We start from the raw sequence: 234,681 nt of genomic DNA on the forward strand, positions 1-234,681 counted from the left end.
TTCCTTCCTATTACATTTTAAAACTTAAAAGATACCAGTGTTGTGAAAATTTCTTTATATTGTGCATAGAGGCCAGTGCTCACTGATACCTTTAAAAAATTGAAGGCCTGGATGGGCGCGGTGGCTCACGCCTGTAATCCCAGCACTTTGGGAGGCCGAGACGGGCGCATCACAAGGTTAGGAGATCTAGACCACCCTGGCTAACACGATGAAACCCCGTCTCTACCAAAAATACAAAAAATTAGCCGGGCGTCGTGGTGAGTGCCTGTAGTCCCAGTCACTCCAGAGGCTGAGGCAGGAGAATGGCGTGAACCCGGGAGGCGGAGCTTGCAGTGAGCCGAGATTGCACCACTGCACTCCAGCCTGGACAACACAGCAAGACTCCACCTCAAAAACAAAAAAAAATCACAGGCCAGGCGCGGTGGCTCACGCCTGTAATCCCGGCACCTTGGGAGGCTGAGGTGGGTGGATCACAAGGTCAGGAGATTGAGACCATCCTGGCTAACACGGTGAAACCCCATCTCTACTAAAAATACAAAAAATTAGCCAGGCGTGGTGACAGTCGCCTGTAATCCCAGTTACTTGGGAGGCTGAAGCAGAAGAATGGCATGAACCCGGGAGACGGAGCTTACAGTGAGCCGAGATCGTGCCACTCCCACCTGGGCAACAGTGCCAGACTCCATCTCAAAAAAAAGAAAAAATATTACAAATATTAAAATGTATATAATAAAAACTGTGTATTGTAATAGATATGATTTTGCCAGCTTACACAATTTAAACAAAATTATTATTTTTACATTTTAGGGATATATAATAGTTGTACATATTTCTAGAGAATATGATATTTTGACACAAGCATATAATGTGTAATGATCAAATCAGGGTAATTGGGATATCTATTACCTCAAATACTTGTCATTTATTTGTGTTGCAAACATTCCAATTCCAATCTTCTAGTACTTTTGAAATATAAAATAAATTAACTATAATTGCCCTATTGTGCTACCAAACACTAGATTTCATTCCATCTAACTGCATTTTTGTACCCACTGACCATCGCCTCTTTATTCCCCACCCATCTCTATTACCTTAATCAGTATCTGGTAACCATAATTCTACTCTTTATCTCCATGAGATCAATCTTTTAGCTCCCACATATAAGTGAGAATATATAATATTTATCTTTCTGTGCCTAGCTTATTTTGCTTAATATAATGTCCTCCAGTTCCATCCATGTTGTTGCAAACAACAAGAGTTAATTCTTTTTTATAGCCAATTAATATTTAATTGTGTAAATGTACACCATTTTCTTTATCCACCCCCATCCATTGATGGACACATGTTGATTCCATATGCTGACTATTGTGAATAGTGCTGCAATAAACATGGGCGTGAAGACATCTCTTTAATATACTGATTTCCTTTCTTTTGGATATATACCCAGCAGTGGGATTGCTAGATCATACAATAGTTCTATTTTTAGATTTTTGAGGAACCTCCATACCGATCTCCATAATGTCTGTACTAATTTACATTCTCACCAACAACGTACGAGAGTTCATCTTTCTTTAGGTCCTCACTGGCATCTGCTATTTTTTGTCATTTTGATAAAGCCATTTTAACTGGGGTGAGATGATGTTTCATTGTGGCTTTGATTTGCATTTCTCTGATGGTTAGTGATGTGGAACAATTTTTCATATACCTGTTGATCATTTGTATGCCTTCTTTTGAGAAATGTCTATTCGGATCTTTTGCTCATGTTTTAATCCAATTATTTGGTGTTTTTAATTTTTAATTTTTTTTTGGCTATTGAGTAGTTTGTGTTCCTTATATAGTCTAGCTATCAATCTCTTGTCATTTAAATAGTTTGCATATATTTTCTGTCATTCTGTGGGTTGTCTCTTCACTATTGACTGTTTCATTTGCTGTGCAGAAGCTTTTTAACTTGATAAGATCCCGTTTATCCATTTTTGCTTCTGTTGCCTGTGCTTTTGAGGTCCTACTAAAGAAATCTTTGCCTAGGCCAATGTTCCAAAGCATTTCTCCACTGTTTTATTCTAGTGGTTGTCCAGTTTTCCCAGCACCATTTATTGAAGAGACTGTCCTTTCTCCAGGGTATGTTTTTGCAGCCTTTGTTGAAAATAAGTTAACTGTAAATGCATGAATTTATATCTGGGTTCTCTATTCTGTTTCATTGGTCTGTGTGTTTCTATGCCAGTATCATGTTGTTTTAATTACTATAACTTTGTAGTTTAGTTTGAAGTCAGGTAATGTAATATTAATACCTCTGTCTCTGTTCTTTTTTGCTTGGGGTTGCTTTACAGCAATTCAGAGTCTTTTGTGGTTTCATATAAATTTTAGGAATTTTTTTTCTATTTCTATGAAGAATGCCACTGGTATTTTGATAGGGATTGCACCGAATATTTAGGTTGCTTTGGGTAGTACGGATGTTTTAACAATATTAATTCTTTCAGCCCATAAATCCACCACTTATCAAACTATTGGAAATGTAATTTTTTAAAAAATTCACTCTTAAAGATCAGTTTGACCCAAGAACAGTAGGAAAAATTACCTGCATAGGAAATGCATTCCAGTGAATGTAACTAAAGTAGAGTAGCTAACTACTGCTGACCTTTTTTTCCCTAAATCCAGCAAGCATTTTTCAGTCTTTCTCACTTGACCTCTCAGTAGCATTTAACACTGCTGGACACTCCCTCATTTTAGAAATGCTCTCATCCCACCCTTTGGTTTCAGTGCCACACCTGTTTGGTCGCATATCTATTTTCTTCCTCACAACCACAGTCTCCTAAAGGTTCAGATCTAGGTTCTGCTCCCCTGCTCACTTGGTGGTCTCTCCGGGCAAACTCAACCTCATATGCTGATGATTCACCCCTGTCTATCCCTGCTGTGAGCACCAGGCCCACATATCCAATTGCCTGAGACATCTGGATGTCTCAACGGTACACACACTGAACGTGTCTAAAACCAAAATCATAATTTCCTCACCTGCCACTCAACCCCTCCAGAACCTTCTTTTTCTAGTATTCCCATCCCTCCAAATGGCAACACCAGTCAACTGAGAAATACAATTTTATTTAATCAGATAAACATTGTCTTACCATGAGACGAACATAGTATAAAATACTAAGAAAGAACATTTTATAGCTATTAGGTAAGCAAATGATCTATGAGCTTGAAAATTGGGTCCTACTGAATGATAACCCCTTCTCAATAAGTGCGGCACTATGGTATCCTACAGCCTTTGGTTGGGGTTCCCTCCATAACAGGATATTATACAAAAATTGGAATCTAGCAAAGCAAAATTAATTCATGGAACTATGGATTGGCATACATGGTAAGATAGAAAAAGGTAACACAGTTGCATTTAACATTTACAAGATCATAGTCAGACACAAACTTCCTAGGAAGTCATTTGGAAATCTTCCTAGTGGTATCCTGCATTTTTTTTTTGAAGAAGGCTGAGGGTTAGGCTGGAAAAATGAATGAGAAGTTGAAGAAGGATGGGTAAGAAAAGTGGTGGACACCACTCTTCACCTAAGCCTCATATACAGTGCTACCAGGTCCTCAAAGCCCAAGTACCAATCATCTGTTCTCTCCAAAAGATTGCTCCATGATCTGGCATAATATTACTTGGTGTCATCTGTTAGACTGGAGTAGGTTTACCTCAACTATAGCTTTTACCTTGTATACAACAAAAAGAAAGTTATTATTTAACATAGAACACATTTATAAGTAACAGACATCTGATAAAACATTAAGAAATCAAACATTTAGGTAAGCATTTAGAGAAATGAATTACATGAGTTATGGATTTTGAAATGGTTCCCTAAGGATTCAGGGCAAATCCCTTCACTGAAGATACTAAAATTAGATTCAAAGAAGGACTTGAGAGAACACTAGAGTGAAAACTCCCACACTAATAAATATGAAACAGATGAATTTTAGCTTTGTCTATTTTTACTATGTACAGCGGTTATTTTTCTGATTCATTAAATGTAGATTCAGTATTCTAAACTCTCTCACTACAAATAACATAAAAATTAAATCAACAGCACTTAATTATGGTTCCAGACACTTACAGATATATGACAAGACATTCAAGGCCAAAACTATAAACTCCAAATACTGCTTTTATCATTGACAGAAACTGAGGGTTCTTAGGGAAGTTCTTCTCTGGAAAGGGATCTACTCCCAGGCTCCCCAGAATTCACACGGGATTACAAACTGCAAGCACTGCAGCTGATTTTAATTGCCACAGTGATGCATAGGGAGAGATGTGATATCTGGAGTAACTGGCTTCTAAACAATGAGGGGCTTTAAAGATTAAAGTCAACACTTTAAATAGCACTCAAAAATAAATAGGAAGCTAATGCTGACCATAGAATGCAGGTATAATATTCTCCATATGCTTTGGACCCTGTAGCTGAAAGACACCTAGCCCTCTGTATCACATACAATAAAAACTCAAAGACAGGGCATTATAGCACTCTATTTTGAAGGTCAGAAATGCAAAGATCATGATGTGAACAAGACATATGTATACCGAGAGGTGTTCTTGGATGTAAGATACCAACCAGAGAAATCAGTAGACATCTGTGAGACCTTCTTCACCCAAGGCAAGTTGGTTGCTGCAGCTAAATGGATTTCAAATACCTGGCATCCTGGCCTAGAATTGAATTGGTCCATAGTTCCCGATGTTACCTGACAACAATGGAAATACTGGATGCATCAATAGTTGGCTAAACCTTTCAAGTATGAAAAGTAATATGACTGACTTCACACCTGAGTAAGAGTGAATTATAAGATCAAACCATAATACTTGAAGAAATAACCTATTCAGTAATCATAGCCTAAAGACATCGTGCATCTCTAAAAGTGGACAGTCTTTGGTAAACTAAACATATCAAAAGCAAACTCATACTGGAAAAACTAAATCAAACAAACCAGGAGTAACCCTGCCAATGTGAAAGAAAATTCTCCAAATAGTATAGTTTTGCTTTAGTCACTGACATATGGGAAAATTTATGTAGTAAAGTATATGCTTATAAAGTTTCAACTTATATTTAGTGGGGGAAACAATTTATTATACCAAAAAAGCATAAATGTATGACAGATGGTAACGCTTTTTTTCTGTTCTTGGCAGGGTCCTTTTTTGGCTGGATGACTTTTGCTACTTAAAACTATGAACATTGTCATTCACACCTATTTTCTGAAATTAAACAGACCAATTCTATGATGAAACCCCTTATAAATTTAGTTACCGTATAATATCTTCCCATTTTGTATCATAAATTATCTAGAGTACCACTTTCCCTAGAATAATGGAAAAGGCCAAAACTGGGCAAAAAGCATTCTGTAATAAAACCTTTATTTTAAACTCCTTAAATCCATTTTGGAAAACTTTCTATATTTAATTGTATTCTGGTAGGACTTTACCAAGGAAACTATAAAAGATTATATTAGAAATACACTCTTCCATTCTGAAATATTTATTTTTAGCTTTTAAAATGTTCAATCCCTTTAAATCATTTTCAAAATTATAAATTATGTATATGGATAGTTAGGCGATGGATCTAGTTGGTTTATCTTCTGAAAAATAGGAAGAATTTTTCCTAAGTATAGGTGATATAAGACTAGTACGTTGTATTACTTAAATATGCAAACCGTTTGTTTAAAGTAAGACATTTATTTACTAGATAAAGGAGTGAAAGAATGTACTGTATATGCAGATGGAAAACAAGGTAAAGGGTGAGATTGAGATCTCACTTGATGCAGGGGTAGTGGGGAGGCAGGGGTTAGATCTTCCTGCCTCTCACAGTGGCCAGCATTGTGTATTGCCTCCTTCAAAGTTGTTCTCTCAGGCAGTTTCAGAAAGGCTGGCTGGTGTTAGATTTATTAACAGGTGACTCTCCGATGAAAATGATAAAAAATGTTAGGGTCGTTACGGTAACCCTGGCTGATATAGCAAACCCCAGTACTTCAGCTGCTTCAAGAAAAACGTTTAATTCTCACCTACATAATAGTCCCAAGTAAATGCTTTTGGTGGGAGAAGCAGGATGATCCTCAGGGGAAGGGGAGACCTCTGTGTCGCAGCAATCATTCAGAGATTCAAGGTTTTCAAAGCCACCCCAATATCAAGAAAAAAGGGTATGAACAATGCTGGGAGACATTTTTTCAAGGCCAGGCTTGGCTAGAACTGAGTCACATGTTCATATCTAAGAATAAGAAAGGCCAAAAAAATGTCTGACTCCCATATTAGGAGAAAAGAAAATGTTTGATGAACAACTGGATAGTTTTTGTCACAATAAATATTGCAAACATCTTATTGCTGCCAATATTGTGGTTGGACAGCTATCACTTGTAAAAAAAATGGCGAGTGACACTATCTCTGCAATTTTTAAATAACACTTAATTTTAGTTTTTTTTCTGCTTATTCCATTTTTTCCCTTTCTTATCTGCAACCTATTTTATTAATCATCTGCTAGTGATTTGTCAAAACTGATTGCACGTAATGGTTTATTTTGAAGTGTGCATTCACATTCAAGAAGAAAGAATATTAGTAATGTAGCGTGACATGCACAAACAGCTAGTTAAATTTTTTGTAAAATATCCTGGAATACCAACAAACTTTTTACTACCTTTTAATAAAAAGGCAGGACTTTATTTCCCCCAGTTTAAAACTAGGAGAAGAACTTGATCAAAATTTAGAATGATCTAATTAATGATTCGGTAGATTTTTTTTTTTTTTTGGTCTGGAAGAGACTCAACTTTATTTTCTAGCCATAATACAAAGAAAATTTTCATCTTACAAATGCTAAAACAATTTTGGTGAAGAACAAAATTTTGGAGAAAACGCTATGAAAAGTAATCAATAGCAGCCTAGGTGTTGTTATAGAGACTCTCAGGAAAATCCTTTTCTGGCAGATCTCTCTCTGGCATCACCATGCATCAGTTATTTTATTCTCATGACAAAAGAGGGCTTCCAGATATAAATTATCTAGCTTATGGTTAGGCTGCCATAGGATCTATCTATTCCCTCCCAAGAAGATGAACTGCATTTATTCCAGCAAGAAATAAAAACTTGTAATTTTCGGTAAAGTTTCTGTGAAAGACTGTTTCTAGAAATTGTTTTCCTTTAATGGTCCCTTGGTATCCACAGGGAATTGGTTCCAGGACCCCTCACATTCTCCGATAGAAAAATGTCTGATGTTCAAGGCCCTTAATAATGTGTCTGGAGCTGGCATGAAGCTGCGGACCTTTGCGGTGTTACAGCTCTTAAAGATGGCAGGGACCTTGGCGGGGCACGGTGGCTCACGCCTGTAATCCCAGCACTTTGGGAAGCTGAAGCAGGCAGATCACCAGGTGAAGAGATCCAGCCCATCCTGGCTAACATAGTGAAATTTCGTCTGTACTAAAAATACAAAAATTAGACTAGTGTGGTGGCTGGCGCCTGTAGTCCCAGCTACTCCAGAGGCTGAAGAAGGACACTGGCCTGAACCCAGTCTGCCTCTGCTGGGAGGCAGAGCTTGCAGTGAGCCGAGATCCACCACTGCATTCTAGCCTGGGTGACAGAGTGAGACTCCATCTCAAAAAAAGAAAAAAAAAAGAAAATGATGGCAGGGACCCAAAGAGTGAGTGGTAGCAAGGTTTGTTGTGAAGAGGAAAGAACAAAGCTTCCACAGCATTGAATGGGACCCAGCACAGTTGCTACTGTTGGTTGGTGGTGGACAGCTTTTATTCCCTTATTGTCCTCGCCCATGTTCCATTTTTGTCCTATCAGAGTGCCCTTTTTTCAAGCCTCCCTGTGATTGGCTACTTTTAGGATCCTGCTGATTGGTGTGTTTTACAGAGGGCTGATTGGTGCGTTTTACAGAGCACTGATTGGTGCATTTTACAATCCTCTTACTAGCTACAGAGTGCTGATTGGCGCTTTTTTACAGAGCACTGATTGGTGCATTTTACAATCCCCTTACTAGCTACAGAGTGCTGATTGGTGCATTTTACAATCCTAGCTACAGAGTGCTGACTGGTGCATTTTACAATCCTCTTGTAAGACAGAAAAGTTCTCCAAGTCCCCACTGGACCCAGGAAGTCCAGCTGGCTTCACCTCTCAATAAAATGGCCTGGTATTTGCATATAACCTATGCACATCCTCTCCTACACTTTAAATCATATCTAGATTATTTATAATATCTAATATTATGTAAATGCTATAAAATAGTTGTTATGCTGTATTTTTCTTTATTTGTATATTTATTTATGTTTTAATATTTTGAATCCAAAGTTGGTTAAATCCAGGGATGAAGAACTGTGATGATGGGAGGGCTGACTGTATCTGTATTAAAGAATTAGGGTGTAAACATAAACTTCCTTTCATGGTCCAAATTGTGAACAAAAGTTGAAGTGTCATCATTAAAACTGCCCCCCAAATGAAAAAGGATGCTAGTGGCTGGATATCACTATCCCCCTTCCCTCAATTTAGTCCTCAAAGAAATTAAAAGGGTTAGTAATTAAAAGGTTTAGAACATCCCCCTGTGGAAGGTTACCCATTCATCAGGTTGTGCCCAGTGAAATTAAGTTTCCGGCTTGCATCACCTGACTCATCTGGGCCACTGGGATAACTGAAGCATCTTACCTCTAGGCAAAGTGCAGGGTCTTAATGGCTAGTTAAGCCCTGGTCAGTTCTGAATTTTATATGACTAAGGAGACAGCAAGGCACCTTTGGTTGCGCTCTGCCCCAGGGTGTCCTCAAATTTGTCTGACTGCAATAAAAAACAAAAGCAAATCTAGCTCCAGAAGGCGGTATCCCTCATTTTGGCAGGCCTAAAACAGTAGTAGACAGCAGTGTAGCAGTTATGCACACTAGATCTGTGACTCAGATAATCCTAGGATCTAATCTTGGCACCATCAATCAAACACTGTGGGAATTGGGATAAGGTGGTTGTGAGAATTAAATGAAATAATCTTGCATATAGCATATAACCAGTGCTCAAGAAACAATGGTTTTTATTACTATCATTATTTTGGGAAATTTGTCCAACCAGGATATTTTAGATATTGATGAGTGCAGGGTGGGAAAAAGGGGGGGGGAAAAAGAAATAGTCTACTTACCAATCAATAAAAGGCAGTTTAAAGGGCTGGAGCTGTTTGGGCAGAGAAGTATATTAATCCCACCTACAATTAGATAACGGGTCTCGTGGAAAGGTGATTGGACTTGTTTACTAAGGCCCCAGAGGCGGAGGCTGAACTAAGACCAGAGCAGAGGGTAGAGGTTAAGGAGAGACAAATTTGGCTTCATATAAGGAAGCATTTGGGGCAGATTAGAGCGGTTGGGGAAAAAAAACGGCATGGGCTGCCTCCTGAAGGGGTCAGTGTTCCAATATTGGTTACTCAGGATCGGAAGAAATCTTGCTGGAGGAGTCCTGGATGGGATTCCAGAGATTTTGAGTTTCTAGACAACGCCTCAGACCGTAGAAGAACTTAGCCCGACCTGCCGAGGCCAGCCTCGTCCTGCCCTCCTCCACTTGTGCAGCTTTCCTGCTGAAAAGTCCTCACATTTGACCAGGGGACTGTGAACCCCGCCCTCAAGCTGCCCCGCGCTCTGAAACTCCGTTGCTGTGGAGACGGAAGCGGTTGACCCAAGGAGTCTGAACGGGGTTGGGGGAGGGGAGCCGACGTAGTTCAGGAACTGGGCGTAGCTTCGGTTACTGTGGTAGCGGGGACGCTTAGGCAGGGCCTGAGCCCAGTTTAGAGGCCAATGCTCCTCCCGTCCTTTGCATGGCACCCAAGAAAGAGAAAGGCGGGACTGTGAACACCAGTTCTAAGATATGGGAACCCTCGCTCATAGCTGCACAGTTCAATCAGGTGAGCCTTGAGCCCCTTAAGCCCTCCCTGCCCCCGGCAAAGCCAGAGGCCCGGCCAGACCCTCCTAGATGACGCCTTCAGGCTCGCCCTCTCATCTGTATCTCTCCATGGCCTGATGGTTCCAGGACCCAGGGGTCCAGGGACAGGGAGTGCTTGATAAACGAGCGGAACTTAAGGGAAGAAGGAAGGGAACACCCACCAGGTGAGTCAGTGTGATTACAAAGGCTGGTGAGAGCTGCGTGGTGGGGAAGAGAGGAGGTGTCGCTCTGACACCTTCAGACCCTTTTCAGTGAAGTCGTCCAGATGGCACTCCACAATTGTACTGGAGTTCCTTTTGTGGACTTTTCGTTTTCTCCTGACACCTTCTAAAGGATGAGAATCGTATCAAATCATCTGTGGCCTGACCCATAATAGGGCTTTAATAAATGCTGAGTGAAAACAGACACGGAGTGCCTAGAATTACACTGTATTTAGTACAAGGGAGCCTTGTATAGATATAAAAGATGATTTTTTTAATGTAATGCCCCGATCCCACTATATTAAAGTTTTGACATATTTTGAAGGTGTAAGAGATCAGAGCAATGAGGGGTTGGCGGCCAGCTTACCCACAGGATGCCACAAAGGCACCAGGCAATTTTCAAACCACCTGCCCCAGGACTTCAAAATGCATGAGATCCCCGAACTCACTGGATCCCCACCCAGCGTCAGTGAATGAGGAGCCCAATAGCTCTTGTCACCTGGGGCTGGAAATCCCCTTCTACATTAAGCTGTTTCTAAGTACAAGTTAGCATTTGAGAAGAGAAAGGTGGTTTCTGGAAATTCCACCCCGCCATTGTGAACTACTTTAAAAAGTAGGGAAAATTTTTGTTTTCATTTTATGTATGTCTATATGGTGCACTAGAGAGTTAGTACTTAAAGGGAAAATTGATCTAAAGTCTTGTGTTGCCCTCATGAGAAATTTTTACCTATTTGTCTTTATTTTTCCACTATAACTGTTTATTTTCCTATTAACAGTAATTCTGTTTGATAAGGAAATTAGTCCTGATGAAGAATTTCATGAAAGTACTTATGATACTCCTGATGCTGATGTGATGTCATGGAATTCTGGGTCCTTTCTATAACTTTAGTAATGCCGGATGTCAACTCAGTAATCCCCAGTTACTTTCTCAAATTCTCAAAAATGTTTTTCAAAGCACTTTGTAAAAGCACCCTCTCTTTTGCTTTTATAAGTCAGCGCTAGCCAAAATAATTTTTTCTCCATTTTCTTTGAGATTGTGTAGGCCAAGTTTGGTCTTGGAGTGAACATTTCTGCTTGAATTATAAACTGCTGAACAACGGAGTTTGATGGAGGTGCTGACACTGCATTAGCTTTAGTGTTGCAAATATGAAGCTATAATTTTCCTAGTTGAATGGAAAACCTAAAGGCACTATTTGTCCTTATGGCTTGAAAACCTGAAATAATATTCAGCTTTCTTGATCCTACTCAAACAATATAACTTCAATAAATCTTATGTATTAATAGAAAGAATTTGAACTCAAAGTAATATGTAGTTTTAACTATAAAGAGTGAACTCAATTTTCTTCGGTTTGTTGGAATACACATTTTCTTATTGCAGGAAAAAGACAACTACCCTCCACCTCCTCTCACATTTTTCTCTGCTTGATTTCATGTCTGATCTAAAAGAATAATTCCCAGATTAACCCAGCTGTTCAATGCCCAGAGGCATGCCCTAACCACCAATGAAACGGACTCTGAATTTAGGTTATAGATGACTGAGGGTGTGTGAATTTTGAGCATGCGTAGTGTGCTCTATTATTTTAGTATCCAGAGAGTTTCTTTCTGTACACTTGTTACTCATGTCCAAGTATGTGTGATTGAGTGCGTGTGCTAGTGTGTGTGTTGTATTATGTGTGTGTGTTGGGGGTGAGAGAGAAAGAAGGAATTCCTCCAGTCTTCCATAAACCAGTTTTTAGAATGAACTCGTTGGATAATCCAAATCAATAGTATTTTTGAACTCATGTTCATGTTGGGTAGGCTTTAAAGAGAATAAACAAGTTCACAATTTGGTTTTATTGAATTTACCTTGTATCACTGTCTCAGGTTGTCCTTTCAGGCTGGAATAATTACCAACTGTTTTATACATTTTAGTTGGTTTTAAAATATAAAATGATAGCAAATAATACAAAGCATTCTATCACTAAGCACTAAATGATTAAATAGAGGCTAGAGGTTAGGAAGATAAATATGGGCTGGGATAGTCAGGAAATGATTTGTAAAATATTTGCCTTCACCTGGGCTCTAAATAATGGGTGGAATTTGAACAGGTAGAATGAAGGAGCATGATTATTTTATGTAGGGAGACTAATATGTGCACAAAGTAAATCTGACACATTTAGTTTGGGAGAAAAATGTATGTTAGATCACTTCTGGGTATACATTGCTCCTAAATTAATTCCACCAAGGAAATGGTCTTTCACTATCTTTGCTATCCATATACCAAAATATTTAACTTATTGATATGAGTGAAATATCACATCTCAAATTATATAAAAAGAAAGTAGGTACATTGGCAATATGATTATAAAAATACCGTTTTGTGTTAGTATGTATGTGACACAGACATTGTATTTATTATCCCTAGCAGCATTAAAGAGTCAAAGATGCCTTAGTATCATAGAGATTAAAATCTTTCCATGCAATGGTCAAAGCAAGCTCTGTTGGCCACAGTAAGAGGAAGAAGTGTTAACTTTAGCAGTCAGTACTATTTAAACAGTACTAATTCCCCATCCTTCCCTCTCCTCACCCCCTGGAAGCTGTCATTGTACTTTCTGTCTCTCCAAATTTGACTACTTGAGGTACTTCATGTAAGTGGAATCATATAGTATTTGTCTTTTTGTGACTCTTATTTTACTTAACATAATGTCCTCAGGGGGTTCATTCATATTGTAGCATATATCAGAGTTTCCTTACTTTTTACATTTTATTTATTCATTCATTCATTGATGGACTCTTGGGTTGGTTTCACCTCTTGGCTGTGGGGTCTCTGTGGCCCAGGCTGGTCTCAAACTCCTGGACTCAAGCAGTCCTCTCACCTCGGACTCTCAAAGTGCTGGGATTATAGGATTAAGCCACTGTGCCCGGATTTAATTTTTTGAGGAACTACCATACTTTGCACAGTGGCTACATCATTTTGCATTCCCACCAACAATGTACAAGCGTTTCCGTTTCACTACATCTTTGCCAGCACTTTTTATTTTTTGTTTTATTTATTTATTTATTTTTGGTGAAGTTTGTTTTTGTTTGTTTATTGGTTTTGTTTTTGATTTTTAAATAATAGCTGTCCTAACAGATACGAGGTGATATCTCACTGTGGTTTAGATGTTCTTTTCTCTAATGATAAGTGATGTTGAGCATCTTCATTCTTTGTCTCTTGTAACAACTTTTGACTTAAAGTCTTTTTTTGTGTTATAGTTGCTTAACCTCCCCTGCTCTCTCGGTTACTATTAATATTTGCATGGAATATCTTTGTCTGTCCCTTCACTTTCAACCTATGCATATCCTTAGAGCTAAAGTGAATCTCTGCAGATAGCATATACTTGGATTCTGAGTAGTTTTGTTTGTTGTTTTTTAATCCATTCTGCCAGTCTGTTTTATCATTGTAGGGTTTAATACATTTACATTTAAAGTAATTATTGGTATGAAAAGACTTACTTTTGCCATTTTATTATTTGTTTTCTATATGCCTTACAGAGTTTTTGTGTCCTTTGTACCTCCATTAGTGCCTTTATTTGGTTGATTTTTTTTGTGACATGTTTAGAATGCCTTCTCATTTTCTTCTGTGTATGTTCTATAGATATTTTCTGTGCTGTTACCATGGGGATTACATATATCATAAAATTATAATAATCTGCCTTAAATTGATGCCAACTTAATATCAATTGCTTATATAAATTCACTTTACAGCTTCACCTTCTGCATGACTTATGATGTCACAAATTGCACCTTTATATACTATGTACCCATTAGCTTAGATTTGTAATTAATTTCATACATTTTTTTTAACTCCTGTAGAAAATAAAGTGGATTTGCAAATCAAATTATAATAATACTTTTTAAAATAAATGTGTCCATGCAATTTTTTTTACCAAAGAAATTTATATTTTTATATAGCTTTCAGTTACTATCTAGCATCCTTCATTTCAACTTGAATAACTCCCTTTAAACTTTTTAAATCAATTTTATTTTTGTATTCATACATAATAGAGGTACACATTTTAGAGGTACATGTGTTAATTTAATACAATCATATAGTTTGAAAAGATCAAATGACTATAAGTAGGATATTCATCACTTTAAATATTTGTCTTTTCTTTACACTAGAAACATTCCGATTATTCTATTCTAGCTTTTTTGAAATATATGATAGATAATTGTAAATTATAGTCACTCTACTGATCTATTAAACACTAGGACTTATTTCTTCTATCAAGCTCTGTATTTGTACCCATTAAGCAAACTCTATGCCCCCTCTTCACTACTTTTCCCAGTCTCTGATAATTGTTATTCTACTTTTTATCTTCATGAGATCTACTTTTTTATTTCCCACAAAAGAGTGAGAACATAAGATATTCATCTTTCCCTTATTTCACTTAGCATAATGAACTCCAGTTCCATCCTTGTTGCTATGAAGGACAAGATTTCATGTTGTATGGCTGAATAGTATTTCACTGTGCATATGTACCGCATATATACAGTTTTCTTTTGATTCATCTGTTGATGGGTGCTTAGATTGATTCTATACTTTGGCTATTGTGAATATTGCTGCAATAAACATGGAAGTGCAAATCTTTCTTTGATACATTGATATCCTTTATTTTGGCTATATACCAAGTAGCAGAACTGCTGGATTATATGATGGTTCTATCATTAGTTTTTTGAGGAATCCCCATGCAGTTTTCTATAATGTCTATATTAATTTACATTCTCATCAGTGGTATGCAAAAGTTCCCCTTTCTCCACATCCTTGCCAACACTCATTATTCCCTGTGTTTTTGTTAAAAGCCATTTTAACTAGGGTGGGATGATGTTTCATTGGAGCTTTGATTTGCATTTATCTGATGATTAGTAATGTTGAGCATCTTTTCATATACCTTTTGGTCATTTGTACATCTTTTTTGAGAAATGTCTGTTTGAATCCTTTGCCTATTTTTAAATCAAGTTATTTGGGGTTTTTACCTATTTAGTTGTTTGAGCTCCTTAAATACCTGGTTATTAATCCCTTGTCAGATGGATAATTTGCAAATATTTTCTCCCACTTCATGAATTGTTTTTTCACTTCATTGATTATTTTCTTTGCCGTGCAGAGCTTTTTAGCTTGATATGATCCCACTTCTCTATTTTTGCTTTGGTTGCATATGCTTTTGAGGTCTTACACACACAAAAAATTTGCCTAGACCGATGTTCTGAAGCATTTCTGCAATGTTTTCTTCTAATAATTTCATAGTTTCAGGCATTAGATATAAGTCTGCAATCAATTTTGATTTGACTTTTGTATATGGAGAGAGACAGGGTCTTCATTCTTCTGCATGTGGATATCCAGTTTTCCCAGCATTTATTTTCCATTTATTGAAGAGACTGTCCTTTTCAATCGTAAGCTCTTGGCAGTTTTGTTGAAAATGAGTTTACCACAAATTTGTGGATTTATATCTGAGTTCTCTGCTCTGTTCCATTGATCTATGTGTCCATTTTTATGCCAGTCCCATGGTGATTTGTTTACTATATTTTGAAATCAGGTAGTTTGGTGCCTCTAGCTTTGCTCTTTTTGCTTAAGAATCCTTTGGTTCTCCTGGTTCTTGTGTGGTTCCATATAAATTTTGGGATTTTTTTCTATTTCTGTGAAGACTGTCATTAGTATTTTAATAGAGATTGCATAACTGTAAATTCTTTTCGATAGTATGAATATTTTTACAGTATTAATTCTTCCAATCCATGAGCATGGGATATCTTTTCTTTTTGATGTATATCCTCTTCAATCTCTTACATCAGTGTTTTCTAGTTTTACTTGTATAGATCTTTCATTTCTTTGATAAAATTGATTCCTAGGCATTTTATTACTACTGCAAATGGGCTTGCTTTATTGATTTATTTTCAGATTGTATGCTACTGGTGAATATAAGTGCCACTGATTTCTGTATGTTGATTTTGTATCCTGCAACTTTATTGAATGTATCAGTTCTAACAGTTTCTTTGGTGAAGTCATTAGATATTTCTAAGTATGAAATCATGTCTGTGAACAATGCTAATCTGACATATTTCTTTTCAATTTGGATGTCCTTCATCTCTATCTCTTGCCTAATTGTTCTGGCCAAGATTTCCAGCATTATATTGAATAAAAGTGGTATAATTCAACATCCTTTTCATCCTATTCCAGATCTTAGAGGAAAGGCATTCCATTTCTTCCTGGTCAGTATGATTTTAGCTGAGGGTTTGGCCTTTATCATTTGAGGTATGTTTCTTCTATACCCAGTTTTTTATGGTTTTCATCCTAAAGGGATGTTAAATGTTATCAAATGTTTTTTCATCATCTATCGAAATGATCATATATGTTTTGTTCTTGGTTCTATTCATACAATGTATCACGTTTCTTGATTTGCCTATGTTAAGCCATCCTTGCATTCCTGACATAAATTCCACTTGATAATGGTGAATTATCTTTTTAATGTGTTGTTGAATTTGGTTTGCTAGTATTAGGTTGGTGCAAAAGTAATTGCAGTTATGGCCATTTTAATGATATTTATCACTTTATCAGTGATATTGACCTATGGGCTTTTATGTTGTTATTTCTTTGTGTGGTTTTGGTATCAAGGTAATGCTGGCATCACAGGGTGAGTTTGGAAGTATTCTTTCTCAATTTTTTTGAAGAATTAGAGTAGAATTGGTAATAGTTTTACTTTAAATGTTCAATAGAATTCAGCAATGAAGCCACCATGTCTTGGGGTTTTATTTGATGGAAAATTTTTTATTACAACCTCAATCTTATTATTCATTATTGGTTTGTTAAAATTATCTATTTATTCATGGTTCAATCTAAGTAAGTTGTGTGTGTTAGGAATTTATCAATTTCTTCTAGGTTTTCCAATTGTTAATGTTCAGTTGTTCATAATAGTCTCTCATGATTCTTTGTATTTCTATGGTCTTAGTTGTTGTATCTCCTATTTTGTTTCCAAGTTTATTTACCTGGGTCTTCTTTCTTTTTTCTTAGTCTAGCTAAAGATTTGACAATTTGTTTATCTTTTAAAAAAAAAACCAACTTGTTTTATTCCATTGATCTGTATTTTTTTTAGCTTCAATTTCATTTATTTCTTCTCTGATCTTTATTGTTTTCCTTCCACTAATTTTAAGGTTTGATTTGTTCTCACTTTTCTAGTTCTTTGAGGTGCATGACTGATATGGTTTGGATCTGAGTCCCTAACCAAATCTCACCTTGAATTGTAATCCCCATAATCCCCATGTGTCAAGAGAGACCAGATGGAGATAATTGAATCATGTGGGCAGTTTTTCCCATGGTGTTCTTGTGATAGTGAGGGACTCTCACAAGATCTTATGGTTTTATAAAAGGCTGTTCCCCTGCACTGGCTCATATGCTTTCCTACCTGCTGTCATGTAAGATGTGCCTTTGCTTCTCCTTCGTCTTCTGCCATGATTGCAAGTTTTCTGAGGCCTCCTCGGCAATAGAAAGTTGTGAGTCCTTTAAACCTCTTTTCTTTATAAATTACCCAGTCTTGAGTATTTCTTCATAGAGATATGAGAATTGACTAATATAATGATTAAGTTGTTTTATTTGAAGTCTTTCTACTTTATGAATACAAGTGTATTCCAATAAACTTTCCTCTTAATATTTATTTTGCTGTATTCCATAGGTTTTAGTTTGTTGTTTTTCCATTTTCATTTGTTTCAAGAAATTTTTTTAATGTTCTTAATTTTTTCATTGACCAATTTATCATTCAGAAGCAAGTTGTTTAATTTCCATGTGTTTGTGTAGTTTTTGAGGTTTCTCTTGTTACTGATTTCTAGTTTTAATCCTTTGTGGTCAGAAAAGATGCTTGATATGATTTCTACTCTTTTTAATTGGTTGAAATTTGTTTTGTGGCCTAAGATATTGTCTATACTGGAAAGTGTTCTGTGTGCTGCTGAAAAGAATGTTTATTCTGCAGTGTTTGAGTGAAATGTTGTGTAAATATCAGTTAGGCCTATTTGGTGTAGTATGTATTGTAACTCCAATTTTTTTTGGTGATTTTTTGTCTGGATTATTTGGCCATTACTGACAGTGGGTCCTCTGCAATCATTGTATCACACTCTCCCTTTACAACTACTAATGCTTGCTTTATATACTTGGGAGCTCTGATGTTGGATGCATGTTTATAATTGCTATATTTTCTTCCTGAATTGACAACTTTATCATTATTTAGTGACCTTCTTTGTCTCTTTGTGCAGTCATGATTGGTAATTTATTTTACCTGAGATAAGTATAGCTATTCTTGCTCTGTTTTTGGTTTCAGGTTGCATGAAATACCTGTTCATTTTCAGGGTATGTGTGTCTTTATAGGTGAGGTGGGTTTCGTATAGGCAGCATAGAGTTGGGTCTTTTGTCTTTATTCATTGAGCCATTCTATACTTTTTAATTAGAGAATTGAGTCAATTTACAGTCAATGTTATTATGTACTTACTATTGCCATTTGTTGCTTGTGTTCTTGTTTCATAATTCCTCTTCCTTTCTGTCTTCCTTTGTGATTAAGTGATTATTCTCTGGCAGTATATTTTAATTTGTTTCTTTTTATTTTTATGAATCTATTATAGGTTTTTGCTTTGTGGCTACCATGAGGCTTACAAATTATTTTAAAGAGATGACCACTTAGCTTAGAAAAGTATAGAAACAAACAATTTTTAAAACCTTCACACTTTAACTCACCTCCCATTTTGACTTTGTCTCAATTTGCATATTTTTAATATTGTCTATCTCTTAACAGGTTGCTATAGCTATTACAGTTTTTGATAGATTTGTCTTTTGGGCTTCATACTAGAATTATTAGCTGATTGCACACCATAATTACAGCATTAGAGTATCCTGGGTTTGTTTGTGTACTTAATTTTACTAGTGGATTTTATACCTTCCAATATTTTCTTTTCACACCTTAGTGTTTTTTCTTTCACATTAAAGAACTCCCTTTAGCTTTTCTTTAAGATGGGTCTGGTGATGGTGCCTTCTCTTAGCTTGTGTTTATCTCGGAAAGACTTTATATTTGAAGTGTAGCTTTGCTGGATAAAATATTCTTTGATGGCAAGTTTTTTTTGTTTTGTTTTGTTTTTTTTTGTACTTTGAAAATGTCACCCAAATCCCTTCTGGCCTATACACTTTCCATTGAGAAGTTTGTTACCAGATGTATTAGAACTCTTATATGTTATTTGCTACTTTTTTTTTCTTGCTGCTTTTAGGATTCTCTCTTTATCCTTGACCTTTGAGAGTTTGATTATTCTATGTCTTGGGGTAGTCTTATTTGTGTTGCCTAATGCAATGATCTCCCTCAGCTTTTGGTTTTCTGGGAATGTATTCATTTCTCCTTCATTTTTGAAGCACAGTTTTGCTGAATGTAGAACTCTTAGTTGACAGTCTTTTTCTTTTAGCACTTTTAATATAGCCTCCCAGTGCCTTCTGGCCTGCAAGGTTTCTCCTGAAAAATTTGCTGATAACCTTCTTGAGAATCTCTTACATATAATGAGTCACTTTTCCCTTGCTGTCTTTAAAATTCTGTCTTTAGCTTTTGATAGTTTGATTATGTGTCTCAATATGTGTCTCTTTGGGTTTATCATACTTGAAGTTTGCTGAGCTGCTTGGATTTTCATATTCATGTCATTCCTCAAATTAGAGATGCTTTTTAACCATTACCAGTAAAAGTAATCTGTCCACCTTCTTTCACTCTCTCTTATCTTTCTGGGATTTCTGTCTGCAACTACTGGTCTGCTTGGTGGTATCCCTTAAGTCTCTTTTGCTCTATATACTTTTCTTTATATTTTTTTTCTTTTTGTGTATGAGACTCTATAATTTCAAATGGCCTGTCTTCAAGTTCACTGATTGTTTCCTCTGTCTCATCAAGTCTTCTGCTGAATCCCTCTGGTGAAATTTCCAGTTTAGTTATTGTATTTCTCAGCTCATGAATTTCTGTTTGGTTCTTTTTAATCATTTCTTTTTGTTGATATTCTCATTTTGTTCATATGTCAGTTTCTGAATTCCTTTAATTCTTTAACCACATTTTCCTGTAGGTGTTTGAACATATCTAAAACAGTTTTTTTTTTTTTTTTAATTTTGCCTTGTAAATCCAATGTGTGTATTTCTTCAAGGACAGTTTCTGAAGATTTATTTTGTGGACATTTCAATGGGGCCATATGTTCCAATTTATCTGTATGCCTCGTTGAAATTGGGCATTGGGAGAAACAGCCACTTCCAGGTTTTGAAGATCGGTATAAAAAATTTTCACTAATTAGTGGGATATGTCCAGAGCCTTAGTAACAGCCCGGGATAAAGGCTTAAAATCTTTCCAGGTCTTTTCTGGGCATGCATGCATTCTTCCTGGCTCTGTGTGTGGAGTTTTTTTTTTTTTTTTTCTTTTTAAGACAGGGTCTCACTCTATCACCCAGGCTGCCGTGCAATTGCACAGTGTTGGCTCACTGTAGCCTTGACCTCCCAGGCTCAAGCAATCTTCCCAAGTCAGTCTCCCAAGTAGCTGGGACCACAGGTATATGCCACCACACCCAGTTAATTTTTGTATTGCTTTGCAGAAATGGGGTTTCTTTTAATTAAAAAAAATGTTCCCCCATATATGACTGCTTTTAAATATATCTTAATTTCCTAAAGTCTCACAACAGTTTCCTCTCAGGGCCTTGGATGTGTCGTTGTATTCCTCTGCTCATAAGCTCTTTCCCCAGGCATCCATGAGTGTGCCATTGCCCTGAAGCTTTCACGTACCAAAAAGCCTGCCACTGACCACAGGTTCTGCCAGCCTGAGATTTGAGCTGTCCTGCTGTTCTCTGTCTGAGCTCTGAGTCAGATCAGACATAAAACAGTCCCTTGGGTTGCCCACTGAAAGCTTAGAACATTGCAAATAAGATTTACTCTACTCCTCTGGCTCACAGAAGGGAATCAGGAATTGGGCTGCTTTCTCCCACCCATGACACCACCACACCACCACAGCAAGGACATGAAGCAAGGGAGAGTAAAAGTGCCACAACATTTTCTACTGTATTATGTATTGAGTTTTCTTGATTGGTCATTCGTTTGTTACATATTCGACTGATTTCATAACTCCTATACTGCTATGTTAGTCTCTAGGTTTTTTGTTTTTGTTTTTTAAATGGTGGGCAAAGAGGGACTGGAACTTTCTAGCCTGCCATCTTGCTGATGTCACTCTGGTCTAAGACATTTTTTAATAAATTCTGATTTTTTTTCATTTTTTCCAATCCCTTCATATAGGAGGTGATGCTGGGAAAAGAGAGATGAATAAAAGCTTTGTTCATGGCAATTTACAAAAATTTCCAGACTTCTTTAAATAGTATAGCCATTCCCTCTAGGAGCTTATGGATTGCACACAAAGCCTATCTCTGAATAATGCACATGTTCAGAGATGGCTGAGCTATATATTTTAATTAGAATCCTGTGTTATATTGCAGGATCTGGTCAGCAGCCCGCAATGCAATGGGGCTCTCTCTTTGTTCCCAGGTGGATCGGCAGGTCAAGAAATAATAGACACACACAAGATAGTGAAAGCTGGGTCCAGGGCTGTCACCGCCTTCTGGTTCCATGATGCCGCCAATGCACTGGATATACCCAGCATTTATTATTAAGTTTAGTGAGGGTGGGGGTAGTTTAGTGAGGGATTTAGGGTCATTTGATTATGAGGTGAGATGATCACATGGGATGATGTAATTCTTTAACATAACATCTGTATGCAGAAGTACAGTATACAGAGGTAATATAGTGTGTGCATCACTAATTTCTAGCAGAGCCTTAAAACAGAAACACAGTCTTTCCATAACGTATGATTAGCAAGATATTAATCAGCAGTAACAGTTGTAGCAAAAGCTGGTTACAAACAATCCATAGAAACAGGATGTGAAACTAGACAACTGGTTAGACTAGAAATTCTCAGAAGAGAGTATGCCTTAACCCTAAAGAGGCCTAGAAGAGCCACGGCAAAATAAGGGCATTTATAGCCCTATCTTATCCGTATGGACAGGCGCCCCCCCATTCGTCTGTTTATAGACTCTCCACAAGGGTCTTATTCCATTCCCAGAGCTATGAACATCTGCTTTTCTGGGATAGAAATCTTGGTGATGTGAAACCTCCCTGACTGCACATCCATTCACATTCACAGGCTCTCTGCAGGGGGAAGCACATCACGCGCTGTTGGCTCATTCTGACAGTCCAACCTGGCATTGTCTTTACACAATCCGGCATGTAATTTTGTATTTACAACAATCAGGAGCATTTCACCTTTTATTCGGTAGCAATAGTTTCAGGAGGTCTCCCTACGGTGTTATGGTCAGAATTTCTGTGCCAACACAAGAAAAAAAAATCACACAGTGTTATTAATGTTAAGTGAAGCATGGTACCAGTAAAGAGAATATCCATAGACCAGAAATAAATTTTTTTCACTAAAATATTATGGGCTTTTTGTCCCCAGATGTGTTCTTCAGAATACCAGGGTTGCCTGGAAGCTTGTTTAGTTTCTTTAGACATCTTACAGGTAGGGTTTGGATTGGAGTTTTGTCAATTTTAATCATTAAATACTGAAGCTGGTATTTTTTTTATTTCTTCCTAACATTTAAAGTCACATTTTTACATGTAGCAAAAAGGCATCTATACTTGTGAGACCAACTATTGGCATGACAGTTATTCCATTCCTTTACTGTGACACCACAGGAAACATTAAATGCACAGAAAAAGGTTTATGGCAACCCACACACCTCTTAACCCAGCCAGACCCACTACTCCAGTATTCATTGATTTCATTCTGCAATGAAGATTTCAGTTTCCTAATACTCAAGGGACTGAAAACTCCTATGATTATTTGCCTAATTTTTATCAAGAGTTCACTTTAAGATAAAGCTTTTCATTCTTCTTTAGTATAAATATCTACATATTTTAAAATATTTGGAAACATCTGCTATAATATGTGGAGGTCCTAACTGAGACTGCTAGGTCTTGCTTCCGATTTCTATATTTTCATTTTCAGCGTAGGGTTGCCCTTTTTCAAATAAGAGATAATATTTGCATAATAATTACTTTCACAGGCTGAAAAACACTAAGTGATTCTATACATTATAGTGCTGTCCTTTACTATACTCATTCAGAGATGGAGACTCCCAGGGTATCTAGTCTAATTTGCTCCTTTTACAAAACTGACAATCTAGGAGTTTTAAGATCAGGTCCAAAGACATGTAGTGATTTGTCACATCAGGAACCAAATCTTATATTTTCTCACTATTCCATTCTTGCTCCTTAATACTAAGTTGTGACAATCATAACATCTTATGTGAACCTTGTAATTCAACACAACATGTTATATATTTGGTCTCTTATGTCACTCTCTACAGCAGTGCCATGAGGTAGATATTATTAGAGTAAAGTTATTTAATAAATGTCTATTGAAAATTTTTCGATAGTACTTAAACTTGATATTGAAGTGTCACTTAAAACCAATAAATAAGTGTGAAAAGAGTACTTATTTTACCTGAAATCTCAGACTTCATCCGTAATAATCTTTCATCCTCTGACTTTCACATTTAGAGGACAGAAAGACCATAGCATTTTCTTTTTTATGTTCAACTCTTAGGCTTCTTACTGAGAGCATCTAAATAGAACAGATAGAAATATTTGAGTTTATAACACCATGCTCTACTGTGAGACACATAAATTCTTGACTAGGAAATAGTCATTTTTCTAGCTCCAAAACAGTACAGAAAATGGCCCCTTCTGATACCTGGAAGCATGCCACATTCCCTGGTTGTGCCAGCCAAAAGTTATCTCATCAAAGTCTCACATCACCTCCTTATTTCAACTTTCCCATTTCTGTCCATGGCACTACAGTTCTTACAGTCACTAAAGCTCTTATACAACTCATTGTCCATGCTTTTTCGCCATATTCAGTCTGCCTCTAAGTCCTCTTGATTTTTTTCTATAACATCTCACTTCTATCTCTTCCTCTTCATTCTCATGCCTTCATTATAGCCTAGGCTCACATCATTTGGTCCCTAGGTTTTTAAAAGAGCCCTTTACTTCTACTCATCTTGGAATTACCTATTTGTTTGTCAAACTATTTATCTTTCCTAAACACTGCACACACCATGTTAATTCCCATTTTAAAAATAGCTGGTGACCATCTATAATCCCTTTGAACAAAGTCTAATTAGCCTGCCTTCTTCCACTCTTTCTAGTCTGGCTCCAGACTAAAGCCACAGGATATCCCACAGATAACCAAATTGAGTTGTTACAGGCAAGATAGTTCCCTCACTTCTGTATAGACATATAAAGGAGGCAGTGAGCTGCTGGAGAAAGCTCCACTCTGCGTAAGACACACATTGATATTGAATCCCGATTGTCAGCCATGTAACAGGTAACCTCGAGCATCTTTCTTACCTGCTCTGAGATTTATTCTCCTGTTGTCAGATAGAGACAATAATATCCACATCAAAAGCTTGCTGTAAATATTAAATGATGTTTATTTCATTTCATAAATATTTCCATAAAATGTGGCATCTAATATAACTTCAATAGATGAGTTATCTCCCTCTTTTCTGCTCTCTCACTCAGTCTCCTTGCTTGACATGAACTTCTACCTTTCCACTCCTTGCTCATCCATCAAATCTTTGAGGCTCTCTTAAAGCATGTCTTGCAGCAAGCTTTCCTAGCAACCGTAACCCACGGTTTCTCTTCCTTCATCTTGGTTCTAGGATCTCTCTTATAACTTAATACTTAGTTACAGAATGTCTTGAAGTAGTCACTATGTATTTCATGTTTTTTAGAACACAAGTATTAATAGAACATGAGCTGCTAAAAATCACATCTTACTCTTCTTATATGTCCCCCAAAATAATTAGCATGGTTTTAGGCATGTGGTATACACCCAAACTCTATACTGAATTAATTCACTGATTTACTTTGAAATATGAAGAAATGTATGTTATGGGAACTAGAAGAGTTAGTTGAATTAGATGTTTTACAGAAAACCTTTATATTAAAAAGGCATCACAACAGATATATAGGATGATTGTGATTGTGTCCTGAGAAGAACTATGCAATGACCCATTTCACTTTTCAGAGATACTTCATCTGCCAACCAGAAGGCATTTAAGTTAAAGTTCTTCAGAACATTTAGTTTGCAGCCTTTCCTTATTATACTTCTAGTTGAGGAATCATTTTTAATTTTTTTCTATTATTAAATATAGCTTAGTGACAATAGCTGAGTTGTGCCTAACTTAGAAAATAGTAATGGAAGTTCCTGGAGTTTTGAACAAAGCTTCTAATTCTTATAAAGGGCTAGAAAGTGGATATGAGTTCAAGATAGGTATTGTTGAAATGTTAATATCGCAGTCATCTTAAATAAAGAAAATTATAAAATATATAAATACTAGGATGATAATAAACTGGATCTAAGTAGGATTTGGGAAGGAAGAGTTCAGTTGAAGTGTATAAAACCCTTATAAATGTAGTTTATCAAAAAGGAAAATGCATTTTATTGGACATAACCCTTGAGCAATTTTTGAGAGGCAGCAAAGGGTTTTTCAACTTTTTGATCTTAAACAGCAAGCTATTTCTTATGTTAATGTGTATTTAAGACTTACTGGAAATACTCATAATATGAGCTGAAGACTGATGTCTGGCAGCAAGCAGATTTCTGGAATTAAGTTGGTTTTTATTACTATATTTTCTGAAATATGCTTTCATTGATGTTTACAAAACAAATTGCCAGTTCACACAAAGGTTGTTTTAATAAAAGCCAATGAAAACAACTGAGTTGCTAGGAAGAATGTTAAGAGGGAAATGGACTTTTCATAACCTCACATTATAATTTCTCTTTTTGGACAAAACTGTATTATTTGAATGAGTTTGGAACTGAAGGGAATTAGTATGTCAAAATATCCACCTAGATGTTATATGTGATCATTTTTATTGCAAGTGAAAAATATTAAATATAAGTAAAACATAAATGTTGCCAATATGAGTTTGGCAATGTCCTAGGAAAATGTTAGTTAAGAAATGGTGACTATTGATCATGTTTCACCTCTAGCCATAGAAACCATCAGTAGCTCCCAGTTCCCACAGGATAAAATCCAAGGTGTTCTTCCCAGCTTTCACAGCCCTGCCTAATGTGGCCTTTCTCTGCCTATCTACCTTTATCTTCCTCTACTCCAGTCAAATGGTCCCCAGGTACATGCTGACTATAGCCATGCAGTTTCCTGGTCTGAAGATTTTCCTGCCTCCATCTCACTCTTTCTCATTAAAGTCCTCCCCTGTATCTTCGAGAAGGAAACTCAGTTCACACCATTACGGCCCTCACTGACATCCCTCCTTTCACTAAACTACTTCAGTGATTGTTACCTCTGTTATCTCCTTTAGTGGTTTCTCAGCAATTTAAGTGTCATCTACTGTGTCTCTATTCTCTTACAGAATATATGTTCCAGCACTGCTAATGCCTGGGACATAGCACAAGTTTAGAATTTTGAATTCTCTCCTTGCTGGCTATTACACCTGATAGTGATAAGCACATAGTGGTCTTTGAAAAATATCTACTGGATTAAATTCACTGATTATTTGTTACTGCCTTAGCCTCATGGCCTGTTTTCTTTTTTGAGCTCCAGAATCAGTCACAACTCATTGGTCATGGTAACTTAAATTGAATATCTCCAAATCTTAGTTACCGCATCTATAAATCAGGAGTGGTGGTCATACTTCTCACAGATATTGAAAACATTGCTGAAAAGAATTAAAGGAATCTAGATCATAGTATCAAAGACCCAAACTCCAACTTTTCCCTTAAAGCCTATTCTTTGCCGAGCAGTCACCTTCTCATTGAATGATGTTACCACTCACCTGGACAGACACTAGGGCATTCATTCTTTTTTTTTTTTCTCTTTTTCTGTACCCATAATCAATTCCTTAATTCATCAGTATAAGCCCATTCTTGTATTGCTATAAAGAAATGCCAAAGACTGGATAACTTATAAAGAAAAGAAGCTTAATTGGCTCACAGTTCTGCAGGCTGTCAAGGTAGCACAGCAGCTTCTGCGTCTGGGGAGGCCTCAGGAAGCTTCCAATCATAACAGAAGGCAAAGGAGGAGCAGGCGTCTTACATGGCAGGAGCAGGGGCAAGAAAGTGAGGGGAGAAATGCCATGCCACACACTTTTAAATGACCACAAGTCACGAGAACCCACTCACTATTGTGAGAATAGTACCCAGAGGATGGTACTAAACCATTCATGAAATATCCACCCCCATGATCCAGTCACCTGCCACCAGGCCCACCTCCAACACTGGAGATTACAACTGAGCAGGAGATTTGGGTGGAGACATAGAACCAAGCCATATTAATCAGTCAATCCTGTTGGCTCTGCCTTTGAAATGTACCTAAAATCTCTACTCCTGCATCTAAAATCTATTCCAGTTAGTCATCATCCTCAAATTATTACTTCTGATGTTTAGTTTTACTTTTATTTTAATTATAATGCAATTCAATTTGTTGTGTGAATAGTTTTTAATACACATAGTATATAAATTTAAGATTAAATATTTAGAATGAAAACCCACAGTAAAGAGACTTCAAAATTTGGTTATTTTTCTTAATGTTTCTTTAAGTATCATAAATAGGTAAATATTCTAAAATTTCAGGAGATTAAAAGAAAAAATCAGTCACAACTGGAGGCATGTTCTGATACTGTACAAAAATCATTATAACATAAGTCAACAATTTGTATTTCTAAAATGAAAAACAACTTGAGTCAACTTTAAAAATTGGTTAATTTATATTGCTAATGATATAAATCTTGGATGGAAATGAAGTTCAGAGTTTATGTTGTTAAGAGCTGAACAGCAAAACACTTTTTTTAAAAATCAGAGAATTTGTTAAAGCTCATGTTTCTAATAAAGAAATTTTGCAATCATTAGTGAAAGAAAACTTAAAGAGCATCATATATCAGCTTTATGCATTAAAGTATTTGAAATAAAAATTTTATCAAAGTGTATCAATAAAGTAATTAAAAGACATTTTTGAACATATCATCAGAACTTTTAACATAATGTGTTATGTAGTTAAACATAAGTGAGCAGTGTCAGACACGAAATACTTACTTGAGCCTCAAAAAATAATATCTACACAGATGTACCATTGCAATGTAAATTTATGGTCCTGACTTTGTCAAAGCATTTTTCTATTGAAATGAGAAAGCAAACTTTTTGGAAAACGTATAAATCAATACAGTGAAATTTTAATCACTATTAATAAAGCTTTAAATATTTTATGTAAAAGTATTTTAATAATACTTAACATGCAAAATTTTAAGATGCTGAAGATGGTAAAAGTTTTTTGTTGATCTGGTGGGGTTAGACAAAATAGAACCTGCAATAGCTCAAACAATATCATTGATTACCAAGAAAAATGGTTTCAATGATAAGTATTTACACAAAAATGGTGCCAAGGTGGTGACATGCTGAAGGTTTGGAGTTTCAGCCTGCAATTTTAGAAAAAAATTAGACAAAATGACAAGGAAATAAATCTCCCAGCACTGAACCCTGTGCTTTTAAGTTTCACTCTGTAATTTATTTCATATCTTGTATACAAATAGTTAAATAAGATCCATCTATGGATGATTACCAGGGATCCCCACCATAAATATTTCTCTGTCCAGAGAAGTGCCCAATTAACCTTACCTTTGTCTTTAAGCCAGTTTTCTAGCCATGACAAAACATTTCCTATACTTCCATGGTAACTCAATATTTTTCGTAGAGAAACTTGTGAAATGCTTTCTAAATGTTTGGATGAATTCTGTTTCCTGGCTTTCCCTTGTCCTCACCCTTCACCATCATTATTCTTCATGTTGTTCTTAGTGTGTTTTTGGTTAAATATGATTGTAATGTGCCATTCTGGGTGGCACAGACACTGTAACAGTTTCTCCAGCAGCATATATTGAATGGAAATAGAAAGAAAACCTCCACAATTATATAAACACCAATGAAAAAGCATTTGATCCTAAAAATGTATATGACTTCATGTATGTGTATAATATTTGAGTTTTTGTTAAACTAGTTTAAGGTTAGGAATATTAAGTTCAACCACCTCTGTCTTCACATCAAATATTTAGGATGCTGAGTAAAAAGAAAGATTTCTTTTTAAATTTACCCTTGTTACTATAACTGTAAAGTCAAGCACCCCCTTAAAAGCCTATTGTTTAACTTGCCACGCATATCTTACGAATTTGGCACCAACCTAAGAAAATATGTGAAAAATGGTTTATTACAGCCATATTTCAACTCTTGATGAAGTGGCGTTGTTGTCTGGGGTAAATACGCCAGGTTCTTTGCCTCATGCCAAGGAAATCAAGGACACAGACACACATGGAGGTTAAGAGTGGAGGTTTAATTGGCAAAAGAAAGAGAAAGGGGAACAGCTGTCTCCTGCAAGAGAAAGGGACGCCCAAGTGGGACTTCTGGCCCCCTTGCACTAGAAGTTTCGGCATTACTTGGGAACTTGTAAGAGATGAAAATCCTTAGGCCCCACCCTGGATTTACTGAATCAGAAACCCCAGGAGGACCCTGATGATTTGTGCTTTAACAAGTGTGAAACTGATCCACACTAGCATTCAAGACATGCTCTAAGGCTGTGATCACAGTGCAAGTATTGCATTACTTATGTAATACAGACACTAAGTTTTCATAGGCAAGCAGAAGACACTGTTGGGCTGAGACACTTAGGGAAATAGTCACAGGTGAGGCAGGACTTTCACCTGGAAGGAGGGCATTCTGAATAAAAGGACCAGGCTGAGCAAGGTAGAGAGCTGAGAAAACACAGGACATGTTTGAAATACCACAGTTAACCACTAACAATAAAGTGTGCTTTACACATACACTCATGGTTATTCCTCAAAACAACCAAAAAAATAGTATTTCCATTTATGTGAGGAAATTCAGACTCAAGAATTTACACAGAGCAATTTGCCTGAGAGCAGTAAGAGTTTAGAAAAGTAATGAAGATATGGTGTTAGAAATATGCTAGGAAGAGAACGTAAAGGGCTTTGAATTCCACACTTCAGAGTTTGGGGCTTTCTATGAAGGAAGACCAGAATGATAAAATTTATGTCTTAGAAAAGTTAATAGATTGGAGATGAGAGTAACTGGAAGCTTAAACAGACCCTATAGATGGTGTTTTCAATAGTTCAGATTCAAAGTGATTGTAGGTAGAACTAGGAGAATTGGTGATGAGGATAAAAAGGAAGAGACAGATTCAAGAAACTCTTGGAAGAAGGCAACTGTGATTGCATATCTGAGAGAATAATGGGAGAGGATTTTAAGTTATGATGACTGGGAGAAATGGCCAACTTCAGACTGACGAATTTAGTAGAATGAAATTAGTTTTTATTGTTTGTGATAGGGAGGCTTTTTGTTTCATTGTTTTGTTATGTTGTTAGGGTTTGGAGAGACATGAAGAGTTCAGTTTTAGACATGCTGACTCTGAGATTATGGCAGAACATTAAAGTAGAAATATTCATCAGGAAGTCAAAAATATGGACTATATAGCTCAGACTGCAAGGTTGGAGATGTAGACTTGGGAGTTGTCAGAGCAGAGGCAATAGCATGGGAGTAGTTAAAATATCCATAGGTAGTGTGTGCCAAGAGAACAGAATTCTGTGGGATACCTAAAAGGTCCTTGTTTATGAGACAGAAGAAGAGAAACAGCCTGATGGTCAGAGAAGGAAAAGCCAAAGGAGTAATGACAGAATGAGAATAGGGTGGTGTCGTGAGAGTCAGATAAGAGAGAAGGTTACAGAATGGCAGTTCATGTCTCCCACCTACAAACACTTTGGGAGAATAGGGAAGGCAACCATACCTGGTAATGAGGACATCATCAGTGATCTTCCAGAATGCAATTTCAATAGGGTGTATGGTGTGGTGCTGGTGGTGCTGGTGGTGAGGGCAGAAGTGTAAGTGGGACTGTGGGGATTAAGGATATTATGGCCTTTCAGGATGTGGGAGCTTTCGGTGTAGGTCACATGTTTGGGGGAGTTTGGCTATGAAGTAAAAAGGTCATAAGGGAAATGGTTACTGGAGAGTCTGGGCTTAGGTGAAGATGGCTATGTATGTGTGAAGTAGGGATAGAGGAAAGATGAGTGGATTGAAAACAGGTGAGGGAAAGATGGGAAAATTGAAGGAACACAGTTAGAGAGGAGGTCTTTTGCTCTAGTGAAAAACAAGCAAACAAAAAGGAATCAGAATGTTTTCTTCAGCCCAAGAAAAAGGAGTAAGTTCTTGGGGCTAGTGAAGGATGTTTCAGATGGAAAATGTAAAAAGAAGAGGAAGCCGCGGCAGGAAAACCTTGCTCTTCTCAGACAGTGGGAATGAGGTCACTGTGTAGACAGACAGTGGAAAAGCAGGCCCTGGAAAAAGAATTCCTTCCACTCATTCTTCAAGTGACCTCTGCTCATGAGGCTTTTCCTAAGACACAGGGAGACATGGGTTCTAGGTCAATGCATATCACTTTGTATCATAAGTGTTTCTATATCTGTTTCCGCTACTAAACTGTTGGTCTTTCAGAGCTGATGCTTTTTTTCAGTACTTTTTTAAACGCAGAAAAACATCAAAAGATAATGTGACAAGCACATTTGTACCTTCACAAAAAAATCTTTTCTTTTTTGAAATAAACACTGTAAAAATAAAGCTGAAGAACACTTGTCCTCACCCCTATTCTATGTTCCATTTCTTTCTCTTTCTTCTCAGAAGCAAACACCAATATGAATGGAATACATATCTTCTTAGCCTATGTATCTATTTAGCTATATTCATGAATAACATATAGTATTGTTTACTGTATGATTTCACTAATGGTTAATATTTACTATATGAGTACTTATGTTGCATGTGCTGCCGTAGAAATAAAGGATGCAAACATAAATAAGATAAGAGCAATTAAAAGAAATGAACTAAATCTGTGTATCTCAACATGGATAGACATCAAAACATAATGTTGAAGGAAAAAAAAAACAAATTGCAGAATTGGTTAATACAATATGGAACAATTTGGGCTTCATTTTATTCAACTTTGCACCCTTCATTTCTGGGGCAGCACGTGCAATGTAGGTACCCATGTAGTAAATATTAATTATTAGTAAATATATTTGAGTAAATAATATGATAATAGAAATGGACACTTTGTACAGTGCTTTATAGCTGTGAGATACTTTACATGTAATCTCTTTTCACCTTTTTTGTGTATTTCTCTCCCCAGGCTGATGCTGTTTAAGGGAAGTGATTATGCCTTATGCCTATTCCCAAAGCCATGCCCATTTCAATTTTTGTAACTCCTCGGTAAATATTAGCTGAATGAATGAATGAATGACTTTCCGCTCTAAGTATTATTATTATTTTGCTAAGGTCCAGGTTGTGAGTGCTTAAATGTTTTTCCAAGGCCATGTGGTTGGAATCAGGACTAACAATCAGGTTTTCTGATACTAAATCCAGTGCTCTTTTTATTACACCATTGAAAGAGCTATTGTAAGGACTCTATTAGGGAATCAATATGAGAGGAATAATTATAATGAATTACTGCCCTAACATATCCAATAAATAGACTCCATGTACCTGTGTAATTGGAGAAAATTAAGAACCATAACCAGATCTAGGGCTTGAAATTTATTCTAATCATTGACTGGGGATACTTTGTCACGTGGTCCTTAAAGGGGGTTTATATTATGAAGGAGATACATGAATTATGAGGGTGTGTAGGATTACACAAGTGAGGGAATGAGTGGGAAGCAGTTTCACTCAAGTAGAACTGCTCTTGCTAAGGTCAGTGGTGACCTTCTAATTGCCTTTGACTACATGTACCATTCCTACCCTGGCTTCAGGGCCATCTTCCCTCCCAGTTCTCCTTCACCTGTCCTTGTTTGCCTCCTAAGAAATCCTTCCCTTAAAAAAAAATGATAATTGCATGGAACTCTAAAGAAAGTTACAAGCATTCTCAGAAGAAAGATCTCAGGAACTACTTCAGACACCTCCACCCTCCACAATTTTATCTGCCCTCCCACTAGGATTGATTGATCTTGATTAATACTTTTACCCTCCACTTGTCTGTTTGGGGTCTGACCTCATTTTCCTTACTCTGTGTCAGGTCCCCACTGCCTTTTACTTTCCTAGCACAATTGCTGTGTCCTGAGCAGCTGGAGAAGTCAGGATTGCTGCACAGCACCAGCTCTGGACCATAAGTCCGTCAATAAAAGCAAGTCAGGGCCACCGATGTTAAATAACCTTTACAAGAAATAGTCTCTAGAAATTTACTTCATGATACAAGCATTGTTTGCTCATTTTCACACTCTTAGTCATTTTGCATATCCCTTAGTTTGTTACATCATATACATTTAGTCATACTAATAAATGCTCGTTGAGCTGAACTGCTACTCATTTTTGTTGAATTGAGGTAGGGCACAGATTCCCTGACACTCTTCTTGCTCAAATTACAGTCTCATAGTTTTTCTGACACACCCCCAGGGAGTTATTGGAGAGACTCCCATCATTCCCTGCTAGCATAATACAAACTCAGCTCCCTAGAAGACCTGGCACTGCTCCCTGTATCCTCTTTCTTTAACCCTTCTTTCTCACTCTATCATTTGAAGACCATATTTGTAGACCTAAAAATCAGAACACATGGTTAGACTTGTCCTGCTTTCAGATATTAGGAATATTATGAGATATGTAATTTGGCTGCCAAAATATTCCTGTTGCTTGGACACTTTATTGAATTTGGGGAAGAATAAGATAGAGTTAGTAACCAGGACAATCTTGTGTTTGTAGAAGTAGCCCTGGATATGCTCCACTCAAGATGGATGTAGAAATTAAATTATATCCATGGTTTTGTAGTAAACAAGGGATAAATGAAGATGCTCGCATTCACTGTAAGAAAATAAGTTGTCCATGAGATTGAATTAACCAAGCAACAGCATGGATGGCTCATGAGAATGAGTATTGGTCGGTTATTTTGTTTGTTCTGGGTAGCCCTAGTGCCAAGGCACAACAAATTCATGAAACACACACAAAGCTTAATGTATAAATGACATTTACAGTACAGGAAGGAAGATGGAAAAACAAAGCAAAAGGACTATAGTAGAGTAAGCAATGAGCTAACATTAAGTCTTGAAAATATATCTTATTTTTTAACGTGGAAGATAGTGATGCAACGTTGAAGGAACTCAAGCAAGGTCAAAGAAGGTCTCATGCTTGAGGAAGTAGTTGATGAAAGGTTGTAGCTTTTAATATATGATGATGAAAAGAGATCTCCTTTTAGGGGGGTGAGTCTCTGATTCCAGTTTTACATTTCTGGAGCAATTAGCAGGACTCCTCTTGGCTTTTCTTGGTCTCCTCTTTTAGAAGAATGTCTCTGATATGTAATATTTGTTTGAAAACCCAAAGAAGCTCGTTTCCTTTTGAGGTTTGCCTTACTTTTTATGTTCTGAAGTTCATTTTGAACCTCAGATTTTGCTCCAAGCCATAAAACTGGTTGGATTGTACTAACATAATGGAGCCGTAATTTTAGCCCACTGTTGGGGGTGGGGAGATAGTTAAGGTGTGTAGTGGCTCTGTGGTTTCTCTGTGGAGTAGAATTCCCTGCAAAGCTTTTCCATGTGGTGTTTTAATAGCTGTCTTAAAACTCTCTGATGCATGGAGCAAAACCGAATTAAGCTCATGTGCTAGATTGGTGGGATGGGCCAAGGACTCTGTGAAAAACGAAAGAAAAACAATCAAACAGCCTAAGCCAGAGGCTACACGATACAAAGAAGATCCCCAGGACATATCTAAATTCAAAATTGAAAATTACTGCAGCAGTTACCGCTTTTAACTCATTTTTGCAGAACTTTATACAGGAAATTAGAATATTTCTCTTGCATATATTAATATTTTACATTTACGTGGTGCTCAACAAATTTACAAAATGACCCTAGGTATATTCGTTCTTGAGTCCTGCAATAGTCTTTTGAAAGTTGTATTAATAGATTCATCATTTTAAATGAGAAAACTGAGTCACAAAGATAAGCGCAAGGTCATCTGGCTAAGAAATCACAGAGGCAGAATTTGACACTACCCAAACCTCTCTGCATATCTACATCAGAACTTCAATATTTTAATTAGTGATCACATTTAATATTTATGAAGACAAGAAAAACCAACCAGACTGTGTATACATGCATAGTAAAGCTGTTTCTAGACTACTGTTTTCATCAGTGAATATAAGCCATGTACAGTGTTGTCTAAACATCAAAGGAATGAGCTCTTTCTCTAATTCAAATTCTGGTGATTCAGAGGCATGACTCCTTCCAAAGTGCTGAGTGTGGCTGATAAAACGCCACATACTCAGTCAGCCCTCCCATGCTAAGCATGTGTAAAAATTCTCTTTAGTGTGTGGTTTTGGCTGCTAAGTTCAAGAAACGTTTATTGAATGCTTCTATGTGCCAGGCACATGGGTGAAGCAGGAAGTTGTCTAGGGGTCTGTTCTGGTATAATTCTAGGGGAGCCTTTTCCACTGGACCAGTCCACAGCCTAAAATACCACCATTAGCAGGACATCCCTTTGAGTTAGTCTAGGAGTCACTGAGATTCCTTTTTGAAAATGCAGATATTAAAAGAAATACTTTAAAGTGGTCCCAGCACTAAAGCCTCTGGGTGTGTGTTTGTGTGTGTGTGTGTGTATATATGTGTGTGTGTGTGTGTGTGTGTGTGTGTGTATATATATATACTCTTAAGATTTATATGTATAAATCAACTCTTAAGACTCTGAGCTGAATAGCAGGTAATACCTAGGAGGTAGTAGATTCTGGTAAGGTCTGTAATGAGCCCTGTGAAGCCAGCATATAGTGGCAGGCCAGGAAACCTGTCTTATCTGGGGAGAAGAGTGCACTAAGGCTCCCTATCAAAAATAAACTTCAATTATTTCTTTTGTTTTTATTTTAAGAACTAGCCCTGCATGACATCCATGTTTTAGGCCTGGATGCCCAAAATTGATCAGATTAATATTTGCAGTTCAACCAGCAAACGACTAATTCATTTTCATATTTTTTAAGCCAAGTAAGCAGATCCACATCTCTAATGAAAAGTAGCCTGAGGCTGCTCTCTTCCCTAGTCCTCTGTATAACCACCTGAGAGGTCATCATCTTCATAGTCAGCCAGTGCACAAATTCTAAAGCTCAGTGTCTTCTCATGTGACTCTAATTGATATTTGGTTTGTTTCTATGGTTGGTGATGGGTTCGTGTCTCTGACAGACTTGCACAGGGCACAAGATGACTTGAAGATTTCTCATGTCACACTCACATTCTCTTTCACGGCTCTGAAAAATTATTATACATACCTTTAGAATTTTAAACGTAATATATTCATGATTCTGGCCCTCTCTTCCAAGGACCCAAAATACTTTAGAAACAAGTCAATTAACATGTTTATTATTATCAAAGAGAAAAGTATTGTACAAACCCTTGTTCAAACTTATATTTGCCTTTTTGTGATGCAATCATTGATATTCTGATTAATTTTTTTTCCTTGGGTCTCCCATAAGTTCTCCACACATGAAGCAGCTTGCATGGACTAACCGTGTTTTTTCTAATGACTAACAAGAGCAGAAGCCCCCCAGAATAATATCCTTAAGGATGGCTAGGATTATTGCTAGGTGCTGTGCTGAGAAGGACTTTCTATAGATTTTCTCATTCAATCTTCACAACAATCCCAAAAGACAGGTACTGTCATTATCTTCATTTATGCATGAGGCACAGAGAAGTTAAGTAACTTGCCCAGGGGCACACAGCTGGTTTATTGAGATTCTAATCTGGGCTCAGTGAATCAAGCCCAGGCTTGTAATTATTGTGCCACAAAGATCCATGCTTCTTCAAGGGGCCACCACAGCGTGAAGGAATCTAGTCACTTGTTGGCAGGGGGTGCTTAGGGATCTCACAAGTCATTGACCCCAGTGTGCAGACGCCTGAGTGGGGAAGTAGGGAAATGATCAAGAGGAAAGGAGAGCCCTGGAGTGGTGTGCCCCTGCTCCTCCTGGTGGTCTCTATATTTGCCTTGTCACCTGCTTTTCATAGAGCCTATTTTGAAGGATAGTACTTAAAGCTAGGTCATACCTGAAGCAACATCAGCAGACTCTTAATTACAGATCTACGTAGCACATTGCTGCAGAGTGTGTCTCTGGGATAGGGGTGGGGTTTGTGTGCAATAGAGGGAGTACATCTGCTTTGCCCTCCTTAATATTTTCTCAGAGACAGCTTTGGTCTTCCCAGTGAAAATCATAACTAAGTCAGTCTTAGACATGCAGCTGTTCCTGGAATGGAAGCTGTGATATGCTGGTAAATGTTTAGTAACCTGTTCTCCAAGTGGACATCTCTGATTAGCAGTGCTTGCCATCGCCTTAGTTTGAATACTCCTACTAGCATATTTCAAATTATTAAGGCAATCTCACCGAAGAGAGTTGGGAAAAACCATGGGCAATTGGCTTCAGCACATTCCTAGACAGAGGTCAAAAGATTAGGGTGAATCAAGCAGTAGTTGCTGCAGGAGGCAGATGTCAGTTTACAGTCGTCTCCCAGATTATGGACCACGACAGCGCACACTGTGTGCTTCTTCAATCACCTCCCTTCTCTCCCCACCCCACTCTGATATTCTTCCACCATAAATCAAACTCATAAGAATTTCTAAGGCACCCTGAAAAAAGAAAGAAAAAAAGAAAGAAACCACAGAACTTGTAGCCTATAGGTAGTAGGTTGGGAAGGGAGGAGGGAGCAGGCCATCAAGATGCCTTCTGATAGGAGATGAGAAAGTAGGAAGGAGAGAGAGGGGAGGAATGGTTTATAGGCAATGCAGGTTTGGATGTGAGTCTTTGGCTTTTTTCTCCTATCTGCAGGAGCATCCTCCTTCCCCTAGCATCTAGTTGCATGTCTAGGTCACTCCTGGGAAATGTGTCTAAGCAGAGGAATGGCCTCAAGGCCCAATTCCCAAACCATTGTTACTAACCCCTGGTGTGGACCATGTTCGATCAGATATAGTGTGTTCTCTTCCTAAAGGATTCCAGGGCCATGGGCTGAATACCCTGCAGTTTCCAGACATGCTACCTTCTAGCAGTTTATGATTTGAGGGTCAAAACCCTCTCAGGATCCAAATGTAATCCCTATTGCTTTAAAATATCACCCAACAGATGTTTATGTATAGACCCCTGCTGCATTTCCCATTCACTACCAGGCACCACAAAGTACAAAAGCATAGAAAACATCATTTGTGACCTAATGAGTTTACAGTCTAGATGAGAAAACATGACAGCCACATACATGGTCCAATTCCTAAATGAGGATTACTGTAACAGTATAATCTAATTAAGTGAAACTACAGCACTTATAATAAATTGTGAGAGATATATAATTAGAGTCTATCATAATAAGTACTTGTTTAGTAAAGACAGTAAAGAGATTAGTACATAGCATGGCCATTAATAGTATTCTTGTTTATTATGTAACAACGTATACCCATTTTTAACATATATTTTCAACCTATTTTACAGTTAGAGTCACACAAATATGATTGTAGCAGCCAGTTCTATGTAATAAAAATATTTCTTCTGCTGGCCAAAAGCCCATACCAACACTCCTTGCTGATGGAGATCGAAGACTCTTTTTGAAGGAAAAACCTGGTATGAGAAAGACATTCACAAATCCCTGTCCATTTGGCAGTAAATCTACTTAACAAAAAGGTTATCATCTCAGCAGAGTATTGACATAAAGTACAGGTTTGCATATCTGTACAATGTTAACTAGCTCTTAATAAAACCTGATTTTTTGAATGTTGCATTGATTTTACCTGGGGCATTTGTACGTCTTCTCCTAATAAGGGTGCTGACCACTACTGGTTCATAGAGCTCAGACCCTGTTTAGTTCTGGGTAAAGGACTGTGAGACTGTCATCTCGAGTCGCACCCTATCATACTAGCAAAGGCAGCAGAAGAGGGCTTGCAAGTCCTGCCCTTGTCTTTCCCTAAATCAGCTGATTACTTGTGCTAATAGAGGGAAGCAATTACAATCCGATTGCCCAAAAGCCACTTTTCACTTGCTTTTGTAAAGGCTTTTGCAATTAAGAATATGAAATGCCTAAGTAAAATTTGGAGAATTTGCAATATATGAAAGAAAAACAGTTGTAAATTTACCCTGTGTCTCTGGGACAGTAGGCTTATGTAAGACAGCCAGTTTCTCTGCATTTACATGAATACTTTCTTGCCTTAGGAGACTACTATGTAAGTGTCTGGGTTAAGAAGCCCTCCTGCTAGGCCTCAAATTAGGTGAGACTGGTAAAGTAAATAAAGGGAAATGGATTGTGTCCATACATGACTTCATTCCATCCTTTGAATGGCTTTATCAATCACTACGAGGGGTGAGACTCAGCAATGATCATGTACAATACGTGCCTCCAGGTCACAGACAACTGACTTGATTTTCTAAGGTGCTTTCGATGTGACAGACCCAGACCCTCTTCCTTCACCATTGGATGTATCCAGTGTAGCTTTTCTGAAATTATTAATCTTTTCTTTCTCTCAGCTCATGCTACTAATTACACCCAAACTTCTTAAACTATCTTAAACTTAAACTTCTTAAGATAGTTTAAGAAGTTTGGGTGTAATTAGTAGTCTGTAGTGAACTGGGTTGCACACATTATACTTTCAGTGGCCCACAATGGTCAACCCTTGTTTTATCCATACTAAATTTCTTTCTCTGTCCTGTGAACTTAAATTTAAGGACTTCATTTAACTGCATATTGGGATAGGATACGGGTGGAGGGTTGTTTTCTATTGTATTTTGCCAAATCTAATCTGTGTCTGATTTTTTTTTCTAGTTTTTTATTTCTAAAAATGCCGCCAGTTGGTGGAAGTTTGGAATCTCTGGTTACCCTGAAATACTAAGAGAAACACTCAGAAATTGTATTTGCAGAGAATTGCTTATTTAATTCTTCTGTCCAATTAGACATGGGGAAATGACTTGTTCTTCATTTGTTCAATAATGCGCATTTGCTAGCATCTCACTGCCCCCTGCTGCAGCTCACAATGAGTGCATCCTTTTCTGTAGGCATTCTCAGTTTGTGTTATTACTGTCTGACTGGTCCCTGTCATGCTTACTCAGGCTCTGGCCATGTGATTAGACACTAAACTATAACTCTGACAAAGTTATGAGTCCTGTTTTGCCACATAGATCCAATTTTAAAGCACGCATTTGGTGGGCAAGAGAGCATAGATGGGAAACTGGGACAGAGCTGGACTCTTAAGACCCCTTGAAATGGGGAGACGTGGCCTAGACCCCCAGCTCTCCTAGAGAGCTCTAAACAAATCTGAACCTGCTCTCACCTGGGCGCACTGTCTCAGAGTGACTTCAGGGAGCCACAAGTTTTGGTACAGTGCCAGGACTTGGAGGAACAATGTTATGTTAAGATGTCTCCTAGAGCAAAGGAAGGAACAAGAGCATTGTGCTTGAGAGAAAGAACCTTGGGAAATTTCTTTAACCTCTTTGATCCTTTGTAAAATTATAATTTTTAAAAAAGTAATCATATCATGTTTTAAAGATTTAATCCCTAATCTTTTTTTTTTTTTTTCTTGAGACAGAGTCTCGCTGTGTCACCCAGGCTGGAGTGCAGTGATGTGATCTCAGCTCACTGCAAGCTCTGCCTCCCAGGTTCATGCCATTCTCCTGCCTCAGCATCCCAAGTAGCTGGGACTACAGGCACCTGCCACCATGCTGGACTAACTTTTTGTATTTTTTAGTAGAGATGGGGTTTCACTATGTTAGCCAGAATGGTCTTGATCTCCTGGCCTCATGATCTGCCCACCTTGGCCTCCCACACTGCTGGGATTATAGCCATGAGCCACCGCACCCAGCCTACCTAATCTATTTTTGAAGGCTCTATACACATGTATACATTTGAGATAAATCTTTGCTTGATAGTTTTATTATGGTCAAATAGTCTATTAGGTACAATTTAAGGATTATAGAAAGACATTCTGAGCCCAAAGACTTATTCCCAAAACTGTTCTGAAATGATCACAAAGTTGTAAGCCGTGTCTGTGGTCTCCATGAGGTTCTGCCAAAATGACCTTGAACAAGTCATTTAACTTTTTTGGACCTTTGTCTTTCCATCTATAAGATAATAGTGAACCTATTTTGTAGGATAACTTAGGGATTCTATGAGATAACATATGCCTGACACATGGCAGATTCACAATAATTTTAGTTCCCTCTTGCCCCTCTTCTCTTTTTTCTGATCTGAAATGATCAACACCTGCCTTGACACCAAATACTAATGGATAGATGGGTAATGAACTACAATACCCTCTTTCTCAATTGTCCCCCAAAGAGCAGAAAGACAGTCTTTTCTTGTCACCATTCACTTTCAAATATTGGCAAGGAAACTTGCAGTGGAGAGCGGGATAAGGGGGTAAAGGTGGTTATTAAAATCTTCAGTCTTGGAAGGTGTAGCCACCAGGAACTTCAAGGTATTGCCTGTCCTGTAACTGTGTGTACTTTATTGTGAAATGAAAGAGATTTTTCCCCCTTAATGATGACTACAGTTGCAGCTTTGACTGAGAAAGCAGACAAGAGAAAAAAGGCATCTAATTCAGGAAAGGTCATTTTGAGATCAAGGATATTTTTTTCTAAAGAATGCATTACACATATCATATCTACTTTTAAAAGTCAGAATGTTTAAAAAATAAATGATCAGTCTTCCCCTGGTGAATTCAGAGACACAAAGAATGTTTTCAACTCATTGTAACAGAGGAAACCACACAAAGTCACACCTACCTGCATGCATGCATGCACACACACACTTTGCAAGTCAAATATACATTTTTATGCTTTTATATGTGTTTTTTGCTTTGGTGATAGCCTTAAGAATTGGATGAGTCTTGTTAGGTAGTTAGTAGACTTCCATGGAACTAAATAAGAAGGATTTAAGGACAATTGCTTTTTGATGGTAAGAAAGAATTTACACTAAAGTATTTTCTCCCACCTATACGCTAGTTTTGTCATCAACCTGATTATAAACTGGGGAGAAACCAGAGGAACCACATAAAATTATGCATTTTATTAAATTTGTGTGACCTTTTCAAATCTTAGACATTGTTTTGGTATCCACCAGGAGACCGTTTTACTATATTTGAATCAGACCTCTAGAGAGGAGCTAGAGAGATGCTTAGGGATTGCCCTGTCCAACCCCTTTATTTTATGAATGGGGAAACTAAGGCCCAGACAGGTCACATGACTAGCGTGCCCTCCCTTACTATTCCCTCTCTTTTCTGATGTCTTTATTGTGTTTGTTGGTTTCATCTCCCCCTAAAATTGTTAGTGTTCGAAAGCAGGAATACTGATTTGCGTGAGTAGCTCTTTCCTCAGCACCTCACAGTGGGTAATGTGCGGTAATCTAGTGAGCGCCACTCTTAATCTCCCAACAGAAATTATAATTACAATAAACAAAGAGAAAAAAGTACTGAATGTAATTCTTTAGTAACTTATTTTTTATTATTATTATTTGATGTGAAATTTCATGTCCAAGTGTAATATTTTTGCCCATTTCTTGGGAGTGGAAAGGACTCACTTGTGAATTAGCAATGAGATTCTTGTGTTACATTAAGAGAAAAAGATGTGGTTCAGTTCTCATTTGGCAGCTCATCCAATATGACCCAACATTTAACAGTTTTTTTCAGCTGCTTTTATATTCCTACCACTATTTAGAGTCTTGGGATATACTAGGGAACAAAATAAAGGTTCTTGTTTTTTGAGACTACATCTTAATATATATTTGTGACATAGGAATGAACGATTGCTTTCCAACACCGGATTATTCTTGGACAACAGTTTAGTGAAAGTGTCGTTTTTAAAAATCGTCTTCCTCAAAATAAAAGGACTAGTTTCTCAAGAAAATTGTCTTGGTCAAGTTGCATGAAATTTGGCACAACACTGCCGCCTTGCGGCTACTTCAATCAGGGAACCACATACATTACAAGGTCACCTCTGTCTTGCAAGTAAGATTTACAGGAAAATTATTGTTTCTCAGTGGAAATATTTGACACTAAATGACCTATTCAGGAATCTTTAAAATCTAATTCCATCTGATTTTTAATAGAACGATTGGAAGGCCTCCATTGCTTTTGTGGTTGGGAACCAGATTGAAGATGATCTTCTCGTCCAAGCCCTTACCCTGGCTGTCCAGGTCCCTCAGCGTAAACTCTTCAGTATGGTATCCTGGCAAGACATTTTCCAGCAGGTACCTGTCCCTTCCTACCTCAAAACCCCCTGAAGACTTTTTTACTTAAAATAAAAGAATAGAATTATAAAATAAACTATCTTATTCTTGGACTGTTTTGTAAATTTTGATGGATTATTGTAAGTAACTATTTAGCCAGAATAAATTTGAGTTGTTCAATCTGGAAGAATTTATTTTTGTTTATTAATTTTGTTAATTCAATATTAATTTATCTGTCAAAGATTTCTGAGGTCATATCAGGCACCATGCTAGGTTCTGTGAGAAAATATTTAATTCAAGTTAAATAATTATAAAAGACTAGACTATTTAAGATTCCAGGGAGGCACATGACTAATTATAAAATGAAGGCTACAGAGAATCATAACTGTCAGAGGTCAGAGGAGAGCAATAATATAGAAAAGATCTGTCAGATGGCACATACCCATACAATTACTGACAGCTTACAAAGTGACTATAAATATTTTACCTAATTAATGGGTACCTCTTTCTTGCTGGTTTTCCCAACCCTTCAGATCACCTAGATATTTGAAAGTTACATATATCTAAATATTCTTCAAATAAGGCTTTTTTCATCATAAGTACATTTAATTTTCTTACAGATTAATGAAATAAATACACTTGTTGGATCTGCTTCATCTAAAAAGGCAAAAAAACCTGTAGGTGGTAATGTTCCTTTATATTATGAGGTAAGTGAAAGTGTTTATAGAAGAGATTTTTGTGTTTTTAGAAAAAAGAATTGAAGTAATAATGTGATAGCCATTTTTAAATTTCATTCCTTGAAAATAAATGCCTGCTCCTCATTGGAGATATTTGTTCCTGACGGTGAACACAAAAAAAGTCTGCCTCCTTTTAAAATTTTGAAATTTCAAAATTTCCCTTTACAAATACAATTTCCTAGATTGTTGATACCATCATTGCATCTAATTGACATAAATGAAAAATATAAATCAGAAACATCTATACACCCAATATGCTGGGTCATGATGATTGCTGAGTATGTGATAGCATTAAAGAGAGTCATATGATCAGTATATTACAAAACGTTAGTTTCTCGGAAAAAAAATGTAAAAATGCACCAGAAAGTGTTTCTTGTATCAGACAGAGGCACAGCTGGAATGATTTTCCATCAGTTTGTGAATTTGGTGCACGGTTTACATCCCACTTTAATCGATATGAAAATAATGATACTCTTCGGATTAATGGTCTGTTCCATTTCCAACAGCTGCTTAGTATAAAGTCTGGCTTGGCTGACCCAGTGGGCTTGTGCAAAGGACGTAGGACTCATTCTCCGTATGAGGGGATTTCCTCTCACCCTGCCTTGTTAATATCTAACTTACAACTTTCAAGAAACTATAAAAATCCAGTGATTAATTAGAATATCACTTAAAATTTGTCAGGCACTGTTTTATGGCGCAGCTGACCTAAAACATAAAGAGTTTTGGATCTTTCTAAGATGAACTTATTTGCACTTTATTTCAGTGATGACTAATAAAGTTTTTATGTGTCTCAGGTCTTGGGTGATTACATATGGTCTATTTAGTATTGCTTGAGTACTATCTGAACAAGTTTCATTGGATTTATTCACAATAGACAGTGCTGTGAATTTTATAGCATTAACTCTTGCTACACTGCGCTCACCATCACAGCAAAGTTATCTGCGCTGTTGCAGTCAAATAATATACTTTGTCTCTTTTTTATAATGTTCCAAATGTGTGTGCTCCACTTGAAACATTATGTGATACGTGGATTTAAAATATTGGAATTTTTCTTCTGAGTGGCTATAGAAATCCATATCCAATTCTCAGGCCTGGGATCAATTAACCCCCCAAAAGATTCTTTCTTCTTCACAGATACTCAGTAAAAATCAGAAATGATAGCAGGCCAGTTTTGATGTCTAGGCTGGACAGGCATTCTGACTTGGATGTGGGATAGCACAAGATTACAAACCCAGAGTTAAGTCAGAAAGCCATTTCTCTTCAATATGTGCTGCAACTCTTGGTTGCATATTCTTCACTCAGGGGAGATCCATTTCACATCTGGCTCTATCACATTCTTCCAGTGGAGTGTTTGGGCAATAAGCCTCCTACACTCGCTCACATACCCTCTTCTGAATGGTTCCAGAAGAAAAGAGAAGGTGGGTGGAGTGCCATGGAGACGGAACCTGAGGTGCAGCATTCATTCATTAATGCCAGTCACTGAAGCAAAAATAATAAAGACCATAAAACAAATTCAGGCTCGTTGTCAGCATCAGCCAAGGACAGGTTGCACATCTGGAGAAGAGGGGTATATTTCCCATCTCAGTTCCTTCACACTTAGGACCTGCTCAAGCACTCTGCTACCTGGTACTTCATCCCAAGTGAATTGAAAAGTCACTGGCAACGCCTGCAGAGCTGCATGGAGTTGTGAGTGGTGGCCATGGAATAGGCCCAGAAAGTCTCTTGGGACTTCTGGACCTTTGAGACATGTGGACAGTGTGCTCATGAATCTATTTCTGTGTAGAATCTTGCATGGTCTGTAGCAACTAGTGAGAGGTGAAGCTGGCTGGGCTTCTGGGTGGGGTGGGGACTTGGAGAACTTTTCTGTCTAGCTGAAAGATTGTAAATGCATCAGTCAGTGCTCTGTGTTTAGCTAGAGGATTGTAAATGTACCAATCAGCATTCTGTAAAAATGGACCAATCAGCACTCTGTAAAGTGGACCAATCAGTGCTCTGTAAAATGGACCAATCAGCAGGATGTGGGTGGGGCCAAATAAGGGAATAAAAGCTGGCCGGCGACCTGAGACAGTAGCTCTCAGTGCGTTGGTGTACTCCTAAATGCTGCAGAAGCTGTGTTATTTTGCTCTTCATAATAAAACTTGCTGATGGTCACTGTTTGGGTCTGCACCAACTTTAAGAGGTGTAACACTCAGGCAGAGGTCTGCAACTTCATTCTTTGAAGTCAGCAAGACCAAGAACCCACTGGAAGGAACCAACTCTGGAGACACTAGGACACTTGATAGAGGTAAACTCCTGAGGAGCGAAAGTCACTACATCCCATTTCTCAAAGGAAACTCTGCACTGTGGGAGAAGAGGTAATCTGACAGATTCCTTATGTTACATGGTAACTTTTTAGAAACCTCCATTTTGGAGATAAATAACTAAAAATATAATAGCCATGCACTTAAACACCTATATTTACTTCTGTTTGTAGGGTACTCTCAGCCTTAAATCAGAGCCTAGTCTTATTTTAAACACAGTTTTAACCAATTTGGCTTTCTGGTTTCCTAGCCTGTGGTTGATTAGAAGCAGCAAATTAAAGTGAGACTTCTCTATAGTGTACTTCATCCACGAGTAGTAAAATAGTGTCAGAGCCACATTACATATTTCCAATAATGACTCGAAATGTCTGGGCTAGCAAAGACCACATTCCTAAGTGATTTGCTCAAGTTTTCATTTGGATGGCTTGGTGTTGTGTACACACAGCCTCATTATGAGATTGTGTAATTTCCCCTGAAACCTTAGAATTTCATCTAGCCATGGCATTGTATAAATGAAAGTCCTTATTTATAAACCATAGTTATTTGAAAAACTCCTTATATTTGTGCTAATGTAATTCCATAGAGACTTAGCTGCAGCTCATTTGTTTATTCACATTCTCTTTTTGGAAACCATGTTTTGCTCTAGTAGAAACTACTTCAAAAACTCATGTAGGAATGAGAACAGAATATTCTTTTTTGTGTATATTCTCAGGAATGTTGGCTATTGCTTTATTATCATCGTCATCATTATTATTATTTAATAATGAGGATGAGGATGACCCCATGTACTGGCATATGAGCACCATTTCCCACATGTGAATCCTATTTGAGGATGTGGACACATTTGAAAATATACACTTATTGCATGCATTATATAGTAATGCCGGTTTTACCAAATATTAAAATATTACCAAATATTAACAAATACATACTTGTTCAAGCACTAGTGCCAGGCACTATCAGACGATGAAGCGAGAGGAAGGAATATTAATATTACAAAGACCTAACCTCAAGAAGCTTAAGAATAAGCTAGAGGAAAAAAAGAACAAACTGTATGTGGATATAAGCCTGGCACATGGTAGGCATTCAATAAATAGTTGCTGAATGAGTGAATAACACAATGCAGAAAATAGTGAAGTTCTTGAGGGGCAGGTAAAGTGTATAAGAATTCAAAGGAAGATGAGATTATCAGTAGTTGGGGTAGTTGGCAGGGAGGAGTGAGACCCGGAGACATTTTTGTGGAAACATTGGCGTTTGAAAGGAAAGGACCTGATAATTTTGATCTTTTACATATATTACATCAATTAGCCCACATCACAATTCTAAAAGGAAATATAAAATCCCCATTGTATGCATGGGGAAATGAAGGCATAGAGAAGGTAGGAAGTCTGCTCACTAGCAAAATGAAGAATTTGGATTTAACCAAAGGTAAACCTATAGCACCAAGTTTTTCTACTTTATCACCAACCAAGTAATCTTTCACTGGTCTCAAAGCTGTCTACTCTTGGATGGGTAGATCTTGACTTTCAAATGTGGAAGAGGGCATTCTAAAAGGGAATAGCTCAAGCAAAGCCATAGGAATGGGAGAAGACTGAATTAATGTGTACTAAATTTGTAGTTATATGGTATAATATATGCTAAATAGGAAAGATGAATTCCATACATATTTTAATTGCAACTTTAAACCTAAAGATGGAAATCTATGAGGAAAAATTTCAAACACTGGAAAAAGTACATGCTTTAGATTCATGCCTGAACTTAAGTAAACTTGCTAGCTATGCACAGATAATTTTCTGTGTATGTATGCTTTATGTCCCACATAGAAAATCTGATCTGTTTATTTACAGGTATAGTCAGTCCTGACCAAAATTAAAAAGGAAAATATCAGTAGTCATTCAAAACCAACTGAAATGTTCTCAATGAGAGAGTTCTGTGTGTACCATAAATGCAAAGGTTCTCCCACTTGTGACTAAATCTGATACACAGTAAGTGAACTTTACGGGATAAATGTGTAAATTTTAGGTTTGACCTTATCACTTTGATAAATCAGAAAGAAAAAGCTACTAGTTGATAGGGGTTTACTTATCCAATTTATCTGAAATCCGAACCAACCATCCTAAAAGTTTTTAAATTCCACTTCATGTTTCTTTTCATTTCATGATGGTGATCACCATGCCTACCTACCAGGAAATGAGCTTTCATCCACACAAATGGGCCGTGATTTATGTGCCTGTGACTTACTTATAAAAGACGCATTAGGTCATCACAAAATAAAAAAAAATGAAAAGCTTACTGAAACAAAAATTGTCTATAAAAAGTTCTTATGCTCTAGTTGATGACTCGCTTATTTCAAAACAATTTTCCAAGTTTCTATACAATAAAGAACTTGAACTATCCTAAACATTATGTGATATGGTGCAATTTTATAAATGCAAATAATTATTTTCTTTTTTACTCCTATCAGTAAAAAAAATTCTCATATTTTAAGAAAATAATGTTTAAAATAACTTTTTAACAAATATATCTTAAAATATTTCCATGGGCCTTTCTGTTGTAACTGGGAGACCATCAAATGTGGAAAGATTTTTCTGATATTAGATTTAAAAATAATGGACCAAATGCAGTTTAATAAAATGTAGGATGCAAATTAGATCTTCAGATCTAATGCATTTCACTGTACTTTTAAGACACTATGCTAGTGCATCACATTAGTATGCCCAGATGCAGTAGTTCCATTTTTTGACTTCTGTTTCCTGGATGTATAGACATTTTTCTCAGGTCTTTTCCAACATGTATTTATTAGTAATTCACAAGTGAGAACACAGGCTTAATTACAATCTAGTTTGCCACTCTTTTTCAGATTCCTGATATGAAACTCATTTTTTAAACAGTGCCTTGAAGTAATAGTCAATTCAATAGAATTGTAAGCTGTTATATTAGGGGTGGCCCTTGTCAAAATGAAAAATGGAAAACTCATGCTTCAGAGATAGGTACAAATAATATGTGAAAACATTTAAGAGGTTTGAAGTTATTAAAATGGCAGCTCTACTGGGAACAGAGAGAGCAGTATGTCATGGAAGAAACGAAGGAAAAGGGAGACAGGAAGCATTCTCTGGCCTTTTCAATCCTGCGTTTTAAAACAAAACAAAAAAATTCTGGAAGAATTGGAAGCTAGCCAACCTAATGCCGTTATTTCATAGAGCTTAGGGACACACCAGGAAATTACAGGCCAGTTAGTTTAACTTCACTTGTAGGGAAAGTATTAAAAACTGCTGCAGGAGATCAAGTAAAAGGATGCTTAGAAAAGCACAGCTTGATTAAGGCAAGCCTGGCCAACGTGATTTTCGGAAAGGGAAGGTCATGTCTTAGGAACTTGTTGAAATTCTTTGAAGCTATTATGGCCAGTACAGTCTTCAAAGAATACAGCAAGGCTCAGAATCTGTGGATCTTTCCGTTCCACATCAGTCCTTCAGGGATGCCTACAGAACGTGGCCCACATCAGGGCCTCGGTACTTCACATTTAGAAACTACTATCAAAATAGCAGAAATAACCCCTGATGGAACATTTTTTAAAGCTGGAACCAATTAATACAACCTGATATTTATAAATGTAAAATAATGAGACTTGGAACAAAATTTAGGAATATCAAGCTGTAACAAAGAAGTGCTACGTTGGGACTATAAAAACAATCTAGGAGTTCTTGTGCCAAAATCTGGGTTTTGGAGGCATTTCTTACCCGAAGAAGGAAAGAAGAGGAGAAATAGTAATGCTAGAAACAGTTACAAAGGGCTATGAAGAGTTGCAAATGAATGACTTTTGTCAAGATGGGGGAAAGAGCAGTCAGATGTGTTAACAGCCATGGGCCCCCACATTTCTGGAGGGCGCCAGAGCAGCCCAGCAGAGAAAGTCGAGTTCAAGCTAGTCACCAAGGGGCAGAAGGTCAGGGTTCCATTGCGTTAGGAATGGGCTCCCAGGGTGTGAATATGTTTGCCTCCCAGATCAGAAACCTGGAGTTCTATTTTCAAGAAAAGCAGAACTCAAGTAAAGGCATTCAAAAACAATCCAAATCATGCCCCAGCTCTCTTCCACCCTGGGAGACAGGCAGCTGGCCAAGCCCATGTGGCAAATAGTTAGCAGTCCAGGAGAGGGGAGGTAGACACTGGGGAGGTGTGGTGGTGATGCAGTGGAGCCTGGGATCCAGCAGCAGGAAGCCCATGCCACACAAGGACTGGGTTGCTGGCTAGGACCTGCAGGCAGTGGACAAGGCAGGAATCTCATCAGGAATTCCAGGACACAGACCTCAGTGGAGGGCCAGCCACAAGAATAAAGTGAGGTTCAGCTCATGAGGAGAAGTCATCACAGCTTCTCCTCCAGGTCTGGGCTAGGGTGGTTTCTGAAACCTCTTAACACCCTATACAGACACCAGGATTGGAGGGGTGCTGGGAAAGGAATCAAGAAGACTGTATCATTCTATTTCTGTATTTAAAACTGTGAAAACTCAGTAATTACCTATGGTGATAATAAAAGTTACCACTTACTGAACACATGTATTCCAAGTCTTGTGTGCTGGGTAGTTCATAGATATCAACTAACCTAATCTTTTCTCTTTTTTGGCTTACTTTTTTCTTTTTGTGGGGAACAGGGTCTCGCTATGTTGCCCAGATAAGTCTCAAACTCCTGGGGCTCAAGCTATCCTCCCGCCCCTGCCAGCCTAAGTACTGGGATTACAGGTGTAAACCACTGCACCTGGCTAACCTAACCATCTTAACAACCTTTCAGATACTTATGAATGATGAAATTGGAATCAGACTGGTTAGGTAACTTGCTGACTCAGAAGCCTGTTTTTTCTACTTGCATCACACAAAAGCTGAGAATAAAAGTTTAAATTCTGGAAGTGACTGTTGTGGTTTAACATGTCTTCAGTATAAACTACTGCTAGTTAATTAGAATTAAGCATTAAATCTCTCAGTAGTTCTATGATATGTTTATTACTTTTCCTTCTACTCAGGCAAAAACGATGAAGGTATATTTGCAGATGATGAAGAGACCAAATAATTTCAGTTGGAGTCTTTAAGCCACTTCGATGAGCGGCTTTTGCCCACATATTTGAGTCAACAGGGTTTTTTAATTCTTGTGGTTAAGATGTATATGGTTAGGCCAGGTACGGTGGCTCATGCCTGTAATCCCAGCACTTTGGGAGGCCGAGGTGGGTGGATCACGAGATCAGGAGATCGAGACCATCCTGGCTAATATGGTGAAACCCAGTCTCTACTAAAAAATACAAAAAATTAGCCAGGCGTGGTGTCGGGTGCCTGTAGTCCCAGCTTCTTGGGAGGCTGAGGCAAGAGAATGGTGTGAACCCGGGAACCAGAGCTTGCAGTGAGCCGAGATTGCGTCACAGCACTCTAGCCTGGGTGACAGAGCAAGACTCTGTCTCAAAAAAGAAAAGAAAAGATGTATATGGTTAAGTGACCATGTCTTGTCTTTGGAGGATGAAAGAAGGAAACATGGAAAATAAGAGGGAAGTTAATACATATTCAACAGAGATCAAAGTGTGGAGAGACTTTTCTAAAATCTCACTAATTAAAACTAATTAGTGAAAGCTCAATTCCTCTCCAGAGAACCTACCGCTAGTTTGCTGAGCGACATACCTAGTGGTTAAAAGTACGGAACAAAACCAGACTGCCTGGGATCATGTCCAGGTTCCACGGCTTGCTAGCTGTGTAATCTTGCACGAGTTACATAACACTGCTGTACCTCTATTTTCTCTTTGTAAAATCTTCGTAAATGAAAGTATTTATCTTATAAAGCTGTAGTAGTGATTACATGGGATAGTAAATATAAAATACTTATTACCTGGCACAGACTGAAGTGTGCATAAAGTTTAGCTATTATTATTACTACTATTTTTAAAATTTCTGTTCTCAGCAATATTCAACATCAGAACATGAAAATACTAGAAACACATTTATGAGCAGGCTTTAAATTTTTTTTATTATGGTAAAAATATGTAACATTAAATTGCCATTTTAACCATGTCTAAGTGTATAATTCAGTAGTGTTAAATATATTCACTTTGTGGTGCAACTAATGTTCACAACTTTTTCATCTTGCAAAACTGAAGCTCTATATCCATTAAATGACAACGCCCAATTTCTCCTGCACCCCAGCCCTGATGACCACTGTTCTATTTTCTGTTTCTTTGAATTTGACAACTCTGGATACCTCATATAAATGGAATCATACAGTATTTGTCTTGTCGTGCCTGGTTTAGCATAATGTCTTCAAGGTTCATTCATGTTGTACCATGTGTCAGAACTTCCTTCTTTATTAAAGCTGAATAATATTCCATTGTATGGACATACCACATTTATCTTCTCCATTTATCCATTAGTGGACACGTGGGTTGCTTCCACCTCTTAGCTCTGCTATGAACATGGGTGTGCACAATATGAGGAGGTTTTTCTCTAAGTGGAATATGATTACTGAAAGTTAAGTGTAAATTTAATTAAGTAAGAGAAGAAAAGAAGGTAAATCAGTGGTCAAAGGATATTTGCACTGTCCCATTATACTAGTCCTCATGACCGTGATGGAGGCTAATATACATTTTTCTTCTTTGTTATGTCGTGTAAGGAGTCAATATGACTGAACACCATAAGAAACAAACAGCAGTAGTAATCATTTCTAAAATAAATGATTTTAAAAATAAAATCTCATATTTATGTAAAAAGATGATTTTCACTCCATTTATTAAATCTTCGTGTGAACTGCACAGAACAGCTAAAATTAATCTCCATAGTGCAAATGAAGAAATGGAAGCCCAAAAACTTAAATGATTTGTTCACAGTCACCAATGGAATCAGTGTCAGTTCTTCTAATAGTCCAGGGCTTGCTCTATGCCTAGCGGAAGGCAGTTCTCATTCATTAAAAGGTTCTTGCTCATTTATTTACCACAAGAAAATTGTATATAATGGATAAAAATGTGTTTTATTACATATACATTTATTTTAATGTGCATTAAAAAAGAAAATTAGACTACTAACTTGTAACTCCCCCAACACTGTGCTTGAGACAGAGCTACATTATTTTTTTTAAACTTGATTTACAGTCAGCTTAGAGAAAATGATGAGGTTTATAGTACAGGTGGTACATAGCTTTGGCTAAATCATCAAATGATATTCAATGACTAAAGTTGAGGAAATGTTTCATTTTCATGCATTCCATAAATATTCAGAGGTCTATTATGTACAAAATCAGTGATTGGATTGACCTTGGTGAACAAAATAGTTATAACTGCCTGGCCTCATGTAATTTACATTTGAATGGGGGAGACGGGCATTAAGTAAAACTCAAACAAGCAAACAAATATGTGCACAATTTTGAGTTAGGTTAATTGGTTTAAATCAGAGAGAATTACTGAGGAAAATACTGTGGGCTGAGTGTTTGGAGATGAATGAAAGAAAAAGAAGATCCAACTGAAAAGAGCAAGGGAAAATATTCAGGCAGAGGGTGCAAAAACCCTAAGGCAGTAATAAAGAAGGCCCGGGTGCCTGTAGCACTGAGAGTGGGAGAGAGGAGAAGCCCGAAGAGGCCACATCTGCTGGCTGCTGAGTCCTTGTTAAGAAGGGGGTTGCAGCAGTTTTGCTTCATAGGAAATAGTCATTAAGGCTTTAAAGAGGAGAGTGACACAATTTTAAGTTCTTTTAAAAAATACTGTCTGGCTGCCAAGTGAAGAATAAATTAGGATGAAAGCAGGCAAACATGGAAATGAGACCAGTTAGGAGGCCACTGGGGGTATCCAGGTGGCAATGGGGAGAGCACACAGATTCAAGGAGTATTTAGAAGGAAGAATTTGGCAGATCGGTGCCCTTGTGAGATGTGAGGGGTGAAGAAGAAGCTATCGGGAGTGAATCCCATAGTTCTGGCTTGAGAAACTGAATAAAAATATCTTTTTTTTCTTTAATGTTTTATAGTTTCATTCCTTTTTATTGTAAATTGACATTTATAATTGAATACATGTATGGACTAAAAAGTGGTGTTATAATTTATGAATACAATGTGGAATAATTAAATCAAGCTAGTTAACATATCTATTACCTCAAACATTTAACATTTTTTGTGGTGAGAACATTTGAAATTTACTCTTAATTCTGAAATGTACAATTCTCTATTATTAACTATAGTCACTATACTGTGCAAATTTAAAAAAAGAAAAAATGTATTTTTCCTTTTAAACTGAGATTTTCTACCTTTTGACTATTTCTTAGTCTGTTTTCTGTTGCTTATAACAGAATACCTGAAATTGCATAATTTACAAAGAAAAGGAATTTATTTTTTATAGTTAAGGAGGCTGAGAAGTCTCAGGTCAAGGGGACCATCTGGTGGGAGTCTTCTCCCTGGTGTGGCTCCATGCAGAGTCCTGAGGTAGCACAGGGAATCACATGACAAGGGGACAAATATGCCAGCTCAGGTCCCTCCTCCTTTTTTTATAAAGCTACAAGTTCCCCTCCTGTGATGACCTATTAATCTGTTAATCCATTAATCCATGAATGCAAAGCCCTATCCGGTCACCTCTTAAAGGTCTCACCTATCATACTGCCACACTGGGGATTACGTTTCAGCATGAGTTTTGGAGAAGACATTCAAACAATAGCAACCATCATCTTTCCACTCCTCCCACCCCCCAGTGTCTGTAACCACCATTCTGCTTTCTGCTTCTATGAGTTTGATTGTTTTAGATTCTGCATATAAGTGAGTGCATGCAATATTTGTCTTTACATGCCCAATTCATTTCACTTAGCATAATGTTTTCTGATTCCATCACAAATGAGAGTTTCCTTCTTTTTTAAGGCCGAATAGTATTCCATTGAATGTATATACCATATTTCTTTATCCATCTGTTGATGAACACTTAGATCGATTCCATACTTTGGCTATTGTGAATAGTACTACAATGAACATGGAGGTGCAGACATCTCTTTAACAAGTTGATCTCAAATGTTTTAGGTAAATACCCAGAAGTGAGATTGCTGGATCATACGGTAATTCTATTTTTAGTTTTTTGAGGACCCTCCATAGTGTTTTCCATAATGACTGTTGTAACTTATATTCTTGCCAATAATGTACAAGGGTTCCCCTTCTCCACATCCTGACTGACATTTTCATCTTTTTGAAAAATTTACCTGACAGGTGTGAGATGATATCACATTATGGTTTTAATTTGCTTTTCCCTAATAATTAGCAATGTTGAGCATTGTTCATGTATCTGTTGTCTATTTGCATGTCTTCTTTTGAGAATTGTCTATCCACCCCAGGTCTCTTACCCATTTTTAAAAATTTTTTAAAATTTTTTTTCTTGTCCATTTTTTAATTAACTTTTTTGTTTTCTTGTTATTGAGTTGTCTGGGCCTTGTATATATTTTGGATATTAACCCCTATCAAATATATGGCTTATAAATATTAAAAATATCTTCTATTATAGAGAAAAATGAAAGAAGTCTAAATTTTGGGGAAGTCTGAAAGTACAATTTGAGATGGCTTAAGTCTCATATGTCTGAGAGGTATCTAAGAAGAGATATCAAGAAGAAAGATACTTTTAGTGTATTTTTCATTTTTTGTATCTTTATGTGCCTAACTCAGTGCTGATACATAGTAAGTATTGTAGAAGATTTCTTGTCTGAAAGAATTAACTTACTAAGAACTAATAACAAAATACCATTAAAGGCTATAAGAAGTAAATAATAAGCCATTTTAACAGTAGTAATTCAGTAGTAATTGCTGGTGCTTTCCTGGGTACCAGCAATTTTGGTCCTTTCCATTTTCCCTTTATTGGTTCCATATTTTCTACAATGGTTTGTATATGTGGGTGGCATCCCAGTGGTTCACAAAGAAATTTGGTTGGTTTCAACTAGTATGTGTGTGTGTGGTTTGTGATGTAAATAATTTTTTTTTTTACTATAAATATAGGTCAACATTTTTGAAAAAACACTGCCTTAGAAACCTTGAAACCTATTCTCTATTACATTTGCCCTCTCAGCCTGTCACTTAATCCTGGGCTAAATGATACAGTGGACACTCATCTCCGCTCTTTCCTCACCCAGCAGACATTGCTGGGTTTCTATTTTCTGCTGGGTAATGGGCACAAGATTGAGTTAGACATGGTCTCTGCCCTCAAGAGCGCATAGTCAGTAATTTTGCAAACAACGTATTTGTTTTCACATGTTTTAATGTCACAAAATAAGAAGCCAGATATAAAAGCTGTATATTTAAGCCCTGGTTATAATTGAGTCTGTTCTTCATTGAGCTCTGTGGCTGACCTCACTTATTGTTCACAACTTCCAGCCAAAAGGGTAATGGTCCCCAGACAGAGTATATTGGAAAGAAGGAGGAGGGAGGGACAGAACACTTACCCAAATAGCCAAAGATGCAACAAAAATACAGAAGGCCTTGTTTCCTTACAGGGAGGGAAAGTATAGTTGCAATTGAAATATGGTAACAATTTTCATGCTTCTGCATGTTTTTAATGTGACCTCTATTTCTGAAATTATTTTTCCTCAATCTTTGGCTGCAAGAAAAGGAAGAAGAAATACCAAAGTAAACACGGGTATAGGCTGGGAGGATTGACTGTTGGATAGAAATTCACTTATGTATTGAAAAGCTACTGTGCATGTTATAGGCACTCAATATTAATTTGAATGAATGGATTTCAGATATATTTATACATTAAAATAATTTATTCTTCTATTTCACAAACATGATTGGCCAAAAAAATCACCCTGCAAGTTAATTAAAATATGATTTCTATATTGCTTCAATAAATACTTTAAAAATAATTATAGATTTAGTAGTTTGAAACATAGGAAACAAATCCTACATAAACTCTTACCCAGAAAAACTGAAATTATTCAATAAATACCTTCTTTTAAAAGTTTATATTTTAACTTCACAAATATTTGGATCACAGTGCTCATACCATTTGAAATCTACAGAACTCTAATGGTGAGCTAGGCCAGCAGGATGCCCTGCATAGTACCTGGTACCCATGAAACACTCTCACACTAACAAGCTTATCATTGTCCTCATGAGCCTTTATCAAGAATTCATGTGGAAAGACAGATTCTATCTGAGCTTACCCATTTATCAGGCAATCCTTAGTTAGAGATTATCCTCATTATCAAATGAATCACCGAATTATTCTGAATTATTATTCTCTCATTTATCCTTGGACTTGCAGAGAAGCCAGAACAGAGTCTAATAACATGTCACATAGTCACAGGCCACCACTACCAAGACCTACATCTTTTGTGAAGAGCTACTCCTGTTGCATGCTCAAAGATCCATTTTAGGAATATCATTGAGAGAAAAAAAAGATACCGGCTCTATCTGGATTTAATGCCAAGGCCTAATATATTACTTTTTGTAACTAATGAGATTTTGCGGACTGACAGCAAATTTCTGATTTGCTTTTTCCCCCCAGTAAAATGTCTGCTTTGAGTTATGCAGAAAGAATTCTTCTTCCTGCCAACTTGTTTCAATTCCCCATGCAAAAGCATCCACAGAACATTGTCAGGGCTTTCCTATGGACATTCATTTCAGGATTTCTCCATCATTAAACACACACACACACACACACACACACAATTTTACGCCCTTCTTTAAAACAAGCAAAAGAAAATGCATTGGTGAGGTTTGTATGTGGTGCTTTCCTCTTCTGAAAGCAGAGACAAGTATTAGTCATCAGATGGGGAAAAGAGTTTCTCGGTTTCACCCTGGGCCAGCATCCTGTTTTATGCATGCAGGCCCGCCCTGTGTGTAGGTGGAGCAGGCAGTTGCCGTGTGATGTGATTTAAGAGGTGCTGGAAGTTCTGCCTGTCCAAAAATAGCCCCCACTCCCGCCTGTTGAATTCAGGCACAGTGTCCATAAAATCATGGTTTAAATGAAATGAAACTGCATTTTTAGAATGTTAACCCATTATATCTGTTATCCTTTCAGTATGCATTTATTTAACAGAGATAAAAGCTGGATCCTCAGGGGATGTACATGCGTATGGGGAGAGTGAGGAATGGGTTAGCAAGGTCTAAGGCTTAGAGTAATGATGCAAGTCACTGGAAGCAATTTCTGCATACCACGAGTGCATTTGTTAAAATTAAACTTCTTCCATATTCATTCAGATGGTCCATCAGTCTTTTTTGAATCAATATTTTCTGGAACATGACATTTTCTCAAACAGGCAATGCTCTTTGCTGGAACCCCTAAAAAGAATTTAAGAATGATAAATAACACACATTTGGAAGATGTTTTTTACAGTCCAGAATACTGTCACAGTATGTCAAATTTTGATCCCACCAACAACCTTGTTCGGCAGATTTAAGTCTTACTATGCTTATGTAGAAAATGAGGAAAGAGCCTCAAAGAGGTTAAGTGACCTGCCCAGTGCCTGCAGTTAATAATGACAGTGCCTCGCAATGGAACCCAGTCATTCTGACTCCAAATCCAAAGGTTGCTCTCTTCCTTCAAGTTCCTCAGGACACAATCTCTGTAGTCGAAGAGCTGACAATTAACTTTGGTCTGCTTAAAGCTATCTGTCTAAACTAAAGAGCAAGGCCTGGAAGCTTTCTCTAGTAGTAGTAGTATTAAGAAAGTGTTTCCCATTGTCTTAAAATTTCCAATTGCACTGTGCCAAAGACTCTGCTCACACACATTTGGCCTCAGAAATTTGAGTGAGGTTTTACTAGTTTACTCATATAATTTTCCATGCAGAAATTATCTCACATTTAGAATACTGACCAGTTTTCACAAACTTGTCAATTACAACAGTAAACCAAGTCCAGGAAAATAAAAATATGAATGGCCAGAAATTAACTTAAGATATTCTCCAGAAACACTTAGAACCTAGGGGTAATTTTGAGAGTGGGGGGGGTAGGACCTGATCAGGCATTATGAAGTGACTGCAAAGTCTAGGATTTCTTTATCAAAACAGATCTGCTTTGCTCCATAATTGAACACACACACACACACACACACACACACACACACGCACATTCCTTGGGCTGATATACCACAGTTTTGTAGAATCTCCAGCTCATTCCTCCTTTGATTCTGGCACATTAAGTTCATAGCACTTCCCATGACACCAAACACTTTCTAAACTAGTGAACTAGCACTGCTTGCTTTCCTGGCCTTTCAGCAAGCCTGGTTTGGTGAGAGGAGGGCTGGCTGGATGTCCGCCACCACCTGCTGATCACAGGGGTCCCTTTTGTAATACAAAGCACAACCCACACAGCATTTGCAAAGATCTGTGTAATTTGTGAGCTAATTCTTTTATTCAGCACATATTTTATTGGTTGCCTTCCATGTGCCAATCACAAAGTTAATTCCAGCCTTCAGACAGCTTCCAGTCTTGTGAAAAACAGATAGGGAAATGAACAGTTGTATCACATTTAAAAAGGTGTAGTGAGTACACCAAGCAATGCTTAAATCTTTCTAAAATTTCAAGAGTAAGATTTTAGGAAAATGTCTTGGAAGCTGAATGAGGAAGTCATGAAGGAGGAGAGGAATTCTAAGCAAAGGAATCAGGCCATGCAAAGTCGGGCAGACAGACAGCAAGGTATGACCAAAGAACTCTAGATGGTATCTCTGATGTGTATAAGGAGGGAAGTTAGAAGGAGTAGCCAGGAGTTAGTCTGGACAGGTGGCTCAAGGCCAAGTCATAAAGGGCCCTAGTATGCCTTGCTAAGGAGTGTATCGTTTATCCTTTAGGTATGGGGAGCCATTGAGGAATTCTGAGCAAGGGACTAATATGATAGGCAAAGATACTAGAACCACAGTACAGGAATAATTCCGTGGCAAGTTGGAGGGGTGGCACTGTTAAAAGCAGTTCATTGCTGGATGCATTTAAATTGCAGATATATTTTATTAGCTGTTGTATTATTATAGCAATGCATGTTAACGGCAGAAAATTTGGAAAATATAGAGAAAGCATAGCTCATATATTATGTAGGTACTTAAGTAAGGAAAATATTCCACCACTCAGAGATGTATACTTCTTGTTATATAATAGGAATTGTATATGCTATATATCATATCATTTCCACATGCTATGACATTAGCATTTTTCTAAATCCTTATTCAGTGTATATATAATAAAAGCATGTTTCTATTCACTAACTTATTTGCTAAATTTAGACTGTTTACCAATAGCAATGACCCTGATTGTTTCCTTATGAATATTTCATAAAGTAGAATTACTGGGCCAAAACATATAATTCTTTTTAAAGCTCTTGACATATCTTGCCAGAGTGCATTCAAGACAATTTGTATGAATTTACAGTCCTTCTGAGAGTTCCAATTTAACCATGGGCTCTTCAACATTTTATTTTTATTCTAGTCAATTTGGTAAGCAAAAATTGCAAGGTTGAGCATTTAATCATATTTTGATTGGCTGTGTTTTGTGAGTATGGTATTCTTTAAAGTGAAATGATTATGCAATTTTGTTTTCAGACACCTTGAGATAATGGGAGGGACTCTGTATTGTCAAAATTCAGGGTAGGGAATATTTGCTTTAAGTAATTTCATAACAGATATTAGGTGCTGTGAATAAAACAAAAAGGATAAGCCATCGTCCGGGCCCTGCACAGGCTCACAGCATCCTTTAGAAGAAGGACTTGCAGGCAAAACTTCTAACAAAGGCTCAGCTGCAGGAGGTGCCTCAAGGGAAATATGAACAAGGGCTGTGGCAATGGGAACAGGGAGAGTGATCCTAGATGAGGAAGTCTGAGGGGGTTGATGCAGGAGGGGCCTCTTTGGCATGAGACCCTCTAATTTCCAACCTCTTGCCTCCTTGTACCAGTGGTATGCCTCAAAAATCACCTAAAGAGTTTGTTTAAAGTGCCAATTCCAGATCTTAGCCACCATGATGGCGATTGGGAGTATCTTCAGGAGAACCCAGGAACATACCTTCTGAAAAAGCACCTAGGTACTTCTGAGCCTGCCCTTGGAGAAGAGCAGCCACACTTATGTCCACTTGCTGTTCACAGGGCCAGAAGGGGGATTGCCCTCTTCAATGATGAACTCTGTCTCCATCTGAACTCTGGGCTCCCTCGTGACCCACCCAGAACTGGACTGTGGCACTGCTTATCAATCTCTGTTGCCCATCATGCATTCATTCAGTCTTTCCTTCATTTTTGAGCACTTGTTTTGGCCACTTCTAGATGCTGGAGGATATTCATGCCTTCAGGATATTCACATTCTCCATTCTGTTGAGCTCTGCCCAACTCACAGTGTTAGAAAATGTTCATGCTGGCTAGGCATGGTGGCTCACACCTGTAATCACAGCACTTTGGGAGGCTGAGGTGGGCAGATCATGAGGTGGAGATCGAGACCATCCTGGTCAACATAGTGAAACCCTATCTCTACTAAAAATACAAAAAATAGCTGGGTATGGTAGCATGCACCTGTAGTCCCAGCTACTCAGGAGGCAGAGGCAGGAGAATCACTTGAACCCGGGAGGCAGAGGTTGCAGTGAGCTGAGCTCGTGCCACTGTACTCCAGCCTGGCAACAGAGCAAGATTCCATCGAAAAGAAAAGAAAAGGAAGGAAGAAAATGTTCATGCTTTGCCTGTTCCCCTGCTTTGCAAGGCAGGGATGGCACTGCCTGCATGCCCAGAGGTACCTAATGTCTTTGTCTTACAGCCTCTGTCTAAATTAGAATACTTCTGCTAAATCAGAATACTTCTGCTAAACATGCATGCTTCCGGTACTAGGTGTAGTTCACCATTACACAAAGCTAGAGGGGGAAGGTACATAGTGGAAGCTCTGAAATACACAAAGATTTTGAAGTTTGCCATGGGTTACCAAAATATCTAATAAAGCCTGGGGTTTTGCTTATATGAGTAATCATTGAAGATAAATAAAATGCCTAAATTCATAAAGAGATTATATATCTGATCGTGTCACCCTTGGTTACCTCCCTCCAGTATCAGCATCATCCCTCAGCCCAACCCGGCACCCGCAACCACTTTCCAGTTTCCTGAATATGCTGCTTTCTCTGGCCTCAGTCCTCCTTCCTGGGTCACTGCCCTCCTCTCGCCACTCTTCCCCAGTCTCATACCACCTGACCTCAGTCATAGCCACCCCCACTGATCCTTCACACCTCAACTCAGGAGTGACACCTGCAGGGAGCTTTTGCTGACTCTCCCAGTGTGGTGAAGGCACCCGCTGGGGCCACCACAGCACCCTCACTTACCTCCACTGCTGGGCACAGCAGGGGATACTGTTCTGCATGCTCCATGTGCCTTGTAGATGATCTTCCCAACTCCATGAACAGCTCACTGTGGGCAGGCCTGCTTCTTTTGTCTTTGAATATCCAGCATTGGGAATGTAATGGGTGCTCTGTAAAAGTTTGATGAATGAATGGCAAGGTGAATCCTTAAAGTGTGGGCCAAGTTAATCCGTAACCAAGAATGACTCCATCTCAACAGTTCATGAAAAGAGGACATCAGCAGGATTGCACCACAGGAACAGTCCAGCTATAGAACAAACCTCTGAGTCAAAGCATGAACAACATCAACAGTGCACCCTTCAGGGGACTCCAGTTACCTCAGATTTCATCCAAGCCAACCAGAAAATCCAAGCATGGGAGATTCACAATAGGAAAAGCTCTAGGTAGTGGTGAAATTTGCAGTTAAACAGCATAAAATGTGGTACACAATGGCCATCTGATTTCATTCAAAAATTACGTAATCATCTACTATGCTCTGGGCTTTGAATTTAGATAAATGAAAAATGGTAGATAAAAACCAATATCCTGGCAGGACTTACTTTTTAATTGGGGAGAGGAAATAATGGAAGAGATAAATAAAGCATATATTATGTTAGATGGTAATAAGAACTACAGAGAAAAGGGGGGAAAGGGTGAGAAGTAGAAGAGTTACTAATCTGATAACTGGGGGGTGGGGGAAAAAGTGGATGGTGACACTTGAATAAAAATCTGAAGGAGGAGATGGAGCTCTGTGGCCATCTGGGAAAGAGCCTCCTGAGCAGGGGAAATTGCAAAAGCAAAGGCTCTGAGGCACATTTGGTGAACATCAAGAAGGGAGTGGAGCCGAAATGGGGTGATAGAAAATGAAAACAACAAGAGATGTGGCCAGACCATGTAGGAACTGATCTGAAACCACAAAAAGGATTTTGAAAGGAACCTCCACCAGGCAGTATGAGTGCTAGTTTCAGAGTCTAATCCTAAGGAATCGATCTCCTAAGGAAGTGTCTAAAATGTGATCTGGCTCACAGCTCAGTATGGTTTCAGTCCATGATAGGAGTCCACTAGAGGAAAGACTAGTCAGTTCCAGAAGTTAGAAAAAGGTACACAAAGGAGCAGCAGACATCACATTGGTTGAAAGAGCATATTCTAAAAACATGGTGCTGTATTTAAAGATGAGTACCACTATTTAACCCCTGTGTTCTTGGGAAAGTACCTTGGTCTCTGAACCCCATGAAATAATGTTTGTACCATGGTGTCTAGCATAGAGTTTGTACTCAATAATCCACATTATACTGGAATATTTGTCATTAGGTTACTGGATCCTGAATCATAGATGAATAACCATGCTGGATATGGCCTACTGGTGAGGAAATTAATGTCTTTGTTGCTTCTGATAAGATTGGCTGAGAAACTGTGGTGAACATGAGGCTCTGGGAAGGCCATCAGTGGATGAACTGGAAGGACTGGGGAAAGTGGGGTTGGGGATGGAGTTAACTAATGCCATTTTACCACAGTCTCAAGATGGCCCCCCTTGAACTTGCTGTCTCAGGGTGGCCAGCTGTCCTGGGTGCCAGGGACTATCCCAATTTTAGCAGTGAAAGTTCAATCCCTGGAAAACCCCACAGTTGGTCACCCCAGGGTCAGTATGTAAATGACCTTTGCATAATTCTTAAACTCAAAAGTACTTAGGAATCCCTAGAAAGCTTATTAAAATGTCTCATACTGCTAGACCCTTACTTCCAGAGATTGATTTGATAGTTGTGGGGTAGATCTCAGGTAACCCATATCTTTAACTAGATTCCCTAGGGTTCTGGGGTAGGTGGCACACAGGACACATGGAGGAAAACTGTTCTACGGGAAACTATGCAGCATCCATCTGCTCATTAAGGGCTTTCCCAGTAGTCAGCTAGGAGACATATTCTGTACACCTCCTGTAGCTAGCTAATGAGTCAAAGAGATTAAGGGGGAGGACGAGGAAATTCAAGGAATAAGTCCTTTTATAAGCAGAGTTCATTCAGATTAAAACTTAGATATTAACAGCAACCTAGAACATCATCCAAATCAAGCTGGAGAAACACTACAACTTTTTTATAATTGTGGAGAAACCAAGAACTTAGGGTAAACGAAGACAGTGCTGACACACTGAATGCATTCTTTGTCTAGCAGTACATTAGCAGAAATCCCACTCCAGGACTCCAGGCTGTCCTCTGAAATGGGCAGCTTAGTAAGTCTAAATGGAAGAAGAAGAGGAAGAGGAGGAGGAGGAGGAAGAGGAGGAAGAAGAAAAGAAAGAGAAAGAGAAAGAAAAAGAAAAAGGAAGGAAAGGGAAGTGGAAGGAGGAGGAGAAAGAAGAAGGAAGAGAAGAGGAAGGAGGAGAGGGAGGAGGAAGAAGGAGGAGGAGGAGAAAGAAATTAAGGCAATATAAATGCATAACTGAGAGTTAGCAAGGGACTCAAGGGTGAAACTGACAACATGTGGGCTAAATACATTATTATGAAAGGACACATAAGAAACCAGGTACAAAACAATGGTTCTCAAATCTAGAGTATGTCAGAATCACCTGAGGTCTTGTTAAAAGATACTGCTGGCCCTATCCCCAGAGTTTCAGATTCAGCAGGTCTGTGTTGGAGCCCAAGAGTTACAGTTCTAACAAATTGTCAGGTGATACTGATGCTGCTAGTCTGGGAAACACATCTTAGTACTGTCTGGCTAATTTTTAAAATTCTATTAATTAGAAGACATAAATCTCTCCATATCAGTATCAATTTGTTCATCTTCTAAGTTAACAGCAACAAAAATTAAAGTTGGCTTAAACAATTAGAAAATGTACTGGCATGCAGACGTAGAAGTCTAGGCAGGCCTTAGGGTCAGTGTAGTTCAGGGGCTCCAGCCCACTTCCCTGCAGTGCTCTTAGCCCTTCCTTCATCTGTGTAGGAGCTTCAGCTTCCCAAAGGAGGTAAAGTGGCTGCAGCAATCTCATCCCTTAAGACTCTTCCCAGAGCTTTGTCATGACCAAGAAAACCAGATCAAGCAGCCCCAGAAAACCATGCCTCATTCTACTGGCCTGAACAAAATCACGTGCACCTCCTGAAGCAATCACGGACAAGGGGGGTTAGGATTATTTTTGGTGTGAAGGGGCCCTCTCATGGAGCTGAGTTTCTCCTGAGTCACAAGAGCTGAATGAGAGAGAGGGCAATGCCTGAAAAAAAGTCAGATTCTCCTATGAAGTAAGGGGACATGATGGGTGAGCAATCAGCAATCTCTAGTCTGAGAAGTGGAACATGGTATCCAAACCAAAGGCTAAATTAACACACCTATTGCTCCAGTGTTGGGGTGCAGGAAGTTCGGGAACCAGCCATATTCAGATAGCTAAGCAGGCAGCATGAATCAGTCAGTAACTAGCAGGGTCTCAATCACTAGTCTGAGACTGAAAGCAGGATGTTAGGGAAATGATTTAAGATTTAAAGAGAAGGAAGGTGGAAAATGAGGTGGCTGCCAGCCTGAGTCATTTCTACAAAGCAGGGAAATACTGAAAGCCTTTCCTCTAAGAACTGGAACAAGACAAGGATGCCCACTCTCACCACTTCTATTCAACATAGTACTGGAAGTCCTAGCCAGAGCAATCAAGTGAAAGAAAGAAATAAAGGGTATCAAAATTGGAAAACAGGAAGCCAAATTGTCCCTCTTTGCAGTCGACATGATTTTATATGTAGAAAAATCTAAAGAGTTCACAAAAAACTTTTAGAACTAATAAATTTGGTAAAGGTGGATATAAAATCAACATACAAAAATCAGCTTTTCTATACACCAATAAACAAACTAGCTGAAAAATCAAAAAAGCAATCCCATTTGCAACAGCTGCACAAAAATAAAGTAAAATGTCAAGGAATCTTTTTTTTGTTTGTTTTGTTTTGTTTTGTTTTTTTTGAGACGGAATCTTGCTGTGTCGCCAGGCTGAAGTGCAGTGGTGCGGTCTCGGCTCACTGCAACCTCTGCCTCCCGGGTTCAAGCGATTCTCCTGCCTCAGCCTCTCAAGTAACTGGGACTACAGACACAGGCTACCATGCCCAGCTAATTTTTGTATTTTTAGTAGAGACAGGGTTTCACCATGTTGGCCAGGATGGTCACAATCTCCTGACCTCGTGATCCGCCCACCTTGGCCTCCCAAAGTGCTAGGATCATAGGCATGAGTCACCACGCCCGGCCAATTTAACCAAGAAGATGAACTGTCATTACAATGGATACTACAAAACACTGTGAAAGGAACTGTAGAGGACACACACAAAAAAGAAAAGATACCCTTTGTTCGTGGATTGGAAGAATTAATCTTGTCAAAATGACCATACTACCCAAAGCAGTCTACAGATTCAATGCAATCTCTACCAAAATACCAATGATATTCTTCAGAATGAGATAGTTTAGATATTTGTCCCTGCCCAAATCTCATGTTGAAATGTAACACCCACTGTTGGAGGCAGGCCCTGGTGGGAGGTGTTTGGATCATGGGGTGGGATTCCTCATGAATGGCTTGGGCTATCCTCTTAGAGATAAGTGAGCTCTTGTTCTGAGTTCACATGAGATCGGGTGGTTTAAAAGCGTGTGGCACCTCCCCCAGTCCCATCTTGCTCCTGCTTTCACCATGTGAAGTGTCTACTCCCACACTTGACTGTGAGTTTCCTGAGGCCTCCCTAGAAGCTGAGCAGATGCCAGCACCCTACTTCCTGTACAGCCTACAGAACTGTGAGTCAATTAAACCTCTTCTCTTTATAAATAATCCAGCCTCAGGTATTTCTTTACAGCAATGCAAGAAAAGCCTGGTACACAGAAATAGAAAAAAAAATCCTAAAATTAATATGGAATCACAGAAGACCCCAAATTGCTCTAAAGCAATACTAAGCAAAAAGAACAAAGTGGAGGCTTCATACTACCTGACTTCAAAATGTATCCCAAAGCTACTGTCACCAAAATAGCATGGTACTTGTATTAAAAGAGATACACAGACCAATGGAACAGAATAGAGAACCCAGAAATAAATCCACATAGTTATAGTCAACTGATTTTTGACAAAAGTGCCAAGAACATACAATAGGGAAAGGAAAACCTCTTCAAATAAATGGTGCTGGGAAACTGGATATCCACAAGCAGAAGAATGAAACTAGACCTCTATCTCTCACCATACACAAAAACCAACTCAAAATGGATTAAAGACTTAATAAGATCTAAAACTATAAAACTAGTAGAAGAAAACATTGGAGGAATACTTTAGGATATTGATATAAGCAAAGATTTTTATGCGTAAGACTTCAAAAGCACAGGCAAAAATAAAGTAGAAATAGATCAATGGGATTATATCAAACTAAGAAGCTTCTGCACAACAAAGGAAACAACAGAGTGAAGAGACAACCTATAGAATGGGAGACAATATTTGCAAAGTATTCATCTGACAAAGGACTAATATTCAGAATATTCAAGGAACTCAAAATCTTAACAGCAAGAAAATCTGATTAAAAAATGGATAAAGGATCTGAGTAGACATTTCTCAAAAGAGAACATGTAAATGGCCATCAGCTAGATGAAAATGTTCCAACATCACTAATCAGTGAAATGCAGATTAAAACCATAATGAGAAATGATTTCACCCCAGTTAGAATGGCTATTATCAGAAAAAACAAAAAATAACAGATACTGGTGAGGATGCTAAGAAAAAAGGAACTCATACACTGTTAGTGGGAAAGATTATTAGTACAGCCATTATGAAAAACAGTATGGAGATTTCTCAGAAAACCTAAAAATAGAACTACTATGTGATCCAGCATTCCCCTATTAGGTTTTATCCAAAGGAACAGAAACTAGTATATCAAAGAGATATCTGCACCCTCATGTTTACTACAGCACTATTCACAGTAGCCAAGATATGGAATTAATCTGTGTGTCTGTCAACGGATGAATGGGTAAAGAAAATGTGTTATATATACAAAATGGAATGGTATTCTGCCATAATAAAGAATGAAATCCTGTCATGTACAAAAACATGGATGAGCCTGAACAATCTTATGTTAAGTGAAATAAATCAGACATAGACCGACAAATACAACATGTTCTCACTCATATGTAGAGCTAAGAGTGAGCTCATAGATGTAAACAGTAGAATCGCAATTATTACAGTCAGGGAAGGGGAGGGAAAAGGGGAGGAAAGGAAGAGGTTGGTTCATGTATACAAAATTACCACTAGATAGGAGGAATAAATTCTAGTGTTCTATAGCACTGTAGGGTGAATGTAGTTTAATAACTTGCATGTAGTTCAAATAGCTAAAAGAGAAGATTTTGAATTGTTCCTAACACAAATGATAAGTGTTTGAGATGATGGATATGCTAACTACCCTGATTTGATCATTACACACTCTACACATGTGTCAAAATATCACTTTGTATCCCATAAATATTTACCATTATTATATGTCAAATAATATATGAATACAATAAAAAATAATACACATTTTCTAAAAAATTGATACCTGCTCAGGCTTGGAGACGAGCAATAGCTGGAGCTATCAGGACTGAGGGTCCTGAGTCACAGGTCCCCACTAGGTCTCAGGAAAAAAAGAAACAGCTATGCTATTTAGAGTTGAAGCATCAGGAAGGAGCAAAATTAGTAAGGGTAGCAAGAGTATTTAAACATAAAAACCTGGGCTAAAATGCTCTCAGGCTCTTGCAGCTAAGATGGGGATTGGCCATGGAGACTGGGGAGGGACTAGGACACATCCATGCCCAGGAGAAGAGGGACTGTGACCCAAGATAGGAGTCCAGTAGCTCCAGCTAAGGGGTGAAAAGGCCTGCTGTGAGGCCACACAGTATGTTGATTAGAAACAGAATTCTGGAACCAGATAGCCTGGGTTCAAATTCCATCTCTACTAATTACTGGCTGTGGATCACCAGGCCTCAATTTCAGTATCTAATAAAATGGGTGATAGGTATACTCACCTCAAAAGTGTAGGTGAAGATTAAATGGATTGGAATATGTGAAGTGCCTGGAACAGTCCTTGTCCAGCACAGGGTATGTGCTACATAACCATTTGTGTGTTACACGGTCTGAGAACCTACTACTACTAGAAATGTACTCCTAAAGCTTTGTAATTGCAGCTATAAACAATCAAAAGCATTTACCTTCAAGCCAAACAACAAAAAGCTCTAGAGATGCCATTCTTATGTTTATTTAAGGAGTGAATATACTGTTTGTCTATATATGCATCAGGTCTGTGAGGGGATTTAAAAAGATGAATCTGAAAGGATTTAACCTTCCAAGCTAGTAGAGGAGACAAACCCTGCGCACAAATAATTTCAACACAAAAGACAGCTAAATCCCTTAGGAAATATACAAAAAAGTGGTAGGGTTGTTCAGAGGGGAAGGTCACTACAACTGGAAGAACCAAGAATGACTTCAGAGGGGTGGGAACATCTTGGACTAAGGAAAAAATCTTAATCTAAAAACCAAAACAAAACATTGCCATGATGGTAGAATCGTGTGTTGCTAATACACACCTATAGAAAAGCCCTTAACTTTGTATGTCATTCTTCCGTAGTTATCACATTCAGCTTCATGTGCCTTTATACATTTTGCAAGTATACAAAAACAAAAACTCTCCTTAGTAAAAAGGAAGCTTTGCTTTTTCCTTCTTTGAAGAGTAATCGCAACAAACATTTCTAAAATAGTCCTGTGCTTTTTGACATGCACATATTGGTTGTTCAAAATGTACATCTCCCTTGGGAAATTCATTACATTTTAAATTATACATGTCTGTTAAAGCATAGATCTGTTCTACCTTCCATGTATTTGTTATTGCTGCTTCTGAAACTTCCTTACAGCCCCAAAGAGGTCTTAATCCCTGTCAAATGTTATTATGTTACCAACTTTTATGTAGTCTTGAAAGGGGTTGTTTATTTAGTTTCAGTGACTCCTTGTTACTGCCAAATATTATTTCATTTCAGCACAGATGTAAGGGGTCCAATGACTGGAATTATTTTACAGCCCTGACATTGTCGAGAGATGGATACCAGTTTAATTATGGACAGCTGAAAATGATCTAGGAGTCACCTGCTACAGATATTTATCATCATTATGAATTTCTCACCAAGCTGTGGTCTGAGTACTTTCACAACGTTCCATTTGTGTTGGACAGACAGTATGATCTATATGGAACCTATATCTTCAGTCACCTTTAAATTTATGTATAGACAGTTTAATATTGCTTGATTATTTTCTTTTCCTCTTCTCAAAGTGAGAAAATATGTTTCAGTCATTCCTGTTCTTTTTCTTTTCTTTTTTTCTGTTTCTCTCTATAGCCCTCTCTCACTACTACCCTTATCCTTTCAGCTGTTTTTTCAATTATGCCTCATTGGAAATTACTCATTACTTAAAGAATGTGAATTGGATAGACTAGACACACACAGGATCAAGTAATGCAATAACTACAATATAGTTGGCCCTAAATAAATGCAGAAAGAATGAAGGAGGGAAGGGAGCAGAGGGAACAGGAAAGGTGGCTGTAAAATTACAGAACACTATTCATGGAATTCCTCCATCTCACATCTGAGAAGAAATTAATAGCATATTTTTTCCTCTACATCCTCCCCATTATACACTGCACCATAACAAAATACATTTTTACACCTTCTCTTTTTATCTCTGCTTCTCTCTAAACAGATCTCAATTTGTCCTTTTCACATTGGACAGAGGGTTAAATAAAAGGGGTAGCCAGGTTATGGCCAGCTGATGATAAATTCAGGTCACTGTCTCACTGCCCAGTTGCTCCTCGTTCCATTCCGTTCTCTGCTCTCACAACTTGGGCTGTGGGATCTTCAAAAATCCCAACTCTGTCCTGCATGTATGAATAACCATAAGTACTGACTTTAGTGAACATTTGTCATGCATATGTCATTCATCATGCAAAGTTTTTACATGGGTTATCTCATTTAATTCTGGGTACAGAATTATGAAGTCAACACTACTTGTATTCTCTTTCTGTAGTTCTTTCTGTTCTCAGTTGGGACAATTTTGCCCCCAAGGGAACATTTGGCAATGTCTGCAGATCCCTTTGGTTGTCACAGCTCGGTGGAATACAGGGATTGGCTAAACATCCTCCAATGCACAGAAAAACCTCCTATGGTAATTACCTGGCTCAAAATGTCAATAGTGCCACCATTGTAGATTTTAAAAGGATGAGGTTTAGAAGGGTTAAGTAACTTGCCTGAGGCTCTGTGGTGATTTGTGGGAAGACTGGAATGCAAATGGAGCCTGCACTTTTGCATTCAGTTTCAGATACATAGTTATGGCTTCCTCAACTGATTCGTCATATCTTGTACCAAAGGAGCTAAAATTCCCCATTGGAATCTTATGTGAGAACATCTCAATACAAGTGGCCCTTTTCAATCATTTGCAAATCATCTGCTCTTCCATCATTTTCATCAGATATGCAGAATCGGGCCCATCTAAACAGCCTTTCACTCTAAACCTGTAAACACACACACACACACACACACATGCACACACACACACACGCATACAGACCACTCAAAGACACACATTGGGGCAATAGTTCCTCTGACTTTCTAATGATATAAGCAAACATAACAAGATGTAAGATAAAAGCAGAATGCATAAGCAAACAATCATACTACCTAAGCAGTAAACTTTAAAGATAGAATATATGGCAACATAGCTTACTATGATGAATAAATTGTATGTATTTAATATGACATATTTAATAATAAACATAGCCCCTTGTATTCTGCAGGATAATTAGATAGAAATGGTAAATAGTCATCAGTATTCTTTTTAAAATGCCAATCAAAAACATTCATAATCTTTTTCTGTTTTTATCAATTCTTCAATAGGTGCAAATCAGTTTTGACAGTGTTTTTAATATATTGAGTGTATTTTAATAATCTGAATAAACCCCAAAGGCAGCTATGCAAACACACATATTTTGTGCACACATGGGCATGCACTCATGTATACCAGCGGTCCCCAACATTTTTGGCACCAGGGGCTGGTTTTGTGGAAGGCAATTTTTTCACAGAGTGGGGAGCAGGAAGATTTCATGATGAAACTGTTCCACTTCCGAACATTAGGCATTAGATTCTCATCAGGAGCACACAACTAGATCCCTCACGCACAGTTCACAATAGGGTCCACACTCCCATGAGAATCTAATGTCACCACTGATCTGACAGGAGGCAGAGCTCATGCGGTAATGCTCCCTTACCTGCCACTCACCTCCTGCAATGTGACCCAGTTCCTAACAGGCCATGGACAGTTTAGGAACTGGTCCTAACCAGGGGATGGGACCCGCTGATACATCACAAAAGTCACACACTGCATGCCCACACACATCGTACACAGGCACACACAGGTAGGTCCCAGATCTTACTTGCCAGAGCAGGTTTATTTTGCCTTTACTCCTCTCCCACAATACAGAGTTGCTGCCTCCCCTTTGTTCAGCCCCAGTCATCCACCCACCCTCTCTGGTGCTTATCCTCCTCTGACCCTGGCTGGAGGGGAAGTTCCATTTTCCCTTCAGAGCCTTTCGCCTGAGTAACCCAGGCCTGGAGTATAACAGCAACTCCAGGCAGGGAAGCCCAGGGTGCTGCTCTCACCCTTGGCCTACAAGCACCACAAACGCTGAAACTGTGTTTACCCGGAGCCAGACTTAGGCATTTCAAATTTCCAGATTACCTCCTACCCCTAAATTCTAAACTGCCACACCTGTTACTTATTGCTCGAAATTACTTCATCAGTCACTAGTCCCTTTCATTCTATAATAAATAAAAATCTCAAAACATAGCTAATCCACTGGTATAAATAAACTTTATTCAAAGTGAGCTACCAAGTTAAATGTTTTCTATTTTCATGGCAGGAAGGATTTAGAAAGCAAAAAGGCGTATCTGGTAGCTAGAAGTGGGAGGGGTGTAACAGAGAGATTTAAAAAGGTAACAGAAAGGAACCAGAAGCAAATTCTGTATTCTTCCTATTCTTGCCCCATACCAGCCCTGTTTATCTAAATCCAAACAAAGACAAATTTCTTGTGTGGCCGCAAGCAGTATGTTAGCTTGGAAGCCATAGATTTTCCTTACTCTTCACCTTTAGCACTGTGTAAATCTGAGTACGCCATTGTTATTCAATACGTGTATGTAAGCATCTCCTGCATTAATAAAATTTGCCAAGGATGGTGCTGAAAAGGTATCATTCCTTTCAGTTTGGGAATCAAATAAGAGGGACAGAGTCATGGGATGATTAAATGAATATTATTTTAAATGAAATACCATATTTCACTTTTCCCTATCGTATAGACCTTCTCTGACCAAAACAATAGCCACTAGCCACTTGTGGCTATTTACACTTTAATTTTAATTGTAATCAATTAAAAACAAAATTTAAAATTTGTTTTTTTAATCTCATTAGCAATATTACAGTACTCAATAGTCACATGTGGTTTAGCGTCTGCCATATTGTACATTACAGATAAAGAATATTTTCATCATCACAGAGAAACTATTAGCACTAATATCAACAAATAAGAGTTGGAGAATACTCATTGTTTATATGGGAAGTGGGGGAATGGACCCTTTCATACAGTTTTGGTGGGAACAAAAATGCCACTAACAAAAACACATACGCACTTCATAGAAAAAAAGGAAAACTGAAATTGTTTAAATGTCTATCAATGGGGAACTAGTTAAATAAATGAGCAAACACCCACACAATAGGCGGCTATGCTATTTATTAAAAACCATATACATAAGCAAAACATATCAGCACAGAAAGCTGTCCTGGATGTGTTTTTATGTAAAAACGCAAACCACAAAGCACTTAATGTGAATAACATAATCCCGTTTGTGTTTGAATATACATATATGTGTATATACTTTTTACCGTGATAAGAACTATTATACTCTTACTTTATTTAATCAATCATATGTTAGAGAAATGAGCTACCCAAAAAGATGTGTGCTGAAAACCTGTTTGCCCAGCCCTGTGCTAGTCTGAACTGAGTCAAGCTCTAGCTGATGGATTCTGCTTCTGTTTGCTGAGGACTTTATATATCCAAAGCAATCCTAAGTCATTCACCTCCCCAAAATAGGTTAAGTATGAAGTCATATTTTGTGAATTTTTACAGTTACTGCAATAAACACTATGGGCCTCCAAGAAAGTCCCTGAAGCCAAAGGATTCTTTTAGGGAAACTGGTGGATATTTGGAGCTCCTGGAGGGAAAGTGCTCTCCCAGACCATCTCTCTTCTACTACCCCTCTTCCCTCTGCTTCACACAACCACAGCTTGCCCTTTCCTCTGCCACCTCACTCCCATAACCTGTTCTATGCAAGAGAAATCCAGATCCAAATCTTTATGCAACCTCGAATATGCAGCAGGTTAAGCAATGATTCAAACTGCTTCATGTGACTTCTTGTAAACATAAAAGGGAAATCATACAGCAGGCTTCATGGGAGTCCATTCTCTTTCTCTGTCTCTCTCTCTCTCTCTCTATTTATCTGTCTTATGTATGCACATATATGCATATATGTATAAGTGTGCCTATGTACATATGTATGCACACACACATACATGCATGCATACATTTGGTTTCCATGAGAGCGCCTAGGGCAATTCTAAGCATTGGGCTTGTGCTTACTAATGTAGGGAGGTTCTAGAGAGAGGAGGAATGCTTAGAAGGGGAGAGGACACTAGTGTCTGTAGGTGGACCTGATCCTCAGGCAAGGAAATAATTTGGCTCATTTGGTATATTTTTGTAGGATCAAATCATTAGATAGTAAATATGATGTAAGTCTTTAAACCAGGTCAGTGATAAAGGAAATATTTTTACTTCTTAGTGTGTACAGAATTACAAGCTCCCTAACAGAGAAAAAGCATCTAGACCCCTTAAATATCTTCACGCAATAAAACATAAACATGGCTTCTGCCTCAGCTGCACTCTTTGAAGCTTGATTTCCTCCTTCACCAATCATTCCTGGAACTGAGTGACCTTTGGCCATTCAGTGTAGAGCCTCTCTCCGGTCCTGGCAGGCCTCTCTGCCTGGAGAGCTGACCTGAAGAGGTCCAGGAGACACAGGCTTTGCCTGGCAACAGTCTTCTCCATTTTAATAAGTCTCATTGGCCCGTAAGACTCATGCTTTTTTGAGTTCCTGATTCATGCCAAGCACATTTACTGGACATTTTGGCTTAAAGAGCACTAAGGTTTTAACCCATTTAGGACTGTTTTTCTGACTAGTTCTGGAAGCTTAGATTTTTGCCTAATTACTCCTCAAGCACTGCCACTCACTGCTCCCACATTCTCTTATGTCTCTAATCTCCCCAATAACTATAGCCCTGGCTAGCTTATCCCATAGTGCACACACATGTGCACAGGTACACACACATATTTTGACATAGATGATGGGCAAATAATCTTCGCAGTGCTAGAATGTTGAAGATTTGATGATGATTTTAATTAATACAACTAAGGTCAGGGAGGAGAAGCCTTTGGAGATGTTATGTGGAAAGGTACATTTCCTCTTAAATTCTGTCTCTTTAATTTTTCTTCCCTCAAAAACTTGTCCTTCAAACAAAGATTCCTGAAACATTTGTTTTTCATCTGAGACCAAACTACTGGCTACTGAATGGGTAGCATTGTGAATTATGGGGCATAAGAAGAAAGAATTTTGAAAGGAAATTAATTTGTAAACATTTTTCTTTTTCCACCTCTTTTAAGAAGGACCCACATACCGTGAAAATGTTGTCTCAGATTTTGAGTTCAGCATAGACTTCCATTTTCATTAATTATTCCAGTAATTCACAATATCATTCCCTTTGGGGGATGCGCAGAAAGAAAGTGGCATTTAGAGAGTCAAGCCTTTTCAGAGCAACCCTGGGGGAGGCCAAGTATGCCTGGCCTCTGCCATTCCTAATGGTACCGGGGCAGGCTGTGCCTTTCTGCAGGATGTGGCACATCGAGTCTGCCTCCATGTGGGCAGCCTGAGGGCAGTTCGGGAGGAGGACAGCGCCCAGGGCACTCCTCAAGGCTGCCTGTCCACCACTGCTCTCTCTCTCTCTGTGTGTGTCCGTATGTCATGAGAGCATGGGTGCCTGGCAAACTGGTGAAGCCCCTCATCACCTGTCTCCCCATGTCAGGGCAGGACCTCACCGTTACTTTGATGCTGTGCTGGATTTTTGTTTGAAACCAGCACTCCACATATAGTTTTAGACAAACCAGTAATAACTATCATGGCCTGCAAAATACTTTTCTCTCAGGATGTTTCGTTGTGCTTTGAGTACATTTTAACACAGTGAGGTAACATTCACAGACTCCTAAACAAATCACCTCCAGAGACATCCCGTCCATCGCCATGACGCCAGGCAGGCTTCACCCAAACCCCCCAGACATAGGTGAATATCCTGTTTTCACAGGTCATCAGGAAAAGAGACTCCACAGCCTCTCTGGGGTAACCCTTTTCAGTGTTGACTTCCCTTCAGCGCTGTCATTATCTTTGTATTAGAGGGAAACACTAGACTGCCATGACCTTTAAAAACCCACATTTGAATGTTTTGAATCAGATGTCACAGAGCGTGATTGTCAGCACAGTATTTAGCTGGCATTGAAAAATGCAAACCAAATATTGACATCTACTCTTGGGATTGGATCCAGTCAGACAGCTTTCACTTTACAGTAAACGCCTGACCTGCCGTACCCTTAGGATCCCCTTCGACGTGGGATCTGGTCATCGTTAAATGGTGAGGTTCTGCAGGTGTACTGCTACATCTTTCTGCTCCCAGAAATCACAGCCATCATGTCCCTTTCCCTAAATCGTGTTAGCAGGAGCAGAGCTGCCATAAAAAGCAAAGCACCGTATTTCCTAGAGTCTTCACTTAGACAAATGCAAAGATTTCTGATACTTGGTTAGTTCCTTTGGTTTTTAGAAAAGGCAGCTTTAAAGGAATCTTTCTCTGGCTTTCCCCTTCTGTGATGCAATGCGGGAAACCCCAATGTGGTCTCTAAGAGGTCCAGTTACATTTTGGCACATGGTAATCCATAGAGCCTTCGGCAGTTAGAGGAAAATAGGTACCTCCCTTTCTTCCAGCTATTTCCCTTGGCGAAGTAACAAGTCAAAAGGAACTGGACTGGTCAGGAAAGCCCTGACCAAGAGCTCAGACAAGATACAGCTCCGTGAGATGCAGCATGCGCAGTCATTGTCTGAGACCAAGGGCCTGAAATTGACACCATATGTGCCCCAGGAGTGATTACTCCAAGGGGGGAGAAAAGCAACATGTCAGAACATTTTAGTAACACCTAATTCATCCCAAGGTTATAAATAAATATGATGCTTGCTTAAAAACAAAAGTCAAAAAATACTTCAACTAGATTACTTCTGTGACAGTGCTTCAGGCAGAGGTGAACTTTATTAGGGAGACAACATGAATAAAGAGAAACACATAACTACTTTTTATGGTATATTTTACGTGATTTTATTTTTTTTGCAGTAAATAAAGTGGTTATAGGGCTCCAAGGAAAAGGGCCCAGATGTTAGAGCGTTGTGTGAAATTTAGGGGAAACAAGCTGTAAAAAACACAGTCATAAAACAGGCTGTCAGTGCCACACATCTGGACAATACAGCTGTATGTTCCTAGTGGCTGTCGTCACCCAAAGAAAACTCAATAACCTTATTTCACCCCAATTAGGCTGCATACCAACATGATCAACATTAAGTTGCAGGGGGGAGCAACATTCATATGGCGCCTTTGTGTCAAGCAGCTTTTATCTTTCATTTGAATTTAGTTACAAAGAAATAAAAGACTGCTAACATAGTCATTTCCACTATTATAAAACTCTATTTAATTTATAATGTCCTAATAAGTCAAAGTTTGACAGATTGGACTACTGGCTACGCCAAACAACAATAGACTTTCTGTAGCATGAATCACCCTATCAGTCATCCTAAAATGGAGACCAGCCTGTCTTTTCTCTACCCTTTTCCTGGAGTCTGAGTTTAACACCATCGTTGGAAGCACTCTGCCTTATTGGAAAAAGAAGTCGATATTCAGACAATTCAATTTATTTAAAGTAGAGGGTAAATGCCCCTCTCTGTAGCATTGAGGCATTTTTTACCTTTTTTTTCAGCCAGCAATGAGGTATCTTTCCAGTATGGCAAATAATATAAAATATAAAATTTCCTTTCATCTTTTCATCACTGACAGACTGTGCCAAAGGTTATAAAACATCACTTTTTCTCATAATTGTGTTTCTCTATAGGTGTTAATGGCAGCAAAAGCAATTATGGATAGCGGAGAGAAATTAACCTTACCACTGATAGGGAAACTCTTGAAATTTCAACTTCTCCAGATTAAATTTAAGGACCAACAGCGACGGGAAAATGAAAAGAAGGTACTGTACGATCTGGTGGGTTTTCTAAAGAGGGCAAACGGTGAATGAAATGGAGCCAGGTTTCTCCAGGGGCACTTCCTCTCTTCTTAAGCCTACCATTAAGTGTTACCTGGCAAATTTGGCTGTCACCTCAACTTCTTAGGAAAAAGGCTGTCCAAAGATCTGGAGGGGTTATGATAAACCCATTAAAAATCGGTTCCCTAAAATATGAAGGTTACAATATTCAAAGCATGTGCCCAAGATTGTTTCTATGGCAGTATATTTATATAATAAAGTTGTAGCCAAGAAGGGACCCAGGGAAGAGACAGGGAGTCAGGAAAACTAATATGAAAAGGACAGTTGCGGGGAACCCTCACAGTTCAGGTCTGACTATTTAAGATAGTTTATATGATACTCTATAGATGTGCCTTTTAAAATAATAGGCATATCGGTACCTTCATAATAATCTGAATATTTCAGCAACAATCCACCACTTCTACTTCTATATTACACATCTGATAATTTCTTCATACCTGGATTTTTTGTTTAATTTGCTTATAGAAATCAATCTGTGTGTTTTCCAAAGACTCATATTTGCATATGAAAAATATTTCAAAATGCTGTTAGCAAACTGCTACCAGGTTCACATCCATTTGCTATCATCATAGCCCAAAATAAGATGTTTTTCTTATTTTCCAAATCATGCTGAATTATGTTTGGAAAGCCCAGTGCTTCAGTATGTACATATGTAATGTTTGTGTCTGCATGTGTATGTATGAAATGGATTTGCATATGAAGTCATTTCTTTTTGCCTTAAGTGGAAAAGGCAAAATCAATTCACAGAAGCAAAAAGAGAAAAGTGAAAATGTTCCAATAGTGCCTTCTTCACCTTTTCAAGACCCCCAAAACCTAGGTTTCCTATTTGAATTGGCCTCTCAGCAAGATAATTGTAAAAAAAAATAATAATGCCACCTTCTATTTCAATATAGGGCTTTATGTTTTTTAGAGATAATTCCCATATAGCATCTTCTTAGGGTGGTACATATTGTGCCCAGAAAAATTCTACTCATATTACCACAATTGATAACATAGTTTTCCATCTAGTGAAACTCTTTCCATCGTGTTGGGGGAGTTGTACATTAAGAAGTACTCAGGGTAATTAAGACTTGGCAGAAGAAAAATTGGAAAATTTGAAACTAGTATAGAAACATCTCTTGCCTGTTTAAATTCCAATGCCATACGGGAATCTGAATTATAAAAAGCAGACTGTAATTCTTGCAAAAATTTCTGCAGTTTCTGTTTGCTTTGCCCTTTCCTACAGCACTTAGAAATAGTGCGCTAAAGAGCAGCAATTTACTTGTTTACCACTTACTGCATCATTAATTGTTTATTATAGGAGTAGATTGTAGGTTTCAGTTAACAAATTTTAAGTAAAAACAAATAAAATATCCTAGTAGCTTGGAAAACATTTTTAAAGCTTGCAACAATATAAAAATATTTTTGCACCATTATTTTACTCAGCATTTCTTTGAAATGTGAGCTCTAATAATACAATTAAGAGGTTCTAAAGATATGGAAATAATCTTTATCTGTTGAAAATTTGAGAGTTCTGGGTAACTGGGGCATGAACCTTAGAGTTTTTATTTTCTTTTAAGTATTTAATACAGTAAGAGAACTTTTGAGCAATTAAGAGCCAATGATTACATAATCTAATATGACATCTCCATTATTTTGGGTTCCCAAAGCACCAACCCCAAATCTCTGAGTCACAACCGTATGAGTAAGTGCTAAATAAATTGATGAAAACACGTTGGAATGGAATACAATCAGGAAAATACTCCTGGTAAAGGGGAGATGAAGGCAGTTGTTTGTGGGATGATATCATTGATGTTCATTTCAACAACACTGCCTAAGAGGTCAGTTGAAACCATCAAGGCCAATGCTGGTCAGCCAAGGAGTTTGGCAATAAACGAAACAAGCAGAAAGTATGCAAAGCTGACACCATGCTGTGGATTAGAAGATGAAAAAAAGAAAAGAGGACTTTACCTATATCTTTTCATCTTTCCTGAACCCACAGTGAGATTCTGAAATTTCTACAAGGTTAGTGACTGACTCCCCAACTTTTTAACATCAACATATCTATGTAGATGTTGTCTTTCAAATGTTAATTAATTGCTTACATCTGCACAACCCAAAGAGTGTTTTGTATATTCTATGTTTAATTTTTGAAATTGTATTTTTAAGAACCAGTGCTTGAAAAATATCTGTAATAGAAATTATAGAAAATCTTAGGTGAAAGTGAGGGCAAAAATAAGTAATATAACTAGGTACCTGTTCTAACGTTTTAGTGTTTCACTATATATTTGATCCTGTTTTAATCAATCAAAACTTTTGAAAAAAAGATAAATATAGTTTTAATTGCCAAATACAGTGAAGAAATATCATTCTTTTCAACTTCACTGCTTTTAATAACATTTTAGTCTGGGCTATGGTTAACATTGCTTTTGCTTTCTGCTTTGCAAGAAAGCTTGCTGGGTAATTCATATTATAAGAAATACGAGGAAAGATACTTCTAAAATGAACAGTTTTAAAACCTTCAGCATGTAAATTTCTGGTATACAAATGCCAGCCTCTAATTGCAAATAACTTAAATCTATCTGAAAACATTTATTTATTTGGAAATACCTTGTTGATGAACTCCAAATATAAATATCATGAAGAAAATGTATTGTATTTCCATAAACATATTTTAGCATTTTAGAACTTCTGAATATGACTTTCTCACACAATAATTCTAAATTAGTTTGATTTTATTATATCTTAAAACTTAAATAAAAGTGTTTTGTTTAGAAATATATTTTTCTTACATCCTTATCTCAACATTTGCTTTTGCATTTTTATTTCTATATGTTGCTAATTTATTAATTCAACAAACACTGAAACATTTACAAAAGCAGTGTACTGAACACACATATTCTCATCATGTTCCTTATAATTATAAAGTAAATTGTTTGGTTTTCATTCTGATCCATTTTGATTTAGTCATTATCTGAATATTATATATCTACTCACATTTTTGTGAGTTACATTGAGTTATATTTTATTAACTTCAACTTTTAACTTCAACTTTTGTATTATATATTAATTATGAGCACATTTAAAATCAAGACAATTTTGAACCCAAATATTTTCCTTATATTGATAATTCAACTAAAAGAAAACACTTGATAATAAAAAGAAATGAAAAAAAGCTACGATACAAAAAGTCATTAACTATTTAAATAATTGGCCAAATAAAATCTAGTCTTAGGTTCCTTTGTGTTGAGCTCAGAATGTTTGCACAGGTTTTGGGAGAAGATCCAAATATATTCCAACTGTGCTTTTAATTTATGAATTCAAATAAGTCGTCCATATTTCCTTAGATGTTTTTAGAAAGCGTATCTTTTTTGTAAAAGAATAGTTCGTTCTTTTGCTAGCTCATATGCATGGTACAAAGTGCCTTATTTCCTGAGGTACTAGAATTGAAGAGAAGGAAGATAGGTGGTAAAGAAGTAGGGAAACTTTTTGTAACACTGGTAAACTATTCTTAAAACAATTCAAAATTAAAAGTGTCTACATTTGATAATACATCATGATGAAGCCCCAAGCAACCCAGAGCCTCCTCCAAAAGAGAGACAAAGAGAAATTAGAGTAGTTTTCACAGACACCTTCCAGCTTCCTTCGGTCCAAACTCCGAAACACTGGAAACCTGCCAATGTAATGCCATTTGTGTGTGTGTGTGTGTGTGTGTGTGTGTGTGTGTGTGTGTGTGTGTGTGTGTGTTGTTTTAAAAGAAAAGCCATAGGGACATACCAGGAAATTACAGGCTGGTTAGTTTTGATTCAGTTGTGGTTAAAATCTTCAGAAACTATTTTAAGAAATCAAACAGAGAAAGAGCAGGGACTCGGTTTAGAAGGACCCGTGTGGTTTCAGGAAAGGAATAACTTGCCTCACTAACTGGATGGAATTCTTTGAGGGTGGATTATCGAAATGAGGATCCCACTAAAAGGGATGTTGAATCTAAGGAGCTTCAAAAGCTAACAATTCAGGAGAAATAATAAATGACCCCCCAGCTGGCTTATCCATAAAATAGAGGAGTCCTTTCCTAATTGGCTTGCTTTTAATTAATGAAAACTTTTTACAGACTTCAGGAAAAATGCAAAGAAACATACATCTTTAACATACAGTAGTACTTTAAAATACGGAAGAGCTATGATTACAGCAGCTAATAATTATAGTTACCTGTCATTATTGACTATTTGGCACAGTACCAAGCCCTCTGCACACATTATATCATTTAATCTTTTAAATGACTTTATGAAGTACAGAGTATTATTCCCAGGTTGCAGATGGGGAAACTGAGGGTATGAAAAGTTAAGGAATTTTCCTAAGGCCAAACAGCTACTCTCAGTAGAAGAGCTGGGATTCAGATCCAGAACTGTCAGACTCCAAAGACCATGCTCTAAACCCCAGTACATATCCTTCCTAAGTGTGTCTCAGTAATTATGAAATGGCACTCTTGGCTCACAAATCAGTGGAGTGCCTGCCCAGAGACATTTCCCTGTAGGACCAATGGCTGTGCTCAGTGATCTACTCACAACCATCTGGTTCCACTAATTACACTGCATTCAGCATCCTCAGGTTAAATAGGGGGACAGTGGTCAAAGGAAGGAACAAAACTCACCAAGGAGGAATGCCCTTAGCTAACCAACCACTGATTCCAAAGGGAATCCTGACTTAATTTCCAGTCCTGCCCCCGACCCAGAAATGGCTCAGTCTCTGGGGGAATCTCTTATAACTGGACATCCAGAGATTGTTCCTAATGTCCTTCTGCATGGTAAGGTAGGATAGCATTGGCTGATCTAGTACTAAAGTCTTTCATAGACTACATGGAAAATACAGAAAAAGAAAAGCAAAACATTCACAATGTGTAACCCGATTATAATTGATGTTAAGATTTTGGCATTTTTCTTTCTGTTTCTTTCTGCGCATTTGCTTCTTTACATAGCTGTAATAATTGTAAAAATCCACCCCTTTTTCAGTTAAGATAGATTATAATTTCTACTCATTATCACAGTGTCCATTCTATCATTATTATTGGTTTTGTAATATTTTATGGACTACCATAATTTTCTTAACCATTTCTCTATCGTTGAGCATTTAAGTTATTTCAATATCTTTTCATAATAAACCATGTACTTTGCAGTATAGAATTCTCCATATTTTGGATAATTTTCTTAGCATAGATTTATTGAATTGGATTAATGTTTAAAAATGTTCCTATAATCTTGTATATTCAAAGTGAGTCCTATGGCCTTTTAGACCTAGTTCTCCATTTAAAAAAGAAAAAAAATGGCTCCTGGTCAAATGAGCATGGAAATCACTGTGTATTAGATACAACTCTTGAAGATATTTAAGAACATAATAGCTAATTAAAGATGAAGGAGTTTTGTGAAAACCACTCTATTTAATGTTAACTTACTGTCCCTCAAATTTATGTGATCTTATACCTTTTTTAAGCCTGTCTCTTGTCCCCTAGAATAGATTGTTTATGAGATAGAGTGATATATTGAAAGAGAACTAGAGGAACACTCAGAAAACCCAGTTTCTCATAAACTACATAATAGAGTGAATTAGTTACAAACTCTGTAAGCATGTTTTCTTATCTATATCCTCAACAATACTATTCTGAGGATCTTATTATAAATTTTATATGAAACATGGTTATACATGAATATGTATATGCATTATTATTATTTTTTTTTTTTGAGACAGACTTTCATTCTGTTGCCCAGGCTGGAGTACAGTGGCATGATCTCAGCTCACTGCAACCTCTGCCTCCCAGGTTCAAGTGATTCTCCTACCTCAGACTCCCAAGTAGTTGGGATTACAGGCATACACTACCACACCCGGCTAATTTATTTTTTATTTATTATTTTTTTTTTTTAGTAAAGATGGGATTTCACCATGTTGGCCAACCTGGTCTGAAACTCCTGACCTCAGGTGATCCACCCACCTCAACCTCCCAAAGTTCTGGAATTGCAGGTGTGAGCTAGCGTGCCCATCCTGCATTAGTCAGGAGAATCGCTTGAACCCGGGAGGTGGAGGTTGCAGTGAGCTGACATCGCGCCACTGCACTCCAGCCTGGCAACAGAACGAGACTCTGTCTCAAAAAAAAAAAAAAAAAGAATAAGATGAAGTATAGCTATTTATCATCAGTTCCACTGACATTTACCATTTACCTTCCTTTCATTGTAAGGAATTAGGAGAATGAATACTTATTAGTTATAATTGAATTTTGACATCAAGAAGTCATTTAGAAATAAAATATGATCTAAAATTATGTTGAAGCATCCAAAAACTAGGTTGCCCTATTTTTTTATTTCTCCCTTTAGAAAGTGAGAATAACTTAAGATTAAGGGTTCTAGGTAGGTGTCACTTGATATTCAATTGAATATGTGAAATGCCAACACCTTTTCTGGTTATTGCTGAGACAAGAATCTCGCATCTGCTATGTAACTTAACTGGTTAAGAAATCTCTGTGCCTATCCAAAGCCTTCTCACAGTAGGAGTCATCTAGATGTTTTCTGTACATACTGCATTAAAAAAACAAAAAAAGTAATCTGTAGCAAACTTGACTCTTCTTCATATGCTGGGGAACATGTGTTCCCCAAACATGGTGGAGAGAAGGACTTTTTGAATATGCCCCTCCTAAATTTTTGCCCTGAATTGACAAGAGTTCCCTCTGAATTTTTAAAGTTATGAGTGAATGACCATAGTATGGGAACATGCATGCCATGTTATCCAGAAGCAAGAAAGGCCAGAGAAAGAGTTTGTATGAACTAACTTGAGTTTATAACTGAGGGGGTCAGCTTTGCTGAATGTGCCTGATCTGGTTAACTCCATTCCCACTCCCAGATTTCAATACATAAACCCATAGGTGAGAAGGGTTTACTTAGAATATGAGAAAAAGGAAATGAAAGATAGGAAATGATTTTGCTATGATTGGGGCTTGATACAAAAGGATGTTTCACTTTGAAACCAAGGTAGAATCCTAGGGACCAACCAGCCAATCATTGTCCAGAATTAGAGGGACAAAGAGACTGTCCTGGTTCAACTTCAGTATGGAGGGTGGGAGGAGTGAGGGATAGACTGAATCCAGGAGAGGAACAGGTAGACCACCGTTATGGTCAGCCATGGGGGAGAGCAGAAGGCACTGGGTAGGGTAAAGAACATGTTCAAAAATCCACCAAGGACATCTCGACCTGGATCCAGAACCCAGGAAGACCTGGGTACTTCCATTCGCTTGTATTGTCTGCATATATTTTCTCTGCACCAGAGAATCCTTTCTTTACCCAGGAAATTCTTTACATAGTAATACATACTCTACCAATTGAAGATATATCACTGTTAAATGGAAGAATGCAGGACACCAAGTTATACAGAGAGAACAATAACAGTTATGTAAAAATGATGCAGAAAATTAATTTGAAAGAATGCATTGCACATCTTCTTTACTCATCTTCCCCAAGTGGTAGAATTATGGTGGCTTTTTAAGCTCTTTATATTTTTTCCAAATTTTTAGTAATAATTTTTATAAGAAAAAGTTATTTACAGAAGTAAATCAGGATTTATAAGGGTCCTCTTTAAAAATACTTTTAGCTGGGCATGTTGGCATGCAGCTGTAGTCCCAGCTACTCGGGAGGCTGAGGTAGAAGGATTTCTTGAGCCCAGGAGTTTGAGTCCAGTCTGGGCAAAAGTGAGACTCATCTATAAAAACTTGAAACATTTTTAATACTTTTGCAAAGGTGAGGGAAGTAAATATTGGTAATTTTAATATTAATGGAAATTAGTTTAACATATACTGTTCTCCAGTCTCCCAAGTTTGGCCTCGCTAGAGGAATACAGAGGTAAAAAGGGGAGAAAGGAGAAGTGAGCAGGGAGAGAAAGGGAAGTGAGCAGGACGAGTGGCTGAGGCAGGTGGAGTGCTCTGGAGAAAGGAAAGGGCATCGAGCAAGTGTACTTCAGCCCCTGGGAAGAGAGAGTAGAGGGAGGCAGACAGGTTTGGAGAAATCAGGAGAGCATCAAAGACTGAGACAAGAGTATCATGGAAATAAAATGAGTTTAGGGTTTGAAGTCAGACCAGCACTCTCTACCACAGTTGTGTGTCTTAGGACAAACTCTGTATTAATTTATACAATGGGAATAAAATTACCCATCTTACAGGTTGCCTTGTGAGATCAAATTAAAGATGATGATATCTGGAAACTATACTCTGCTACTGGAATTTATCACTTCCTTTGAATATTTGGTTGTAGTCAGCCCTCCTTTCTGCAGAATCCCAAGAACCAAAGAGAAGAAAGGGCCAGAGAGTTCATGAGCTTCTAGAACTCCAGTCTTTGCTAAAGTGGCTTCAAAGGGATGAGACTTATGTGGCTGCACAGGCTCTCACACCCTGCCTAGGAGAACCTGGAGGGCCAGAGGGCCTCTTACTGTCTAATCCATGATGGGGAGGGGTAACTGTGAAATGATGAAATGAATGAATGAACACATAAATGAATAAATGTTTATTCTTCCAGGTAAACTTTAAAATAGTTTAACCTAAAATGGTTTCATCTTTTTAGATCAAAAGATCACTCTGAGATTGTATTTAAAATTGCAGTTGTAAAACTTTCTGGTGTGTTTTGATGGCCACGTTGGAACTTCTCTGTAGCAGGACCAGCTGTCTACCAACAAGCTGCACAGGGTGTTGCAAATTAGTAAATTTGCCATGACCCGAAGCTTGGCTGTTAGAGAGCCCTGCATGAGTCTTACCAGTGCTTCCAGGCCAACTGCACTCAGGGGCACTGACTTGTGCCTTACAAACCCATTAAAAAAGAGCATGGGTGATAGACCCAGACTGGCCTGGCTTTGCCACATACTGGCTTTGAGCTTGAACAACTAATTGCCCTCACTAAGACTCAGTTTTCTCCTCTGTAAAATGAAAATGATGCTCTACCTATTGTAGTTATTGTGAGGACTTGACAAGATAGAATATTTGGACTATAGTAAGAATGTAACAAATAGAAATGTAATATTAGTGATAATGATAAGGATGATAGTAATAGTGACAATGACAGCCATGATTAGAATAGCCACTTGCTAATTTGCTTCTGTAAATATTACTGTCAGTTTTATGGGACAGACCCCTCAGCATTAACTGAAAGTTTTCTCCCTGTAGACAAATTGTACATAGGAAGACAAACTGTCAGAAAGTTATGTAGTACCTCAAGTCTTAACTAGGGGAGTTAGTTTAATGGTTTACAGTCCTAATGGCCTGATGCAGCCCCCTGACCACATGGCTGTAACTCCCAGGTTACCCAGATCTTCCTTTCCATCTATCAGGAAATCTCTGTCCTGGACAATTTTGAATTAACACTGGCATTCTCTGCCTCTCTGATTCTTCTTCCTTCTTCCTTCTTCCTTCTTCCTTCTTCCTTCTTCTTCTTCTTCTTCTTCTTCTTCTTCTTCTTCTTCTTCTTCTTCTTCTTCTTCTTCTTCTTCTTCTCCTTCTCCTTCTCCTTCTCCTTCTCCTTCTCCTTCTCCTTCTCCTTCTCCTTCTCCTTCTCCTTCTCCTTCTCCTTCTTCTTCTTCTTCTTCTTCTTCTTCTTCTTCTTCTTCTTCTTCTTCCTCTTTGTCCTCTTCTTCTTTTTTTTTTTGATGTTTTTTATTACTGAGGAATGCTCTTCTTACTGGCCTCTTAGTTCTCTAATGATCATTTCCTCCTCTCCACCTAAGCCATTGCCTCCCTTGAACCTTGTCATCGCTGAAGCCCTCATCACCTCCAAAGTCTTGAGATCTCCTGTTCTCTAACCTTGGAAATTTCCTGTCCTTGTCTCTTATTCATAATCTAATATCCTCCTACATAATTTCTTCAACCACATTATAAATCCCAGTCCATAGATCCCAACACTTTCTATTCATTGTCTTCTCCTGCTATTTGTTTGGCTTCGGTTCCATGATCCAATCAATATTATCATTTCTCTGCTCACTCCTGATTCCCCTGGCTCTTCTCTCCTTCCATCACAATCATATTGCAAAACTCCTCCCAGGATGAACTCAGTGATCCATCATTTTCATTTCCATTCCTGAGCAGCTAAACATAAATGGAGAAATTCACACAATTAGACTGATTTCATTTAAAATTAACAATCTCAACATTTTCAATAAGTTCTCACCACTGGCAGAGTCCTACCATATTACCTCAGTAAGCTTGCTCCCCAACTCTCTGACATAAGATAACTCTTATGTCATCTTCCCTATTCAAACCTCCTACCTCTTTCCTGCCTTTTCTCAGTTGATGACTTTGCCTCATGCTTCACTTGAAAAAACTGAAACGTTTTCTCAACACCATCAAGATGTCTCTGTTTCTTGCACCCATCCTCTTCTTGTTGTTCTTAGTTATGAAACTAAGAAATTCCCTCTCCTTCTATCAAGGTCCAGTCATTGACATATTCCTTTGTTCCTATCCCATGTTGACTCCTGGAGAACTTTAGTCTCCTCAGCCCCATATCTTCACTGTCTCCTTCTCTACTGGATCATTCCATCAGCCTGCAAGCATAACATCTCTTGACTTTACATATATACATACCTTGACCTTATACCCCCCTTGCATCCACTCACCCACTGAACAACTCAGAGCTCTGGTTCTGCCTCACAACCAAACTTCCAGAAACAGTTGTCCATAAAAGTGATTTCTCTATTGATACTGCCCTCCTATTTTCCACCTCCACACTCCACCATAATTGCTCTTAATGTTACCTACAACTGCCAATTCTTGTCTTTTTGCTCTTTTTGGTTTCTTAGTTCTCTAGCTTCACACTATATATTTTTTCCTGCCTTTTTAGCCACTTCTCTATCTCTTTTTGCTAGCATCTCTCCCTATACCCATTGGTAAGCATGGAGTCCCTAGCATGATCTCACACTCAATTCTCATATTTCTCAAGAACCCTCACCCACGGTGATTCATCTCTTCCCATGCAATTAACTACTATCTGTATGTTATGCACACCTGAAATTGTAACTGTAGCCAAATTTCTCTTCTGGGGAGAGAATGTGTGTATTGAATTACCTTCTTGACCTCTCAAGAGCCATCTCAAAGTTGACATAACACTGTTAATATTCTGTCCACCTTAAGTAAAAACCATTTATCACCCTAGTCTTCTGTATCTCTGTTTAAATGACACCATCAACCACCTAGTTTCTCAAACTAAATTCCACAGCATTATCTTAATGTACCTCCTTATTCAGACTTCATATCTAATCTTTCAACCCATGAAGTTTCAATACCCAAAATACATCTCTATCTATTTTTCTTCACTCTGCCAACACTTTAATCTGAGTCACTATTGGGTTTTATCTGGACTATTGTGAGAGTTTCCTGAGTCTTCTGGTTTCCAGTCTTGCAAAATCATAGAGCTCATCTACTTAAAACCCTTTAAAATCTTGCCATTGCCTTTTAGTTAAGACATAAACTTGTTATCTCTACCTTGAAAGCCCTGGATGGCCTGGCCCATGCCTTGCCTCGCACACCTTATCTTGGGCTACACTGCACCTCCACTGCTAATTTTCCTGCTGGGCTCATCTCCTTTCAGTTCTTTGAACACGCCTGACTTCTTATGCCTTAGGGCCTTCACACACACACACACACACACACACACACACACACACACACACACACAACATTTTCCCTGCTTCTTATGTGTATGACTCTTGTCTTTGAGGTCTTTGCTCAAATGTCACTTCCACAGAGAGTCATTCATCACCTACTTATGAAAGTGTTCTCAATTGTGTTTCTATAACTACAGTGGGTTTTATTCTTCATAGCAGTCATTAAAATTTATAGTTACATTTTTATCTGTTTGTTTGTATTGCTTTTTCTCTTTCTTTCCCCGTAGGCTGTGAGCTCAAGGGGCAGAGCCCAGCCCCATTTTAGGCACCGATTTATACCTGGTGCAGAGAGAAATGCTAGGACCCTTTCATTCCTCTGTACCTTACCTGTGCTCTCGTTGCTGCCTCTACCCAGTGTTGTGAATGATACCTCCAGCCTCCACTGATGTTTCCCTCTGCTGCTGAGGAAGCCTGGGACAGAAATTGAAGCTCATAAAAATATTCACTGAATGAATGAATGAGTAGATGAATACCAACATCCCATACATTTTCAGAACTTCTGTTCTCAATGAAGTTCTATTGTTAAGATTACCACATTTGTGTCATTGGGAATCGACTAAGGGAGATGTGTGTAAAGTCTGGCAAGCTTGACTTTGGCAATGCCCTCCTTTCCTTCCAATCCCCTTTTTCGGTCTGGCATGGAGCGGTTCCCCCCGACCTCCACTTCCACTCCAGGGATATCTTTTCTTCTTTGACCCTAGCTCTTCTAGGGAGTTAATTTTACCACTTATGTATGTTCTAGCCACGTTGGATTTCTCTTCACTTTCTAGAAATGGTTAAGACCGTTTCACAGTCTGTACCTGCTCCCACCCCAGGCTGTGAGTGACACTTGAAGACCCTGCTGATGATGTCCCCTTCTGCTTAGGAGCAAGTACAGATTGTGGCACTTTCATCACCACTAGAGCCATGGGTGCTAGAACCCATGGGCACCACTGGATGCCAAAGCTAAACTGGGCCCTCTGGAGCCCTTAACATCCAGAAGCCACATGGAGTAGGGGAAATGCTCCTCTCCCCTTCTGTGTCACATTCTGTTAGCTGGGTGTCAAAGCAGCATATCTTCTGTCCCCATCTCTAATGTCATAGAGTTTTTCAAATTTGGATTTTGTGGCCTCAGGTAGATATTAGAGTCCAAGACATTGCAATAATGTAATTAGTTTTGTTTTAATTTTGTTAAGTAGGGATAATAATGGCAATATAAACATATTCCAATTCTTCTGCAGGGCCACCTTATGATCCAGTACTGCCACAACATTTCAATGAGTACAACTAATTCGTATTAATAAACATATGAACTGAAAGTGTAATTACATTATGAAGTACTGCACAACATTTTTGGCAACTGTTTGGAAAGAAAGAAAAGTGGGGTGTTGGGGCAGAATTAATCTTTACATGGCACATGCCAATCTAAGCATGCCCCAGAGCATCATGGAAGGAATCCGTGTTGCCAACTGATGTTTTATTCTGACCCCATCTTTGAAGGTATCAAATAGCAACCATTGGTTATGTCTGCACATTCTTTCATAGGATTATAATAAAAATACTTAGTTAATGTTAAGTTTCCCAAAGAATCTTTCAATCTTTTTAAAAAAATTGGTCAATACATTACTTGTACTATGAAATGCTTTATCAAAGAGATTTTAGCAAAATATCTCTTTTCCTTTTTATTTTTAATTCTTGTTTTTTTTTGTTTTTAATAACCAACCCCAACTCTCTCTGAAACTCAGACAGAGGCTCTCCAGGGCTAGACTAAAAGATAAACCTAAACTCCTGACCCCATTACATACTCAGAATTATCTTCCTGCCCTACCTTCCAACCACTGGGGTGGCTTCTTAGGCCACACTTGGCTCTCCTGTAGGACTGATTCTCTCCCAGAAGTCTCTGTGTAACCAGCTTTCTGACACCCACCCCTCCAGTCCTCATACATAAATGTGCCTTGTCACAACTTAAGCTGGAATCTCCACTAAGCTGACTTATAGAATGAATACATAAAAAATAAAGAGTATACAAGTGATTGAATGAGATGAAGAATTAATTCATCTGGCGGTAGAAAAGCCATTGCTTGCTCACTGTTTGATTTGGAGAAAAAAGTGTTCTCTCATTCCAGGTAATAGAAGACAAACTTAAGTTAGAAAAGGATAAAGGGAAAGCAAAATCTCCTAAGGAGAAAAAGGCTCCAAGTGCCAAGTCTGCCAAAGGAAAGGGAAAAGATCAGCCTGAGGCCAATGCACCAGTGAAAAAGACCACCCAGTTAAAACGGAGAGGAGAAGACGACGACACCAATCGTTACATAGGTCAGTAAGGCGCTGTTGCTGGCGGTGCCTTTCACGTGTTTCGCTCCCATGAGTGAAACACAGTGGTAATAAAATCAGACCAGTTAATTTGGTGACTCACATAGAGTGCGTAGTTTCCTGACCCCAATTCCCTCGCAATCATTTTGCCCTAGGTAGAGACACTAGAATTTTCCTGCCTCACGACCTGTGATGCAATTGGAGCAGTCATCCCAATAACTATGCTTAGTCTTTCCCAGCCTTTCCACTCATTAGAAACATAAATCACTTACTCCCATGACACCCTGAGAGAAAAAGACTTCTATTTGCAATTCATTTGTGTCTGTAAGCAAATTTTTCTTGAGACGGGGTCTTCCTCTGTCCCCCAGGCTAGAGTGCAGTGGCATAATCATGGCTTACTACAGCTTCAAACTCCCAGGCTCAAGCCATCCTTCCATCTCAGCCTCCCCAGTAGTTGGGACTACAGGCACACGACCATGCTCAAGTTTTTTACTTATTAATTTATTTTGTACAGACAGGATCTCTTTATGTTGCCCAGAGTGGTCTTGAACACCTGGCCTCAAGTGACTCTCCCTCCTCAGCCTCCTAAAGTGCTGGGATTACCGGCAAGAGCCACTACACCTGGCTCTCTTAAACAAATATTTATTAAGCATGTGTCTTGCTAGGCCACATTTACACAGTGCAAATAAATGCTGAGATAGCCAGTTGACTGTGCCACCAAGGAGCTTACTATCTTGTGCACATATAGGAAAGTCAGACATAATTATAAAGCAAAATAAAAAGTGATTATGGTCATGAGTGAAACACAGTGGTAATAAAATCAGACCAGTTAATTTGGTGACTCACATAGAGCACATAGTTTCCTGACCCTAACTCCCCTACAGTCATTTTGCCCTACCTAGATAGAGACACTAGAATTTTTCTTACATTTTAGTTTATTAATATAAAAATGATTCATCCTAGGCAGCTGTAAGTAATTCATTCCTGCCTTCCCTTGAACACAAATGAGCTACCTGTTGTTATCTGCATATTTAAATGAGATAGCAGAGGGCTTTCCCATCCTTTGCCAGTTGACTCCCCTCCTGCAACTCTGCTCTGAATCTAATAGACTTGGAAGAAGTGATATTATAAAGTCCGTGGGCAACATCAACATTGATTAGTTTAGTGCTAGAAGAAAAGTCATTACTTAAAAATGAAAAATTGTGCCTCTGTTGCACTATTTGTGTATTGATCTTAATGGGCTTTTGTGAATGTAGTGCTTTTGTGTACCATGTGCTATCAGTATTAATGTGTAACAATTATTCTCACCCTCCAGAATGTCACATTCTAAAATAAACTTACGTTTTACTATTCATAAAACAGTATAACCAGGGCCAAATAAAGGAGAAAAAATGTTAGGAAAGTGCACACCATGTATTTTAAATTTTTAATGCAATAAATACATAGTTACTACATAATCCATCCTCGGATTCACACCCATTGACCTAAGTGCATACAACACTTTTTAAGGGAGCATGTCCATATTCAATATTTCCCTCTCCTGTAAACACCTCTAGTTATAAAATACTACAAAGCTGTAGCTATTTGTAATTCAGGAGTAAAGCCAGATGTTGCTCAAAAGAGATTAGAACCCAGAAAAGTTACAGGCTAAACTCTTTAACAAAAACCCAAGCACACATTTTCCATGACCACAAACCCTATATAGGTTTGTCCTTCTAGTACGCCTATTTCTCATTTGCAAAAGTGATTTAATATTTTGTAAAATAGTCACAGCCTTCTTACTGGAAGAGCAATAATGAAAAACAGTCAACATGACTGCATTCCAGCCAACTGGATCATTTTTGGCAAGCCAGAGGGATTATAAATGCATGCATAATGTATATAGCCATTGAACTGGCTGAGTGCAACCTGCTCTCTTTTACAATGATGGCTGCTCTGCTTTATGGTATTTTGAACAGACGATGAGCCAGATGATGGTGCCCAACATTACATTATAGTCGTGGGCTTCAACAATCCTCAGCTATTAGCAATTATGGCTGAGCTTGGCATTCCTATAACCAGCGTGATTAAAATATCTTCAGAGAATTATGAACCTCTGCAGTCACACCTGGCAGCAGTTAACCAGCAGCAGGAAGTTCTTCTTCAGCCAGAAGGTATGCAGTCTGCTACACAACTTATTGAGTCCTTCAGTATTACCCACTGTCCTTAAAATACAAGTATAATTTTCTGTCCAAAACATAGTCATACAATTCGTACATTATTAAATCTAAGGTGATTAAAATAGTGATTTGGCAGAAAAACTGGTCCTATGTAGATTGTCCTCTAAGAGTGATGGAAATCTTGAACACATTTAGCTCGCAAAATGTGTGACCTAGTCATAATCTTTCTGGGCCTCAACTATAAAATGAAGGCATGAGATAAGCTCATATTTAATATGAATCTCAGAAGTAAAGTTCTCTGATTTAATAATTGTATACTCCAACTTCAAAAATTCATCAAAATTACATTCCTTTATTTACATTTTTCTGGTACTGTACAGATATCTTGCATGTCCATCACCATGTCCACTTAAAGTGGGAAAACATTTAACACTCTTATTTTATAATATAAACATGTTGCTATTATTAGATCTAGAAGCAGAAAAATTGAAGAAAGAAAATGCCATAAAAGAGCTTAAAACTTTCTGGAAGTACTTGGAACCAATCCTGAATAATGAGAAACCTGAAACAAATCTCTTTGATGTTGCTAGACTTGAATACATGGTCAAAGCAGCTGATTTTCCTTCTGACTGGTCAGATGGCGAGATAATGGTTAGTACACACATTACTGAGAATGCGTGGTTTTAATATGTGACACAATGGTTCTATTTGCTCCGTTTATTCATGACATAGATAGTTACTGAGCACTGATTATAAGGCATTGAGCTAGGTTCTTTTATCATCAGGATAATGATAATATTGAATGCTCAATGATGGTTATAGTCTGATTCATTAGCTTTTAGTGTGTGAATTAACAGCAAATAATAAGATGTAGTAATGATGATCAAAAGGATGGTGATTCTTTTATTTGGTGACACATGGCTTTGTTTTATAACTCAACAATGTTCTAGGCAGTAATTAGAATTTTCATATATATTAATTTTAAAATAGTAAATTTTATAGTTTGTTGAATTATGTGTCTGACTTTTTATGTTTCAGTTCCATACATTGCTTTTCTAAACCCTTGCTTTTATTCCCCCCAATTTTTTTTTTTTTTTTTTTTTTTTTTTTTTTTTTGAGACAGAGTCTTGCGCTGTCACCCAGGCTGGAGTGCAGTGGTGTGATATCACTGCAACCTCTGCTTCCTGGGTTCAAGTGATTCTCCTGCCTCAGCCTCCCATGTAGCTGGGACTACAGGCATATGCCACCATGCCCAGCTAATGTTTGTATTTTTAGTAGAGACAGGGTTTCACCATGTTGGCCAAGCTGGCCTCAAACTCCTGACCTCAGGTGATCCTCCTGCCTCGGCGTCCCAAAGTGCTAGGATTACAGGTGTGAGCCACTGTGCCTGGCCCCAAAATCTTACTTTTAATATATTTGGCCTAGAAGGTCTATCCTAATAGGATGACTTGATCTTGGCCCTGTAGTTATCAGGCATTTCCCAAGAGTGGGGTTTCCTGGCCCCTGCTATTGAGGAGCTTGCAGAGAGGCAAGACTAAAACTGTGAAACAGAGAAGCAGTGGTCAAGGACCCACATATCTAGGGGCTCGGTTATGTGAAACAAACTCTTAAGTTTCCTACTAATTCAGACAAAGAAAAAATGGAATGATTGGAAATGTAGTGAATGACAGATGCATGACGGCTTTTTAACAAAACAGAAGGTCAAGTGACTACTTACGGAAGATGTTGTGGAAAGTATTCAGGCATCCCTCTGTTACAGAAAATGTCTCAGGTCTCTTTCTAGTTGACCCCTTATCCCAACTAACAGGGGCCTGGGAGTGTTGAATACTCTGCAGGACGATATATTTCAGCATTAATGGAGCTGAAATGAAAGCGAAGTCCTAGGGAAAGACAATATCAAGTGAGTGCTCTGAAAAAGGCTGGGCAAAGTGGAGTGTGGCGGATGGATGGGTATCTGCATAATAACTGTGGGTAGCTGAAAAGAAAAAAAAACACACAAAAGCCAACTGTCTGAAAGAAGAGTGAGATCAAAGCCTGGAACTGTTTCTACAGCCGAGGGTAGGCTATGGGGCATGGACACTTCAGACTCTGAGTGTCCCTGGTTCTATTACCTTGAGATGGATATGCACTTAAAGAAGTAAGTGATAATGCTGAGGAGAGTGGCTAGACTTGAACCCTGAAGGATGGACAGGACTTGAATAAGTAGTAATGGAGAGATCCATTTGAGTTATAAAGACTCTTAACACAAGGCATTAGATGGCACTATGTAGAAACACCACACTTAAGTCTGATATCCTGATGACTCTCAGCCTTGTTCTCTGCATGGAAAATGAAGCTGAATGTAGAAAAGCTGTGATAAAAAGCAGAGTTAGTTCTGGGAAAGACTGGAGACTCCAAACTCCCTTTGTCTTTGCCCCTCCCCACCCCTTCATCTAGATAGGTTCAGCTTTCCTGTCTTCCACTCTCCTGCCTCCTAAACCTGAGCTCACAGAAGGACCCACTGTCCTGTCCTTTACCATTTCATGTTGCCTTGGGTTAATATGTTTCCCTATCCTGGAGATATTGGCATTCCAAGTAACATATGAACATTCCATCCTATTTTCTTGAAATTCTAGATTATACTCAAAATGTGACATATATTGGGGGAAGAGGCTATTTCTTTGGGATCCTGAAATCCCACCTCAAATCCAGCTTCTTACTCTGTCTTCCACAGACCAGTTGTTCTCCCAAGCATGTAAAATCTCTGGTTAATAAAACTCACATCCACAAAGTTAAATTTTGAAGAAACACCGCTCCTCTCATTTGGGCCAAGTCCTGGCTACATACCCTATAAAGAACTTGTGTACATTTTTGGTTCAACAGGGTATGGGAGATCCCAGCCTTATAATTCTTGAACCATAATTCATTCAGAGGAGAATGCTTCTAAGTCAGTCTCAAACCGAGTACCTTTTGCTCCATCTCTAGCTAGGGCTCCCTACTGTGTGTCTTCTTTACTTTCCAGGCACAGGCTGAATAAAGCTGAAATGCATTAGTCTAAAATTGTGTACATTCCATTGCATCACCAGAACATAGACATGAACACTATGGTATACAATGGCAACTTCAAAGGACCGAGCAACATTTCTAGCACTCTGCTTCCCACTGCAGTGTCCACAATTTCCTATTCATTAGATTTCAATCACTTCCTTTCAAAGAAAGTGGTAGTGGCTATATTTTACTTTAAAAATACAGAATGAAAGAGTTTAAATGGAAACTAAAGTTCAGAAAAATTATTTTATGTGGAAAAATATTACCATTCTAGTTATGGTGGAACATTCCTGACTTCAGAAGTGGAACATTAATGTAAAGGGTCTCTAGTTGGGCCAGGAAGGTAACTGTCAACAATGAAAACATTCAGGTCTCTACAGAGCCAATTAGGGCTGTGTTGCCCAGCTTCCCAGACTGATCTATTAGTAAATTTGCAGGTATTTACTGAATATCATCTTATACCAGGGCTGTGGTCTGGGTCCAACTGTCGTAACCTTTTAAAGCCCATGCATGCCTCTCTAAGATACGGTTTGTGAGTGAAGCACTCAGCATTGAGGATGATGGGGAGGGAAAGTCTTGAAAATGGTTCAGTCATTAAGTTGGATTCTAGAAGAAAAAGTCATTGAATTTTATAGGTAAGATCAAAGTTCATTTTAAACAAGATCATTTAATAAGAATAAAAATGATAAATCTACCCCTAGTAGAAGCAGATCAAATGCATAGTGTCACCTTTAAGCTATATCTGTAAACTGATAATGTCTTCATATCCAGGATAGGATCCATCCAAGGAGCCCTCTTCCCCTTTTATTGGAGGAAAGCATTTGCAACCTTTCCAAACTTTGGCTGCAAACAAGCAGGCTATATTTCTGTTGAACCAAGGTAACAAAAGCTTTACATCAAATAAATGCCCTTCAAGGCATGATAACTGTCCCTGGAAGACATCGGCAACATTTCAAGTTAAGACCCTGGTTGCTGAAATAATGTGTTGTCCTTAGCATATGATTTGCTGTTGGATTTTAAAATCTATTATCTAGATTAAGCTAAGGGATCACTGGGCAAAAGTTTTACTCTATTTCCTAGAAATAAAAACAAAAACAAAAACATATTTCTATGCCAGAATTTGGGCAAGCAATACCATATTGAAGCTTGACTGCAGAAGCCTCAGCCTTAGTGGGAATGGGAAGTCAGCAAGCAACCAGGTGCACCATAGTGATTGGCAGAGCTGTGCATGTCACTGGACTTCTGCATACAAGGAACCATCTCATACCACCTTACTTCTTGAACTCAGACATAGGATGAGCCTATTTTTTCTTCTTTGCTTCCAGTCAGACAGACCCAGCCATCACATTGCTTTCCTACTTCTGGAAACAAAAGCCCAAGTAATAGAGGTATCTGAGCTACAGTTTGCTTGCCAGCTCATAAAACTTGTGGGTATTATAGAAACAATAGTCTATCAGGATTTTTTAGTGTTTTGCCATAGAGATAGAACAGGTGAAAGGAAAGAGGTGGAGGTTGGAGGAAAAGGAGAAATACTGATTGCCCAAATACTTGTGTAGATGCAACGTATTGGGTAGATGATCCACAAAGCAGAGTCAGTGTTTCCATTGTGCTCCTTGCATAGCCAGGTAAGAAATCATCTATAGCTTGTCACTGGCTGAGGATATTAAAGTTACCTAATGTGTTTTAGGAATTGAGATACTAAGAATATAGGCCACACTGCTGAAACTCATGACTCAATTGTATTTCTTTTAGTTGAAGCATTAATTAGGCTCTTAAAACATTAGGCAGCCATATGACCCTCCAAAGGAAACAGTCCACATTGTGGTAAACAAAGAAGGACAAGAAAGGTTCAGGAATATAAATGGGGTCACCATGGCTGGGATTCAATGGTTTGGGGATTTAGGGGTTTGCTTTCCTGTATAAAGTTGATCGGCATAGCTGTTAAGAGAGATATAAACCATATATCTGATTCCAACAGTATAAAACTAGTAACCAATTGCCATTAAATCTCTCACTTGTAGCTGAAATTGGGCACTGATATCTTTGAAAATATTGCCTGTCTGATGTATGACGTCCTGGATTGGAAAAGACAGCACCAGCACTATTTGGAAAGTATGCAGCTTATTAATGTTCCACAAGTGGTTAATGAGAAACCTGTATTAGAAGCCATGCCAACTTTGGAGGTAGGCATGGGCTCAATGTCTTTAGTGGGATGAATGATTCACTGCACAACTTTATTTTCATATTTATAAGGCATATGAAGAAAAAGTTATAAAATACTTACATTAAGGTCATACTGCCTACTGCCATAAAAGATAGCTACATGGTGGGGGCTTTATGGAGCTCCTCAACTACCAGACATTTACAGAGGCAGGGTTGGAACCCTCTTGTCAGCACTCAGTACAATGAATAACATCTATGACAGAAAGGATATTGATAAAGTAATTACAATATTTGTTTAGCACCTGGCTGTGTGCTAGCGCTTTGCAAGATGCTGATAATACAATAATGAAAACTCATTCCCTGTCCTCCTCATTGAGGTTAACTTTGGCAGTCAAGTCAACAATGATTTCAACATAGCATGATGAATGCTGAGAGCAGTCATCTCAGCTTGCGGTAGAAGAAATAAACCTGGTCACCTGATCTGGAGGGGAGCAGAGCAAAGAGAGGGAAGTCAGGAAAACTGAACCAGGATTATCGATGTGGGGAAAGATGAGTATGAAGTGCCTAATGGAAAGCGTGATAGGGGAAAGGGACAGAATGATATTCTCAAGAAAGGGGCAAAGATGTACAAAGATATGGAGGTCAAAGAAAAGCAGTACTATGGTACAAGCCAGGAGTACAGGGTAGTTCAGTGATCCCAGGCTGCATGTGCAAAGTGAAGAACAACAGAAACCAAACCTGGAGAGGCAGGAGCCAGGTCATGAATCTCCTTTGGTGCTAACTTGAGAGTCTGGTTTATATCATGTAGGCAATGGAGAACTGCTGAAGGATTGGGAGAGGGAAAATGGGATGACTCTGAGTCACCCAGGGGCCAAAAAAAAAAAACCTGTTTGATGCTCAGTGCCCCATCACCCCATCACTTTCTTCACAATTGCTCAGTGGGTTCTGGTGGGAAAAACTAAATAATGTCTATACCATTACCTTCTTTCCTTCATCAGGCAAAACTCTGTTCCTTTGGTTCTAATATTAGCAGATGATTTTGTGGTGTGAACATAATTATACAACCTCAGAATCCTGTTGGATCTCATCATACCAGCATTTGGTGAGGGCATCTCTCAGCTGGGTATCTCAGTTGTTTCTTTTTAATTATCCTTTTTCTAGGCTCCACAACCTGCTGTACCAACTCCTGGAAAAAAGAAAACACAGTATGAAGAACCACAAGCTCCACCACCAGGCATGTATGAAATCGGCTGCTGAAGGATCAACACTACGAGCTGGCACTTTCAGAGATAATGACTGCCCTCCATATTACTTTCAGCCTCCCTTCACCTACAGCTCCTGCATTTATTAGTGCATAGTCATAGTTTGAAATTATGAATGAAATGTTGATGGAAATAATGGAGAACACATCTTAATTGGGCAATGGTTTCTTCTATATTTTACAGTGACTTCAGTCATCACAACTGAAGTAGACATGAGATACTACAATGATTTGCTGAATCCGATTCCAGAGGAATTCATTTCTGTGCCCCTGATACTGCATTGTATGCTAGAACAGGTGGGGATACTCTGAGGCATTTTATCAGGTTGTATACTTGAGTAAATTATTTCATCTTTCCCGGCTTCTGTCTTTTTTTACACTATTTTAAAATTATAATACCTAAATGCATTCACCTTTATAAAGATTAGAATATTTCAGATGAAACTAAAGTCTGCTTAAATCCTCAGCTTCAATTCTCTTTTCTTTTGCTATTCTTTGGAGCCATTTATGTAACATTCCCTGAAGTTTTGATAGAACATATCCTCAGTACTCTGGGTCTGGTGTCATTTTAATGGAAGAGGAAGAGGAAGAGGACATGGACAAGTGGGTGGGGTGGTTAATAGTTGTTATCTTTAAAATTTCTTTCATGCTTGTAGATTTAACTAGATTTTTTTATTTCTGAGGCCAATTTTTGTCGTCAGCTTTTTTCTTAATGAATATGTCTTAATAAATACTTTACTGGAGTTTTAAATATGATACAATGTGCTTTACACTATTCACTTAAATATGTTCTAAAATTTCCTCTGTATCTGGTTATGTACCTTTCCTCATGACTGATGTTATTTATTTGTACCTCCCTTTTCTTGATCATGGTTGTTAAGGGCATAGCTATTGTATTGGTCTTTTCAAAGAACCAGGATTTTGTTTCATTGATCAACATCTTTTTACTTTTTATTTTATTAATCTCTTCATTAATTTCATCTATTTATTTATATATTTTTTATTTATTTAATTATTTTAAGACAAGGTCTCTCTCTATCCCCTAGGCTGGAGTGCAGTAGCACAATCACAGTTCACAATCTCAAACTCATGGGCTCAGTGTTCCTCCCACTTCAGCCTCCTGAGTATCTAGAACAACAGGCATGCACCACCACGCCCAGCACATTTAAAATAATTTTTTTTGTAGAGACAAGGCCTTGCTATGTTGCCCAGTATGGTCTTTAATTTGTGTCCTCAAGCCAACCTCCCACCTAAGCCTCCCAAAGCATTGGGATTACAATCATGAACCACCGTGTCCGGCTCATCTCTGTCGTTTCCATCTTTCTACTTTCTTTGGATTTATTTTGTATTTCATTTTAATTCAAAGCCTACTTCATTTATTTTTAGTCTTTTTGCTTTATTTAAGGCTACACATTTCTTTTCGAGTGTTTCTTTGTCTGCATCCTGATGCTTTCAGTGTATTCAATTCTAAATCTTTTAATTTATTTACATGTTTAACCCATGAATTATTTTGATTTCCATTATTTACTGATTATTTCTAATTTTTTTTTACATTATGATCAGTAGGCATGTTCTGCAAGTTAGCAAGTTAAAATTTCCTGAGGCTTCCTGTGTGACCTCATGTAACATGGTCATCGTGAATGTTCTATGTGTATCTGAAAGAGTTTGTTATTCATATTAGTAGCACATACGTAGCACTTATAGGCACCAGGAACTGTTCTAAATACTTTCAATATGTTAACTCATGTAATCCTCAGAACAATCCTATGAAGCAAGAACTGTTTTTATCCCCCATTGTATTAGTCCATTTTCACACTGCTATAAAGATACTACCCCAGACTGGGTAATGTGTAAACAAAGGAGGTTTAATTGACTCACAGTTCTGCATGGCTGGAGACACCTCAGGAACCGTACAGTCATAGTGGAAGGCAAAGCAGGCACCTTCTTCACAAGGCAGCAGGAAAAAACTACCACTTTTTTTTTTTTTTTTTTTTTTTTTTTTTTTTTTTGAGACGGAGTCTCGCTCTGTCGCCCAGGCTGGAGTGCAGTGGCGCGATCTCGGCTCACTGCAAGCTCCGCCTCCCGGACTCCCGCCATTCTCCTGCCTCACCCTCCCGGATAGCTGGGACTACAGGCACCGCCACCGCGCCCGACTAGTTTTTTGTATTTTTTAGTAGAGACGGGGTTTCACCGTGTTAGCCAGGATGGTCTCGATCTCCTGACCTCGTGATCCGCCGTCCTGGCCTCCCAAAGTGCTGGAAAACTACCACTTTTAAAACCATCAGGTCTCATGAGAATTTCATCATTATCATAAGAACAGCATGGGGGAAACCACCCCCATGCTCCAATCACCTCCCTCCCTCGACACGTGGGGATTACGATTCGAGATGAGGTTTAGGTGAAGACACGGAGCCAAACCATATCACCCATCTTACAGATAAGGAAACTGAGGCACAAAACGTTTTTCGTTCAAATGCTAAGTAGCAGAAATGACTTAAAACCTAGTGAATCTGCACAGAAAAGTATTTGGATGGGATTTCTGCATTGTCGTCTTCCTTTTAATGTTGCTGCTAAGAAGTCCGATGTCAATCTGATACCTTTTTCTTTGCAGGTAATCTTTATTTTTCTTTCTAGCAGTTGTTAGGGTTTTCTCTTTATAATTGATAACACAAGACTATGTCGAGGTATGATTTTATCAAACTTGTCATTATGGTGTAAGGGAATTATAATCTGATTTCCAGTCACATTCTGTGTGCAATAAAAATTCCTTACACTGTCCCATAAAAGTCCTAAAAATAGAGTTCTGAGATGTACCTGTCATCTCACCTCCTGCCCGCCACCACACACACACACACACACACAATTTGTCATCTACATAGGCCTCTGGTTTTTCCTCAGATATGTTACTTAATTCCACCTTAACCTTTTACTCTAACTTCTCTACCTAGAAAGCTTTCTGTCTTTCTGGAGAGTCTCCAGTGGAAGTGTCATTCCTTAGAGAGGCCTTCTCTGACCACCTGATCTAAAGAACCCTCTCCCCTACACAACACACAGCACTCTCCACCACATCGCCTTGTTTTATTTTCTTATCAACAGCTTTTCTTTTTGCGATATATTGATCAGCTATTTTTTCTTACCTTCACCATCCTCCTACTAGAATATAAACTCCACACAAGCAGTAACAATGTAGTCTTGTTCATTGCTGTGTGCTCGGCACACAATAACCATACCTAACCCATAGTAGACACTAAATACATATTTGTTAAATTGAGAAGATTCTGAGAAAGTCTTCTATCTTCAAGTACCATTTTTACTATCAATTTACCTTAATTATTACTGAATGGATGTTGGAGCTTCAGGGTTTTCCTCTTTGTCTTTTTAAGTTTTCTTTCAATTTTATGCCTTTGGGAATTCTAGCTTACCTTCCTACTAATGGTTTCTTCAGGGAGTCTAATCTGCTATTGAAGTTTTGTTTTGGCAGTAATGTTTTTAATTTGTAAATTCTCTAATTTTTTTTTACAATTGCCTATTGTTTTAGTTCATGGATGTGACACATTTTTTTCCTGTTAATATGTAAAAGGTTTATTTTGAAGTCCTTTTCAGACTCTATCATCTCTATTACCTCCCATATACATTTTTCTGGTTTTTGACTGCCTTAGTTTTCTAATCAATTAGATAGCTACACTAATATTTGCCTATAATTGCTCCATGAAGTTTTTAGAATACCAATAGTTTTATTATATCAATAAATGCATAAAAGTACAAAAGCCCTATAGAGCTTGCAGTATCATTATTTTATTTATCTTAGCCTTTCTTGTTTTATTCTACTAAACTTAAAGCAACATTTATTAACCATCTACTATGTTCCAGGTACCAAAAGAGACAGTTAATGAGCTCAGTGCCTCACAAATAGAAGTCACTCAGTAGATCCATGTTGAATTAACTAAGGCTTAATAATAATAAAGGGATGAAAAAACTGAAATATATGAATGATGGGATGACATTTTACAGGATGGGATGTTAGAATTGAACATTTCAGAGAAAAAACAGTTTTGAGTCATCTTTTATGATTGAAGTGGGTCCAAGAAATGATCAGAGGATAGAAAGTGGGAACAGTGAGTGACTCTTCTGACAGTAGGGTGTTTCTAGGTAAAGAATAGGATGCAATTTTGTTGTTCTAGAGCAGTAGTTCTCAACAGGAGGTGATTTTGTTCCCAGAGGACATTTGGCTATGTCTGGAGATATTTTTGGTTGTCACATCTGGAAGGGTGCTACTTGCATAAAATGGGTAGACACCAGGGACATTGCTAAACATCCTGTAGTGCACAGGACAGCCCCTACAACAAGTAATTATCTAGGCCAAAATGTCATTAATGCCAAGGCTGAGGAAACTTGTAGAGGGATATGAAATCATAAGAGGATGATTATAGGATATAGAGTAAAGGGAAAAGCTGTAAATTAGGTGCCTAACTTGATAATGTTTCAAACTCTTTTACTTGTTTACCATGTAAAATTGAACAAGGCGCTTAATCTTTCTGGACCTCACTTTCCCCACATAAAGGAGACACTATTCCATTTGCTGATCTCATAATCTAATAACTTTTCTATTTTTGAAGAAAGAATGAGGATCTGGCCTGAACCCCAGTTTCTCCCACTCAATATCCTTGAGCTTTGGCCAATCACCCTAGTTTTCTCCTCTATACAATGGAAAATAATATCTGCCCCCACAAGATTGCTATGAGGCTTAAATGATCATATGCAAAGATGTGTTACATAGTACCTGGCTTGTGGTAGACACTCGGTAAATATTGAATGAATCCAAAGTTGTATGAGCACTCTTCCCACTGCTTTAACATAAAGAGTAAATATTAAGAAAAAGTGTGTTGTTATTCTATTTGAATAGAATCTTCATGAAATATTTTCATCAAAAGTTTATTGTTTACCATTTTTATGTTATCTATTTTAATACAAATATTAAATTTGTACCTACCTTAATGCATGGATTGCAAACACTTTTCCTTTTATTTGGTGGTCACTGATAGTTTCCCGCCATTTTGTGTCAGCAGTGGTACTTGGGTCGTAGAAATGGACTGGTTCTTACTAAGCAATGGGAATGAAGCAATGAGCAGCGAGTATCACTAAAGAGCGGACCCTTATACCAATTCCTTTCATTGTTGATTTCAACAGGTTGTGGCAACTGAAGAAGATCTTGTCCCACCCAGTCTGCGGGAGCCATCCCCCAGAGCAGACGGGCTAGACCACAGAATCGCAGCTCACATTGTGTCCCTTCTGCCCTCACTCTGTCTCTCAGAGAGGGAGAAAAAGGTCAGATAGTCTGAGATAGCAGAGTCTTCATGCTTTGGAAAAGCGTAGATTCTCTCTTTAAATCAATATTATTTCAATTTGCGTAGAATCTTCAGGAAATATTTTTATCTGAAGAAGAAAATGAAAGCAAAGCAGTGCCCAAAGGCCCCCTCCTACTGAACTATCATGATGCACACGCCCACAAGAAGTACACACTGAAGGTAATGATAATCAGGTTAGCCAAAGAAAACCGATGTGGGAAAGTGTGTGTGTAACTATTCGTTGAAAGAAGCTAATTAGATAACTTCATCAACACTAATTAAAATGTAATGTACAAAATAGATACTTGCGTACAAAGTAGGACCTGGAAAATGAACCTAGATACAGGGAAAAATGATGTCAGCCTAGTAAATTTGTCTGATTATTGAGGTTTAATTAACAATTCAATTAATTGTTACCACCACTAAATGTTCATTAAAACCTTATAATTATTTGCTTTAAATATCTGCTGCTATGAAAAACTAGTAGAAGCCAGAAAAGGATCTCAAAAGAGAGAGATGAATATATATGAGACTTTGGCAGTTTGTCACTGTGAATGAAGAATCAGTCCTTTTTGTGCACCAGGAACTCCTGGCAACATAGGAACTAGCTTTTTGACCTTCAGCAAAATCCCAAAAGTTTGTCTTTCCCAATTACCATTGATTTCCTCTGTTCCCAAATAATGAGAGTGAAGGTATCATGTTTAGCCTTTTCCATATGCATAAGGCACTTGACAGCTTACTTTAATGTCTTCTGTCATGTTGCTCTTTTTCATCAGGACCAAAAGAATTTTGATCCAGTTCAAATTGAGCAGGAGATGCAGTCCAAGTTGCCACTGTGGGAATTCCTTCAATTCCCTCTACCCCCACCATGGAACAACACTAAACGTCTAGCTATGATTCATGAGCTTATGCACTTTTGTACGAGTGGTAAGTCCATTGTTTTGTCTTAGCTTCAACTCAGTTTAATTAATGGGCATATATGCCCCTTAAAATTACACCCTTATTTACAAAAAGTATTTTCATTATTGAAAGACCTTTCAGAGGCTAAGGTGGGTATTTTGATTGACTACAACTGTCTTGTTTGAATAATGTCATTAGCAGTGTTGTCATAGCTATAATGCATAACACTCTTCAATTTGATACACTGGGTTTTTTTTTCCCCACTGTGTTTTCTTAGCCACAATAATTCCTTTTTTTCCTCGTTTTTCCCCCATCTCTGTCCCAAATACTCCCATTGACATCATTGGAGATGATGTGGTAATCCCATCCTACTTACAGAGAAGTAAAGGGGCGTGTGTGCGTGCATACGCGTGCACACATGCATGCACACACGCATGCACGCATATAATTTCCAAGACAATGCTGCCCTTCTGTCTTTTGCCTGACCACTGCACTCTTTTATCATCATTGCAAATCATGTAAAAATTACAGTAACATTGCAGAGACATTATCTGGAAAGAGAGAAGAGCAACCTGGACCATGCAACTTTGCCCCAGTTCAGAGATACCTGTCTTTGAATTTTCATCTTATATCCTGTTGCTGCAGCCACCCACAATCAATAAAACACAGGTTCCAGAAGAGTTTTTCTTCTGTCTCTTCCCATTTTGTCCCTTCATGGTTCTTTCTTTTTTTAATTAGAGAAGAAAAGAAAAAGAAGAGGATCCAGATAATCTGAATTTGGCAGGAATGTTCACCGGGGTAAAACTAATGTGAGCACTACCGTGGACCATCTCTGCACATGAGGACAGGAAGGAAATAAGAAAGAGAGTGACCTGGGAGGCAGATGTAGATATCTTGTAACCTGTGCTACTGAAAGCTCATATTTGATCCTTTCTTGAGAGAAAATTCTGAGCACACTATTTATAACCACAAATTAAATTTGTATCTAGAAAGATGAATCATAGAACCATAACATTTCCTAACTGAAAGAAACCTTGGAATTAATCTAGTCAAAATCTATTTTCAGATAAGAAAGCTGAGATCCTAGCAGGATTAAATTATTTGTTTTAGGATTATGACAATGGTGGAAAAAACAAGAAAACATTCTGGTCTCTGGATACCCAGTAGAACACAATTTCCTTACCCTACTGAGCAGGAGACAAGAAGAAAGCCACTGCAGAGGTCTGATGGTGCAGTCTGCAGTTTTAAGCACCTGCTCTGTACCTAGGGATACAGAGATGAGTAGAGAGCCCACTGTCAATAGAGAGCATGTTGCTGAGCAGGAGTTGACTCAAGCTAACAGCTTCTCACAGCAGGAAGAGCCATTTTATGCTCTTTGAAGACAGTGGAAAGAGGGGTCATTAAGATATAATATCTAGAAGCACGTCTCATCTGAGTTCACTGGGATTTTGTGAAATAGGCAGTCATTTCTCAAAGTAAATTCTCATTCCCACTTGAGGGAATATGCAGATACTACTTATAAGAAAAGACATTAACTTCCACAGACATCTTTACTTGACAAGGAAGCATTTAACCTTGAAAAGAAAAGAGTATGTGTATATTCTTCCTTACCATTTCATTTGTAAGCCTAACCAAACTAAAAAGTATTTTTATCTTGATTTCTTTTTTCACTTTTAAGTAGGCTTAGTAATAGAAAAAGCCAGGAACTTCTGAGTCTTGCCATTGACTCATGGACATGCAGGGTACAGCGTCGAGGGACTGGTGTGTCATTTCTGTTGTGTACATAACTACCCCCTTCCTGAGTAGGGGGTGAACTTCTGTCCTTTTTCTGTGTCCTGCCACCCTCCCCTTCTCCTTCTGGCCTAAGATGTGATTCCATTCTTAATGAATGGAGAGCTCAGCTCTCCACATGGCACAGGATTTTTGTTCCTGCTGCCACCATTGAAACCTCAAACATATGCTGCTTACATGCCCCATCCTGGACCCTTGGTGCTCCTCCCCTCCTCCTCTTTTCCCTTTTGCCACATCATACTTAACAGGTCCAAAACCAAGCTCTTGATTCCTCATCCCTAAATTTGTCCCTTCACCATCTCCCTTCTTTCAATGAATGGCAACTACTTTCTATCAAAAACCTTGGAGTCATTCCTGCTATCTCTGTTTTTGTTTTTGAGACAGAGTCTCACTCTGTCGCCAGGCTGGAGTGCAGTGGCGTGATCTCAGTTCACTACAACCTCCGCCTCCTGGATTCAAGCGATTCTCCTGCCTCAGCCTCCTAAGTAGCTGAGATTACAGGCGCACGCCACCACGCCCAGCTAATTTTTGTATTTTTAGTAGAGATGGGCTTTCACCATGTTGGTCAGGCTGGTCTCAACCTCCTGACCTCGTGATCCACCCACATCAGCTTCCCAAAGTGCTGGGATTACAGGAGTGAGCCACGGCACCCGGCCACTGTCTCTGTTTTCACACACTCTGCAATCAATCCCACCATACTCCTCACTGCCGTACCAGCCCAGTCCCCCACCACCCCTCACTTGGATTATTCCAATAGCTTTTCCAGCTGGTCTACAGGCTTTCAGTGTTTTACCAACAATCTTTTCTCCACACAACCACCTGAATGGCCCCTCTAAAATGTTGGTTGGATGTGCCTTTGTAACTGAAAACTCTGCAGCAGTCACCCACTTTACTCAGAATAAATCCTAAAGTGGGCCAGGTGCCTGGCTCATGACTGTAATTTCAGCACTCTGGGAGGGGAGGCTGAGGCGGGTAGATCGCTTGAGCCCAGGAGTTTGAGACCAGCCTGGCCGACATGGCAAAACCCATCTCTACAAAATATACAAAAATTAGCTGGGTGTGCAGGCCCAACTACTTGGGAAGCTGAGGTGGGAGAATCACCTGCACTCCAGCCTGGGTGAACCTGTCTCAAAAAACAAAACAAAACCAAAAACAACAATAAGAACCTAAACTGTCTGCCACCTACTTTTTGAGCCATCACTTGTCAAGCTGTCATGTTCCATTTTCCTCCATCTACTCTGGCCTCACTGTGATTCCTTGAACATGTCATTCACACCCCTGCCTCAGGATCGTTGCTCTTGCTGTTTGCCCTTCCTCAGTCACTTTCCCCCAGATATCTATACAGCTTGCTCCCCTACTTCCTTCATGTTTTTGCTTAATTGTTCAGAGGATTTTTCCATGACTGCTTTATATAAACTACAAGCCGCTCCCTGACTATTATCACTTTTTGTCCCCTCAGCTGGCTTTATTCTTTTTGTCCTCTCTTTTATCTTTTACATTTATCTCTTCCCAACCCCTAGAACTGATATTCCGTGAGAGCAGGGGGCTCACTATTTTGTTCACCACTGTGTTCCCAGCTTTTATTATAGTTACGATGCCTAATAGGGGCTCAAAAAAAATTTGAGAAATGAGCAAATGAGCAAACTCTCCTTCGTTCTGTAACTATTTTACCTCTTCCTTGTCTCTCTTCTGAATCTCCCTGTTTTTTCCCAAAGGACCTGCTGCTTTTCTTATCTTTGCTGGAGAGAAAATGGAGGTTACTTCTGAATTATTGATCCACATCATTTCATTTTTTTCTGATTGGATTCCATGTTTATTTGTTAATTCTACTTCTCCTTCCTCTACCTTGGAACTTCTAAAGTGTAAGAACCAAATCTTGATTCTTTCAAATCCCAGGCACCTAAGACAAAGCCTAATACATAGAAAATAATAACCAATGAAAGAGTGAGCAAGTGAATAAATGCTGTAAAAGGGTAAATACACGATTATAAAGTCTGCTGAAAGCTGATAAACTTTGAAGTGCAATTATGGAAAATACTGCAGCCATTTGGAAACCTTTCCTGAGCCCAAATGAACAGAAAAACTCAGTCAATATAACAGTCTGTATTAGGCAAAAGTAAATAATTTCTCTGTTTTAAATTACTACAGGAGAGAGGGGTGCTTTCACTCAAAAATAACAAGTTGTGTAAGCATATTCAACCTATATGGTACCCTGGAAAGTCCGTGCAAATGAATCTGGACAGCTAATATTGATTAAGCTATGAAGCAGTTTGGGAGCATTATAATTTGCTAAATTGTATCTTTACTGTGTTGTTTGCTTATCCTCAGGTACCTTTGCTATTTGCTGCAGGCTGGGGAGCCAGTGTTTAAAATCAGCTCAACAGCCATTGTGGCGTGACTCCCTTGTCTTTCTGGTAGACAAACTCCCTGGTTGTCCCTCTGTCAACCCTGTACCATGTGCTAATAAGAACATTTCCAGCAGCACGGGTTCTGCTTTCTTACAGATGTCTTGAGCTGGAATGAAGTAGAACGAGCCTTCAAGGTGTTTACTTTTGAGAGCCTGAAGCTCTCTGAGGTTGATGAAAATGGGAAACTAAAGCCTTCTGGGATGATGTGTGGGTCAGATTCTGAAATGTTTAACATACCATGGGACAACCCTGCCAGATTTGCTAAACAGATAAGGCATCAATATGTCATGAAAATGAACACTCAAGAGGCCAAGCAGAAAGCAGGTACACTGCATGGAGGAAATGGAAAGCATTCTTGTATTTTATTATTGTCAGTTTTTCTCGTATTGTATCTCATGGATGTTCCTTACACTGAATAGATATTAAAATCAAAGACAGAACAATATTTTTGGATCAGAATTTGTCAATGTCTGTGCAAGATAATGAGAGCAACCAAGAACCTTCAGATCCTAGTCAGTGTGATGCTAACAATATGAAGCATTCTGACTTGAATAATCCCGGACTCTCAGTCCCTGATAATAGACAGCTGTTAGAGCAGGAGAGCATCATGAAGACTCAACCCCAACATGAGTCTCTGGGTAAGTTAAAGTGTGTGTGTGTGTGTGTGTGTGTGTGTGTGTGTAAGACACTATTATAGTACACATAAATCAAAAAGTGTTCAAGATGCATTATTTGAATTTAAGTTATTTGGTTAATTAAACTTTCTTACTGAGTATTGTTATTCCATAAGTTCTCTTTATTTCAACCCTGTTTTTAAAAATATCTTAATTCCTATTAGTCCACACTCACCTTAGTAAATTTAGCACAGTGAACATCATTACAACTTTCATCATTAGTGTTACACAGTTTTTGTGATTGTGTGCTAAAATTATAAACATTCATCTGCAAAACAGAATGAAATGTCCAGTACAGAGCTTGGTACAAAATCAATGCTTAATGAGCATCATTTCCCCTCCTCTCCCATGTATGGCTCAGGCCATTACTCTCATTGTAGACTAGCATTATAAACAGTGCTATATTAGGAGGTGTGAAAGTATAGAAGGATGTTGGGCTAAATTTATACTGAGCTACCTTACACATCACTGTCAGATTAATCTGTGTAAAATCTAGCAATTTTGTTTCTCTACTTACAACTTTCAAAGGCTCCCTACTATCTGCAAAATAGAACCCAACTCCTTGGCCTACTTCTCTAGTAGTATCAAATTACTTTTCCTAAAACCTTTTTCCATCTTTCTGCTGTTGCTCACACACTCTGTATTCTAGCCCAACAGAATTAGGCCTATTTACTCTGCACAGCCTGCTCTTTTCAATCTCTGTGGTACCTTTCCCTCACAATATATCCTCCACCTTGAGTTCTCTTTTTGACTATGATTAGGATTCAGTGGCACCTCCATGAAGTCTTATTGGATGTGTCCATATGGAAATGCCTCTCTTAGCATTCCATGGTCATAATTAATCTACACTTCTGGTGAAGTGCTGTGGCTCACTCCTATAAACCTAGCACTTTGGGAGGCCAAGGCAGGAGGATTGCTTGAGGCCAGGAGTTCAAGACCAGCCTGGGTAACATAGCAAGATCTCACCTCTATAAAGAAAAATAATAATAAAAAAAAAATCTACACTCTCTTTATGGCATTAGTTGTCCTTTTTTCAGTTTTATAATTATGTATATGCCTATATTAAGGCCTCCATTATACCATAGTGTCTTAATGATTATATGTTTATTTTAACATATTAACACCTAAATTTAACACCTAGGTCAAACATATTAAAGAACACCAAATTTAACATATTAACACCAAATTTAACACCTAGGTCAAAGAAAAAATTACAATAGAAATTGGGAAATATTTCAAACCAAGTGATAATGAAAAAACTGAGTATCAAAACTATAGAATGCAGCAGCTGATGCAAGAGGTACTCCAAAAGAAGTTTACAGCTTTAAATAAATATTTTTCGAAAAGAAGCTAAAGATTAATTAATTAAACATCAACCTCAAGTTAGATAAAGACAAACAAAATAAATCAAAGTAAAATAGAAGGAAAACAACAAAAATATTAAATCAGGGAAATAGAAAACAGATGAAAATTACGTCAATTAAATAGAAAACATAGAAACATAGGAAGAACAAAACTGCAAAACTTGGTTCTTTGAATAGATTAGCAATATTGATAAAAGGTTAATCATAAAAAAGAACCCATGAATAACTCTATCAGGAATAAGAATTATATAAGGAATAAAGAAACAGAGACTTCCCTCAGATTCTACAGAAATTTAAAAGATTGCAAGATAATATAAACAACTTTGACTAAATATGAAAATAAAATGGGCTATTACTGGAAAAGAATAACTTACCAATAATGACCCAAGAAGAAATAGAATGCCTGAGTAGTCTCATATCCAGTTAATTATATCAGTAATCAAAAATCTTCCCAAATAGGGCACACTTAGCTCGAATGATCTCATTGGTAACTGATACCAAACACTAAAAAAGAAATAATTCTAATCTTAACAAAAATTATTCCAGGAAATAGAAAAGTAGCATAATGTCCTCTCTTCATTTTATGAAGCTAGCATAAACTTTATAAGAATACGGACAAGGATAGTGGTACAACTGAAAGTTAAACTACTTCATTAAATTAAACTGATTCACAAATATAGATACAAAAATTCTAAATGAAACATGAGCAAACTGATCTAACATATATTAAATAATAATATATCACAAACAGGTTGCATTTATAACATGGACAGAAGGAAAATATATATATATTGTAGAATCAATATAACTTATCAACACATTAGTGAGAAAAGTCATATAATCATCTCAAAAGAGCAGAAACAGCATGTATAATTCTGTAGCAATTTATGAAACAAATCTTATTAAACTAGCAAGAGAAGAAACATTCCTCAATCATATAAACATTATTTTTATATTACTATGACAAATCTTACATATCAAGGTGAAAAGTTGAAGTAATTCCCTTTAAGATCAGGAGAATGTCCACTATAAACACTTGTAGTCAATATTGCATCAGAGGTGTATGCCAACAAGCAAGACTTTTTCTCTTTTAGATAAAAGCATAAGGTTTGAAAAGGAAAAAATAAAACCATCATTATTTGTAAATACTATGTATGTAGAAAACTCAAAGCAATACACAAAAAAAATTAGAATTAATATGAAAGTTTAATAAGGAGGCTGTACTTGTTAAATGATACACATAAGATGTCTGGAGTGCTGAGACTTTACTGTTATAATTATTCCTTGTATTAAACATTTGTGTTTCATGCACTTTTCTTTGTGTGTTATATTTCATAATTTTAAAAGCATTTAAAAAAAAGTGGTTATGGGCCAAAATTGGATTAAAAAAGTAAAAATAAATTTTAAAAAGTGATAACATGAGAGAATAAGTGTTAAGTTATTATTGACTAATGGTCATCTTACCCTTTTCATTTATCTAGAGGTGGGTCGAAAAGGAAGTAATCAATGGAATAGAATTGGTAGAGGAGGGAATTGGGGTGAATGGAAGAGGGAAGAAAATAACGTTTATTTAATACTGCTCTGCTACATCTCAAGTACATTAACTAATACTTACATAAACATCAGCCTATGACAAAGATGCTATTATCCCAATTCTACAGATGAGGAAACCAAGACTTAGAAAGGTTAAATAATTTGTTCAACTACATACAAGTAGAAAGTCAGGATTGAACAGAGTGCTAACTTCGAACCAGTGCTTCCTCCACTGTGTCTTGCAGCTTCCTGGGTTCCAGAAATTTCTGGTGATGCAGCTAATGATTTAGCCATGCTCCTAGTCTCATTCATGCTGATTTTTATGCTGATTTTGTTGCCTTTGGGTTTTCCTTCTTTCTAACCAGGGTGGATTCCCTATTTCTTTGTCCTAAGTACCATTACCTATTAGCCTACCTCTCAAAAAATGTAAGCCAATAAGTTAACCTGAGTTCTAATGGCAATAGTGTATCCTATGGGACTACAAATGAATGACAGGGAAGTCACTCTGGGTTAATATAGAGTCAGAATAAGCCAGGAGAGGTGTAAGGCCCAAGGTGTTTTCTTTGTTTTGTTTCATTTTTTTTCTTTAAAGCAGCTGGATAGTTTTCCTCAGGCAACTTTTGCCACCTGGTGGTCAAACTACATAAATTGGTGTGCTGGACTCTGGAAGAAAGTAGATTCTTATATTAATAGTAACTTCCTAAATTCTCAGGGGTTGAAAATGCTATAGCAGACAGTGTATCCTAGAGGCCACGCAATCTGGAGGGTGGATCTCAGGGCCATACATGTTTCTCCGCGGTGCTTTTGACCTACTTCCAGGAGCCATTCCATTTGAAAGCGGGAGGGCATCTGGGCTTGGTGTCGCACTGTAGCTGTTGTGACTATGGGACTTTGTTGTTGTTGATTTTACATTTCTTTCCCTAACTCTGAATCATACTTACTTCAAAGCGGCCAACTTTAATTCTCTTTAAACAAGGCAAAAATCATTAATGTATTTCCTGCACAACCATTTTAGCATCAAATACATATAAAAGCCTGTTCCTGGACATAAAGGGCTGGATATTTGTGCTTTTCTTAACCAAATACTGGATTTCCATCTGAGACTATTTTTGAACTTGACAGGGCCTAGTGGATATTTATGAAAAACCTGAGAGTTGATAACCGCGAGTCTATAGGTTTAGATGTGCCCTTTATGCTTGTTGGGTGTTTTTTTAATAAAGTAACTGCTTTGCAGAGGGATCTTGTTATCTCTAAAGTAAAACAGATTAGGAAAGCTGTTTTTCAAAGGGATGAGAAAGCATCCATTTCCAGATGTGTCAAAAACTACTGAATCACACTGTCAAAGGATTATGTGGTTGAAAGCAAAAATCAGAAAAAGAAAAAAAAAAGATTTTTACTCTACTATTAAATAAATAATTCAGATTACTTTTAGAATGTTCTTTCCTTTGATAAAATAACTGATGCATAATTTTTAGAACAGATTTTCTAAACTGGAGACTTTTTCTGCTGGATCCAATAGGAGGGAATATCAAATCTCCCGGAAATCTGGCAGACCACAGAATAGAATAATTTTTATCCACAGATTTCATATCAGTTGCTTCAAGGACACATGGGACATCATGGTCTATTTAGAGTTATAGTTGGCTTGAGTTTTCTCTTCAGTGGATGTGTTTATATAAATGCTGAACTGAATTGGCTGTATGGTTTTCCCCTAAATCAAAATGGAACGTTCACGCTGTCACCTTCACCGGGCAAAGGCAAGATGGAACTAGTAGCAAAAATGTAAGTAGCTGTGCTCCTGAAAGAAAGAACAACACTGACCTGTCCTTCATAGGCACAATCAACTTCTCCCTCTAGAAGCCCAAATATGGTACTCTTTGCCGCATAATAAAATGTTGTCTTATGCTTGCCACAGAATAAGACTTTGTTGTAGGTTTTTTTCCACACTTCTAATTTCTCTATATGGCTTTAGGTTCATTTCCACCTTTGATATATGATGTAGATTCCTCTCATTCAATCAAAAGGAAATATTTACTGAGTTCCTGCCAGGTGCTGGGTGCTCAGGGTACAGTAAAATAATTAATAATAATAATAAGATGAAGTTTCTATTCTCCAGGAATTTACATATGAGGTGGAGAGACAGATCATAAACAAGTAAGTAGCATTAGGCATAGGTACATGCTATGATAAAAAAAAAAAAAAAAAGCAGAAGATGAGGCAGAAGGCTCTTGACAAGGTGATACTCGAGCAATATGAATGAAGTCAGGGTCTGAAAAAGGTAAACATCTAAGGCCAAAGCATGCCAGAGGGAAAGCAAGTGCAAGACCCTGAAGGCACAGCAAGCAGGCCAGTGTATCTGTAGTAGAATAAGCAAGGGAGTCAAAGAGTTGTGCTTGAAGAGTTAGGCCAGGGCCATTTCCTGTACAACTTTGTCAGACGTAATCTTCATTTATTCTAAGGGTGATAAGAAGTCAGGGCTGTTCAGTTGTTCAGCAACATCAAAGTATATTCCCACAGATTCCACCTCCTACACACACATACTCTTTCTGTGATCAAAAAAATGCTATATACATTATCCATTTCTCGATTAGAGATTCACAATAACAAGAGCAAATTTCAAATTCTAAGACATTCATAGTGAGATGTTCATGGATCTGTGCTAAACTTATTTATCATGGAACTCTTCCTTCTGGTGATGCAGAAATCAACAATATGAATGTATTCCTTCCTTGTTCATGCACATGGCTGTTTGCTTCATAGCCAAGGATGATACCGCCATCCCAGTCGTCATATAAGCGTACTCTGTGGTCACAAGGAAAGCTAGTGTGCATGACTCATGTTGGTCCATAGTGTGCATGACTTGTATTGGTCCATGGAGTCCAGCTACTACTTCATTTATTTATTTAACTTTTGTTAAGCTTCATGTGTAAATTAGCAGATGCTCATTAAATCATTTTTAAATTAATAAATGATTAATGAATGGAAGGGAAACTCTGCAGAATGGTGAAAGCGTATCATTTTCCAATAGGAAGTGCATTTATCTGCCAGTGCCTCTTTGCATGCATGGCCTGCCCCCACACTAGTCTGTCATCCACAAGATCCACGGAAATTTAAAAAGGCTTTATGATAGTCACCAGCACAAGAAGACAAGTCATGTGTACTAAGAAGTTGATTTCATCAGTAAATATTTACAACTTTTAAAGGTAAAGATATATTGTTAGAAGTGAAGGATACAGTCTGAAAGCAGAATATCTGGTATGATTTAAGATAGATCACACAAGAAGCTAGGTTCTTTTCAAAGAGCTTAGTATAGTTTTTCTAGGTAGGCACAGATTTAGAATTATGGACACAAACACCTTTCTGGAGGCACAAAACATGCCTTTCAGGCATTGCCTTTTCAGCACAGAAACATAGATCATATGGGCAACAAAAAGCACAGCATTAACCAGCAGGGCAAGAACAAAGCCAGAATACAACTGGATGTTGGTGTCTTTGATTTGCAGAGCAGACCACAAACAATGAGATCAAAGATGATGCAGTTGCAAAGGCTGACTTTCATGAAAAGGTAAGGAATTATTTTTCTAAAAATGTAGATGACAGGATGATCTGAGCAAAACCATGATTTGGAGTGAGAAACACTGAAAAAGGAAAAAGAAGATACTTAGAAGGAGAATACTGAGGTTAGAAAAGAGGAAGTATTCGGACATCCCCAGAGCAGCTCTAACTGGAGAGAAAGGAGTTAATTTTGCTAGGCAGCTTGCACATAACTTCCCAGCTCCATGCTCCTCTCTAGACAGTGTGGCTTGGCAACCTCACAAACACCTGCTCACCATACAGCCATGTAGAGCTAACATTGTCTTGAAGAGAGTTCAGAAAACCTGCCTGTAATTGCTAACAGGACTCAGAAGAGTATAACCTAACAATAAAAATATTTAGATTATGTTGCCCATAAAAAAAAAAAAAGTTAAAGCCATACTCTTTTTGGCAGCAGCTCTCCTAAAATGTTGCCATATGGATTTATACATATGCAGATTTCCCCAATTAGATGGAGTACATGCTGGTTAGTTGACGGAGCCCAAGAGGGCTCCATTTGGACTTAAACAAATTAAAGCTGAAATTATGTTCCTATGATATTTTAGAAATCCAAGAAGATGATGGTGGAAGCAGATTTAGAGGACATAAAGAAAACACAGCAGCGCAGTCTAATGGACTGGAGTTTTACTGAACATTTTAAACCGAAAGTACTGCTTCAGGTATTTATGGACTGCGATTCTCTAGGAGACGGTCAGATAGGTCTGGAGAGTCTGCTGTGATTTAGAACAGTTCACCTCCAGGTCATTCTCTCAAATCTAGTTCAGATCAATATTCTCCTTTACTTCAGCTATAAAATAAATTTACTTCCAGCTTGAGCTATGCATTCCCAGGGACTCTCTAAAATAGTTTAAAATACACTTTACGAAAGAATGCTTTTATAAAATATTTTAAGAAAAGAAATATACAAGACTGCTGCATATATATATATATATACACACACACATATATATACACTTTTTTTGCTGCTGAATATATTTTCTTAAAAAAAGTAAGGTTTTATGGAAAAACCCTGTTTTTTTTCCATATTGTTTATCCATTCTACTCAGTTTCACTACATTTCACAGTACTTTCTGTTTTGATTAACAGTTCAATGGAATCTGTGATAGCTAACATTCATTGAGCACTTACCATGTGCCAGGCACTGATTAATATGTATTATTAGCGCATTTAACCCTCACAATAACCCTATGAAGTAGGAACTATGTAAGCAGTAAGAAACTGAGGCACCTTGACCAGTAGTGACTTTTGTCCAAGGTAACGTGGCAGCTAAGTGAGAAGCAAGATATAAATCCAGGAAATCTGGTCCTGGAACTTGTATTCTTAACCACTCTGCAAAATAACAAGTAATCCCAAACCTAAATCCTTTTGCTGTTTTTAGCTTTTACACAAAAACCTGTCCTCTTTTGGTTTTGTCTTTTTAATTTGATTTTTATTTTTGTCAAAGTTTTACCACATGTTTTTTAAGCCAGAAAGTTCTACAAAGTCTTATTATGAAAAACAGCCTCCTTCCCCCATACCCACCCCACTCCACCAAGCCTCAATTCTCAGAGGCAAAAATCTTCAGCGCATTTACCCCTTTCTTTTGTTACTTTACTCAGTGATCTCTAAATAGCAAGCATATTTTATTTAGTTTTAGTTTTGTGACATCATTATCAATTGATTCCCTCTTGAGAACACAGCTTTGCCCACCCCCATCCAACACATATGTGCATGTACAGGTACAGGCTCACCCACCCCTGCATTCATATTAGCACTTCTCCTTTCTCTGATACTGGTAACAATATCATAAGTTTTGGTTAGATCAGTATTCAAAACTCACTTTATTTCAGTTATGTAAGTGCTATTCACAGCTGAACTGTGTAGTATTCTGTAATTATATTTCCTTTATCGGTAGCATTTTTATTTTCTCTGCAGTTAATAATTGCTCTTTTTCTATTTGTTTAGTTTACTATGTATTTATTATTAACTCATCCCCAAATTCTCTACTAGTGAGTAAGTCTCTCAATACATTCAAACATACCAGATATTCTGTTATTCTAACTTTAGATATTCTAACAGTGTTATTGTATTAGTGATATCTCTCCCATATTCCCTAAACTTGCTGCATAGCTGTGGTCCTGGGCCTCCATTTACCATCATCTGGGCCATACCCGTTCCCTTCCTTTCCAGTTAGATGCCTGTTTCCTTCATCCCATGTGTTCCCTCTCCGGTTACACTTTTTTTTTTTTTTTTTGTGGAGGATCATCTCTTCCAGTAGCTTCCTTAATTAAGATAGACGGGATGTAAATTTTTGAGTCATTCAATATTTGAAAACAGCTTAATTCTATCTTTATATTGACTGGCAGTCAGGCTTTGCAGTAAATGCTAAATTAAAAAGCATTTTTTCTCAAGACTTTAAAGACATTCTTTGACAGTGTTCTGACTTCCCAGATTGTCCTTAGAAAAATAAATAAATAAATACAATTCTGATTCCTAATCAGTTGTTTGAGTGTGTTTTGATCCTCTCTCTGGAAGATTTTAAGATCTTCTGTTTGTTCCAATGCTCTTGATTTCCTGTTGATATGCCTTAGTGTGGTTCTGTTTCTATGTATTGTTCTGGCAAGCCAATGCAATCCAGAAATTCCTGTATTTATATTTTGGGAAATTTTCTATAATCATTTCTTCAATAATCTCTCCTCTCCATTTTCTCTGTCCGTTTTTTTCTGGAAATCTTATTACTCTGGTGTTGGACCTCCTAGACTGAACTCGCAATTTCCCTTTCTTTTTTCTTTTAGTTTCCATCAATTTATCTTTTGGCTTTGCTTAATTTCCATTCAGGTCTTATATTGAGCCTTTTATTCCTGTTATTAGTTATTATCATTCTAATTCCTAAAGTTATATTTATAATTCCAAATTACCTTTTTAAAGGATTGTTTCACTTCTTTTTTTTTTTTTTTTTTGAGATGGTGTCTTGCTCTGTCGCCCAGCCTGGAGTGGCACAATCTTGGCTCAGTGCAACCTCCGCCTTCCAGGTTCAAGTGCTTCTCCTGTCTCAACCTTCCAAGTAGCTGGGATTATAGGCACTTGCCACCACACCTGGCTGATTTTTGTATTTTTAGTAGAGTTGGGGTTTCACCATGTTGGCCAGGCTGGTCTTGAACTCCTGACCTCAGGTGATCCACCCACCTTGGCCTCCCAAAGTGCTGGCATTACAGGCATGAGCCATTGCATTTCTGATATAATACATTCTCTTATCTCTATGAGGATATTAAAGTCCTCTGAAGTTGTCTTCTCCCTGAATTATCTCTTTTTCCTCCAAGTTTCTTTTCTCTTTTTTTGTCTTTTTTGTTTGGTCTTCATTTTTCATGTTAGAGGGTAATATATCATATTGTCCTCTTTGCTCATATTAATAATGAAACAATAAAAATATGATAGGAAGTGCTATATGAGGTGGGGTGGGAAGCTGTCAATAAGTGAGTTCATTGTTGGGTGATTTGGCTGGGAGATTTCTGTAGGAGACTCACCATCGTTGGTATGTGAGGTCTGTTTTCTTGGGCCATTTAAATTCTCCATGAAAAAAAAAAAGTCTAATTTTCTGTCTGAAAGACACAAGCCTTCCTGTCAGTGTTTTGAAAGCTAGGTAATGGGGGAAGGATATTAAGCTTCTGACGTTTATTATCTAGATCTGCATTATCCAATGTGGTAGCCACTAGTCACATGTAACATCTGAGTACTTGAAATGAATCTAGTCCAAACCAAGATGTGCAATAACTGTGCTGTACACTATATAAGTGCTATACACACTCAATTTCCAAGACTTTAAAAAGGTGGCATTAATTACTTTTGCACTGTTTATATGTTGAAATTATAATTTTATCTGTCAGATTAAATAAAATATATCATTAACATTTATTTGACTTGTTTCTTTTTACTTTTTAAAATGTGGCTACTATAAAATTTAGAATTGCACATGTGGCTCACATTTGTGGCTCACTTTATATTTCTATTGAGCAGTGCTGATTTAGGCTTTTTCACAATTCCCTTTTTTTCTGGCATGTACTTCTCTGTCGGTGTGTCTTGGTTCCACTGTTCTTAGAACCCATTTGTCTAACATCCGTAGTTACCCTCTTCCCCTCTGCTGGAGTGGGAGATAGGCAATAGCCCAGTTGCTCAGAATTTTAATGGGATCCAGGGGCCTAATGGCTTCTTAAAAAGGCTTTAAACTAATCTTCCTATTTTCAGTGCCACTTTCACCCCATTTGCAGAGTTCACTAGTATTTCCATATCCTGAAACTTTCTATATTTCTGCACACAAATGGGGTTGCCTCTGGTCTCTCCTAAAATTAATCTCAAGACTTGGCTTTCTGCATTCTGCTAAGTCAGTTAGCCCTTATCCTTTTACTTTCCAGTTTCTAAGATTCTGGTGCCTTTGTCTCCTCTCCTTCAACAAGTTGAAGTTGGCCTTCAACTTTATGACATTAAAAAAACAAACAAAATTTTGCTGTTCTTCTAATGAGGCGTTAGGGAGTGCAAATGCTCAATCTTCTCTCTGTAACTGAAAGTTTATTTCAGACTTTATTCTATTTCAGTTTTTCTCTGTCCTTACCGCTCGATGAAGCTGCACTTTTCAAGGTAATCAATAATCTTTGTTTTGCTAAATCTAATAGACACTTATATTTCTTCATCTTCCCTGACCTTTTAACAGCATTGCAGAGCTTATCACTTCCCCCATGAAACACTCTGCACTCTTGGTTTCCTCAGTGTTGTATCTGGAATTTTGTTGACTTCTCCTCCTTTACCCAGCATCTAATATGGAAGTGCCTCAAGGCTCTGGAGCCTCCAGGAAGCCCTAGAGCATCTTCTCGCCTCTGTAAACACCCTCCTTTGATGATCTCATCTGTTATATACTATCTAATACTGACAGATGCCTAAGTTTTTGTCTTTTAAATTACCTCCCTCTAGAGATTCACATTATTATACCTTACTCAAAATTCTACCTGAATTTCTGATCAAATTTAGTATCCATCTCAAATTTAGTATCCCACATGACACTCATATTTTTCCCACCTAAGCATTTCTTCCCTTGTCCATCTCGGAAAAGGTCACCATCATTCAAGTGCTCAAGCGAAAAGCCAGAATCATCCTTTGTTCCAACCTTTCCTTTGTCCCTGATACCTAATCCATTATCAATGTTTAAGGGGTACACCTCCAAATATATCTTCAAGCTCTTCTGCAACACAGCTACCACTACCTTTTTTTTTTTTCTTTTTTTTTTTTTTTTTTTTTTTGAGACAGAATCTCGCTCTGCCACTCAGGCTGTAGTGCAGTGGTGTGATCTCAGCTCACTGCACCCTCCGCCTCCCAGGTTCAAGCGATTATCCTGCCTCAGCCTCCTGAGTAGCTGGGACTACAGGCACGCGCCACCACGTCCAGCTAATTTTTGTATTTTTAGTAGGGACAGGATTTCACCATGTTGGCGAGGATGGTCTCAATCTCCTGACCCCGTGATTCATTGGCCTCTCAAAGTGCTGGGATTACAGGCGTGAGCCACCACGCCCAGCCTACTTTTGTATGACTGCTGCCCTCTCATTCCACCACAATATCCTCCTGATTACCTGCTTCCACTCTTGCCCTGCTCTAATCCATTCTCCATATATAAGACATTCCATTAATTTCATCTTTATGGACACACCTCTTTCAAAATAATCTATAAAGCCACAGGTCTGTAGTCCCAACTCTTCAGGAGGCTGAGACAGGAGGATCACTTGAGGCTAGGCTTTAGGGGCCAGCCTAGGCAACATAGCAAGGTCCCATCTCTAATTAACAACAAAAAAGATCTTAATCATATTTTAGAGGAAAATCTTATCTGTTTTGTTTATTTTTGTTTTCCTAGTACCTGCACAGTGCCTGCCACACAATAGGTACTCATTTTTAATGGAAAACTTAACCAAATAACTAATGTAACCAATAATATTAATACAGAATAAAAGACAAGCACCAATTTGTAAAACAGGAGAAAATAAGATATGAAAACTTTACATATTGATTGAGAGCAGCTATAGTTCTGAGAAACTTAGTGCTATATTTTTAGCACCCCAAAGCAAATATGAAAACTCAAAGATTTCAAAGCTCTTACTATCTAAAACAAGGAAGGATATATATTCATCATAAATGCAATGGTTTTTTGGGTTTATAGTCTGAGCAAAATTTGCTTTTCAAAAAAACATCAATAAGTACTAGATGATACCCTACATAGCAATATTTTAAAATGCAAAGATATTCACCACATGTATGTTTCTTATGTTGGCTCTGAGGGAACAGATGTAAAAGTGCCACTCCATAAAGATACTCATTCAGGGGACTAAATTGGGGAAGCAAATGTATTGTTTTGATTATGCTACCAATGCAGAATCTAAAGCAAAATTAAAGCAGCCCTTTTCTAACATATTATTCCGTGCCTTCAGATCATGCAAACAATAGAAAACCAAAAGCTGCCTCAGCAAATTGATACTGAAAATGAAAACAAAAGCTCACAGCTGTCTAATTTGTTTTTCCTATCGACAAGTTTCCTTATTGTTGATTGGCAAAGGAAACAGGATAAGCAGCTGCCCACGGTGCCTCTCTATTGGTGGCTGCCACTGCAGTGCATGCTGAGGATGGTATTTTTAGAAAGGGCCAGAGGTGGAAGGCAGGTGGAAATGGTATGTGTCAGAAAGACCACTCACTTCACTTCATCTAACACAGCGTGGTATAGTGGACAGAATGCAAAATGGTAAAATTTAGCGTTGGAAAACAGGGATGAGCCTTGGCACCATAACACACAGTGTTCTTAGACAAGTCCCTTATTCTCTCTTAGCCCCAACTTATGCTGAAAAAATGAGAATTCTAATTTTGATATGGGAAAAATAATCATACCTACTATTTTAGTCCGCTTGGGCTGCCATGCCAAAATTCCATGCCTGAGTGGCGTGAACAACAGAAATTTTCTCATAGTTTTGGAGGCTGCAAGTCTGAGGTCTGGGTGCTGGCATAGTTGGGTTTTGTGGAGGGCTCCCTTCCTGGCTTGTGCCTTTGCATTGTGTCCTCACATGGCAGAAAGTAAGAGGGAGCGGGGATGGAGAAGGGAAAGAGGGAGGGAGAACAAGTTCTCTGCTGCCTCTTCTTATAAGGGCACTAATCTTATCTTCAGGGCCCTAGTCTCATGACCCCATCCAAACCTCATTACCTCCCCACAGCCCCATCTCCAAATACCATCACACTAGCAGTTAAGGCTTCAACATATACATAGGGATGGTGAACACAATTTAATTCATAGCATCTATTTATCTGGAGTTTTTAATGATGATAAAATGAGATGATCTATATCAAGGTACGGAAAATGCTAGATAAATGACTGCTGTGCTTAATTATTACCTACCAACCTTAATGAAGAACACTTGTAGCAAATGCCTCTCTGCCTGATGCCTAGTATTTGTTTTTCTAAAGTGTTGCTGAAATGCTTCCCAAGCCATCTACCATTCATGCTCTCACCTTCTAGTAGCTAGAAAAGAATCCTCTGGGAATTTCAACTTGACTAACAATGTGGAGGTAAATGTAGGAAGAAAAAGGGAGTAGAGAAATGCCCTAGTAGGAGACCTTTCTCTTTGGGAAAATAAAAAAGATTCTACAATGCAATTATTTTTATTTTCAGGTCCTTCAAGAAGCCCATAAGCAATATAGGTGTGTTGATTCTTACTACCACACCCAAGACAACTCTTTACTTTTAGTCTTTCACAATCCAATGAATAGACAACGTTTGCATTGTGAATATTGGAACATTGCTCTTCACTCCAATGTTGGATTCAGGTAACAAATTTAGAAAGTTTCGTTAATTAGTTAGTTGGGTTTAGTTAGCTTGCCAGTTATTTAGTTACTTAGTTTTTAGTTTCTTAGCCTAAGCTAGGGGGTTCAGCTCCATGAAAACATTTGTGTAGTACTATAGATTCAGTTCAGCTCACTAAATTGAATGTCAGCATGTGCTGGGCACTGTATAGGCATTGGAGCTCTACCACTAAAGAAAACAGGTATCATTCTTGCCCTCATGGAATCCAGTGAGGATGTTGTTAAATTACATTTGATTCATTTCGATTCCAGTAAAACTGTCTCCAAAAGATTTCAAGTAGGAACTATAAAACATGACATTCTGCATGTTGGTTTTTTTAACTCTATTTTATCTGGGGAAGATTCAAAAATAGGTCAGCTGAGTTATATACCAACAGAGCAGTCAGGTTTCCAGCAAACTGAGAGCCTAGGAGTCCGTGATTTTTTTTTCTTTCCAGCTCCTTAGTTATTTCCTTGTTGTCTTAAAACTTTGTTCTCTCTTCTCATTAAGTATGATGATATTTCATTGTTATTTCAATACTGGTTAATGTATTTTCAGTATTATTTGTATAGCTTTTTTTTGTTTCAAAGAATACAGAAAGATTTACAGAATGGACTTACATAATAATTGGGGGAATATGCTGTATGTGGGCACACACACACATTTTAAAGTCATTTTATGAAAGGAATATGGTAGATATACTAATATAACACCTTGAACAGTTAAGCTGTGTTTGTCATTGTTTTGTTTTTCATTAACAATAATTAAACATTTTATACTTTTGCCTTATTTGCTGGCTAGGATCTCCAATTTAATTTTGAGGAGAAATCCTTGTCTTATTCCAAATTTTAAAGGCAATGTTTTGAATATTCAACAATTAAATGGATTTGGTTTTTTTTTTTTTTTTTTTTTTTTTTTGCTCTAGGATTTACATAAATATTCCTTATTAAGTTAAAAAAACTATTTCTAGTGTGCTATGAGTTCTCAGTCATACATGGTCATTAAGTCATATCAATAAGATGATTTTTCTGGATCAATTTAGGTGTTTATATTTTTTTCTTTAATCTATGAAAGTACTGATTTCATTGACAGACATTCTAGTGTTGAACCAAACTTGCATTCCTGTAGTAAGCCAAATTTGTCCATTATGTTACCTTCTTTATAATTGCCACATTTGTTTGCTAATATATTGTTTAGAATATGTGTATTCATGTGTATTCATGGGCAAGATTCAGCTATAATGTTTCCTTGCTTTAAATATTCCTATTTGGTTTTGGTATTGAGATTATATTAACCTCATAAATTAACTGCAACATGTTCTCCCTTTTTATTTCTATTTTTTAATTTTCTGAAATAGTTCATGGAAAATTAAGATATATGTTCCTTTGGCATTTGGTAGAGTTTACAGCTAAAAACATATGGCCCAGGGAAGATGTTTGATTACTGACACGACTTCTATCATGATTATCAGACTCTTCAGGTTTTCTATTTAATTTTAATTAAGTTTATAATTTATATTTTTCCAGATATTTGACCATTATACCTGTTTTCAAAAGTATTGACATAAAGTTGATTAAAATATTCTCTTACCTTTTAAACGTGTGTTACATGTGTCTATATTCTTTTTTGTTCTTAACATTTTTAATGTACGATTTCTCTATATTTTTCTGGATCAAACTTGCCAAAGGTTTGCCAGTCTTGCTAATATTTTTAAGAAATCCATTCTTGCTTTCTGATTCTCTCTCCTTTTATTTTATTTGATTTTGCCATCATGTTGTTTATTTCTCCTCTTTAACTTCCTTGGATTATTCTGATGTTCTTTAACTTCTTAAATTAAAATCTTATCTTGTGATTTCGAGTAGTTTTTTGTTAGTTTTGGTTGGCTTTTTGCTCATTAGCATTTAAGGCAAAATCTCTCCCTAGCAACACCTCAAAGTATCTGACAGTATTTTTATTATCTTTCATTTCTAATTTCCATGATCCTTGCTTACTTGACCCATTAATTAAACAGAAATGTGAGTTTTCGTTTTAAACACTTGGCTATGTGTTACATTTTTGTTAACAGTTTATAGTTTTAAGATATAGTGGTCAGGTAACATGTTCTATGGAATACTGAGGCTATGAAATTTGTTGATACTTGCTCTGTTGTTTAATATGTAGTCAGTTTTTTAATGCTTAAAATTTGTATGACAGGAAGGAATATTCTCTAATATCTGACTCTAGGGATGTATTTTTTAAATCTTCTACAACCTTTTGGATTTTTGAGGACTTGTTCGAAAATTCCATTAATTAACAAGAAAAAAACCTTTTTTAAAAAACCACAATATGATGATGAATTTGTCAGTTTTTCATTATAATTATATCAGTTTTTGGTTTCATGCATATTGAGGTTATATTAGTAAACAAATACAGTATTAGAATTGTTATATCTTCCTGATGAACCTTTTATCCTTATGCAATGTTCCTCTTTATTTCTAGGACTACCATTTGATTTCAGGTTTATTTTGTCTGATAACAATGTTGATATGTTTGACATTAATATATTTGTATAGATTTTATCAGATATATTTTATCTGACATTGATAAGTTATACAAACCTTTTTCTTTAATATTATATCTAGCATATCCTTTCTGCCCATATATAACTTGTAAAATATGTGTAGTTGGGATTTTTTAAAAAATTTAGTCTGACAATATTTGCCTCTTGGTTGGGAATTTAGTACATATTTTTAGATTGATTTCAATCACCTAATTTTGTCCTTTTATGTTCTCTTTTTCAGTTTCTTTACTTTGAGTTCCACTTTGTTTATTTTCACTAGTGACGGTTACATGCTATGTTGTTTGATTCATTCTTTAGAAATTGTGATAAGTATTTTTTAGCTTTATTGAGGTATAATTGATATACATAAAATTGTACACATTTAATTTACACATCTTGAGAGGTTGAACATATGCATATACCCATGATACCGTTACCACAACCAAGGTACTAAACATACCCATTATGTTAAAAAGCGTCCTCATGTTCATTTGTGGTGGTGTTTTTTAAAAACATTGAACACGTGATCCCTTCTTTTAACATATCTTCAAGTGCACAATACCATATTATTAATGATATTTGAAAAACAATTCCCCACACCCATACCAGCCACTGTAAACCACTATTCTATTCTCTGCTTCTATGAATTTGACTATTTTAGATAACCTGTATAAGTGGAATCAGCCGGTATTTGTCATTCAGTGACTGGCTTATTTAACTCAGCATAATATCTTCTAGGTTTATACATGTTACAAATGGCAGGATTTCCTTCTTTTTTAAGGCTGAATGCTATTCCATCATATATACCACATATTTAAATCCATCATCAGACACTGAGGTTGTTTTTTTATCTTGGCTACTGTGGAAAACATTGCAATGAAGATGGGGGTCCAGCTAATTCTTCAAGATGCTGATTTCAATTTTTTTGTATACATACTCAAAAAAGGGATTGATGGATTATATGGTTGTTCTATTTTTACTTTTTGAGAAACCTCTATGCTATTTTCCATAGTGGCTGCACCTTTCTACATTCCCTCCAACCATATATAAGGGTTCCAGTTTCTCCACATCCTTTCCAATGCTTGACATCTTTTGTTTTATTTTGTTTTGTTTATAATAACCATCCCAGTATAAGTGAAATGATATCTAATTGTCATTTTGATCTGCATGTCCTTGATGATTAGTGTTGAACACCTTTTTATATACCAAATCTAGCCAGTAAAGACTGGAGGAGAGAACTGCTTCTTAAACTGCAAAGACAGCAACAGAAAACCTCAAGGAACATGACGAATTCAGGAAATATAAATGTGACCAAAGGAATGCATTTATAACACAACTGAGAATATTGTACCCAGCAAATGTAGCCTTCATAAATGAAGGAGAGATAGTCTTTCCCAAACAAAAGCTGAGGGAGTTCATCACCACCAGACCTGCCCTTCAATAAATACTCAAAGGGAGCTGTCAAGTTGAAATGAAAAACACTAAATAGCAATGTGAAAACTTATAGAAGCATAAAACTTATAGGTAAAGGTAAGTATATAGTCAAATTCAGGATACTTTAATATTGTAATAGTGGTTCATAAATCACATTTAACACTAACATAAAAGTTAAAAGACAAATGTATTAAAATAACTAGTTGTGATGATTCATTAATGGATACACATTACAAAAATATGTAAATAGTGATGTCAATAACATAAAATGTTGGGAGGGGAGAGTCGCAGCTACATGGGAGTCTTAGGCTGGAGGATCATTTGAGCCTAGGAGTTGTACTCCAGCCTGGATGAGATATCAAGACCGCATCTCTATAAAATGGAAAAAGAAAAAAAAAACTTCTCCAAATGTGTGTTTTTATGTAAAATCGAAGTCAAGTTTTATCACCTTAAAATGAACTGTTATACATGTAAGGTGTTTTATGTAACCACAAAGCAAAAATCTATAAGAAACACATGAAAGAGAAAGAGAAAGGAATGAAGCAATTACACTGCAAAAAATCAGCCAGTCGAAAAGGAAGACAGGAAAAGAGTAAGAAAGAAACAAAAGAACTGTAAAACAAAATTGAAAATTATTCAACACAATCAAGTGGAATTTGTAACTGGAATGCAAGAAGGGTTCAATATATACAAATCAATAAATGTAATATACTATGTCACAGAATTAGGGTAAAAAAGGAAACAATAAACTAAATGGCAACAGTTTATTAATAATTACATTAAATGGATTAAATTCCCCAGTTCAGAGTGGATGAATGGATAATAAAACAATATCCAACTATACTCTGCCTGCAAGAGACTCACTTTAGATTTAAGGGCACAAATAAGGTGAAAGTGACGAGAGGGAAAAACGTATTCCATGCAAATAATAACCAAAAGGGATCAAGGTTGTCTACAATTATATCATATGAAATAGGCTTTAAATCAAAAATTGCTACAAAAGATAAAGAAAGACTTATAATGACTACATCATTATATAATGACAAGGTCAGTTCTCCAAGCAGATACACCAGTTGTAAATATGTATGTACACAGCATTGAACAGCAAAGTAACCTAAAGCAAATATTAACAGAACTAAAGGAGAAGTAGACAGTGATACAATAGCACTAGGATTGGATTCCTAATTTTAAGTGTTCTTACCCTACAAAAAATAATAAGTTTGCAAGATAGTATGTATGTTAATTAATTCAATTTAGCCATTCCACAGTATATATATTTCAAAACCACATGTTGTACATTATAAATATTTACAATTTTTGTTTACTTAAAAATAAATTAAAATTCAAAAAATGAATTACTATCTTAAAGTATACACAAAAATCAACTGAAAATTGCTTAAAGATTTAAATGTAATTCCTTCACATTACTTCACAGGGAAAATCATTTTGAGCTTATGGCTTCCTAGGGGCTAGATGACATGGCCCAAGGAGAGAAATGGTAATATGAAGAGATCAAGGATCAATTGTCTGTAACTTTTTCAATTCTTCTGAAAGTAATCCTCTATTTAGATTTGTTAATTCTTCAATCAATTTGAGTAATTTCTATTTCTCTAGGGAATCATGCATGACATCTAGATTTTCCAGTCTATTGGCATAAAATTAAACAGAGTATTCTCATGATTAATGTCTGTTTATGAGAAGGATGTTTTCATATCTTTTTATGATTATGGATTTATCTACTCCCCTTTCTATTATTTTGACATGCGTAACGTATGTGCAAATTTATTTTTGAATCCTTCTTAATTGAGGACTTTTATCAATCTGATAAAATGTCCCTCTGTGTTCCCTTTAATACTTTCTACCTTGTATTTAATAATGTTTGATATTAATATTTTTGGATAATCTTTCTTTATATAAGAATTTGTTGGTATAACTTTCCCAGTCATTTTATACGTCAGGTAGGTATTGTATTTCACTAGGTTAATGTAAAGTTGACTACCGGGGTTAAACTAAGAAGAGGATTACTTTTCTCCTGTAGCAAGAAATCTGGACTTGGGCAGTGCTTCAGAGCTAGTACAACCGCTCGTAAAAGTCATCAAAGACCTAGGCTTCTGGCTTCTTAGTCTGCCATCTGCCACACTTCTATCTTTCTGCATAATTTCGTTTGTATGTACATCTCTTTTAAATAGCACTTTGAGGCCAGCCCAGTGGCTCATGCCTGTATTCCCAGCATTTTGGAAAGCCAAGGCAGGAGGCTCACTTGAGGACAGGAGTTTGAAACCAGCCTGGGCAACATGGCAAAACCCGTCTCTACAAAAAAATACAAAAATTAGCTGAGTCTGGTGGTGCACACCTGTGGTCCCAGCTACTTGGGAGTGTGAGCTGGGAGGATTTCTCAAGCCCAGAAGTTTGAGGCACCTGTGAGCCATGATTGTACCACCGCACTCCAGTCTGGGTGACAGAGCAAGACCTTGTCAAAAATAAATAAATAAATAGTAGCTTGCATTTTTTTACTCTGATAGCCTATGTCTTTTAAAGGATTTTAATAATAATTTAAAATAAATTTTAGTATTTTAAATGCTAAAGAATTTAATCCATTCACTTTTACTTTTATTGGTAATGCATTTTGTTTTATTCTTACCATTTAATTTTATAAATAAATTTCTATGTAGTATTAATCTATTTTCTTTTGTTAGACTGAATATTCTAAGTTTATTCTGAGTGTGTGAATTTTAAAAAGTTATACATTCTATTTATATTCTGCTAGAGGTTATACTTACCTTTTTAAATAACATTGATATATTTTTATCTCATATCTGGAGTTAATGAGTACTAATATTATTTTGCAAAAAAAAAATTTTTAATTTAACATAATTCCATTTACCCCCAACAAATCCCTACTTCTCATTTTGGAATTGTCTAGAACTATTGTTTCTCATTGTAAAGTAATAGTTTCTAATCACAAATTAATAGCATAGTTACATTTAATTGTAAATCGTACTGCTTTTTTTCTTGACCTTTTAACTTATATCCAATGTTGTCTTATTTCTCTGATTTATTTTTTTAATGCAACTGGATTACATTTGTGAGTAAATATTTCAGAAAGCACCTATGTGTGGTAAGCTTTCCGAATCACTGCATGCTTAATATTTATTTTGCTCTCTCATTTGAAGACTGCTTGAGCTGTATATATAAGTCTATGTTTCCTTGGTGTAGATTACTTGTAAGTATTCTGATTTTTATTTGACATGCAGACTCATTAAAAAGGTCTGAGCAGAGGAAAGACATGATCTGACCTAAGAGTTACAAGGATCATCCTAGTTGCTATGTTGAGAATATACTTTGGGGGTAGGAGCAGGGAAACCAGTTGGAGGCTATTGCAGAAATCCTAGCGAGAGATGGTAATGGCTTAGACCAGGGCAATAACAGTAAGGGTAGTGAGAAGTCAGCAGATTTTGAATATATTATAAATACATTTTTTTATTATTTTTAAATAATTTTACACAGTAATTTAGATTTCCTGACAGATTGGAAGAATATAAGAAAATAAGAAGCCGGGCATGGTGGCGGGCACCTGTAATCCCAGCTACTTGGGAAGCTGAAGCAGGAGAATTGCTTGAAACCAGGAGGCGGAGGTTGCAGTGAACTGAGTGGTTGCACCACTGCACTCCGGCCTGGGTGACAGACCAAGACTCAGTCTCAAAAAAAAAAAAAAAGAAAATAGAAAATAAGAGTAATAAAGGAGAACATCAGGGTATTTGACCTGTTTAACTGGAAGTGTAGACTTGCATCAACTAAAAATGCCAGAGAATTTGGATGCTGCAGGTTGGAGTAGATCCAGAGTTCATTTGGGGACATGTTGAGTTTGAGATATCTATTACCTTCTAAATGAAGATGTTGGGTACCCCCATAATTCATATTTTACATTTATAGTTTATTTCTCCAAAAAGGATGAAGAATTAAAACTATTAAACAACCTGAGTATATAATCCATCTAGCTTTATTTTTTCAAAACTTTAAGCCTCACTTTCACATAATTTGACAATAACTAATTTTTATTGTGAAATCTAAATCTTAAAACTAATGTCCTCAGAAACAACTCTCTTTGGACATTCATATAAGTATATATAACATCTAATTTAAATAATTACACTAGTCAGTATAAATGATGTGAATGAATTTGGGAACAAATATGACTGTTGGTAAGCAACAAATTGCCAATGAAAGCATAAACACACAAACAGTTAGAGAATAGTATTTAAGATGTGCATATTCATAAGGTCAGTAAGCTTCATAGCAAAGCTATAGTGATTTAGTTAATCCAGTGAGTATTAACTGGTCATCAATTTTAAAAGTTCCTAATGTGCTATAAAATTGCCTGAAAAAGAGATTGCATTATATTATTCTCCAACTAACAGTGGTGAAAGTGATCATCTCTTCAAACTGTCATTACCTCTTGGTATTATTAAACTTGTTAATCCTTCACTTTGGTGGAAAGATCTCATTTCTTTTTTTATTTCTTAAACCCAAAGCCTAGTGAGTCAGATGAAAGATCTCATTTTTAAATTTACATGTCTTTAACTGTGGATGAAGGGCATTTTTTCATATGCTCATGGGATATTTGTATTTGACTATTTTGTGCAAAATACATCTAAGATATATTCAAACTCATTATATTTGCAACATGAGCAAAAAGTTTATTTACACAGTCAATGTCTTTAGTATTTATTGACTTTCATAGTAAATTGACATTTGTTGTTGTTTTGTTTAGGAATTATTTGGAACTTGTTGCAAAATCTATTCAAGATTGGATTACAAAAGAAGAAGCTATATATCAGGAATCTAAAATGAATGAGGAAATCATCAGGACCAAAGCTGAGCTGGAATTGAAATCTGCTAATGCCAGACTTACTTCTGCTAGCAAAATCTTTTCCCTTAAAAAATCTAAAAGTAAGTAACCAGTTCAACTTACACGTGGAATAAAATTCAAGAACATTCTTCTATCTCTTAATTTAATCAAGACTCTGAATATTTCAGCATTAAAAATAATTACTCAAAAAAGTTCCTGTGATTCTTCACTTTCTCTAGTAAATAGAGTAGCTGCATTCCAAATATGGGATTGTACCTGAGTGCAATAATAGAATATTTGTTTATATTGACCCCACTTCTTGTCAAATCTGGAAGATTCCATCTGTTGTGCAGATCAAATGTTACATGTTAGAGAAATGCCAAATGCCTTTATTGGTAGGATTGGTAAATTAAGCTATCTAAGATTTGTTGACAACATAAGAAGTAAATTCAGAGTTAATAGATATCTATTTGAACAATTATAGAATCCAAAAGTGAGATTAAAACAAGATCTTTCTTAGAACAGCATACAGAAGGGTCCCAAGACTAACTGGGAGTAGGAATCTAAAGATAATAGGGAAAGAGATTTTTGGAGGCCTGTGGCCGGTACTTGACAGGATATTGGATCAATATATACCTTTGTTGATGATGATGTTGTTGTGGTGGTTATGTTGTGTTATTGTGGCCTTGAGGCTGTGGGCAGAAGGGGAAGATGGTGACAGAGTAAAATAGACTTTTAGAAAGATACTTGATAAAGAAGTGAAACAATGAGATAATTCATCTAGAAAATAATCATATTTCATTGTTTGTTCAAAGAAAATGGACTCCTTGTTAATAATATTCATTTATTATAGCCAAAGTGAGAGGGATTTCTCATAAAGGAGCAACGCTACATAACTTCCAAAATTTTGGCAACCTCTATCAATTACCAAAGGAGTTTGTACCTGGCATGATTTTAAAGTAAACCATATAAAACCAAGTTAATGATGAACCGTTTACCATATCGACCAAAATGGTTGTATAATCTATCAGTTCTGGGTCCTGATGGGGACCCAGAAGGAGAGCATTAAGTACCTAAAAAAAAGAAAAAGAAAAAGAAATAGATAGGACTACATTTTTTAAAAAAATGGGTAGGGCTGCCCTCTAATACTCACGTCTAGGGCCACACCTGCCTATTAGTAAGATAAAAAAATGTGAGTTTACTGCCTTTTCTTTATAATACTACTGAAAAGACCAAAAACCTGTGAAAATCTAGATAATGGTTAATTTGGTATTGGATGTACCTGGTAGATATTGCATTCAATTTCAGGTCTCTCAAGTACAGAAAAATATAAGTCTTCAAAATAGAATGACTACAATGGCAAGAGAAGGGCTTCAATGTGGATGGAAACATTAGATTTGTTCGGTGTAGTCTTAAAGTGGTAAACTAGGATTATTAGGTGAAAGCTTTACAGAGAGAGAGACCGCAGTTCAATAAAAGCTGCAACGTATCAATACACTGAGAATGGAATGAACTGTCCCCAGAAACTGAGCTCCCCGTCACTGATGTGGCTCAGTCCCATTTCAGATGTTCATTCTAGAGATGGCAAGAAAAAAATCAGAGATAAATAAATGAGAAGTTGAACTTGAAAGCCTTTGAGATCTCATCTAACCCAGAGATTTGGTCCTTCTATGATATCTTATTTAAGAGTTACTAAGAAGTTTAATTGTGTCTGATTATAGGTTACAAAGGAATCAGCAAAACAGAGATATCAGATCAAGAAAAAGAAAAAGAGAAGGAAAAGATTCCTTTCATTTTAGAAGGCTCTCTCAAGGTAATCCAGCTTACATAAAGTTTAAAAACAGGCAAAACTGAACTAAAGTATTACAGAACAGGATAGTGGCTGCCTTTGGGGCAGTAGTGATTGGCAAGAAGCATGAGGATGGCTTCCTGGAAGCCGGAGACCATCTCTTTTTGACCTGCTGGTACTTACAGGAGTGTTTGATTTGTGCTATTTGTGCGTTTTTGTGTGTATGTTATAGCTTATTTTTAAACAGTTTTTGAAAAACTCTGTTATTTTTTCCCATTATGGTTTAAGGGCTTTTATGTTATTGATTCTACTGGGTTGATTCCACTTTGAGATATACATATATATTTTTATGCATTCTCTTAGAATATTTTTATAGATTTTTTTAATATTTGGATATCTATCTAAAATGTATTTTTATATAGTATAATGTAAAGATCTTACTTTTTCTTTGTCCAGATAGGCTATGTTACTAGTACTTTTTAATTAAATATAACATTAATTCTCCCCACTGAATTTGGGTGCTGATTAGATCGCATATTAGGCACCCATTTATTCTTTGAATTCAATTTTGAATGTTGTATTCTGTTTCAGTCACCTACTTAATTATTCCTATGCATGTACCATACTATTTTAATTATGATAGCTTTGTTGCAAGCTTTAATACTGGGTAAGCAAGAGCCAACTTCCCCACCCCTATGAGAATTCAATAAACATTTAAACAAAGTTGATTAATTTTGATGAGCCTCTGGTTTCTGGATATTAATAGTAAAGAAAATTATATGCTATACCATCAACTTTATTGTTAATTGCTGCCAAATTTTGTTAATTTTTAAACTCTCTTATTTGTTTGGAGACTAATATATGTTAATTTTCCTCTTTTGTTGATATATTGAATTATAGAGATTGATTTAACAACAGAAGTTGCATTTGCATTTCTATAAAAAAATTCATGGTTTCCTTAAGTTTAGTTCTCATCCCACATAACTACATACATCATAATTGCCTAAGGGTGTCTGGTGGGAGGAGGGACTTAGTAAAATTCACATTCCTTTACTCCATCCTAACTGCATCTTTGAGAGTAGAACCTAGTAATTTTAATTTTAATAATCTCCTGGGAACATCTTTACATACATAATGGATAAAAATTACGGTACTATATGTTCATGGCATATTGTTATTTCCATAAAAATCTGGGTTTGATTTGATAGCATTTTATTTGGAATTTTTATATCCATGGTGAATGAAATTGGTCTATAGACTTTTGTGTTATTATTAACAAGCATTGGTATTAAGGTTATGTTGGCTTATAAAAACTTATTTTTGTTACTTATTTTTTAACTGAGAAAAATGGTATATATTTCTGGTGTACAACGTAACGTTTTGAATTATGTACATATTATATAATGGCTAAATCAAGCTAATTAACATATGCATCACCTCACATAGTTATTATTTTTATGTGGCAAGAATACTTAAAATCTAATTTCTTAGCAATTTTCAAGTATACATTTCATTGTTATTAACTATAGTCATCATGTTGTACAATAGATCTCTTGAATGTATTCCTCCTGTCTAACTGAAATTTCACAACCTTTGACCAACGTCTTTCCGATCCCCTTTCCTGCAGCCCCTGGTAACCACCATTCTACTCTCTGTTTCTGTGAGTTCAGCTCTTTTAGAGTCCACATATAAGTGCGATCATGTGCTATTTGTGTTTCTGTCCCTGGCTTATTTCATTTAATATAATGTCCCCCAGGCTCATCCATGTTGCCGCAAATAACAGAATTTTCTTCTTTCTAAAGGCTGAATAGTATTCCATTGTGTGTGTGTGTGTGTGTGTGTGTGTGTGTGTGTCTATATATACTTTTATATATTATAATCATTTATATATTATAATAGTATATATTATATGGTTTATATATTATAATAGTATTGTATTTACACTATATATAACACTATATTAATTATACTATATATTATATAATATGTATTACGTATTTTGTGTATATGTACATACATAATACATAATGTAGTATGTACATAATGTAATATATGTATACATAGTATTATAGAATATATACATAAAATAGCACTCCATTGTGTGTATCTCACATTTTCTTTATTCATTTATTTGTTGATGGATGTTTAGGTTGATTCCATATCTAGGCTATTGTACATAATGCTGCAATAAACATGAGTATGCAGATACCTTCTCAAGATATTGATTTCAGATCCTTTAGATATATATCCAGAAGTGGGATTGCTGGATTATATGGTAGTTCTAATTCTAATTTTTGAGGAGCCGCCATACTGCTTTCAATAGTGGCTGTGGTAATTTACATTCCCATCATCAGTGTACCATGGTTCTCTTTTCTCCACATCCTCCCCAACATTTATTATCTTGTCTTTTTTCTCATAGCCATTCTGTCAGGTGTGAGATGATATTGCATCATGAGTTTAATTTGCATTTCCCTGCTGATTAGTTATGCTGGGCTTTTTTTTCCTGAACCTGTGGGACGTTTGTAAGCCTTCTTTTGAGAAATGTCTGCTTGGGTCCTTTGCTCATTTTTAAATTGGGTTATTTGTTTTCTTGCTACTGAGTTGAGTACCTTAGGTATATTTTTAGATATTAACTTCTTATCGGTTGCAGGTTTTCGAATATTACGTCGTATTCCATAGGTTGTTTCTTCACTTTGTTGATTGTTTTCTTGTTGTGCGAAGGTTTTAGTCTAATGTGATGCCATTTGTCTATTTTTGCATTTGTTGCCTGTGCTTTTGAGGTCATATTCAAAACATCATTGCCCAGAACAATGTGATGGAGATTTCTCTTGTGTTTTCTTCTAGTAGTTTCATAATTTCAGGACATACATTTACGTCTTTAATCCATTTGGTGTTGTTTTTTATGCATGGACATTAGATAAGAGTGTAATTTCATTCTTTTGCATGTGGATATCCAGTTTTCCCAACACCATTTATTGAAAAACTTGGTCTTCCTCAATTTTGTGTTCTTGGCATCTATGCTGAATATGAATTGACTGTACATGTGTGCATTTACATATGGGCCCTCTATTGTATTCCAATAGAGGGAATTGGTCTGTGTGTTTATGCCAGTACCATGGTGTCTTGATTACCATAGCTTTATAGCTAACCATTTTGAAATCAGGTAGTGTGATACTGTTACCAGTGGCAAATCCATATGGGTCTGCAGCAACCTCAATTCTTGCCTCCTCAGAAGAAAGAATTCAACTCAGGTGCATAAGGCAGAAGGAGAGTCTGAGGCAAGTTTTAGAGCAGAATTGAAAGTTTATTAAAAAGCTTTAGAGCAGGAATGAAACGAAATAAAGTACACTTGGAAGAGGGCTGAGCAGATGACTTGAGAGATCAAGTGCACAGTTTGACGTTTTGACTTGGTGTTTTAAATGTTGGCATACTCCAGGGTCTTGCATTACTTCTCCCATGATTCTTCCCTTGGGGTGGGCTGTCCACATGTGCAGTGGCCTGCTAGCATTTGGGAGGGGAGCAGGCATAGTATGATTTCTGGAGTTGTATGCATGCTCACTTGAGGCGTTCTTCCCTTACCAGTCTAACATTCCTAGAGGAAGTTAATATACCAGTTAAACTCCACTATTTTGCCTCTTAACGCACATTTTTGAGCCCACTCACCCAACTCCTGAGGTCTCACTGGGAAGCTGCTGATCACCAGTTTCAGGTGTTTTCCATCTACTGGAAGATGACCCTTCCCTGGCACCAGCTGTGACCAATTATTATTTTAGAGAGACAGTTAACAACTGCCTGGCCATCACCTAATGGTCATCTGGCATTCCTGTTGTGTGTAATGGGTGGCAGCCCTCATCTGCCCTGCTCATGCCTGACTAGCTACCTACTGTAACAGTACCTCTAGCATTTTTATTTTTGCTCAAGATTGTGTTGGCAATTAGGAGTCTTTGGTAATTCCCTACAAGTTTTAGGATTTTTTTCTATTTATATGAAAAGATGACATTGGAATTTTGATAGGGATTGTATTGAATCTGTAGATCACTTTGGGTAGCATGGACATTTTTATTGTGTTGAGATACATTTCCTCTTTATCTACCACATTTCTTCTTTATCTACTTTGTTGAGAGTTTTTATTATGAAAGGATATTTGAGTTTGTCATATGTTTTTTCCACATCTATTGTGATGATCATGTGATTTTTATCCTTCATTTTGTAATATGGCGTGTCACATATATTGACTTGAATATGTTGAATCATCTTTGCATCCCAGGAATAAATCACACTTAATCATGAAGAATGAGCCTTTCAAATATGCTGTTGAATTCAGTTTACTAGAATTTTTTGAAGGATTTTTGCATCTAACATCACCAGGGACAATGGCCTGTCATTTTATTTTCTTGCAATGTCCTTGTTTAGCTTTGGTATCAGGGTAATGTTGGCTTCATAAAATGAGTTTGGAAGTATTCTCTTCTCTTTAATTTTTTTCATAGAGTGAGATGAATTTGTATTAGTTCTTTAAATGTTTGAGATAATTCGTTAGTAAAGCCATCAGGTCCTGGGCTTTTCATGATGGGAGACATTTTCTTACGGATTCAGTCTCTTCATTGTTATTTGTCTGTTCAGTTTTATATTTCTTCATGACTCAATCTCGGTAAGTTGTATGCTTCTAGGAATTTATTCATTCCATCTAGGTTATCAATTCATTAGTGTGTAATTATTCATAGTACCCTCTGTGATCCTTTGTATTTTATTTTATTTATTTTTATTTTTATATATGTATTTTTTTGAGATGGAGTCTCGCTCTGTCGCCCAGGCTGGAGTGCAGTGGTGCGATCTCGGCTCACTGCAACCTCTGCCTCTCAGGTTTAAGCGATTCTTCTGCCTCAGCCTCCCGAGTAGCTGGGACTACAGGCACCACCACGCCTGACTAATTTTTGTATTTTTATTAGAGAGGGGGTTTCACCATATTGGCTAGTTTGGTCTTGAACTCCTGACCTCGTGATCCACCTACCTCAGCCTCCCAAAGTGCTGGGATTATAGGCGTGAGCCACCGCGCCTGGCTGATTCTTTGTATTTCTGTGGTACTGTTTGTAATGTCTCCTCTTTTATTCCCAATTGTATTTATTTGAGTCCTCTCTCTTTTTTTTAGTTAAGCTAAAAGTTTATTCATGTTTATTTTTTTGAAAAACAAATTTAGTTTCATTAATTTTTTAACAGAAAGTTGAATTGTTTTATTTATCTTTTCTGGGTTTGAAGGCTTGAGCCTGAAGCCTGGGTCTGCTGAGGTGGGCCTGCAGCTTGGGTCTGTTCTGACAAGCCTGGATCATGAATCCACAGCAGCCAGCCTGTCACCAGAGTCCACTGGGGTAAATCTGTTGACAGGGTTCAACCTCCAGGCTGAGGTGGGCCTGGAGCCTGGGTCCTTGAGTGCTGACCTGACACTGGAGCAGACCTTGAGCCTGAGTCTGCAGGAACTGGCCAGAGACTTGGATGGGCCTACAAATAGGTCCACAAGGATGGGCATGGAGCCTGAGTCCATGGAGGCAAGCCTGGGTCCACTGGAGCCTGGGGCTTTGGGCACCAGCCTGGAGCATGGGGCTGACGTGGTGCTGAGCCATGAGGACAGGCCTGGGTCCTAGAACCATGTGGTCAGCCTGCAACCTGACTCTGCAGGGGTGACCCTAGAACCGAGGTTCACAGGAACCAGCCCAGTGCTTGGGTCTATTGGGATGGACCTGGAACCTCAGTCTGCTAGAGCAGTCCTGGACCTCGTGTCTGCTGGAACATGAGGCCTCAGGGGCTGGTCTGAAACCTGGTGCCACAGGGGATGACCTGGCACTAAGCAAGTCTGGAGTCTGTGTTCACAGGGCCGGCCTGGAGGCTGAGTTTTTGGATACTAACAGGTGCCGGGGGTTCCTGGAGGATAGGTTTTGCACTCGCCAGTCTGGAGTCTGGGGCTGCAGAGTTTTGCCTGGTTTTAAGGCAGACTGGGTCCTGAGTCAGCAGTAGCCAGTCTGCAACTGGAAAGCATAGGTGCTGGCCTGGCAATGACGAGGGCCTGGAAGCTGGATCTGCATGAGCCAGCCTGAAGTCTGGGATCTGAGAACTGTCCTAGCATTGGGAAGGACCTACAGGCTGAGTCTACCGGAGCAGGCCTGAAGCCTGGGGCCACGGGGAGCCAGCTTGGTGCTAGAGGCAGCCTGAATGATGGGACCACTGAAGTGGGCCTGACAGTGAGGTGGGCCTAGAGCCTGAGTCTGCAGGGGCTGGCCTGGCACTGGGGCAGGTGTGGAGGGGTGATCTGCAGATACCAGCCTGTGTCTTCTTAATTCCAAGCTACATTAAGATGCTATACTCTCTCACCTGGGTTTCCTAGCTCTTGTGAAGGTATTTTCATGTGTGGGTAGTTGTTAAAATCCGTGTTTCTGTGAGGGATGAGTTCTGGAAAGTCCTATTCCACCATCTCGCTAATGTCACTCTGTGTTGACTTTAAAAAGAATTGAGGAAGTGCAGGTGTAGACAAGATGAACATTGAAAACAATCACTGGCATTCCTATTCACCAGCAATAACCAATTAGAAAACATTACAAATAATAAATTTTATTCACAAGAGCAACAAAAACTATATTTTAAGTGTGTTTCTTGTAAACAAGGACTACAAACTAGATGTTTAAAAGTCTTGTCTAATGAACACTGATGTTTAGCAGGAAAGTAGACTCCATTTTATCTATTCTGATTAATGACGTGTTTGGGATTTATTCAACTAACCTATTTTGTATTTTATATATTCTCTATGATCCTTTCTTTTCCTCCTTTCTTGCTTTCTTTGTATTAAGTTTATTTTCCTCTTTTCATTTTGCAATCACTTTGATAATATGGAACTTTGATTTTCACTCTAAATAAGTGAAATGTTATCCCCCCAACACAAAAAAAGAATTCTATTTTTCTTGTTACTAAAAATTGTACTCAATTATTTGTCAGTAAAATAGTTGTATAAATTTCTTTTCTCTCTCATTGCATAAGTACCTACATGGATGTCCTTGATATTGCCTCTTGGCCCTAAAATATTGACTCTCTGGCCGTTTATAGGAAAAGTTTAATATGTATGCAATTTTTCTTCCTACTAGTGATTGCTGTAGAAATTTAACTTGTTATATCATTTCAATTTAACTTAATTTCAGTATAATTTAATGAAATCTAAACTTAACAAAATATTTTTTTCTTTCAGAACAATTCCAGGAACTATTAAAATGATTTAAACTGATGCTTAAGTTTTATCTTGATTTTTTTTGTCTTCCTACAAATTAAACATTATCATTGTAATTGTTTCATTTATTTATTTATTTATTACTTTTTGTTTTAGGAACAGAGTCTGGCTCTGTCACCCAGGCTGGAGTGCAGTGGCATGATCATAGCTCACTGCAGCCTCAAATTCCTGGGCTCAAATGATCCTCTTGCCTCAGCCTGCCAAGTAGCTAGGGCTATAGCAGTGTGCCACCATGCCCAGCTAAGTTTTTAATTTTTTGTAGAGATGGAGTCTCACTATGTTGCCCAGGCTGGTCTCAAACTCCTGGGCTCAAGCAAACCTTCTCCAGGGCCTCTCAAAGTGCTGGAATTACAAGCGTGAGCCACCGTGCCTGACCTCATTGTAATTGTCTTACATGGTCAATGTTGTTTTAGCTTTATCTCCATGCTTACCATTTGTTTCCTTGGGCATTTCTTCTTTATGTTTCAGGAGTCTTTGCTCTAGAAGTTCTTCTACTGGGGGTTTGTTGCTATGAACTGTTTTACTCACAATACTTCTGACAGTAAATTTGTGGGTGTTTTTTCGCCACACCAACTGAATCTGCAACTTTCCAGACACCAATTGGGTGTTCTACAATGAAATTCCATTCTGATACTAACTACCCAAAGTTAGCACAGACCTTGTAGATTAACTCACTCCCACAAGACTGCTTCCTCTTCAGATGCCAATCGCAAGTAACAATTTTTGGGTACCCAGGGTACGCACACTTCTGTCTGACTTGGCTACTCATTTGGAGGTTTCCACAATCACCTCCTTGGGTTTGATAACTAGCTAGAAAGCTTATGTCTCATAAGACTCAGGAAAACACTGTACTTACTATTCTGGTTGATAATAAAAAGATATTATAAAGGATACAAATGAACAGCCAGATAAAGTGGTACATACAGCAAGATCCAGAAGAGTCGCAAGCACAAGAGCTTCTGTCCCCATGGAAGTGGAGTGTGTCATTCTCCCAGAGCTTGGATGCATTCACCATCTTAGTTCAGAAGCTCTCCAAACCCTGTCGTTTAGGGGTTTTTATGGAAGTTTCATCATGCAGGCGTGATAGATTATTAACTCAATCTCTGGCTCCTCCTCCCTCCTGAGGGGTTTGGGGATGAGGCTGAAAGTCCCAAACTTCTAATCAAGGTTTGGTCTTTCTGGACAGCCCACATCCTATCCTGAAGAACATGACAAGAGTTGCCTCATTAGAGCAAAAGATGCTCCTATCACTTATGAAATTCCAAGGGACTTAGGGGCTCTGTGCCAGGAGCCAGGAAAGATGACCAAATATCTGTTTCTTATTATACCCCAATATCACAGTTGCTATTAAACTCAGTTTTTACTTATCTGAAAAATGACTTTATTTTGCCCTTACTCATTAAACATAGTTTTCATTTATAAAATTCTTGGTTGGCTTTTTTATTTCCTCTTATCACTCTTGTATTAGTCTGTTCTCACATTTTTATAAAGAACTACCTAAGACTGGGTAATTTTTTAAGAAAAGAGATATAAGTGGCTCACGGTTCTGCAGGCTCCACAGGAAACATGCCTGGAGAGGCCTCAGGAAACTTACAATCCTGGCTGAAGGGGAAGGGAAAGCAGGCACATCCTGCATGAGTGGAGCAGGAGGAAGAGAATGAAGGGGGAGGTGCTACACACTTTTAAACAACCAGATCTCCTGAGAGCTCACTCACTATCACAAGAACAGCAAGGGGGAAATCTGCCCCCATGATCCAATCACCTCCCACCAGGCTCCTCCTCCAACACTGGGGATTATAATTCGACATGAGATTTGAGTAGGAACACAAATCCAAACCATATCAACTCTTAAGATATTTTTCCACATTTTCCTTGCTGACACATTGTGGGTGTTAACAAGTTGACTGTCCATCTAATTTGTCATTCTTTCATAGACAGGTTTTTTTTTTTTTTTTGAGACAGAGTCTTGCTCTGTTGCCCAGGTTGGAGTGCAGTGGCGCCATCTCGTCTCACTGCAAGCTCTGCCTCCCGGGTTCAAGCGATTCTCCTGCCTCAGCCTCCTGAGTAGCTGGGATTACAGGCGCCCATCACCACACCCAGCTAATTTTTGTATTGTTAGTAGAGATGGGGTTTCACCATGTTGGCCAGGCTGGTCTCAAACTCCTGATCTTGTGATCTGCCTGCCTTGGCCTCCCAAAGTGAACAGTTTATCTTTTCTCTCTAGCTGCTTTGAAAACATTCAGTGGTGTGCTGGTAAATGCTTAAGCAGTAGCACTCTAGGAAAACAAAAGTATACATATATGTACATAAGTTATAAATGTTTCTGATATAGAATATATATATAATACAAAATTTACATGTAATAATAAAGCATATAATATTATTTATGTAAATTCCATATAGCGACCCATAAATTCCAAATAGCATTTTGATTTCTGCAAATTGATTTTTGCTAAACTGTTGTATCCTTAGCCAAGCTATGGTTACAATTGATAAACACATTTAGTTCTAATATGAAAGCTGATATTTTTATTTATGTTAACAAGTAAGACAAAAGTGAAACAAAGAAAGGATATGTCACTCATTTGTCAATAACATTAGCAACTTTTTTGCTGAGTCAAGTAATCGTTTTTTAATAATGGAAGACTATTTCCTCACCTTTCTGTGCTAGTAACAATATAACAGCTAGTCTGCATTATTAACATGATCTCCATCACTTCCTTAAATCTAGATAATAAACAATCAATCAGTCCTGACTTGTAGCATTTGCTGGTGTTTGTAGTGTAAGTACCCCTACAATAGCTGATTTCAAGCTACTATATGACAAAACTGACGTTGGCAGTGCTATGCAGTAGCACACCATCATATAATGTTGTCATGATACCATTACAATTGACATAAATAAACTCCAGAGCATAGACAATAGTGAAATGTCACAAAATACTTACATTGTGGTAAGTTTTGCGTCTTTATTGCATTTGTTTTTAATATTTTCTTAATTGCAAATTTATATAATTTTTAGATGATGATCATTGTTAACAGTTGGCTCACAAATTTTCTAAAAATTTAACAATAAACTCTTTTAAGTTAATATGAGCTAAGTCCAATACACCAATGTTATTTCCTGCTTTTGATTTCTTGGTCTTCCTTAATGTTAGTATGAACGTCTTTCTTCAACTCTCTAAATGTCTCAGGCATTATCTGTTCAAATACTGCCTTTTCAAAAATTCAGTTCCATTTTCAAGAAGTCTTTCAAACTCACCTTGCCATTTTTGATAATCCTCTCTTTCTTACTTATGCTTTTAATACTTCTTTTTATTTATTTGAGCATGTTTTAAAACTTACCTTATATTCTCTATTTGGTAATTACAATATCTGAGGTTTTTGTAGATATGATTTCACAGTTTGTTTCTTACTCAAAGTGGTTTACTTCTGCGTGTTTTGTGATTTTCATTTGTGAGCTTATATCAAATCATAATGTTAACGGTGGACGAGTCCAGGTTCTTGGCATCTTGAACAAAGAGCTGAACAAAATGCACAAACAAAGGAAGGAAGGAATGAAGGGATTTGTTGAAAATGAAAGTACACACCACAGTGTGGGAATGGTTCCAGGCATAGGAGCTCAAAGACCCCGTTACAGAATTATTGAGAATTTAAATACCCACTAGAGGATTCCATTGGTTACTTGGGGTACGCTCTATGTAAATGGAGAGAACGAAGTAAAGTTACAAAGTCATTTACTTGACCTACACCCTAGCAGAGGACATTTCCTGTCATTGCTGAAGTGTGAATCAGCCTTTTGTTCCCTGCCTCTAGACCCTATTTTCCTGCTTCAATAACTGTTTTAAAGTAAAATGTTAAGGTAATCTATATTTTGGCCACAAGTCTATGTGAGGACAGGCTTGTGGTTAGGAGTGCTTATGGGAGACTTACCCCCCATCATTTTACCTATTTTATCCATCATTTTTGAATTATTTTGTCCCAATTATGTTTCTCTGAACATCTAGTCTTCCACATTGCTAATAAACTATCTTTAGGACCTAAATTAAAGATCAGACTCATGTGAAGGATAGGAGACTGGGAGACCAGTTAAGAGGCTGCTACAATGGTCCAGGCTAAAGATAATGAAGACCTGAACCTAGGAAATTGCAAAATAAACCATGAGAGAAGAAGCTGAAGTGAGGAGACATCTCTAAGGGAGAATTGGCGGGATTTAGTAGACAGAAGTTGAGTGAGAAAGAGAATCAAGGATGACGTCAAGGTTTCTAGTTCAGTATTTTGATTTGTCAGAGATACACTAACAAAAATCATGTTAAATATTCTCCAAAATGAACCTGAATGGGACCTATGTTTAAGCATTTCAAAATCTTGTTAAATTTAAATTTCTTAAATGTGTTTACAGGCATGGAAAGAAGAGCAAGATCGATTAGCAGAAGAGGAGCGCTTAAGGGAAGAAAAGAAAGCAGAGAAGAAGAGCAAAGAAGCTGGTAAAAAGAAAGGCAAGGATAATGTAGAGAAAGAAGATAGTAGGTCTTTGAAGAGAAAACCAGCTCACAAGGAGAAATCTAAAGAAGAACCAATCAAGGTCCAAGAAGTAATAGAAGAGTCCCCCCACCAACCAGAACCTGAGATAACTTACTCAGTACGCTCCAATTCTGTAAAACTTAGTCTCTTTGGGCTATTCCTATTTGTTTTGGGAAAATACAGCTATTGTAAGATTCTTTTGTTTTTACTGCCACCACAGTAGGCCTAGGGTTTCTTCTGGTATCAGTGAGCTCAAACCTGTATTCCACCCCTGATGTCTAGAACCTTGTTTCTAGTCAATCATCAAGATGAAAACAGCCTCAGGTCACTTTTCATTTGAGTGCCACGAACCTAGCTAAGGTCAGTAAAGGTAGAAATTTGACACAGAAGTACTCTTATAGATATATGTAAATAAGTGAACACAAAAGTTGGCTTTTTCTGTCTCAGACGATGACACTTGCTGACTACATTTTGTTGTCTCTTTGTGGGCAATCATGTTTCTGGCTTGTATGCTTTTGTGAAAGCTTCCCTTTGCCAATTCTCTCTCAGCTAGCTGTTATGAGGAAAACCTAATGGGAAAAAAAAAAAATGGAAAGAAATCTAACAGCCCCTGTGCTTTGTAGCTACTCCTCTAAACCAGTTGTTCTCAAGTTTTAGCATGCATTAAATCCCCTGGACCTCTGTTAGCAACACTCAGTAAAAAATATCTTCTACATATGACCTCCTTAAGTGGAGTGTCCACTCTCCCCAGCATCAGTTCACTTTAAACAGAAAATTAACAACCAGTGAATGAGAACTTGATTTCTTCTTGAACTGCCTTGACAATAGTATGATAATTCAATTTTCACTAGGTTATGAGAATGTACCGATGAACAGAGTTTAACATAATATCTTTAATTCTGCCTGTTATAACACCATAGATGTTTCTAAAAATAATATGAACACTGGCCTCTGAGTCTGCAAAGTGACAGACATACTTAGCGAAATTAAGCTTCTGGCAACTTTAGTTGGCTAACACTGATAAGTTGATTTTTGTCTATTGAAGCTTCACATTCAAAGCATGATATTTTCTCTTCTAGTTTCACGGATACAATATGGGAAATATACCTACTCAAATCTCGGGGTCAAATTACTACCTGTATCCTTCTGATGGTGGGCAGATTGAAGTGGAAAAGACAATGTTTGAAAAAGGTACATTTTGAAAGCAACCGGTTAATGACTGGAAAGATAATAATGCATTTCAGATAACCAGGGGCCCTCTACTCCTGAGTTTCATAGGCGAGAGTGTTATTCTGTCCCCTACAATACATTTAGGTGCCACAGTCAGCATTTTCAGACTTCACACTTTCTTCTATTGTAATTGACTCTACAAGGCATAGGTCAGTCAAGAGTTTAACTGATACATGCTAATATGACCATTCTAGTTGTTAAAATATTAAAATACTTCCATACAATTGGTAAAAAGTAATAGTAACTGCAATAAGCAATTAAGTAATAATTTTCATTACAGCACACCTTGTTATCCCAGAAACCAAACACATTCTGTGAGTTTATTGCATTTTTCTGGTGTGGCTTTTGAGCACAGAGCTTGGAACCTACTCCCAACATCCACCTATTGTAGCTCTTACTAAGATTTGCATAAGCGTACAATGCATATAAGTTTCAGGTGATTGATAGTGAATTCAGTATTTTCTCCTAGTTCTGTCAGTTTTGAGGGTTGATAGCTCAATCCAAATTGAGAGGAGATAGCCAATTTTTTTTTTTAAACAAAAAAAAATGGGTCTGAACACTAAAAAAGAGAAAGCATTGTTGGAAAAATTTTTATTAACTACCACAATAATAATAATAGCTACCAAAACTAACACATAATTTTTAGAAGTCGCAAAACCATTTCACATTAATTATATCATTTGATGAATCATAATATTGATTATAGGCATACATTGCCTCAGCCAGTTCATTTTCTCTTCTGAAATTGGGTTTGAAATGTGACTAAAAGGCCTGCAAATACCTCCTTGGTCTCCCTGCCATTTATGCCTGGAATTCCACCATTACTTTATTTCCTTAGGCTTTGTCTTATAGAGGTGTTGACATCTCTAGGCATTTCCCCTCCCTGGTTTATATTCTATGCTGCCTTTTTATTTTTGTTTCAGGGATACATATTCAGGTTGATTCTATAGGTAAATTACATATTGCAGAGGTTTGGTCTGCATATTATTTCATCACCTAGGTAATAAACAGAGTACTTGGCAGGTAGTTTTTGGTCCTCACCCTCCCCTCACCCTCAAATAGCCCTGGTGTCTATTGTTCTCTTCTTTGTGTTCATGTGTTCTCAATGTTTAGCTGCCATTCCTAAGTGAGAACATGTAGTGTTTAGTTTTCTGTTCCTGTGTTGGTTTCTGTGGAGCATTGTGTAACCATCTTGTTGAGGAGCTTAATGTGGCATCCTAATCGCCCATCTTCTATTCTATGGTTCCTCCTCAGGCCCAACTTTTATCAAAGTGAGAGTGATAAAGGACAAGCACAATTTTATAATTCATTTAAATGACCCTAAGGAAATTGTGAAAAAGGAAGAGAAAGGGGACTATTATTTAGAAGAGGAAGAAGAAGAAGATGAGGAACAAAATCTTGAAACAGGTAAGCAGCTGCATCTTTGTGCCAGTGGAGGTTAATGCTTAAGCAATGCGCTGAACGCATCTACCTGACACATAATACATATGGACCTCTTGCCCTTAGCACATGGAATTTTTCCACATGGTAACTGAGGTATTTTGACATTCTGTATTATAATATGTTATTATACACATAGTACATCGTAGTGGGCTGCTTATTTGGCTTTTGTTCCTCTGGGCACCGAGCTTTTGATTCCAGTTGTTTGATACAGAGTCTACCCAGACTGGTCATCTTTATGGAGCAATCATTGAGTTTGTCATGTCTATTCTGCCCTTAATTTTGGTTTATGCACTTGTACCAACTGAATTCTCGAAGATGCAGGTCCTTTCGCAGTGATTCCATAGTTTCAGCTTCTTTCCAATAGGCACTGCAATGATGAGGTTTCTTCCTATGCTCTATCACTTAATGCTCTGTAACACCAAATATATTAGGTTGTAAAGACAAGGAAAAACCATACATTTGACCATGAGAGTCATTACCTGCTTGGAAATGAGAGCTGCAAATGGATGTCCATTGATAAAACACCATGAAACTTCATAACACCATTGTACCAGGAAACATCATTAAGATAAATTAATTGCTTCTTTCTTGTCCAGTATGGTGTTGATTATACCTGCAAAAGAAAATGAGTTACTAAATGTATTCAACTCAAATTAGTGATATAAGGGCAGGGCGCAGTGGCTCATGCCTGTAATGAGGCTGAGGCGGGCTTATCCCTTGAGCTCAGGAGTTCGAGACCAGCCTGACCAACATGACAAAACCCTGTCTCTACAAAAAATACAAAAATTAGTCAGGCGTGGTGGTGAGCCACTCAGGAGGCTGAGGCATGAAAATCACTTGAACCCTGGAGGCAGAGGTTGCAGAGCTAAGATCACACCACTGCACTCCAGCCTGGATAATGGAGAGAGATGCTGAAAAAAAAAGAAAGGAAGAAGGAAGGAAGAAAGGAAGGAAGGAAGGAAGGAAGGAAGGAAGGAAGGAAGGAAGGAAGGAAGGAAGGAAGGAAGGAAAAGAAAATTAGTGATATGACCAATAACTAAATTTCACATATGAGTTTAGTGACATTTTCTAAACCCAAGGTAAGAACACAATGTTTTTTTTCCTCTGAGCCCTTTGCTAGAGAAAGAACACGATGTTTGATAGGTGTGAATGTTCCCAAAAACTTAGCACAGAAAATTTTAAATGACTTCTTTGTTTTACCTGATACAAAGATATATGGATTATTAAAAATCGAGAAATATGGAAATACTTAAAGAAGATAACCATTGCCTATAATTCTGCCACCGCAGTGATGACCTCTGCTAATAATGTATTTCTTTCTTACTTTATCCTCATGAGCATTTTCATATTCATTAAATATTATTTGAAAGCAATATTTTTTTGATGATTTAATTTTTTATCGGTATATAATTATAGTTTACTTATTTCCATGTTTTGCATACTTAGGTGATTTCCACCAAAATAAATCAATATATTTAGTTATATTTATAAAATTCTATGTAAACATACATAGTTTCATGTATGTTTACATAGAATTATATGAATAGGACATCTTGGCTGGATACATAAATATATATACATACATGAATAAGTGTACAATATAAACATACATGAAGATATGTATGTTTATTTACATGAAGATATGTATATAAATTTACCAATATAAACATATTGGTAAACAATTTACGAATCCTCCCGCCTCAGCCTTCCAAAATGCCAGAATCACAGGTGTGAACCACCATGCCTAGCCTGCTTTGTTTTGAAATAATTTTTTCACTTGAGTTGCTAAGAAACTCATTTGAATCTCAAAAGTGACCATTCTTTCCTTCAAGTCATCTACTGATTATGAATGGTTTGTTGAGAAAGTATATTTTTAAATTCTAGAAAGTGCTTTTTAAAATATCCTTATGTACTTTAAAAAATTCAAGCATTTAGCTAACTCTTCTATAAATTGGTAAACAATTTACCAATATGTTTATATTGTATAGTTGTTCATGTATGTATATATATTCATGTATGTATATATTATTTTTATATAAACATTTATATATTCATATGTATAATAATTTAATTATTTTATTTTTTAAATTATTGGCTAATGTCCCATTTTTAGCCCTAATATTAAACCTTCCATTTTCATTTCAGCTTTAATTATCCCTGGAGTCTGCACACTTTGACCTAAATTTGCCCCACAATCTGTTTTTGTTTGGTCCATGAACTAAGAATTGTTTTTGCATTTGTAAAGAATAGTTCATAAAACAAAAGCAAAGAAGAAAATGTCGTAAACACCATATACCTGGCCTATAAAACCTAAAACATTTACTATCAGGCCCTTTTCAGAAAAGGTTTGCTAATCCCTGATCTAGATGGATCTACAACAGATCAACAGACAGGGAGACAGATGAGGATGCAGAGAGGAATGGTCACTGCCCACCACTGCTTGCTTTCTTCTTTTCCATTTCTGTCCTGGTTTATTTATTTTTGTTTAGTTTTATCAAGTTTTCTCTTCACATGAGGCACACGATAGTATGCCCTCTCAATGTTTATGCGTCTCTGGATATCTGGAAGGACGTCTTGGCTGGATACAGGATCCTTGGGTTGTCATCCTTTTCTTTTTATGATTCATAGTTGCTATTGCATCATCTTGTAATTTTCACATTAGAAGTTGATGAGCCCTTGTAATCTAAGACTCAAGCTCCAGCTTTAGGTCAGGAAATTTTAATTTGGTTGTTAATTTAATTTTTGTTCTTCTTCATTTGTTCCTTTTTTCCTTCTGTAAAAGCCACACTTTGCATATGTTTATCCTCCAAATCTTTTATGTCTTTTGTATGGCCCATGAACTAAGAATTGTTTTTGCATTTGTAAAGAGTAGTTGAAGAAACAAAAGCAAAGAAGAAAATGTCATAAACACCATATACCTGGCCTATAAAATCTAAAACAATCACTATCGGGCCCTTTTCAGAAAAAGGCCCTTTTCATGTTGTTTTTCATATAAACATATTATCTATTTAAATGTTTGCTCTGAGTTTCGTTTTGTTTGTTTTATAGACAGGGTCTCACTTTGTTGCTGAGGCTAGAGTGCAGTGGCCCAATCATAGCTCACTGCAGCCTCAAACTCCTGGACTCTAGGGATCCTCCCACCTCTGCCTCCCAAGTAGCTGGGACTAAAGGCACGTCATGACTGGCTAACTTTTGTATTTTTTGTAGAGATGGGTTTCACCATGTTACTCAGGCCTGTCTCAAACTCCTGGGTTCAAGCAATCCTCCCGCCTCAGCCTTCCAAAATGCCAGAATCACAGGTGTGAGCCACCGTGCCTAGCCTGCTTTGTTTTGAAATAATTTTTTCACTTGAGTTTCGAAGAAACTCATTTGAATCTCAAAAGTAACCATTCTCCCTTCAAGTCATCTACTGATTATGAATGGTTTGGTTAGGAAAGTATATTTTTAAATTCTAGAAAGTGCTTTTCAAAATATCCTTATGTACTTTAAAAAATTCAAGCATTTAGCTAACTTTTCTATAATTTATATTTCGCTGAGCATGTGTTCTGTTTGTTTAGTGGTTTCTTTCTTCTGACTAATACTCTTGTCTCTGTCCACTCCACTCCATTAAATGGCTTATTGCCCGTTCTTCTTCTCAAGGTTCTACCAATACACTCTCTTATTGATAGTGCATGAAGATGCCAATTTTCGTGAACTGAACCCTACTGGATATTAAGCATTATCTTTTTACTTTACCAGACTTTATTTTTTATAGCAGTTTTAGGTTCATGACAAAATTGAACAGAAGTTACAGAGATTTCTCAGCATCCTCTTCCCGTACACATGCACAGCCTCCGCCACTATCAACATTCCTCACCCAGAGTGGTACATTTGTTACAGTCGATGAACCTACCTTAACATAACATTATCACCCAGAGTCTATAGTTTACATTACCCTTGGTGTTGTGCATTCTAAGGGTTTGAACAAATGTATAATGGCCATGTGTCTACCATTATAGTATCATACAGAGAAGTTTCACTGCCCTAAAAATCTGTGCTCTGTCTATTCATCTCTCCCTCCTTCCTAACCCCTGATAATCACTGATCTTTTTACTGTGTCCATAGTTCTGCTTTCTCCATAATATCATGTAGTTGGAATTATACACTATGTAGCCTTTTCAGATTGAATTTTTTCATTTAGTAATATGCATTTAAGTTTCCTGCATGTCTTTTCATGGCTTGATAGTTTATTTCTTTTGAAAATTAATAATATTACATTGTCTAGATGTACCACAATTTTATTTTCCCACTCACCTACTGAAGGACATCTTGGTTGCCTCCAGCTTTTGGCAATTGTGAATAAAGGTGCTACAAACATTCGTGTACAGGTTTGTGTGTGGACATAAGTTTTCAACTCCCTTGGGTAAACACCAAGTAGTGTGACTTTTGGATTATAGGGTAAGAGTATGTTCATGTTGGAAGAATCCACCAAACTGTCTTCCAAATTGGCTGTACCATTATGCATTCCTACCAGCAATGAATGAAAGTTCTTGTTGCTGTATATCCTCACCATTATTTGTTGTTTTGGATTTTCTCCGTTCTATAAGGTGTCTAGTGGTATCTTGTTGTTTTAATCTGCATTTTCCAGATAACAAATAATATTGAGCATCTTTTCATATGCTTATTTGCCATTTGTATATCTTCTTTGGTGAAGTGTCAAAGTTTCTTTCCCGTTTTTTAATCAGGTTTTTATTTTCTGTTATTGAGCTTTAAGAATTCTTCATACATTTTGAGTAATAATCCTTTAACAGATATGTCTTTTGCAGATATTTTCTCCAACTCTGTGGCTTCTCTTTTCATTCTCTTAAAGCATTACCTTTTGTTCCATGGTTCATTTGAATTTCCCAGTCTAAAAATTATCTTTGCATGAGTTACATTATTTTAAATCAATATTGCCCCATCTTTATTATCTGATAATGGAGGAAATGGTGAACTGAAAATAAAACAACAGGTCAGAAAATTCACAAATTCTTTACATACACCTTCAGATGTGTGTTTCCTATTCATGATAGAAAAGAAATGGAATCAACCTAGATGCTCATTAGTGGTGGACTGGATAAAGAAAATGTGGTACATACATACTATGGAGTATTATGTAGCCACGAAAAACTAAAACATATCCTTTGCAGCACATGGATGCAGTGGAGACCATTATCCTAAGCAATTTAACGCAAGAACAGAAAACCAAATGCTGCATTTTCTCACTAATAAGTGGAATCTAAACACTGAGTACACATGGGCATAAAGATGGGAATGATAGACAGTGGGGCCTATTTAAGAGGGGAGGTTGGGAGGAGGGTAAGGATTGAAAAACTACCTATCAGGCACTATGCTCACTAACTGGGTGATGAAATTGTTTGTACACCAAACCCCAGTGACATGCAATTTACCCATGTAACAAACCTGCACATGTACCCCCTAAACCTAAAAACTGAGAAAAGAAAAAATATGTGCCGGAACAATTTTGTTTTAAAATTATGTTTGACTGAAACAATTTTTAAATGTTTTAAAATGTAAACAAGTTTAAATGTGGGAATTTAAGAAAATGTTTTAAAATGTGGGGAAACTGTAACTGAACTGATGGTTTTAATTTTAAAAGCCATGTGGACGATCTGCCAGATGAATAATCTGCTTATGGCTATGCCATCAACCCATTGATTTCCTCACTTCGTTGTAACCTAAAGTCCTTAAAACAAGAGTTTCATGTTCTTATCTTTGTAATTCCACCCTACCTCTAACAACCCTGAGTGCATGGTCAAGCTAAACCAATTGTTTTTAAGTTGATTGTGGTAGACCACAATCTTCGTTATATTTATTTTGAATTAAATGAAAACATTTTTGATTTCATTTTGTCTTTTAGAAGTATCAGACGCAAAGAATAAAGCTTTCAGCAAGTTTGGATCTTTTTCTGCCACCTTAGAAAATGGAATCTGCCTCTCAATAAGTTACTATGGATCAAATGGAATGGCACCAGGTGAAATGAACACAACAGAAAGGATAAGTGCGCCCCACTGCCAAGGGCCCCTGCAACTGCCCATTCTCAGTCTGCTCACTTGTCAATAACATGTTATGATTTAATGTTCCTCATAGTTTTTCCTGCATAATAGGAATAGAAGAGGGGTGTGTGTGTGTGTGTGTGTGTGTGTGTGTGTGTGTGTGTCTATATATGTGTGCATACATATGTGTGTATACAAGTATATATATATAAAATCTTTCATACATAGATGCATACAAAATAAAAATGCTTTGAAATGCTTTGACATTTTATATAATCCTTTATATAATCACTTATACATATAAGATTACATGTGTGTGATATATATACATGTATGTATACATGTATATGCACACACATATATACCAGTTATCCTTGTCAACTACTCCATAAAAATGAGCCTTTTAGTTGGGTGTAAAAGAAAGCATAAATTGGCAAGGAATCCTCTTGGTTTTCTTTGTGAATCCTGTAATTATAAAACTGTTCAGTGTGCTTCAGGTCATTAGCCTTAAAGGAGCTACTAAGTGTACAGAAAGCTTTCTGTACCTCTTTCTTTCTTTCTTTCTTTCTTTCTTTCTTTCTTTCTTTCTTTCTTTCTTTCTTTCTTTCTTTCTTTCAGACAGGATCTTGCTCTGTCACTTGGCTGGAGTGCAGTGGCACAATCATGCCTCACAGCAGCCTCAAACTCCTGAGCTCAAGCACTCCTCCCACCTCAGACTCCTGAGTAATTGGGACTATAGCGCACACCACCACACCTGGCTAATTATTTTTGGTATAGATGAAGTCTTACTATGTTTCCCAAGCTGGTCTTAAACTCCTGTGCTCAAGTGATGCTCCCACCTTGGCCTCCCAAAGTGCTGGGATTACAAACGTGAACCACTGCACCCAGCCTTCTACCCCATTTTCAGTAAACAAATTATCCAACTGGAACTATTTCTTTACAAACCACAAAATAGGATGTCACTTTACCAAGAACCAATTAGGAAATTTGTGGCTTCCCATGCATTTTAGAGGGATCTAACCACAACATATTTTTTTAAAGTATTATAAAATCAAAGGTAAACTCAATGCTGCCTGAACTTAAAGCTATATGTTAGTGTCAATCATGGTGATCCAATTACCTGTCTTTCTATATAGTTTCTTTTTTGCAGTGATAAATTTTTCATGGATAATTATAATTTTATTTCTTACCTTGTGCCAGATATCCTAGTACTCTACTGAGTTTGAGAGTCCATTAGATTTCTTAGTATTTTGGCTTTATTGGAGATTTTGTGTTTTAATTTTGTCTTTGTCTTTGATTTGTTGTTAAATCAGCAACTGGAGAAGTCATTTGATGCCTAACAAATTTTGTATTAAAATCCATTATCACTACACAGTCACTAAAAATTCTTACCTCTTCTTAATATAGGTTATCATTATTTTAGATTAAGATATTTATACCTACTATCAATTCTGTTGCTCCTATTCCTGAGTGATTTTCTTAATCCTGATTTAGTCCTTAAATTAATATGTAATAAATTTTAAACAGATGTTCCTAATTTCAAGATACAAATATGGCATTTGAAAATGTTTATTGTGTAGATAAGTAATATTTTACATCCTATATGTTTTTTTAAAAAGTTGAAAGTATGTCAGGAGATCAAGACCATCCTAGCTAACACGGTGAAACCCCATCTCTACTAAAAAATACAAAAAAACTAGCCGGGCGAGGTGGCAGGCACCTGTAGTCCCAGCTACTCGGGAGGCTGAGGCAGGAGAATGGCGTAAACCCGGGAGGCGGAGCTTGCAGTGAGCCAAGATCGCGCCACTGCACTCCAGCCTGGGCAACAGAGCGAGACTCCGTCTCCAAAAAAAAAAAAAAAAAAGTTGAAGGTATAAGTCTTTGAAAAAAAACACATACATACATATATATATGTATATATACACACACACATTTTCTAAGGGTTCATATATAACTCATATTTAAGAACTTTATCTGCTAATGGCTAAACAGATTTCCATTCCAATTATCCCCCTTTAATTGGGTATACACAGCTAAACATAATTTAGTAACCTTTTGGACAAATAAAAAGTAGACAATACAGCTATGAAATAGGCAAAAATATAAAAAAACCCAATCAAATCTTTGGACACTACTTCCTCTTGCTAAGAGGAATAGATCATTCTTGCTTCTTACTGCCTTTCAGGGCGCCTACTGAATACACCTAAAATTAAGAATCTTAATCAGGCCCCAACTTGAGTTTTACATGATTGTTTACCCAAACCCTGAATGACAACCGACCTGATCCATTTTCCCATAGAGAAGTATACCTTCCTACCCTATTATTTCTATGACTTTCAGTTCCTTGAATAAACTGTGCTGTCTCTTACATCTGCCCATTTTCTTATGCTGTGCCACTACTCAGAATACTTTCTGTTGTCATGTGCACCACCACTTAGCAAGGTAAAAATTGTTGTCAACTTGTATGAATTTTTGAGTTGTAAATATTATTTCACAAGGATATCAAATTTGAATGTTGAATCAACTTCATTTTTACTTTTTCTGTTTTTAGAAGATAAGGATCCTAATTTAGAAACAATATTGAATATCCCTTCAGCACTCACTCCAACAGTGGTTCCTGTTATAGTGACCGTTCCTCAAAGCAAAACTAAAGGGAAAATAAAAGGCAAAGAAAAACCCAAAGAATCTCTTAAAGAAGAAGAGCACCCAAAAGAAGAAGAGAAAAAGGTAAACGAACCTTGCTGTAGATTCCCAAACTCTGTTTCTGCTTCAGTGTTAACTTTTTTAAAACCATGAATTACGTCAGTAGTGTTATTACAGTGCATACATTTTATTGTGCAGATACATTAACGTCCCTTGTAGTCTCAACTTTGAATAGACAAGAAGGATTTGTACACAAAAGTTGGGTTACCACTCCAGGAGACATATTGTCATACATAAGTTGTCTCAGGTCATTCATTCTAAGTTTGGAAAAACTTAGTTCAACCTTTTTTCCACTCTATTTCTTGGATTTTCTTTGCTTTTGATTGGTCAATTTGCTGCCATCCCATATTTTTAATACTTTGTTTAGCTCCAGTGAGATGAATAACAATTGGAAGAAAAATATATTCAACCAAACAATGGAAACAGTTTCATTTGGTCAAGTTGGTCTTAGATATTGATGTGCTAAGAATCTAACAAGACTAACAGCCCACCTCTGATTAAAGAGAAGTCCACCCATTACCCCTAGCCCTTCATCATAGTACACACACGCACACACACACACACACACACACACACACACACACTTTGACTCTAAACGTTTTCCTAACAGAACAAAGATCAAAAGATGGTTCTGCTTTTACACTGTTGGTGGAAGTGTAAATTAGTTCAACCATTGTGGAAGACAGTGTTGCAATTCCTCAAGAATCTAGAACCAGAAATACTGTTTGACTCAGCAATCCCATTACTGAGTATATACCCAAAGGATTATAAATCATTCTACTATAAAGACACACACTTCTATGTTTATTGCAGCACTGTTTACAATAGCAAAGACTTGGTACCAACCCAAATGCCCATCAATGATAGACTGAGTAAAGAAAATGTGGCACACATACACCATGGAATACTATGCAGCCATAAAAAAGAATGAGTTCATGTCCTCTGCAGGGACATGGATGAAGCTGGAAGCCATCATTCTCAGGAAACTAACACAGGAACAGAAAACCACCGCATGTTCTCCCTCATAAGTGAGAGTTGTACAGTGAGAACACATGGACGCAGGAAGGGGAACATCACACACCAGGGCCTGTCAGGGGTCAGGGGTAAGGGGAGGGAAAGCATTAGGACAAATAGCTAATGCATGTGGGGCTTAAAACCTAGATGTCGGATTGATAGGTGCAGCGAACCACCATGGTACATGTATACCTATGTAACAAACCTGTACATTCTGCGCATGTATCCCAGAACTTAAAGTAAAATTAAAAAAAAAAAAATTTTTTAAGAGGGTTTTAAAACACAGGTAACAAGAAAGCTACTGGTTAAGTCTTGACTATTGGTACTTACTACTAAAAAAATACAGTGAAAAAATAATCAACTACGGGAAGATGAAAATATGTTTAAAAGTCCAAGAACCTGGGTTTCAGACTCTGGCCTTTTAAAAGTTATGAGTTTTAAATACGACAATGCCTCTGCACCATATTTACATAGTTATACTAGATAAAATTTCTCATGCCAGGCCACTTGACTCTTGTTAAGTAAAAATGTTCAAGTGTTAAAACAGAATAACTCCAGGTAATTCTTTTAAAATTAATTTGGCCAAAGGCATCTTGCTAGCAAACTAATGTGTTCACTCAATGTTTTTTAAATAAATGATAATGGAAGGGTGAAGGATGATAACTGGTTTTATGTGTGATGATAGATTTGCCATGGCAGGTTTGCATCTTTGAGCAGTTTTGTTCATTTCACAGAATTTCATAAGCATTTTTCTCTTATTTTTGCTTTGCATTTTTAATTTATTTTTAGCTAATTATTTATATATTTTTCCTCTGTTAGTGACAAAGAAAAGGCAGAATAACTTAAATGTTCAACAATAGAAGACTAGTTAGAAAAAAACAAATATCCACCAATTGGGTACCAGTGGAGTGATTTTAGTGGTTAACAAAAGAGAACCAGTTAGAAAAATTGAAATGATTATCATTAGGGATTGTTTGAAAGTTAATAAGTAAATTTCATTCTTTAGTACATATAACCAAACAAGGGATTTAGGCATAACTGACATAAAATTAATTAGGATTTTAAAGTAAACACACCCAAACCCTCATTAATTTATAAATAACTTTATAATTGTCTTTTATTTTTATTTTATTACTTTCATTTGCTACAAAAGCAATATGTGCTCATAATAGAAAACAAAGGACAGATACCTTAATAGCATAATATCTCTAGCATCCAAATTGTAAGAACATACCAAAAAAAGTGATGGAGATGTTGGTCTCTCAAACACTTTTTCTGTATTACTTTGGGCTGCTATAAAAAAATAGACTGGATGATTTATAAACAATCAAAATTTATTGCTCAGAGTTAAAGAGGCTGTGAAGTCCAATATCAAGATATTAGCAGATTTGATGTCTGGTGAGGGCCTGTTTCTCTTATTTTATTTTATTTTATTTTATTTTATTTTATTTTATTTTATTTTATTTTAGATGGGGTTCTTGTACTGTCACTCACACTGGAGTATGGTAGTGTGGGCTCAAACTCCTGGGCTCAAGCAGTCATCCCACCTCAGCATCTTAAGCAGCTGGGACCACAGGCATGCACCATCATGCCTGGCCAATTCTTTTAATTTTTAAGGAGACTGGGTCTCACTATGTTACCCTGGCTGTTCTCTAACTCCTTGCCTCAGGTGATCTTCCCAACTCAGTCTTTCGAGTAGCTGAAATTGCAACCACAAACTACCATGCCCAGCTATTCCTCATACAGATGGTGCCTTCAGTGTGTCATCACATGGCAGAAGAGAAATAGGCAAAGGTGTTCCCATCAATCTCTTCTTTAAAAGCACTAATCCCATTCATGAGGGTGGAGCCCTCATGACTTAATCACTTTCTAAATGGCCCCACCTTTTAATACTGTCACATTAGGTGTTAGGATCCAACATATGAGTTTGGGTGGGGGCCACCAACATTCACATGCCAGCACTGCTCTTATGCCTACATATCCAAACAGAGGCATCTTTCAAGGCCTACTTCAAGCCCCAATTATTTCACAAATCCTTTCCCAATTGTTCTTATTAACTTTCACTATATCTCTATTTTCTGTGAAAAGATGTGCCGACTATTGTTACTGCCATTTGTCCCACCTGTCTGTGTGCCAGTCTGCAAGTAGAATATAAATTGCAAAACCGGAGACTCATGTGTCCTTGCAGGGTCCACCTAGCTCTGTGCAAGTCAGGTCCTGAGCACTCAGCACATCCTTGCTTAGTCAAAATAAATAATAACTCATTTAGAAAATGACAACCAGTTATTCACATGCTGAATTATTTACAGGAAGAAGTAGAACCAGAACCTGTTTTACAAGAGAATTTCGATGTTCCTATCTTCCAAAGCCTAAATGTGTCTTGCCCCAGTGGGCTCCTGTTGACTTTCATTGGGCAAGAATCTACAGGTGAGTGCTATATGGGGTAGGGTGGGGAAGCGGGGAGCAAAATGGCCTGTAGAAAACAGGAAATTGTGTATTTTCTTACCAGTTAAACATACGTCTTGTTGATAATGAGCAATAGACCTTTTTCACATTTTTAGCATTTACTATGGCCAGGCACTAAGTACTTAGTATACATGTCAAAAATACAAATATTATGAGCTAGATACTAACTACTCCATTTTACAAAATAAGGAAATTGAGGCTTCAGGAGGCTCAGTTACTTGCCTAAGGTCACTCAGCTCCCAAGTGGCAGAGCTGAAATGCCATTCTCAGCCCAGTGAGGACAAAGCCAGTGCTCTTAAAAACTTGTGTATATGTTTTGGTCTGACCAAAACAAATGACACTGGACACAAAATACGTAGAGATAGATGCAGATTAAATAGGTTAAGAAAACCAAGTCTTCTTTTTCATGTGTCCATATATAATTTTATAGTGTATTATCTCTGTTGGTTCTGTACATGACTCCTAACTTCTTCAGCTACGTAAATAAGTACAAGTAAGATTTCTTTAATTAACCTGATGAGGCATCTGCATTTGTAACTGAATCTGAATATCATTTAAATAGAAACTCACTGTTGCAGTAGAAGTAGGAGATGCAACAAAGCAGGCACTGAACAGGGACTTGAGTTCTAAAGCTGACCCTGACGCCAATGAATGATGTGGCCCTTTTAAGTTACTTAGGGTCTCAGGGCCATGTTTTCTCATCTGAATAATACTACATTACATTAGCAATTCTTTACAGTTTCACGACTTAATATCCTTTTTCATATAATTCCCTTATGTATATCACATTTGAAAAGTGTATCTATCAAAGAAAAAGGCTATGCTTATTTAAAAATAATTTAATATTTTATTTACTTGCCAGCCTCCTCCCCACCCCAAAAAAAACAGAAACTAAGTGTTGAAGTTAAATTTTGCTTCTCCTTAGGCATTCTGAATTATTAAAAATAGCCCATGGACCCTGCTCCATTCCCAAGAATCCCTAGTGGTCCAGGTTTTCCCACTGTGTTGAATGGTCACTGAGTGTCTTCCAGTCGAAGAGCTATGAGTGTACTCAAAGAGATGTTGCTTTCAAATTCAAGGATATATTTGTTTGCTTGTTTGATCCTGTTATCAAACCCCAGCTTAATACCCCTTTCAACTGTCTTTTCTAGTAGTTTCATTATCCAGCCTAATATTTTCCTCCTTATGTTAGGGTAGACAATGTAGTTAATAATAACTCATCTGTTTAAAATCATCCATATACTATGAAAATCCTAATTCAAGTCTGAACATAACAACATAAATACCAAAGTAGCAATATCTTCATCAGGGTCAGCCTTGGACATTAGGGAAAGACAGTTATCATGGGATAAGAGGAAAGAGCCTAGACTTGAATCCTTTCCTGAGTGACTTTTTGTTTTTGGCTGTTAGTGGTGGTTGCTTTTATAGTATAAGAAAATGATTCAAATTTCACTTCTCTTACTTACTGGTTGTGTGTCCTTAGTGCTGGATGGTTACTAAGTGTCTTCCAAAGTTATAGCTTTCTAAGTTAATAACCTCTCCAAGCCTCTATTTCTTCATCTGAAAACTCTGGAAAATTAAAGTGCCTATTTTAAAGGATTGTGAAGGCAGACTCAATAAAAGATACATGTATAAAGCATTTAACATATAGAAGAAATAGCCCAATAAATGTTTATTGGTTTATCATTATTATTAGTACTTCCGTGATTTAAGGGGTGCCATGATTTTCCCATCAGGCTGATACATAGTTCTTAAAATGCTATCATTATGTGTTAATTCCTTTGTGTTAAGGCTTTTTGGCCCCAATAAACCATATTATAAACTAAGAGGAATTTATTCAGTTAGCAAAGCCTGACTAGGTACAGTATGCCAGAATTTCTCCATAATAGTGCTTGCTTTTGAAGGAACTTATTAAGTGCTTTTCCGAAACCTTGATTGCCAGCTAACAGCAGAATGCTAAGATAAATCTGGATTTGGTTAGAGATGAGGGGATTATGTTAACGTTAACTTTGAAAGATGACAGATGACTTAGGAAAGGCAAGCCTGAGGGGGTGACTTCCCCTGGGGCTATGGGCAACCAGGCACCACCAGGGAAGCGTGTGTATCCAGGGTGGAAAGTTTAGTCAAAGGTGAGAGATAAGCACCAGTGGGCAGGAAGAGGAAACACCTAATTCAGCAAAACTCTGCTTCGTTCATAATTTTGCCCGAATTTGTCCTAGATTTTATTAGAGAGAGTGGCTTACACATGGAGAAGGTACCTACCAGGTGTTGTAGATGACCTAATTTACTACCTTTAAATGTAACAAGGTCAGCAAAGAACCACTATTCTAGGCCATCTGTCATAATATGGAAACTGCCCTATTACCCACATGCAGACAAAAGAAAATAAGCACCAGGCATGGTGTCTCACACTGGTAATCACAGCACTTTGGAAGGCTGAGGTGGGAGGATCGCTTGAGGCCAGGAGTTTGAGACCAGCCTAGCCAACATAATGAGACCCTGTGTCTACAAAAAATAGAAAAACTTAACAGGGTGCTATGGTCCAAGCCTGTAGTCCCAGCTGCTCAGAAGGCTTGAATCCAGGAGTTTGAGGCTGCAGTGAGCTGTATTTGCACCACCGCACTCCAGCCTGGATGACAAAGCGAGACCTTGTCTCTATTTTTAAAACAAAGAAAAGAAAAGAGAAAGAAAATAATTAAGCAAGAAGATAAAATCTAGCCCTGCAGCATTGCCCAGTTCACAAGAAAGCTTTATTCTTTTTTTAGGTCAATGTGTTATAGATGAGGAACCCACCTGGGACATCATGGTCCGTCAGAGCTACCCCCAGAGGGTGAAGCACTATGAGTTCTATAAAACGGTGATGCCACCCGCAGAGCAGGAGGCTTCAAGGGTTATCACCAGTCAAGGCACTGTTGTAAAATATATGTTGGATGGATCCACACAGGTAAAAGAATGTGTTAGAGAAGTTATTCCTCCCTGTTCCAAAGTAAAAGACAGGTTATGGGTAAGGAACAGTTCTATAGCAGGGAAAAGGAACAACTCACTTGAAAAAGGAATGACACCTTAAAATGACAAATGATAAATAATGTAGTTTAGAATTTAAAAAATCACTATGCAGAGCAAGATATGAATAAACTTGTCATTTCTCTGCATGATCTAAGATTGCAAACTGAACACAGTTTTTTCCTTTTCTCCCTCTCAAGGTATCTTAAACTAGTTTTTAACATTTAAATAATGAATTCATAGTGGTACTGGAGAACAACAAAGCATGTCATCAATAATAGATCAGAAGATTTGGAGAATTTCTTTTAAAATGCAGATCAGATGCTATCAAACTGATGGAGAAATATGCACACACAAAGTTAAAACATACACAAGAAGAGAACATGCAGCAAAACTAAAAGTCAAAATGGGAGTTCTAACACAAATATTTGCACATGGAGCTCTGGGCTCAGAAAATGAGGGTAGTTCCCCAGGTAACTCACTGTCACCTGGAGGATGGGAACGAGAAACCTTAACAATCAGAAGCCATATCCCTGCTCTTTCCTTCCCCAGTGATCACAAAACAGGAGCTCCTGTGAGCAGACACTGTACCACCAAGAAGTAAAAGGGATTCTCAATGAGAAAGATGACCGTGCACTCAAGAATCATAAATCTTGGAAAGAAAGCAATCCCATAAAAGTCAAGTACATAATTCAGTAACTGAAAGAAATAGCACCTGAAATTAAATACTTTAAAAATTTAAAAGTGGGTAAAAGTAATATAGGCAGACTTGAGAGGTTAACAGTTCACAACATAACAACTTTTTTTAAAGTAGCTAGGGAAAAATATCAAGAGTTCTTAGAAATTAGAAATAATTGTGAATGATCAAAAACGGGAGGGGGTAGATTATGAGGGAGAGAAAAGCTGAGAGATGTGGAAAAAGGGTCCATATAATATAATTTCCAGAAGAAGAAAATAGTAAGAATGAAGGGAGAAAAGAATCAAAGACATGACATAAGAAATTTTCACAGAGCTTAAAAAGAATACTTCAGATTAAACAGGGCAACCGAATGACAATCAGAACTGATATTAATTGTCTTTAAAGGATTATCTAAATATGCCGTCATGCAATTTTAGGACTGCACGGATAGACAATCCCAAAAGTTTCCTGAAGGAAACAAGTTACCTACACAAGAATAAAAACCAGATAGACATTTGACTTCTCATCAGCAACACTGACCTTAGTCCTTGTCACGTTTGTTGGGAGTGTCTAGGTACCGATATCAGGTAGACAAATCTATGGTACCTAGAGACACTGTACATACTAGATAGATATTAATAGAAACTACAAATTTAAATATGTGATAAAATTTTAAAAACAGTCATTAGAAAAATTGAAATAGAGTTTATAATTTCCCAATCGCAAAGGGGAAAGGTGAAGAATGGAAAAAATAAAACTCAAATCAATCCAAGAAAAGATGGAAATAAAAAGAAAAGAAAAGAAATAAAATAAAAGGTAAATAGAAAATATAAAATAATATTATTGTGGCGGTAACTAGGCTATTGTCTCTGAACTCCAGATCTACCTTTCTATAATCTGCTTTGTGTTGCTGGGTCTGGAGGTCTGCAAACAGCGCTTCTTCTGTGGATCATGTTGAACCTATTTCCATTTGACACACAGTGTTTATTGTTAAACAACGTCTCCCTTGCTTCTGAGAATGCTGGAAACTTTTGTTCTTTCTTCAGATTCTCTTTGCAGATGGTGCTGTGAGCAGTAGTCCCAATTCAGGTCTTATTTGTCCTCCTGAAATGCCAGCAACCCCTCACAGTGGAGATTTGATGGACTCTATTTCTCAGCAGAAATCAGAAACGATACCGTCTGAGATTACCAACACAAAGAAAGGTAACAACTGAAGCCTCTCAGTTTATAATGGATTTACTAAAGTCTTCAAGGGCTTAGTAAGTGTTCAATATTATTATTATTATACTTGTAACCTTTTCTATGAATATATTCTTATACATATATACATATAAATGAATTCTTGCTATCACAGAATTATGTACTGTTTCATGAACTGCTTTTCTCTTAGTAATAAATAATTAACAGTTTCACATGTTGTTACACATTCTTACACATCAGGTATAATGCCTAAGCTGCAGTTTTAGGGTTGATTGGGCAGATTGATGATGTCAGGATTATGAGTAGGCATCTCTGTGATTCTCTTGAACTTTTCCTCATAATTGCAAGAAGGTATATCAACTCTAGGCATGAGGTCCTCATTCAGCAACTTCCAAGAAAAGAGGGCAAATGCAAGAGCTTTCTTCAAATGTCTCTGTTCATCAGGAAAGAAAAGGAGTTCCAGAACTCCACGTCTCACCCCAGCAGACCTGTCTTGATGTCATTGATTAGACCTGGCTGGGGACCAAGGTTAGAGAAACAAGTATCTGACATTTTTTGCCTCTGTCTCAGGAGACAGCACTACTAGTAGGGAAAAAAGAAGGTGAACAATACTTGGATAAGCAATGAACAGGGTCTGCCATAATCTAAATTGCAAGACTGCTGTCCTGAGAAGTGTTTTCAATTTATACCCCTACCACAACCACAGGAAAATGTCTACTTCCTCATACCCTCACCAATGCCAGATATTATCATTCTTTTAATCTTATTCAGCATGATAATCAATGCATCTTATTGTGTTGATTTGCATTTCTTTAATTACTGGTGAGGTTAAACATCTAAAGATGTTTACTGTTTGTTTGTTATTTTTTTTCATTTTATGAATTTCCTATTCACATCTTTTCTTGGTTTACCATTGTGATGGTCTTCATTTTCATATGAATTTGTAAGATATATTTTTATATAGAAGGTGCATATTTGTGTAACAGGAAAAAAATCTGGTGTTTCAAATATTAAATCAGCTAACCCTCTGTGAGGTACATATTTTAATAATCCCCAATTTACAAACCAGAAAATTGAGGGAGAGAGGTTAAGTAATTTCCTCGAGGTCTCTTAGCTAGCAAGTGGTAGAGCTGGGATTTGAGTCTGGGTCCCTAACCCCTAAATTACACTGCCTCTCCTGCCTTACAAACTTTTCTCGATTTCTCAATATGCCTTTAATGATCTAGATTTAAATCTAGAAACCTAGATTTAATCCTTTTTTATCAGTTTCACACATCTCACCACAGTACCCAGAAATATTGTATGGAAGCAACTGGATTACTTTTTAATTACTCAATATTTAGTAAAACAGATTTTCCTTCAGTAGTAGCAGAAGGTTGCTGGTTAGAGAAGTATCCAGGTAGCTTTCCAAACTTCTCGGCTCAAGGGTTCCATCTTTGGTGGATACAGAGGACTTGATATAAGAGTAGTTTGTGTAGCCGCTTTTCTAAGAGCCTACCCTGGTTCTGGAGAACTTCTGCTTCTAGCACAGTGTGCCCCAGATTTTCTTCACAGCCCTTCCATCCAAGACGATGCAATCACTTTTTAAATTAATAGGCTATTTTTAGAGCAGTTTTAGGTTTACAGAAAATTGAGTGGAAAGTACACAGAGTTCCTGTTTACTCTGCTCACAGTTTCCCCAGTTATTAACATCTTGCTTTAGTGTTGTATATTTGTTACAACTGATGAACCAATCTTACATTATTATTGACTAAAGCCCATAGTTTACATTCGGGTTCACCCTTGGTGTTGTACATACTAAATCTCATGTATCATACAGAATAATTTTGCCACCCTAAAATTCCCTCTTCACCTATTCACCTTTCTTATTCCACCCATCCTGAACCACGCACACCCTACCCCACCAAACTCCTGGGAACCACTGCCCTTTTTATTGTCTGTATAGTTTTGCCTTTTCCAGAATGTCATATGATTAGAATCATACCTTAGGTAGGCTTTCTAGACCAGGTTCTTTCACTTAGTAATATGCATTTAAGATTCCTCCCTGTCTTTTTGTGGCTTGATAGCTCATTTTTATCACAGTTTAATTGATATTAATTTAATTGATATTGCATTAATTAAATGAAATACTATAGATAATATTTTATCAAATCCTCAGATTGTTACAATTCTTTGGTTAATTTTCAAAGTTCTGAAAAAGTTTATTTTGATTCTTTTTAAAAACATTCTCATAGTCCTTAGGGAGGGGTAGGTTTTCCCTGGTCTTTACTTGTCATTCCAGGAGTGTATCCCATCTCACAAGAAATATGTAGTATTTTTCTTATTTTTCAATCTTAACTACTTATTTCCACTATAGCTTTTTATTTGACTCTTGAATTATTTAAACTTACTTCTGGATTTGAAGCCTATGTGGTGTTTCTATCTGTTCTTATAACTGATTTTTGATGAACAATTTAAAAATGTGTTTAAATGGTCAAGTTTTTTTAAATGTCTGTGCTTGAAAAGAGCATGTATCTTGTTATTTGGTACAATGTTCTCTTTATGTTTATTTGATGAAATGTGTTAGTTTTAATGTACACCTCTATATCTGAGTCCAGCAAACAATGCTGTGAAAGGCCATAGAGTAAATATTTTAGACTTTGTGGGCCATATGTCACTGTCACAACTACTCAACTCTGCCATTGGAGCATAAAAACAGCCATGGGCAATACGTTGTTAGATAAGCCTGGGTCTGTTGTGTTCTAATAAAATTTTATGTGCACTAAATATACTAAATTTGAATTTTATATAATTTTCATGTTATAAATTATTACTATTCTTTTGATTCTATTAGTTATTTAGAAATGTAAAAAGAATTTCTACTTCACAGGCTGTACAAAACAGACAGCAGGCCTTATTTGTCCATAGTCCACAATTTGCCAACCCCTATTCTATATTTTTACAGGTGTTTTAAATGTGCTACATCAGTTTACTTAGCAAAAGGATGTTTAAAGAAAAGATAGAATAGTCTGTTTGGTGCTGTGTTCCTTATCATTTAATCATTATTTCTTTATTTGTGAAATAAATGTCTTTTTTATAGTTCTGTCATTTTTCTTTATTTATTTTAAGGATATGATAGATATTTATACATTTAGAATTATTGTATCTTCATTAATTTAAACTTTCATCATTATGCAATGACTTTCTTTTTTTTGTTTTTTTTTTTTTCTTGAGACGCAGTGTCACTCTGTTGCCCAGGCTGGAGTGCCAGTGGCGCAACCTCAGCTCACTGCAACCTCCACCTCCCACATTCAAACAGTTCTCGTGCCTCAGCCTCCCAAGTGGTATTACAGGCACATGCCATCACAGCTGGCTAATTTTTGTTTTGTTTTGTTTTGTATTTTTAGTAGAGACAGGGTTTCACTATGTTGGCCAGGCTAGTCTTCAACTCCTGACCTAAAGTGATCCGCTTGCCTTGGCCCCCCAGAGTGCTGGGAGCCACTGCTCCTGGCCTGCAATGACTCTTTATTCTAGGATTCTTTTTACCCTAATGTCTATTTTGCTTGTTTTATTATAGCTACACCAGACACTATTTAATACCTTACCGGTATAACTTTTTCCACATTTACATTTCACCTTCTGTGGTTTTTGTTTAAATGTGTCTCTTGTAAGCAGCAAACAGGTGAATATTTTAATAATTCAATTTGAAAATATTTGTCTCTAGGGTTTCAGTCCATTTATTGTATATCAAATAGTTTCCAAAAATGTCTTTATGTTGTCCTCCATTCTTGAAAGATAATTTAACTTGATATAGAATTCTAGCTTGTAGATATTTTCGCTCAGTACATTGAAAATATCCTTTATACTCTCTTATTTCCAATGTTGCTGTTGAAAAGTTGGCTATCATTTAAGTTGTTGTTGCTTTGAGGATAATCTAACTACCTTTAAAATATTCCCTGTGATTTTTAATTGCAATTTCAATATAATTTGACTAGGTATGGATTTCTTTTTATTTATCAAAGTGGGTTTACATTGAGCTTCTTGAATCTATAAATTTGTATTTTTCATTGATTCTAGAGATTTCTCAATAATTATCTCTTCAAGTATTGTTTCTGATCCATTTCCTTTTTCTTCTCTTCTTCTGGAATTCCAATTAAACATATTTAAGAGGCCTTGAACTTTTTTTTTTTTTTTTTTTACTTCTATTGCTTGGGTTCTCTGAGCTTCATTCTAAGCAATTACTTTAGGTCTTTCAGTTCTCTTTTAAGCTGTGTTTTGTCTCCTGCTAAACCTGCATGTTAATTTTTTAAATTTCAGTTATTACATTTTTTAACATCTAACAATTCTCTTTGTTTTGTTTTATAATCAGTCTTCTCTTTAGTCATGTTTTTGGCTCCTTTTTATTTCTGGAATCACATAAAGTATGCATTTTATGTGCTGTGCCAGATCATTTCAATATCTAAAGTATTGTAGATCTAATTCCATTTTCTGTTGCTTCTTCTGGCTTTCCGCCTTGTTTCATTGTGTCTTGGTACTTTTTGATTATGAGATGATAATTTTTTCTTATTGCTTTAATTCTAAATTCTTGGGCTGGTATAAAAGTGCATTTTTTTTTTGAGACATGGTCTCACTCTGTCACCCAGGCTGGAGTACGGTGGCATGATCACAGCTCACTGCAGCCTCAACCTCCAGGGCTCAAGCAATCCTCCCATCTCAGCCTCTAGAGTAGCTGGGACTTGCCTTTAGAGGTTTTAGTCCGTTTATTATACACCAAATATTTTCTGAAAATGTCTTTATGTTGTCCTCATTCTTGAAATATCATTTCACTAGGTATAGAATTCTAGCTTACAGATATTTTCTCTCAGTACATTGACAATATCCTTTATATTCTCTTGCTTCCAATGTTGCTCTTGAAAAGTTGGTTTGCACCACCATGCAGCAGGTATGCACCACCATGCCCAGCTATTTTTTTTTTTTTTTTTTTTTTTTTTTTTTGTAGCAATGAAGTGTCACTATGTTGGCCAGACTAGTCTCAAACTCTTGAGCTCCTGCCTTGGCCTCCCAAAATGCTGAGATTGTAGGTGTGAACCACTGTGCCTAGCCAATAGTGCATTTCTTTGTAAAGGACTTTGGTTTCAGAAAGGACTTTAGCAGTTGATAGGGGAACCAACAGTCTTGGATCACTTTAAATTATTAATTTAAGGAATTTCTGAGGGTGCCACTCAAGTGGTGTGAATTTTCACTTCAAACCTATGTAAGGATCTACTTGTAGTTATACAGCCTCTTAAGTACTTTCTTGTCTTCTCTGCTCAGCACCAAGTGTGAACACAGGCAAGCTTTCTGACAGTTCTGGAGTGGGGTGGGAAAAGACATGAGTGATTTCTGTTAATAATTCACACTTAGTCTGAGAGTGTAGTCATTTGAGGGTCTCATATCAAGCCTTCCATCCAGATTGTGCAGGTTCTGGCATTCATTTCTGCCTGAGTTCCACAATGCTAAGAAAACAAATACTCAGAATCACCCAGTTTGACAAAAACTCAGTGGACAAAATCCAACTTCAGAGCCCTTGTACCTCTTTGGCTTCCTACTTTTACGTAGTCCATGACTTGTGCTGATCTTACTTATAGTTGCCAGCTCAGAGTCACTTTCAAGAAGATTGATTAAAAGATGTTTTCTAGCACTTATGGTTCTTTTCAGTGGAATTATTGGTATCTAGTCTGTGATGTTGCTAAAAATGAAACTCCAACCCTGCTTATTTTCTTCCTCACCTTTGACCTGATCCTTGGTCAGTTTGCTTTTTTGACCCAATACTTAATGGAAAACAATAGTTGATTAAGATTTCAGGATCTGCATGTGATTCTTTCTCTTATCCTTTCACTGCCATCCTCATCCTTTCATATCCAAATTTGTTCCCCGATATACATTTGTATCAAAATTGTACTCATTTATCTCTTCTGCCAACTTGAATTTGTAATACTTTAAAACCTTCTAACTGTTCTTCCTGCTTTTATTAGTATCGATTTTGTATCTTTCTGCCAAAAGCATGTAACTAATCTTCCAAGTATCTCACTTTCTCTCTTATAACACTTTAGTTATTAAATATTACCTATAGGAAAAATTCCAAGGTCTCTAACATACTGCTAAAGACCACTCAATTGAATCAGTGCCTACCTCTTCAGTCCCTTCTCTCATCCAAAATCTGCTTGAAATGTATCATCTGGTCACATTGGTCTGTGTATACTATGCTATTCTTTACCCCACTGTATTTCTTATGTTCCTTATGTTGGAATGCCCTTTCCATAGCTCACCATTTTTGATTAGAAAAAGTAATAAGAACAGAAGGAGAGGGGACAGAAATAGGAGAAAAACGGAGAATATAGAAAAAATGATAATTCCTAAAGTATTTCCTACTATTTCTAGAGGATCTTCTCTTTATTCTGAAAGCGATACTATTTTCACTCTCTACCAATATTCCAGAAGTATAAATATGTCCAAATTAAATTTTAGGGCAATGAAAAGGCTCAACCTGATTTATCTGTCTTTGGTTCTTCCCATTAGTTGAGTCCCTATTAGTTAGGTCGAGATGCATGTTCTGCTGCACATTTCATGGTTTGAATCTAGAGAATCTTCCAAGAGTTAACATGCCTTTACTATCATTACTTGCAATTTGTTTCTGGGCCTGAGTTCACCTCATCATTGAGATGTGATAACACTGTCAAGTCTCATCTACAGATTACTCTTTATTATTCATGGAAATAGAGTATGTCTACCCTGATAGAGCATTGAAATATTGGCCAAGGAGTTCCATGAGGGTGTCTTCAGTTCTCTCCTCCAGTTCCCAATGAGTGGGAGGTAGAGGATGGAGAGGAGGATGTATCAGACAATTGTTGATGTACTAATTAAACTGCACAAATTCCTCTCCCCAGGGATATGCCTGGCTGGTGAGGTTTCCCAGATCCAGGATTGAAGAAAGATGTTTCCTGTTATTACTGACAAAATAGCAAAATCAGGGGAATCAAGAGTTAAAAACTTAGTAACTGTTATAGTCCAATATGTCAAAAAGAGGCTGAAAGTCTGAAGATAAGTGAGAGAAAAGGTAGGCTTTAAAAACCAGAATACAAAACCCCAAATCTGGGACTCAGGGAGAAGTACACAAGGCCCAAAAGAGTACAGAAGTTGACCAGAATATATTTTGTGCCCTAGAAATGAGTTGTGTAAGCATGTGTATGTCTGGGGAAACGTGGTGGAAATTTAGCCACGGTTTGAGTGCCAAAACTAAGCTACTCATAACCTCATACTTTTCCCTATTGAGAAATAATATGATTGATGAATACCACTTAGAATTGTCTATACCACAGTATCTGAGGTAGTTTTCACTGTATCAAAACATAATGAATGATGTATATAATTGATATTATAGTTATATTGTTGTTGTTTGATTTTACTTGAACTTCACAGGAAAAAGTCACAAAAATCAGTCATCAATTGCCCATAAGGGTGAAATCCATGACCCTCCTCCAGAGACAGTTCAAACTGTAACTCCTGTGGATGTTCACGTAGGCACTTGGTTTACAACCACACCTGAAGGAAATCGGATTGGGACCAAAGGATTAGAAAGAATAGCAGACTTGGCCCCATTATTATCCTTTCAGGCCACAGATCCTGTCAATGGAACGGTATGACAAACTATTGTTTATTGCAAAATTTTCTAAGTCTTTAGAATTCTGAAACAACACCCAAAAGAGTGCCTAGCTGATAATATTTTTTCAATAAATGTCTGTTAAGTAGTGGGTGAGTGGGTGGATGGACAGATGGATGGATGGATGGATGGATGGATGGATGGATGGATGGATTCATTTTCCAAAATCTCAAAACATCTTGTGGTATATTTGCCAAATGGAGAGTATCATCAGTGACTATTTTTGTGTGTTGTGGGCACAACCACGTCAGAACAAAGTGCTAATTTTTGAGGTGAGTGGCAGTTCGTGAGTTCTCTATGCCACTTTTAAGATATATGTGATTCATGATGTTGTCGGGTGTTTCCTTATGCTGAATGTATGTGTGTAAATATCTTATCTTCTGGAAGTGAGAGGCTTCTGGAAGTGAGTGTCTCATTACTACTTATTTGTGTCCACTTGCAGTTGATGAGAGAAGTTTGTTCATGATCCTTTGATTTTGAAAAACTTACGGTATATTGAAAGAGATAAGACACACATTAAATAACTCAAGAATCCAAAACTGTAGAGAAGCTTTACAAAAACTTTATTTATAGGATAAGAATACATGAAAAATTAGTGGTACAGAACATAATGGTTCTGTTTATGATATAAAAAGCCAAACTCCTGGAATGAACAATAGCAGTTTCTGTGTACCAGGACTTTTTTTTGTTTGTTTGTTTTTGAGATGGAGTTTTGCCCTTATCACCCAGGCTGGAGTGCAATGGTGTGATATTGGCTCACTGCAACCTCCACCTCCCAGTTCAAGCAATTGTCCTGCCTCAGCCTCCCGCATAGCTGGGATTACAGGCACCTGCCACCACGCCTGGCTAATTTTTGTATTTTTAGTAGAGACAGGGTTTTGCCATGTTGGCCAGGCTAGCCTCCAACTCCTGACTTCAGGTGATCGGCCCACCTCAGCCTCCTAAAGTGCTGGAATGACAAGCATGAGCCACCACGCCTGGCCCTCTATGTACCAAGATTTCTTTGGGGGCCTTTATACACGTTATCTCATTCAGCCCTCACACCAAATGTATATTACACAGATGAGGAAATTGAACCTTAGCAAGTTAAGTAATGTGGTCAAGAGTACATATTCAGAAAGTGCTGAAGCCAAGATTAGAGCCAGTTGTTTGTGACCAAACACTGAGCTCTTTCCATTCCTTAGCTATTCCTCTAACATCTTATATGGAGATTTGCAGCACCCTCTGAATCTAAACACAATGAACAGTTTCCTAAGTGTCTTAACTCTGGTGTCTGAACTTCCTACCCTTGTTTAAAACCAGGTGCTGCTGTAAAAAGCAAAATGCCTGCCTGCTATTGAGATGGATTACATTATCTAACCAAATATCTTTTCCTCTTCAGCCTACTTCTGAAATAATTTTATAGTCTCTGACTTTGTTTGCTAGTTGCCTTTTTTTGTAAGACTCAAGGTACATATGATCTCAGAAAGGATTTTTGTTTGTTTGTTTGTTTCCTGGGTTTTTTTCTTGTTTGTTTTAGTTCCTTCAAATAACTCACTTTAATTTGGCCCCTGAGTTAGATTATTTGGCTTAATATGCAAGTTTGATTAACATTTCTTAGTTACCTTTTAATTTCCCTCATTCATCTCCATCACCATTTTGGAAGCATGAACCAACATCCAAGAACCTGGATTCAAGCATGAATTAAACACCAAATGCACAACAGAATAAGAGCAATAATGGTGATATTTACTGAGCACTCACTGTGTACTAGGCCCTGTTCTCTGCATTTTCCATATACTAACTCAATCAATTCTCACAACAAACTACTATTGTTTCCATTTTATAGATGAGGCAACTAAGCTACAGAGAGGTTAAATAATTTGCCCAAGATCACACAGCAAATGGTAGAGCCAGAATGTAGACCCCAACACTGTGTCCCAGATCTCAAGAAACTGGCATGATCATATGAAACAAAATTGAAAATGGGTGTGTATTTTCATAACCCCTGACATGAAGTATTACATTCTAAAGGAGTGAGCACTGCCCTTGGGGTGAGGCAGACCTGTATTTCAAGCCCTAGCCATAGTCCTTACTAGATGGATAACTTTTGGCAAGTTTCTCATCTGGTTTCTTATTCATAAACTGGAGATAATAGTCATTACCTGTTGAGAAGATTAGTACCAGACCTGGCACTATCAGGCATTCAGAAATATCCTTGTAACTGTGTTATTGCCACCACTAAGAATGATTATCCTATCCTATAGTGACCAGAAAATGTCACTGTTTATGTGGCATTATGAAATGTTTGAATAATTCTAAATCATAATATGTAACTATCTCTACTAGATTAAAAACTGATATCAGGCTGGGTGCGGTGGCTCAAGCCTGTAATCCCAGCACTTTGGGAGGCCGAGACGGGTGGATCACGAGGTCAGGAGATCGAGACCATCCTGGCTAACACACTGAAACCCTGTCTCTACTAAAAAATACAAAAAACTAGCCGGGCGAGGTGGCGGGCGCCTGTAGTCCCAGCTACTCAGGAGGCTGAGGCAGGAGAATGGCGTAAACCCGGGAGGCGGAGCTTGCAGTGAACTGAGATCCGGCCACTGCACTCCAGCCTGGGCAACAGAGCGAGACTCCGTCTCAAAAAAAAAAAAAAACTGATATCAATAATTACTAACATCATGGCCAAGTGTGACACGCTTTACCAGCATCATCTCATTTAACCCACATAAGATTTCCAAGAAGATACTAGTGTTGGCTCCATTTTGCGGATGAGTAAACCAGACAACAAACAGGTTAAGCAACATACCTAAGTCTACCCAGTCATTTGTGGAGTCAGGATTCAAACTCAGGCAGCTTAATCCCAGAGCTCATGCTCTCAACCATCACATTACACAGCAGTATTTCTCAGTATATGCTCCTGGCTGAAAGTGCAAATGATAAGAACCTAAAATAATGATCAGCATTCATTTCTCTCTTAGTGATTGCCACCTACCATTAAGAGCTAAGAAGGTGATAATTACCTGCTCCCAATAGCCATAGACTCTGGAGTCAGAAAATAACTAGCAAACTCACTCTCACATCCATCCAGACCTTCAGTGAAACATTAAGTTCCTTAGAGTTAGAACAGTATAAGTTTAGAAAATGCCCAATGATTGCAATATGCATTATGCAATTTACAGTACTGCAGTTACAGGTTGAGCTTTCCAGAAGCAAACGCTGAGGTGAAGTCCGGAGTGCAAGATTTTAATAGAGACATGTATGTGAAAGGAGGAGGGAGAAAGCAGTAATGGGCAGAAGTAAAAGCTGAACTGTGAAGCAAACACAACAGAGCCATGGTCAACCCAGTGCAGAGCTCAGGAGCAGCAACACACGCACACCACTTCTCATACCCCTCAAGCTCACAGGCGTGCACAGGCACTGAGCAGCAGACACATGTGCAGGTCAACTTGACACAGAGAGGCTACAACCTCTGTCCCCCACCAATCTTCAAGTACTGCTCTGATGACGTTAGCACAACACTTGCAGGCCATCTTGCAGTTCACCCCATCTGGGGAAGTTCTGCAGAGCAGGGGTTTCACAGCGCACAAGGCAGCCACAATATGCCACATTTATCATTATTCCATAGTTTCCAAGGAAACAGGGCCTGTGGGCATTTTCCCAGACAGACCTGGGTTAACCCAGTCCAAATGTTAAGTGTTTCCTCAAATATGCCCTGATACTTACTTGTTGCATGACTTTCAGCAAGCTTCTCAACTTCTTTAAGCCTAAATTTCCTCATCTATAAAATGAGGGTACCTGCCAAGATTGTTGTGAAGGTTAGATCAGGTAGATGAGATAAAACTTTTGCTTATAAAGAAATAACTAGGACTTTGATGGTGCCATCTTTGTATTCAATGGATAAAAATAAGTACACTTGGGATTAACCATGTGGCCAAATGATTATGTGCTGCCTTTTCACGTTCAGGTTATGACAACTCGAGAAGACAAAGTTGTCATAGTTGAAAGGAAAGATGGGACTCGGATAGTGGATCATGCTGATGGTACCAGGATCACAACCTTTTATCAAGTTTATGAAGATCAAATTATTCTGCCAGATGATCAAGAAACAAGTACGTTTTATTTAGCGTAAGTTAGATAGAATCCTCACTGACTGCTGAACATACACATAAGAAAAATAATTTTTTGGTAAAGTTAGTCAACTAAAGAAAACCCATGCAGTCCAAAGCAGGGTCTATAAGGATTTAGTATTATTACTATCATCATTACTTATTTTGCTGTTTGCTTTTTAAAATTTAATTTTATTCTTTCAATTGACAAATATTGTGTGTAGATATATAAAATAAATAATATGATGTGTTGAAATATGTATACATTGCAAAATGACTCAATCAAACTAATTAACATATTCATTACCCTCAGATACTTATTTTTAGTTGTGAGAAAACTTAAAATCTACTTTCTTAGAAATATTTTTTGACCAGCAGCACCCAGCAGCCAAAAGTTTCTCCAACACACCTCACTCTGTGTGTGTGTGTGTGTGTGTGTGTGTGTGTGTGTGTGTGTGTGTGTGTTTTATTTATGTATTCATTTATTTAAAACTTTTGAGTTAAGGGGTACATGTGCAGGTTTGTAATATAGGTAAATTCATGTAACGGAGTTTGCTGTACAGATTATTTTGTCACCCAGGTATTAAACCTAGTACCCATTAATTATTTTTTCTGATCCTCTCCCTCCTCCTACCTTCCAGTAGGCCCTAGTATCTGTTGTTCCCCTCTATATGTCCATGTGTTTTCATCATTTAGCTCCCACTTATAAGTAAGATGAAGCAGTATTTGGTTTTCTCTTCCTGTGTTAGTTTGCTAAGGGTAATGGCCTCCAGCTCCAAGCATTTTCCAGCAAAGGATGTGATCGTGTTCGTTTTTATGGCTGCATAGTATTCCATGGTGTATATGTATGCCATTTTCTTACTCCACTCTACCATTGATGGGCATTTAGGTTGATTCCATATCTTTGCTATTGTGAATGGTGCTACAGTGAACATACGTGTGTATATGTCTCTACGGTTAAATGATTTATGTTCCTTTAGGTATATACCCAGTAATGGGATTACTGGGTTGAATAGTACTTCTGTATTCAGGTCTTTGAAGAATCACCACACTGTCTTCCACAGTGTCTGAACTAATTTAAATTCCCACCAGCAGTGTATAAGCATTCCTTTTTTTGCTGCAACTTGGCCAGCATCTGTTACTTTTTGGCCTTTTAATAATTGCCATTCTGACTGATGTGAAAGTGTATCTCATTGTGGTTTTGATTTGCATTTCTCTAATGTTCAGTGATGTTGAGCTTTTCTTCATATGATTTTTAGCCACCTTTATGTCTTCTTTTGAAAACTGTTCGTGTCTTTTGCCCACTTTTGAATGGGGTTGTTTGGTTTTTTGCTTGTTAATTTGTTTAAGTTCCTTATGGATGCTGGATGTTAAACCTTTGTCAGATACATAGTTTGTATATATTTTCTCCCATTCTCTAGGTTGTCAGTTTAGTCTGTTGATAGTTTCTTTTGCTGTGCAGAAGTTCTTTGTTTTAATTAGATCTCACTTGTCAAATTTTTGCTTTTGTTGCAATTGCTTTTGGTATCTTTGTCATGAAATATTTGCCTGTTCATATGTCTAGAATGGTATTGCCTAGGTTGTCTTTCAGAGTTTTTATAATTTGGGGTTTTACATTTTATTCTTTAATTCATCTTTAGGTAATTATTCTATATGATGTAAGGAAGGGGTGCAGTTTCAATCTTCTGCATATGGCCAGTCATTTATTTCAGTACCATTTATTGAATAGGGAGTCCTTTCCTCATTGCTTGTTTTTGTTGATTTGTTTAAGATCAGCTGATTGTAGGTGTGTGGCTTTATTTCTGGGCTCTCTATTCTGTTCCGTTGGTCTCTGTGTCCGTTTTGCTGCTTTGGTACCAGTACCATGCCACTTTGGTTACTGTAGTCCTGTAGTATAGTTTGAAGTTGAGTAGCACAGTTGCCTCCAGCTTTGTTCTTTGTACTTATCATTTTTAGTTGTGAGAATACTTAAAATCTACTCTCCTAGAAATTTTCAAAATATGATTAATTTTATTTACTATAGTCACCATGTTATACAGTATATCTTTTTAATTTATTCCTCTTATATAACTGAAATTTTATATCCTTTGACCAACATCTCCCCAACTCCTCACCCCAATGGCTGGTAACTACCATTCTACTCTCTACTTATATGAGTTCAACTATTTTAGAGTCTACATATAAGTGTGCTGTTTGTCTTTCTGTACCTGGATTGTTTTACTTAAAATAATGTCCTCCAGGTTTATCCATATTGTTGCAAATGACAGATTTCTTTTTTTTTTTTAACACTGAATAATATTCTCTTGTCTGTATTTACTACATTTTCTTTATTTATTCACCCATTGATGAACATGTGGACTGATTCCAAATCTTGGTTATTGTGAATAATACTGCAATGAATATGAGGATGCATTAGGACTTTTTATTGTAATCATTATCTCAACAGAGATGGGAGTGATAACAGCTCTAGTTAGCTGATGGAGAGTAATAGTCTTTGATTGGTGGCAACTAAAACCTAATAACCATGATTCATCTGTCCTAGGTGCTAGCTTTAGATGTTTCCTTTGATCCTCAAGGCATCTAATTTGCATAAATAGGTGACCTTAGATAGGTTTTCAGTCAGAGCATGTCTTTTGTCAGAAAGGTGGTATCAGAAAAAAGGAAACTGTAGTTGCTAATTAACAGGAACCTACTCTAAGACTCAAAGTCTTCCACTCTTCCGAACCTGAATTTAAGAAATATTTTTAATGAGCAGTTATTCCCTGAGTTCCCTTTCCTTAATGCCAGTGTTTTTTATTGGATATATTTAAGATGCACAACATGATATTTTGATATCTATATACATAGTGGAATAAGTCAAGCAAATTAATATATCTCTTACCTTATATAGCTGTTTTCTTGTGTGTGTGTGTGTGTGTGTGTGTGTGTGTGTGTGTGTGTGTGTGTGTGCTATGAGCACCTAAAATCTACACTCTTGGAAAATTGTCATTATACAATACAATGTTATTGACTATAGTTTTTATGCTATACATTACATTCTTATACTTATTCATCTTACATAATTGTAACTTTATATGCTTTGACCTACATCTCCCCACCCCACCCACATATCATATTATGATGCAATAACTTTATTTCTGCTTATAGAGAGAGGGACACTCATACACATTTGCATAAGGAAACAAGTACAGAGGAGCGACTTGCAGCATTGAGTATAATATTGAAATATTGGGAAAATGCAAATGTCCATCAATGGCAGAACAGAAAAATAAAATGTGGTACATTCCTACAAAATAATACTATAAGACTGTTAAAGGGAGTCATACACACACAAATAAATATATCTATGCACACATATATGTATAGATAGATAGATATAGATTAAGATGGTTAGGGGTCTTGAAACTGTGTTAAATGAAAAAAGCAGGAGTAGAATAATAGTACAGTAATTACATAAATACATGAAGTAACATATAGCTTATATACATTTAAAGCACACACATATGTATTGTTCATGATATATGTGTACATAAAAGTGTAAAAATGAATTTCAAGATAGAAATAAGCCCAGATATAAGGATAAACTTCAATTTTATCTGTGATTTTTCTTTTACATATGTATTAAAAAGTATAAATTTTAATTGATGAATATCTGAGCGCTTAAATTATATTTTATGCTTTTCAATTTTTCAAGTTGAAAAATCAGATGTTCTCAGCTCCTACAAATAAATAGTGAGATTAAGACAGCATACTAAATTAAGTAAGAAGATTTTTTCCGGAGGAATTATTCTGAATTGACAAGAACAGCAGGCCTCACTCCAACCCTGTGGAGTTCTCAGTACTTGCTCTAGACTTTACAATTGTGTTTTTCCCATGGGGAATCCAGACAGCCAGGAAACAGCAGCAGAATCAATAGGCTGAGGTCTGTTTTGCAATGTCTACACTCTATCAGATCTGCTTACCTTGCATTTGCTTGTAGCCGAAGGTCCTCGGACTGTCACCAGGCAGGTGAAGTGTATGCGGGTAGAAAGCTCACACTATGCCACTGTTATCACCAACTGTGAGGACAGTAGCTGCTGTGCCACCTTTGGAGATGGAACAACTATTATTGCAAAGCCACAGGGAACATACCAGGTAAGTCTAGAAGAAAAATGAGAAGTACCAAAGATGAGTGTCTATTTAGCTGAGAAAACCCACTTCTAAAATGCCTGCAATGTACATTGCTGTTGCTTTCTTTTCTCTTAGAATACTAACATCTTAGAATATACTTCTCAAACTCATTTATTCATCCCTTTTTACATCCCATGCCAGAAAAACATTGCCCTGCTTGTTTTGCAAAACTTTGGTAGTTTTGGACCAAGGTTATAAACCAAAATGTGTTTGTTGAGGATTTCTTATGTGCTAGGCACTGTGGGTGTTAGAAACCCTTAGATGATTTGGCTTGTGCCTAACAGACCAGCTTCACCTCCTGCCACCTCGACCCTCATTCTCACTCTCCATCTTTCCCACCTCCAGTCAGTCCTCCCTACTCTACTCGAAGTCCTAGCAGGACAGGAGGAGCACATGGTGTGTGTGGTCCCGGGAGGGCAGTTCTCCTAACTGAAGCAAAGCTCTGTCCTTGGAAGGTCAAGGAGGAGCAGTTAGCACCTTTCCCTACCTTTCTGCATTTCCCCTTTAAACACAACCATCCAGTGTCAGCCTGCACTTCCTTTAGCCTTAAAAGGACTTGCCTTCAGCTTTTCACTTGCTGGAGAAAGGACAGTACAGCAAAAACATTGCAAACAATGTCACTAGATACTGAGAGCTAAAAGCTAGAAGATGATGGACAAAGATCTCACTGATAAATATTTGTTACTGTGAAAGTTGCTGAAGTCAGTTTGTCCCTCTCATCTCTTCTGACAATGTTATCCTTCCCCCTCTTTATCCAGTGTAGATTATTATGGGGCAAGGAAGGTGCTGGAAGTGAGAGATGAAAGAAAACATAGATATAAATTTTCATGTTTTTGATTAGGCAATAGTTTCTTAGATATGATACCAAACATACAAGTGTTGCCAAAAAAAAAAAAAAAAGTTTGTGATTCAAAGAACACCACCAAGAATGTGAAAAGATAAACTACAGAATAGAAGATGTTATTTGAAAATCATGTAACTGATAATGGTCTTGGGTACAGAGTACCCTACAACTTAGAACTCTCACAACTCAACAATAAAAAGACAATAACCAACCTCAAAATGAGCAAAGGATTTGAATTTCCCCAAAGAAGATACACAAATGGCAAATAAGCCAAGGAAAGGTGCTCAACATCACTAGTTGTGAGGGAGCTACAGCGCAAACTGCAATGAGATTGCACTTCACACCCACTAGAAAACTGTAATTAAAAAGACAGATAATGGCAAGTGATAGCAAGGGTATGGAGAAATTGGAACCCTTGTAAATTGCTGATGGTGTAAGTCACTTTAGAAAGTGGTAAGTCACTTGGAAAATGGTATAGTCACTTTGGAAAACAGCTTGACACTTCCTCAAAAGGTAAACTTAGTTGTCATGTGACCCAGAAATTCCACTCCTATCCAAGAGAAACCATACATCTGCACAAAAACTTGTAAACAATATTTACAGCAACGTTTTTAGTAATAGCAAAACTGAAAACAACCCAAATGCATGCCAACTCATAAGTGAATAAAGAAAATGTGATATAGCCATACAATGGAATATTACTTATCCATAAAATGGAATAAAGTACTGTGTACTACAACATGAGTGAACCTTGAAAACATTACGCTAACTGAAAGAAGCCAGACACAAAAGGCCACAGAGTACATGCTTCCATTTAAATGAAGTATCTAGAATAGGTTCATCCATAGACAGAAGATTAGTGGTTGCCAGGGCCTAAGGCCTAGTGATCCAGAATGATTTCTAACACGATCAGGGTTCCTTTGGGGGATGATAAAAGTGTTGTGGAATTAGTGATAATGGCTTCACACACTTTTGAATATACTAAAAACCACTGAATTATACACTTTAAAAGGGTAAATCTATGATATGTAGATTCTGTTTCAGAAAAAGATCTGTTTGAAGCAGAATTCATTACATGAAGTCTATTACTTAAGGACTGTGTCAGCCACCAGAGGAGAGAGGAGCGATGAGTTTCTAAGAGCACTTATCCCACATTTTTTTACCCTTTCAGAGATACTTCTTGTCCAAGATCACAAACAACTCCAAACATTTAGAATGGAATGAATAGGGCCAAACATGTATTTAACCTCAGCTTATTAAATATTGGAAATAAGGGGGCATAGGACAATTACTTAGAAGAGATATTAAAGTGAGCAGATAAGATGTGAGGATACAGGAGAAATGATATCATAACTATTCAGTTTGCCTCCTTATCAAGTAGCCCTTCCCAAACCTTATGTCCTCCCTTGGATAATGTTTTCTTCCTGCAAACAGTTTGTGACTAGGATCTATGGATATTCTTTTTCCTAAAGTGGTTTTCCAAGTCCCACATATTAAGCTAGAAAATTTTAATAATTTGTGTCCTTCCGTTACCCTTTCAGGTGTTACCTCCAAACACAGGCTCTCTTTATATTGACAAGGATTGTTCAGCTATGTACTGCCATGAATCAAGCAGTAATATATACTATCCTTTTCAAAAGCGTGAACAGCCGAGAGCTGGCAGGTACATCATGAGACATACTTCAGAGGTTATCTGTGAGGTTCTGGATCCTGAGGGAAACACTTTTCAGGTAAAGTGCACTTTTGGTGTGGAGAGAGAGCCTGTGGCTTTGCTTTTGAGATATTTCACACTACAAAGCTTCCATGTAGATTTTTACCTTAGTTGCCTTGGGATTAATTATCCACTTACTGCCAATACTTTGGGCAAGCAGTAATGAATGTCAATACTTTTCCTTTGATTCTTAAGTGTACTTTCATGGGGGATGGCAAGCCAAATAATTGGTGGGACAGAAATGTTAAGGCTAAATGAATAATTAGAACAGAAAGGAAGAAACAGTAGCAGACATCTGAAAATAATGCCAACATGAAGAATGTGGCAATGGTCCTTATCCAAGTTGAAGTCAGAGCAAACACAAGACAGCAAGCAAGTTTCTTTGAGTAGTCACAGAGTCCATGGTAAGAAGGATATAGTACGGTTGACAGTGGGGAAGTGGACCAACATCCAAGCTGAGTGCCAAATCAAGAACACAATCCTGAAGATGGCCGAATAGGAACAGCTCCAGCCTGCAGCTCCCAGCATGATCGACGCAGAAGACGGGTGATTTCTGCATTTCCAACTGAAGTACCTGGTTCATCTCACTGAGACTGGTTGGACAGTGGGTGCAGCCCACACAGGGTAAGACGAAGCAGGGCAGGGCATCGCCTCACCCGGGAAGCACAGGGGGTCAAGAGATTTCCCTTTCCTAGCCAAGGGAAGCCTTGACAGACTGTACCTGTAAAAACGGGACACCTTTGCCCAAATATTATGCTTTTCCAATGGTCTTAGCAACCGGCAGACAAGGAGATTCTCTCCCATGCCTGGCTCGGTGGGTCCCATGGCCCACGGAGCCTTGCTCACTGCTAGCACAGCAGCCTGAGATGGAACTGCGAGGCAGCAGCCTGGCTGGGGAAGGGGCATCCGCCATTGCTGAGGCTTGAGTAGGTAAACAAAGCAATCAGGAAGCTTGAACTGGGCAAAGCCCACCGCAGCTCAGCAAGGCCTACTGCCTCTAGACTCCACCTCTATGGGCAGGGCTTAGCTGAACGAAAGGCAGCAGACAACTTCTGCAGACTTAAACATCCCTGTCTGACAGCTCTGAAGAGAGCAGTGGTTCCCCTAACACAGCGTTTGAGCTCTGAGGATGGACAGACTGCCTCCTCAAGTGGGTCCCTAACCCTGTGTAGCCTAACTAGGAGACACCTCCCAACAGGACTGACAGACACCTTATATAGGCAGGTGCCCCTCTGGGATGAAGCTTCCAGATGAAGGATCAGGCAGCAATGTTTGTGTTCTGCAGCCTCCACTGGTGATACCCAGGCAAACAAGGTCTGGAGTGGACCTCCAGCAAACTCCACCAGACCTGCAGCTGAGGGACCTGACTGTTAGAAGGAAAACTAACAAACAGAAAGGAATAGCATCAGCATCAACAAAAAGGACATCTACACCAAAACCCCATCTGTAGCTCACCAACGTCAAAGACCAAAGGTAGATAAAACCACAAAGATGGGGAGAAAACAGAGCAGAAAAGCTGAAAATTCTAAAAATCAGAGTACTTCTTCTCCTCCAAAGGATCACAGCTCCTTGCCAGCAACAGAACAAAGCTGGATGGAGGATGACTTTGATGAGTTGACAGAAGTAGACTTCAGAAGGTCAGTAATAACAAACTTCTCTGAGCTGAAGGAACATGTTTGAACCTATTGCAAGGTAGCTGAATACCTTAAAAAAGGTTAGACGAGTGGCTAACTAGAATAAACGGTGGAGAGAAGACATTAAATGACCTCCTGGAGCTGAAAACTATGGCATGAGAACTTCGTGACACATGCACAAGCTTCAATAGCTGATTTGATCAAGTGGAAGAAAGGGTATAAGTGATTGAAAATCAAATTAATGAAATAAAGCAAGAAAAGAAGTTTAGAGAAAAAAGAGTAAAAAGAAGCAAAGCCTCCACAAAATATGGGACTATATGAAAAGATGAAATCTATGTTTGATTGGTGTACCTGAAAGTGATGGGGAGAATGGAACCAAGTTGGAAAACACTCTTCAGGATATTATCCAGGGGAACTTCCCCAACCTAGCAAAGCAGGCCAACATTCAAATTCAGGAAATACAGAGAACACCACAAAGATACTCCTTGAGAAGAGCATCCCCAAGACACATAAGTGTCAAATTCACCAAGGTTGAAATGAAGGAAAAAATGTTAATGGCAGTCAGAGAGAAAGGTCGAGTTGCCCACAAAGGGAAGCCCATCAGAATAACAGCAGATCTCTTGGCAGAAAGCCTGCAAGCCAGAAGAGAATGAGGCCCAATTTTCAACATTCTGAAAGAAAAGAATTTTCAATCCAGAATTTCATATCCAGCCAAACTAAGCTTCATAAGTGAAGGAGAAATAAAACCCTTTACAAACAAGCAAATGCTGAGAGATTTTGTCACCACCAGGACTGCCTTACAAGAGCTCCTAAAGGAAGCACTAAACATGGAAAGACACAACCAGTACCAACCACTGCAAAAATATGCCAAATTGTAAAGACCATCAATGCTATGAAGCAACTGCATCAATTAATGGGCAAAATAACCAGCTAACATCATAATGACAGGATCAAATTCAGACATAACAATATTAACCTTAAATGTAAATGGGCTAAATGCCCCAATTAAAAGACATAGACTGGCAAATTGGATAAAGAGTCAAGACCCATCAGTGTGCTGTATTCAGGAGACGCACCTCACGTGCAAAGACACACATAGGCTCAAAATAAAGGGATGGAGGAAGATCTACCAAGCAAATGGAAAGCAAAAAAAAAAAAAAAAAAGCGGGGGTTGCAATCCTAGTCTCTGATAAAACAGACTTTAAACCATCAAAGATCAAAAGAGACAAAGAAGGCCATTATATAATTGTGAAGGGATCAATTCAACAAGAAGAACTAACTATTCTAAATATATATGCACCCAATACAGGAGCACCCAGATTCATAAAGCAAGCCTTTAGAGATCTACAAAGAGACTTAGACTCCCACACAGTAACAACGGGAGACTTTAACACCCCACTGTCAATATTAGACAGATCAATGAGACAGAAGGTTAACAAGGATATCCAGGACTTGAACTCAGCTCTGCACCAAGCAGAACTAATAGACATCTACAGAACTCTCTGCCCCAAATCAACAGAATATACATTCTTCTCAGCATCACATCGCACTTATTCTAAAATTGACCACGTTCTTGGAAGTAAAGCACTCCTCAGCAAATGTAAAAGAACAGAAATCACAACAAACTGTCTCTCAGACCGCAGTGCAATCAAATTAGAACTCAGGATTAAGAAACTCCTCAAAACCACACAACTACATGTAAACTGAACAACTTGTTCCTGAATGACTACTGGGTAAATAAAGAAATTAAGACAGAAATAAAGATGTTCTTTGAAACCAATGAGAACAAAGACACAACGTACCAGAATCTCTAGGACACATTTAAATCAGTGTGTAGAGGGAAATTTGTAGCACTAAATGCTCATAAGAGAGAGCAGGAAAGATCTAAAATCAGCACCTTAACATCATAATTAAAAGAACTGGAGAAGCAAGAGCAAACAAATTCAAAAGGTAGCAGAAGACAAGAAATAACTAAGATCAGAGCAGAACTGGAGGAGATAGAGACACAAAAAACTCTTAAAAAAAATCAATGAATCCAGGAGCTGGTTTTCTGAAAAGATCAACAAAATTGATAGACCACTAGCAAGACTAATAAAGAAGAGAGAAGAATCAAATAGATGCAATAAAAAATGATAAAGAGGATATCACCACCGACCCCACAGAAATACAAACTACCATCAGAGAATACGATGAACACCTCTACGCAAATAAACTAGAAAACCTAGAAGAAATGGATAAATTCCTGGACACATACACCCTCCCAAGACTAAACCAGGAAGAAGCTGAATCTCTAAATAGACCAATAGCAGGCTCTGAAATTAAGGCAATAATTAATAGCCTACCAGCCAGAAAACGTCCAGGACCAGACGAATTCACAGCCGAATTCTACCACAGGTGCAAAGAGGAGCTGGTACCATTCCTTCTGAAACTATTCCGATCAATAGAAAAAGAGGGAATCCTCCCTAACTCATTTTATGAGGCCAACATTATCTTGATACCAAAGCCTGGCAGAGACACAACAAAAAAAGGGAATTTTAGACCACTATCTCTGATGAACATCGATGCAAAAACGCTCAATAAAATACTGGCAAACTGAATCCAATTGCACATCAAAACTTTATCCACCATGTTCAGGTCGGCTTCATCCCTGGGATGCAAGGCTGGTTCAACATATGCAAATCGTTAAACACAATCCATCGCATAAACAGAACCAACAACAAAAACCACATGATTATCTCAATAGATGCAGAAAAGGCCTTCAACTAAATTCAACAGCCCTTCATGCTAAAAACTCTCAATAAACTAGGTATTGATTGAACGTATCTCAAAATAATAAGAGCTATTTATGACAAACTCACAGTCAATATCATACTGAATGGGTAAAAACTGTAAGTGTTCCCTTTGAAAACTGGCACAAGACAAGGATGCCCTCTGTCACCACTCCTATTCAACATAGTGTTGGAAGTTCTGACCAGAGCAATCAGGCAAGAGAAAGAAATAAAGGGTATTCAATTAGGGAAAGAGGAAGTCAAATTGTCCCTGTTTGCAGATGACATGATTGTATATTTAGAAAACCCCATCGTCTCAGCCCAAAATCTCCTTAAGGTGATAAGCAACTTCAGCAAAGTCTCAGGATACAACATCAATATGCAAAAATCACAAGCATTCCTATACACCAATAACAGACAGAGAGCCAAACATGAGTGAACTCCCATTCACAATTGCTACAAAGAGAATAAAATACCTAGGAATCCAACTTACAAGGGATGTGAAGGACCTCTTCACGGAGAACTACAAACCACTGCTCAACGAAATAAAAGAAGACACAAACAAATGGAAGAACATTCCTTGCTCACGGATAGGAAGAATCAATATCATGAAAATGGGCAAACTGCCCAAAGAAATTTATAGATTCAGTGCCATCCCCATTAAACTATCAATGACTTTCTTTACAGAATTGGAAAAAACTACTTTAAAGTTCATATGGAACAAAAAAAGAGCCCACATTGCCAAGACAATCCTAAGCAAAAAGAACAAAGCTGGAGGCATCATGCTGCCTAACTTCAAACTATACTACAAGGCTACAGTCACCAAAACAGCATGGTACTGGTACCAAAACAGAGATATAGACCAATGGAACAGAATGGAGGCCTCAGAATTAACACCACACATCTATAACCATCTGATCTTTGACAAACCTGACAAAAACAAGAAATGGAGAAAGGATTCCCTATTTAATAAATGGTGCTGGGAAAACTGGCTAGCCATATGTAGAAAGCTGAAACTGGATCCCTTCCTTACATCTTATACAAAAATTAATTCAAGATGGATTAGAGACTTAAATGTTAGACCTAAAACCATAAAAACCCTAGAAGAAAACCTAGGCAATACCATTCAGGACATAGGCATGGGCAAGGACTTCATGACTAAAACACCAAAAGCAATGGCAACAAAAGCCAAAATAGCCAAGTGGGATCTAATTAAACTAAAGAGCTTCTGCACAGCAAAAGAAACTACCATCAGAGTGAACAGGCAGCCTACAGAATGGGAGAAAATTTTTGCAATCTACCCATCTGACAAAGGGCTAATATCCATAATCTACAAGGAACTTAAACAAATTTACAAGGAAAAAAATAACCCCATCAAAAAGTGGGCAAAGGATATGAACAGACACTTCTCAAAAGAAGACATATATGCAGCCAATAGACACATGAAAAAATGCTCATCATCAGTGGTCATCAGAGAAATGCAAATCAAAACCACAGTGAGATACAATCTCATGCCAGTTAGAATGGTAATCATTAAAAAGTCAGGAAACAACAGATGCTGGAGAGGATGTGGAAAAATTGGAACACTTTTACACTGTTGGTGGGAGTGTAAATTAGTTCAACCACTGTGGAAGATAGTGTGGCAATCCCTTAAGGATCTAGAACTAGAAATACCATTTGACCCAGCCATACCAGTACTGGGTATATACCCAAAGGATTATAAATCATGCTACTATAAAGACACATGCACACATATGTTTACTGCTGCACTATTCACAATAGCAAAGCCTTGGAACTAACCCAAATGTCCATCAAGGATAGACTGGATTAAGAAAATGTGGCACATATACACTGTGGAATACTATGCAGCCATAAAAAAGGATGAGTTCATGTCCTTTGCAGGGACATGGATGAAACTGGAAACCATCATTCTCAGCAAACTATCACAAGGACAGAAAACCAAACACCACATGTTCTCACTCATAGGTGGGAATTGAACAATGAGAACACTTGGACACAGGGCAGGCAACATCACACCCCAGGGCCTGTCATGGGGTGGGGGCCTGGGGGATGGAGAGCATTAGGAGAAATACCTAATGTAAATGACGAGTTGATGGGTGCAGTAAACCAACATGGCACATGTATACCTATGTATCAAACTGCACATTGTGCACATGTACCCTCGAACTTAAAGTATAATAATAATAAAAAAGAAAATAATCCTATTCATAATAGCCACCAAAAAATAAAATGCCTAATAATACAGCTAACCAGGGAGGTGGAAGATCTCTACACTGAGAATTACAAAACATTGATAAGAGATATCAGAGATGACACAACCAAATGGGAAAACATTCCATGATCATGGATAGGAAAAATCAATATTATTAAAATGGCCATACTGCCCGAAGCGATTTACAGATTCAAGGCTATTCCTATCAACATACCAATGACATTCTTCACAGAATTAGAAAAAGCTGTTCTAAAAATCACATGGAACCAAAAAAGGAGCCCAAATAGCCAAAGCAATCCTAAGCAAAAGGAACAAAGATTGAGGCATCACATTATCCAACTTCAGGGCTATACTACAGGGCTACAATAACCAAAATAGCATGATACCAGTACTAAAACAGACACATAGACCAATGGAACCGAATAGAGAGCCCAGAAATAAAGTTGCATACCTACAATCATCTTCAACAAAACCAACAAAAGCAAGCAATGAGGAAAGGACTCCCTAGTCAATAAATGGTACTGGGATAAATGGCTAGCTATATGCAAAAGGTTGAAACTAGACCCCTTCCATATACAGTAATTGTCTCAAGACTTACATGTAAAACCTAAACTACAAAAACCCTTGAAGAAAACCCAGAAAATACCCTTCTGATCACAGACCCTGGCAAATATTTCATGGCAAAGACACCAAAAGCAATTGCAACAAAAGCAAAAGTTGACAAATGGGACCTAATTAAACTAAAAAGCTTCTGTACAGCAAAAGAAATTATCAACAGACTAAACAGACAACCTACAGAATGTGAGAAAATGTTTGCTTCTTTGTCTTTCAACACCATGACTATCCCCTCACCTCTAGGTCAGGAACTGGCAGACAATGGCCACTTGTTTATCTATAGCCCATGAACTAAAAATGGTTTCATATATGCTTAAATGGTTTTTGAAAAAACAAAAGAAGACACAACAAAATTATAGGAAATACAAATTTCAATGTCGTTTTATAAAGTTTTATTGGAACACAGTCATGCTCATTTGTTTACATAGTGTCTATCTATGGCTGCTTTACATAATAATGGCAGAGTTGAGTAGTTGCAACAGAGAATGTATGGCCTGCAAATTCAAACTCTAAAATATTTACTGTCGTGCCTGTGACAAAAAAGATTTGCCAACTATTGCTCTAGGCATTTATCTTTTTTTTTTTTTTTAATTTCTAATTCAACAGTGAAATTTTGTCTATCAACTAGTAGGTATGAAGTTATTTTTTAGATTTGGAGTTATACAACAGAATTCCTAACTTTGTTTTGATATGTAGATAAGCCCTGATCCAGCTTATTTTTTCTTTGCTAAGTAACTGAAACTCTTCACAGCATGAGTTGAAACTGACAAATTTCAATTTATGACAAATTGAAGTAGAAACTTAAAGCTCAATACCCTCTAGGCCAAGCATTTTTCTGGGCATTGATACTCCTCTTGGGCATCCCCTTCAGTGGTCTTGCAGCATGAATCACACTCCTTTCTGGAGAGACTCATGGCATATTTAGACAGTAATAAAGGACTAGAACATTTTTTCTCATATTCATACTAAATCTGTTCCCCTAAGTTTTCTACCCATGAGCCGCAATTCTGTGTTTGAAATCCCAGAGTATAAGCCCCTTCCATGCAAAGGTCCTTCCAAATAATTCAAGACAGCTATTGCATGAGTACCCATTCCTCCATGTTTAAATTCCCAATTCCTTGAACCTATCTTCATAGTATGAGGTTTTGAGTATCCTCCCTATCCTATTCACTTCATTCTGAATATGTTTCAGTCTGTGTTCCTGTTTTAGGTGTCGTTTATAAGTAGAGTTATCCTGCTAGGTTTTTACTTTTATTAATGCAGTCTCTACTTAGTAAACAATACCTTGCAAATAAACATCTCCAATTTTCTGAATAAACCCACCAAATCATCTGTTTTCTCAAATTGGATCAGTGGAAATATAAGCATTATGACTTTCTTTTCTTTTAGTTGCTTACATACTTTATGCCTTAGGTCATGGCTGATGGTAGCATATCAACTATATTAACTGAAAAAAAATTGGAAGATGATTTAAATGAAAAACCTGAGGGCTATGATAGTCTATCCTCTGTGCACCTTGAAAAGAATCATCAGCAAATCTATGGTGAACATGTCCCCAGGTAAAATAATAATACTATAATTTTACTTTTAATTCTAAGCTCAAGGAGCATTTTAACTGAATACTTGAAGTGATTATATTTTTATTTCTTCAAATAGGTTTTTCGTTATGTATGCTGATGGATCAGGAATGGAACTTCTTCGAGACAGTGACATAGAAGAATATCTATCTTTGGCATATAAAGAACCAAATACTGTTGTTCTCCAAGAGCCAGTGCAGGAACAGCCAGGTAGAGGACCCATACTGTGTGGAATGCACTGTGTCTCTTCGCCAATTCTCATTCTCCTTACTATCCAGTATGTCTTCATGTCGTCTTACTTTTTTCACTTTGCTCACTTTACTGCTCTGCTTTGGAAAGTAGAGCAGAAATAAGTTGATATGACTTATAGCTTATATAGCTACTTGAATTTAGGTATATATCAAGATGTATCTGAGCACCAATCTGCGTAAGCTGAGTATGTATCCCTCTTCTCCTATCAGCAGATTTGTATCTGTGTTCAGGTATGTACCAAAGTTCTGATTTATGAGTTCATTTCATCTTGGTAAGAAAAAACAAAGAACAGTGAGATATCTCTTGTAAATTCATTTTTTGTCATTTTGAAGATGTTGCTTTGATGAAATTGATGTATGAGTTATAATGCCAACCTGAAATACCTGGTAAGTTATATAAGCTATATTCATTGGGTACTTATGTTGTTTTCCTCAACTTCAGGGAAATTGGTGTGTTGCCAGAGGTTAGAGATACATATCGCATTAAGTAAGAACCATCCAATATATGTAATATGTGTATCTAAATATAGATATAAGCCTATATATTATCTGCATACAAAACCTATGTGCTGTGCCTAGGTTTATGTGTGTGTGTGTGTGTGTGTGTTTTCATCTTTGTGTTTTGGGATACATTTTGTGTGCATTTATAAATATGCCTGCATTTCTGTGCCCTTAAAACTTTTAGTGTATCAATGCACATGTGCATGACATTAATACACCTTGCTCTTTGTGAATATGGAACATGGGGGACTCTGACTAACCCCCAGTCAGTGTGGTGCATGTATGGAACTGTGGGAGAATAAGAATTCATCTCACATTGGTTTGTTAGTCATTTAATTAGCCTCTACTTGGCAAACCACCATGTACTAAACACTGGCTGGGTGTTAGGAATACAATGGTGAACTGAAACAGGCGTGGACCCTGTTTCAATGGAGCTTGTAGGTTACTGGGAGAGATAGCTGTTAATTATAAAGTCACACAACTGTATGATTATAAGTTGGGATAAGGCCTATGAAGGAAAAGAACATAGGTCTGAGAGAATCTAACAGAAGAAACTGACATAGTCTAGAAGGCTTCCCTGAAGACACCTGAGCCAAAAGCTAGTGGGTAGGTAGTAGTTAATTAAGGTAAGAGAGAGAGCTTTCTTGGAAAAGAAAACATAAAAGAGAAAGCATAAAGCATTGGAAAACATGGGTTGGGGGAAAGGCCAAAGTAGCCGAAGCACAGAGGGGAAGAACAGTACAAGTTGAGGTAGGGGCAAAGGAATGTTAAGGGCCATCTTTTATCTCACAAGCAATGTGAAGGCAAAAAAGAGTTTTCATCATGGACTAACATAATCAGTCACCCTGACTGCAAGGGAAGGTTCACTCACAGAGTATATATAGGTGGCGAAGTCAGTTGTTGCTATAGTCTAGAGCAGGATCTTTTTAAGGCACATCAAGTAGGTTTCACAGAGAGAGAAAAAGGTGGACTCAAGTTTATTGGGAGAACTGACAGAACTTGTATGTGGTTGGTGAGGGACAGTGAGGTGTCAATGAATACTTTCAGGTGATCTAAATCCAGTCTCTAGGTGTCACAGTGACTGAAAGCTTCATCCTTCTTATTTGTTTGTAAGGTTCCTAAGTATAGTCATTGTGTCTCATTAATCTTTCGTGTCTAAGGCTATTCAAAAAGAACTTGTTGAATTTAGTGAATGCATTTTCATTTTCTCTGAGTACTTTCAATGGGTAATGGTCTTCTGACAACTTTCTTTGAACCAGGCACCCTGACCATCACAGTCCTTCGCCCTTTCCATGAAGCATCACCATGGTTAATAAAAAAGGAAGATACAATTGTCCCTCCTAATCTCCGGTCAAGGTCATGGGAAACATTTCCCTCAGTTGAGGTATATAATTTCTTCTAAAAAGTCATTTTATTAGTGTGTACATCCATCCAAGGGCAGTGGACCAGAGTCTTAGGTCTCCTCCCATATATTCATATATTTTCATTCTTATGTGAATTGTTAATGTGCTCAAGGAGTTTTATATTTGAAGATTCTAACATTTGTAGATGTTAGAGGAATACTCTGAGTATTCCAACATTTTAGAGGAATACTCCTGGCTAGCTAATTTCAGTTTTATTTCTTTTATCCTGTATTGTAGGCTTGCACATCTTCCTATAATATTAAAACATTCTTTCTGAGTAAGCCAGGTTACACCTCTGTCATGGAATTACTGATATTATATCATACAGAAATATTTCCTTCTATCATTTCTTATTTGTTCATTTTAACACACAATTTTGGGTCTTTTACTCTCCCTTTTTTTCTTCATATATTAAAAATGCCCAAACTGACCGTCTAAGAATAATATGAAGGATTATACGCATATTGCAATGTTAGAAAGTAAACATTGTAATTATGTCAGTTAAGAGAAGCTCCACCTAAATTTTTTTAAGAATAAAATATCTTCGGTAAGAATCAATGAAGTTCTGCACCTTGCATAATTTACCATTTCATTTTATAAGCAATTTATGTCACATGTCCAACATATGGTCAGGTGTTAAATAATTAAATCAGTGAAGCTATTGATAGTATGATCAGAGATTGATAATTGAGATAATGTTTTTGATTGTGATCATTTTTGCTGTCCTACACTAAATCTTGTAATAGCAAACACAGATGATGAACATTTAAGATTACAGTGACTTCCTAGCCCTGTGGTTAAATTTGGTGACTGTAGTCAACATGGTAAGATGAAGGTGACTTGAATTCTGATCCCAATTCTACCCCTTATTAATGTGGGATCCTGGACAAGTCACACTGGGTCTCCATTTCCTTCTCTGAAAATGAGGAGGTCACACCAAATGGCACACTGAGGCTATGTCCAAATTGTAAGTACTACATGATGACAAAGGGTATGCCACGTCTAAGATTATTGAAGAAAGTTTATTCTCATTCTCTGAAACTCTTATGCTCTGACCTTCTACATCTGGTAGGAGTGGCACAGGCCTGCAAAGCCCCTAAGTGGCTGTCACTGTCCAGGCCTTTTGAAATGAAGCACATCCAGCACACTTGAGGACATAGTAGGGCAGCAAAGCACACCATTCCTGAAAATCAATCGCAAGTATAACATATAGTGTGAGTTTACTCTCAGGTAGCTTTTTCTGCCCCAGAGATCCTCAGACTCTGGAGGCATGCTTAATCTAGAGTAAGCTCAAAGACGGCCCAGATCTGTGGAATTACTTCTCTTGCAAAGAATCTTTCTAGGTCAAAATGAACATAGAACCTGAAAGTGAAAGACTGCTCAGTGCCAAATGTCTTCGTCTACTTGTGGGTACTAAGAAATAGCCACATCCATTTGTCATAAGCTAGGCTGTTATTACATTGCTTAGCATTCTTCTACATCCTACCCAGGGCACCATGCAACAGGATTTTTAAATATCCAGTATCTTGGTAACATAAATAAAGAGGAAAGCATGCCCAGTTCTGTTATTGATTTTCCTTATATTTGCAGAACTTTTTGAGGTTAAGGATTTTCTTCACGACTGTGTCCCTGAAAGGTTATTATGATATCTACATAATAAATTAACACTTAAAAAATCTGAATGTGAGAACATTCTGATTTCTTTGGTGGTTTTATTGCTTTGTTTTGTTAACAGAAAAAAACTCCAGGACCTCCGTTTGGCACTCAGATTTGGAAAGGCCTTTGCATTGAGTCCAAACAGCTAGTGAGTGCCCCACGTGCCATACTCAAGAGCCCCAGTGTGCTACAGATGCGCCAATTCATTCAGCATGAGGTCATAAAGAATGAGGTGAAACTGAGGCTGCAGGTTTCCCTTAAGGTAATGGAATCTAAGTAACCTGACCCAAAAGAATCAGAAACAGAGCAATCGTTGCTCTTGGTTTCCTAAGAAACCTGAAATTATGTAATTCTACCAATATTTATCTAGTGCAACACAAGGATGTCAATCTTTCAGAGTAGAAGGTTGAGAAGTAGAAAATATTTAATGGTTCTCATAAGGTGTAGAAATTATTAAGAAGCCCAAAGACATTGAAAAAGTAAGATTTTTTTGTAAGTGATTTCTATATAGAGCCCTCCATCTTTGTCACTATATAGAAAACTGATATAGTGACCACTGGATAAAGACAGAACCACATATTAATATACTTGTCCATGGAGGAAAAGGCTTTGGAAGTGGTCTAAGAATTTGTAAATATATAGTTAATTGTATGATCATGTCTGTAACATCTCAAGTTTGTTTACTCCCTCAGTACAGGGATTGTATGTGTTTTGTTTATGGTTATGTGCCTAGCACCTGGCACAGAGCAGGGTATTATTAGTTATGGAAATGGATCAAATACTTATGAAAAAAATAAAGTACATGTCTCTTGGAAGCAAAGACATGAACTAGGCAAATTCCATTTACAGATAAAATTAAAAAACTATACCTGAAAGGATCCTAGACGTTATCTAACCCAACTCTGTCCATTTTATTGATGAGGACACTTAAGTGCAGAGTTAGAAACAGGGCTTCTCTGAGGCCCCCATGCAGTTCTATCCTGTGGCCCTTAAAGCTGTGCTTTTGCACTTTTCAGGTTTTCCCTGTTAACATATTAAGAAAAAGTCTTTTCAGATTGTTTGACTAGTAAACAGTTCTTGAGCATTGTAAACCTATATATTCTTCATTTTTTGTAATATTTCAAGTTGATGACCATTTTTGTATCTCTCTCTACCTAATTCCTAGTTTTTGTCTGTTTATTTTATTCTGCTGATTTAGGATTACATAAACCATATTCTGAAGAAAGAAGATGAGCTGCAGGAAATGATGGTTAAAGATTCCAGAACCGAGGAGGAGAGAGGCAATGCCGCTGATCTCCTCAAGCTGGTTATGGTGAGAAAATGCCTTGTATGCCCATTGTCTTACTATTGTTTCAATATTAAATGTTTCAAGACAAAATACCGTGAAAAAATAGCTGCTTCTGCCACTTTCATGAAGTATTTGCTCTCTCCTCATAATTTTCAGTTTTTGTGGCAATCCATTTCTCTATATATTGCATTTTCCAAATACATTTTAGGCTCTTCCTTCATAAATAATTCTGAAGGCCCTTAAATAAAACTTTTTGTTGTCTTCAAAAGAAATTGGTATTTATTGAAATACTGAATGATGAGTGAAATAGGAAAGAAGAAGAAATAGGAATTTTTACAACTTAAAATCATTTCCATTTTTAGACATTAGTTAATTGGAAGGAATGACCTACAAAAATTAATTTTATATCAGTATTTTTAAACTAATTCATGTTATAGTAATTTTTACAAAAGATCAACTTGAGAGAATGTTTCTAAACAAAGTAAGTCTTGTAAGTAATATAATCATCGCCATTAAGTAATTCTATCTTCATTTCAGTCTTTCCCTAAAATGGAGGAAACTACAAAAAGTCATGTTACTGAAGGTGAGTTGCATTTAATATTCTTCTGCAGTATATTTACAAATTTCAAAGGAATCATCTTAAATACAGTTATCAGTCATTCTGTTATCTGCTAACAAGACACCATGTACCTGTCTCCATTCTTGTATTGGCCATGTTGTGTTGTGGTGGTTTATTTTTGTAAATCATTCTGCATGTATTGTTCTGCCTGAGCTTTGAGATCCTAGAAAACCATAATTTTCTCTCATTCATCTTTAACTGTCATCCATTAAGTGAAAAATGTTGACATTTGACTTTTATGTTAGCCTCAGCTATAATGAAGATATAGGAAGGAAACCGTCAACCAACCAACAGCCTGCCCTCCCACACACAGAACTTTTGAGCAACTACACTGTTATCAACAAAGCCTTGCACTGTTTTACACTGTATGTAGTGCAAGTAGTTTACTCTTAGATCTCATTCAAAGAGTATTCATTTGGGGGTATATGTACACAGCCCTAACAAATGTGGCTAGATGGTTTCATAGCTCACAGCAAACAAGCAGTAGAGAATTTGGTGGGATTTTGTTTCATTGGCCATATGGCAAAAATCATAAACTGGCAGCTATGGGCTTCATTCATCCCACAGATAGGTTCTGAGTACCCTCCACAATGTGGGCTTGTACAGTTGTTTTTGTTGTTGTTGTTGTTCTTTATCCAGACTTTTTCCTCTTGAAATCTCACATTGTTACATAGTAAGTTTGGCTAAAGATAATTGGCAGCTGCTTCTTTAGAATGAGCATAACAGGAGTCCATCACAACCCCTTATGTCTCCCTGTCCCTATACTCTGTGGTCACTCTTTTACCCTGGACAACTCCTGTAGTTGGGTGGCCAGATTTAGTGAATAAAAATAGAGAAGGCCTAGTTAAATTTTAGATGAATGACAAATAATAATTTTTGTTAGTATAAGTACACTCTAGTTTGGATGTTTGACCCCTTTAAATCGCATGCTGAAATTTGATCCCCAGGCCGGGACTGGTGGCTCTTGCCTGTAATCCTAGCACTTCGGGAGGCCAAAGTGGGTGGATCTCTTGAGACTAGGAGTTGGAGTCCAGCCTGGGCAACATGGTGAAACCCCATCTCTACAGAAAATACAAAAAACAAATTAGTCGGGTGTGGTGGTGCATGCCTGCGGTTCCAACTACTCTGGAGGCTGAGGCGGGAGGATATCTTTCGCCTGGTAGGTGGTGATTGCAATGAGCAGTGATCATGCCACTGCACTCCAGCCTGGGCAACAGCACAAGGCCCTGTCTCCAAACAAAAGAAAAGAAAAGAAAAGAAATTTGATCCCAAATGTTAGAGGGAGGTGGGGCCTAATGGGAGGCATTTGGGTCGTTGGGGTGGATCCCTCATGAATGGCTTGGTACTTTCTGCCCTCTTGGTGAGGTGAGTGAATTCCCACTCTATTAGTTGCCATGAGAGCTGGTTGGTAAAATGAGTCTGGAATCTCCCCTCTCTCTGTTGCTTCCTTTTTCATGATGCGATATCTATACATACCAGCTCCCCTTCCCCCACTGCCATGAGTGAAGTAGCCTAACTCCCTCACCAGAAGCAGATGCCAGCACCATGCTTCTTGTACAGCCTGAAGAATTGTGAGCCAAAGAAATCTCTTTTCTTTATGAATTACACAGCCTCGGGTATTATTTTATAGCAACACAAAGCAGGCTAAGACACAGTGTGTCCCCGGAAGCCTGGGATATACTTATACTAAAAAGTCGTTTATTTGAAATGCAAATTTAACCAGGGTCCCTATACTTTATCTGGCAACGCTACCCTGTAGCTTTTGAATTTTTAACCTCTGGGACAAGTGAACAGGCACAACAAGGAAAACACATAGGTTTTCCAAAAGTGAAGTAAAAACTAACGTATTTTTTTTAAGAAACAGTTCCAGGAAATAAACAGTTGTTGCATACTTATAGCTGTCCCTGACATATTAATTTAAATGATCCTAAATCAACATTCCCCCATAGTATTTCCTAAAGCACTCATCTATGAGAAGGCCCCACCAAAAATGAGTTTCATGTTAAAAGAAGTTTGTATAATGCTTCATATTGTCTTATTTTCTTAGAGAGTCACATGTACATTAATTAATTAAAGATGCAGAAAAGTAGTGAAACCTATTTAACCTTGTATAAATCAGTGTTTCCCAAGCTCATGTAACCATGAAACATGACAATAGTTTCCTTCTTTTAATCTCCCGTTGACATCCCATCGAGATCATGTTTTGTGAATAAACTGAGAATTGCTGTCTAAATTGTTGAACAACCATTGTCTTATATTCATGTTCTTAGATTCAGGAAGCAGGAAAATATTCGGAAAAACCATTTTAATATCATGGTTAATTTGTTTTAAGGTTTGCTGCCTCAGATATGAGGAAATTCAGTTAAGCAGAATACCACTTCCCCTAATAATATGGGATAAAGGAGATATCACTGCATTTTACATTTTGACTGTAAGTTGCGTGTTTTCTGGTAGGATATTTCATAAAAGTAGTCTAGTTTACGGTTGTATTATAACTTGGTCATGTAAATCCTAGTAAACTCTTGATAGATTAAATATAGTCTCTTAACAGGTATCTCAAATGAGTAATTGTGCACTGATTGTGTGTTGTCCTATGAAGAAGTGGGGATAAAAGTTAAATACATCTGTGTTTAAAGTTGCAGCTCACCTCACTGATTTATTCAAGCAATCTTTGGCTACGCCTCCAAAATGTCCATCAGACACATTTAGGAAAGATTTCTTTGAAAAGAAATGGAGGTAAGTTAATCCAATAATGTGTTCTAATTAGTATTAGGCATGCAGTGATTGAGGAAATGGAATATGCAGGTGCTATAACTTTTGGTGACTACATCAATGAATTCACAGCCCTTCATCTCCCATACTATTAACAATTCATCATATAGTGGTGAGGGTTTTTGGTTTTGTTTTTAAGCTGAAATCATTGTCCCTTTTCACCATACTTTCCTTTCCTTTCACATAGGCACACAGCATCCTCAAAACGCTGGAAAGAAAAGATAGACAAGACGAGGTAATTCTACCCCAAAATGCACATAAGCACCTGAAAGAGCCCAGAGTAATAGACTCTGAGAATGGGATAGGCCAAAATGTCCTACCAGGCACCCAGATGTTATTTGACTCTCTTCCGCAACATGTCTACCAAGTGGTCATTCAGCTTTATGTGACGACGCCACTGTCTCTTGAGGAAACCCATTTGACCATTAGATAGATCCTCTTCCTCTCCTAAGCAAGAAAGCTGTCCAGGCCTTCTCTGTGCTTTTGGCGATTCTAATATACCAATAAATATTCTGGAACTTTAATGCAGAACACAATCATAAACTTTCAAGGTTCTTATAATTCACAGGAGGAATGTGCTCTAAGCGTTATATGGTTTGGTTTCCTTTTAGTCCTAGGTGGGGATTTCAACTCCAGCTCGTTTGTCATAGAGAAAAGAAGCCGGATATAGTTGTTGAGTATGTAGCGGTACATATGATACTATCTATTGTACACATTTGCATGGCTCCTCTTCAGGATGACTTCAGGATTAATATGTTTCTTCATAAACATGTCAGGGTTGTCTTGTGAAATGTGTTAGGGGAGTGCTGAGATAAGACTTTAAGCCTCATGGGTCACCTCCCCTATTCGAGGTCAAACTAGAAGGGATATACTGTCTGCAGGGAGGATAGCTTAAGTTTTACATGACATGACAGTCTTCATAAGGAAATGAAGACTCAAATAAATGGCTATACCTGAGTGTCTTTATGCTAGGTTTCATGAAGAATGGACACTCATGGAGAAATATGATAGGGCAAAAAAGCACAATCTAATGGTAATAAGCTGGGGGACTGAGGCAAGGTCTGTTGCTCATATTCCTCTCTGTGCATCTGTGTCTTCAGAGATAAGGATGCTCCTTTCCTGCAGGTATTGCAAGGGCATCTCTCATAAGAGGGTCTTATGAGCTGCTTCAGGGGAAGGGCAGAAAATCGTTTCTAGGTTTTATGTCCTGCTTCAGGGAAGAAGGGCAGAGGGAAGGTGAGAGTAACCTTCCTGCTTCTGCCATTTTCTCACATTCCTTCAGCTGAAAATATTCAGTGTGTCAAGCTGCCATACTTTAAGGTAATGTGCCCTGAAGCCCATTATTATCAGAATATCCCTAAGAGCTTCTCCAAGAGACCATGATTGCCTGAGAGGAAGGAGATTGAGAGATGGGGGATAGGATGAGATAGAGACTTCATTATTATGTACTCGTGAGTGTTCATTAAACTGTGTACATACGCTTGTATTATCTATACAAATTTATTAAATTTTGAAACATTAACAATTTCAAGTTTTAACTTATAGGTATATAATGGCAAGCCAGTGAAAGTTTTTTGAAGAAGAAGAGTAAAGCATATAATTAGATGAGTGTCACAGAAAGACAAGTGTTGGCAATGTGGAAAATGACCTGGGTCAAGGAAAGAGCAAGTTTCAAGGAAATAGAAGCTGGTCAGCAAATGTCAGATGATTTAGAAGAATTAGAAATGGGAATGAAAAAAGAAATTTGGGTTTATCAGTTACAAGGTTGATTAGTTTCTTTTGTGAGAATAAGTTTAAGAGAGTGGTGGGCAGCAACCAGACTGCCATAGATCGGTGAGTGAATCCAGTGACGCAGTAGAGATAAGAAACTTTTAATGGGAAGTGAAAGTTGAAGTAAGGTTGTATTTTGATCATGCCTGTCTGGTACTTCCAGACAGGTCAACTAGTATAAGAGCACTGGTCACAGATCCAATCAGTTACAATTTGATTACTTACAGAATGTCTGATGCTGGCTGCTTGTTTCACTTCAGTAACATTTACTTCAGGAGTTCAGTTTGCTCATCAATAAACAGAGGCTAATTGGACTACCAAATAGCAGTCCATAGCAGACCCATAGCAGGTCTCTTTTAGCTCTCACACTGGGGGACTGACGGCTGACTAGCATGTGCAGTTGTCAAGATCATGGGTTTGGAGGCAAGCAACCTGGGTTTTAATTTAGATTCCACCCTTTATTGGTAATGTGATTTGGAACAGGTTACTTAACTTCTCTATACTTTGGTTTTTCAACTCATAAAATGAGGACAAAAGTAGTAACTCACAGGGTTATTGTAAGATTAAATGTAAAATATTTTGCAAAACTTAAGCTTTTTAAGTGCAATAAGCACTTAAAAATGAAAACTATTTCAGGGAGGATTTAGTTCAACTACATTTAACAGACAACCTCCAAATCCGTGCTCATATTAAAAAGGGGCTTATTTTCCTAATGTGAAAGAAGTCAGAGATGGGCAGTTCATGGTAGGAAGCACCACAACATCATCAGGAATTCAGATTCCTTCTTTTTGTCTGTTCCATCATTCTTAGTATATCATTTTCATTCTCAAGCTTACTTCCTAGTTGCAAAATGATTGCTGCAGCCCCAGGCATTACATTCATATTTCAGGAAGCTGGGAAAGACACAAGGCAAGGACAAGGAAAAGTCTCCCAGCTGAGTCAGCCCTCTCTAAAAGCTCCTGGACTTACCCAATGACTTCCGTTTACATCTCATTGGCTTTCCCTACATAATGTCTCCCCAACATAGGGGTTCTGCTATTGGAAAACAGGACTATCATGATTGCTTTTATTTAACTCTATAACCACTGACCACATTATTCACAAATCATGCCTCAAGATTTTGTTTTTGGTTTAAGTTTTTTTGTTACTACTGCTACTGAAATTATAAAAACCAGTAGACTCTAGCTGTCATTTAAACCTCAGAGAATTGAAAAACCTCAAGAAGTTTAACCATTACAGGGCTATGTGATTTTTAGCCTTTTGAGACCAACTACAAAATCAAACTAACATCCGGTATCATTATTTCCTATCTTACATGAGAGTCTGATTTTTGAAGTAAGAAATGTGACTGATTCTAAAAGAAGAGAGAATGAACCAAAACAATTTGACAAAAAATATCTAACAAATTAATTCTTATCAGTTTTATTGTTAGTGATTGCATTCACTGTTGTGGGATTTAGAGCTAAAGCACAAACAAATAACACTTTAAAATGTTCCATGTCTTCTTTTGCATCATTATGGAAACATCAACCAGGAAGGAAATTGAGACAACACAAAATTATCTAATGGATATTAAGAACCACAGAGTACCACCCTTTTTTAAGTCTGAATTGCACCAGTTATATCAGTCTCAGGTAATTGACTATAATGAACAATAATCTAGTAAAAGTTTTTATAAAAGTTGATATGTTGCATATGTTATTATGTAATCTATCTTTCCTGATGCTGTTTAATTCTTTCCTGCATCGACCTGACTGACTAACCTACACCCTTCAAATCCATATTCTCACAAGCATGTGATAGGGAAGACTAATGTCAGGTCTTGCACCTAAATAGAAGTTCTCCACAATGCATTACTCTCACTCCCTGATCCTGCCTTTCAGTGTCTCTATTAATCACTCTCTCCCATCTATGTTAAGCCTTTTTAGGCAGAATCTTTCCTATCATTGACCCTCCTCTGATAACCCATTTTGAAGTTTTTATTCAGTTAAAATTTCCTCACCCATCAGCTGCTAAGATAGCACTAAGAGATCGTGAGTTCTTGGAAGCTCAGGGAGGGAGAACGCTCTTCTCCTGTTCTATTTCAGCTTAACTGTAGGACCACAGCCCTGACCTTCCCCTCGCTGGCCAAAAGTTCATTAAAACCCTGAAGCAAAGTGAATATTTTCATGTGTTCAGAACACCCTGCATTTCTGTGAAAATTTCAGAAGAAATTATGGGAAATTATGACTAGTTAACAAAAGCTAGAATTGGGTTAATCAGTCTCTTATAGAATTTCAGTTTGTAAACTTTATTTTCAGGGCATTAAAAATATGTTTTCATTATTGCTTATCAGTTTAACATATTTGTAACAGTTGAATTTCAGCCGTGTATAAGTCTAAAATAAGGTTTTTTTTCCTTTCAGTTTAATCATCTGGACAGTCTTTCCAAAAAACTGCCTCCTTTTACAAAGAAAAATGAAGATGCAAATGAAATGGCTGTTCAAGATACATCTGATCTTAATCTAGGTAATATGTTAGCATAGCACATACTCCTCTTAAATGTCCATAACTGAATAATACCTGACAGCGGCCTCTTAGGACATAACCACTGATAGCTGATGCCATAGCCTACAGTGACGTGCATATTACAGATCTGGCTGAGTTATATGAGAAAACTAAGACGTAAATAACATTTTGTTTTCATCCTGTATGCTTAAAATTGGCCTAAATGCATTTAGGAGACCCGACTAATTTAAAAAGCAGGGGAGTAATGAAAGTTCATTGGGGAACAAGACATTCATAAGATCTCAAAATATCAACCCACATATTACTTACAAATTATAAGGAGGAAAATGTATCTTTACAATGGAGACATTGAGCATTTTCTACCTTAACTAAGTCATCAAACTCCTACCAACAATGAGACAACCTAGCAGTGAGTGAGTTCTCGTGTGATGCAACACGAAGTGCATAGATTCTTGATATGGTCTGGCTTTGTCCCCACCCAAACCTCATCTTGAATTCCCAAGTATTGTGGGAGGTACCTGGTGGGAGGTAATTGAATCATGGGGGCAGGTCTTTCCCATGTTGTTCTCGTGATAGTGAATAAGTCTCATGAGATCTGATGGGTTTATAAGGGGGAGTTCCCCTGCACAAGCTCGCTGTCTATTTTCCTGCTGCCATTTATGTAAGACATGACTTGCTCCTCCTTGCCTTCCACTGTGATTGTGAGGCCTCCCCAGCTATGTGGAACTGGGAGTCCATTAAACCTTTTCCTATAGACATACCCAGTCTTGGATATGTCTTTATAACCAGTGTGAAAACCGACTAATACAATCCTATAGAGAATTCTTGCCAAAAATACTTAACCAGAATCTAATCAAGAGGAAACAGAGACAAATGTCTACCAAAATGTAGACATTCTGTAAGACTACCAGCCTAGCCTCTTCAAAAATCAATATCATTAAAACAAAAAAGATGGGATGATTGTTCTAAACTGAAACAGACTAAAGTGATATAAAAACTAATGTGAAACCTAAGCTTTGATTAGATCTTTGGTTGAGGAAAAAACAGCTGTAAAAGATATTTTGGAGAAACTGCACAAGTTTGATTAGGAGACTGTGTAAGAGAGGACATTGTTAAATTACTGTTAATTTCTTGGGTATGATGATGGTGCTGTGAATATGTAGGAGAATGTCTTCATTTTCAGGAGCCGCATGCTGAAGAATTTAGGGATGAAATAAAATTTAGTGTTTCTCTCTGGTAAACTGAGTAGTTAAAATACCCAGATAGAGGAATTTTCTACTGTACAGTACGATACTTGAAGTTCAGCTGTCTATAATGAACACAGCCAATAGAAACATCTAATTACGACAGAATTGGTAAACCAAAGATTAAGCTGGAACAATGATGTATAAATGTGATGGGGAGAAATCAGGGATCAGAAATTGGTGGCTCTTATGCTGCCTCTCAGACCTCCTGCAGCCTGGGCAGTCAACATGAACCAAGCACTGCTTATTCTCCTCTTGAAATGGAGTGAGACTGCGGAAGTCTTTTCCGCACAGTACTTGAGGCAGCCAGGACTATTCAACCGGGGTTGGCACACACACAGATTGAAATGTATTTGCCTCCTCAATCCTAGATAGATTTCTTTAAAATTTATTTCCTATTGTACCTATTTCTTAAAGAGATACGTTTAACAAAGAGCTACGTTTTCACAGTAATGAATGAATTTAAGTTTGGAAACTTTAAAAAAGATCACATCTCAGTTGCCATTGCCAGGTAAAAGTAGAATCAAATTACTTGGCCTCTTCTACGTAACACAACAAGGTGACAACTACTATTTGGTCATAATACCCATAAAGAACCAGCTAGCTCCTAGGGAGTGCGAACTTTGCATATACCTTCCTGTTTGTTAATGGCAAACATTATATCATATTTTAAGAATCCCTGCCTCTTAATGGCTTTCTTATATTTAGTCTTTCTAAAGAGAGTGGGAGAAAAGGTACCTTGTTCATTGTAAAACACCTTGTTCAATGTTTGTTCATACAAACAGTAGTAGTCATTATATCATTGTACAAAATATCACTTTGTAAGGTTCATTTCGGGTTTTCTAGATTTCGAGCCACGTAAGGTTTCAGAACAGAAGTCCTCAAGTGTGGCTAGCCTTCCAAAACCAGATATTTCTGCGGCTAAGAAGGATTTCCCTACTCAGAACCAAACTGAAAATTTAACAAAATCTCCTGAAGGTATGGCAGTCATTTTTTTATCTTATTGTGTCTTGAAACTGAACATTATGCCTTTTTGGCATATGGGAGATGGCACTGGGAAGCGTGGTTGAGAGTTACAGAAAAAAATTGAGAGGGTCACAGATCCTGGGGCTACACAGCTTTGCAAAGCTTCTTAATACATCAAAGTATCTTAAATAACATTTTTGAGAATGACTGAAAGTTCCAGATTGAAGGAAAGAAACATAAAGCAATATTTTTTGATGTTATTTTATTTCATTTTTACTTAATTTTTTCCCTTTTAATTATCTAAGAACTTGTATGATTTATTGAAGATCAGACAACACCTGACAGCTTTTCTTGAGTAGTCAAAAATTTGGTACTTAGATTTACCTGTTATCTCAGTACTTTCTTGGTCCTGCAGGTGCTAGAAGAAAAACATAAGATGTAGTCTCTATCTTACATAGCACATAATCTTACTGGACTAGCAGAAATTGAAATACAGAATAATACAGGATTATATCTAGTTACAATAGAGTCACATCATGCTGATTTCGCTAAGATAATTCAACTAAATATAGTTGGTCACAAAAGAGAGATAGAGAGAGTAATTTGCATTGTGTAGATAATTTTGCCACCACTTGGTTCCTGTGGGCATGTTCCATGCTTAATGTGAGATGGGAATCTACAGATGGGTTTCAGTTATCTCTTATAGAGCAAGTATTTTGCCACATTTAAGGGTGAATTAAAAGATTTACCTGGCCAGGCACTGTGACTCATGCCTGTAATCCCAGCACTTTGTGAGGCCGAGGAGGACAGATCACTTGAGGTCGGGAGTGCAAGACCACTGGCCAACATGGTGAAACCCTGTATCTACTAAAAATACAAAAATTAGCTGGGCATGGTGGTGCGTGCCTGTAATGCTAGCTACTGAGGAGGCTGAGGCGGAGAATCGCTTGAATCTGGGAGGCAGAGGTTCCAATGAGCTGAGATCGTGCCACTGCACTCCAGCCTAGGCAACAGAGTGAGACTCTATCTTAAAAAAAAAGAAAAAGAAAAAGAAAAAAGAAAAAGGATTTACCCCATACAAGACTTTTGCGTTTCTGACTTAAACTTCTCTCCTACAAGTTTTATTCGTTCAGTGGATAATTACTCAATGCCTACTGTGTGCTAGGCATTGTTCTAGGCATGGATGTACAACAGTGATGAGACCCCTCCCATGTCTGATGGAGCTAGACCTCTCACATATTATGGGCAAATGTAGACAATATGTAAACAAATAAATAACTCAGATAAATTCAGGTTGTAATAAATATTATGACATAATAAAACAGTACAATGTATGGAGAGTGACTTGGGGAGAGGGACAACATCCCATTAGGAGATTAGAAGGCCTCTCTGTGAAAAAATAGTTGAGTTGAGACAAGTACAAGAAGGAGTTAGCCCTGCAAAGATTAGGAGAGAGGAATAGTTCATGTAGTGAGAATAGCAAGTATGAAGGTCCTGAGGGGAAGAAACATTAAGGAGGTATGTAGCTAGAACAAAACGAGCAACGGAAAAAGTAGAAGGAGATGAGCTCAGACAGAGGGGCAGAGATGAGATCATGTAGTACTTCTCAGTGCAGTTTTATTCTAACATCAGTGGAAGGTTTTGAGCAGGGTAGTTATATGGCTAACTTATTTTTAAAAGATCACTCTGTGAGGATAACCACTCGTGGCAAGGAAAGGGAGGAGTGAGAAAATGAGCAAGCAAGGAAGAAGCAACTGAAGTGGCACATGTGAGAGTTGCTAAAGACCTGGGCTATGACGGGTGAAGTGGGAATGGTGAGAAGGAAATTAATAGGAACTATATCATGAGGGTGGAGCCAATAGAATTTGCTGCTCAAGAGGATGCAGGAGTGAGACAAAAAGAGGAATCAAGGATGATTCTTGGGTTAAACCGATTGTGAGGCTGAGAATTTGTAGTTTTGATGAGTTCGCACGTGGCACTGATGTTGCTGATATAGGTTCATGCCTTGAGAATGGCTGTCCTGAGGCAAACTCTAGAAGGTAAAAGTCAGGCGGAGGAAGAGCCAGTAAAGGCCATTAAGAAGAAGCCAGTAGGCCAGGCACGGTGGCTCACACCTGTAATCCCAGCACTTAGGGAGGCCAAGGCGGGCAGATCTCTGAGATCAGGAGTTCGAGACCAGCCTGGCTAACATGGTGAAATCCTGTTTCTACTAAAAATACAAAAAATTAGCCAGGCATGGTGGCACGCACCTGTGATCCCAGCTACTCGGGAGGCTGAGGCAGGAGAATCACTTGAGCCCGGGAGGTAGAGGTTGCAGTGAGCCGATTTCACGCCATTGCACTCCAGCCTGGGCAACAAGAGCGAAACTCCTTCTGAAAAGAAAAGAGAAGAGGAGAGGAGAGGAGAGGGGAGGGGAGGGGAGGGAAAGGGAAAGGGAAAGGGAAAGGGAAAGGGAAAGGGAAAGGAAAAGGAGCAGCAGCCAGTAAGGTATAGCAGAATAACAGGAGTGTGAAATCACTGAGTGTTTTGAGTGTATCAAATGCCCCTGAAAGATCAAGCAAGGTGAGGAAGGAAGGTGGGGTTGAACAAGATGGAGATCACTGGTGAACTTAACAAGGGCAGTTTCAGAGCATGGAGGGGGTTGAAGCCTAAGTAAAGTGGGTAATAGAATGGTGGCAGCACAAGACTACACAGCTTTACCCTAGAGTTTTGCTTAAAAGACTAAAGAAATGGGATTGCAGATAAAAGAGGAATATGTAGTCAAGGAAGAGATATTTTTCTAAAGATTAAGCATACTAGAGCCTATTGATTTGCAAATGATGATAATTCCATACCAGGGAGAACTTGATGATGCCAGAGAAAGGGGCACCTAAGGTGCAAGACCGCAAGATCCTAAAGAAGATGGAAGAACATGGCATCTGGGGAAAACTTTGAGTGACAGAATTAACCTTAGATATGAATAGGGTCACCTCCTCCATAGTGACAGGAGAGAAGAGAGAGAGTAGGGATACATTTTCAAGCAGGTTGATAGGTTTGGTATGGGGAAGATGGATGAGGGAATTCTAGTCTGATTGCAAAGGAGTGGATATAATGATAGAGCATCAAATCTCTTCCAGATAAGCAGGAAAGCAAAACAAGAAGGGAGGGACTGCTTGTGTAAGGTGGTAGTGTTGGTGAGAGACCTCAGTGAGGTCAAATAATTGCCTGCTGGATATGACAGAATAATAAGCTAGAAGAATAGGAGGTGGTAATCCAGAAAGGGTGCTGGAAACAGAGTTTGAAATGGTAAAATCATCGGGGTTGGCAAGGTAAAAAATGTGGCCATGAGACTTTGTGAGGTGGAAAAGATAAAGAAACGGTGTGATCAAGAATCAGATAAGATAGGGTGTTGGATGGATCATCCAGGTGATGTCATCAGGAAAAACAAAGTGGGAGACCCTCTCAGGTGTTAAAATCACCAGTAAATAAAGGGAATGGTTGAGAGTGGTCAGTAAATAACAACCACTTGGAGAAGTAGTAACTAATATAGTCTGATAGCACAAGCTTCAAAGAAACAAAGCTTTGAAAGAGGAGAAATAAATTGTTTGAAACACCTACTGCACTCCCAGGTACCGAGGTACTTGAGAGAAGGGACAATAATATGACTCCACTGTAAATGGAAAATTAAATTTTGATATAAAAAGTTTAAAGAAATTCAGAGTAGGAAGGAATTAACACAAAGCAATGGAGAAAGCTTTATGGAAGGGATGGTCTTGAAAAATAAACAGAATTTCATAGATTTTAAGATTTAAGAGGTGAATTGCCTGCAACAACCCTCATTTTACCAGAGGAAACTGAAACCTGTTCAAGCGACATCTAAAATCATATAGCAGATTTGTGACTGAGCTAGGGTTAGAATGAGTTTCAAGACTCCTTATTCTCTATATTATATTATACTACATTCCCGATGTAGGGAAGAGAAAAGAATATTTATTTTATTTATTAATTCTTTTTTTGAGAGGGAGTCTTGCTCTGTCGCCCAGGCTAGAGTGCAGTGGCACGATCTTGGCTCACTGCAACCTCCACCTCCCGGGTTCCAGCGAGTCTCCTGCCTCAGCCTCCTAAGTAGCTGGTATTACAGGCGCCCACCATCATGCCAGCTAATTTTTTTTTTTTTTTTGTATTTTTAGTAGAGATGGGGTTTCACTATGTTGGCCAGTCTGGTCTCAAACTCCTGACCTCAGGTGATCCGCCCGCCTCGGCCTCCCAAAGTGCTAGGATTATAGGCATGAGCCACCACACCTGGCCTGAATATTTTATTTAAAATAAAATGAATGTGTTCAAAAGCTTAAAGGGAGAAATGAACAGGAAATCAGTGTAAGTAGATAAGAGTGTTTTTATCTGGTACTAATACAAGGTGATGTCCAGAAAATACAATAGAGTCAGCTAGAGAAGGTTTGGACTTGCAAAATAAAACGTGGGTTCAGTGCTCACTGTGATAATACTGCATGGAAGCACCGCCAAATCCTGTAGTGGCCTAGAACAGCCAGTCTGTGGGCCTGTGGATGTCCATGGCAGCTCTGCCCCAGACTGGCACAAACCAGGGCAGTTTATCCTGGGAGAGGTGGTTGTTAACCATTCACCAGCACACCTCCGGCTGCAGGTAAGGTTCAGGTGTATTCCAGGAATGCCACACTGTAGGAGCCAAGGAGCCACCACGCTGGGCAAGCCGTCCTCACAGCAGAGGGTCAAAGCTCAGGAGAGACCAGCAGAAACACATGCTGCACTTCACAGCCTCTGCTCAGCCTGGCACACACTGCCATCCACAGACACATTTGTTGGTTAAAGCAAGTCCCGTGGCCAAGCTCAAAGTCAATGGAGCAGAGAAATACACTCCACCTACAGGGAAGCCATCCTCAAAGGGGAAGTAAATAATTGTGATTAAATAATCCAGCCTTCCTCAGCATGGTAACAAGGAACCACTACTGGTTCTTCAGTCGGCTCAGGTCCAGCAGTAATATTGAGATGAACGCACTAGTTGGATTGTACCAGTTGTTCAAATATTAAAGCACCTCAGCTGGTAATTAGCCACTGCTCCGAGACCCTCAAGGACTCCCTGCCCCATGATCCCGATCTCTGGAGAAGCCCTAGGCAGGCTCAGTGGAATAATAATCTGCATGTTTTATGGGAGTCAGTCTAGTACAGAGCAGAGCTAAGAGTACAGGCTCTATCTGGGTTCACATCCGGGCTCCTTGTGTAATAGCTATGAACACTGGGCACATTATTTAAACCCTTTATCTCTTCCTGTTTCTCTTCTGTAAAGGGGAAATAATGCTATATACATCACAAGGCTGTGAGAATTAAATTAGTTAATGTATGTAAAATACTTAGCACAGTGCCCAGCTCATGATAAACTCCATACCATATTTACTATTAATAATAATAGTATGAGCAACAAATTAGTACTTATTAGACTGATACATGCATGCACACAAAGCAGTAATACACATATGGCAAGGATATGAACCAAAACTGTACCAAGCTACTGGAATGGTTGCCTATGCAGAGAATGGTGATCAAAGGGAATAAATACATTAAAACACTGATCACTGAGTTCCATTCCCAGAGATTCTGATTCTGTTTGGTCAGGAATAGGGCTTTACTGGCATGTGGACTGGAAATCTCTATTCTTCCAAAAGCAGCCCAGGAGACTGTGATACACGAATGGGTTTGGGACACGCCGAGTAGTAAAAGGAGCTTGTTCCTTGTGGTTCCAACACACTTAGGTCCACATCCCAGCCCTGACCCTCATTATAGTTTCTTGGACAAGTTATTTAATCCTCTGATCCTCTGTTTCCTTTGGTAAACAAACAAAAAAAAGACACTGCAACTATATTAGTTAGGACTTTTCAGTTTACAGCCATGAGAACTTAAATTCAAATTCACTTGAACGACAACAACGAAAAAGGAAATTTATTGGTGACCAGAAGCAAACCACAGAAAAGTGGCTGTGTGGCTGTGGTGCTAGCCCAGGGGCATTTGGCTTCAGGTTCTCTGGCTTTCCAGGAAAGTATTCGTGTCGTCTGAATGCCTATTTCTCTCCATATCCTCCCTGCCTCCACCATGACCCATCCCTACTTGTTCTTGTTTGGTTTTATCCTCTCCTACAAAGGACAGGTTATTTCCATGTGGCAAAGATCATGACCATAAAGGCCTAAGATTCTGATTCTTCCAGATCCATAACCTAGTATGTAAGATGGGGTTATCGCTGTCCGCTTCAGTGGAAATATCCAGGGATGGGACCTCATTGACTGGGCTTTGCTCCTCATGGTTGGGACGAGGGATGTCCTGGCACCAGATGTGTGTGGCAGGAGTTTGCATAGAGATGGAGGATGGGAAGAATGCTGAGCAGTCCAAGATTGTAACTGCCAGAGCCCCCTCATTCAGGTATAAAAACATGTGTGGCACTCACCTGCAGATCGTGGACACTCAAATATTAGTCCCCTTCCTCTTCCTCTCTTCCTGATTTGAATGCAGGAAAGGATTTTTAACTACCATGATCTAAAATACCATTCTTATTTCCACCTCCTGGATCTGTGGAACAAAGACACACAGCTACTGCTGCATGGATTTCCTACACTTGCTCATTCCCTCATGTAACTGAGGAAAAGAACAAGTCACCGAATTTAGTGATTTGAAGATTTAATTTTATGGCTTAATTTATCTATACTTACTAAACACTTTTTAAAACTATAAATATAGTAGTAGAATCAAAATTATTGGGATTTTGTTTTACTCATTAGTTTCAAGAAATCTTTCAGAGTTAATGTTGTATTGTATTATATATTGTTGAATTAGTAGACGGAACCTTGAAGACCTGGGTATAATTCAGTTCATCCTAGGCAAGCCACTTGACTTCTTAGAAACTTATTCTTCTCATTTATTAAAAAATGGATGCTAATAGCATCTGTACTGCCCGCCTTATAGGGTTGTGTGAGGACCAGTATTAGGTCATGTATGTAAAATCACTTTGTAAAATGAAAAGGCAAGAATTAACAGAAGACTTTTCTCCTTTTAAATAAGCTCTTTAAACTAAAAATAGAACTGCAATTTGACCCAGCAATCCCATTACTAGATATACAGCCAAAGAAAAAGAAATATTTCTATCAAAAAGACACATACACTCACATGTTCACTGCAGTAATGTTCACGATAGCAAAGATGTGGAACCAACCTAGGTGCCCATCAATGATGGATTGGATTTTTTAAATGTGGTACATGTACACCATGGAATATTATGCAGCCATGAAAAAGAATGAAATCATGTTCTTTGCACCAACATGAATGCAGCTACAAGCCATTATTCTAAGCAAATTAATGCAGAAACAGAAAATCCAAAATCACATGTTCTCACTTGGGTAGAAGCTACATCTTGGATACTCGTGGGCATAAAGAGAGGAACGAGACAGCAGGGACTCCGAAAGGAGACAGGAAGGGAGGAGGCAGGCTGAAAAACATCCTATTGCATACTATATTCACTATTTGGGCAGTGTGATCATGCATTATACCCTTGTAACAAACCTGCAGTAAATCTAAAAGAAAAATTGAAATTAAATAAAATAAATAAAAATAAATAAGCTCTTTGAAAAGCAAAGAAGAAAAGTTTCCAAGTTGGTTTATGTTCTTATATACTCTGATATTACTTCCAATGTGTTTGAATAAAATGTCCATGTGGCATAATTTAAGCTTTCTCTCTAACAGAACAAGAATCTTATGAGCCTGTGAAAATTCCAACCCAGTCCTTGCTGCAGGATGTTGCGGGACAAGCAAGAAGAGAAAAAGTGAAGTTGCCTCATTATTTGCTGAGTTCCAAGCCTAAGTCTCAACCTCTTGCAAAGGTAAAACAAACATGGGAACAAATTCCCCACAGCCAATCAGCATTTGATGTAATTCTTTATTTTTTTCAATCCTGCTCCTTTTGTAGATTTTATGTAATTCTGATTCATTGAAGTTATTAGTTTCCAGCCACTGTGTACTGCTATTGACCGTATTGATATTGCTATTGATCTCACCATGAAGCTCTTTAAACTTACATCTCACACATGTAAACACAGGCAGTGCTTTGATGGAGCTGGCTCATACAGGCTCCTGGGAGAAATTTTATGAGCCAGTTATCAAACCACTGATAGCTTGAAATCAGCCGTGCTGGGAGTACTTGCACCATAAAATTGGTAAACACTAGAAATCAGAATTGTTTTCAGACAGCCAGTTTACCAGCATACTACTACTGGCTAAAGGAATCATGGCCACCGTTGCCATGACTCTTAGAATAAAATCCAAATGACTTAACATGAGGACAAGGCCCCATTTGCTTCTTCGCCCTCACCCTAAGTCAAACTCACTATAATTCAGTCATTGGAGATTTCATTCTTTAAAAATACCAAGCTCCTTCCTTCCTCAGAGCCTCTAAGATTAAGATTCCACCCAGTTCTATTGGGAAACCTTCTGGAGTCCACCAGTTTTGATAATTGTCTTTTTTTTCTTCCATGGCACACTGTGTTCATCTCCATCACAGAATTTATTGTTATATATAACTGACAAAATTACAGTACGTCTCAAACTTTAATGCGCCTATGGATTACCTCAGGATCTTATTAAAATTCAGATTCTGACTCACTAGGTCTGGTGTAGGGCATGGGGTTCTGCAGTTCTAACAAACTCTGAGAAGATGTCAGCGCTGCTAGTGTGAGGAATAATAAGGGCACGGACCAATGGTTCTTAAAGTGTTGTTGTCTGACCAGCAGCATTGCCAACACTAAGAACTTGTTATAAATGCAAATTCTTGGGCCCTGCCCCCAACCAACAGAATGAAAAACTCTGGGGGTAAAGTCAACAATCTGTGTATTATTAATGAGTCCTCCAGGAGATTCTGATGGAAGCTAATGTTTGATGACCACTGGCACAGATGGAAGAGCACAGACTCTAGAATCAGGCAAACTTGAGTCTGAATCTTTGCTATGCTACTTACCACTTGAACAATTATCTTTCAGTTCTCTGAACTTGACTTCCTTATCCTTGAAAGAAAGCCTAAAATACCTCCTTACATGGCTGTTGTAAGGATTACATGAGACTATAAACATTCATTTCCTCCAGCAACCAAAAAGTTATTTTCCTCTGGTGACAGGGCCTTTTTTTTTTTTTTTTTTCCAATCTTGGGAACTCAAAATAGAACCATTTTATTAATTTTTCCTTAATGCAAAGGTGCAAGATTCTGTTGGAGGAAAAGTGAACACATCCTCTATTGCATCTGCCGCCATTAATAATGCACAGTCATCCCCTTTTGGGTTCCATCTTCTCCCGTCATCAGTGAAGTTTGGAGTGCTTAAGGAAGGACATACCTATGCCACAGTTGTAAAGCTCAAGAATGTTGGAGTGGACTTCTGCAGGTGAGGCCAAGGGACCAAAGGTCTGCCTACCTTTCCCTACCCTGTGACTTGTCTTTGGTCACCTCCATCAGTAAATGTTTATTGGGCCGAACTATAATTACTCCTTGAATCTTCACATGATTCATTCAGTCATTTACACACTATTCATTCATCAACAAATCAGTGAGTGTTTATCGGGTTCCAATTATATGGTAGATACTTCCTTGCCCTCCTATTCATCATTATTCATACTTTGGTAAAAGCAACTCACATCCTGATCTCCACTAGTGGAAAAAAAGGAGGAGGTTGTACAAGTGTTACAGCTACTAATGCACAATAATTGAAAGTCTTTTTCTCAAATCTACTAACTATAATAATACCAGCTGATGTTTGTTTGCACAGTATGATCTGAAAAGCACTTTTAACTACATTGTTTCTGCATAATGGAGGGAAAAACCTTATGAGACTACTATAAAAGGAGAAACTGTGTAACTTGTTTTAACATCTTGTAGGTTAGCAGAGGCCAGACTTCAGATCTCCTAAGTCCCACCATATGCCTTGCTTTACTAATACTTTGTTTTGTGTGAAATTTCAAACCTTTCCATTGGATCAATAAACCATAGACCTCTACCAAACCATTCCCAAGTACAAAATGTACACTATTCTATCTTAAACATAAGCATGTGTATTACTTCCATTAAAATGGAATATATGTTTATTTCAGTTGCAGTCATTTTCAGAGTTCATTGGTAAGTCCTTCACGAATGTTTGTGATTCTGATTGATGATTGGAAATCAGATAAAACAAAATGATAGAAGCATCCAGTTTGAAAGATCCCTGTCCTATTTCAGTTGGTTCAGTTGAGGCAAATCCCCAGCTTCAGGAATGACCTTTGCTTCCTGAGAAGCAATCTGATGTGGAACTCAGGCCACCAAATCACACATTATTATTTTTTAGGTTGTTGCCAACAAGGTGGGTGGGGAGAAATAGAGAGTCAACCTCAAACTAATAAAACTCATTCGTCCGGGTCCTGTCGCTCCAGTATAAAAATTTAGTTTTGGAGATTTCACTCCTCAGCTTGTTAATTCAGCCACGATAGAGCAGACAGCAAGGCTGATGGAGGAAGAAGCAGTGTTGGGGTCAGAGTGGAGGTAGGCTTTCCTTGGCATTTTAATTTACTCCAGGTCTTTAACCTTCAAGCAGAACCCACAAACCACAGGAAGAGAGAGAGATCAATAAGCACCATGTGTGAGCTCAGAGCTTTTCAAGTTCTTCGACATTTTCTGAGCCTTTCTGTTTCTCCTCTCCTCAAACATGCAAACCCCATACCAAGATAGAGCAAGGCTGGCTCCCATGCTCCACTGCCTTCCAAAAGAGCCTTTATTCTTCAACTTAACGACCCGGCTGCCAGCATTTGCGTTCATGCTGGCAGCTACGCTGAAATGCACACACCAGCCAAATAGTCCCACTGCCCAAGCCTGGGCTGCTCGTCAGCAACCAGTAACGAAGGGTTGAAATTCAGGTTGGAGCCCGTTTTATGCTGATGAAAACTGTTGGAAAGGCAGTTGTGAAATGGGCCCCAGATTCTTCTCCCAATTGAATATTAAAGTTGTTTTTTTAATGGTATGGACCCCCGGCTCCTGTGTAGCAAGTATTAACACCTTCCTTATTTTATAACATCCCAGCTTATTCATTGCTCCTGTTTTTCATTATGGCATCAATTTATTTTCATCTTGCTGCCTTGTAGGTTTAAAGTAAAGCAGCCCCCACCCAGCACAGGACTGAAAGTGACTTACAAACCTGGACCCGTAAGTCCTATATGTCATCTATTGTGTGTCCTTGCATGCATGTAAATGAATATGTATAGGTTTCCAGTGAAGTGGGCTTTGAAATCATTCTGCCCATTCATTTTAAGCTATGTATAAGTCTAATGTTTTTAATATCATAAGCAAAAGATTTCTGATAGTGATACAGTATGTGGCTTGATGGCATTCATTCCATGTGGTAACCATGAGACCGATCCTATGCATAAACAGAGTTAAACTGCCAGCTATGGAAACAATTCCGAAGCTCACCTCACTTGTCCCAATATTACAGTTACGTACTGTTGTATAAAAACTACCGTTTTAAAAAGTAAATCCTTATGCAAACTGAAAAATAATTATTCCATTCTTTATATTTTATGTAAATCTGATTTGCTCTCTTGGTATTTGCCAGAGAATATTATTTAATGCTATACTAAGAAATCATATTTGTTTGTTTGTTTATTTATTTATTTTTATTTTGAGACCGAGTCTCACTCTGTTGCCCAGGCTGGAGTGCAATGGCATGATCTTAGCTCACTGCAACCTCTGCCTCCCGGGTGCAGGCACTTCTCCTCCCTCAGCCTCCTGAGTAGCTGGGATTACAGGTGCACGCCACCACGCCCAGCTAATTTTTGTATTTTTAGTAGAGACAGGGTTTCACCATGTTGGTCAGGCTGGTCTCGAACTCTTGACCTCGTTATCCATCTGCCTTGGCCTCTCAAAGTGCCGGGATTCCATGCATGAACCACCACACCCAGCCAAGAAATCATATTTATTAAACTCATAAGTTGCCTCATTTCTCCAAAGATCTCTGAAAATACAAAATAAAAAATGTCAACCTATTCTGACTTTGATACATCCTCCAAAATGGCATGTTTAGTAAAAAATATGCATATTAATAGCATATTCTCACTTTAAATTATAACTTCAGAAATATAGGATGATATAAACATAAGTTCATCCTAAAATATAATAGTCACATTTGTAAGTCTTTATCAGTGCATCATCTGGCTGCTTTAACACGCCTTTTACTTCATACTTCACTCAGCAAATTTTGAGTTCCTCCCATATGCCATTGAAAGTGGCCAGGGCACAGAGGATGATAAAAATGAGTAAGACACATGAGACGCTCACAGAGCCAGGCACATAGTGGGTACTCGAGAGAGGTGTGATTCAGTGACAGAATGAAGTGAGTTGGTCTGGCAGACACGTGACCCACTCATCACAGATGGGAAGAGCACGTAGGCCTATGAGAACAGTGCACAGAAGGATCCAGTCCTGTTAACAAGCACCCAATGCTCCCTGAGTCTGAAGCTCTTAAAGCAGCCCCAGTCATAGGCTCACACAGAAGGGTTGGTTTGGGATAGCGCAAAGCCAGTTGACCTATTGTCACAACTGTGCCATCAAGCAGTTCAGTTAATGCTCTGAGCCTTGTTTTCCTCATTTGTAAAGTTCAGACCAGATTATTTCTTAGCCCCCTTCTAGCTGTAATATGCTCTACAGAAAACAGTATTATATAGGCTGAAACTCCAAACAGAAACATTTTGGGATTATATCCACTAATTCACAAGTACTGGCCTGAAGTAATTCACCACTGTACTGTGTCAAGATTTCAGAACCTTCACAACATAAGGCAAAAGACAAAAATCAAAACAAGCCCTTCTTCCACTGTTCTGGGAAGTTAGCAAATCTCATTTTAATTTAAAGTAGGGATTATGCCAAAAGCCAAAATAGCTGTTGGATCAACCTTTATAGGTCCTAAAAACCCAGCATGTAGTCTTTGAAGCTCACTCTATACTATAAGGTTTTTTTAGTTTGACAACAGGCTTTGATAGTAGGTTTTGGCTCTGGCAAAAAATATAATCTGTAGACTTCCCCATATGTAAATCTAACCACTGTTCGGCTTGGTTAGTTGCCAACACTAAATGAATCTGCTCAAAGCCTGGGCAAACCTGTATGATGGCTGTGTTCCAGCTCTCCTCATGCTGAATTTCATCATGACCCAGCCCTGCTCCAACTGCTGGACTTGGAGGAGAAGGGTCTGCTGCTGGATATCCTCCAGCATGCATACGCTCACAAATACATTGTTGAAAAAACGGAAACCTTTTTCAATTCTACTATTTATAAAATTATATTGAAGAAAACATTCCATTTGTATCTAATTGCTTTTCATGTAGTCGTTTCAGATTTATTTTTTTTCCAGATAACTGTTCCCAAGTCTGCTTTTTAACCCACCTCCTGGAGAGGCAACTTAGAAACATAAATAGCTCTCTCTTTGCTGGCTAGTGTTCTTTTCAAGGAACAAGGCAAGATGCCCGTGCCTTGCTGTGTTCCTTCTTCCTTCTGTGTTTTCTTCTGTATCAGGTTTCTTCTTTGTTGGTACAATCCTCTTCCATGGGTTTTCACAACTAAGCAGTTGGGCATTTCAACTAATTTTGTCTCCCTCTACTGGCTTCATTATTTTATGCAGCCTACATTAGGAATACCCTAAAGTCACGTTTTTCCAACCCATGGCCCGGGACGGCTTTGAATGCAGCCCAACACAAATCCCTAGACTTTCTTAAAACATGATGAGATTGTTTTGCGATTTTTTTAAGCTCATCACCTGTCGTTACTGTTAGTATATTTTGTGTGTGACCCAAGACAATCCTCCTTCTTCTAATGTGGCCCAGGGAGGCCAAAATAGTGGACACCCCTGCAAGAAACAGGGTAGGAAAGTTATGATAGTCACCAAGTCCGTTAGGTGAATTTTTTCTTTTTCTTTCTTTATTTTTTATTTATTTATTTATTTATTTTTTTTTGAGACGGAGTTTTGCTCTGTCACCAGACTGGAGTGTAGTGGCACGATCTTGGCTCCCTGCAACCTCCGCCTCCTGGGTTCAAGCAATTCTCCTGCCTCAGCCTCCTGATTTATATTTATATTAGATTAAATTGATCTTTATCTGAAGTAGCCCCTATTGCAGATTTCACTACTGAAAGTCACTACCGACATTCAAAAACTAACACAATTAGGAGTATTGCAAAATTTTGCCTTCAGTTCTACTTCCAATAACCTGGCATTTAGCTTCCTTATGCTTTTTCCTAAATAGCACCTGGTTTGCGCCTTCAACAATTTACCCTGGGTCCCCTTTACTTAATGGAATTCTATCTTCATTATGAAGTAATTCTGCTAAATGCTTTTAATAACTACCATTTATTAGTGCAAAATTTATAGATGAAGAAACCAAAGGTAAGAGAGTTTAAATAACTTGCTCAAATTCATATTAAAAGCAAGGTTTGAACTGAGAGTTGTCTGGTCCTAAAGCTACCTTGTGTCTTATAGGTGGCAGCTGGTTTGCAGACAGAACTGAATATAGAGTTATTTGCCATGGCTGTTGGAGAGGATGGGGCCAGGGGATCAGCACACATCTCTCACAATATCGAGATTATGACTGAGCATGAGGTTCTGTTCCTACCTGTGGAAGCAAATATCCTTTAATGTTCAACTTGAGTAATCATATATAGTGCAGAAATTACACGAGTGAGGAAAACATGGAAGTCAAAATGCATCTCTACTTTATTAATTCTATCTTCAAAATCAGAGTTAAATTTATTAAGACAAAGGGTATCTTCATCCATCTTTGAAAGCACCTAGCCAAATCTAAAAAAATACCTGACACACAGTATATGTGCAGTAACTTCAAGCTGAATAAATGTAAATGTTATTGGCTATCTATGGAATATCAGACAGAATAACAAAACGGCAAGTCTGTATCACAAAAAATTGTAATTTTATAGAAGGATAGGAGATACCTTCTTATTATAAAGGTTGGGTATTCACTGAATTATGCATGCATTCCTCCATATCAGTGTCTCCAGCCACACAGATATTAGACAGATATCAAGTACCTATTACCTCCAAGGTACTGTATGAAATAGTTTATCATACATAAAAATGGATAAATGGACCCTGTCTTAAAAGGCATTATATAATCTAGTAGCAGAAATAAAGTCTTCACATTTTATTTCTGTTTTGTACTTTCTCCAGTGGCATGAACTGTGTGCTGCTGTGTTATAGTTCTATATTTATTTGATATTTGAGCTGGATCTTATAGAATGTGAAAACTTGATTGACAGGAACTTTAAGTACAAAGAATGAACAAACCATGGCAACAGGAAAGCTCCAGGTGTTTGGGATGATTGGCAGGGAGTTCAACTTGCCAAGAGCTTGAGTATTAGGAATATAGTGGGAAAGTAGGTTGGAGTCAAGTTATGAAAGATCTTAAATCCTTGGCTTGGATTTTATTATTTAAGCAGCAGTGAACCACTGCAGATTCCTGACTCTGTGGGTGATATGATCAGCATATCCTTATTAAGATGAATCCAGTGTTATTGTGCAGGACATGTTGAAGGGGAACAACTGGATGTGTAAAAGAACCATTAGAAGTCTACCTGAATGGGCCATGTGTAAGCACAAGAACTGTGGGAATGGGGGAACAGTCAACATAAAAGAGGGATATGAATGAAAGACATGGTGGGGGAAGGAAACTGCAAAATCTGAGGTAGAAGTCATTGATGGATGGAAGAAAGAGGACATAGAGTTCAACTTCAAAGTTTTGGGCTGAGGTAATGAATCATGGATATGTAATATTAGATCTCAACTGAGAAGTCAGAATTGGAGATATAATAATTTTAAGCATTGTTTACACAGAGGTGATGTCTGAACGTATCGGCAAAGAGCAGAAATCTGGAGTCGGTTTAGGGAACAGGAGGAAGAGGAGCCAGTGGAGACAGAAGCAGCAATTAGAAAATGATGAAATACTTCAGAAGCCTTAGGAAGAATTTCAAGGAAAACATGGACACAATTGACAGACGCTATTGAAATGTCAAAGAAAATTCAGATTTAAAGTGTTAAATTTGGTGGGAACAAAAACTAAATTGCAAAAGGTAAAGAATGACTGTATTAAGAAAACAGAAACATTAGTTATGGATATTCTTTCAAGAAAATTTATTAAAGGAAAGAGCAAGAAAACATGGTACCTCAAGGATGCAACAGAATATATCAGTTTAGTGTAGACCTATGTGTTTGTAGGTTGAAGAGAATGGAGCAGAAGAGGTATATTAAAAATATGAATGCGTAGAAGTAATTGAAACTGCAATATCCAAAACAGGGCAAAAGAATAATAGTAATAAAAAAAAACAGAGCTGAAGGGTTAGTCTTGGCAAGGGAGAAGCTGAAGATAGCTAAGGATTCAGACATTTCGAGGTGAAGGAGAAAGTTCAAGGAACTTGCGTCAGATAGCACTGATGTCAATAAATGAAGTGTGGTTCATTCGTTCATTTATGCTTTCAAAGATGCAGAAACCGCTGCCTTTATGTAGCTCACACTCCAGTGGGAGGACAGACAATACACAAAGTAAGTAAACCATAAACAATGATGGCAGTAAGTACAATGGAGCAAAATATAAAGTAGGAAAGGAAAGTCCTCCCTGGGAAAGTCTCCCTTCCTCTCACCTTCCTTCCCTTCCTTTTTCCTTTCCTTTTTTTGAGTAGTGATGACAGGGTTTTTCCATTGTGATAGAAGGAAACTAGCCAAGGAACTAGTTTCTTCCTCTGGGAACTAAATCAAGTGCCCTTACCCTCTCCACACAGGTTATTAGATGCAAATACCTGAATCACTGCTGCTGATCATAGCAATGAAATCATTTGTATTTATAATAAATTTTCTATTTCCCTGCTTACAGATTAGAGAGAAACTGTCAGACACAGATAAAGGGCAAAAAATCTTATCAGATCTTTTATCTACATTGAACATTACTTCCAATGTCAACAATGATAATTCATAGCCCATTTCCCAAGATCTGTCATTTTCCCCACCAAAAAAAAAAAAAAAACACAAAATCTGATGTAGATATGGTTTGGGGCTTGACCATGCTGATGACTCCTTACAGAAAGCCAGTCGCAGTTAGGAGAGAAATGTACATCAGGGAGAACAGAAGACATTCTAGACATTGGCATATCCATCCTCTAACTCCCAAGCCTGAGCACGTAGAATTTGCATTGGATAGACGGGTACCTAAAGTTGAACTAATGTTGTTAGAGTTATTTCGGTTTATATATGCAAATCACTTGGTCATGAAAAGCACAGCCCTTAACAAGTATTTTACCAGTTTTAACAAGCATCAATTATGATAAGCGACCAAAAGACTTTCCCCAGGGAAAAGAAAATCCAATGGTCCAGAGAACTTCTGCAATTCATTCCTCCACACTTGGAGTCTTCATGTCTCGTAAAGTTTCTCCACATTAGGTACAGTAAGTAGTAAACGGGAATTTGATTGTCAAGCATTCAAATTTGAGGTATTAGATCCCAGGTTTCTTCCCCTCTCCTTATAGTCAGAAACCCATAAGCCACCTATCCTGAATGAATGAAAATATTTGTTTAAATAACCATACTAGTTACTCCTTTATATATATTATAAAATCTAATCCTCATGCTATCTAGAAGACAGTTTTTCCCACTTTATAAATAAGAAAACAGGGGTTCAGATAGTTTGCTTACTTCTTAAGTGGAAGAAGTAAAAATCTAAACTACTTCAATGTGATTCTAAAGTCCATTCTTTTAAGCAGTGATTTCATTGTTCAGATAAAGTTGATCTTACTCTCTAAAAAGTAGCAGCACAGACACAAACACCAAGGTGCCCTTGAACTTGAGAATTTACAATTAAACCAGTGTTTTTCAAACTTTTTAGACTCAAGACTCCGTTTATTGTCTTAAAAATGATTGATGATCCCAAAGAGCTTTTGTTCATGTGAGTGATATCAATATTTACCAAGTAAGAAAACTGGGAAAATTTAAAAAATTTAAAAATAATGAACCCAGTTTATTCATATAAATGACATTTTTAATGAAAAATAACTTTTTGAAAACAAACATGTAATAAAGGTAGTATTGTTTTCTATTTTTGCAAATCTCTTTAATGTCTCACTTAGTAGAACATAACTGGATTCTCACATCTGCTCTGTATTCAAACTGTTATCATTCACACATCATATACCCTCTGGAAAACTCAGCTCTATGCCTAAGTGAGAATAAGAGAAAAAGGCAAATAACATATTGTATTAATTTCCTTGGGGTGCCGTAACAAAGTACCACAAACCAGGTGGCTTAAAGAAACAGATATTTATTCTCTCACAGTTTAGAGGGAGAGAAGTCCAAAATCAAGGTGTCAGCAGGATTGGTTCCTTCTGGAGGAATAATCTGTTCTACGCATCTCTCCTCATTTCTGGTGGTTGCCAGGAATCCGTGGCATTCCTTGGCTTGTAGTGGCATCACTCCAACATCTACCTCTGTCTTCACAGGGCAGTCTTCCTCGTGTATTTCTCTGTGTGCCTCTCTCATTGGATTTAGGGGCTACCCTAATCCTGAATGACCTAATCTTAACTTGATTACATCTGTAAAGACTCTATTTACAAATAAGGTCACTCACAGGTTCTACTAGACATGAATTTTGGAGGGCCAAACCCAGTACAGCCTGCCCTCTGGTCCCTCAAAATTCATGTTCACCCCAGGTGCAAAATGAGTCCTCCGTCCCAATATTCCCCAAAGACTTAATCCATTCCTGCATTAACTCTAAAGTCTCATCTAAAGATCACCAACTCAAAAAGTCTCAAAGCTCATCATCTAAATGAGGTATGGGTGAGGCTCTGAGCATGAACTGTCCTGGCCTCCTTTCCATCTATAGACCTATGAAACTGAAAAACAAGTTACCAGCTTCCAGAATACAATGGTGGGACCACCACAGGATATGAATTCCCATGCCAAAAGGGAGAAGACGGAAGAAATAAAGGAGTCACTGGTCTACAGCAACTTTGCAACCCAGAAGAGCAAATTCCATTAGATTCCAAGGACTGAGAATCGGTGGCACCATCTGCCCTGTATGCCCATGGAGGCTCCACCAATCCCAGCCTCTAGGCCCTCAAAGACTCCACTGGCCCCACCCTCTGAGCCCTCAGCTTCGGCCCTCTGCAACAGTCCTACCCTCTGGGCAGCCCGTTTCCTGCTTACAGAATTCCAGAAATCTGACAGCCTTTCTTCATTTTGTACTCTCTCTCTCTCTCCTTCAGTCCAAGCTGTCAGTGTTTCTGCTGATACAACATTCTCATCCTCCCTAATCTAACCTCATCTTAACTAACTACATTTGTAAAGACTCTATTTCCAAATAAGGTCACATTCACAGAATCCAGGTGGACATGAATTTTCAGGGAACAGTAATCAACCCCAAACATATATCTTAATATTGTAGTTTTGGACTACACTCTGGGAACCACTAAATTAGGACATAGTTTATTTCAGTTCTCGGCAGCGACTTTCAGAAGTTAGCCCAAACTGAGAAGTGTACAGGCTGCATCTCTAGCTAGACAATTCTGAAAACTATGGAATAGCTCTCAAAGATTCATAATTCCTGTTGGCACCAATCTATCAAAAGTAATTCATGAATCTACCTAATAGATGAAATGTCTTAAATAATGTCTTTATGCCTCTTTGTGCATATTATTGCAGACTTAATGAGATTAAACAGATGCAGTAACAGTAGTAACTTTAAGCACTTCACAATAACTGTGTGGGTAGGTGCTATTCTACCCATTTTATAAATAAGGAAAAGGTTAGGTAATTTGCTGTATAGAAGCTGTATTAGTTATGTGTTGCTATATCATAAACCACCCCAAAACAGTGGCTTAAAACAATAAACATTTATGATCTCATAGCTTGAGTCAGGAATCAGGCACAGCTCAGTGGGGTCTTCTGGCTCAACTGGGGATGAATCTGCTTTCAAGCTCACTCAAGCAGCAGTCAGCAGGATTCGGTTTCTTGCAGGCTGTTAGACTGCGGGCCATGGCTCCTCACTGGCTATTGTCTGGAGACTGCCACTCGGTTCCTCACCATGTAGGCCTCGCTTTAGGGAATCTCACAACATGGCAGCTTGGTTCATCAGAACAAGCAAGCAAGCATGAAGAGCCAGAGTGTGAACAAGGTAGAATTCAGTGCTTTATAACGTAATCTTGGAAGAGACAGCCCATTACATTTGCTGTATTCTGTTCACTAGAAGCCAGTCACTAGGTCCGACCCCATACTCAAGGGGAAGGGATACACAAGGGCAACACTGTTAGGCCCTATATAAGAGTTGGACTCAGTGACTGTTACACAATGTGTACTATGTTCTAAAAACATACCACGGCTGCTTGGATCCCAAAAACCTCAGAAATAAAGAGAAAGGACTTGAATATATGGTGATACTACCTTTAAGAACCTTAGCCCCATCTCAAACTTAGGATCCTAAATTATGAGGAATGGGGGTGGATTGCAGATGGTACCTGTAAGCCCATGTGGTTTCTTCATTAAGCTTCTGCTCACAGCCTCCCTCTCTTTCTGAAGACTAACCTGGCCTGAAAAGGCTGCATTGAGCAGGCTCATCATTTACAGTTGATAAGTGAATAGAGTCCTATATATAGTCCTGTACCTACCAACAGATACCATTGCTTTCCTGGGCACTGTCCTAGATCTGTGCTAGAGATTTGCTAGATTTCTTTAGAATGAGATATGATTTATGACATTTGCCATTGAGAAACAATTTAATGCCAAATATACAAAGCACCTAGCTTCCAGCCAGTGAATTTCAAAATTGTTAAGCATATTTTCTCTAAGTGGATGGATATATACATTTAAAAAAATAAGCCTAAATGTTTTACTCCCAATAAACAATTCAAGAGCCTTTTTTTTTTAAATGGAGTCTCGCTCTGTTGCCCAGACTGGAGTGCCATGACACAATCTCAGCTCACTGCAATCTCAAAAGGCTTTTCTTTATGGTACTACAGAATTCCTACAGGTAACTTACTTCACAATATGCAAGAGATATTAGTCATTAAATAGTTTTTATATTAAGGATTATATACAGCCAATGGCTAAGGCAATGAATACTGACTTAATGACTAGAAATGTGCTTGGCCTAAAATTTACTTTATAATGCACCTGTTGACCTTAAACTTTTAGGGTTAAAGAGTTTCAAGTATTTTGACCAAAAGTTGTAACTTAGCTAGGTTCTGTACATGTCACTTTATCATAAAAGTTCCCCTTCTCTTTGATTTGCATAACACTTAGCAGACAGAAACATCTTTACATTCCCTAGCACTATCAGGCTTTTGAATTATAAATGGTGGCAAAGCTATGGGAAAACAGCAACTTTTAACATAAGAGGAATTGTTAATGATGTATACATCTAGAATGCCCTCCTGGAACTTGTTTTGGTTTGGAAACCATCAAAAATGTTACTAGAAAGTGACATTTATGTTCTGATGAGCAACTCTAAGAAGAACATTGATTCAACCTCTGTTCTCATAAAAATTAAATTATTTTTCAAGAATTAACTCCTCTCCCTGGTGGCAGAAATAGCTGCCTAAACAACACTGACTCCTTGGAAAGCACCTAGAACGCATTATCCTGCCTGCCTATTCTCTTGCCTTTCATAGTTACGCCTTCAGAAACTCTATGCCAAAATTCACTTATTTATTCTGCCCGACAAATAACACCACTGCATTCCTTACTTCCCTTCAGTGACTGTGTTATGCTCAAGAACATTAAGACTTGTGGTTTGGGACACAAATCACCAAGCCACAAGAACTGCAGCTCTGAGCCTGAAAAGAAAATGGTGGCCCCACAACACAGTAACTTGGCTGAAATGACCAAATTCACAGACAGATAGAAACCATTGTTTTAAGTCTTTGGGATTAATAACAACAAAAAGGATAAAAAGCAAAACTGTCTGAAGAAGTTACGGAACATCTAAACAGGCCTATAACAAGGAGTATGATTTAGTCATTTATAAACTTCCCCAAAAGAAAAGCCCAGACCCACAGGTATCTGTTAATATCTTTTCCTAGAACATTCCTACTTCCCCAAATCCTTAACATTAAGATATACAGTAGACAATTCATTGAAAAACATGGGTTTGAACCACATGGCTCCACTTTTGTACAGATTTCTTTTACTATTATTATTTTGGAGATGGAGTCTCACTGTGTTGCCCAGGCTGGAGTAATGGTGGCACAGTCTTGGCTAACTGCAATCTCCGCCTGCTGGGTTCAAGCGATTCTCCTGCCTCAGCCTCCTGAGTAGCTGGGATTACAAGTGCCTGCCAACACGCCCGGCTAGTTTTTTGTATTTTTAGTAGAGATGGGGTTTCACCATGTTGGCCAGGCTGGTCTTGAACTCCTGACCACATGATCCGCCCACCTCCCAAAGTGCTGGGATTACAGGTGTGAGCCATTGCACCCAGCCCAGATTTTTTTCAATAAATATATTGGAAAAATTTTTGGAGATTTGAAATAATGAGAAAAGTTTCAGATGAAAAAAATTAGGAAAAAAGCAGTTATATCATGAATGCATAAAATATATGTAGATACTAGAATATTTTATCATTTACTGCCATAAAATACAGGCAAATCTATTATTTTATCAAAATTAACACATACAAATACAGATCATACATGGTACAATTCACAGTTTTGAGAGAAACGTAAAAAAAATGTAAAGATGCAGCATTAAATCACAGCTGCATAAAATGAACTGTAATGCACAGTATATTAGTGAAATAATTTCACAGCCACCTCCTGTTGCTACTGCAGTGAGCTCAAGTGTTGTGAGTATGCACTTCAAATGCTGTGTGACACTAATCACCGGTGCATGAACAATTCATCACCCCAGTCAACTGCA

The 234,681-nt window shown here is 37.7% G+C and overlaps 1 protein-coding gene across 1 annotated transcript; it reads left to right on the forward strand.

The window, feature by feature from the left end:
* The first annotated feature begins 9,715 nt into the window (after positions 1-9,715).
* SPAG17 (sperm associated antigen 17) lies at positions 9,716-229,335 on the forward strand. Its single transcript, XM_028829872.2, has 48 exons — positions 9,716-9,885; positions 43,335-43,475; positions 44,075-44,161; positions 79,047-79,178; positions 93,011-93,197; positions 95,153-95,347; positions 95,823-96,004; positions 100,402-100,563; positions 101,705-101,777; positions 101,989-102,101; positions 106,992-107,129; positions 107,216-107,329; positions 107,926-108,076; positions 112,345-112,572; positions 112,668-112,886; positions 119,323-119,384; positions 119,959-120,072; positions 127,083-127,237; positions 135,998-136,176; positions 137,797-137,888; positions 149,531-149,770; positions 150,732-150,843; positions 152,137-152,289; positions 158,225-158,338; positions 160,912-161,087; positions 164,387-164,504; positions 167,309-167,487; positions 169,272-169,428; positions 176,863-177,080; positions 181,056-181,200; positions 185,177-185,331; positions 187,753-187,941; positions 196,586-196,731; positions 196,829-196,959; positions 198,761-198,885; positions 200,640-200,822; positions 201,759-201,872; positions 202,386-202,431; positions 205,104-205,203; positions 205,427-205,474; positions 208,544-208,643; positions 209,414-209,516; positions 211,607-211,738; positions 219,467-219,603; positions 220,967-221,151; positions 222,878-222,938; positions 226,258-226,402; positions 229,082-229,335. The coding sequence occupies exons 1-48, from the start codon at positions 9,799-9,801 to the stop codon at positions 229,219-229,221; spliced, it is 6,663 nt and encodes a 2,220-aa protein (XP_028685705.2). The 5' UTR covers positions 9,716-9,798; the 3' UTR covers positions 229,222-229,335.
* Positions 229,336-234,681: the final 5,346 nt, after the last annotated feature.

Source organism: Macaca mulatta, chromosome 1 (assembly GCF_049350105.2).
Source record: "Macaca mulatta isolate MMU2019108-1 chromosome 1, T2T-MMU8v2.0, whole genome shotgun sequence".
NCBI lineage: Eukaryota > Metazoa > Chordata > Mammalia > Primates > Cercopithecidae > Macaca > Macaca mulatta.

Coding starts and splice junctions, on each gene's coding strand:
- SPAG17 (XM_028829872.2), top strand. CDS start 9,799: ATGGCACCCAAGAAAGAGAAAGGCGGGACTGTGAACACCAGTTCTAAG. Junction 211,739..219,466: donor TTTAACAAAATCTCCTGAAG/GTATGGCAGTCA, acceptor TCTCTCTAACAG/AACAAGAATCTTATGAGCCT. Junction 219,604..220,966: donor AGTCTCAACCTCTTGCAAAG/GTAAAACAAACA, acceptor CTTAATGCAAAG/GTGCAAGATTCTGTTGGAGG.